This window comes from Musca domestica, unplaced genomic scaffold (genome assembly GCF_030504385.1).
Source record: "Musca domestica strain aabys unplaced genomic scaffold, Musca_domestica.polishedcontigs.V.1.1 26, whole genome shotgun sequence".
NCBI lineage: Eukaryota > Metazoa > Arthropoda > Insecta > Diptera > Muscidae > Musca > Musca domestica.
The window spans coordinates 8,720,629-8,935,870 of NW_026712283.1; the positions used below are offsets into that span (position 1 = coordinate 8,720,629).

Consider the following 215,242-nt stretch of genomic DNA (forward strand, 5'->3'; position numbering starts at 1 on the left):
TCCTATAAAAAAAATTTAAAAGTTATAGCTTTTGACTTTGTTGCAGTTTTTCTTATCTCACCCTGTAGATATATATATTTTAAAATTTTCCTTACTTCAATTTCAAATCTCCTGCATGTCCATGTAATTATCGTCAAATCTTAAATACATTATGGTGTAAATTTCAAATAAAATCTTCTCCCATTTTTCGAAACGAACACCGAACACCGAACAAATTACAAATTAAATATTTTATTACCTTAGCTCGGAGTTTGCCTTTTGGCCATTTTATTTTGCTTTTGCATCGAAATTTAAGCCATTAGCATAAGAGCATAGATATCCAGTTACTCCAAAAACTCAATAAAGCTGTGATGTTCAACTGTTTTATGGCTAATGCAATGTTCGGTATAAAATTTCCGGAGAGAGTGGCCTTAGGTTAATTGGCATTTTTACGACATGTTTATGAGGCTAAAATCTAATTAAATTTCATTATTTTATGTGAAACCTCTACTTCATCCCACCACAAACTGAGTGTAATAATCTAATTGGCCATAATGGGGATGAATTTTGTAAAATTACATTAAATACCCATATTTTGCCAATATTGGAATAAACAATGTTCTGGGTTTAATTTAATTAGCTATTAATTCATTTATCGACGGAGCCAGGAAGATATTTCTACTTCGTGGAATAACTTTGCAGGGAGAGAGAGAGAGGAAGTGTTTTTTTTTCATTTCATTTATGAAACGAAAACAATGGACACGTGTTTTTGGGGCTGCATGGATACCGATATGCCATCAATATTCAATAGCCAGCCAGTCAGCCAGCCCACCATGTACCTTTATTCACAAGAACAACAGCTACAACAAAAAAAAAAAAAAACAGGAATAACAGAAAAAAACATCCCACTACCTCCCTTCCTCCCTCCCTTCCTACCATCTATCCATTGAATATTGTCAAATTAATAATGACCACGCGTGTTCGTTGTTAAGTGACAGTTTTTCGCCTCTACTTGGGTAAATTAAATTGCGTCAGTAATGGTGTCCTCCGTTGAGACATCGTTGACACCCCAGTTGTTATCCTGTTGTTGACGACATCAGGATAACAGCATCACAACAAGAACACTAACAATACAACAGCTTTTTCGTCCCATCCAACCATAAATTGAAAACAAAAATATTAATTAAAATGACAATGCGGACTTTTCCGTATGCTCCGTGTGAACGCGTCCTCTGTACTTAAGCACGTAGCGTAGAGACATTGATGGCAAAGTGGGGAAAAACGTATATCTATAAATGTCATTTAATATGAAAACACTTGTTATCGACTTTTAAAATTAATTGTTGTGGGTATCGCCAAAAAGGAGAAAAAAATGACAATTGTTCAAGTTAAAAAAATATAACATGGATCCTCCAGTAATTTCATTTAAAATCAATTTGCTGGGCAGGTCATTATTAAAGTTTCAATAAATAGTGGGAATATGAATTTTCTGTAGATAAATGTTGTTGTAAAGATGGTTTACAGATACCACACATTTTATAGATCTCCTGCAAGCGCAAAACACTGTAAATTGAAAACCTACAAAATTTTAACATATAAGAAACTTTATAATGATCTACAATACATAAAATAAATTACAGGGCTGCTATATACAGGTTGAGATAAAAAAAACTGCAACAAACTCAAACGCCATAATTTTAACATTTTTTTTTTAATTTTATTGTATTAAAGCAAAAAATGTCGGAAATAGCATCAAATTTTAGAATAAGTTTAGATTGGTTCGAATTGGTCACCTTTGGCAAGAATTATGGCCTTCACACGGCCAATGAAACCGCCACACGCTGCCTGAATGTTACTCTGCGGTATTTTGGCCCTTTTACGGCGACGCGCTTGCTTGAAGTGATCGCTACTTTGGTATTTTTTAGAACCAAACTTGCTTTCCAAAATACTTCAGACAAAAAAAACCAACGGATTGGTATGCGGAAGTTTTGGTGGCCATTATGCGCTGGAATGTTGGAATGTCCAAGGTCTGCGGCCAAAATGTTTGATATTTTCGCCATAATATTCGATAATTATTCTGATATTTATTCGATATTTATTTAATCGATTAATACGAGCGATACGAGCAACCATCGGCTGTTATGGCGGCCCATACCATCACCATGGCCTGCACTTGAGTTCTGCTGGCCACTTTGGCAAGTAAACACGTTTATTTTATGAACAACGAATGTTTTTTTTTCGGATAAGCGAAGCATCTCTTTAGCTCTTTTGAGTTTATTTCCTTTCTTTCAATAGCTTCACCCCGAGCACATTTTTCGGCGACATTTCGGCGAGTTTCGATCAAGTTGCTTCTTTACTTTGCGAAACATTTCTGCTGATGTAGCTGTTTTCTTCCGTCCACTTCCTTCACGTCGGGCTACGATGGTACGAGACATAAACGATTTATTCATAGTGCTCCAACAATAGCCACTTGTGGTTTTTTTTTTTTGGTATTTCAATGACTTTAACCTGGTTTTCCAGCCAAATATAAAGAAATCACACTATCACACTTGAATTCCTGCACGAATAACTTTTTTTCTGGAAAATTCTCACCCAAATGCTTTCGTACGCTTGTAAACAATATAATGACCTGTCACTGGAATAATTTTAACAGCTGTCGGACGAGTGGCTTAGAAACACAGAAGTCTTAATTGGTTGCAGTTTTTTTCGTCTCACCCTGTATATAGCGAAATATATGCAATGTGTATATGCAAAGGTAAGGAATGTTAGCTAAAATGCTTATATCTCAAGAATGCCTGGATCGATTTTGATATATTTTGTCAATTTGGAATGCACTCAGCATTCGATTTTTTCAAATTGACTTATAATATTGAAGTATATATTTTGTAATATTTGTTCACTTTACAACACAGGTTGGGGTTATTATAAACAGATTGCAATTATCGCGCGATCCTCACGAAATTTTTCATAAGGATAGGTTAGGCTCAGAAGGGAGAGTTATAAAGGTCACAAATAGAAATCAAAGGATACGAAATCTCGCATGAAATAAGAGTTTAGGACAGCAAATAGAATGGACTACTACTTTTGTGTGAAAAAAATATACCAATACTTCTATTCTACCGAAACTATGAGAATAACTTACAGGCAAAAACTTCTACCTTTTTTATGCTGATTTCGTTGACGAATATAGCCAAATATCGTGAACAAGCAAATCATATAGATGACTCTAAATCTAGAGATACAGAGGGGCCTCTTGCATTTGGAAATGACCGCAAAAGATTTTGGGGGTTCAAATGAAATAAAAATAAATAAATTTTCCTGATCACACAATTGAATCCAATCGACCCGAAATTTTGCATGAAAAGAGAGTTTAAGGTCAGGAAGAAGTCCAGCATTTTGCATGACCATTGGGTTCTATTTAGTTGTAAAATGGACCACAACAACTAACAGCTCGACGGATTGCTTACATAATGGGCAAATGTCCCTGGTCAAAATGCTAATGATAATATCTGGGCAGTGCTCTATGACATAATTTCGAAAGTTAAATCTTCCAAAATGGATTTGGACATAAGGGGGCTTCTAACATATTGTAGTATTGTAGGGTATCACATTGTCGGCCCCGTACGGCTATAGAATTTGCTTACTTGTTTAAAATGAACTGGTGTAGGGTGTCACGCAGTTAGTCCCATCCGATTGCAAACTCATTTCATTTGCTTGCCCATGACCTCCACACAGTCAAAAATAAAAGATTTTCTCTTTCGATACGATATTATTTATTGAAGTTTTCTTCATCAATATGCAAAAAAGGAAGTAAGCCAAATATATATATTTTTTTTTTGCCAGTAGAAATAAAATATATTGCTAAAAATAGTTATTTCACATTTGGTTTTGTTGCTATTTTATTTTTTTCTAAAGCTAATCTAAACGAATATTTCCAATGCCCAGTTCAACGGTGCGTTTGATTTATATTTCGCTTCGTTTATCTAAATAGCACTCATACGTTATGGTATCCCAAGTTTATTTTTTTTATTTCAACTATTGTTGAATATTTTAAAGGCTTTGTGCCCAAACCACCGCTCAATTGATATTGAAATTCAATGGCGTTGTTGGTGTAGGTGTATAAGCCAACACTCAAAAAGTGACCTCTTTTTGGGTATGTGTGTGGAGTTTGGATTTCTTTCTTTTATTTTTGGGTCCCTCTTTTTTCCTTTATTTTTCTCCATCAACATGTGAACATATTATATGTGTTATGTATTATTTTTTTTTAGACAGCAAATATCCTTATTTATGTTGGAAATAAAATAGAAGAAAAACACAGCATAAAAACAAAATCAAATTTGTATGCCAAAATGGGGACTGGAAAATATGTTTATATTCCAAGAACCATTTTAAATTTAATGACCTCCTATTTGCTCTTGAGCGAATTTAAAAAAGTTCAATGTGATTTATGGAGTAGAAAATGTCAAATAAATGGTTATGTGATTATTTAAGGTATTGTGGGTAGACGAAAATTAGATTATTATTAAATTAACCAATTTAAAGTTAATTTATTTTTCACCCACATTTTTTGGAGGTATTCAAACTGAAAATAAATTTTCAATATTGTTGGATATACAAAAGGGTACAAATATAATACATTTGAGAAAAAAGGAACAATATTTCTAATTTTTAAATTTGTTTTTCTGGAAAACTCTCACCAAAATGCTTTTGTACGCTTATAAACAATAGAATGAGCTGTCTTTGGAATAATTGTAACAGCTGTCGGACGAGTGTCTTAGAGATGACAGCAATCTGAAATTGGTTGCAGTTATCTCACCCTATATATTTATACCCTACGCCATACTGTGATACAGAAAATTATTTTAAAATATAATTTTGTGTTTTAAGAAAATTAAATTTCGTATTTTGTTAATGTAATCTTTTTATATAACATTTCTTACTTTAATATTATTATTCTCTGTTATTTTATATTTATAAAAATCGTCTTCTTTTTCTTACTTTTTAAGATATAACCTTCTTATGCCAACCTTCCTTATATTGACCCCAACTTCCCACCCCCACCCCCTCTAAATTTTCGCTCCCCAAATCAAATGTTGATATTTTTGCGGTCACATAAAATGTCAAAACATGTGGGTACTTGGCTTAAGGTTGTCTAATATTTATAACATGTAGTTACATGTGTTTTCCCTTTTCATGCTTCAGTTGGGATTTCCAAAGCAATCTTGTGAATCTTTTATAACAGCAGGAAATATAAAAAAATATTACAGCAACAAATATGTGAGAAAGGGTGACCGTTAAGAGAAGTGGGAATGATTTTTGACACCCAATGATTGCGTATTTTTTTCTTTTTTTTTTTGGTACTAAAATGTTGGCTTTATGGTGGGATGAAGAATTGCAATAAAATCGTTACAAAATGTTGGTTATGGGTGATAGGGGGGAGTGAAATAGTCAAAAAATGTATTAAGTTTTGGGGGACAAAAATTTGTTATTACAGCCGTAATGAAGACACATTAAAATACTGAAAATATTTCCACGAATTTCCAAAAATACATTATTTTTGTACCACCACCCACAAAGAATGTATATATTAGATAAACGCAGGATCCTGTGTCGATTAAACCATGTTGATCGACCTTTCCTCTTTTGCTTCGGAACGGAATGAAGCAGTTGCAACAATTTTCATCCATATAATTTTTGGTGTAAGAAATGGGCCATATAGGTCCACGTTTTGGTATAGCCCACATATAACTGTGCCGGCAGTGGGTGTTTAAGATACGGTTTTAACCCAAAATTCCTGTAAATTGGAAGTTTGTTGTGCATATATATCCAAGTTGTTGTATAGAGCCCAAATAATTGTTTCTTTAAATATTCTGATAGTTTTGAGTCACACCCTTCAATGGAAAAAGTTCATATTAAGTATTTGAAGTTCGTAATGGGTACTATCTACTATCATCAGAATACTAATGTCTAGAGGTACATGGCATAAAAAGATTCGCGGTTTAATGAAAAATTTGATTTTTATTTATTTCACCCACTAAATATTGCCTGATGACCATCCAAATTGGAAGGCTTCTACCCAGTCCTGAGCTCTGTCCCATGCTAAATTCCGCGTCGATAGATCTATACTTGCGACCTGTAGAACAACAGCAAAATCAGGAAAATTTTCAGTTTTTGGTCCATTTTAACCTTTAGTATTCATCTCCCAAAGCAATAGGCTTCTACTCTGACCATAACAACACTTCCATTTTCAACTTCGTGAGAATCAGGCCAAAATTACACCTGTAGCATGATTATAAATTAACATGGAGAGGTGGACAGACGGACATACACAGCTAGATCGACTCAGCTCGGCGAGATAGGAAGATCCATACATACTTTCCTATGTGGGAAACCAATATTACGAGGTGTTACATAATTTTTGGCCCAATCAAACTTATAATACCCCAAACACATAGTGTTAAAGGGTATAAAAATTGGAATATATTTATATATATATTTTTTTTTTTTGGTAAAATTGATGACAGCGTACAGGGTAAGATAAAAAAACTGCAAACGCCATTATTTTAACATTTCAATTTTATTAAATGAAAGCAAAAATGTTGGAAATATCATCGAATTTTAGAATAAGTTTAGATTTGCTCGAATTGGTTGCCTTTGGCACGAATTATGGCCTTCAAACGGCCAATGAAACCGTCACACGCTGCCCGAATGTTGATCTGGGTATTTTGGCCTATTCCTGGCGAAGTGCTTGCTTGAGGTGATCGATACTTTGGTATTTTTTAGTGCCAACCTTGCTTTCTAAAATACTCCAGACACAATAGTCCAACGGATTGGTATCCGAAGATTTTTGTGGCCATTGCGCGCTGGAAATGAAGCTAGGAACTTCATTTTGTAAGCACTCTTGGGCGGCGCGTGTTGATTGCGATATTGCGAGTCCTGTTGGAATATCCAAGGTCTGCGCCCAAAATGTTTGCGTGCCCAAGGCTTTAACACAACCTCCATAATATTTTCGCGAAAATATTCGGCATTTATTCTGATGAGCGGAGAAGACCATCGGCTGTTATGGCGGCCCACATCATCACCATGGCCAGCGCTTGAGTTCTGGTGGCCAGCCGAAGGTGCACATTTTCAGCTGACCTCTATGGCAAGTAAACACGATCATTTTGTTTCTTTACAAACTGCTGTACAACGAATGTTTTCTCATCGGAAAACCCGAATTCGGCAGTTCACCACTTTCGGCTGAGGGAAGCAACTCTTTAGCTCTTTTGAGTCTATTTTCATTCGGTTGCGGTGTAAGTTCTTGCACTGTTTGGAATTTCAGTGGCTTTACCCCGAGCTCATTTTTCAATATTTGCCAAATGAAATATTGCGATATGTTCAGCTCACAAGCCATTTTTCAGCCACTGCAATGCGGGTTTCGATCATATCGCTTCTTTACTTTTCGAACCATTTCTGCTGATTTTGCTGTTTCTTCCGTCTATTTCCTTGACGTCGTGCTACGCTACCAGTATCACGGTAACGAGCTATAGTACGAGAAACAAAAGATGCATTTGCATTTAAATGCTGGAGTGTTCTAACGATAGCCACTTGTGGTTTTCCAGCCAAATGTAAAGGAATCACACAATCACGCTTGAATATCATCACGAATAACTTTTTCTGGAAAATTCTCACTAAAATGCTTTTGTGCGCTTGTAACCGATATAATGAGCTATCACTGGAATAATTTTAACAGCTGTCGGACGAGTGGCTTAGAAATGACAGCAGTCTGAAATTGGTTGCATTTTTGTCATCTGACCCTGTATTTTGAGAAAAGGACAAAAAAAATACCTTTGTGGTAACTCGCGTAGGATTAAAATTTTCGACCTCAATAATCCCCATAATGTTATTTGTAATATTGCCGAGGACAGTGTATACCTAAAATCTCCCTTTTTTAAGAATTTTAATCCAAAAATTTCGGAGTTGTGTAAAAAGGTTAGTTTGCGATGTAATTTTTTCAAAATGTCGATACACGTGTCATCTATTTTTAGTTCTACTTTCATAATTTGCTGGAGTTTTCCTGTAATTATTAAAAATAAATGATTTTTTGTCGCACAATGTTATTATACTCTATATACACCCACGTACACATTGGTGTTGAATACAAAAATACGACGTCAAATGAGTTTTCATTCCAAAACATATTTATTTATTTGCTAAAAGTTAAATCTTTGTCATTAGTAGTTTACAAAATGTTAGATATTATCATCTCTACTTGTTTATACTTTTAAACTGTTATTATGGCTGTTTATTTGTGTAAATTTATTTGTCCCACATACAGGGATATAAGTTGTTTGTTTATGACTTTCTGTTCAAAGTTCAAATAGGACAACAGTGTATTAGTGTAGGTGAGAGTAGGATGTGAACATGACTTTTGCGATTTCCTAAATTGTCAATTTAAAGAAGACCCAAATGGTTTTGTTGTATATATTTAATTCTAATATACACATATTTGTTTCCAAAAAGTTACATTGGGATGTGTGGCACAGAAAAAAAAAGACAATTGACTTTGTGTATATTTTGGGATAAGTTTAGTATTTACATATTTTATGGTATTTGGTATTACAACATTTACAATGGGCGGAAAATATTTCAGGGTAATAGCTCTAAAAAGCTATGAGCATATATTTCATTTTACACGGTCGATTATTAGGGATAAGCATAAATCTGAAAAAATGTGCTCTGTGTAGCGTTTTAAATTAAACAAAATGATTTGTTTAATTTGGAAAAGCATTTTTCATTTTTATAATTATTAGGATTTACCTTACTAAGATGAAGATCATTTGTTTGTGATTTTACTTGATAGTTCTTCTTTCGAGGCCGGCTTAATGATCTGAAATTTGCAATGGAAAGGAGAGACACTGTCGCCGTTGGTTAAACGGCTAATCGGGCATTTTTGGTGTGGATGATGACATTCAAGCCAATTCAAGGGCTATCATTATACTATCAGTCATATGGCTAGAGAGGGTATACATCATTTGATACGGCCAAAACGTGTCTCATCGAAAGAACGGTTTTAGACCCTAGGTCTGGGCCCTAGGTGACTTTAGGCAAAATCCTTTTTGGGGCATTTGCAGCCGACTTAGCGATGTCTGTCTATCTGTCTGGATGGTGCTCACGGTAACTCTTGTAGGGAATATCCGATTTGGTCCAAACTTGCAGTTCGAAGATGGGCAAAATCGGTACACTCCTTCTGTACCTCCCTCACAAAGGTTGAAATTTTCAAAAAATATATATCTTACAGCAGAGAAAGATAAAGGATAATCCGATTTTGCTTCAACTATGCTTGATATGGCCAAAACGTGCTACATCGAAATAACGGTGTTGGACCCAAGGACTAGTCACTAGGTCTCTTTGGAAAAAATCCTTTTCAGGACATTTGGAGGTCGACATTTGGAGGTGGCCAAAACGTGACACAAACCGAATAACGATGTTGGACCCAAGGTCTAGTCCCTAGGTCTCTTTGGAAAAAATCCTTTTCAGGACAATTGTAGTCGATATAAAGATGTTCATCCGTCTGTCTGGTGCTCACGATAACTCTTGTGGGGAATATCCTATTTCTTCCAAACTTGGAGTTCGGAGATGGCAATATCGGTACACTCCATTTGGCACCACCACCACAAAGATCGACATTTTCAGAAAAAAAAAATTAAAATTAAAAAAGAAACAGAAAGAAAAATATTTTACTGCACAGAAAGAGAAGGGATAATCCGATTCTGCTTCAATTTTGCAAATCCAAATTTTGGCATCAACAATAGGTCAAGTTTTGAAGTAAGGGTCCCGATTGTCTTAAAATTACACCCACTACAATACTTTTATTAACCCAAGGACGGATAGTGGTGAAATATATCGTTCCACTCCTTCTGGTAGCTGCCCAACTAAGGGTCAACCTTTTGAATAAAAATTAAGCTCATAAAACACAAAATTAACATCCAATTCCATTCCGACTTGGCACAAGATCTGTTATAAAGGTAAAGATATTACCATTCCCTCTGATACCTCCTCAACAAATTGTCAAAGTTTTGAATAACCAAATCGATTATTAAATCCGAAATTACCAACGGGTTCTCTTTATATTCAACACATCCCATTATTTCTATTAACACAAAATCTGTTGTGAAGATGAGACGTATCGGTACAGTCCTTCTTGTACCTCCACCACAAAGGATCAAAAATTTTAATATCCATGAAGCTCATAAAACACAAAATTAATATCCGATTCCATTCATACTTGGCAGATTTCAATATTTCTATCAACATAAGATCTGTTATAAAGATGGTAGAGACCGGGACATTTCCTCATGTACCTCCTCCACAAAGGGTCAACATCTTGTATATCCAAAACGACCATCAAATCCGAAATAAGTATCTGGTTCTCTTCATATTTCACACATCCCATTATTTCTACTAACACAAGTTCTATTGTGAAGATGGGAAACATCAGTCTACTCCTTCTGGTACCTCCCCCCACAAAGGGTCAACATTTTGAGTATCCATGAAGCTCATAAAGCGCGAAATTAACATCCGATTTCATTCAGACTTGGCCCATTTCAATATTTCCATCAAAACAAGATCTGTTATAAGGATGGTAGATATCGGACCATTTCCTACTGATACCTCCCCCACAAAGGGTCAAAGTTTTGAATCATCAAATCTGAAATCATCATCAGGTTCTATTCATATTACACACGTCCCATTATTTCTACTAATCCAAGGTCTGCTGTGAAGATGGAATACACATTCTGTTCTTGTTCTCTGCTCTTTTTTTACTGATTGAGATATGAACATTAAAAAAGAACAATGAATGGGAGCAAGGAAATGCTTCTTTCGAATTTATCTCTGTTTTTTGGGATCCAACCCCATTGGGATTTACAGAGACCTATGTTAAGGGGTGGATCTATATTGTAGATCTATCCACTGAGAAACAAAATACAAAATTATATGTCTCTAAGAAAAACCCTCAAAATACCTTAAATTACAAGGATAGTGGTCTTATCTTCGTCCGATAATTAGTGGGTATATATGGGGTCCATACCAAATACTGGAACAATTTTGAAAACATTTAGGGATTATATCTTCTCGGAACTCTAAATATCAAGTTACAAAAGATTTTCTTTAGATAATAAGAGAGTAACGCTATATAGGGGCCATCCGGAAAAGTGGACCGATATGTCCCATTTTTAACACCAAAGCTACAGGGGGAATATAAATGTCTGAGCACAATTTCAAAGCGATAGAATGCTTCCCTAAATTAAACCCCATTTTTGAGGATCTCACCCTATTGTGCGTCGGTTAAACGGCTCATTAGACACATTTGGTGTAGCCACTTCCAGGACTATCAATTTTGTGGATACGACGTTTTTTAATGATTATTATACCCTACAACACTATGTGTTGGGGGTATTATAAGTTTGATTGGGCCAAAAATTATGTAACACCTCGAAATATTGGTTTCCCACATAGGAAAGTATATATGGATCATCCTAGTTCGCCGAGCTGAGTCGATCTAGCTATGTATGTCCGTCCGTCCGTCTGTCCATGTTAATTTGTAATCACTCTACAGGTCGCAATTATGGCCCGATCTTCACGAAATTTGGAATGGAGGTCGGGGTCGGGCCAGAATAGAACCCTATTTCTTTTTGAGATGATCGCCAAATGTTTAGGGGTTGAAATGGACCAAATACTGAAAAAATGTCGGATTTTGCAGTAGCTATACAGGTCGCAATTATAGACCAATCGACGCGGAATTTCGAATGTAGCTAGAGTTTAGGACGGGGAAGAAGCCTACTAATTTAGGTGGTCATCGGATAATATTTAGCGGGTAAAATAGACCATATCTTTTGTGTTGAAAAAATTCAAAATTTTTCAATAAAACGCGAATATTTTAAATCCCGGCGAAATCACAAAGCCATGACAAGGTTACTTCTGATCTTTACATTGATGTTAACATCCAACAAATCGGATATATAGCAAAATATGTGCGATATATATGTCTATCAAAGAAGATATGCTTGAAAGATCTCATATATTTCGAGAACGGCTGAACTGATTTCGACAGTTCTCATTAATTCAGAATGGTCTCTTGGCAGGAAAGAAAATACGTCTAAAAAAATCGCATAAAAATATCTCTCTAAAGATGAAAATATTGATTTTGTAAAATTTTCTCATATTTCTTCAATTTTGTCATATTTTTGGCATATTTTCATTTTGAATTAAACATTTGGTAATATTTCTACAGCTAACAAAACTAAGTATTTAGGATATCATGATATCATTTACAGATCGCATTTATGGCCCGATCCTTACGAAATTTTGCATGGGGATAAGATGAGGGTCAGAATAGAAGCCTACTCTTTTTGGAGATGATCGCCATATATTTAGGGGTTGAAATGGACCAAAAAGCTGCAAAACTGTCGGCAGGTCGTAATTATCGCCCGATCCTCACGCACATTTGAAAGGGGGTTACCGGACACTGCAAAAGCCAAGCAGTTTTGGATGGCCATCCAAATATATTCAATGTGTGAAATAGTTTGCCAACTTTTGTAGACAAAATATGAAAACGTTCATTCCAGAGACTTTTTCGAGAATTCACAAATACAGGAAAGACGCACTTCGTTAACGCTGATTTCGTTGAGGAATATAGTCAAATGCCTGTATCTCATATAGATGCGTTTCAGTCAAAAACCAATAATAAATGTTAATCTTTTGACACTTCTAAGAAATTATAGGTCTTTGGGAAATATTGGTTCCAGACCTAGGAAGACCATTTCCAATAAATTGGAAATGAGCAAATTAGTTTAAGTTGCTATTATTCGAAAATTAGAGAACGAAACCAGATGGTTTTCTTTTATAATTTGTCACAATATCTTGTGGAATTCTTCTGAGTATCTCGCCTATATAAACAGTATCGTTTATTATAGTGTTGTAGGGTATTCAACGGTCGGCCCCGCTCGACTGTAGCCTTTGCTTACTTGTTTTTATTTATATGCTCAGGAATATAGAGCAAAAAACTTCTTCGTTCACGAACCAATATAAGAGAATATTTTATTTTTATATAAGAGAATATTTTAATGTCCCCATATGTAATTTTTTGATATCCTGATTTTAAACTCTGCAAGGACTCTGTCACTTTAAATGAATTCCAGGATCCTTGAGTATAAATTCGAAACATTTATATTTCTTTGAAATGCTGGTTTTCTTTGTATTGATTTAAAGCTATTTAAAGGTACATATCTATATTTTTCAATCATCAAAAATAATGTAATCCTATTTTTAAATTCTCTCTTCCCAATAATATTACAAAAGATTTCCAACATCATATTTTTGGAAATTCTAGCTAAAATCTCTATTGCAAATAGATTTGCGTACAAAAGAAAAAAATACAAAAAAAAAAAGAATCAACTGCTATTTAGAATTATTTCTTTCATTATTTGAGCCGTAGGCAACCAACAAAAACAAAAATATTAAAACCTTATTTAATCCATAAAGAAAACATTGCTTTGAACAACATCAAACACACTGACACTCACACTCAAACACACAGCGGCACAATTGATTTACAAAAAGCAAAAATATGTATATCTTTCCTCTCTCCCCAATTCTTGGTATTTTTTTTTTTTTTTGTGTTTCGGTGCCCTCCGGCTTAACCATTTGCGATCTGTAACAATTTTATGTCTTTAGGTTCCACCCAAACAACGAGAAGTGTCAAAAGCAATTTCCCAACTGTTTCATCCTCTTTTTATTGCTGGCATTGTGTCATTCATTTCAATGTTGGTGTTGGTGGTCATACCGTCACCGTTGTCGGTATTTTCTTCTTTGGAATTTTCCTTTTTTTTTGTCTCTGTTGTCTCCTACTGATAATAATAAATATAAAGAGACAAATGGCCACTTCATTCACAATGAAAAACGATAAATACAAATATTCACCATGTTGAGGTACCGTCGTCAAGGAGAGCGGGTGGAACCGAGGGAGAGTGACAAAATGTCAATGTCTGTTGTAGGAAATTGTCAGGATGGGGGAATGGTTAAGGTTGTCAGTTTTTTAAGATATTTATTTTAATCCGTAAATATAAATAGGATGCAGACATAGGAATTTAGTGTTGGGAAATCCTAATGGAAAAGAAGTTATATTATTCTGCACGATTCTTTTGGTAGGCAACTAAAGATAATGTTATTGGGTACCCTGGTGATAGCCTTTGTACCGAATGGAAGCGTTTGTCCAGAAAATAGATAAAATTTGAAAGGACCTAAAAATTAAAAAAAAAAATTGGTCCACTGGATCCTAAAAAAAATATTGTTAACAAATTATCGATTTTTTTTGGCTAAATATCATTAATTAATAAAAATAAATCTTAGAATATTATTTTTAAAGCAACTCAATGGACTTAGAAAATACTTATAAAAAAATCTTCGATTATACTGTGCGACAAAATTTAATTGTTTCAATAATTACAAAGAAAATCCAGCAGATTATTAAAGTAGAGATAAAAAGAAGACACGTTTTAAAAATTTACATCGCAAAGTAATCAAAATAGAGGGAAAAGCCCTCCTCTTCTACAATTTTTTAAACTTTCGGGAAACTGAAACTTTAAAAAAGTTGTAAAAAATTGTATACAAAAGTGTAGTGAAATAACTGACTAAGTATCCCAGAAGAAACGGCTGAAGCTAGCATCTTGAAATTTTTCACGAGGGTCAGTCTTGGTGCGTAAATATGTGATAAGTCTGTTTTTCTTGAAATGCGTACTATAATGGTATGAGAAGTACTAAAAATTAAATATTTTGTATTGGACAAACGGAATGAGCTAGAATTCTGATATTTGGAAAAGAGTCACTGAGGGAGTGCAGATGTACAAAAAGGGATTTTCGAACTTTAATTTTTGTTAAAAAAAATCTTGTTAATTTATTGACAATTTTAGAACTTTTCCTAATTTTTGCATATTTTCTCATAATTTCAGGGAACAATACCCAGTCTGGGTTATAGCACATTACGTGGACTTGATGGTACTTGTTTGTACTCAAAACTTCAAAGGAGTTGCGAGTTCTTAGGCCAAAGTTTTTAAGTCCCGTATATAGTCTTGTCCATATACTACTATAGTTTGAGATAAATTTCACGACGTTCAAGATAGAGCTTGAAAATCTGACAGAGATCTTTAGAATACATCAATGGTTCAGAAAATGGGTCATATCGGTCTACTTTTGAAATAGTCCCCAAATATCTTCAATTTCAACCATTTTTTACATTTTGGCCATTTAATTTCCCCAAACTTCGGCATTTTGATTTTTATTGACTTTTGTGCATTTGTTTGTAACATAGAAGGAAGCGAGATAGACTCATAGTTAGTTTTGAGGATCCTCATAGGATCACTTTCTGAGTCGTTGTATGTATGTCAGTCCGTCCATGTATTTTTGTGAACAAAATGCAGGCAAAATTTATTATCTGATTAAAATGAAAATTTCCAAACAACACGAACACTTTTTGAAATTGGTGAGAATCGGTGCAAATTTAGATATAGCTCCTATAAATATCTTCAACCGATTTCGGGTTAATTGCGCACCAAATCGTCAGTATCGGTCCAAATGCCCTGCGTTTTGTGACATCCGACCGAATTTCGTCTAGAAGCAAGTACATTAAATTCAGTACATCAAGTCGGTTCAGACATAGCTATAGCTCCCATATATATGTTTCATTCGATTTGTGACTTAAAGTTCCTCATACGCGTAATATGCACTCTACAAGAATGATATTTGGTACCAGATAACTGGTACCAGCAGATTAGAAAATAGCTCCCATATATATCTTTATCCGATATCAGAATAATTGTGCACGAAATGGCTAATATCAGCCCAAATGGACTGAATTTTAGCAATTTAATTCATCCTGGAATCAAATAATTTAAATGTAGTGAAAATCGGTTCAGATATAGCTATAGCGCCCAAATGGACTGAATTTTAGCAATTAAATGATTTGTGGCTTAAAGTTCCTCCAATGCGTAATATTCACTCCAAAACAATAATCCATGGTACCAGATATTAGATACAGCTCGAAACAAGTGTTAACAAGTAAAAACGCAGTAAGTTCGGCCGGGCCGATCTTTGAATACCCTCCACCATTTAGACCGAATTTGAACATTTTCGAAAAAGATACAATTCGCCAAAATTCTGTTAACATTTTAAAAATACCGAATATAGCCATTATATTAGGGCCTGTACGATGTGCACCTACATAGGCATTGTTTGTCACAAGCCGTTACCATATTCAAATTGGAAACTTGAAATAAACGGTAAATAATGTAGCCAAAATCGTCAAAATACTGAATACAAGGAGGTACTGATATATGGGTCCTATACGAAGACCTAGACCTGCATCGGCAATTTTCTGTCAGGGACTGTAGTTCCCATTACGAACTCTAAATACGTAATTTGAAACTACTACGGTGAATAATGACGCTAAAATCATCAAAATACCGAATATTGGGAGGTACCGTTATATGGGGGCTATCCGAAGACGTAGACCTGCATAGACAATTTTCAGCCTTAGGCTGTAGTATCCATTTCGAACTTCAAACACCAAATTTGATTTCAGGTTTTTTGCACACCAAATGAGTAATATTAGCCCAAATGAAATGAATGTTGGCACTTCTGGGGGAATTTATCCTAAAAGCAAGTGCTTCAAATTTTGGTGAAAATCGTTTCACATATAGCTATAGCTCCCATATATATATATATATGTTTCATTCGAATTGGGGTTTCAACTCCCTCACATGGACAATATGCACTCCACAACATTGATGTTTGATTCCGGGCATCAGATTCTGCACGAAAATACCAAACACTTTGCGAAATTTTATTGAGATTTGTTCAGATTTTTTTTAGCATTAATATTCATTTTCATCCGATTTTATGGTTATTGCTAACCAAAATTGAATAGATTTTTTCATATTCAACCGAATTTTACCATTTGGTGAAACTCGGTCCAGTATAAGTGACGATCTCATCACTTGGGTAAAAAATGTTTTTTGTCATAGAAGTTATTTTTAAAATAACTTCAGGGGAGAATATCCCAGACAAAAAACAAGGGAACTGATGAGGATTGGTGGCTCTTTCCGAAACATAGGTATTTCCTGCCTTACCCCCTGGTAAACATTATCATCGTTCTCCACTAATAAACAAACGTTATTAATTAATAAAAACTACAATAAAGGGATAAAGCCTGACCAAATACTACGGTATCCCGAACAAACAAGCCACACTGTTCTATCTATTGCTTCAATAAATATTGTTTAATATAATCCTTATCGAAGTCATACCACGCAATATTAATTGGTTCATAATTTGAATGATCTACTTAACTTAAATTACAGTAGCTTTACTAAATACGCATAGTGGTGAAGGGTATCATATACTCGGCACCGTCCGACTTTTGACCTTTCCTTACTGGTTTTAATTCTAAATTTATTTACTCATGATCAAATATTTATAAAAATTTATTTATTTTTTCCAAAAATAAATTAATAAAAAAATAAAAAACACCTGCATTGGCCCTTAAAAAAATATATTTTTATTATTCCTGAAAAATTAAAAAAAAAATCATTTTAATAAACCCTTGATTAAAAAAAAAATACTTGAAAAATTCTTGATAATTGGGTTACTGTCATTTCTTAATTAAGTGCTAATGAAAATTTTTGGTGTTAACGTTTCAAAGAAATTAACTTAATTTTCTGCCACCCATCAATTGTTACAAACCAAAATTATAGCCCTCTTATACATAAAAAAATATTTATTTGTCCTAAAAAAATTCCTTCATTGGCCCTAAAAAAATTTTAGAAAAATCTATTTTTGTTAGTCCTGGAAAATTAAAAACTTGCATTATAAAAAAACCTTGATTCAAAAATAAAAATATCTTTAATATTCTTAATAATTGTTTTGATGCCATTTTTTAATTATGTGCTAATTAAGAATACTGTTGCTAAAATTTCATAGAAAAGAACTTAATTTTCTGCCCCCAGTAATTGTTATAAACCAAAATTATAGTCCCTGATATTTATATTTATTATAAATTATATATTTGTCATAATAAAATAAAAAAATACTTTCATTGACCCTTAAAAACAATTGAAGACATCCATTTTTATTAGTCCTGAAAAATTTAAAAAAAAATCCATTATAATAAATCCTTGATTAAAAAATTAAAATATCTTAAAAATTCTTAATAATTGTGTTGATGCCATTTTTTAATTAGTGCTAATTAAGAATTCTGTTGCTAAAATATCATAGAAAAGAACTTAATTTTAACAATTTTTTAATTTTTACATATTTCTAATTTAGTGCCAATTAAAAATTTTGGTGTTTAAATTTCTTGGAAAGGTACTTGATATTCTGCCCCGAGCAATTGGTACATTCAAAAATTATAGCCTCCTAATATAAATAAAAAATTATATATTTGCCTCAAAAAAAAATCTTCATTGACCCTTAAAACATTTAAGAAAAAAGTCTTGGCTAAAAAATAAAAGTATGTTAAAAACTTGTAATAATTTGGTTATTTGCATTTTTAATTAAGTGCGAATTAAAAATTCTGGTATTAAAATTTCATATAAAATAACTTTTTTTCTGCCTCAGCAATTTTTTGGTGTTACACACCAAAATTATAGCCTCCTAACAGAGAAAAGGAATTACCTCTCTTCATTTCCTCACACCGGATTTTATAGAAATCGATTTCATAAATCCTGAAGATTTAAGACGACTTTGTATTTTATTCCCTTCGCCAGTTTATGCTGGCATCTAAATTCCAGGAAATAAGTAGAAAAATACTTCCGCAAATGCCGACATTAAATGCTAATGAAAAACGCTATTTATCCCGCGTCAAATGATAGAGCAAAGTTTATGGCGGTGATAACGATGTTGATGGCGATGGCGACCGGGATAAAAAATGAAATTAAAGACAAAGCAAGCAATGTTGTTGTTAAACAAAGGAAGCTGCCAAGAAATATGAAAAGAAGCTGAGAAATTGTTGTCGTTGTGTGTGTCAATAATTTTCATAGCTATTTATTTTCGCTGAAATTATGCTGTTTTTGTTTACAGCTCTGTCATCTAGCTTTTTATGCTTGATGTCTTGGTTTAGCTAATAATTCGCAGAAATTGTTGTTTTCGTAGAGGGGCACTAAGACCGAGGAGGGCTAATTATTTAGTTGTCAACTCGTAAAATAAAATTCGATTTTTTTTTTTGGAATTTTTAAATTTTGAAAATATTTTTTTATAAAATGAAGTTATTTTTCCATATTTTTTCCTTTTACCAGAAACTGACAATAATCTCATAACCCCTGACCAGCAGACGCGTAATTCACTCTATTTCAGTAAATATTTATGAGAACATCCCCCTGCCCAATATATCATATTTTTCCTTGGTTGGTTTTCACTCCAGTTAATCACTGGGGAGTCATTAATCTTTTCTCACTTAAACCCATGCCACTGCTTAGGTCCTTTGAGTTTAAGTTTGTTTTTATTGTTATTGAGACACTTGTCCTCTTCCCATTCCCCCGCTGGCTTTTTTTTTTTTTTTTTTTGCCACACAAACAACATTTTAAAAGCTTTTTAATGATTTTTCAAAGTTCATAAAGACCAACATCTCTAACAAGTTTCCTTGTTTGCTGTTCCCGAAGAACACTATAGGAATTCATTTAATTAAAAATTTTGTTGTTAGAACAACTGATGCTGAGAAGATATATCCAATTTTTTATGGTTGGTCACATTGCTTTTGAGGGCATTTAGGGGTTTGTTGGTCTTTTTTTTTTTTTTTTTTTTTTTTTTTGGTTTCGTTTTCTTTTTGCGGAAAGGGAAAGTTGTATCTTATAATCTCCCCCATGGGGAATGAAGAAGAAAAAACTGAAGTATTATTAATTTTTTTTCTTCCTCTTGGACAATTGCTCATCCCAAGATTAGCAATGAAATAAGAGCATGGCATTTTTTAAGGGAGATTTGAAAATAGATATGTAATAAAGTTCTCTAAAATATGATATGGATGTAATAAATATTTAAAAGAAATTGTTCTTGTAAAATGAAACAATGCTGGGAAATTACGGGGGGGGGGGGGGGGAATTTTGTGAATAAATATTAATTATTTTTAAACATTTCTAAGAAACTCTTAATTGAATATTCTTGGGATAAATGATAACAAAATTCACACTAATAAGCTAGGAAATTACGATAACTGACCAATGGTTAATTAAGAAAAATAAACAAATCCACGATTATTGATAAAAAAAATATCACGACTAATAATGGCCATCTTAAATAGATTTAAAAATTTTTGTAAAGCATTAGAAGAGAGCTCACAAAAAATGGGAAGTGCTTGGAACATACAGGGTGATATAAAAAAACTGCAACAAAGTCGAACGGCATAATTTTGACATTTAAAAAGAAAGATTATTGAATCAAATGAAAAAATGTCGGATATAGCATCAAATTAAAGAATAAATTTAGATTTGTTCGAATTGGTCACCTTTGGCACGAACTATGGCTTTCAAACGGCCAATGAAACCGTCACATGCTGCCTGAACGTTAATCTGCGGTATTTTGGCCCATTCTCGGCGAGGCGCTTGTTGAGGTGTTCTGCACATTGGTAATTTTTAGTGCCCACCTTGCTTTCCAAACTACTCCAGGCATAATAGTCCAACGTATTGGTATCCAGAGATTTTGGTGGCCAATGTGCGATGGAAATGAGGCGAGGAACCTCATTTTGTAACTGTTCTTGGGTGGAGCGTGCTGAGTGCGATGGTGCTGAGTCCTGTTGGAATGACCAAGGTCTGCAGCCAAAATGTTTGCGAGTCCAAGGCTTTAATACACCCTCCAGAATATTTTCGCAATAATATTCAGCATTTATTCTGATGCCACGGTCGATTAATATGAGCGGAGAGTGACCATCGGCTGTTATGGCGGCCCACACCATCACCATGGCCGACGCTGAGTTCTGATGGCCAAAGAAGGTGCACATTTTTAGCTGACCTCTTTGGCAAATAAACCCGATCATTTTGTTTGTTTACAAACTGCTGGACAACGAATGTTTTCTGATCGGAGAAAATCAAATTCGGCAGTTCACCACTTTCGTCCAAGCGAAACAACTCTTGAGCACTCTTGAGTCTATTTTCTTTCTGTTGCGGTGTAAGTTCTTGCTTTTTCGGAATTCAAAGGCATTACCCCGAGCTCATTTTTAAATATTTGCCGAATGGAATGTTGCGATATGTTTAGCTCATGAGCTATTTTTCGGCTATTGCGACGAGGGTTACGATTAAGTCGCTTCTTTAATTTTCGAACCATATCTGCTGATGTTGCTGTTTTCTTCAGTCCACTTCCTTGACGTTGGGCTACGCTACCAGGTAACGAGCGAATGTACGAGATTTATTCAAATGTAAAGAAATCACGCTTGAATTCTATCACGAATAACTTTTGTTCTGGAAAGTTCTCACCAATATGCCTTTGTACGGTTGTAAACAAAATAATGAGCTGTCACTGGAGTAATTTTAACAGCTGTCGGACGAGTGGCTTAGAATTGACAGCAGTCTGAATTTGGCTGCATTTTTTTTTCACACTGTATACCTGGGAATTCAATATATAACTGCTCAGGTGATACGGAATTCCAATTTTGGGACGAAGTGCAAGCGATCGGGTATGGTCCTCTGTTTTAATACGATTTAAGGATAATCGGGAACTCATGGGTGTTGTCGGGATATCTATGTTACAATTTGTGAGTAATCGAGGATTAAGTGGTTCGGTCTGTAGAATGTTGGATGATAATCGGCAACTCTGACGAATCGACATCGGGTGTTTAAAAATTGTGATGTTAACAATTTGAAGATATTCGGGAACTCTGACGAATGGACGTCGGGTGCTCGGTTATTACTATGAGGGTCTTCAGTTTGTTTACGATTGGTAGATAATCGGCATCTCTAACGAAAGGACGTTGGGTGTTAGGGAATTTTAATAATGATGTTCGGGTTGTAGACAATTTACACATAATCGGGAACTCTGATGAATTACGAGAATGGTCTTCATGTTGTAGACGATTGGAAGATAATCGGCAACTCTGATGAATGGACGTCGGGTGTTCTGGAATGGTGATGATGTAGACGATGCCGCTGTTCGTGAACCCAGTTCGGGAGCCATGATGATGACACTCAGTTTGTAGATGTAGACGGTTTTGCTATTCTGCTGGTAGACGATGTCCCTGTTCGGTTTATAACCGGGAACTCTGGCTCACAGTTCTTCGGCCATGTACGGGGAGTAGGTGATCGGTAACTCGTATCGGTGCTCGGATGTAAATTAGTTGGGTTATGCCACGGTCTGCGACCGACACTACGTAACTATCCTCCAGTTGAGACAGCGTGACCGAAACTTCTGTGGTGACAGCTAGCCCGAAGCTCTTGTTGGGACTGCGAGCCCGAAGCTGCTATGTCAAGGCCACTTAAGTTAATGAGAGCCAGCCTGTTAGTCGGAAGACTATATATGTCACCACTATAGTTAGGCCAATGAGAATTATTTATCATGTGTTGTTAGGGTGATAATGGCAGTTGGGAAACGAAAAATTGAGTGAAAAATTATTAATCATTTTTTTATTACATCATTTAAAGTTCTTGAATTTGTCCGATCCACGTTTAATTCCTGACAGTGCTGAAAATGTAATTTCCTAAATACCCTACTTTATGACTGTTCAAAAGGTGTTTAAAAAAAGTATTTGAATATAGTTGCCCTAACATTTTTATAATATTATTTTTTAGCTTATTTCAAATCTTTATTTTTCCCCACTTTATTTCTCTCAAAAAACCCTTCAGGTCCAAATATATACATTATAATAAATACCATTAACTTTCAAATGGGATAAAATCTCTCGGAATTATCCCCTTTAAAACGCAATTATCCTGACCTAAAGAACAACATCAACATATCAAATAGCATAAGAGCAACAACATAAAACTCAACAAAAAAGCTTCTCTTTAATGGTTGACCAAGCCATAAAAAAATACATTTTTCGTTGAAGTCAACCCTTTTTCTGGGTGGTGGCGAAGGCTTCCTAATTTTGTGAAACATTTGTTTACAAAGCAATTGTTTGCTATTTTGAATGGATATTACATTTCAGATGTTGTCGTCTAACCCCAGCCTGCCAGCACCACATGGATTTTGTTTCATTCCACACAAAACGGATAACGGAAAGATATCCTTGAAAATTTACTTGCCACCGCCCCTGGCAATTCCAATTCAACTAAAAGTTTATCAGCCGGCAAAATAAAAGGGCAATGCCACTGCTTTGTGGGTAAACAAAACAATTTGTTGCCTTTAAGCCGAGAAGAGAAGAACGAATGAATGAAAGAAAGAAAATACCCGACAAACGAAGTATCAAATAGACTTGAATTAAATTCAAATCAAATGAGTTTAACCTTTCTGGCGGAGCAAATGAAAGATAAATGTTCAACCTCAATCAAATAATGACCTGGATATATATAAAAATCACGAACAACAAATTGGTTAGGGGAATACAATTGATGTGAAAAAGGAAAAAAACAATGAATAATACTAACCTGGATGATCAAATACCTTAAAGGAATTGAAAATATTTTAAAACTGCCAGACGAAATTGGAAGAAGAACTTTGATTTAGTGTAAGGTAAAATATTTGAGCCTACACATCTTACTGGGGCCGGTTGTGGAGGCAAAGTGATATTACATTTGAGTATTCAATTTGTTGTTTGGCTGGTAACATTTAGGAAATGTCAAATATTTTTTTGGATGTTAAAAAATTAGAGCTCAATTATTCATCAGAGAGTTTTCAAATCATTCATTCTTTTTAGAGGTGCAAAGAATGACATAACCATATTTTTTGTTAATTTAATAGTTAGTATCGAAAATTGGTAGAATTTATCCAGGTCGAAGTATGAATATATGTTCATCGTATTCAATATATTTAATTCTGTTTTTATATTTGATTGGTCCCATTCTCAAGAAATTTTGCATGGGATATAGTTAGGGTCAGAATTAAAACCTATTGTTTTTCAAGATGTATACAGGTTAGAATAAAAACAAGTTAAAAAGCAGTAAGTTCGGCCGGGCCGAACTTTGAATTCCCTCCACCTTTTGGAACGACTTTAAAATTTTTCAAAAAATAAAATTCTAAAAAAATTCTGTTAAAATTTTAAAAACACCTAATATAGGCATTGTTTGTCATAAGCCATTACCATATTCAAACTCGAAACTTGAAATAAACAGTGAATAATTTAGCTAAAATCGTCAAAATATCGCATATAGGGAGGTACCGTTGTATCGGAGCTGTGCGAAGACCTGCACCTGCATAGACAATTATCTGTCACAGGCTGCAGCATCCATTACGAACTTCAAATAGGGTAAGTGTGCCTAAGTTCGGCATGTCCCAGTAGTCGGCACTTTTTATTTTTAAGCCCAAATAAATGAAACTTTTACAACTAAATGTATTTGGTTTACTTCAAATATATGGTCAGCTATCTTTGTGTACAATTCCGCTAAAAAAAGATGATTTATTCTAATAAAAATTAAATTTTTGTCTGCGAAGGTCCTCAACAATCCATATTCTTGAGAAAAGTACAATAAATACGTCGAATCAGTTTAACTAAACAAAAATATTATATTTTAATGAATTAATTTATTATTATTATTAATTATTCTAACAAAAATATGGGTATGCCAACTGTTGGAACATGCCATACCGACAATTGGCAAGTGGTGCCGACTACTGGCAAAAAAAGCATTGTTTTAATAAAACTACAAATTTATGAAATTTAATAAAAAGAAAGAAATTTTATTATTGCAAAAACTATACAAAATTTCAAATCTGAATAAATTAACTTTGTCATAATTGAAAAGTTCCACTCAGAATGGCGAGCGATTAAAAACGCGAAAATCCTAAAAGTGCCGACAACTGGTACCCTTACCCTAACACATCTCAAACAATTTCGATGGGTATTGTACCTAAAATCGTCAAAATACCGAATATACGGAGGAACTGATATATGGGGCCTATACGAAGACCTGGACCTACACAGACAATTTTCTGTCACAGATTGTTGTTCTCATAATGAACTCGAAATACGTAATTTGGAACAACTCTGGTGAATAATGACGCTAAAATCATCAAAATACCGAATATTGGGAGGTACCCTTATATGGGGGCTATAGGAAGACGTGGACCTGCACAAACAATTTTCTGTCATAAGGTGTAGTATTTATTGCGAACTTTAAATACCAAATTTGAAAAAATACTGTTAAATAATGTCGGTAAAGTCATCAAAATACGAAATATAGGGAGGTACCGTTATATGGGGGCTATACGAAGACGTGGACCTGCACAGACGTTTTTCTGTCTTAGAGTGTAGTATCCATTTCGAACTTCAAATACCAAATTTGAAACAATTCCGGTGAATAATGTAGCTAAAATCATCAAAATACCGAACATTGGGACGTACAGTTATATGGGGGCTATACGAAGACGTGGACCTGCACATACAATTTTCTGTCTTAGGGTGTAGTATCCATTTCGAACTTCAAATACCAAATTTGAAGCAATTCCGGTGAATAATGTCGCTAATCGAGAGGTACCGTTATATTTATATATATATATATATATATATATAAATATATATATATATATATATATATATATATATATATATATATATATATATATATATATATATATATATATATATATATATATTTATTTATAGGGAGGTACCGTTATATGGGGGCTATATGAAAACGTGGACCTACATGGCCCATTTACGAGCTTAACCTGCCTACTGGAAAAATAAACATGTGTGCAAAATTTTAGCCATCTATCTCAATTCATTCGAAAGATAGCGTGATTACAACAGACAGACAGACAGACGGACATCGCATCTTAGAATGTTACGCTGATCAAGAATATATATACTTTGTTGGGTCTGACATGAGTATTTCGAGGAGTTACAAACGGAATGACAAATTTAAAATACCCTCCATAGTGTGGTGGAGGGTATAAAAACAATCGACAGGGAATTTTGCATGAGGTTGGGGTTTAGAGCAGCGCAGAAGAGTAGCATTTTGGACGACGCTTGAATAATATGCGGGTGAAATGGACCACAACTTTTGTGTGAAATTGTTTTGGTAAAAACAAAAGGTAACATTGTGCAGTATGACTAGATTACAATATATCATAGTGTTGTAGGGTATCACATGGTCGGCCCCGTTGAAGGGTATCACAGGGTCGTATATTCCCTGATATAACGGCTATATCCGGAATTTTTTAGATTTTACCAGAATTTTATTCTTATTTATTTTTTGTTTTGAAAATTTCCAAATTCGTTCCAAATGGAGGAGGGTATTCAAATTTCGGTCCAGCCGTACTTACTGCTATTTACTTGTTTTTTGTTTCTGTTCTTTTAAAATACCCTGCACTACAAGAGGTCACCTTTCAATTGACTAGCATATCCCTTGATGGAAAATATTCCCTGTAAAAAACCAAAGGTAAAATTGTGGAGGACGACTAGAATGTGTTTGTATTAGGAGAGGTTTTCCAATGTATTATAGTGTTGTAGGGTATCACATGGTCGGCCCCGCTCAGCTATAGCATTTTTAAAAAAATTAAGGAAAAATAAGTGTGGAATTTCTTTAAATATTTAAAAAAAATCTCGAATTTTCTTACAATATATTTTAAAGGACAAATAAAGGTGGATTTGTTTTTAATATTTTTTTTTAGTAAAAGAATTGTTTTTCATTGAATAAAAATCGAGGATATTAAGAGCTAAGGTTAGGATCAAAATAGAAGCCTTATGTTTTTGGCGATAATTGCAACATTTTTGGGGATTAAAAAAACGAAAAACGGGAAAAATATTGATTTTGCAGTTTGGATATAGCTTCCATATATTTTGTTCGACTTGAAGTATACTGTTCGCCAAATGTGTAATATTAGCCCAAATTGGATGAATTTTGGCAGAGACTACCAAAATAGGCATAGAATCAAGTGTGTTGGATTTCACTGCTATAGATATATATAAAAATATTGGCCGAATCTATATTTATGTAACACAAATTCCTTCCTTACTTTTCCTTTTTTTAATTGAAGTGACTTCTGGAAAATAGTACTATAAATTCCTCCCGCGATGTATAAGGTTTCATTTTACTTCAAGTAAGAGCCACCCACATTTTCTTTTATTCTTAATAATACTGTAACCAATATAAAAGCACACATCTACACACACACACACACTCAAATGTACACAGATAATCAGGAAAAACTTGTAACCCAATAAAGATGACAATTTGTAAAGGTTTAGGGAAACTACTTGAACAACCCTTTTTCCCGGGAATATGAAAACTTTAAGTAGTTTTTTTGTTTTGATGGTGTGGTGTTACTTCAGCTTCGGTGGGTGTGTGAACATTACCACCACCACCGACAATACCGGCAACTGAAGCTTTAAGATGAAATAAATGTTGAACAGTTACCAGCAGTGCATACGGAATACTAAGAAGAGCAGTAGCAACAACAATAATAATATACCAAATTCTTACGTGTCGTTCCCCAAAATGAAGAAAAGAGAAAACATTAATGGACAAATTACAAATATACGTGGGATTTAACCTTCTTGAGAAAAAATATATATATGTGTAGTTTCCACGCACGCACAAACATTTAAAATAGACAAGCGAAAAACAAGAAAAATACAAATGTTTTGAAGATGTAGTAATGGACAGATAAAAATGGTTTATCTTCAATACCACGTACATTTTTTTTTGGGAAATCTGTAAATGAAAGTATGCGGGGGAAAATATTTAAGATTAGTCTCGGTATGGAGATTTTTGGAAGAAGGTAAAACAGGTGGGAAGGATAACCTGAGTAAAAGAAATAAATACACCAATATGTTAAAAGTAGAGAAATGTCAGATGTGAATTTTTTAATAAAGTTAAGATCAATGCCTATATAAGGTCTACCAGTAAGCCAATCTATCTACCAAGTTTGCTGTCAGACTACATAATTGCGATTTGAAATTCAGAGAAAACCAATATCAATAGTTTGAAAACTATTAAGCTTATTGACAATTTGTTGTCTTTTTGGAAAACATTTTTCATTCCATATTTTCATAGAATTCAGCTCCTGGACTCTGTGAAACATATATCTTTCAAAAAAGTCAGATTTTGAATAAATACTAAAAATAACAAATAATATATTCTTGTACTTTTTACACCCTCCTCCATACATAATGTCGGTATTTTAAGTTTGCCACTCCGTTTGTATCTCCTCGAAATAATAATTTTAAACATAACAAAGTGATCTGCGTAAAATTCTGAGACGACTTAGCTCTCTCCGCTCATTCGTCTGTCCGCCTATTGTAATCACGCTAGAGTCAAAACATTTAAAGACAGGAAGCTAAAAATTTGCGCAGATCAGTATTTTGTCTGCAGGCAGATCAAGTCCACGATATCGCGTAGACCCCGCATATAACGGCAACTCCCTCATTTTCCTATTTTAAAGATTGTAGCCAATTTGTTCAATGAAATTGTCTAAAAATTTCCATCTGAATACTTTATCCCCTGGAAGAGTATTGTCTATATAGGTCCACGATATCGTATACCCCCATATAATGATACCGCCATATATTCGACATTTTGATTATTTTAGCTACATTATTCACCCAAATTTTGTATTTGAATATTATAATGGCTTATGACAAAAGTTGCCTATACAGGTGAACGTCTTTGTATAAAGCCCATGAAAAAAATATGAAAAAACTGCCACCAACTTCAGACTGCTATCATTTCTAAGCCACTCGTTCGACAGCTGTTAAAATTATTCCAGTGACAGCCCATTATATTGTTTACAAGAGTACGAAAGCATTTTGGTAAGAGTTTCCAAGAAAAAAAGTTATCCGTGATGGAATTCAAGCGTGATAAGGTGATTTCTTCATATTTCGCTGGAAAACCACAAGAGGCTATCATTAGGGCACTCCAGCATTAAAATGTGAAAAAATCTTTGGTGTCTCATACTATCGCTCGTACTACGTGATACTGGTAGCGTAGCCCGACGTCAAAGAAGTGGACGGAGCAAAACAGCAACATCAGCAGAAATGGTTCGAAAATTAAAGAAGTGACTTAATCGATATCCGGGTTGCAGTGGCTGAAAAATGTTTTGTGAGCTGAACATATCGCAATATTCCATTCGGCAAATACTAAAGAATGAGCTCGGGGTAAAGCCACTTAAATTCCAAAATGCCAGGACTTACACCGCAACAGAAAGAAAATATTGCTACGCTTGTCCGAAAGTGGTGAACTGCCGAATTTGGTTTTCTCCGGTGAGAAACCATTTGATGTCCTGCAGTTTGTAAACAAACAAAATGATCGTGTTTACTTGCCAAAGAGGTCAGCTGAAAATGTGCACCTTCGGTTGGCCACCAGAACTCAAGCGCCGGAAATGGTGATGGTGTGGGCCGCCATAAAAGCCGATAGTCGCTCTGCACTCGTATTAATCGACCGTGGCTTCAGAATAAATGCCGAATATTATCGCGAAAATATTCTGGAGGCTGTATTACAGCCATGGGCACGCAAACATGTTAGCCGCAGACTTTGACGACATTCGAACAGAACTCAGCACGCGCCACCCAAGAATGGTTACAAAATGAGGTTCCTCGTTTCATTTCCAGCGCACAGTGGCCAACAAAATCTCCGGATACCAATCCGTTGGACTATTGTGTCTGAAGTATTTTGGAAAGCAAGTTTTGCACTAAAAAATACCAAAGTGTCGATCACCTCAAGCTACATTCATCAAAGCAATATTCGACTAGCGTGAGACGGTTTCATTGGCCGTTTAAAGTCCATAATTGTGCCAAAGGTGACCAAATCGTACAAATCTAAATTTATTCTAAAATTTGATACTACTTCCGACATATTTTGCTTTCATTAAATAAAACTAAAAAAATGTAAAAATTATGGCGTTTGACTTTGTTGCAGTTTTTATCTCATCATGTACAGGTCCAGGTCTTCTTATAGGACCCATATATCAGTACCTCCAAATAATCGGTATTTTGACGATTTTAGGTGCAATATTCCCTTTAATTGTTTGAAATTAAGTATAGGAAGTTCCTAATAGGTACTAAAGCCTGTGACAGAAAATTATAAATGCAGGTCCTGATCTTCGTATATGCCCCATATATAAGTATCTCCCTATATTCGGTATTTTCATGATTTTAGCGGCATTTTCACCGGAATTGTTTCAAATTTGGTATTTGAAGTTCATAATGGATACTACAGCCTATTACATAAAATTATCTGTGCAGGTCCAGTTCTTCTTATAGGCCTCATATATCAGTACCTCCCTACACTCGGTATTTTGACGACTTCAGGTACAATATTCACCGAAATTGTATAGCCCCCATACAACAGCACTTCCCGGTATTCGGCATTTTTATGATTTTAGCGGCATTTTTCACCGGAATTGTTTTATATTTGGCATTTGAAGTTCTTAATAGGTACTACAGCCTGTGACAAAAAATTGTCTATGCAGGTGTACGTCTTCGTAAAGCCCCGATAACTCCCTATATTCCGTATTTTGGTGATTTTAGCTACATTATTCACCAGATTTTTTCAGGTTTCGTATTTGAATATTGCAATGGATTATGACAAAAGTTGCCTATGCAGATCCACGTCTTCGCTTAGACTCGGCTATAGGCTATTTTCGGAATTTTTAAGATTTTTGCAGGATTTTTAAAGGATTTTATTTACTTATTTTCCCTTAATTCCCTTCCAAATGGTTGAGGGTATTCCTTCGGCCTGGCCAAACTTACTGCTTTTTTACTTAATTTTTTATTAGTCCCTTTAAAGTACCCCGCACTGCAAGAGGTCACCTCTCCAGTGACTCACATATCCCCTGACGGCACACTGTTCTTTTCGCTTAACTTCAAATATTTACTTCCCGATACATTTAAGATACAGAAAAAGATGATGATCTTTTTCCTTTCTCTTCTGTTTTTTATTTGGATATGTTGAAAAAAATCGTTGGGATTTAAAGACAGAAAATGATATTTAGGACAATTGTATGTCAGCTTCCTCCCAAATGGATTTGGAGCAAACATTTTTTACGATAGTTTGCAGTCTTGGCATACTTTTTGTCCCACCAATGCGGCTCTTTTGAGTGTGTGACATTTTGAATAGCAACAACAGCTATGGGGATGAGCGAAGAACATACGAAGAAAATACAACAAAGTAAAAAAAAAAAAATATGGGAAAACAGAATTCAGAATAAAATATAAGAGATTTAAATATGTGACATTTTTTGTCGTTTGAAAAAATATTTAAATTGAATTTAATATAAAATATTAAAGATTAAAAAATATTTAAAAAATAAATAATATTCCTTAATCTGAGGGAAATTTTATTTTTTTTTTAATTTTATCTAAAATTTAAAATTTTTTCTCCTCAGATTCTGAGCAGTTTTTTTTTTATTTGCCATTAAAATTCAAGACAGCTAAATTACTTAAAATTCTAAAAATAAAAATATATGTTATACTAATAACCTCCGAAAACCAAAAAATATATATCTGTAATCTAATTTTCCATACCCCCCATAATTTTTGCCGAATTGTATAATTTATATATAATTTTCTCATGTCTATATTTTTGGTTGCACGCATAAATTTAATTTAATGCTTTAATGTGAAATTCCAAGAAAAGAAAATGAAGTGCACATATGAACACACAGATTGACAACAACGGATTTCTTTTTGTTCTCTGTGTTGCTGCCTGTCTTGCTATTTCCCACAAGATGCCATACGGAAATGTAACCAAATTAAACTCATGAGAGTAGAAAAATGTGAAATTTTCCAAGGATGTGTAAGACATAAGATAATTTGTCTTTGAAGTCAAATTGGGAAAAAACAGTTATGAAGAAAATCATGTGGCGCAGCAGACACACACAGGCACGTTTATTTCCTCGGTACTTCTCGTCGTATGAGCAATAAATAATAAATCATATCCGGCATAATTCATACGCAATGTGGTACGTCAAGTAAATTACTTCAAAATGGGCTGGGAAAGACTACCAGCTGAATTAGGAAATATGAGCGAATTCTGGTAAAGAATGAGATATTTATGTAAATAAAAAGCCAAAAAGCTGCGTTATGTTTGCTCTGGCCGACATTTGTATTTCCTCCATAATAGCTTTAAAATACTCAACATTTTTGAATTTGAAAAAAAAACCTCGATAGTTCAGAATATTTGAAAATACCCTGGAAATACTTTAGCGATATGGTCTTCTACACACTAATGAGTTCAACAATAGTTGCAGCTCTTTTAGTTGTGGCTAGGGTCTATAGAACTGTAATTTCTAGGGACTATTCCAAACTAATTTTTAAGCAATGATGTGGTTCAGCTATTAGAAAAAAAGGAATAAAAATATTTTTTAAAAAATAAAAATTGAATCCAAAGGTGAACTAAAACCATACAAAGGAAATAATACATTTAAGTGAAATCACTTCTTCAAAGCTCCAGAAAAAAAAATCGGCCATATATTTTATATAGAGCAAACTTCGAAATATGGACAAACAATGAATATTTTTTTACGAAAATTTTTATTAAAAATAATCTCATATGGTTCGTTCCAGTAACTTTTTTTACAAAAATGTACACGAACCTTCAAAATATCGAAAATGAGAATGCACCGATCTATTGGGCCTAAACCAATATTCAGTTCAAAATTTTCCACAGAATGTTTTTGTTTCCTATAAGAAGCTGAAAGGTAAAATCAGAAATAATTTACTAGGAAAATACATCTCGTAGCTCCATATGACATAACTGAAGCCTGCTCGCAGAGATAGAGTTTTTCTTGCCGAAATTATGCCCCAAATATCCAATTGCAGGCAATTCGATGAAAAGGCAGAAAATTGAAAATATGTCTGTCAAATAACTTATGAGGAATTTTAACTATGTTCCGAACAACAGGACCAATATTTGTTTTCCGAGTAAGAGGACACATAGACATTCTCAAAAAAAAAAAAAAAAGTTTCAGTCGGTATTGCCGACAAATGTATGTATATCGTCAGCCAATGTTCGATGATTTAAATATATTTGGTCTTTTGTTATGATTATTCAAATTGTTGACCCTCTATGGCGTAGGTTCTGAAGGAATGGGCCAATATTGAAATTTCGTAACGGACCGGAATAAATAAATATTGCGACTTACTAGGTTTGGACTATATTGGATACTTCCTTAATTTTATATGAGATATGTTACAATTTTAAGAAAATGTTTAATTGTACGTGAAGTACCAGATATAGTCGACCGAAGTATTTCATTTGCATCTAATACAGATAAAAATATTGGTTTGTGCAAAAATTGAAGGAAATCGAACATTAATATTCAAAATATTGGACTCTATGAGGGGGTAACCAGAAGAAATGGTCCGATACCTCACATCCTTATAGCAGATCTTGTGTTGATAGAAATATTGAGATATGCGATGTCTGAATGGAATCGTATATTCATTTTACGTTCTATGAGCGTCTTTGATCTTCAAAATGTTGACCCTCTGTGGGGGAGATACCAGAATTAATGCTTCCGTATCTACCATATTTATAACAGATCTTAAGTTGATAGAAATATTTGCCAAGTCCGAATGGAATCGGATGTTAATTTTGAGTTCTATAAGCTTCACGATTATTCAAAATTTTGACCATTTGTGGGGGAGGTACCAGAGGGAATCCATCGATATATCCCATCTTCAGAGTAGATCTTGTGGTAGTAGAAATAATGTAATGTGTGGAATATGAAGAAAACCGAGAACTTTTTCGGATTTTATGATCATTTTGATTATTCAAAATGCTGACCCTTTTGAAGGAGGTACCCGAAGGAGTGGACCGATAATATTCCATCTTCACAAATAATTCGCAAAATCGGATAATCCTTTCCCTTTCTGTGCAGTAAAATATTTTTTGTTTTTTTGAAAATGTTGACATTTTGTGGAGGATGTACCAGAAGGAGTGGACAGATATTGCCCATCTCCGAACTCGATCTATGTTGCCAATAATATTACTATGTACAAAGTTTGGACCAAATTGGACACTCTATTCGAGAGTTATCGTGCACACCAGCCAGCCAGACAGACAGAGAGACTGCCGTACGGAGGGACAGACATCGCTAGACCGACTCCAAATATCCTGAAACGGATTTGGTCCAAAGAGAGCTAGGGTCTAAAACTGTTATTTCGATGAGGCACGTTTCGGCCGTATCTCTAGCCATATGGCTGAAGGTATAAAAATAGACTTTCTTATAAAGAAAAGACCAATAGGTCAACTCATAAATAGAAGAGAATGACAGTCTTCTGATTATGGGAACAATTAACTTTCAAGGTTTAAGTTTAAAAATTCCACGACTTTGAGAAAACCTTGAAATGCCAACAATATTTAAAAAAATATTTTAAAATAATTCCTAAGTTAAAAATATTAAAAAACTCAAACTCAACAAATTCAGATTCAAAATTCAAAAAAAACTATTTTATTTGAAATAAATCAACAATTACTTTAAAAATCCACAACCATTAAAACAATTTTAAAAAATCCAAAGATCTACAAAAAATAATAATAATAATAAGTTAAAAAAGATTTAAAGTCTTATACACGTCAATTTAAAAAATATTAAAAAAATGGAAGGTTCTATAAAAAATTTAATTATAAGGTTTTTTTAAAAATATGCGTCTAATTGAAAAAATATTATTAAAAAATCCACGATTGTATAAATCAACAATTACTTTTTATATCCAAAAATATTTTCAAAAAATCCAAGTATCTACAGAAAAATTAAAAAAATCAAAATCCAATCTAGGGCTATTTAAAAAATATTTTTAAGAAATCCAATGTTCTAAAAAAAAATTAAAGATCTTTTGAAAAATCCACTTCAATTAAAAAATCCAATATTATTCAAAAATATTATTGAAAAATTCACGTATATTCAAAAAAACCACATCTATTTAAAAAAATAATAATACAAAATTCACGTCTGTTTAAAATATATTATTTAAAAATACACTAATATATAAAAAATGTCCAATACTGTTTAAAAAGACTTTTAAAAATCTATTTAAGAAAAATTTTTAAAAATCCCCTCCTATTAAACAAAAATTTGAAACAAAAAAGCAAAGGCTATAAGCAGGCGGGCCGACACTATAAAATATTGGAAAGCCGCCTTGGATTTAAATTCATTTGGGTCGACTTCGTCCTGTCAGGCTAATAGTTATTTAAAACAATTTCCCAAAAAAAGAAAAAAAAAAAACAAAAAAAAATATTCTTTATTACTTCAAGAATTTATTTTTTTTTTAAGAATTCTTAAAAAAGAAAATAATATTCCTAAAAAATTCGACATTTTGAGAAATATTTTTAAAACTTCCACAGCTGTTTACCAATTTCCACGACTGTAAAAAATATTGTTCAAATTTCTACACTCTTTAAAAATATGTCTTAAAAATCCGGTACAAATTGAAAAAATATGAAAGTTCATGACTTCTTGAAATTCAAAAGATATCTGAAAGAAATGCTATAATTAAAGTTGTTTAATTTAATTTAAGCAATTTAAAAATGATTAAAATTGAAAAAAAAAAATAATCTAATCATGAGACAAAGTTTATATCCTTCCCTCATTATAAATTCTATTGCGAAAAACCTCCACCTTTGCTTCATAATTTGTAATTGAAGTGTTCAGTGAATTAAAAAAAAATGTTTGCCATATTTAATTTTTAATTAAATTTAAAATTTAAATTATTGAATGCTCTTTAATTATTAAATATGCAATATTGTTTTCAGCTATGAAAATATGCAAAACAGAAAGCTGGACTATGCCAGCATATTTGCATTTATTTACAAAACAATAACTCTTTAATTATTTAAAAATATATTTTTGCCTTATCACTTCAATAACTAAATTAAATCAAAAATTTTGCCATAGAATTTGGTGAAAGCACACAAATGCAACACACCCACATGCACACACACACACACACATGAAACTACTTATTATAAATACAAAGATATATCCTTTTTTTCTGTCTTGTGTGTCAAATTTTCTTCATGACTTGCTGGCAATCATCAATATTTACATTGACTACGAGACAGAGTGATTGAGTCAGGACAGAAGAGAGAAAGAGAGACACACAAACACACACACACATTCATCTCTTGTATTGTTATTTAAATTGTTCAATAGAATGCAATCATGAGTGAACAAATTCCAATTACACAATGTGAATATATTGTAAAATAATAAGAATAAAATGCATATATAATTGGTGTAGAGACAGTCGGGTGTGTGTACATGAGCTTATACATGTATGCACGAAATGTGCAAAGCAAATATTTGCATATATTCTCTTCGAGGAGAGAAAAGCGTGGGAGAAGAGAAGTATATGTTTACATTCGATACCAAGAAAAGTTTTTGAACTTAAGTAGATGCATTGTTCCCTACAAAGTCAAAGTCATCATGAAACCGACTGTTTTTATTAACCGAAAGTTGGCTGTAACCAAATACGCCAATTTTGATGGAGAGAAAAATTCGCCATAATTGATAGTTGGCAATATTGTATATCAAATTTATCCTACTTTAAATGTAAATGTGTATATTTTTCAAGATAAAATGGGTTGTTTATTCAAAAAAAGTAAGATTGAGAAAGTTTTTTTTTTTAAACAAGTAAAAAACATAACGGGCCGAATTTTAATATCCTCCACCTTTGGGTAAAGAAAGCATTTTTGTATAAATGTATCTTCATTGAAACGTGTTCCATTTTAAACTACAAATACCAGTAAGTCCGTTTGGAAAATACTGTTCAACTTTTTAAAAAACCATAAAGTGGGTGAGGCCGTTATTAGAGGACCATACCAAAACGAGAACCTCTATAGACAATTTTATACTTCAAGGATTGTCATCTACCAAAACTTCTTAAATACTAAATTTGAAAAAATTTCGTGGGTATATGTGACTAGGATTGTCGAAATACCAAATACAGGAAGACGTGGAACTAAATATTCAATGTTCAGCCACCGGGCTAGAAACCTTTATAAACTACAAATACCAATTTTTAGACAAATGTGGCAAAAATCATCAAAATATTGCCCGATACCGTTATATGGGAGCTATACCAAAACGTGGACCTATACATACAGTGCTTCGCTACCGAAGCTAGAACCTATTACGACCCACAAATACCACTTTTAGACAAATCGGTGGAAAAATGTCGAAAAAAGTCAAATCATCATCAAAGTACCGAATATCGGCAGGTACCGTTATATGGCGGATATACAAACTCGTGGACCTATACATACAATGTTTCGCCACCGAAGCCAGAACCCACTGTGACTTACAGACACCAATTTTTAGACTACTCCATAAAAAAATGTGGCGAAAATCATCAAAATAGAGAATATCGAGAGGTACCGTTATATGGCGTCTATACCAAAAAATGGACCGATATATCTCATGTCCAATACCAACCGTGCTAGACACAATAAAAATTGTTCTGCCAAATTTTGAAGCTCTACGTCAAATAATGTGGGCTGTCTCGTGATTTCAACAGACAGACAGACATACGGATGGACAGGCAGACAGACAGACGGACATAGTTAAATCGACTTAGAATTCTATGCTGAACATGAATATATATATACTTCATGGGGTCTACAAGGAATACTTAGGGATGTTACAAACGGAATGACAAAGTTAATATACCCTCCTTTTCAAGGTGGAGGGTATAAAAAAATTTACGCCCAATCATGGGTTATTTATGTGAGACAACGAAACTAAGTATTAGTTTTCATACTCTCCACCATACTATGGAGGGAATATTAACTTTGTTATTCCGTTTATAACTCCTCGAAATGTTTGTTAGACCCAGCGTAAAATTCCAGGTCGATTTAGCGATGTTCGTCTGTTTATCTCTTTGTTCGTTTGTCGGACTGTTGAAACCACGAACGAATCGAGATATAAAGATAAAATTTTGCACACACGTGTAGGTAGGCATGTTAAGTTCGCAAATCTGTCATGTCGATTCTCGTTTTCGAATAGGCCTCTATATTCGGTATTTTGATGATTTTAGCGACATAATTAACCGGATCTGTTTGAAATTTTGTATTTGATGTCGGTAATGGGTAAAATTGTTTTAAATGTCGTATTTGAAGTTCTGAATCAGTATTACGGCCTATTACAAACAATTACATATGCAGATCCACGTCTTTGTATAGCATACAACAGTTTCCACATAGGTGGTGGCTTTCGAAAGAATTTATTATTAATTATTATTATTATTATCATCATTATTATTATTATTATAATTATTATCAGTATTATTATTATTATTATTATTATTATTATTATTATTATTATTATTATTATTATTATTATTATTATTATTATTATTATTATTATTATTATTATTATTATTATTATTATTATTATTATTATTATAGTAATAATACTAATTATTATAATTATATATATGTGATTATAAATCGGTTTCTCTGCCCCATACCCGTCTACAATTACAATTTTATTAGAAATGGTATCTAAGATTATTCCTAAATATGAAACCAAAAAATATGGAGTTCGACAAAATGTCTTTTTAAATCCACGTAAATTTTAATAAATTCAATAAAAATAATAAAAATTATTATATATTAGTATTAAATATGATATAAAATAACTTTAATTTGTATTTTTTCTCATTTTCTCATTACAGTTACAAAATTTGTACGCATTGGTATTGCCGATAAAAACGATTCACCGCCTTATTTTGATAAATTTTTATACGAAACTGAAATCGATGAAAATGCCGATTTACAGACAACAGTACTCACAGTCAATGCCAAGGATCACAATGAGTGTAAGTAATAATAGAAAGTACAAAAAATTTATATTTATTTAATTTATATTTGGAATCAGGGCTACAGAGTAGAGTCATTATACCCTACAGCACTATGTGTTGTTATAAGTTTGATTGGGCCAAAAATTATGCAACACCTCGAAATATGGGTCCTACACATATATTCTTTATATCTCGGCGAGCTGAGTCGATCTAGCTATGTATGTCCATGTTAATTTGTAATCACGCTACAGGTCGCAATTATGGACCGATCCTCACCAAATTGACGGGGTTAGATTAATGTCAGAATATAAGCCTTTTGTTTTTAGAGAAGAACACAAAATATTGAGGGGTTGAAATGGACCACAAAAAAAATCCTGATTTTGCGGTTGGTCGGCCCCATACGACTATAGCCTTTGCTTACTTGTTTATTTTATTTTTTTTTTACATCCGTAAAATATGTTCCTCGTCTAAAAGCTCTATTTTCTCAAAACTAGAGGTGCAATAAACACCCAATTATTCACTTGAATTTTACATTAATTTTAAAACGTATTTCCTCTACCAAGAATTCGACAAACTTTCAACTCACAAATGTTCACTTCATGGGAAAAAATTTGTAAACGTTTAGACGACATACCTTTAACTAGTTAAACTTTATCATTAAATTTTCAGAACGTGCAAACGTTTACTCCAAAAACTTTATCTTTTGGTAGGATCTCTTCGTCTTTGTTCCACCCCCAATTTTAACTTTGTCAACAAATTCCGGAGAATCACATAACAGTTGTATTTTAAATACGACGCCTCAAAGTCTTTATACATTTTTTGGGTTTACTTTTTCTTTTGCTGAACATTTTGTTACTGAGACTGAGAAATGGGAGAAATTCCGAAAATGTTCGTATAAATCATGCAATAGTTGTTCACATTGTCGTTTCACCCAAATGAGTAACAAAGGCGAAAAGCAAGTAAAATTCCGAATAAAAATTAAAGGCAATTATAATGAAGTGCTCTGCATTACGTTTGATACTCAGGAAGTGAAAGAAAAAAAAACGTTTTGGAAAAAATAAAAACAAGTTTTTTTTTTTGTATTTATATTTGTGATTTTGTTGAAGTAAGGAGCAACCATTTCAATAAAATATTTATGTCAAAAAATATACAAACCAGTAAGGAAAAGTCAAAAGTCGGACAGGGCCGACTTTATGATACCCTATACCACTATGCTTATTTAGTAGCTCCCGTAAAAAAGTTTATATGTGGAGAAGGTCATATCAACAATGAACCTTATTTGAATGCGTATAATGGTTTTAGAGTAGTCACCTTTTTTTGGGAACTATATTCAATTCTGAATTAATCTTCAACGAATTTGACGAAAGCTATTGTACCTCTAGTACCAAATAATATTGATGTATAGTGCATAATATGATTTCGATTAATATGTATACCGGACCCAGTTTCAACAAATGGAAAAATCTGATAAAATATGATTTTTTTTTTTTAATTTGGCCCGATATTATACATATGGTGAGCAATAACCAAAAAATCGGATGAAGCTGTATATGGCAGGTATATGTATACAAATTTGAACCAATCTCGATAAAATTTGGCAGAGGTATTTTCCAGCTGCATCTGATGTCTGGTATCAAATATTATTGTTGTGGTATGCATAATACGCATATAAGAAACTTTAACACCGAATCGGATGAAGCATATATATGGGAGCTATAGCTTTATTTGAACTTTACACTAAATTTGAAGTACTAGCTTCTAGAAATTCAGTCGGAAATTGGAATACCAAATATCATTTTTATGGAGTATATATTACGCATGTGAGGGACTTAAAACCAATCAGATGAAACATATACAGGTTGAGATGAAAAAACTGCAGCCAACTTCAGACTGCTGTCTTTTCTAAAACACTCATCCGACAGCTGTTAAAATTATTCTAGTGACAGCTCCTGATATTGTTTACAAGCGTACAAAAGCATTTTGGTGAGAATTTCCCAGAAAAAAAATATTCGTTATGGAATGCAAGCGTGATAGTGTAATTTTTTTATATTTGGCTGGAAAACCGCAAGTGGCTATCCTTAGAGCACTCCAGCATTAAAATGTGAATAAATCTTTTGTGTTTCTTACCATTGCTCATTACCGTAATACCGGTAGTGTAGCCCGACGTCAAGGAAGTGGATGGAAGAAAACAGCAACCTCAGCAGAAATGGTTCGAGAAGTAAAGTAGCAACTTGATCGAAACCCGTGTCGCAGATGCCGAAAAATGGCTTTAAGCTGAACGTATCGCAATGAGCTCGGGGTAAAGCCATTGAAATTCCAAAAAGTGCAAGAACTTACACCGCAACAGAAAGAAAATAGATTTAGAAGAGCTAAAGAGTTGCTTCGCTTGGCCGAAAGTGGTGAACTGTCGAATTTAGTTTTCTCCGATGAGAACTCAAGCGCCGGCCATGGTGATGGTGTGGGCCGCCATGACAGCCGACGCTCTCCGCTCGTATTAATCGACCGCGACATCAGAATAAATGCCAAATATTATCGCGAAAATATTCTGGAGGCTGTATTAAAGCCTTGGGCATTCCAACAGGACTCACCACCATCGTACTCAGCACGCGCCACCCAATAGTAGTTACAAAATGAGATTCCTCGCTTCATTTCCAGCGCACAGTGACCACCAAAATCTCCGGATATCAATCCGTTGGACTATTGGGTCTAGAGCATTTTGGGAAGCAAGGTTGGCACTAAAAAAATCAAAGTTTCGATCACCTCAAGCAAGCGCGTCGCCGGTAATGGGTCAAAATACCACAGAGGCACATTCGGGTAGCGAGTGACGGTTTTATTGGCCGTTTGAAGGCCATAATTCGTGCCAAAGGTGACCAATTCGAATAAATCTAAAAAAATCGAAAAAAATTAAAATTTGACGCTATGTCTGATATTTTTTGCTTTCATTCAAAAAAATTGTAAAAAAATGTTAACAATTTGTTGCAGGTTTTTGTCTCACCCTGTATATGTGAGCCATAGTTATATCTGAACCGATTTTCACCAAATTTGATTTTTTTGCTTCTAGACTGAATTCAGTGGAAATTGCTAAAAATCAGGCGAATTTGACAGATATTGGCCATTTGGTGCACAATTAACCCCACATCGGTTAATGATATATGTGGGAGCTAGGAATTCAGTCGGAAATTGGAATACCAAATATAATTCTTATGGAGTATATATTACGCATGTGAGGGACTTAAAACCAATCAGATGAAACATATACAATGGGGTTCGTCAACAAGTATTGTTTGGAAACTTTCATGTCAATCGGATAGCATTTTGTTCACAAATATACATGGACTGACGGACTGATTCTATGAAGAACCTCAAAAGTAACTATGAGTCTACCTCGCTTCCTTCCATGCTACAAACAAATTCACAGACATAATTAGCCTTACCACTATGTGGTGTAGGGTATAAACAAAATAAATCAATGAGCCAATGAAATATTGTTAATAACAACAAATTTTCAGGTCAGGTGTGCTCATTTCTGCAATTAGAATGACAAATTTGTACATATGTAAGAGATTTCTGAATTTTATGTTTTAAAGGTCTCCGAATATTGTAGAAAAAACTGCTGTAATGGAATCGTATCCAATCACTGCTTTGTTATTTTTTTATGTTGTTTTTTTGTTTTTATTTCAAAAACTCTACCCACTTGGATTTTTTGAATGGCTGTCTAACGTGTGCAAACTCTTTATATTTGAATTAAATTCAAATAAAATCAATTTCTAAAAATATCCAAAATGGAAGCCACTCCCACACTCAAATCTCGCAACATTATACAAAAAAAAAAAAAAAACGACATAATCATAACTTCCATTCTTTTATTTTCCTACGACTTTGCAAATAGAATTTAATGTTGAAACCCATAACAATTTCAGGGCACAACATACATTTACATTAACGTGCCATACACATACATAGACGAGTAATAGGAGTAAACAACTTCTTAATGTTTAAATATCCTTAAAAAAGTTGTCATAACAACCCAAAGTAATAAATGTTTTTTCTCTAAAGAGGATTACGTATAAAACATTTTATTTCGTATGAAAGTTTTATCTGTTTTTTTTCTCAACTGCTGTTGTTGTTGTTGCTGTTGCGAAAGTTAAGAAGATTTCCTTTGGGAGACAGGGATAAAGCACACACACACACGCGCACACATACACATACGATATATGTGGGTATTAAGTCGTAGCATATAATCTTACATTCTAAATAGCAAAGTGTAGCGTTATGGGAGTCGGTTGAGGTGGGCACTTGGATGTGTTGAAAAAGTCAAGAAAATTAATTCATTTAAAATTGATTACAACATGTTCACATAAAATGGACATGTATTTTGGAAGTTGTATAGAGGGGACAGTTGTCAAAATATGTCAGTACTGATGATAAATCCCTGGAACGGTCGAGACAAAATCTGAGATTCTTATATATTATTAATTAGTAATTACTTTCAGGAACTGGATTCCTTTGCCTTCAGTTTCAGTTCTATATGAAGCGTTAAAGAAGGAAAATTATCCTAAAATTGAAATTATATGTTAACTACTAGAAATAACTTAATATATTTATTTGTCAATGCTGGAATTTTCGGAATCCGTATTTATTACATACATACATTCGTAGACAATAACCAGAATATAAATAAATATAATTTGATTTTTCTTTATACCCTCCACAATTCTATGGAGGGTATATTAACTTTGTCATTCCATTTGTAACTCCTCGAAATATTCATAACAGACCCTACAAAGTACAACCATTCTGTATGAGCGTAAAATTCTAAGACGACCTAGCGATGTCCGTCTGTCTGTCTATCCGTCTCTCTCTTGTAATCACGCTATCTTGCGACCTAATTGCGCATATATATAGTTTACCAGTAGGCAGGTTAAGTTCGTAAATGGACTATGTCGGTCCACGTTTTCGTATAGCCCACTTATAACGGTACCTCTCAATATTCGATATTTCGATGACTTTAGCGACATTATTCACCGGAATTGTTTTAAATTTGGTATTTGAAGTTGGTAATGGATACTACAGCCTAAGACAGAAAAGTGTTTGTGCAGGTCTACTTCTTCGTATAGTCCTCATATAACGGTACCTCCCGATATTCGGTATTTTCATGATTTTAGCGACAGTATTTACCGGATTTATTTTAAATTTCATATTTAAAGTTCGTAATGGATACTACAGCCTATGACAAAAATTATGTATGCAGGTCTTCGTGTAACCCCTGTATAAGGGTACCTGCCGATGCTCGATATTTTTATGATTTGTGCTACATTAATCTCCGGAATGGTTTCAAATTTGGTATTTGAATTTGGGTGCTACAGCCTATGGCAAAAAATTTCGTAAGCAGGTCCACGTCTTAGTATAGTCTCCATATACCAGTTTTCATTTAACTGGTAGTTTCCGGAAGTTTTTTTGAAAGTTTCCTTACAAAAGTTCTGCCCGGGCGAACTTATCAGTTTTTTACTTGTTTTAATTTTTGTTGTGTAGTTTTCACAATCAAAAACATGGTTATAATCGGATGGGGTCGTCCATGCGATACATTACGATATTTTACGATAAATTTTCTATAGATCTGAACTAATACCTCAGGATACGAAATTTTTAATTGGATTACTGAAATGAAATTATTCCAAATATCAGAATACTTTTTTTCAAATTGTTCTTCTGAATCAACAAGTTAAATAGTATCAATCGGTTTTGCCGCCCCCAACCTTGAGTTATCCAGTTGACCAATATTGTCCAATTCGTATTTGGATGTGTGAAATTTGAAGAGAGTTTTTTTATGCTTATTTCGCGTTTTATGAGCGTACCGTTTTTCAGAACTCTGACCAGAGGGGAGATATCAGAAGGAGTGCGCCGATACATCCCGTTTTCACGGCAGATATTGTGTTAGTAAAAATAAATTTGAAGAGAACCGGATGGTTATTTCGGATTTATGATCGTTTTTATTATTCAAAAATTTGACCCTTTGTGGGGAGGTACCAGAAGAAATGGTCCGATCTCTACCATCTTTATAACTGATCTCGTGTTGATAAAAATATTGAAATTTGCCAAATCTGAATGGATTCGGATGTTAATTTTGTGTTTTATCAGCTTCATGGATATTCAAAATGTTGACAAAATTTTTTGATATATCTCATCTTCACAGCAGATCTTGTGTTAGTGGAGACAATGGGATGTGTGAAATATGAAGAGATCCGGATGATTAATTTGGAATTCTGATCATTTAAGTTAATAAAAATTTTGACTCTTTGTGGGGGAGGTACCAGAGAGAATGGTCCGATACCTATCATCTTTATAACAGATCTTGCGTTGATAGAAATATTGAGATGTTCTAAGTCTGAATGGAATCGAATGTTAATTTCGCGTTTTATGAGCCACATGAATATTTAAATTTTTGACCCTTTGTGGGAGAGGTACTAGAAGGAAAGGATCGATATATTCCACCTTCACGACAGACCGTGGGTTAGTAGAAATATTGTTGTGTGTGTAGTTTGAAGACAAAGTTTCGGATTCTTGAATTACATTTTATAAGAGTTTAAAGTATTCAAATATTTGGACCTTTGTGGGGGAGGTACTTGATTAAGTTGATCGATATTGTCCATTTCCGCACCTGACCGAGAACTGATGCAAATATTAGGATTTGCAAAGTTGGAAAAAAAAGATTATCCTTTCTCTGTCTGTGAAGTGAAATATTTTTTTTTTTTTTTTTTTTTTTTTGTGGAAATTTCGACTTTTTGCGGGTGAGGTACGAGAAGGAATGGACAAATATTGTCCATTTCTGAACTCGACCTAAGTTTGATAATAATATTATCCAATCGGATACTGCCTTGGAGAGTTATCATGCGCACCAGCCAGAGGGACAAATGAACAGACGGACATCGCTAGATCGACTCCAAATGTTCTGAAACAGATTTGGTCCAAAGAGACCTAGATTCTAAAACCGTTATTTCGATGAGATACATTTTGGCCGTATCAAATGATATATACCCTCCCTAGCCATATAGCTGAGGGTATAATTATATGATTGACAGAGTTAAGGCTAATCAGACACCCCGAATGGCAGCATTAAATCGATACCAAAATATGTGAAACCTTTGCATCAATAGGACTGAATATACAAACAAAGTTGGAATCTCATCATAAAAATCTATTACAGCTTCATTATCTTTTAAAGCCCCATATGACTTCATTTTTCTATTTATTTACCCTGCACCATACTACCGAAATACACTTCGAAATATCCGCTATTTGGAAATGTCAGTCCGGCTGTTTGTCTGTCCGTTTCTGGAAATCCCAACCCCATATTACGGTTCTTTAGAGCTTAGGCTGGCCAGAAACCTTCCAATTTTGATGGTCATCGGGTAATATTTAGTGGTTGAAATAGACCATAGCATTTGTGATTCATAAAAGTCAAATTTTCCATTAAACCGCGAAGATTTTTAATGCCTGCGAAATCACAAACAGACGAACTGGTCAATTCTGACCTTTACGTAGATGCCGATAGTAAAAATATCGGATATATATAGCGAAATATATAAAATGTATATATACAAAGGAAGGGGATGTTAGCTAGAATGCTTATATCTCCAGAATGGCTGGAGCGATTTTGACAAATTTTGTCAATTTAGAATGCCCTCTAAGCATTCGATTTCTTCAATTTGACTTATAATATTGAGGAGTACCTTTTGTAATATTTTTTCACCTTACAACACAGGTTGGGGTTATTACATACAGATTGCAATTATCGTTCGATCTTCACGAACATTTTTACAAGGGTAGGGTTAGGCTCAGAAGAGCTATTGTTTTCAAAGATGACCGCAATATATTTAGGGGTTGAAATGGACCAACCACTAAAAATGTTCCTGATTTGGCAACCGTTATAAGGTCGCAAAAAGGAACCAAAGGACACGAAATCTCGCATGTAGTTAGGGTTTAGGACAGCGGGTAGAATGTACCACTACTTTTGTGTGCAAAAAATACCAACATTACTTACAAGCGATATCCGAAGTACACAAAAGGCGAACTTCTAGCTTTTTTATGCTGATTTCGTTAATGAATATAGCCAAATATCGTAGTCAAGCAAATCATATACATGCAGAGCGGCTTATTGCTTTTGGAGATGATCGCAAAATATTAAGGGGCTCAAATGAAACAAAAACAGAAAAAATCCTGATCACACAATGCAGCCAATCGACATGCCTGAGAAGAGAGTTAAGGATAGGGAAGAATTCTAGCTTTTTGGATGACCATTGGGTTATGTTTAGCTGTAAAATGGACCACAACAACTAACAGCACGACGGAGTGCGCAAATGTCCCTGGAAAAAATGCTAAGGGCAATATCTGGGTAGTGCTCCATGACAAAATTTCAAAAGCGAAATCTTCTAAAATGGACTTGGACATAAGGGTGCTTCTAACATATTGTAGTGTTGTAGGGTATCACATAGTCGGCCCCGCACGACTATAGCTTTTGCTTACTTGTTTTAAATAAAAAATTAATAACATTTATATATTTTTATTTTCATTTCAGCCTCGAATATTCGATACGCGATTACAGGCGGTAACGTAGGAAATGCCTTTGGCGTACACAATAATACAGGCGCTATTTACGTAGCATCACCACTAGATTACGAAACAAGACCAAGGGTAAGTCAAATTTAAAATAAACTACATTCATAATTAACAATTTACAGATAATTGCATACACTGGTGGCCAAAACTAAAGCAACTAAAATCGCAAAGACAATAAATGCCCTGTAACTTTTACAAAAATTAATCAATCGTAATTATTTTTCCAGTTTTGCATGAGGTACTGTATTCACTTTTAAAAGACTAAAAACAAAAATACAAAAAAAAATTTGAATGAAAAATAATTAATGGGAAACTAAAATGACCCAATTTTTGCCTGGTCAAAACTAAAGCAACTTTTTGATTTTTTATTTTAAAATAATTAATTTTGACTAGTAGTCGATAGTATAACCATTATTTTTGACAACAGCTGAACACCTACGAGGCATTGAATCTATAATATGCTCAATTTGATCCTTGGGTATGCCTTCCCAGGCACACTGAATTCTTTCGAAAATGTTGTGTGTATTTGTTTCCGAATCTCGCTTGATCTTCTTGTCTACGATACTCCAAAGGTTTCTATGGGGTTTAGGTCAGGTGCCGGCCATGACAAAACACCGATTTTTGACTCCCGCAACCAATCTTCGACAAGTTTTGAGGCATGTTTGGGATAATTGTCATACTGAAACACTCAAATAAACCGAATATTTTCCTCAGCTAAAGGGTACAACGTGATGTCCAACACATCTTTGTAAACAAACCGATCCATAACTTCAATTATTTCATGGATAGGCCCAAGTCCATAGAAAGAAAAATAGCGCCAAACCATTTTTGACACTCCCTCATGCTTCACTTCACCCTTGCAACACTGCGGCATGAGTCTTTCTTTTTTTTTTTGGTTTTTTCACCATATTTTTTTCATGTCTAAGCTTTTTATACTAAACGTAGACTCATCCCAGATCAAAATGTTTTTCCATTGAGCTGGATTCCAATTAATATTATCGTTTCCGAAAGCCATCCTGGCTTTCCGTTTTGTTTCAATATAAATGGCTTTTTTGATAACTTACGGGCACACAGACCAGCTGCCACTACTCGTCTACGCACTGATCTCGAGCTTATATCCAATGAAAGCTCTCTTACCAATTCAGTTGAACTCTTAAATGTTTGTTTTTTTTATTTCTCTCACAATTTGTTGATCAGTACAGACAGAAAATTTTCACAGCCTTCATCCTTTATAGACTGTTACTACTGATCCAGTTTCATAAAATCGACATAGTATACGAGAAATCACAGGAATATCTATGAAATATTTCTCGGAAATCATTTTCTACGATAGCTTGTTTTCAAAGTCAATGACAATTTTCTGTTTTATTCATGTACTGTATTTGCTTCCAGCCATTTTTAAACTTTTTTGGGCAGTACTTAAAAAAAGTGAAACCAAACAGGTGCTGTTGTAAAATCTTCTCAAAAATGAATTATGACAAGTGAAATTGTTGAAGGAAGCAAAAAACGATAAATATAATAGTACAAACAACTGAAATTTCAGCGATCATATAAATGTACAACAGAGTTGCTTTTGTTTTGTCCAAGCCAAAATCGGGTAAATTGACTTTACCATATATTATTTTTTATATAAAAATGAATTTTGGTTTTTTGTTTTAAGTTTTTAAAAAATGAATCAAGTGCCTAATTTAAAACTAAAAAAACTTTCTCATTTTCTTAATTTTTAAAAAAGTTACAGGGCATTCATTCTCTTCGTAATTTCAGTTGCTTTAGTTTTGGCCACCAGTGTATGTGTGTGTTAAGACAGTGGAATTTTCAATTTTTCATAAAGGACAACATAATTTTCAATACAATAAGCAGTTATGCTTGTTTGATTTAAATATTAGAAATTTCAAAATTAGTAAAATTAAAAAATAAATGCTTCTTATGTATCGTCCAACACAGTAAAGAGCTTAAATAAAATGTTTGAGCACCGTAGATGAGCTATGTAAATTCTGTAAGGGCCACTCGTGCACAAAAACTGATTTGTTTTTCAAACTGATAGATTAAAATCCTCTTATTTCACCCTTTTCCCCCAAACATCAAACATTAGAAGATTAATACAAAATTTTGCAAAAATCGCCTTAAAGCCCCCCAAAAAAGTGCAAATTGATTTTTAAGCTATTTTAAATGAACTTGAAAACAAAAACCGCTCACACACACACTCATGACAGAAATCTCAAATATGACCCCAAAAATGTCACCCGAATGTCGAATAAGTCGAAGAACAACAGCCAAAACATTCCCTCCAAAAAAAAAAAAAGAGGTCATCATCTTCTTCCCAGAGTGCAATGCACTCAAGCACTTTCTGTCTACTTTAAAAATACATTATTCATAATTTTTTTGTGTGTCCCATACATTTGCAAAGCTAAGTCTTCCGTAGCCAGTAACAGAAATAATGCAGAAATAAAAAGTTTTTGTAGAGAGAAAAAAACAGACTTTTTAACGTAAAACATTTTTCATTTGTAAGTAATTTTGGAGTTTTTGCTGTTTTTTGGCAACGCCAGTCGTAAAACATGGCAACTATTTGCACACAAATCTATGTGTGGAGAGATGAGTGTGTGTGTGTGTGTTTGGCTTTATGCTTTTGAGTTTTTAGCATGTGAGAGCTAAAGATTTGTCGAACGAAAAAGAAAAATGTGTGGAGATGACAAAGTAAAAAATCCCATTAAGTTTGGTCAAGATGACTGCTATGCATCCTTCGCTATTGAGGAAAAAATGTGAAAAATTGAAGGAAGACTTTAAATCTTTTATACAAAATCAAAAATTTTTAATCAACAAATTAATCTCAAAAAAAAAAAAAAGAACAACAGGACCTCGGTGTTTCCTCTCTTAGAATACATATAAGTCGATTTAGCAGCCTTTTCCATTATATTCGAATAGTACGTAGAAGTGGAAAAAGAATGGTAAATTGTGGTATGGTGTGGGATTTAAATAGCGTGTAGCGAACAGAAAATTTAGAAAGCACAAAAAACACAGCAGCTTCCGCTAATGTGATTTTTATTCCACAAAGAGTTTTCGCGTGTCTTTTGTGAGATTTGTAAATTAGCAGACAAATGCATGAACATTATTATGTTAATATACCCAAAAGTTGTCGAGTATTTCTTAAAATAAAATCCAAAAAAAGAGAAAATATGCATATTTGATTGGGCTGAGGTTTTAATGGGTTTGAATGAGAAGAGAAAACCTACCGAATGGTTTGGCTGTTGATTCAGTTCTAATTTTATTTTTAAAATATGTTTCTTACGTACTACTGAAACTAATCTAACTTAACCTAGTCGCAGTCACATAATTGTTCTTATCTATTCTTATATTGAATGGAGAACATTGCGGGGCTGCTTATCATTTCATTCTAGTGGTCTTGTGCATCTACTGAGCGCATCGACATCTGTGCGTGTGGTTCATAACCTTTATTATCTGACACATTATCGTATACGTCACCGCACAAGATCACCGAATTGTTCACATGTGGTATTTTATGGCGGCTGGGAAATATGTAATTTTTGAATATTGATTGTTTATTTCCAGTTTTTCCCAGCGCCTCAACCGCACTCAAAAGTATGTACAAAGTATTTTGTACAGGGTTCTTAAAGGATTATTAACAAAAAGAACTTGTACTTTTTTAAAAGTCTATCAGAAATATGAATCCGGATTATATACGAAATTTTTTTGAAGGTTATCAATGCAAAAAAGTGGGTTTTTTGAAAAAAAATTATATGATGGACTGTCAAGTACGCTATGGTTATTTTTAAGAATTTTGTTTGAAAAAATTTATTATTGCAAGGGTAATAGATATTTATATTATTTTTGAAGAATTCTCAAATCTATCAATGCGGATGTCAAATCAAAGTATGACACATTATTATTGAAACGACGATTTTTAAGAAAAAATGAGAAGTTGCAGAGCTATGAATAGGACTTGATAGAATATTTTTTTAAGAACTTCAAGGAAGTGAATTTAAAAAATAATTAATAATTTTTATAAAAAATATAAATAATAATAATAATAATAATAATAATAATAATAATAATAATAATAATAATAATAATAATAATAATAATAATAATAATAATAATAATAATAATAATAATAATAATAATAATAATAATAATAATAATAATAATAATAATAATAATAAAATAATAATAATAATAACAATAATAATAATAATAATAATAATAATAATAATAATAATAATAATAATAATAATAATAATAATAATAATAATAATAATAATAATAATAATAATAATAATAATAATAATAATAATAATAATAATAATAATAATAATAATAATAATAATAATAATGATAATAATAATAATAATAATAATAATAATAATAATAATAATAATAATAATAATAATAATAATAATAATAATAATAATAATGATAATAATAATAATAATAATAATAATAATAATAATAATAATAATAATAATAATAATAATAATAATAATAATAATAACGACTTTCAGGGCCAAGCTTATGTTTTTTCTAATAATGAGGAATTTTACACATACACATAAACGTGGATTTTATAAGAATATTTTTAATACTTTCTGTGAATGAAAGTTTAAAGAATACTTTTCTTAGGACTTTCGGAGCTATAAACGTGGAAAAATGTTTAAGGGCTTTCTAGTATCAGAGCTTCATGTGAATGCGAATCTTTAAAGAACTTTTTCAAGAGCTACTTCGTGATTTTTTTAAAAAATAAAAATTATGGTCTTTCTGAGCTACATATATGGATCTTATACCTTATGCCACACTGCGGGTATAATGTTATTGTAAATTTGTTTGTTCTGAGTCAATTTATGCATATCCGTCCGTCCATGTATTTTTGTAAACAAAGTATGGTTTGCATTTATTGTCCGATCGAGATAAAAGTTTCCTGGTGCAACAAGGACACAAGGATGAACCCTATGAAAATTTTTAGAATTTGAATATAGCTCCTAAATATATCTTTATCCGATTTCACGTTTATTGTGCACCAAATGGTGTTGATTTTGGCTCAAATGACCAAATTCAGGCTAGAATCAAGTATGTAAAATTTGTATTTTCTTATTATTATTTTTCAAACCTTATGAATGTGGTTGTCAAATCAAACTATGAAATATCGCGAACGCATTATAATTTTAGCACTTCCAGATCTATGAAATTGGGGATTTGAAGAATATTTATTAAGGACTTAAAGGGCTATGTATTTCTTCAGAAAAAAAATTGAAGGACTTTCAGCGATACAAACGTTGACTTTTAAAGAATAATAAATTTTGCACAGAGCTATAGACTAGGATTTTTTAAGAATAGTTTTTAAGGACTTTTAGAGCTGCAAAGTGGAATTTTTAAGAATATTTGTTAAGGTCTTTCGAAGCTGGAAACGTGAATTTATATAAGAATATTTTTAAGGACTTCCAGAGGTAAGAACGTGAATTTCTATAAGCATATTTTTTAAGAACTTTCAGAGCTAATAACCTGGATTTTTATAAAAATATTATTCTATGGACTTTCAGAGCTATGAATATGGATTTTTATAAAAATATTTTTAATGACATTCAGAGCTAAAAATGTGGATATTTAAGGATCATCATAGCTATAAACTTGAATTTTTATACCCTACAACACTATGTGTTGGGGGTATTATAAGTTTGATTGGGTCAAAAATTATGTAACACCACGAAATTTCCCACATAGGAAAGTATATATGGATCTTCCTATCTCGCCGAGCTGAGTGGATCTAGCTATGTATGTCCGTCCGTCCGTCTGTCCGTCTGTCCATGTTAATTTGTAATCACTCTACAGGTCGCAATTATGGCCCGATCTTCACGAAATTTAGAATGGAGGTGGGGTTAGGGTCAGAATAGAACCCTATTTCTTTTGGAGATGATCGCCAAATGTTTAGGGGTTGAAATGGACCAAATACTGAAAAAATGTCGGATTTTGCAGTAGCTATACAGGTCGCAATTATAGGCCAATCGATGCGGAATTTCGCATGTAGCTAGAGTTTAGGGCGGGGAAGCAGCCTACCAATTTGGGTGGTCATCGGATAATATTTAGCGGGTAAAATAGACCATATCTTTTTTGTTGAAAAATTCAAAATTTTTCATTAAAGCGCGAATATTTTAAACCCCGGCGAAATCTCAAAGCCATGACAAGGTTACTTCTGATCTTTACATTGATGTAAAGATCCAAAAAATCGAATATATAGCAAATATATGCGATATATATGTCTATCAAAGAAGATATGCTAGAAAGATCTCATATATGTCGAAAACGGCTGAACTGATTTCGACAGTTCTCATTAATTCAGAACGGCCTCTTGGCAGGAAAGGAAAAACGTCTAAAAAACGCATACAAATATCTCTCTAAACATAAAAATATTGATTTTGTAACATTTTCTCATATCTAAGTAGTTAGGATATCAGGATATCATATACAGATCGCATTTATGGCCCGATCCTTACGAAATTTTGCATGGGGATAAGATGAGAATCAGAATAGAAGCCTACTCTTTTTGGAGATGATCGCCATATATTTAGGGGTTGAAATGGACCAAAAACTGCAAAATTGTCAGGAGGTCGTTATTATCGCCCGATCCTCACGCACATTTGAAAGGGGGTTACCGGACATTGCAAAAGCCAAGCCGTTTTGGATGGCCATCCAAAAATATTCAATGTGTGAAGGAGTTTGCCAACTTTTGTAGACAAAATACGAAAATGTCCATTCCAGTGACTTTTTGGAGAATTCACAAACACAGGGAAGACGCACTTCTATTTCGTTAACGCTGATTTCGTTGAAGAATATAGTCAAATGTCTGTATCTCATATAGATGTGTTTCAGTCAAAAACCAATAATAAATGTTAATCTTTTGCCACTTCTGAGAGATTATAGGTCTATGGGAAATATTGGTTCCAAATCTAGTGCAACATCTACCAATAAATTGGAAATGAGCAAATTAGTTTAAGTTGCTATTATTTGAACATTAGAGAACGAAACCTGATGGTTTTCTTTTATTATTTGTCACAATATCTTGTGGAATTCCTTCGAGTATCTCGCCTATATAAACAGTATCGTTATTATAGTGTTGTAGGGTATTCAACGGTCGGGCCCGCTCGACTGTAGCCTTTGCTTACTTGTTTAATAATATTTTTAAGGACTTTCAGAATTATGGATTAGAATTTTTAAGGACTTCCAGAACTAAGAACGTGGATTTTTAAGAACAATTGTTTAAGGACTTTGAGATCTATGAATGTGGATTATTAAGAAATATTGTTTAAGGACTTTGAGATCTATGAACGTGGATTTTTAAGAAATATTGTTAAAGACTTTCAGATCTCTGAACGTGGATTTCTAAAAAATATTTTTAAGGGCTTTTGCTGCGTGACAGATTTAAATTCGTGAATATTTAAAATTTAAAACAAGTTAGAAAATATCATTCGGTTTTGCCGACAGATGTATACCCTCAGCCAATGTTCGGTTATTTAAATATATTTTGACTTCTATTATGATTATTCAAATTGTTGACCCTCTATGGAGTAGGTTCCGAAAGAATAGGCTAATATTGTCCATTTCGTATTGGACTCTAGTAAATATGATATAAATATTGCGACGGGTCAGATTTGGACTATATCTGGCTTCTTCCTTCGCTTTATATGAGATATGTGATAATTTATAGAAAATGTAGGAATAATGGGATGCGTGCAATTTCAAGGGAATCGGCTGCTTATTTCTGATTGGAAAACTGTTTTGTTTTGTAAACCAGGTAACAGAAGGAATGGTCCGAGCTCTACCATCTCCATAACAGGTCTTGTGTTGATAAAAATATTGAGATGTGACAAGTCCGAATGTAATCAGATGTTAATTTCGTTTTTATAAGTTTCGAGGATATTCAAAATGTTGACCAATTGTGGGGAAGTACCAGAAGGAGTGGACCAATACATCCCATGTTCACAGCGGATCTTGAGTTAGTAGAAATAATGGAATGTGTGAAATATGAATTGAACCGGATACTTATTTCTGATTTTATGATAGTTTTGGTTATTCAAATTTTAACCCTTTGTGGGGGAGGTACCAAAAGGAGTGGTCGGATCTCTACCATCTTCACGATCTTACGTTGATGGAAATATTGCGATGTGCCAAGTCTGAATGGAATCGGATATTAATTTCGCGTTTTATGAATATTCAAAATTTCGACCCTTTATGGAGAAGGCACTTGACGGAGTATACCAATCTTATCCATTTTTGAACCTGACCTAGTACTGAAGCAAATATTAGGATTTACAAAGTTGGAGCAAAATCGGACTATTGTTTCTCTTTTTGTGCAGAATTTTTTTTTTTTTTTTTTGTGAAAATTTCGACCCTTTGTGAGGGAGCTACCTGAAGGAGTGAGCCGATATCTTACATTTTAAAATCAGACCTTTTGTTAATAAAAACATTGTCACAGTTTGGTACGGTCTATGAGCTCGAAACATAACTGGACCGTAATTTTAAGGCTACTGCGGCTTTAACAAGACGGATTGAGATTTTTTTATTTACTTTTTTTTTGTGGGACCATGACATGGTCTTCTTCAAATATTAAAGTATATTTATAACAGTGCTATAAATTCAAATAAAGATTTCCATTTTCCATTTGTTGTAATTTATATACCAAATTTTAAAAATACATTTTTATCTACTTAAATGTTTAATAACATTTAAATTTTTTTTCTTCCCTTACAGTACGAGCTAAAATTGGAGGCGTCACGTAATCGAAAAACCAATTACACCACCGTTATAATAAATGTACGCGATGTTAATGATAATCCACCGACATTTGATCGTCAAACATATCGTACACAAATTACCGAAGAAGATGATCGTAATCTACCAAAACGTATATTACAGGTAAGTTTTCTGACACAAAATCATAGTTTATACATGTTGTAAGGCACAAGCATTGGAAAGGAGAAGAAAACGTATTGTTTTCTAAAAAAAACTTCAAGTTTTTGAGAATAACTCAAAAAAACTGCAATTACCCTGGTCAAACTTTTAATGCCAACATTAAACAGGAGGTAAAGGAAATTTTTAAAAAAAACGTGGGAAAGTATGGTTGCGTGGTTTAAAGGGGTTTCACTTTAAACTCTGAATGAAATGCTATGAAAAATTTTACTCAAAATATAAAAGCAGTGGTGCCATTTTATAAGGGCTATAAAAAACTGAACCTACATGGATGACTTTTAGCTGGAGGGGTTATGAGTACTAAATTGCAAAATTGAAAAATTGTTTTTGAAATCTAGAATTATATCGGGAGATACCGTTATATGGAGGCTGTAGGAAAACTTGAACCTCTTCGGACAACGACTGTACCAAGTTGACATCTATTATGAAGAGTTAAAAAATTTTAAATTTTTTTTTGAAAAAAAAAAACGAGGACAAAATATATACAGGGTGAGATAAAAAAATGCAACAAAGTCTAACGGCATAATTTTTACATTTTTTTAATTTTATTGAATAAAAGCAAAAAATGCCGGAAATAGCATCAAATTTTAGAAAAGGTTTAGATTTGCTCCATTTCCATTCACGGCGAAGCACTTGCTTGAGTTAATCGACACTGTGGTATTTTTTAGTGCAAAATATTTCAGAGACAATAGTCCAACGGATTGGTATCCGTAGATTTTGGTGGCCATTGTGCGCTGGAAATGAAGCGAGAAACCTCATTTTGTAACTAATTCTTGAATGGCGCCTGCTTAGTGTAATGGTGCTGAGTCCTGTTGGAATGTCCAAGGTCTGCGGCCAAAATGTTTGCGTGCCCAAAGCTATAATACACCCTCCAGAGAATTTTCGCGACAATATTCGGCATTTATTCCGATGCCACGGTCGATTAATACGAGCGGAAAGCGACCATCGGATGTTATGGCTTGAGATCTGGTGGCCAACCGAAGGTACATATTTTCAGCTGACCTGAAAAAAAAAACGGTCAGTTTGTTTGTTTACAGACTGCTGGACAACGAATGTTTTCTCATCGGAGAAAACCAAATTCCACATCACCACATTCCCACCAGTTCACCACAGTCGGCCAAGCGAAGCAAATCTTTAGCTCTTTTTAGTCTATTTTCTTTCTGTTGCGGTGTAAGTTCTTGCACTTTTTGGAATTTCAATCGCTTTACCCGAACTCATTTTTCAATATTTGCCGAATGGGATATTGCGATATATTCAACTCACGAGCCATTTTTCGGCCATCGCGACGAGGGTTTCGATCAAGTCGCTTTTTTACTTTTCGAACCATTTCTGTTTTCCTCCATCCATTTTCTTGACGTCGGGTTACTCTACCAATGTCACTATAACGAGCGATGGTATGAGACATAAAAGATTCATTCACATTTAAATGCTGGAGTGATCCACCGATAGCCACTTGTGGTTTTCCAGCCAAGTATATAGAAATCACACTATCACGCTTGAATTCTTTTTTTTTTTTTTTTTTTTTTTGGAAAATTCTCACCAAAATGCTTTCGAACGTTTTTAGCAATTGGTCTGTTCCAGAACTGCAAGAATTTGAAAGTTTTTACTTCGATAACCGATTTTCCCTTTATTCAAATATAATGAGCTTTCACTGGAATAATTTTAACTGCTGTCGGACGAGTGGCTTTGACATGACAGCAGTCTGAAGTTGGTTGCAGTTTTAACATCTCACCCTGTATGGTCGCCATATACCATCTTTCCCAGACCAACCTTGTCGCAACATTTTTAGTTTCCAGATATTTCTGTCGACTTTTTTACATTTCAAAAATAAATCATTCAAACAATTCTACATCATGACCTCAAATTATAAACCTATAACCTAATTCCAACAGTTTTAAATCCAATTAGAAAAAAAACTAAACTGCGAAATAAAAGAGTTAAAACACACAACATGAATATTCGTTTGTAAATTATATCAATCAATCAACTGTTCATCAATTTGCGAAAATAAAAAATAACTCTGTGGTAAAAAAAGAAAAAAAAACATTGATTTATCCGACAGCTGGCAAAAAAGACAACAGCGAAACGGAATGGAAACAACACATTTTGATTAGTTGCAGAAGCAAATTGCATTAAGATTTGGTAACATAACCAAACATTGCCGATGAATGTTCGATATTCGATCTGACTGACAAATCACATTCAATTTGTATAAATTTATATCATCATATCACGATGATTGATATGAAATTCAATTCCAAATCGGGTAGTTTTTTCTTTATTTTTGTTTATTTCAAATGCAATTCACCGAGAATTTGATAGCGAGTGATGGTTCATTGATGATGGCTGGAACTGAAAGCAATTCCATTATCGCCAATTTTTTTAGTTTAAAATAAAATAAAAAATATAATCCTTTGAATAAATAATATTTGTTTTTTTCATAATGAAATTTTGAAATGTGAAAAAATAAATAATCAAATATCAAATTATAGCCCACTGAGAAGCTGTTGATGTAATTTTCAACCATCGAAATGTTAATATTAGTTTCTTCCTTCCCCGATATTTACCCTGCTCTTTGGTGAGGAATCAAAAGAATTAAGAAATGATTAGAACTTTAAAAGTTGGACCGAATTTCTATAAATATTTTTTAAGCACTGCAGTACTCAAAAGGAGAATTTACTATGAAAATGTTAAAGGATTATAATGAAGAAAGGCTAGGAAATAATTTTACATGCCAATAAGCATTGTTTTTTTTTTTTGATAATTTTTTTAAAGACTATCTGATTGTGAATATTTTATTTTTTAATCGACAAGTATTTATTATATATGTTTTTGAGGACTATAAGAATAATATTACTAAGGCTTCCAGGACAATAACCATGAAATGGTTCTAATTTTTTTTCTTCATAATATTAATATATTATATATATATATAAAAATATTTTTTTCACGGAATTTATTTTTAATTTTTTTTTTAAGAATTTGCTTAAAGAATGTAATCTCGGACCTCTTCTGAATATATCCTCAAGGACTATTACTGTCGATAAGAATAATTTAATACAATTTAAATTTTTTATTTTACATTTTTCAAGAATATTTTTGAAAGGATTTTGAACGTGTATTTTTACAGATAAGGATATTGAGCCGTTGTTTTTATACATATTTTCCAAGAATATACGGTAAAGGATTTCGGCCCTGTATTTTCATTAACATTTTTCAAATGGGATTTTTAATAGCATTCACCACATAAATCGGGAACTACAAACGTGGATTTGTTTTTTAGAGGACGTCAAGGACTATAATCTCGGAAATTGTATTCAAGGCCTTTTAAGACTAAACCGGAGTTTAATTGTAGATATTTCATAAATATTTTTTTCAAAGGATTTTTTTTTTTTTTTTTTTTTTTGAAATGACCATAAATCCGGTTTTATAAATAATTTGACGAAGACTTTTAGGATTTTTTATAAATATTTTTTTTTTTTTTTGGCATTTTTAGGGATGGTGATCTTGGACATTTTGTACATATTTTTTCTAAAACTTTGTGGATTAAAACTGTAGACTTTTAAATAATATTTTAACTTCCTGCAATAAATATCAAACTTCCCGAAAAATATTAATAAACAAAAGTATCAAAATCTTAGAAAGTCTTATAAACAAGTAAGAAAAGGCTACAAAACCCTTATATCTAAATCCATTTTGGAAGATTTCGCTTTTAAAATGATATCATAGAGTACTGCCCAGATATTACACTTATCTTTTTGACCAGTGACATTTGCCCAATATTAACGCACTCTATCAGATTTTTTTTTTTGGTTCATTTGACCCCTAAGCATTTTGCAATCATCCCCAAATGTAAGAGGCCCATTGTATCTCTACATTTTGACCCATCTACACGATTTGCTTGTCTACGATATTTGGCCATATTGGTCAACTAACTCAGCCTTAAAAATCCAGAAGTTCGCCTTTTGTGTATTTTGTTAGTTATTTTCATCGTTTCGGTAGAATGGAAATGTTGGTATTTTTTCACAAGAAAAATAGTGACCCATTCTTCCCTCTGTCCTAAACTCTAACTTCATGTGAGATTTCGTGTCCTTCGGTTTCTATTTGTGACCTTTATAACGGCTGCAATATTAGTAACATTTTCAGTTTTTGGTCCATTTCAACCCCAAATATATTGCGGACGTCTTTAAAATAAATAGGCCTAGCCCTTCTGAGCTTAACCCCACCCTTATGTGCGTGCGAGACCGACTATGTTATACCCTACAACATGCTTCTAACATGCCCCTTATGTCCAAATCCATATTGGAAGATTTCTCTTTTAGAATTAGGAAATTTTTGAAATTAGGATACTTTTGAAACTAGAATTTGGAATGTCCCTAGTCATTTGCCCAATATTTATGTACTCTGTCGTGATGTTAGTTGTTGTATTCGATTTTACGGCTAAATATAATCCAATGGTCATGCAAAATGCCAGAATTCTTTCCTGTCCTTAACTCTCTTCTCAGGCGTGTCGATTGGCTTCCATTGTGTGATCAGGACATTTTTTCTGTTTTTGGTTCATTTGAACCCTTAAATATTTTGCGATCATCTCCAAAAGCAAGAGGCCTCTCTGTATCCCTAAATTAAGACTCATCTATATAATTTGCCACTAGTTCGCCTTTGGTGAATTTCGGATATCGCCTGTAAGTAATGCTGGTATTTTTTCACACAAAATTAAAGGTCAATTGTACCCGCTGTCCTAAACTCTAGCTTTATGCGAGATTTCGTGTCATTTGGTTTCGATTTGTGACCTTTATAACGGCTGAGCCCAATCCTACCCTTGTGAAAATTTTCGTGAGGATCGGACGATATTTTCAATCCTTATATAAAAACCCCAACCTGTGTTGTAAGGTGAAAAAACATTACAAAATATTATAAGTCAAATTCAAAAAATCGCATGCGATAAAAAATATAAAAAAAATGAAAAATGTCACAAAATCTATATTAACATCACTCTTGGCACTTTATGCCAAGAGGGCATTCTGGATTGACAAAATATGTCAAAATCGGTCCAGCCTTTCTTCAGATATAAGTATTCTATCTAACATCCCCTTCCTTTGTAGATACACATTGTATATATTTCGCCATCAGAATTGTCTGTTCGTCGATATGCGATTTCGCCGGGATTAAAAATATTCGCGGTTTAATGGAAATTTTGACTTTTACTTAATAAAAATGTTATGGTCTATTTCACCCACTAAATATTACCCGATGACCGAATTGGAAGGCTTCTGACCAGCCCTATGCTAACTTCCGCTTCGATTGGTCTATAATTTCAACCTGTAGAGCAACTGCAAAATCAGGAAATATTTCAGTTTTTGGTTCATTTCAACCCCTAAATATTATGCGATCATCTCCAAAAGTAATGAACTTCTATTCTGGCTCTAGCCCCACCTCCATTCAAAATTTCTTGAAGATCGATACATAATTGCACATCGCATAATACAAATTGACATTGACAAACGGACGAACGTACATATATAGCTAGATCGACTCAGCTCGGCGAGATAGGAAGATACCTAAATACTTTCCTATGTGGGAAACCAATATTTCGAGGTGTTACATAATTTTTGGCCCAATCAAACTTATATTAACCCCAACACATAGTGTTATAGGGTATAATGAATATGGTTTCGCATTATGATTTCCCATAAAATTAGATATATATGTTCGATTTTCTTGTAATTTTTTTTGAGAGTAACCAATATAACCCAAACCTGGCACGTCGCAATATTTATATCATATTTATTTAGGTTCGATACGAAATACCAAATTTAGTCCGTACCTTCGAAACCTACTCCATAGAGGGTAAAAAATTTGATTTATCGTAACAGAAGTATAAATAAATTTAAATAATCGAAAGTTGGCTGAGGATATACATCTGTCGACACAACCGACTGATACTTCTTAATTATACCCTACACCACAAGGTGTATACCCACAAGGGTATTATGTCTTTGTGCATGTGTTTGTAACAGGCAAAAGGAAACGAGATAGACCCATAGTTCCTTTTGATGATCTGCATAGAATCACTTTCTGAGTTGATTTATGCATATCACTCCGTCTGTCCGTCCGTCTGTCCATGTATTCTTGTGAACAAAACGCAGGTCGCATTTATTATCCGATTGAGATGAAATTTTGCATAATTCATTTGTTTGGCCGAAGGACGAACCCTAGTAAGATTGGAGATAATCGGTAAAAATTTAGACCTATATATCTTCGTCCGATTTGCCTTCTATTGTGCACTAAACTTGTAATATCAGCCCGAATAGTATGGAATTTTGCACATACAACCAAATTAGGCCTGAAAATAAGTATGCCAAATTTTATCGAAATCGGTTCAGATACAGCTATAGCTCCCATATATATATTGTTCATCCGATTTGTTATTTTTGTCCTCCACAGCCGTAATATGCACTCTGTAACAACAATATTTGAGGAAATATATCAAATGCAGCTCAGAAATACCTTTGCTAAATTTTATCGAAATTGGTTCAGATTTGGATTTAGCTCCCATATATAACTTCGTCCGATTTACCTTTTATTGTACACCAAACGTCTAATATTTGTCCACATGGGATGGAATTTGGCACTTACGACCGAATTGAGTCTAGAAGCTAGTATACCAAATTTGGTGAAGATCGGTTCAGATATAGTTATAGCTCCCATATATATTGTTCATCCGATTTGTTATATTTGTTACCCACAGCCGTAAGTACTCCGTAACAACGATATTCAGGGAAATATATCAAATAGCTCAGAAATTTTTTTGCCAAATTTTATCGAAATCGGTTCCGATTTGGATATAGCTCCCATATATATCTTTATCTGATTTCAAATTAATTTTGCACCAAATGGGCAATACAAGTCCGAATTTAAAAGATACAAATGCTTCGGCATATTTAGTCCTTTGAATTTTAAATTATAATTATAATCAATTAATTCAATTAAGCTCAACCAAATTAGCAAAGTGGTGTAGGGTATCATAAAATCGGCCCCGTCCGACTTTAGGACTTTCTTTACTGGTTTGTTTAATAGTCTTTTGCATAAATAATTTGAGGATAATTCGAGAATAATACGATTTCTTCTGATTAGTTTTCAAGGATTTTAAGAATTATTATCCAAAACTTTTTATCAATTCAGACAAAATTTTAAAAAAATCAATAAAAAGACATTTTTCTTGTAGGAGAAATAAGAAGAAGTATTTTTTTTGTTCGTGAAAATAGCTGTAACATAAAATATTTCAATATCTTACTTAAAAAACACACCACAAAAAATGCATTCCTTTATAATGAAATTTTAAAAATTTAAAGAAATCAAAAGTCTGTTATTAAGCTTTGTCTCATTTGGGAAACATGTTATGTACATATGTGATTTTCAACATCTAAGAAATAATTGGATCATTTTTAATAGAACACACCTTCCTTAAAGTGTGTAACAACTTTCACTCCTTTATATCCAACCCAAATAACATCAAATGCATTTACCCCCCACCACAACCCATTTGTGTTTTGAATTCCTTTTTGAATAAATAATACACACACACACAAACTCTATATACTGAATTATTATTATGATGATTATTTAAAGCAATTTTTCACTTTTGCGTAAACCAGGACAGAGAGAATTATTCAAATTTCCTCCTCCAAAAAAAAGGAATTTTTAAAAAGGTAAAACATGGTTTAACGCCTGAATTGTTATGAATTTATAAATGGTTGTTCACAACAATTGCCTATGAACAACAACAACAACTACTACTACACATGCAAATAACGAAAAACTACAAATGCACATAAATATATGAAAAACATAAAAAAGGACAATCAGGACAAAAACTCAAAACCACTTTCGCACACACACACATTCACACAAAATTCGTATACAAAAAAATAAATAAAATAAAGCAAACAAGAATAAACACTGGACCATAGACGACAAAAGGCTATTTTTGTTATGACCACCAACAATAACAACAACAACAACTCTACTACACACAGGACCACTTAAATAATTTTACAATACTCTTGACAAAAAAGTGCATATGTAGTTGCACATATACACATTTTTTGTTGGCATATTATTTTTTTTTTGTGCTGAATGCAAAATAACTCTCTCCCACACACACACAAAGACGAAAATCGCTTTCACTATTTTAAAATGCGGGTTAAGGCAAACAAAAGCAATTTCTTTCATAATAATTTTTGCTGTTATTACGTTTTTTTTTTTTTTTTTTTTTTGCTGAACTTATTTTGCATATTAATAAAGTAGTGTTTTTTTTTTCTTTATTTGCTAAACATTTATAATTTAAATAATAACTATTTGGACCTTCCCTTGCAAAAAACTAATAATAGTAAACAATTGGAATGCAACAAAAGTTTAAGGCCACAACATTGTTATAACTTGTGGTGGCGGACTCTAAAGACAAAAGTCTAGCCAGTATTGTTAGTGGTGAAGATATTTCGAAATAGTTATTTAAATAAAACTGCTGAGTTGCTCATTATAATATTGTCCTGCAAATGTGATTTTGGTTATTTTAATAATGCTCACAATACAATTTAGAAGCATTTGTGTTTAGAGATTTGCTCAAAATCCAGACATTTTGGAAAAGCATGTTAAAGTTGAGAACAATAAAAAAAAACTGAACCAGGAAAAAATTTTATACCCTCCACCATACTATGGAGGGTATATTCATTTTGTCATTCCGTTTGTATCTCCTCGAAATACTCATTTCAAACCAATTGAGTTAGAAGGCTAAAATTTTGCACACATGTTTATAGTTGTAATAGTTGTAGGCGGGTTAAGTTCGTATATGGAACATGTAGGTGCACGTTTTCATATAGGCCCCGTATAATGGTACCTCCCTATATTCGGTATTTTGATGATTTTGGCAACATTAATCACCGGAATCGTTTCAAATTTGGTATTTGAAGTTCGTTATGGATACTACAGCTTATGACAGAAAATTGTCTGTGCAGGTTCACGTCTTCGTATAGCCCCCATATAGTGGTACCTCCCTATATTCGGTATTTTGATGATTTTGGCGACATTATTCACCGGAATCGTTTTGAATTTGGTATTTGAAGTTCGCTATGGATACTGCAGCTTATGACAGAAAATTGTCTGTGCAGGTCCACATCTTCGTATAGCCCCCATATAACGGTACCTCCCAATATTCGGTATTTTGATGATTTTAGTGTCATTATTCACCGAAATTGTTTCAAATTACGTATTTAGAGTTCGAAATGCGAACTACAGTCTGTGATGAAAAAATTGTCTATGTAGGTCCACCTCTTCGAATAGCCCCCATATAACGGTACCTCCCAATATTCGGTATTTTGATGATTTTGGCGACATTATTCACCGGAATTGTTTCAAATTTGGTACTTGAAGTTCATAATGGATACTACAGCCTAAGACAGAAAATTGTCTGTGCAGGCCCACGTCTTCGTATAGCCCCCATATAACGGTACCTTCCTTTTCAGGACATTTGGAGTCGATCTAGCGATGTCCGTCCGTCTGTCTGGATGGATGGATGGTGCGAACGATAACTTTCGAAGGGAGTATCCGATTTGGTCCAAACTTGGTACATCGTAATATTTTTATCAAACCTAGATCGAGTTCGGAGATGAGCAATATCGTTCCACTCCATCTGGTACCTCCCCCACAAAAGATCGAAATTTTTAAAAAATATATTATTTGCACAAGAAGAGAAACTATTAACCGATTTGGCTCCAACTTTGCAAAACCTAATATTTGCGTCAGTTCTAGAGGAGGTGCGAAAATGGACAATATCGGTCCACTCTATCAAGTACCTCCTCCAAAAAATGTAAAAATGTTGAATGGTTACAACTCTAATAAAATGTGTTGTAGTAGTCCGGTTGTCTTCAAATTTCACACATCCCAACAATTTTATTAACCTAAGGTCTGGTGTTAGCATGAAATACATCGGTCCACTCCTTCTGGTAACTCCCCCACAAAAGGTCGAAATTCTGAATATTCATAAAGCTCCTTAAACACAAAATTAACAAGCGACTCCATTCAGACTTGGAAAATCTCAATATTTCTATCAACACTAGATCTATAATAAAGATGGTAGAGATCGGACCATTTCTTCCGATACCTCCCCCACAAAGGGTCAAAGTTTAGAATTACAAAAACAATCATATGATTCGAAATAAACATGGGATTCTCTTAATATTTCACACATTCCATTGTTTCTACCAACGCAAGATCTGCTATGAAGATGGGATATATCGGTCCACGCTCCCACAAAGGGTCACAGTTTGGAATAGTTATAACTCTTGTAAAATGTGATGTAAGAGTCCGTTTGTCTTCAAATTACAGACATCACAATATTATTTTCATTCCAAGATCGGGTGTAAAGATGAAATCTTTCGTCCCACTCCTCCTGGTACCTCCCCATCAATTCGTCAAAATTTTAAATATCCGTGAAGCTCTAAAAAAGCAGAATTAACATCCGATTCCATTCAAGACTTGGTGCATCTCAATATTTCCATCAACACATAATATTTTATAAAGATGGGAGAGATCGGACCATTTCTTGTGTTACCTGTCCCACATAGGGTTCATGATTTGGAAAAACAACGCACCCAAAAGAAAACGAAATAAGCATCCAACTTCCTTCTAATTTCACACATACAAACATTTTTGATAACGCCTTCTGGTACCTCACCCTCAAACGGCCACAATTTTCAACACTTTAATCTGTCATAACTTGCGAAACAAGTCAGCGATCCTTTACAACTCTCTATATCTAAATATTTTTCTCAACCAGAAACCTTGAATGAATATGGAATTTATGATTCGGCATAAAATTGGTTATATATATATGAAAATGCAATACTTCGATCAGCAATATCTTTTATCTCACGCACATTTTAATAATTTCAAGAAATGATCACATATCTCATATAAAGTGTAGAAAGTAACCAATATAATCCAAACCCGGCACGTCGTAATATTTTTATCATATTTATTTTGGTCTAATACGAAATGGACAATATTGGCCCATTTCTTCGGAACTTACTCCATATTTTGTTATTTGTTGTTATTATTATTATTATTATTATTATTATTATTATTATTATTATTATTATTATTATTATTATTATTATTATTATTATTATTATTATTATTATTATTATTATTATTATTATTATTATTATTATTATTATTATTTTTTTTTTTTTTTTTTCTTTTTTTTTTTTTTTTTGAAAATCTTAATCTCCTCCTTGACTAATTTTAAACATTTTTCCCAGCTGTTATTCCCCACAACCAACTTTTTAAATTTTGGATTTTTCCTCCAACATTTACCCTGAAATTCGACCACAAATAGTAATTCACCTTACATCCTTTTCAATTGACATCATTCTTAACATTCTCGAATAGCAATAACTCGTCTTGATATTGGATTTTCAAAGAATTAGCATACCTTATAATGCTCTTCATATTTCTGGCTCCGAGGATACTTGAAAAAAAATCGAATGAAATAATTTAAGAATTAATTCATCTTCATTCATTTTGCCACACCCCTCCCCCCATTTCAAAATATACATCACAAACAGAGAAATATTCAATTTTACAACATCATGATGATGTGTTTTTATTTTCCACCATTTCCATTGAAACAATGTGCATTTATTATCCAACTATCGGTTGGTCGTTCGGTCGGTTGTCGAACGCCCATTCATGCAATTGCGGTAATAAGTGAACGAAATGCAGTAATCATGATACACTTTATAACGCTTAAGTGGACGGGTGTTTGTGTGTGTCTGTGTGAGTGCGTGACTGTGTGTGTAGCTGGCAAGTGCATCCTGTGGCTCCTCTGGTTTTATGGCCATAAAAGTCAGTCATAAATTTCCGAGGAAACAAGAGAAAATATTTTGTTTTACTCTTTTCAACTTCAAAATTAACAAATATTTTACTGGCCTTTTCAATGGAAATAAAATGTTTTTTGTGACACCGCCACCACCGACAACATCCTGTATGTGTGTGTGTGCGGATGCAAAATGTGAATATAAATGTAATTGTGATTGCCAATAAGCATGGATAATCCCAGAGTGGGGTAGGACAGCAAAAGTGGAGGAGAAAAAAAAATGAAATAACGGAATAAATGAAACGTACATGGCCACATGTCGCAGTTGAAAGTCATACAAATATTATGCTGACCACACACATACACACACAGAATTTCTCCCGATAATTTGGAAAAATGCTTCAAATCCACAAAATGAACTTTGAAAAAAATCCAAATATATTTTTATTAAAATCATGCAACTGAATTATTAATATACGTACTTTTTATTTAATATATCCTAAAAAAATATTTATTATAAAGGACTTAGTCCGTTTTTGTTTGTTTGCCGAACATAGATATGAATTCATATCTCCTCGTAGTCGAATGCTTGTGTCGGAGTGATTTATATTCAACGTTTTAATTAAAATGTATTATTGCCAAAAGAACCAGGGTGATATATTTTTAATTTTACTTCTTCCTCTTTCTCTTCTTATTGCAGGTTACTGCCACCGATGGCGATGTAGATAGACCCATAAATATTGTATATTTTCTCACCGGTCAGGGTATTGATCCTGACAACACAGCAAATAGTAAATTTGATATAAATCGAACAACAGGCGATATTTTTGTATTAAAGGTAAGTAAGAGAAAATGAGAGAGAAATTATACATTCTTGATATTAGTTTTAAGTATTGGAGTTAAAACATAACAATTTAATACCTATTTGACTAATTTATTATTTTCGAAAATAATTCTTAAACAATAAACCAGAATTTGTCAGGGATGGCCAAAAATGTAAGAGCCGAAGTTTGATAGAATTCAGATGCTTAATTGTTATACCCTACGACACCATACCATATTTATTTATTGTTGTAGGGCACCAAATGGTCGGCGCCGACCTTGTTATTTATTTTTTTTTTTTTTTTTATTTTTTGTTTTTATACCCTACACCACAAAGTTGTAAGGATATTATGTCTTTGTACATTTATTTGTAACATGAAGAAGGAAGCGAGGTGGACTCATAGTTCCTTTTGAGAATCTTCATAGAATCACTTCCTGAGTCGAATTATGCAAGTCAGTCCATCCGCACGTCTTTCTAACAATATATATTTGGCCCAAAGACGAATCCTGTTGAAATTTATGAGAATCGGTTCAACTTTAGATATAGCTCCCATATCTTCAACCGATTTCGGGTTAATTGTGCACCAAATGCCCAATATCTCCAAATGACCTGAAATTTGGCACGTTTGACCAAATATAACTATAGCTTCCATACACAGGATGAGATAAAAAACTGCAACAAAGTCATGCGCCATAATTTCTACATTTTTTTTTAATTTTATTGAATGAACGCAAAAAATTTCGGAAATAACATCAAATTTTACAATAAGTTTAGATTTGTCACCGAATTGGTCACCTTTAGCACGAATTATGGCCTTAAGCGGCCAATGAAACCATCACACGCTGCCCGAATGTTGCTCTGTGGTATTTTGGTCCATTCCCGACGAAGCGCTTGCTTGAGGTGATCAACACTTTGGTATTTTTTAGTGCCAACATAGCTTTCCAAAATACTCCAGACCCAATAGTTTAACGAATTGGTATCCTGAGATTTTGGCGACCATTGTGAGCTGGAAATGAAGCGAGGAACATCATTTTGTAACCATTCTTGGGTGTCGTGTGTTGAGTGCGATGGTGCTGAGTCCTGTTGTAATGTTCAAGATATGCGGCCAAAATGTTTGCGTGCTCAAGGCTATAATACACCCTCCAAAATATTTTCGTCATAATATTCGGCATTTATTCTGATGCCACGGTCGATTAATACGAGCGGAGAGCGACCATCGGCTGTAATGGCGACCCACGCCATCACCATGGCCGGCGCTTGAGTTCTCGTGGCCAATCGAAGGTGCACATTTTCAACTGACCTCTATGGCAAGTAAGCACGATCATTTTGTTTGTTTACAAACTGCTGGACATTGAATGTTTTGTCATCGGGGAGAACCAAATTCGACAGTTCACCACTTTCGTCCAAGCGAAGCAATTCTTTACCTCTTTTGAGTCTATTTTCCTTCTGTTCCGGTGTAGGTTTTTGAACTTTTTGGAATTTCAATGGCTCTACCCCGAGCCCATTTTTCAATATTTGCCGAATGGAATATTGCGATATGTTCAGCTCACGGGCCACTGTAACGAGGGTTTCGATAAAGTCGCTTATTTACTTTTCGAATCATTTATGCTAATGTTGCTGGTTTCTTCCGTCCACTTCCTTGACGTCGGGCTACGCTACCAGTATCACGGCAAGGAGCGATGGTGCGAGACACAAAGGATTTATTCACATTTTAATGCTAGAGTGCTCTAACGATAGCCGCTTGTGGTTTTCCAGTCAAATATAAAGAAATCACACTATCACGCTTGAACTCCATCAGGGGTAACTATTTTTCTAAAAAAATTTTCACCAAAATGCTTTTGTACGCTTGTAAACAATATAATAAGCTGTCACTGGAATAACTTTAACAGCGGTTGGACGAGTGGCTTATAAATGACAGCAGTCTGAAGTTAGTTGCGGTTTTTTCATCTCACCCTGTATTAATTTCAACCAATTTCGGGTTAATTGTGCTCCAAATGACCAATATCTCTAAATGACACATGCGACCGAATTCAGTCTAGAAGCTAGTACATCAAATTTGGAGAAAATTGATTCCGATATAGCTATAGCTTCCATATATATGTTTTGTCCGATGCATTCCACAACAAAAATATTTGGTATCAGATAACTTATGAAGCTCAAAATACCTCTGTCAAATTTTACTGAGATCAGATTTGATATATACCTTTATGCGATTTCTGTAATGAATTGTTTTTCATTTCCGACCGAATTCAGTGAAGAAGCAAATACATCAAATGTGGTCATAATCGATTCAGATATAGCTATAACTCCCATATATATATTTGATCCGATTTGGGTTTTAAGTCTCCCACTTGTGTAATATGAACTCCACAACAAAGATATAACTTATGAAGCTCCAAAAAAACCTCTTTCAAATTTTACTGAGATCGGATAAGATTTGGATATAGCTCCCACATATATATTTATCCGGTATCATATTTATTGTGCACCAAATGGCTTATATCAGCCCAAATGGACTGAATTTTGGCACTTTCGACGGAATTCAGACTGGAAGCAAATACTTAATTTTTGGTGAAAATTGGTCAAATATAGCTACAGCTCAAAAACACCTTTGTCAAATTATGTCGAGATCGGTTCAGATTTGGATATAGATATAGCTCTCATAATTATCAACCGATTTCTAGTTTGTTATGCACCAAATGGTTAATATCAGCCCAAAGTGAGTTAGTTTTGGCAATTCCGACCGTATTCATCCCAGAAACTAGTACTTCAAATTTGGAGAAAATCGGCTAGAGTTCTCATGTATATATTTCATCCAATATGGGATTTTAGGTCCCTCAGATGCGTAATATGCCCTCTACTACAATGATATTTGATACCGGGCATCAGATACGGCTCGAAAATATCTCTGCCAAATTTTTTGCAGCCCGATTCAGATCTTTATGTAGCTTCGATATACATCTTTATCCGATTTTACGATTATTGCTTACCATATATGTAACATCAGCCCAAATTGAGTAGTTTTTTTTTAATATTCAACCCAATTTTACCATTTTCCGATATATCTATTGCTCGAAGAAATACTTTTTTAAATATAATCCTTGTCGAAGTCATATCATGCACTATACATCAATGTTATTTGGTTCATTGTTCACAAAAATCTCCAATATAAACTTTTTGTTATGGAAGCTCTACTAAATACACATAGTAGTATAGGGTATCATATTGTCGGCCCCGCCCAACTTTTGACTTTTCCTTACTAGTTTTTGTAATTTTATCTACACTCAGATTCAAAATTTGACATTGCTTTTTCTTTTGTTATTTTTCAAAACGCTATTGTAGAATCTTGATGTCATAAAGGTATAATGATAGAATTATTGGGAATATTTTTCAATGGTTTCCCATTTTTTTCTGGTGAATTTGATTATTTTTTCACAATTGATGCTTCTCTTTGTACATTCCTGAAACCGAGTATCTATCCAGGAAATTTTCTCTCACATATTTTCCCAAAAAACCTGGTGAGGTGGTCACTCCTGTTCTTGGTATTCATACCCCCTTCTCCAAAAAAAAAAAAATATCAACACTTTCCATTTCTTTCTTTGTTACTTAGTTTTAATGCATTATTTGTTCTAAGTACAAAATCATGTTCTATTTCGGATAACAAAGCAAAAAACAAAAATAACAAAAGTGTAGAATGTGAAATGAAATGGTTTTCAATGTTAACATGACTCTTGTCCATTGTTTAGTTGTAGCCATTTATAATCTCATCATGGTTACCGTAATGAAAGTGTTGAGGTTATTCCGCTTCTTTTTTATTTTTATACATTTTTTGGTAATTTAATGTTATTGTGTGTTGTTAACATGAGCTTTTACTTTTTTAGATACATGAGAATGTACAACATACGCTTTTTATTAGCTCACAATGGGGTTCTTTGGGGAAATTGTTGACAAGGATTCAATGGTTTCTTTGTTTAAATGACTTGGAGAACAATGACCGAAAATAATGGAGAACAAAATTCAAAGGATTTTTATGTATGTACAAAATATATTTGACACTGGGAAGGAAGTCATATTTGTACAATGGAAATAGGAAGGTCCTTAAAAAAAAGTTAAAAAGAGTTTTCATTTGATTTCGTTACTTCTCTCTCGAAATTAATAAATGATCTAATATTTGCAACTCTTTGGGAATAACACATACCAGTCGTAACTATACTGCCAGCGACTACATTTTCACTGCAAATTTAGTCTCAAACTAATTGTATTTGTCCAGAAGATATATCTAATCAGCAGTGGCTTCAATATTTTTCCTAAAAGCTCTACGACTCTAATCAGAAGCACCTTTAATGAAGATTATTTAAAAACGAGTAAAAAAGCAGTAAGTTCGGACGGGCCAAACTTTGAATACCCTTTACCTTTTGGAACGAATTAGAACATTTTAGAAAATTTAGAAAAAATTTTTCTAATATCGAAAGGTGCCGATGGACCTATATAGACAAATCTATGTCTGGGGGTAAAGTACTCACAAGGAACTCCTTGTGTGGATTTTCAGATCATTATATTGGAAAATGTGGCTAAAATCATCAAAAAACCGAATATCGAGGGTACCGTTATATGGGGGCTATGCGATATCGTGGACCTATATAGACAATTCTCCTTCAGGGGGTAGAGTACTCACAAGGAACACTTTGTGTGGTTTTTCAGATCATTATATTGGAAAATGTGGCTAAAATCATCAAAATATGGGGGCTATACGATATCGTGGACCTAAATAGATCATTCTCTTCCGAGGTATAAAGAACCCACAAGGAACTCCTTGTGTGGATTTTCAGAAAATTCCGTTGGAAAATGTGGGTAAAATAATCAAAAAACCTAATAATAGGGGGTACCGTTATATGGGGGATATACGATATCGTGGACCTATATAGACAATGTATGTACTCACAAGGGACTCCTTGTGTGGAATTTCAGCCAATTCCACTGAAAAATGTGGCTAACATCATCAAAATACCGAATATCGGGGGGCATCGTTATATGGGATCTATACGATGTCGTGGACCGATATAGCCCATCTTCGAACTTGACCTGCCTGCAGACAAAAGAGAGATCTGTGCAAAATTTTAGCTTCCTATCTTAATTCGTTTAGACTGTAGCGTAATTACAACAAACGGACAGATGGACAGGGCTAAATCGTCTTAGAATTTTACGCTGGTCAAGAATATTTGTACTTTCTTTGGTCTAAAATGATTATTTCGATGAGTTACAAACGGAATGACGAACTTAGTATACCCTCCATACTATGAAAGATGGAGGATAAAAAAATTCTAAATAATCGAAATTTAAAATCGGGTACTCGAAAACAGTTACAAAAAAAGAACAGTTTAAAAGTATCAGTCGGTTTTGGCGACAAATGTATCCCTCAGCCATGTCTGAATGGAATCGGATGTCAATTTCGCGTTCCACGAACTTCATGGATATTCCAAATTTTGACCCTTTGTGCGGGACGCTGCAGAAGGTGTGAGCCGATATATCACATGTTCATAGCAGATCTTGGGTTAGTAACACTAATGGGATCTGTGAAATATGAAGATAACCGGATGCTTATTTTTGATAATCGTTTTTGTTCTTTAAAACGTTGACTTTTTGTGGAAGAGGTACCAGAAGGAATGGTTCGGTCCCTGCCATCTTTATATGGGGGAGGTACCAAAAGGAGTAGACGGATATATTCCATCTTCACACCAGACCTTAGGTTAATAAAAATATTGTGCGTAATTTGAAGACAATCGGACTCTTACATTACATTTTATAAGAGTTTTGACTTTTTGGGGAGATAGTTTATGTAGTGGACGGGTATTGTCCATTTTCGCGCCTGATGGAAACGTTAGGATTTGCAAAATTGGAGGAGGAGTAGATCATCCTTTCTCTTTCCGTGCAGTAATTTTTTTTTAAAATTCGATCTATTATTGGTTAGGCGCCAGAAGAAACGGACCGATATTGCCCATATCTGAACTCGATCTTAGTTTGATAATAACAAACAGACAGACAGATGGACGGACGGGCGGATATCTGTAGATCGATTCCGAATGTCCTGAAACGGATTTGAGCCAATGAGACCTAGGGTCTAAAATCGTTATTTAGATAAGGCACGTTTTGACCGCATTAAATAATGTATGATCTCTCTAGCCATATTGCTGAGGGTATAAAAATATTATTTTCTGTCATAAAAAATCCTGACAACGCATAATTAGAAGATCCTAAAAAAGAACAACGAATAATTTTCGATTTCTTTATTAATCTTTTCCATCCCCATCCAGCACCTTGATTGTGATCAACCCAACTGCTGGAGATCTTTGGAAACAAGTTTTAAAAAAATTTACGAATTCCAGCTGCTTGAATTTTTTTTTTAATTTTAGCAATTCTAATCAGGATCTCTTTGAAGGTCCTTCGGGAAATTTTCTCAAAATACAATAATTTCCAATAATGAAATCCTTGAAAATATATTAAAAAAAATCAACAATTTCACGTCAACGAAACATCCCTCCAATTTTGCAAATCTTAGTCAAGAGGTATTTGAAAAAAGGGAAAAGGAATATGGTTCTTAAGAAATTCGCCTATTTTTGTGAGAAGTTGCTTGAAATATTGTCATAAAACCTTCATGAATTCATCCTCAGGACCATCAGGAACTTTTCTCAAAATATCTCAATTTCAAGTCAGGAAGTCCTTGAAAATATATTGCAAACAAACAAGTCACCAAACATACCTCAAAATTCGCGAATTCCAGTCAAAAGGGCCTTAAAAAAATGAGGAATATGGTTCTATACTTTCAAAAGATTTTATTAAATCAAAAGTTAGGAGGTCCTAGAAAAAATTGTTCTTATAAAAAGCAGGAGCTGTTGAATTTGTTCTTAGAAACCTCCACGAATGTTAATCAGGTCTTCCTTGAATAGATGTTTCTTAAGTTCAATTTCTAGCTTAGCGGTTTATTCAAGAAATTCAAAAAAATATCTGCTGAAGAGAACCTTGCAAACATTTCATAAAATGTCCCTATTCCCAGTTAGCAAAAAATCTGAAAACTCTAGTCAGTAGGTACTTAACAAATCCTAATAAATTGAATTTTTTCATTAAATTTTATTCGATTAAAATGCCGGAAGTTCTCAAAAAATGCTAACATTTTTGTGAGGAGCTGCTTAAAAAATTAAGAAATTTTGTTAAAAAAATATCAACAAGGAGGACCTTGAAAATATTTTTTTAAAGAATTCAATATTTCTAGTCAAAAGGTCCATAAAAAAGAAAAAATTAAAAAAAAAAATATTTATATTTTTCCATTAAATTTAATTAAATCAAATAATTAATTTGATCAAACAAATGGAGTCCTTTAAAATATGTTCTTAAAAAATCAAGAATCCTTGTAAGGAGCTAGTGAAGGAAATTCTAAAAAAACACAACCAATTCTAATCAGAAGTTCATTAAAAAAGTTTTTTACAATTTTCAAATGCTAATGGCCTCCTACATTTATGAAAATTTCTAAAAACAAATTTTGTAGCCAAAAAAATATTGAAAAAAATTCTAAATAATCTCGTATTGAAAACTTTCCTTAACAATTAAAATATCTTCTAAAAATGAGGCAAAAAATCCAGTTAAATCTTTCAAATTATATTAAAATAATTCTGATCAGGAAAAAATGATTGAAAAATGTTTTTAAAATTTACAATTGATAGTTAGGAAGTCCTTTAAGACATTTTCTAAAAATAATCAAAATTTCTAATCGAAGTCATTGAAATTTTTCCAAAAAAATCACAATTAATTGTCAAAAAAATGTTAAAAATAAAGAAATATAATTAAAAATAAAATAAAAATAAATCTCTCAAATTACATTAAAATAATTTTAGCCAAAAGTTCCTTTGAAAAATGTTTTTTATTCCTAGTTTAAGAATTTGTCAAAAATTATAAAAAAATCTAGTCAAAAAAAAAAAAATAAATAAAAAAAAATTCTTTTAAAAATCTCAATTTCTTGTCAAAAAATCTTGAAAAAAAAAAAGAAAAAACTTAAAAAATTAGGAAAAAATAAATTCAAATTCTTCAAGTCAGGTGTTCCTTTCAAAAATGTATTTAAAATTTCCAATAGCTAGTAAGGAGGTCATTTAAGATATTTCCTAAAAATAAACAAAGTTTGTATTAAAAAAAACCATTGAAAAAAATCTTAAATATCTAATATTTCTGCCATTGAAAAAGTTTCCTTAAAAAATCCAAATTTCTTGTCAAAATAATTTAATAAATTGAGGAAAAAATAAATTCAAACCCCTCAAAATAAATTAAAGTAATTCTAATAAGCATTTACTTTGAAAAATATATTTAAAATTTGCAATCGATAATTAGGAAGATTTTTAGAAATTGTTTATGAAATGTATCATTTTTTAGTCAACAAATCATTTAAAAAAAAATTAAGTTAAGTAACATCCAATATTTCTGCCACTGAAAATGTTCATAAAAATCCGAGAATTTCTTGTCAAAAAATCCTCGAAAAAAATCTTAAAAAATAGGGCAAAATTTAATTCTCATTCTTCAAATTAAATTAAATTAAATTAAATTAATTTTCTGAATTCTCTTTTCAGCCCCTTGATCGTGATCAACCCAATGGCCGACCCCAATGGCGTTTCACCGTATTCGCCCAGGACGAAGGTGGTGAAGGCCTTGTTGGCTATGCCGACATCCAAGTAAATCTCAAAGATATCAATGACAATACACCACAATTTCCTCAGGGCATTTACTATGGTAATGTCACCGAAAATGGCACAGCCGGTCTGCCGGTTATGACCATGTCAGCCGTCGACTATGATGATCCCAACGAAGGTACCCATGCCAAGCTAATCTATTCGATAGAGAAAAATGTCATCGAAGAGGAGACAGGTGCCCCGATTTTCGAAATTGAACCTGAGACGGGAGTCATCAAGACCGCAGTATGCTGTCTGGATCGGGAACGAACTCCCGATTATTCCATACAAATTGTGGCCATGGATGGTGGTGGCCTTAAGGGTACAGGCACTGCCTCAATACGAGTCAAGGATTTAAATGATATGCCACCCATGTTCACCAAGGATGAATGGTTTACAGAGGTGGATGAAACAAATGGAACATATATACCCGAAACACCCATACTCACGGTCACAGTGCAGGATGAGGATGAAACAAATAGCTTCCAATATAAAGTTGTGCCCAACAGCGGCTTGGGTTCGGATAAATTTGCCATGATACGCAACAATGATGGTACGGGTTCCTTGAAAATCGTACAACCCCTGGACTACGAAGATCCCATGCAGAGTGGAGGTTTTCGTTTTCGCATACAGGTCAACGATAAGGGTGACAATGACAGTGATAAATATCATCTAGCCTATTCGTGGGTGGTGGTGAAACTCCGCGACATAAATGACAATTCACCACACTTTGAACGTGACCGCATAGAGGTGTCAGTGTACGAGGACACCAAAGTCGGTATCGTGCTGGAACAATTCAAGGCCACCGATGCCGATCAGGGTGGCAAGAGTAAGGTTAGCTATAAACTGGTTCGAGCCACAAATCGTAAACGTCAATTTGCCATCAGTGATAAGGGTGCTGTGAGCATACAGAGATCACTGGATCGTGAAACTGCGGATAGGCATCATTTGGAAATTCTCGCGGTGGATGATGGTGCCATACCGCGAACAGCAACTGCCACATTAACGGTAATCGTAAAAGATGTCAACGACAATGCACCGGTGTTTAAGGAGGACTATCGTCCTGTACTGCCGGAAAATGTTAGCCCGCGTAAAATTCTCGAGGTGGCCGCCAAGGATGCGGATGATCGAGCCAGAGGGAATGCGGGACCGTTTACGTTTCGCCTAGATCCCTTGGCGGGGGATGATATACGTTCGAGCTTCAAACTGGAATATGATCGAAGTGAGTATTAGTTGGCATTTTTATGCGAATCTAGAAATTATTAAATATGTTCGTATTTTGTTTAAATCTTTACAAAAGCTATTCTTGCTGGGAAATTTTCGGTAGGGTTTTTGACCGATACTAAGCTCAGCTTTTGACCTCGAGAATACATTAACTTAGAATCACAGTTTTAGGAAGAGTATTGAAATAACTGACTGACTGACGACCGAGCATCAACTCTCAGACGAAACAAGCTAGAATCTTGAAATTTTGCACAAGCTTAGTTTTGCTACGTATGCGGGTTTTTAGAAATTCACACAAAAGGTTGCAAAAATCACGAAAATGTACTAAAAGATTAATACTTTGTATTGAAGAAACGAAGTAAGCTAGAATTCCGAAATTTGGAATAATGAAGTGCACGACAGATTTACCAAAAGATTTTTAGAAATGCCAACTTTAAAGTTGCGAAAAGTCCGAAAATGGTACTAAACTTCTAATGTGGTACCATTTTGGTATACATAATATACAGTGAAATAACTGACTGACTAAACGCCTAGACGATACAGTTAAAGGTGGAATCTTGAAAATTTTCACGAGGGTAAGGATTGATACGTACGCGTGTGATAAGGCTGGGGTTCTTGAAATTCGTACTGAAAGCATACGACAAGTACTAAAAATTGAATTTTGGACAAACAGAGCTAGAATTCAAAATTTTGGAATGATAGTCACTAACGGAGTACAAGATAGACGCACCAAAGGGTTTTTGGAAATTTCAACTTTAAGGTTCCGAAAAGTTCTAAAATGGTACTAAACTTCTAAAATGGTACCATTTGGTGTAATATGAACGAAAAGGGCTAAGAACTTCACATTTGGTATGAGAAGCAATTAATGAGAAGAAATTAAGTTTATGGTTGTGGTTTTAGAAAAGTTTGTTATGTGTGCGAATTGTACTAAATGGTACTAAATTTGGTACGGTTTGGTTTAGGGTGAATGGATGGAGCTGTAATTTAGAAATTCGTGTAAGGGTCCGCGTTCGTGGTGGGTTTGTAATAAAAAGGTGATTTTGCAAATACGTATTACATATTTATCACGAAAAGTACTAAATAGTACTATATTTGTTACAATTTGGTAATGGGTGCTTGAAATCTGAAATTTGGTATTCGAGTGGCTGTTCATGTGTAGCCTGGACATATGAAGGTTGTTTCGGAAATGTGTACTATAATTGTACGATAGGTACTGAATGGTACTATATTTGGCATTTGGTCAAACGATAGGCCTGGAATACTCAAATTCGAAATGAGGTATCTCTTGGTGTCTGGAATTAAAATTTGGCGGTGGTTTGGAAATGTGTCTAAATGCTAAATAAATCTAAATTTCATACTGGCCGAAGAAAAAGGGCTGAAATCATAAATTTTGACATAATTGTCACTTTTAGTGTCTGTGGTTAAGACATGGAGGTGGTTTTGAAAATGGTACTACGTGGTACTTAATTTGGTATTAGTGAAAAGAAAAGATCTGAATTAATGAAATTTGATATGGATGTCACTGTTCATGTCTATGGTTAGGACATGGAGGTGGCTTTGGCAATGTGTCCCATAATAGTACACAAAGTACAAAAAAATACCATTATTTAGAAAAAATACCAAATTTGGTATTGGATGAAGGAATCGAGCTGAAATCCCAAAATTTGATAAAGAGGTCACTAGTTAGTATCTGTTGTTTAGATACTAAAATGGTTTTGTGTACTTTAATTGTACGAAAAGTACTAAGTGATACTAAATTGGGAATTGGGCCAAACAATAATGCTGGAATCCTCTCTGTTGGTATCTGAAATTGAGATATGGAGTTGGTATTGGAAATGAGTCCTATAATAGTACGAAAGGTAGATGGTATTGGTTGAAGATATAGAGTTAAAATCCCAAATTTTTGTATAGATGTCGCTGTTGGTGTCTGTGATTGTGGAAAGGAGCTGTTTTTGGGTATATAAATAATTTTACTAAATGATACTTCATTTGATATTGGGTAAAATTAACAAGTTAAAAAGCAATTAGTTCGGCCGGGCCAAACTTTGAATACCCTCCACCATTTGGAACGAATTTGGAAATTTAAAAAAAAAAATAAAATCCTTAAAAAATTCTGTTAAATTTTGAAAATACCGAATATTCCCGTAATATTGGGGTCCATACGACGTGGACTTACATAGGCATTGTTTGCCATTAGCCATTACCATAATCAAATTCAAAACTTGGAATAAACGGTGAATAATGTAGCTAAAAATCATCAAAATATCGTATGTAGGAAGGTACCATTATATCGGAGCTGTGCGAAGACCTGGACCAGCATAGACAATTTTCTGTAACAGGCACATAGCATCCATTACTAACGTCAAATACGATATCTCAAACAATTTCGGTGGGTATTGTAAGAAAACTTGTCAAAATACCGAATATAGGGAGGTACTGATATATGGGGCCTATATGAAGACCTGGACCTGCATAGACATTTTTCTGTCACAGACTGTAGTTTCCATTACGAACTCTAAATACGTAATTTGAAACAATTCCGGTGAATAATGGCGCTAAAATCATCAAAATACCGAATTTTGGGAGGTACCGTTATATGGGGGCTATACGAAGACGTCGACCTGCATAGCCCATTTACGAACTTAACCTGCCTACTGGAAAAATAAATACGTGTGTAAAATTTTAGACTTCTATCTCAATTCGTTCGATAGATACCGTGATTACAACAGACAGACAGACAGACAGCCGGACATGGCTGTCGACTTAGAATTTTACGCTGATCAAGAATATATATACTTTGTTGGATCTGACATGAGTATTTCAAGGAGTTACAAATGGAATGACAAAGTTAATATACCCTCCACAGTATGGTGGAGGGTATAAAAAGCTGCAATCCTGAAATTTGACATAGGGTCACTGTTGGGATCTGAAGATGAGATTTGGTGATTGTTTTGAAAATGTGTACTGTTATTGTACGAAAAGTACTTAGTAGTACTAAATTGGGTATTGGGTGAAGGAATAGAGCTAAGACCTGAAATTTGGTATGGATGTCACTGTTGATATCTGTGTAAGAGAGAGGGAGCTTATTTTAGGCAACTGAAAAGTTAGTACGATGCATGAAGTTTTGTCCAAGAAATATTGAACAATTTTTTCTATTTGAGTTCTAAAATGAACTGGTGAAACAAATCTTAACATTTTAAGTTAGACCTTTTTTAAGATAGAATTGACGAAATACCGGGCACTTGCTGGGATATTTTAAATTTCTTGTCAGAAAATCGTTTAGAAATATTTCGGCAAAACAACGGGATGTTGGCATAAAATCCTTTGGAAGAATACATGAGTCTTTGGCATGTTATTCCAAAGAAAAATCTTAGCATTTGGTCAACGTTTTATAACCACATGAATTAAACGTGAACAAATCGGAGATCTTGAGATTCTAACGTTTTTAATAATTTGACTTTTGTGGTGGACGAAATGCGTGCTGGATTAAAAATGAACCAAATCGGAATAATTGCTGAATTTTTTTATTTTCGAACTCCATCTAAGCATCATAAACATATTACAATACGCTAGTTTGAATCAACTTAGACTGACGTACATTGCGGGATCGAATGTTCTGAATCAAATATCGTCTAAAGATAGGTATTCCAGTGAGGCAAATTTTGGTCATGTCAGATATATGCCCTTAGGAACCAAAATATTAAAGATATACCATACAGTCCCCAAAAATTCCTATTATTGAGTTCTGTTTTAAAATATGGTAATTAATTTTGAATTTCCAAAAAAAAAAAAATCAATTTAACACCATTATTTTCCATTTTCTTTTTTTAAATCACCAGCCTTGGATTGAAAACAATCAAGTCATTAAATTAATTTCTGAAAAAGAAAAAAATACACAAATGGCAACAGTTTGCAACAGAAAATAATGACGATGACGATGATGATGATTGATTTTGATTGTGTTTAGCCTACATCAATTTTTCTTCTCTTTTGCCTGTTTTTTTCATTGATTTTTGGGTGATTGAACATTTGCAGAAAAATTAATCAAATGATTTTAATCGAATACCCCTGTCGATGAGAACAAAACAAACCAATTACGTTGAACAAATAGCCAATTGAAAATAAGCAATTGTTGGTATGTGTGAAAGTATTTTGGTTGTGTGTGTGTTGGTTTGTTTGGGTGTATGGACACAAAATACCACCCCCCAAAAGTCAGGATCAACAATATTGCTCCACTACCTTCCAGTTTTCCATACATATATCTATACGTGCATGCATTCACCTCACACATCCACCCATCCATCCACATGCCCAGACAATAACTCACCCATTCATGCCTCCTCCTCCATTGAACCATTTATCCTCATTTGTGGCAGAATGCGGCCGGTCGTCCACCAACCATATAATTTATACATTCTCGTATTTGGCTATCAATCAAATTGTGTAACATTTTAATTGAAAACACTTTTGTTTGTCCAATAAAATCGTTACCTCTCCTTGTCCCCCGCCCCGTTCACTATCAGTACACTAAAAATTGGCCACCTGTAATTAAGGCCGGGCCAGGCTATAGTCAGGGACACGACACGGTAATATCTGTCATTTTCATAAACTTGTATGTATTTTCATACAATTAGTTAATGTTTAATTGTTAATTAAAATCAATCATTTTGAGCGACGCCGGAAAAGATACAACAGATTTTTGTGTGGGTGTGTGTGTCTCAGTAAAATATATACAGATATGGGCATATATTTTTCATTGAATATTGAAACAAGGTCATATTTTAATGCAATTAAATGAATGCGAAAAGAGGCAATGGTTTGTGTTAATTGGCAGGATGCGATGTAATGAATCGGCAAAATATTAAAATAAATTGAACAATTTATGGCGGAAAATGTGGAAGTAGTGTAACAAAGAGCAATAAGGCCCATATTTGACTGCAGGCCGGCGGTGGAAAGCAATGTATTGGAGATGTGCGAATAAATTGAACAAAATGTTAGGTTATCTTTAAAGACTTTGTGTAATGTAGTTAACAGCAATCAATGGTACTACCGTTTGTATCGATATTTTCGAATCCGGAAATAAGTGGACCTTAAATGTCATTAAGGACGCTCTTTTATAAGAAGCTGTTTTTTAATGGTCATCAAGGTCGTGGATGCCTTAGAAATGTTTTTCTATGACCATATTAGACGTAGATTTGTATACCCTCCGTCGTAGTATGGGGAGTATATTAAGTTTGTCAATTCGTTTGTAACTCCTTTAGAATCCACAATGTATATAATATTTTTGATCAGCATAAGATTCTATGTCATATCGTTTCATAAAATTTGTGGTCTGTTTCACCCGCTAAATATTATTCGATGACCATATACAAATAGGGAGCCCTGCCCAGTCCTAAATCCTATCACCACGCCAAATTCCGGGTCGATAGATTTATAATTATGACCTCTAGTACAACTGAAAAATCAGTAATCCCAATTTCAGCCGTTTCGTCTGGGCGTTGATCAACCATTTAGTAAACCAGTCATTTTGTTATAACCTCAGTCATATAGCTACAGAAGGTTTATATATCATTTGCCTAGTCGAAAAAACGGTTTTAGACTCTAGGTCTCTTTGGACCTGTTTCAGGACATTTGAAGCCGGTTTGAAGCTATGTCCGTCCGTCTTTCTGTCTGCTGGTTCGCACGATAACTCTCGAATGCAGTATTCGATTTGATCCAAACTTGGCACATCGATATATTTTTATCAAACTTAGATCGAGTTCGGAGATGGGCAATATCGGTAAACTCCTTCACACAAAAAATGCTGTATAGAAAGACAAAGGAAATTCCGATTTTGCTCCAACTTTGCAAATCCAAATATTTGTATGAGTGCTAGGTCAGGTGCGAAAATAGGCAATATGGGGTCACTCCATTAAATAATTATAACTTTTATAAAATGTGATGTCACAATCTTTTTATTAACCCAAGGTCTGGTATAAAGTTGGAACACAGGTTGAGATAAAAAAACGGCAACAAAGTCAAACACCACAATTTTTATTTTTTATACCCTACAACACAAGGTCAAGGTCAGGGTATTATGTCTTTGTGCATTTGTTTGTAACGGGCAAAAGTTCCTTTTGATGATCTGCATATAATCACATTCTGAGTCGATTTATGCATGTCTGTCCGTTCGTATGTCTGTCTGTCCATGTATTTTTGTAAACAAGGTACAGTTCGCATTTATTGCCCTATCCAGATGAAATTTTGCACAAATCATTTGTTTGGCCCGACGAACTCTATTGAAATTGCAGATAATCGGTCAACATTTAGATATAGCTCCCATATATATCTTCGTCCGATTTGCCTTTTATTGTGCACCAAACGTGTAATAACAGTCCGAATAGTATGGAATTTTGACGTACGATCAGATTGGACCTGAAAATAAGTATGCCAAATTTTATCGAAATCGGTTCAGATATAGCTACAGCTCCCATATATATTGTTCATCCGATTTGTTATTTCTGTCTTCCGCAGCCGTAATATGCATTCTGTAACATCAATATTTGGGGAAATAGATCAAATGCAGCTCAGAAATCGAGATGGGTTCAGATTTGGATATAGCTCCCATATATAAGTTCGTCCTATTTAGCTTTTATTGTGCACCAAACGTCTAATATTTGCCCAAATGGAATGAAATTTGGCACTTACGACTGAGTTGAGTCTAGAAGCTAGTATGTCAAATTTGGTGAAGATCGGTTCAGATATAGCTATAGCTCCTATATACTGTTTATCCGATTTGTTACCCACAGCCGTACTATGCACTCTGTAACAAAAATATTTTAGGAAATATATCAAATACAGCTAAGAAATATCTTTGCCAAATTTTATCGAGATCGGTTCCGATTTGGATATAGCTCCCATACATATTTTTATCCGATTTCCGATTTTTAAAAGGTACAAATGCTTCGGTATATTAAGTCCTTTGAACTTTAAATTATAATTTTAATCATAGCGTGTATGATTGAATTCTCCCATAAAAACTTTTAATTGTTATGCGGACCTCTACTAAATTAGCAAAGTGGTGTAGGGTATCATAAAGTCGGCCCCGCCCGACTTTAAGACTTTCCTTACTGGTTTTAATTTTGTTGAATGAAAGCAAAAAAATGTCAGAAATAGCATCAAATGTTAAAATAAGTTTAGATTTATTTGAATTGGCCACCTTTGGCACGAATGATGGCCTTCAAACGGCCAACGAAACCGTCACACGCTGCATGAATGTTGCTCTGCGGTATTTTGGCCATTCCCGGCGAAGCGCTTGTTTGAGGAGATCGACACTTTGGTTTTTTTTAGTGCTAACCTTGCTTTTCAAATTACTCCAGACAAAATAGTCCAATGGATTGGTATCCGGAGATTTTGTTGGCCATTGTGGGGAGGAAATAAATCGAGGAACCCCATTTTGTAACCATTTTTGGTTGGCGGGTGCTGAGTGTGATGGTCCAAGGTCTGCGGCCAAAATGTTTGCATGCCCAATTCTTTGATACACCTTCCAGAATATTTTCGCGATAATATTCGGCATTTATTCTGATGCCACGTTCGATGAACCAAAGCGAAGAGCGAATGTTTTCTCATCGGAGAAAACCAAATTCGACAGTTCACCACTTTCGGCCAAGCGAGGCAACTCTTTAGCTCTTTTGAGTTTATTTTCTTTCTCTTGCGGTGTTAGTTCTTGCACTTTTTGGAATTTCATGGCTTTACCCCGAGCTCATTTTTCAATATTCTAATATTGAATGGAATATTGCGATATGCTCAGCTCACGAGCCATTTTTTGGCCACTGCGACGCGGTTTTCGACCAGTCGCTTCTTTACATATCGAACCATTTCTGCTGATGTTGCTGTTTTCTTCCGTCCACTTTCTTGATGTCGGGCTACGCTACCAGTATCACGGTAACGAGCGATGGTACGAGACACAAACGATTTATTCACATTATTCACATTAAATGCTGGAGTGCTCTAACGATAGCCACTTGTGGTTTTCCAGCCAAATATAACTAATTCACTCTATCACGCTTGAATTCCATCACGAATAACTTTTTGTGGAAAATTCTCACCAAAATGCTTTTGCACGCTTGTAAACAATGTAATGAGCTGTCACTGGAATAATTTTACCAGCTGTCGGACGAGTGGCTTAGATATGACAGCAGTCTGAAGTTGGTTGCAGTTTTTTCGTCTCACCCTGTAAATGTTCGATTTTTTTTGTAATTTTGCCCATACCAATGTTTTTATCTGCATTAGATGAAGTATGAAAATGGAATACTTCGATCGATTATATTTGGTAACTTACCCACACTTTTAACATTTTCTAAAAATTATCATATATCTCATATAAAGTGAAGGATGTATCCAATATAGGTTCAATCAATTTAGTTGTTGCAAAATGGTCAGACTTAATCCCATTATTTTTGTTTTTATTAAAATAACGTTTGTTTATTAGTGCAGAATGATGGTAATGTTTACCAGGGGGTAAGGGAAGGAATACCTAGGTTTCGGGAAGGGCTACCAATCCGTATCAGTTCCCTAGTTTTCTTTTTAAACAAACACGCCAACACTGTTCTATATCATATGTATTTATATTGGCCTATTCCTTTGGAACCTACTCTATAGAGGATCAACAATTTGAATAACCATAACAGAAATCAAAGTATATTTAAATAATCGAACGTTGTCTGGGGGCATACATCTGTGGCAAAACCGACTGACAGTTTTTAACTAGTTTTAAAGGGATTTTTTTGATCTTCGGTATTTAAAGTTGTAATTGGACAGCCAACCCTCAGAGAGAAAATTATTTATACATCTCCACGTTTCATTCCATTTATATAACCCTCCCAATTTTCGGTATTTTGACGATGTTACCAACATTTTTCAATTGGATTGTTTCAAATTAGGTTTTTAAACCTAGCATTAGAGAACAACCACTTTGGCAGAAAATGATCTGTGTGTTTTGGTACAGTCTATGTATCGATGTATCGATACCGCCCTCTTAATTGTATTTTAAATGCCATAACTGAATTTTACTGGTATTTGGAATTTCAGACGTAACTCGTTCGAATTATGATTATCTTTAGTGTTATTTTCAAATGTTTTCTTTGGTCCATGGCGGAGGGTATTAAATGTAGAATTTATGATTTCCAGATTCTTTTCTCCCAATTTTTATTGGTCCACTTTCTCCTACTATTTCCAAACCAAAAGCCAAACCAAGTAAAACCCCAACTCCAAACATAAAATGTCTTCTCCTCCCTTCGTTATTAATAACGACATTGTTATGACCAATTTCCACAGTGCCAACAAAATACATTTTTATCTCCATTTAATTGCATCGCCGTTATTCCGATATTTATTTCATTTATTGACGTGCTGAAAACTTTGCAAACTGTTGCTTTCTATTTTCACCAACAAAAAAATGAAATGTTATAAATTAAATGTAGAAAAAATAAATAAATAAATATTTTGCTACAGTTGAGTGATGCTGTGGTGTGCTCTGTGACTAGCCAGAGAACTTGGTGGTCTGCACAAATTGTGAATTTTGTTTTTTTTTCCCCCTGTTGTTCAATTCTATTTACCACAATGGTGTTGTGATTAAAAAGCAATTTAATTACAATTTGTATTTCAATTAAAATTGAAAAAGTTTCTCATTTTCTTGGGCTCTGCTGACATGGCTGGGAGCGTCATAAATACATAACGAAATGTGTTGAAATAAATATTCCAAGAATATAAATAAGGACATGTTCGTTGGCTTCGCCTAAAGTTTTGCCATCTTCGATGGGTAATTAAAAGCTTTTCATTGATAGATCGGGAATGAGAGAAATGTTTTTTTTTTTTTAGAAACAATAATTAAGGGACAGTGATAAAAAAAGAAGAAATTGTTATATTTTTTAAATCCACAAAGAAATTGAAATTCAGGGTGAGATGAAAAACCTGCGACCAAATTCAGACTGCTGGCATTTGTAAGCCACTCGTCGGACAGCTGTAAAAATTATTCCAGTTACAACTCATTATATTATTTATAAGCGTTGCAAAGCATTTTGGTGAGAATTTTCCACAGCAAAAGTTATTCGTATTGGAATTCAAGCGTGATTTCTTTATATTTGGCTGGAAACCCACAAATGGGCTATCGTTAGAGCACTCCAGCATTTAAATGTGAATAAATCTTTTGTGTCTTGTACCATCGCTCGTTACCGTGATACTGGAAGCATAGCCCAATGTCAAGGAAGTGGACGGAAGAAAGCAGCCACATCAGCAGAAATGGTTCGAAAAGTAAAGAAACGACTTGATCGAAACCCGCGTGGCCGAAAAATGGCTTGTGAGCTGAACCTATCGCAATATTCCATTCGGCATATATTGAAAAATGAGCTCGGGATAGAGCCATTGAAATTCGAAAAAGTGCAAGAACTTACACCGCAACAGAAAGAAAATAGACTCAAAAGAGCTTAAGAGTTGCTTCGCTTGGCCGAAAGTGGGGAATTGCCGAATTTGATTTTCTCCGATGAGAAAACATTCGTTGTCCAGCTGTTTGTAAGCAAGCAAAATGATCGTGTTTACTTGCCAAAGAGGTCAGCTGAAAATGTGCACCTTCGGTGAGCCACCAGAACTCAAGCGCCGGTCATGGTGATTTTATGGGCCGCCATAACAGCCGATGGTCACTATTCGTGCTATCAGAATAAATTACGAATATTGTCGCGAAAATATTCTAGAGGGTGTATTAAAGCCTTAGGCATGCAAAAATTTTGGCCGCAAAACTTGGACATTCTAAAAGACTCAGCACCATCGTCCCCAGCAAGCGCCACCAATGGTTACAAAATGAGGTTCCTCTCTTCATTTCCAGCGCACAATGATCACCAAAATCTACGGATAACAATCCTTTGGACTATTGTGTCTAGAGTATTTTGGAAAGCAAGGTTGACACTAAAAAAATACCGAAGTGTCGATCCCCTCAAGCAAGCGCTTCGCCGGGAATGGGCCAAAATACCGCAGAGCAACATTCGGGCAGTGTGTGATGATATTATTCGTGCCAAAGGTGACTAATTCGAACAAATCTAAACTTATTCTAAAATCTGGCGCTATTTCCGACATTCTTTGATTTCATTCAATAAAATTAAAAAAAAACAAGTTAAAAAGCAGTAAGTTCGGCCGGGCCGAACTTTGAATACCCTCCACCATTTGGAACGAATTTGGAAATTTTCAAAAAATAAAATCTTTAAAAAATTCTGTTAAAATTAAAAAAAAAAAAAAACGAATACAGCCGTTATATTGGGGTCTATACGACGTGGACCTACATGGGCATTGTTTGTCATAAGCCATTACCATATTCGAATTCGAAATATATTCAGTGAATAATGTAGCTAATATCATCAAAATATCGTATATAGGGAGGTACCGTTATATCGAAGCTGTGCAAAGACCTGCACCAGCATAGACAATTTTTTGTCACAGGCTGTAGCATTTTTTACGAACTTCAAATACGAAATATCGAACAATTTCGGTGAGTTTTGTACCTAAACTCGTTAAAATACCGAATATAGGGAGGTACTGATATATGGAGCCTATACGAAGATTTGGATCTGCATAGACAATTTTCTGCTACAGACTGTAGTTCCTATAACGAACTCTAAATACGTAATTTGAAATCATTCCGCTAAATAATGACACTAAAATCATCAAAATACCGAATATTAGGAGATACCGTTATTTTGGGGCTATACGAAGACTTGGACCTGCATAGACAATTTCCTGTCACAGACTGTAGTATCCATTTCGAGATTCAAATACTAAAGTTGAAACCATTCCTGTGAATAATGTCGCTAAAATCATTAAAGTACCGAATATTGGGAGGTACCGTTATATGGGGGCTATACGAAGACGTGGACCTGCCCAGATAATTTTCTGTCTTAGGCTGTAGTATCCATTACGAACTTCAAGTACCAAATTTGAAACAATTCCCGTGAATAATGTCGTTAAAATCATAAAAATACCGAATATCGGGAGGTACCGTTATATGAGGGCTATATGAAAATGTGGACCTACATGGCCCATTTACGAATTAAACCAGTCTACTTCTATCTCAATTCGTTCGAAAGATAGCGTGATTACAACAGATAGACGGACATGGCTAAATCGTCTTAGAATTTTACGCTGATCAAGAATATATATATTTTCGAGGAGCTACAAACGGAATGACAAACTTAATATACCCTCCATAGTGTGGTGGAAGATATAAAAATTATGGCGTTTGACTTTGTTGCCTTTTTTATCTCATCCTGTAAATGATTGGGGCAAAGGAAAATTTTTGCGAATTAAATATCAGCGTTCCCATAGACCTTCACCCATAAAAAAATATCTATCAATGTAAGAATATTCTCAAAATAGCTCGTCAATTATCTCTATTCATCCACCCATCTCCCTTCCTACAAAACCTGAATGCTCGTAAATTACTTTGAAACACTGTCCCCATGATTGGCGTATTGTTTTCCTAGGTTTTATGTCTTATCTTATTATATTTGGAAAATAAGCAGCTGACATTTCATAAAACTTTTACAATGTCATTGTGGCACATTTACAATGTCCACAACAAGGCTGGCTACTGTCTACTTCCGGTTCTTTCGATGACACTTAACTTTTGGCCTTGAAATGTTGTTGAAAATGTTGCTCTTTGACTTTTCAAAGTCGTTGCTAATACGAAATGTTTACAACATTTTATAAGCCTCCTCACAGAATTCCAAGAATACTTACATCTTTGGAAACAAGATATATTTTATGAAGGACAGGCCTGTGTTACCTATTCCAATGTCCCCTTACAACAGCAATTTTATATGGCCTCTTTTATTGTTTTTGCCATAAAACAATCAATTTTCTTGACAAATGAAAAAAAAAAAAAAAAAAAAACAGGAGAAATAACAATTGTTTCTAATAACTTTGTTAAATTTCGTAATAGCAGCAACAAGTCACCATGAAATGTTATCAAACTTTTAAATGCTGACTAAAAGACTTAAGAATGTATTTAAAGTTTACGAGCGACAATATTTTCTTTAATAAACGAGCAAAAATGCAATTTCGTTATTTTTGGAAATAAATTCCAAAGCATATTATTCTAATCTGATATTACAGAATTTAAAAAATATGTGTATTTTTTTTTTCTTCTCCTCCTCCGAAAAAAATAACATTCTGTGCATATTTTTTATTTACATTGCATTTGTATAATTTGATTATACGCAAATATTTTCGTTTTTTGGGAAAACTTTTAAGAGGATTACTTATGACATATTTTCGTTAAAGTAATGTTTTGAATGAAAATATTTTAATTTTATTATCATTTTGTATACATTTGTGTATATATTAAATCGTGAAATTGTTTCAGGCATCCGTAGAGGAATGCTGAAATAGTTCGAAACAAATAAAAACCGTCAAATATGAGATGGAAATATGTGTGTGCTTCAGGAGGACGAAGGCGAAATTTTCCCATTAGTTTTTTAGAAGAAAACCAAGAGGGGACGAGGGGAGAGTTGTGAATATTAAAAATTACTAAATGAAAGATATCAGAAATATACCAAATATATATTAATAAAATGCAGATGGGCGTATAATTAATACAATTTAAATATGGAGAGAACTTTACTTTTGGTTCACAAGCAGCCAAAAAATTCAATATTGAAAGTTATACTGAAAAAAATAATATATATATATCTTCGTTCGATTTTAAGTATATTGTTCGCCAAATGTGTAATATTAGGCCAAATAAAATTATTTTCGACAGAGACTATCGAATTGTGCCTAGAATCAAGTAAGTTAAATTTTGGTATAGCTTCCACACATATGTCTCATCCGATTTTATATCTAAGCCAGCCAAATCCCTATAAATCACTACATAACAAGGATTTCCGGTGCAAAATATTGGGTATATACTAAAGACATAATATTCACTTCATAGCAACGATATTTGAAGATATAGCTTTAACAGATTAGTTTTAACCAAAAATAAAAAAATCTTGGCTTGTATTTCTGTTGTGGTTTATTCACCCTCTCAACATTATCCGAGGATCATTCAAACTGGAAGGCTTCTACGCTGCCTTTAACTCTTTCCCCACGCTAAATTCAGTGCGTAGTGGTCTACAATTGAGACCTACAGAGAAACTGCTTAACCAATCAAACATCTGCAAAAACAACAGGCCCGAACCTAGCCCAACAAAAATTTCGAGTATCGGATCATAATTGCAACCTATACCATGATTGCAAATTAATATGGATAAACGAGCGGGCTTACCAACGCACAGTGGTCGCTGCCATTGGCCAAAATTCAAAAAATGAAAATCAGATATTTATTGTCAAATGTGTACACATGAACTCTTAAGAGGTTAAGCTTTTTAGAAAACATAATAATCTTGGCTTCATTCTAACGGGACACTTCGAAAATAGCATTAAAAAAGAGAAAATGTAGTTAGTTGGTTTTTTTTCAGTGGGATCAGTGAAAAAGTGGAGTAAAAATAGATCTGTATTACAAAATTAAATACATTTTAAAATGACAAATCTTGGTATAATTATTGAAAAGCAAGGTTTTGACTTATTTTTAGTGCAGTAATTTGTGTGTTTAGTAGTTAGGTATAATATAGACGATGTGAGTGTTCTGAGTTGCCTTTAAGATTAATTTTGAAAATAAAATTGGATTTCAGTTAAAGTTTTAATTCTTTTCCCCCCTGAATCCTCCAATGTGACTTTTTTCACGCCATTAGTAATGGTCCTAAGATTCAAGAAGTGCTAATTTAACTTTCAGATTTTGTCAGATTTATATGTTATGCCCAATATACTGAAGTGGCTTGGCTCCAATTTTGTCAGTTCTATGGTGCTAGTGACATAGAATATGTTTTTGTTGTTTGGGATTGATAAGGATATAATTGAGGGGTGTTCAATAATGTTGCCTGTATTGTCTTCTGGGTATAATATTAATGTCCAAAAATTTAAGGCCTTTGCACTGGAAACGGCTAAAGAGTTAACAAATAGATATCCATGGCACTATCTTTCACCCACAGCTAATAAAATTTTAATACAGGGTTGCCCATATTCGACGGACCCATCTGGCAACGCCATAACTTTTGACAGAGATGTCACATCGCTTAATGACATACCGCGTTTGAAGCGTCAGTCCAAGCAGATTTTTACCATGAACCAATACACGCCACGCGAGCGCTCTGTAATAGTTGAAATTTACATTCAACAGAAGAAGTCAATTGTGAAAACTCAACGTGCTTTTAAAACATTAAAAAATGTGAGAAGTGTGCCTTCCAAGAACACCATTAAGCGTTTATACGAAAAATTTTCGACTGGTAAGGCTCTTTCTAATCCGAAGAGGCCATATAAAAGTCGACCAAGGCGATCGGCCGAGAATATCGCTGCCGTACGAGCCAGTGTTGAGAGGTTCCCAAGAACATCCGAAAAACGCCGTTCTCAGCAGTTGGGCATGGCTCGGTCCACATTACAACGGATTATTCGCATTGATTTGCATTTGTTCCCGTACAAAATTCAATTGACGCAAATAATGTTGCCTGTGGACAAGCCTCGTCGATTGGAATGGGCCCAAAGGTCCGTCGAATATGGGCAACCTGGGATTTATATAACAAAATACTTCTATTTTTGGAGGTACCTTTACAGAGGGACTCTACCTGAAGGCGGGCCGTTCCAAATAATTTTCAGTAAGACTATTTTTTAGCTCTTTAGAACGTAAAATGTCAAATAACAGAACAATCTAGTGTAAAATGTGACAAAAATTGGGCAAATAACCCTTATCGGGAGGTACGTTGTAAGGGGACCATGCCAAAACATGCATCGACCATATCCATTTTGTCACATTTTTAATTTTTATCCCATCAAGGTACCATAACCAAAGAATCATATTGATATCTGCACTGAAAGTATTTTTGGCCGCTGTTCCCATACGACCTCGACCACTGTGCAACGTGTGTAGATTTTCTCAAATCGGCGATTGTCTCAATACATAGCATAGTAAATCTATGACCACTATTTCGAGGGCCATAAAGTTTGTGGGCCATCTAGAAATTATAAATTGAATGGACTGACCTGACGATACGATATTTAGCTTTAACAATAATACTGTATAGTTATAGGAAGTTGTTTATATTATCTAATAAGAAGATTCCCAATTTGCAGGTTGATTTGATTTTTAACACCACATCCATTATGGAGACATAGCAGTCTTCTTGAGTGGGCTGTAGTTGATTTAGCGATGTCCGTATGCCGCCTGTCTGTTGTAATCACGCTATCTTTCGAACGAACTGAGACAGAAGGCTACAATTTTGCACACAAGTTTATTTTGACAGTAGGCAGGTTAAGTTCGTAAATAGGCCATGTTGGTCCACGTTTTCAAATAGCCCCCATATAATTAGTAGTTTCAAACTACGTATATAGAGTTCGTAATGGGAACAACAGTCTGTCACAGAAAATTGTCTATGGCGGTCCACGTCTTCGTATAGGCCCTATATATCAGTACCTCCCTATATTTGGTATTTCGACGATTTTAGGTACAATACTCACCGAAATTGTTTGAGATGTCGTATTTGAAGTTCGTAATGAATGCTACAGCCTGTGACAGAGAATTATCGATGCAGGTCCAGGCATTCGTATAGCTCCGATATAACGGTACCTCCCTACATACGGTATTTTGATGATTTTAGCTACAATATTCACCGTTTATTTCACGTTTCAAATTTGAATATGGTAATGGCTTATGATAAACAATGCTTGTGTCGTATAGACCCCAATATAACGTCTATATTCGGTATTTTTTTAAGATTTTTAACAGAACTTTTAACGGATTTTATTTTTTAAAATTTCCAAATTCGTTCCAAATGGTGGAGGGTATTCTAAGTTCGGCCCGGCCGAACTTACTGCTTTTTAACTTGTTAGTACTCAAAATTCACCTTTTGTTCAGATTGACGACATTTTTAATATACACTTCTTACATCGTAATAAATTTTCGGGCTTTGGAGGTTTATTTTTTATAATTTAAATGTTTCGTTTTTTAGAAAGAAATTACGAATTTCTGAAATAATGGAGATGGTTTTCTAAATATTAACAGAAATGTCAATATTAAATTTCGGTATGCCAGTTGTATCCCTCCACCCAAATCTAGTTCCATTTACTACTTTTTGAACAATTATATAACACATTTCTAAAACCACCTCTATATCTCAATTCCAGACACCAAGATAAGCCTCAATATAAAATTTTAGGATTTCAGCTCAATTTTTTTAACCAATGCCCAGTTTAGTAAATTTTAGTACTTTTCGTATAATTATTGTACACATTTCGGGAGCCACCTCTATATGTCCAGCGACCCCAATACCAAATTTCAGATTTCAAGAACTATCCGCTAACTCAATATCAAATTGTAATGTAGTACTTTAAAGTACTATTTGTGCACTTGTCGAAGCCATTTCCAAAACCATCAAAAAAAAAAAAACCCAAAACAAAATTACCAAATTCCAGTTCCATTCATCCTAAGCCAAACTGTTTCTAATTTAGTACCATTCAGTACTGTTCAAACCTTTAGCACACATTTCCAAGACCACCGCCGTATATTAAACTTACTTTCCAACGTTGATTCTCATACCAAATTTCAAGTTGTTGGATAGAGTTGGAGTTAGATAGAGCTATTCACAAAATAAGAGAAACTGGTACCATTTCAGAACTTTTCGTAACTTTAAAGACTTCGAATTTCCAAAAATCCTTTGTTACATCTATCATGCACTCAATTAGTGGCTCTCCCAATACAAAGTATTAAATTTTTAGGACATTTCGCACTCTTTTAGTACGAATTTCCAAAAACCCAGCCGTAAAACATGCATACGGACCAAGATTCTAGCTTCAGCCGTTTTTTCTGGCAGTTGATTATAGCTTAGTCAGTCAGTTGTTGCACTACTCTTTTATATATAGATTCGTTACCTTGTCTCTCAGCATCAATGTAACTGTCAGAAGTAATACCTTCGTATATTTGCGATATCGCCGGTTTTAAAAATATTTGCGATTCTAAGGACATTTTTGTATCATTTTTTTTTGCACAAATTTTATGGATCATTTCAACATTGTTCGAGAATCATCCAAACTGCCCTGTCTTTAACTGTTTCCCCATGCAAAATTTCTGGTCGATTGGTGTATAATTGTGACCTTTAAAGGAATTAATCATCTCCAAAAACATTAGGTTCTATTCTGACCCTATTTTCGATAGTAGCCTGGTTACAAATAAACATGGACTATAATTTGTAACGACACTCCAAGGGTAATCGCTTGTTCAGAAATATTATATTTTCTTCCATAATCTGATAATCACACAATTATTGGGTTGTGCGAAAATAAAATCGGACACTCATATCAATAATTAATATTAATTTACTGTTAAAATGTTTATCCACTACAGGCGAGGTACCTGACGAATACAGTCAATTATCACACCTGTCTCAATTTTTACAATTTTTTTTGTTTTAATTTAAACTCTTGTTAGGGATATAAGAGATAAGTGGCCAAAAATCTCAGAGAAATTATTACGATTCGCTATATTTTAATTAAATTTCACGCGCCCCTTGAAAAGTATTATGGGTAGCAAACAGTCATCAGTGAGGTACATTTTGTCATTTAGATATAGGATGTTTGAAAAAATTACAAATTTCATACAAAAACAAAAATTTGCATATTTCCGAAATTTGCTCCTTAATCCCCATTTTACTTGAAATTTATGATTTTTCAACATTCGCAAAAATTAAACTTTGATAAAAAAAGAACAAAATATTCCCCTTCTCAACTGTGACCCATTTCAATTAAATGCGTAAATATTTATGGACGACAAAAACATCCACTTAATTCATAGCACAATGCATTTCCAGGTATTTTTCTCTCAATGATATCCACAATTTATGGTTTATCTTTTTCCCGGTGTTTACGTTTGAAATAATAATCAGATAAGCCGGAATCGTTTCTTTTTTTTTTTTTGCGTGACATATCCAAATGTGGCCATAAAATGAAGATTAAAATGTGCTGTTTTTTTCTCTTCCCTGGTTTATTTGCAAAGTGCAGTAAAATTTATTGTTTTTCTTTGAATTAGCAGCGATAAATATTTGGTTAGCTTTTGACTTTGGCGGCGTGGCATTACAAATTCCGTTTGATGTGCGAATTTTTTTTTTTATTTGAAAATTTTTCAAAAAAACATTCCTTGAAATAAAACAAAAAAAAAACATTAAATTGTGTTAATGGCTTTGCGCGTTTATATGAGAATGTCAATTTAATTAATTTTAATGGGAATTCTACAAAAGATGGCAACAATGTGAGCCAAACAGTAGAGAGAGAGAAAAAAGTTCACACCTGCCGAAATGAACAAACAAGCGAAACAAAACAACACTGTGCTCCATTTTCATTCGAATGAAAATGTTTTGCAAATTGGCTTTCATTATTAAGCACTTGTGAAATTGTGTGAGCAAAAGTTTAATCAAGAAGGCTTTTATTGAAATTGCAGAAAATTTTTGCTCTTTGTCGAATGAATGAATGAAATTGTTATTAAATGTTGCCTACTTTTAGGAGTATCAATTAAATGTTGCATACTTTTAGTCGCAACTCAATTACGAATTGATTAAAGTTTCTCTTGTTAACAAATTGTTCTTTTTTCTTTGCATGTATCCACCACCAACAACAACAACCCTGACAACAACGTTTGAAACAATATTTCAATAAAAATGTGTATGGCGTCGTCTGTGCGTGGCTGGCTGCCGGTTTGCAATTGATATACACCGTTTGCCATCCAATTACGCCAATCAAACAAATTAACTGATTTTTGTTGAAATAACGACGAAACGAAACGAAACATCACTTTTGGCAACCATCGAACCAACCAACAATCATCCCTCATCAATGGCTTCATATCGTCTTTCGGAAACCCTTCTTGGCTGCTCCAGGAGCCGATGGTGGCAATGGCGCTGCCATCATCTCATCGCTGCGTCCCTTCGACCGCGAAAAACAAAAAGCCTACCTCATACCCATCGAAATCAAAGACAATGGCTCACCCGCAATGACTGGCACCTCCACGCTGACCGTCATCATTGGCGATGTCAACGACAACAAAATGCTGCCCGGCAGCAAAGAGGTGCTCGTCTACAATTACCAGGGCCAATCACACGATACACCCATCGGCCGGGTGTATGTACACGATTTGGACGATTGGGATGTGGTGGACAAGAAATACTATTGGGAACAACAGGAACATCAGCGCTTCAAATTGGACACCGATACGGGCATTGTGACGATGAAGGCTGGCACACGTCGTGGCCGCTACAATTTACGCTTCAAGGTCTATGACCGCGAACAGGGCCAGGTGGATGTGCCGGCGAATATGACGGTGCTAGTGCGAGACATTACCCAGGAGGCAGTACAACAGGCTGGCTCTATGCGTCTGCAGGGCATAAGTGATGAGGAATTTGTGCGCACATGGGATTTCAAGCAACACAAACAGGTGCGCTCCAAGCTGGAACGATTTCGCGATAAATTGGCTGAGCTCTTGTACACCGAACGGGACATGGTGGATGTGTTTAGTGTGCAAACCAAAGAGGAGGGTGTGACGGATGTACACTTTGCCGCCCGGCCAGCCAATCAACAGCCCAGCTTTAAGGCGGTGCGACTCAACGGGGTGGTCCTTATGCAAAGGGATGAGATTGAAAAGGAATTGGGTCTGAACATAACCATGGTGGGCATTGATGAGTGTCTGCTGGAGCAGAAGAAGTGTCCGGGTTCGTGTTCGAATCGGGTGGAAGTTAATAAGCTGCCACACACGGTCAATGTAAATAAAACAGCTTTGGTGGGTGTGCGGCTGGACATCAGGGCGGAGTGTGTGTGTAGGGCTCGCAACTTTAGTCGGGAGAGCTCCTGTCGTACGCTGCACTGTTTCAATGGCGGGCGTTGTGTGGACACCCGCAATGGGCCCAAATGTGTGGCTTGTCCCATTGGCTATAATGGTCCAAGGTGCCAGCAAAATACTCGTAGTTTCAAGGGCAATGGCTGGGCCTGGTATCCCCCGCTACAGCTGTGCGAGGAATCCCATCTAAGTTTGGAATTCATAACCAAAGAGGCAGATGGTTTGATTCTGTATAACGGGCCCATTGTGCCACCCAAGGTGGAGGGTATGGTCCTTAGCGATTTTGTGGCCGTGGAATTGGAGCAGGGCTATCCAAGGCTGCTGATTGATTTCGGTTCAGGTACCCTGGAATTGCGGGTGAAAACCAAGAAAACCCTGGATGATGGAGTGTGGCATCGCCTCGACCTGTTTTGGGATTCCGAGAATGTACGCATGGTGGTTGATTTTTGCCGTTCTGCCGATGTTTTCGAAATGGAAGATGGCTCAGCACCGGAATTCGATGACAATTCCTGCCAGGCCCGGGGAGCCATACCACCCTTCAATGAAGCCTTGAATTTAAATACACCCCTGCAAATTGGTGGCCTGTATCGGCAACATTTCGATCAATCGCTCTTCCGCTGGCAATATGCCTTTACCTCCAAGGGATTTGATGGCTGTATACGCAATGTCATACACAATTCGGAGCATTATGATTTGGCCTTCCCAGCCCTGGCCCATAACAGTTATCCGGGTTGTCCGCAAACAGATGAGGTTTGCCTGAAAACAGATCACACAGCCCGCTGTTGGGAGCAAGGCAACTGTGTGGCCAGTTTGGTGCAGGCAAAGTGCCATTGCCAGCCCGGCTGGACGGGACCCATGTGTAACATACCCACCATACCGACCACATTCAAACCCCAGAGCTATGTAAAATTTGCCTTATCATTTGAACCTGATCGTTTTACCACCCAACTACAATTGCGCTTCCGTACCCGAGAAATGAGCGGTGAGATATTCCGGGTATCCGATCAACATCAACGAGAATATGCCATACTGGAGCTGAGCCAGGGGAGATTACATTTTCGTTACAATCTCAACTCGCTAAAGGCTGAGGAACATCATTTGGCCTTGTCCGCCATTGCGGTCAACGATGGCCAATGGCATGTGGTTAAGGTTAGCCGTTACGGTTCGGCAGCCCTCATGGAATTGGATGGGGGTGAGGGTCGTCGCTATAACGAAACATTTAATTATGTGGGACATCAGTGGCTGTCCATTGATAAGCAGGAGGGTGTTTATGCCGGTGGCAAGGCAGAGTATACCGGCATCAAGACCTTTGAGGTGTTGGGAGATTTTCAGCGTAGCTGTCTTGATGATATCAGGTAAGTTAAGAGGGGCCAAGATTTATGATGACAGTTATTTTTTTGTATCTTTTGCTTTTGGTTATGTGCCAGCCCTTATTTCTATTTTGGTTGTGTGATTCTGTGGGTGTGTGAGTGTGAAGGTGTGAATTGTTTGGCTGTTTAGAAATAAATTAATACGTGTATGAATGTGTGTGTGCGTGGGTGTCAAGACATGATATCTATTTTATCTCCCTAAGACATGTTACGAATGAAATGAACACCAAATAAAGCTTCTGCTGCTTCAGATTCTTTGAGAGACTTTGCAATCTCAACAACAACTTGTGTGAATGCCCAGTGAACCAAATTTTCGGCGTTTGTTACGACTTTGAACCGAAAGACGGATGAAACTTGCGATTTTGGATGCGTATTCGGCCTGATTTCTGACCGCAAGTTATAAGAATTGGTTGACGTGTTTTTGGACCACAGGGTCGCATGTAAGTCTGAAGTTTTAGCCGAATTCGACACCAAGAGGGAGCAAATTAGGCAGGATATCCATGGGAAATTCCAAAGGGAAATTATAATTCTCGCACCAAACTTGGAAATTAAATCGTTTTTTGAGTTTTGCCTTGTTAAGGCGAAGATCATATGTTTTATGATTTATGTGTTTGTTTTCTCTTTCGAGACGAGCTTAATGATCTGAAATTTGCAGTGAAAAGGAAAGCCAGATAGACACTATCACACACTCACCACTATGCGACGCGTTTCGCCGTTGGTTAAGCGGCTCATCAGGCATATTTGGTGTGGATAATGGCTTACAAGGGCCGTTCTCTGGAAAGTAGTATATATTTCGAACATATTGCAAATTAGCATATGCGAATTATACACTAGAAACTCTCCAGGTTCGACTCAAGTTCTATTGGCAGATCTTTTTCACAGCAAAGTTTTTTTGTTTTTGTAGTGATGGATTTTTTGTCCACAACAACTACATTGCTTCCAATGCATACACTTGTTTTAGTGCTGCTTTAGGAAGACGGGTTAATGGCTCTGAACGTAGAGACGGCAACTTCTAGTTGGCTGCACACCGAGGTCCGCGGTTCAAATCCCACAGCCAGGCTCGGCTGAATTTTTGAGTTTTGCCTTGTTAAGGCGAAGATCATATGTTTTATGATTTATGTGTTTGTTTTCTCTTTCGAGACGAGCTTAATGATCTGAAATTTGCAGTGAAAAGGAAAGCCAGATAGACACTATCACACACTCACCACTATGCGACGCGTTTCGCCGTTGGTTAAGCGGCTCATCAGGCATATTTGGTTTGGATAATGGCTTACAAGGGCCGTTCTCTGGAAAGTAGTATATATTTCGAACATATTGCAAATTAGCATATGCGAATTATACACTAGAAACTCTCCAGGTTCGACTCAAGTTCTATTGGCAGATCTTTTTCACAGGGTCCGGGTACGGACCCGGATATCCGCTTATTTGACCAGAATTTCCATGTATAAGACCCGGGTCAGACTCTGAAATACTAAACCGACAATGTTGGTATCATTTGAAACGTTTCCGGAGTCGTATTAAAATTTATGATTTTTTTGGACCCTGATTTTTTAAAAAAAATCCTCAAAAGTCGGAAAAGGCCCAAATTTTGGAGTGCCCAAAATGTATGCCAAATTATAGGTGACATTATAACCTTTCCAAAATGCTACAATATGTGTTATTGCCTTTCTTGGATTCAGAGATATGTGTCTTTGAACCCAGACGAACCGGTTATGTTCAGCACATGCTGTTCAGGTAGGCACAGCTCTTGGACCTGGAATTTTGGGTAAAATATCAGGGTATCCGGGTCCGTCCCCTAAAATTTAAAATAGATCATACCACCTATCAACCTTTGGCTTTAGAGAAGTTATAATTTGATCAAGAGGGAACTAATGTATGTGAGGCTTATCCAATCCTGAAGCGATTTTTACAAAATTTGAAGGATTATGTTAAAACAAGCAAACAAATGCCGTCCTCAATTTGGAAAGAGTTTGTCAATAAAAAAAAATCCGTAAAATTTCTTAAAACCATTGAATGTAGCCGCTATATAAAGGTACATACGACGACCTGGATCTGCATAGGAAACTGTTGTCATAAGCCATTACGATATTCAAAAGCGAAACTTGAAACAAATTAATGAATAATGTGGCTAAAATCATCAAAATACCGAATATAGGGAGGTACCGTGGTTATACCAAAACGTAGACCTGCACAAGCAATTTTCTGGCATAGGCTGTAGTATTCATTACGAACTTCAAATTCCAAATTGGAAACAATTCCGGTGAATAATGTCGCTAAAATCATCAAAATACCGAATATCGGAAGGTAGAGTTATATGGGGGCTATACGAAGAACCGGACCTGCACAGCCAATTTTCTGTCATAGGCTGTAGTATCCATTACGAACTTCAAATACCAAATTTGAAACAATTCCGGTGAAAAGTGTCGCTAAAATCATCAAAATACCGAATATCGGAAGGTAGAGTTATATGGGGGCTATGCGAAGAACCGGACCCGCACAGACAATTTTCTGTCATAGGCTGTAGAATCCATTATGAACTTCAAATACCAAATTTGAAACAATTCAGGTGAATAATGTCGCTCAAATCATCAAAATATCGAATAGCGGGAGGTACCGTTATATGGGGGCTATACGAAGACATGGGCCTTCAGAGACAATTTTCTGTCATAGGCTGAAGCATCCATTACGAACTTTAAATACCAAATTTGAAAGCTTTCCAGTGAATAATGTCGCTAAAATCACCAAAATACCGAATATCGGGAGGTACCGTTATATGGGGGCTATACCAAAACGTTGTCATAATGGCCCATTTTCCATACCAAAAGTCCTGCAGACACAGTATATATTTGAGTGAAATTTTATCAACCTATTTCATGTCATTCAAACTCTAGAGTGATTTTCACAGACTGACAGACGGACGGATATCGCTAAGTCGACATAGAATTTTATGCTGATCTTTGTGGGGTATAAAATGTATATTTTGAGGTATTACAAGTGTAATGGCAAACTTACCCTCCATCACAATATGGATAAAAATATACATTCGAGCCGAGCTCCACCAAATGCATACGTGCGTTCCAAAATTCATTAAAAAAAAACCTGAAATCGGAATAAGGATATATATGGAAGCTATATTCAAATCTGAGCCGAAAAAATTTTTCAAAGGTATTTGACTTTGTTGTCAATATTACGCATTTTACGAATGTGAGGGACTTAACCATCAAATCGGATGAATGATATATATGGAAGCTATAGCTACATCTGAACCGATTTTCACCAAATTTTATGTACTGCCAAAATTCAAGTCATTTGGACTGATATTGGCCATTTGGTGCACAATTAACACAAAATCGGTTGAAGATATATGTGGGAGCTATATCTAAATTTGAACCGATTCTTACCAATTTCAAAAGAGTTCGTCCTCGGGCCTAACAAATATTGTTTGGAAAATTTCATCTCAATCTGATAATAAATGTGACCTGCATTTTGTTCACAAGAATACATGGACGGACAGACGCAGTGATTCTATGAAGATCCTCAAAAGTAACTATGGACCAATCTCGCTTCCTTCTCCATGTTACAAACGAATGTACAACGACATAATACCCTTACCACTTTGTTGTGTAGGATATAAAAATCCCTCAGACAACTTGCTCAGAATTCGGGCCTTCGTCGATGCGACGAGTCGGATAAAACTTCAGACTTTGGGCAAATGTGTCGTACGACATTTGGTTCGCTGGGTGTGTAAATGTGAGCATTTATGTGTATGTGCAAGCTTGTGATTACAAATGTGTTGTTTTTCTTATAAAGCCAGACGTCAACCGCCATTACCAATGTTTCCATGCCATACTGCTGTCTTTGGTAATCTCTTTCAGTCTTATCATTCAACACAGAGTTCACATTTCATTTTGTGGCAAGCAAAAGAAATGGCAAAGAGCTGGAATAGTCCATAATGTTATGAAGCAAGCACAGCTTGAGAAACGAGGATATTTCAGGCGAACAGAGCTAAAAGTAAGACGGGATATTCATATGTATGTGTGTGAGTGTGAGAGAGTGTGGAGCGTTCTAATTTCGGTATTTGTAAGTCATCTATTTAATGTCAAAAGTTCATTAGATGCTTCCTCCACAAAAAGGAAAGAAGTAATCACACAGAGAGAGGGAGAGACAGAGACTGGGAGAGAGTATGCGAACACGTGTGTTTGTTTACCGGATTTGGTGTACATGTGTGTTTCCAAAATGTGGCAGTGTGTGTGTGTGTGTATGTTGCCTTGCTTGATTTGTAATTAAAATTTATGTACTGCAGTTGTGGTAACACGGTGGGGACACATTCACTGACCAACTCTATATGTGTGTATGCATAAACACACACACATACACATACTCGTATATATAGAGTATACAGTATGTTGTCAGGTGTCTTGTACAACCATAGATGAATTGTAACAACAACTGAAAATGACATGTAACCACAATTGACAGCATACGACATTGGCCTAATAACCTGGCCAAAGATACATTCGTACACACACACACACACACTCACACACACAAAATAATAAATGAACCCCCAACAGAATGAGTTGTTTTGACAAACATGTAATAAATATAATATCATTAAATGAATTTCTTCCGACAGCTCACATGATGACGTTGTTTTCGTGTTTTTTTCTCTTTTTGTTTTTTGGTCAAATCTGATATATTGTTATATTACAAATGAACAACTGAGATTGTTTCAAGGACAGGAAGTACTAGAAAAAAAAAATAAGCAAAGAAATCAGTATGAGGTGTAATGTTTTGGAGGCAGGAAATGTAGTTAATTTAGTGACAATAGGCAATAGATTAATGACTACAACTGTCGATAGTGATAAACAACAATGAAAATGAGAGAGGATGAGAATCGCAATTACGTGTTGTTGTTTGTTTTTTTTTTCTAAGCAGAGCAGAAGCTGTGGGTGGAGGAAACATAATTGGATTTGGTTTAATTTCGTTTTCAAGAGAAGACTAGCAAAAGTAAAAGTAAAATTATGTCGATTGATTCACTCCAACGTGAAATAATTCAAAATGTAGCTAAATCAGTTGGCTTCAAAACTCCTATTATTTAAGCGATACGTAAGAACTTATAAAATATTGTGGGGTATTCAAAATATCGAATATCAGCCCATTTATTTGAGAGAGCCCATGTTATAGGCTGAGAGCTATTCAAAAATTTGTACCTTTAATGATATTTTGAAACATCACCACTTTAGCTAAATACGAATCAAAACGAATGGAGATAGGAAGCTGAAATTTTTCCCAGATCAGTCTTTCGCCCTGTAGGTAGGTCAACTTCGAATATGGTCCCCATATAACGATTCCTCCGGATATTTCGGTATTTTGATGATTGTAGCCCAATTTTTCAATGGAATTATCTGAAAATTAACACAAAGAGTTCTTTCTGAGTACTTTCGCTCCTGGAGGAGAATTGTCTATATAGGCCCATGATATCGTATTGCTACCATACAACGGTACCCCCACGCCCTCCCACATATTCGGTATTTTCATTATTTTTGCAACATTTTTTCATCGGAATTGTTTCAAACTTCGTATTTAAAAGTTCGTAATGGGTATTACAGCCCACGACAATTGCGTATGCACATCCACGTCCTCGTATAACCCCCATATACCGATACTTCCCGATGTTCGGTATTTTGAAGGTTTTAGGGAATTGTTTTAAATTTCTTATTTGGAGTTTGGAATCGGTTCTACAGTCTATGACAATGAATTGTGTAGGCAGGATCACGTCTTCGTGTAGCCCCCATATAAGGAAAACATTCGGTATTTATATGATTTATTTAGCAGAATTGTTCCAAATTTCGTATTTGAAGATCTTAATAGGTTCATTTCCAGGACGACGTCATCATAGCCCCCATATAATGATGCATCCCGATATGCTTTTTTTTTGATGATTTTAGCGACATTATTTACCGGAATTGTTTTAAATTTCATACAAGCTATGACAGAAAATTGTTTATGCCGGTTCAGGTCTTCGTATAGCCCACATGTAACGGTACCTCCAGATATTCGGTATTTTGATGATATTAGCGACATTTTTCACCGGAATGTTTTATAATTTAATATTTGAAGTTCGGAATTAGTACTACAGCCTATGACAAAATTACTTATGTAGATCTAAGTCTTCGCATGGGTCCAACAATAGTTTTTTTTTATACTGTATTATTCGAGGTTTTTTTTAATTTTTAAAGTATCTTCGAAATGATAGAGGTTATTAAAAGTTCGGTCCGGCCGAACTTAGCTGTTTTTTTAATTGTTTTTTTTTTTCGCAAAAGGTTTTACATCCTTGATATATGTTTGACTAAAAAATCGTCCGAGGAAAAATGTTGGTCTTCTTTCCTATTAGTTTTCTGATAAGTCCTATGAGTGTTCTACTAGGAAATCATCAGATTTCCTTGGAGAAGTCCTTTTGGTCTATAATGAGAAAACCTCTCATGGTTATTTTGCGGAATGAGAAGACGTTTTTCCTTCTATAAGAAGAACTTTTTGTATTCTACGAGAAGAGGTCTCGATCTTCTGGGGGAAGAATAGCTGGTCTTCTAGAAAAAATTCTCTAAATGTTTCATGAGGATATATTTTGGTATTTCATGAAATACCTTATGTTCTTCTATGAGAAAACCTTTGGTCTTTTATGAGGATATTTTTTGGTATTCTTTGAAAAGCCGATTAGGGCTCCAAAGTCCTAATTTTAAGTACACCGGCTCGACTCTGTAAAAAATTCCTTTTTTTTATACACCAGCTGTGCAATATCAACTGCAATGGCAAGCATTTTGAAACATACGACAGAAATTAGTGTTGGAGCTAGTATATCAAATTTGATGAATATCCACAGATCATCTGATTTTACATTGAAGCCTCTCCAAATCAGGAGTATTCACTTTCGGTACAAGATGTCACATAACTGTGACATTCAGTACAAGATGTCAAATATAGCCTGAAAATACTTTTGCCAAATTTTACAAGCAGGTAAATACAAACCTCTTAAAAATTTTGCCCGAATTCGAGTAAATATCGGCCCCTTCACATTGAATACTATACATCACTTAATAAAGCCAAATCGTACCTCATGGAGGTAACGGTATAAAACCCTACGACACCGTTCAGGATATCTGGGGGTGATATGCCGGTCCACTCCTTCTTATTCCTCCACACAAAAGATTAAATATTCCACATGATATTATTTACCTCTGGAATAAAAAAAGATCAACCGATTTTGTGCAAGCTTTGTAAATCCTAATACAGGGTGAGATAAAAAAACTGCAACAAAGTCAAACGCCAAATTCTTTTAATTTTTATTTTTATTGAATGAAAGCTAAAAATGTGAGAAATAGTATAAAATTTTAAAATAAGTTTAGATTTTTTCGATCTGGTCACATTTGGCACGAATTATGGCCTTCAAACGGCCAATGAAATCCGAATGTTGCTCTGTGGTATTTTGGCCCATTCCCGGCGAAGCGCTTGCTTGAGTTAATCGAAACTTTGATATTTTTCAGTGACAATCTTTTTTTGCAAAATACTCTAGGCACAATAGTCCAACTGATTGGTATCCGGAGGTTTTGGTGGCCATTGTGCGCTGGAAATGAATGAACTTCATTTTGTAACCATTCTTGGGTGGCGCGTGCTTAGTGCGATGGTGCTGAGTCCTGTTGGAATGTCCAAGGTCTGCGGCCAAAATGTTTTACGTGCCCAAGACTTTAATACACCCTCCAGAATATGTTCGCGATAATATTCGGCATTTATTCTGATGCCACGGTCGTTTAATACGAGCGGAAAGCGACCATTGGCTGTTATGGCGGCGCACACCATCACCATGGCGGCGCTTAAGTTCTGGTGGCCAACCCAATATTCACCTGACCTCCTTGCCAAGTAAACCCGATCATTTTGTTTGTTTACAAATTGCTGGACAACGACGGTTTTCTCATCGAAGAAAGCCAAATTATGCAGTTCACCACTTTTGGCCAAGCGACGCAACTCTTTAGCTCTTTTGAGTCAATTTTCTTTCTGTTGCGATGTAAGTTCTTGCACATTTTGGAACTTAAATGGCTTTACACCGAGCTCATTTTTCAATATTTGCCGAATGGGATATTGCGATTTGTTCAGCTCACGAGCCATTTTTCGGCCACTGCGACGTGGGTTTCGATCAAATCGCTTCTTTACTTTTCGAAGCATTTCTGCTGATATTGCTGTTTTCTTCCGTCCACTTCATTGACGTCGGACTTCGCTACCAGTATCTCAGTATCGAGCGATGGTACGAGACACAAAAGATTTATTCACATTTAAATGCTGGAGTGCTCTAACGATAGCCAGTTGTGGTTTTCCAGCTAAATATAAAGAAATCACACTATCACGCTTGAATTCCATCACGAATAACTTTTTTTCTGGAAAATTATCAGCAAAATGCTTTTGTACGCTTGTAAGCAATATAATGAGTTGTCACTGGAATAATTTTAAGAGCTGTCGGACGAGTGACTTAGAAATGACAGCAGTGTAAACTTAGTTGCAGTTTTGGTGAGATGAGATAACCTTGCATGCTCCTTTATGATAGAAATGTCTTCGGTAATATTTCTGATAATAATACGTGTATTATTTTGATCAAACTCTCAGGGTACTATCAAAGGGCTTCTTTGTGTTTTTTTTTTTTTTTTTTTCAAAAATCGTTAGAAATGCAAAGACAAAATATTCTACAAAAATATTTGTCGTGAAATCTACAGCAGGTACCATAATACTTCAATACTTTAAATCTTATCTAAATCCCAGAAATAATTAAATATTAGCGTCAAAGTCGTGGAACATGTGTCTTTTTGTGAAATTTCCTCACATAACATTAATCTAATTTCAGAATAATTTACAAAACGAAAAAAATATATTTTTTCATTATATATCAAGACCAAATATTTTCATATTAACTTAAAAATAAAATTTAAAATATTTCCTACTTTTTGATAGATTATTTTTTTGGCATATTTTTTGATTTGATGCATTAAAGCTACCCGAAATTGCGCTTTAATATGGCCGACACAAAAAGTAATATTTCTCTAAAAGTCAAGGAATAAATCATTTGTCTAGGAATAATATTTTTTAGAAAATAAGATTTAACATTTATATATTACAATTGAAATGTAAATTTAATACGTCTTAAATCTAAGAGATATTTTTTCGTAATATTTAATTTTTGTTTGAAAAACTCAAAGGAATAAATATCTTATATCAAATATCATAAAATAATATTTCCAAATTCTATCGAATTTCATGCTGTTTTCGCATTCAATTCCAAAACTGTGGTTTTTAAGATTTTTTCCGTATCAATAATTTCTACGACCAACATTTTCCAACTCCGTAGATGTGTATTCAATCACACTAGACTACAACCTTGACAATTTTAACCTTTTCTACATTGACGGACGTATAAATATATATCTGTGTATATCATTCTGTTAACCACAAATTGCAGCCATTTTTCACCTGTCCTCCAATTGTGACTTGTATTGTGATCTATATATATTTGTGTACATTTCGTACATTAAAAGGATTTTAATTGCAATATTTTTAATTCACTTTTACCACACCTTCAACGGTTTGCCTCAGCGTCAGTTTGTCAATATGTGTCTGGTGGTTAACAATCAAGCCAATGTTCAACCTATTTTCAGTTCTTGTTTTGTGAGCGAGGGAAAAGTCATTGCAATACGAAATTATTCAACTATAGCTACATAGTGGTATAAATGTAAATTTGTGTATGTGTGTTTGTGTGTGTTCATGTTGTACTTTTAATGTTCTTTTTTCTTCTTCCATTTTTCACCTTCTCTCTTCTTTTTTTGGTATTCTTCCAGACTCGATGGCAAGCATTTGCCGTTACCACCCTCCATGAACGGCACCCAGTGGGGACAGGCAACAATGGCGCGAAATTTAGAACGTAACTGCCCCTCAAATCGTCCTTGTTCGAACATTATCTGTCCGGATCCATTCGATTGTGTTGATTTGTGGAACGAATACGAATGCACGTAAGTATCATTAGGGTCAGTTGGAGATTGGAGTGTGCGAGTTCGAGTTCGATGCGATGTGTATGTATATGTATGTGTGTTTCAACCGGCCAACATGTGTGGCTGAAATATCCATGTGTGGCTTGTGTGGCGAAAAAAAAAACTTTTTAGAAATACAATTACAATAAAGGGAATAAATGAAACAAAGAACAACGAGATGATGTAAATGAAGGGAAAAACAAGGAAGCAGGAGAATAGCACAACAGCCGGAGTAGCAACAGCAACTAGAAATTAGGTTAGCATGTAAATATTGGTATAAGCAACGTTTTCGTTTTCTTGCAGCAATACAAAGCGAACAACGATTACAAGCGAAATTCCACAGCGAATGGTAAGAGAGGAATGCATTTCAAATTAAATGAAAACTTGAATATTGTAATGGAATGACTAAGGCATTTTCGCCATTTTTAAAATCAATATGCCTTCTGTTGCTTTTTTATACCTCCACCATACTATGGAGGGTATATTAACATTCCGTTTGTAACTCCTCGAAATACTCATGTTAGACCAAAAAAAGTATACATATTCTTGATCAGCGTAGAATTCTAAGTCGATTATGCGATGTCAGTCTGTCTGTTTGTCTAAAATCTGGTACACATATATATTTTGCCCGTGCGCAGATTACATTTGTAAATAGGCGTATCGGTCCACGTTTTCGTATAGCCCCCCATATAACGATACCTCCCAATACTCGGTATTATATGATTTTGGAGGAAGTTTTGGCATCTGTTATTATGCAGATCCTCGTCTTCCAATTTTATTTCTAAACGTAACAAGTAAGCAAAGGCTACAGTCGAGCGGGGCCGACCGTTGAATACCCTACAACACTATAATAAACGATACTGTTTATATAGGCGAGATACTCGAAAGAAATCTACAAGACAAGTGACAAATTATAAAAGAAACCCATCAGTCTTCGTTCTCTAATTTTCGAATAATAGCAACTTAAACTAATTTGCTCATTTCCAATTTATTGGTAGATGTTGCACGTAAATGGTCTTCCTAGATCTTGAACGAATATTTCCCAAAGACCTATAATCTGTCAGAAGTGGCAAAAGATTAACATTTATTATTGGTTTTTGACTGAAACGCATCTATATGAGATACAGACATTTAACTATATTCTTCCACGAAATCAGCGTTAACGAAATAGTCAGAAGTGCGTCTTTCCTGTATTTGTGAATTCTCCAAAGAGTCACTGGAATGGACATTTTCGTATTTTGTCTACAAAAGTTGGCAAACTATTTCGCACATTGAATATTTTTGGATGGCCATCCGAAACTGCTTGGCTTTTGGAATGTCCGGTAACCCTCATTCAAATGTGCGTGAGGACCGGGCGATAATTACGACCTGCTAACAATTTTGCAGTTTTTTGGTCCATTTCAACCCCTAAATATATTGCGATGATCTCCAAAAAGAGTAGGCTTCTATTCTGACCCTCATCTTATACCCATGCAAAATGTCGTAAGGATCGGGCCATAAATGCGATCTGTATATGATATCCTGATATCCTAACTACTTAGTTTTGTTAGCTGTAGAAATATTACCAAATGTTTAATTCAAAATGAAAATATGCCAAAAATATGACAAAATTGAAAAAATATGAGAAAATTTTACAAAATCAATATTTTCATCTTTAGAGAGATATTTTTATGCGATTTTTTTAAACGTTTTTTCTTTCCTGTCAAGAGGCCATTCTCAATTAATGAGAACTGTCGAAATCAGTTCAGCCGTTCTCGACATATAAGAGATCTTTCAAGCATATCTTTTTTGATAGACATATATATCGCACCTATTTTGCTATATATCCGATTTGTTGGATTATGAAAAAAATCATGGATTAAAAAAAAATCATAGAACTGATCCATGAACAACGTTTCTAAAAATTTTATCCAAATACATATTTTTGAAAAAACATCCTGTTGTCTATTCCCTCAGCCATATAGAGGATATATATCATTTGATTCGGCCAAAACGTGCCTCATCGAAATAAAAATTTTAGACCCTAGGTCTCTTTGGACCAAATCCGTTTCAGGACATTTGAAGTCAATCTAGAGGTGTTCGTCCGGCCGTCCATCTGTCTGGCTGGTGCGCACAATAACTCTCGAAGTCAGGATCAGATTTTTGTTCAAACTTGGTACATCGTCGTATTATTTTCAAACCTAGATTGTGTTTGTAAATGAGCAACATCGGATCGCTCCTTCCGGTACCAACCCAACAAAAGATCAAAATTTTCAAGAAATATTGTACCTTTTAAAAAAGGAAAGTACCAAGCTTTGCAAATTTGCCAATATTTTTGTTAGTGCTACGTCAGGTGCAAAAATTACAATACCTTCCCACTTCTTCTGGTACCTCCCCAACATAGGGGTCAAAAAAATCTCAACGCTTATAAGATGTGAAATAATAGCCCAGTTGTCTAGAGATTTCGCTTATCCCAATACTTTTAATAAATCTAGGTCTGGTATAAAGATAGGAATGGCGGGACCACTTCTTCTGGTACCTTCCCCACAACGGGTCAAAATTTTGAATATTTTTATTTCTAATAAAACCCGAAATAAGCATCCAATTCTCTTCAAATTTCACACATCCCAATATTTCACTGAAACAAGATATGGTGTGAAGATGGAATATGTAGGACCTCTCCTGCTGGGTCATCCCCCATAATAGGTAAAAATTTTGAATAATTATATCTGTCATAAAATGAAAATCTGGGAAGATGGAATGTATCGGTTTACCCCTTCTGGTCCCTCCCCCACAAAGGGTCAAAATTTTTGAATTTCCATGAAGCTCATAAAAGGCTAATTTAACATCCGATTCCATTCTGACATGGCACTTCACAATATTTCCATAAATACAAAATCTGTTATAAATATGAGATGGATCTGACAGTCGCTTCTGGTACCACCCCCGCAAAGGGTCAACATTTTTAATATTTATATCTCATATAAAACCTTGAATAAAAATTCGATTCTCTTCAAAGTTCACACCTCTGAATATTCTTATTTACACAAGATCTGGGATGAAGGTGTGATGTATCGGTCCACTCCTTCTAGTCCTTCCCCCACAAAGGATCAAAATTAAAACAAAACGATAATAAAATGCGAATTGAGAATTTAATTCTCCTTAAATTTCCCACATCTCAACATTTCTACTAAAATAAGGTCTGGTGGGAAGCCGGAATATGTAGAACCATTCCTGCTGGGTTCTTCCCCTTAAGGGGTCAACATTTTGAATTATTATATCTCTCATAAAATGTGAAATAAGCATGCGATTGTCTCCAAATTTCACACATCGCTATACCTCGAATAGCGCAAAAATCAGGTGTGAAGTTGGAATATATCGGCCCACTTCTTCAAGTACTCACGAAGAGGTAAAAATTTGAAATAAAAAACTCTTATTCCCTTCAAATTTCACACGATCTGGTATGAAAAATGTAGTAGCTCACACCTTCTGTTACCTCCCCCAATTTTCAATATCGATTTTTCTCATAACTTGCGAAACCAGTCGGCAATTCTTTTCAAAATTGGTATATCTAAAATTTTTCTCTCAACCACAGATCTAAGTTTAATGTGGAATTTATCGGCCGGCTCCTTCTAGTACCTTCCCCACAAAAGGTAAATATTCTCATCTGGTACCTCCTGCAGATTTCAACGTTTTTGAAAACAAATATCACATATCTCATATAAAGTGACGGAAGTGGTCGATATTATCCAAATCTGGCACCTTGTAATATTTATGTCAGATATTGTCAGATATGAAATGGACAATATTAGCCGACTTCTTCAAAATCAACCCCGTCAGCATTTTGAATAATCGTAAAGCAATTCAAAATATATTTCAGCAAGTAAAAAAGCAGTTAGCTCAGACGGGCCGAACTTTGAATGCCCTTCACCATTTGAAAGATGGCCCTTCACCATTTGAAACGAATTTGAAATGTAAAAAAATTAATCCGATAAAAATTCTGTTAAAATCTTAAAAATACCAATACAGGAAGTCGCCGTTATATTAGGGTCTATACGAAGACGTGGGCTTATGTAGGAAACTATTTTTATAGGCTATTACAAACATTCAAATACGAAACCTGAAAAAATCCGATGAATAACGTAGCTAAAATCATCAAAATACCGAATATAGGGAGGTACTGCACATACAACTGCATGCAGGAACTTCAAATATGAATTTTGAAACAATTCCGGTGAATATTGTAAAAAAATCGTTAAAATACCATATAGGAAGGTACCGATATATGGGGGCAACACGAAGACCTGGACTTGCATAGATGATTTTCTGTGATAGACTGTAGTTTTTATTGGGAACTTCAAATATGAAATTTCAAATTTCATTGTTATTGTTATGTAGTACACATTAGGAACTCTTAATACAAAATTTGAAAAAAAAATTCCGGTGAATAATGGGCCAAAACTCATCAAAATACCGAATATCGAAGGGTACCGTTGTATGGGCGCTATACGATATCGAGGACATATATAAACAATTTTCTTCCGGGGGATAAAGTATTTAGAAAGAACTTCTTGTGTAGATTTTCAGGATATTCCATTAAAAAAGGGAGCTAAAATCATCAAAATACCGAATATAGGGAGCTACCATTTATTGGGGATGTACGATATCGTGGACCTATAAGAAAATACTCTTCCAGCAGGTAAAGTACTTTGGAATTTTTCTTGCCATTGAAAAATTTGGCTACAATCATCAAAACACTGAATATCGGAGGGTGCCCTTATATAGGGGCCATACGATATCGTGGACGTATATAGCCCATCTTCGAACTTGACATTTGAATTTTATCTTCGTATCTTGACTCTTTTTGACTCTAGTGTGATTACAACAGACGGAAGGACGGACTAGGCTCAAATCGTCTTAGAAATTTACGCTGATCAAGAAAATACAGGGTGAGATAAAAAAATTGCAACAAAGTCAAAAGCCATAATTTTTAATTTTTTTTTTTTAATTTTATTTAATGAAAACAAAAAATTTCGGAAATAGCATCAAATTTTAGAATAGGTTTTGATTTGTTCGACTTGGTCACCTCTGGCACGAATTATGGCCTTCAAACGGCCAATGAAATCGTCACACCCTGCCCGAATCTTGCTCTGTGGTATTTTGGCCCCTTTCCCGCGAAGCGCTTGCTTCAAGTGATCAACACTTTGGTATTTTTTAATGCCAGCCTTGCTTTCCAAAATACTCCAGACACAATAGTCCAACGGATTGGTATCCGGAGATTTTGATGGCCATTGTGCGCTGGAAATGAAGCGAAGAACCTCATTTTGTAACCATTCTCGGGTGGCGAATGCTGAGTCCTCTTGGAATATGCAAGGTCAGCGTCCAAAATGTTTGCGTGTCCAAGGCTTTAATACACCCTCCAGAATATTTTCGCGATAATATTCGGCATTTATTCTGATGTATCGGTCAATTAATACGAGCGAAGAGCGACCATCGGCTGTTATGGTGGCCCACACCATCACCATGGCCGGCGCTTGAGTTCTGGTGGCCAACCGAAGGTGCACATTTTCAGCTGACCTCTTTGGCAAGTAAACACGATTATTTTCATTTAATTTTGTTTACAAACTGCTGAACAAGGAATGTTTTCTCATCGGAGTCGGAGAAAACCAAATTCGGCAGTTCACCACTTTCGACCAAGCGAACCAACTCTTTAGCTCTTTTGAATATATTTTCTTTTTCTTGCGGTGTAAGTTATTGCACTTTTGGAATTTCAAAGTCTTTACCCCGAGCTTATTTTTCAATATTTGCCGAATGGAATATTGGGATTTGTTCAGCTCATGAGCCATTTTTCGGTCACTGCGACGCGGGTTTCGATCCAGTCGCTTCTTTACTTTTTTTTATACTGAGCTGTCACTGGAATAATTTCAAAAACTGTCGGTAGTTTTTTCATCCCACTCTGTATATACTTTTTAAGGTCCAAAATTATTATTTCGAAGAGCTACAAACGGAATGACGAACTTAATATACCCTCCACACTATGTTAGAGAAACGGACATTGGCTGAGTGCATAAATGCCTCGGAAAAACCGACTGATGTTTTTTAACTTGTTTTAAAAATATTCACTTCTTTCTTACTTTGTAAAGAACACAAGTAATGCCTTACCATAAGGCCAACAATCTGATACTTTCTGACTTGTTTCAAGAAAACTTTTCTTGGCTTTTCTTCTTCTTCACTTCCATGGTATAAAAAATATATAAATTAATTTAATAACTTTAACTCTTCGATTGGTTTCATTCAAGAGTGCAATTCAGTAGTTAAAGTTGTTTTAAAACAACATATTTTTTCTTTCTTTCTATCTCTCTTTCTCTATTCTATCTCCCTCTGTTCATTATTCCCATTTTTCGCTGATCCCACACCATTAGTTTTTCTTCGATTCTGCCATTTATTAATGAAGGCATTTATGTGTTGTAATCAGTTGAATTGACCTTTTTTCTACATGATTTCGTTTGTTGCCAACATTACTTCGTTGTTTCTGCCCCCTATACTTTCTCCTCCTTGCATCGCTATGCTATGGTGTCAAGAGGAAATGTTGCGTTTATAATGAATTGTGGTATCTTAAGTTCGTTGCAAAAAAAAAAAAAAAAAAAAAAAAAAAAAAAAAAAAACACAAAAAGTGTGGGTAGAATAGCAGCAGAAAAAAGAGAAATGAATCGAAGATGAAAACGAAGAACGGAAACAATGAAAATTCTGTTGTACAAATTGATTTTTTATCTTTGCCGAACAATGAATTAATGAGGAAACTGTGTTCGCAATCACAAAAGCAGCAGCGAACACAAGGGTGGCAGTGGCTGCCAGGCAAACGGCCAGCATCGTAAAGCAGTTATAAACTTTATGAATAAATTGCTTAATTCAAAATTTAATTAAAATGACGATGTAGAAAAATGAAGGAACATTTCATATTTCATTATTTTGCACCAATCAATGAAGTTGGCAATTTCCGCGAACAAAGAAAAAGAAAGTTAATGGCGGATTTTGTGGGTTTTCATTTTGAGAACTGAGGGCACAATAATATTGAATTAAAAATTTTTTGAATGTACAAAATTAAATTCTAGCTATATTATTGAGGAAATGTCAGAGTTATGCTTTTAAAAATTATATAAATAATTTTCAACGAGTGATCATGTCTTTAATCGCGGTCTTGAAAGTAATGTTTATTACTGTTCCAAATTCAGATGTAATTGGTGATATTTTTCGAGTTGTTTTAAGAACTATATTCAAAGGACTGAAAATAACTAATATTGTGGGATTAAAAACTATTTGACGGACAATTTTTTTATTAAAAATATATATTTGGGGAGTATCTTAGGATTACATAATGCTGGATTTATATACAGGGTGAGATGAATAAACTGCAACCAAATTCAGACTGCTGTCATTATAAGCCACTCATCCGACAGCTGTTAAAATTATTCCAGTGACAGTTCATTATATAGTTTACAAGAGTACAAAAGCATTTTGGTGAGAATTTTCTGGAAAAAAAGTTATTCGTGATGGAGTTCAAGCGTGGTGGTGTGATTTCTTTATATTTGGCTGGAAATCCAGAAATGGCTATCGTTAGAGCACTCCAGCATTTAAATTCATCGCTCGTTAACATGATATTGGTAGCGTTGCCCGACGTCAGGGAAGTGGACGAAAAAAAAACAGCAACATCAGCAGAAATGGTTCGAAAAGTAAAGAAGTGACTTGATCGAAGCCCGCGTCGCAGTGGCCGAAAAATGGCTCATGAGCTAAACAAATGGCTATATATATACTTAGGCAAATATTGAAAAATGAGCTCGGGATAAAGCCAATGAAAATCGAAAAAGTGCAAGAACTTACACCGCAACGGAAAGAAAATAGATTCAAAGAGTTACTTCGCTTGGCCGAAAGTGGTTAACTGCCGATTTTGTTTTTCTCTAATGAGAAAACATTCGTTGTCCAGCAGTTTTTAAACAAAAAACCAGTAAATAAAGTCTTAAAGTCGGGCGGGGCCGACTTTATGATACCCTACACCACTTTGCCAATTTAGTAGAGCTGCGCATAACAATTAAAAGTTTTTATGGGAGAATGCAATCATACACGCTATGATTATAATTATAATTATAATTTAAATTTCAAACGACTAAATATGCCGAAGCATTTGTATCTTTTAAAATCGGATAAAAAAATATATATGTTGGCTATATTCAAATCTGAACCGATCTCGATAAAATTTGGCAAAGATATTTCTGAGCTGTATTTGATATATATCCATGAATATCGTTGTTACGGAGTGCATGTTACGGATGCGAGTAACAAAAATGACAAATCGGATGAACTGTATATATGGGAGCTATAGCTATATCTGAACCGATCTTCACCAAATTTGACATACTTGCTTCCAGACTCAATTCGCAGTCGTAAGTGCCAAATTTCATCCAATTTGGACAAATATTAGACGTTTGGTGCACAATAAAATGTAAATCGGACGAAGTTATATATAGGAGCTATATCCAAATCTGAACCGATCTCGATAAAATTGATCAAATGTATTTCTGAGCTGCATTTGATATATTTCCCCAAATATTGTTGTTACAGAGTGCATATTACGGCTGCGGAGGATAAAAATAACAAATCGGATGAACAATATATATGGGAGCTATAGCTATATCTGAACCGATTTCGATCAAATTTGGCATATTTATTTTCAAGTCAAACCTGATCGTACGTGCAAAATTTCATACTATTCGGACTGATATTACACGTTTGGTGCACAATAAAAGGCAAATCGGACGAAGATATATATGGGAGCTATATCTAAATTTTGACCGACTATCTCCAATTTCCATAGGGTTCGTACTTGGTCCAAACAAATGATTTGTGCAAAATTTCATCTGGATAGGGCAATAAATGCGAACCGTACTTTGTTTACAAAAATACATGGACAGACGGACGGACATGCATAAATCGACTCAGAATGTGATTATATGCAGATCATCAAAAGGAATTATGGATCTATCTCGTTTCCTTTTATCTGTTACAAACAAATTCACAAAGACATAATACCCTAACCACCTTGTGGTGTAGGGTATAAACAATTAACGAGAGGTCAGCTTAAAATGTTCACCTTCGGTTGGCCACCAGAACTCAAGGTTCCTCGCTTCATTTCTAGCGCTCAATGGGGATCAAAATCGTCGAATACCAATCCGTTGGAATATTCTGTCTGGAGTATTTTGACGCAGCGTCTGACGGTTTCATTGGCCGTTTAAAGACCATAATTCGTGCCAATGGCGACCAATTTGAACAAATTTAAACTTATTCTAAAATTTTCTGCAATTTCCGAAATTGTTTGCTTCCTACAATAAAACTTAAAAAAATGTCAAATTTTTTTTATCTCACACTGTATTTAAAAGAAATGGATCTTACTTATTCCGCTTGTAAGTAAAGATCTTATAAATTCGGAATGGTCTCTTGCCAGAAAAGTATAAAACCTAAGAAAATAGCGTAAAAATATGATAATAAAAAGTTAATATTCTTGCTATATTTTTTCAATTTTTATCATATATTTTATCGCATGCGATAATTTCAATTTGACTTACAATGTTGAATTGCAGATTTCATCTACACCTCGCAATATTGTGTTGAGGGTATTATATACAGATCCCAAATATCGTCTGACCCTCACGAAGTTTTATATAGAGGCAGAGTTAGTTTTAAAATTGAAGCCTATTGTTATGGATATGTACATTTATGGGTTCAAATGGACCTAAAATTTTAAAATTTTCTGATTTTGCGGTCGCTCTGCTTGTCACAATTGAAAACCCATCGAGAGAGTTAAAGACAGAGAAAAAGTCGAGTATTTTGGATGACCATGGGATTACATTTAGCTGTAAAATTGACTACAACTTTCGTGTAAAATTGTTTTGAATACCTAACAGTACGACGGAGTGCCTAAATATTCAGGAAATGCCCCCGGTCAAAAAGCTAAGGGTAGGGCTCTATGACATTGTATAAAAAACGAAATCTTTCAAAATGGATATGGGCACGAGGGGTCCTTTCAACATATTGGAGTGTTGTAGGGTATCGCATGGTCGGTCCCGCACGACAATAGCCTTTGCTTACTTGTTTTAGTATTATTTTAATGGGATTCATTTGTGGACGTTTTTAGGAAAAACAAGTTAGCAAAGGCTATAGTCGTACGGGGCCGACCATGTGATACCCTACAACACTACAATATGTTAGAAGCCCCCTCATGACCAAATTTTGGAAGATTTCGCTTTTGAAATTATGTCACGGAGCACTACCCAAATATTACCCTTAGCATTTTGACCAAGGACATTTGCCGAATATTTATGGACTCCATCGGACTGTTAGTTGTTGTAGTAAATTTTACAGCTAAATATAATCCAATGGTCATCCAAAATGCTAGAATTCTTCCCTGTCCTTAACTCTCTTCACAGGCGTGTCGATTGGCTTCAATTGTCTGATCAGAAAAACATTTCTGTTTTTGGTTTGTCCAAAAGCAAGAAGCCCCTCTGTATCTCCAAATTTAGACTCATCTATATGATTTGCTTGTCTACGATATTTGGCTATATTCGTCAACGAAAACAGCATAAAAAGCCAGAAGTTCGCCTTTTTTGTATTTAGGATATCGCCTGTACGTATTGCTGATACTTCAAAATTAGTAGTCCATTGTACCTACTGTTCTAAACTCTAACTTCATGTGAGATTTCGTGTCCTTTGGTTTCTATTTGTGACCTTTATAACGGCTGCAAAATCATTAAAATTTTTAGTTGTTGGTCCATTTCAACCCCTAACATATTGCGGACATCTTTGAAAACAATAGGCCTAGCCCTTCTGAGCCCAACCCTACCCTTGTGAAAATTGTCGTGAGGATCGGACGATATTTGCAATACTTATATAATATCCCCAACCTGTGTTGTAAGGTGAACAAATATTACAAAATGTACACCTCAATATTATAAGTCAAATTGAAAAAATCGCATGCGATAAAAAATATGAAAAATAACAAAATGTCACAAAATACTACAAAATCTATATTAATATCGTTAATGTCATCTTTTTATGGCATTTTTATAGATTTTATACTTTTATGCCAAAAGGGCATTCTAAATTTTCAAAATTTGTCAAACCCGCTCCAGCCATTCTGGAGATATAGATATTCTAGCCAACATCCCCTTCCTTTGTATATATACATTGTATATATTTCGCTATATATATCCGATATATTTACTATCGGCATCTACGTAACGGTCAGAATTGACCTGTTCGTCTATTTGTGATTTCGCAGGGATTAAAAAAAAATTCGCGACTTAATGGAAAATTTGACTTTTATTTATCACAAATGCTATGGTCTATTTCAACCACTAAATATTACCCGATGACCATCAAAATTGGAAGGCTTCTGCCCAGCACACAGCTCTAGCCCCATGTTAATTTCCACTTCCATTGGTCTATAATTGTGACCTGTAGAGCAAGTACAGAATCAGGGAATTTGTCTGTTCTTGGTCCATCTCAACCCCTAAATATTACGATAAGCTTCTATTGGGACCATGACCCCACTTTTTTCAATGTCGTGAGGGTCGACTTATAATTGCGACCTGTAGCGTGATTACAAATTAACATTGACAGACTGATAGACGGACAGACATACATAGCTACACCGACTCAAAACAATATTTCTATGTGTTTCATAATTTTTGGCCCAATCAAACATATAATACACGCAACACATAGTGTTGTAGGGTATAATTAGTAAGAATATTTTGAGGATTTTCGCCTAAAAATAGTCATACATCCTTTTCCGAGTCTTGCATTCTTTGATCACTTTATATGTTCATATTCTAGAAATTGAAAATACATTTTAAGAGCTTAAATATTCTTGATTTTTTATTTATTTGTTTTGACCCAATAGGTTTTTTTTTATTTTTTTGCTCGAGGAACCAGTTGGTTGATTTTTAAATATATTTTAATGATCTCTTCGAAGACTGTTTAAAATACTTTTGTGAAGCCTGTTGATGATAATTATTAGAAGTTTTCGGAAATTTTAAAACGTGTTCTTAAATTGTCGATTCTTTTTTATTTCTGAGAATAATTTTAAGGGCCTATTCGCTTCATGTATAATTCCTTTTTTTAAGTTCATCAAAGGGTGACAACTTTGAGGGCTATTTGAAAATTCAAAAAAAAAAAATGTAAGTCGTCATTGTAGAATTTCCTGAATTTCGTATAAAGGTCCATACTTGCATTTCTTTATATATTTTTGAGGTTTTAACCGCATAATTTTAACCATCCTTTCGAGATGTTATTAAAGGATTTTAAATGATCGCTATAGGGACGAATAAGAATATTTTAAGTTTTCAAGTTTATTGGAATATTTTGAAAGTCTCAATTCGTGGATTTTATATATATTTTCTATGGGTTTGTTTAAGGATTTATAGAAATGTCTCCAGGAAATAGCTGAATGTAAAACCAAAATATAAAATGTAAAATTTCAAAGTAAAACCACTTAACATTATGTTTCACAATTCGTTCTGAGACGATATTAATATCTAGAATATATTTAAATTTCCCTTTGAGTCATATGCATTTCTCTGAAGCTTTGACACAGTGTTTATACACACAATACAAATATTTAATCTCGAATATGTATACAGCTACACATACATATGAGCACTATCAATATTGCTGGTTCTATATGAGAACTATTAATTGTTTATAAGTCATCGAAGCAATTTCATGCGACTGCCTTATAAATGTAAAGACATCTAAATTTAATCACACAGGCACTTTGGGTGGGTGGGTGTATGGATTGCACACACACACACACACAAAGGCATCGACATGCAATGCAGTCGAAACGAAAGAGTCAGCAACTTCCTTGAGTAATGACAGTGTCACTATGTTTACAAAATGTGCACATGTGTGTGTGCATGGCACAGTTGTTAAGGCATATTTGAAAATTTGCCTTTCTCAGTAGAATGCACACGCACTCACAAACACAGAGAGAGCGATATTATCGCCCTGCCCTGTATGTATGTATGCTTAACGACAGGCTTCATATTGCCATTGTCAAATATTGAGCAGATAAACACTAAGTGATGAGATATTAATACACTATCTCACCGTCGTCTATTTCCGTTCCGAAACATTTACACACACACCACAGGCACACACACCGACACACTCACCCACATTTGCATCGCTTTGCATAAATGGGTAGTGAGAAAATGAGTTTCCCTAAGTAAACGTTTATAGTTGGAGTAGGCAAAATGTACCCGGCGCTGATGCTGCTCGATGAGGCTGCTGGAAGGAAAACGGTATCAGTTCTACTTGTATCCTGACATTTCCTTATACAACCGACTTGCTACAACTGTCAAATCGTTGTTATCATCATGTATGCTTTTACTCACACACACTCGGTCACACACACACACTCACACACATCTACAGTCATTCTAACCAACTCAAATATACAATTACATTTAGACATAACACATTAACGGCTTTCTACGAATGTGTGTACTGAAAGCATAATATATACGTGTGTGCAGGAGTGTGTGTACGTGTGAGTTTGTGTGGACCGAATGAAAGTAAACTTGACTACAACATAAGTGAACCATAATGAGAGCACAGTGATTTGAGGAAATGTCCCCTAAATGGCAGCTCCGAGATTGGTAATAACCTTTTATTCGGGTAATCAATTCCGAATTTACACTTGTCATATACATATTAAGAACTTTATGGCTCTTAAGAGGCTGAAATGACAAAAATAGCATGAATTGGGGCTTACTGGAAACAGGTCTTTGTAATTAGGAAAAACAACTCTTTAAAAAACTGGGACAAAAAAAGCAAGCATAAAAACGGAGTAATAAAATCAGTTCCAAGGGGAAATCTATTGGCGGCTCAAACAATGACGTATACAGATATTTTGGAAAGGCTCAAGGTAGAATTTAAATATAGGTATGGTCTCATTGTCTTGGGATTTTAGAAGAAAATTTGGCAGACATTTTTGTTTCACTTTTCTTTTCAAAATATGCAGCAATTATAAGTTATTGGTTACGTAGGTCAAGATATTTTCTTAGTCCTCAACTCTCACCACCATCAAACTAACAGTTGAGACAATTATCTTATGTTAATCACAAAGGTATTTCAAAGGATTTTCGTTCAATATTATAATTTTAGGATGATTAATTGTTAATTTGGGTTTTTAACAATTTTTTTAAACTATGGTTTTTGAGAATAATTGTAGATTCACACCCCAAATCGATTTTTAAAAATATTTTTGGGTCCTTCACAAGTGGATTTTTAAGTATTTTGATGGAGCTTTTAATGCGAATTTTGGAATATTTTCAACTACCCCCAAGGGTCCCCATAACGGACTTCCACAAGTGGGTTTTTAAGAATATCTATGAAGCTTTCACTGAAGTTTCATTGAAAAATTTTTAAGGACATCCAATAGGGGACTTTTCGAAAATATTTTCCATTCTATGGAGGGTATATTTATAATAGAACCTACAAGGTAAATATTGTTGATCAGCGTAAAATTCTAAGACGTCTGTCTCTCCGTCCATCTGTCTGTTGTAATCACGCTATCTTTCGAACGAATTGAGATGGAGGGCTAAAATTGCATAAATGCATAGTTTACCAGTAGGCAGGTTAAATTCGTAAATGGGTTCACGTCTTCGTATAGCCCCCATATAACGGTACCTCGCGATATTTCGTATTGTCATGATTTTTGCGACAGTATTTACCGAAATTATTTAAAATTTCATATTTAAAGTTCGTAATGGGTACTACAGGTTATTAACAAACTTTTTGAATGCAGATCCACGTCTTCATATTGCCTCCATATAACGGTACCTCCCGATATTCCATATTTTCATGATTTCAGCGACATTATTTACCGGATTTATTTAAAATTTCATATTAGAAGTTCGTAATTGGTGCTTTTAACAAAACTTTTTGTATGAAGGTCCACGTCTTCGTATAGCTCCATATGACGGTACCTCCCAATACTCGGCATTTTTATGATTAATGCGACATTGTTTACTGGAATTGTAACAAATTTCGTATTTTAAATTCGTAATGGGTACTACAGCCTATGACAAAAAAAAAAAAATCGTGTGTAGGTTCACGTGTTCGTATATCCCTCATATAAGGGTACATCCCGATTTTCGGTATTTTGATGATTTTAGCGACATTATTCACCGGATTTGTTTTAAATTTTGTATTTGAAGTTCTAAATGGGTACTACATCCTATGACAACATTTCGTAAGCAGGTCCACGTCTTCAAGTTTTTTTTTTTTTTTGGAATTTTTCATGTTCCTTCCAATTGGTGCTTTTTACTTGTTAGAACTTCTAACCCATAATTTTTAGGAATATTTTTAAGGGGTTTTTTATTTTTTTTTTACGGACATTTACATCTTATTATTTAGAATCCTTTTTAGAACTGCCAAAAGAGAATTTTTAAGAACATTTTAAAGACCTTCAAAGGTCCCCAAAATGGATTTTTATAAATATTTAAAAGACCTCCTCAGGTGAATTTTTATGGAGCCCCAAAACATCCAAAGGAGATTGTTTTTCTTTCAAATATTTCTTAGAACTTCCTACCGGGAATTTCTAGGAATATTTTTAAGGACCTCTACGATTCGGTTTTTTAGAATATTTTTGAAGCTAAAATGATGACTTTTAGAATATTTTTTAAGGATCTGCATAGGCGGATTTGGAGAATAATTTTAAGGACCTCAAATGAAAAAAAAAAAGGTTTCTACAAAAATTACCGTCTATGGGTTTTTGAAAAAATATTGTTTAAAAATGCACGTTTATTTTTCTATAAATCCTTGAAAAAAAAAAAACAATTTTCACGGTATGTTTGTTTAAAAAAAATCATTAACAAATATTATTTTAAACTTCACGTTTATTGGTCCTTGAAAATAATGTTCTTCAAAAATCCACGATCATTGATCTATCGGTTTTTTAATATGTTTTAAATTTAGTTTTATTGGTATATTGGACTTTGAGAAATATTCTTTAAAAATCCAAATTTATTGGTCCTTGAAGAAATATTTCTTTGGAAAAATATTTTTCAAAATCCAAATAGCTTTTTTATTGTTCCTTCATAAAATATTCTTTGAAAGTGCACATTCTTTGGTCTCACGGTCCTTGGAAAAATATATTTTTTAAATCCACGTTTATTGGTCTTAAAAATATTCTTTAAAAACAACTTTTATTGGCCTATGTTGTTGTTCTTGGCCATTGAAAAAATAATTTTAAAAAATCCACATTCTGTTGTTCATTGAAACCATATTCTTTAAAAAATCCACATTTGTTGGTGTTTAAGAAAACCTCAATTGTGGGTCCTTGAAAAAATATTCTTTGATCCTGGCAAAATTATATTTTTTTAAAATCCACTTTTTTGGTCCTGGCAAATTTATTTTTTAAAAATCCACGCTCTTTAGTCCTAGCAAAATTATTCTTTAAAAAATTCCATGTTTTTTGGTCCTGGCAAAAATATTCTTTAAAAAATTTACGTTTTTTGGTCCTGGCAAAAATATTCTTTAAAAAATTCACGTTCTTTTGGTTCTTGAAAAAATATTTTTAAAAAAATTTATGTTCTGTTGGTCCTTGAAAAATTATTCTGTAAAAAGTCCACTTTCTGTTAATCCTTGAAAAATTCCCTTTAAAAAATATTCTTTAATAAATCCACGTTCTTTTGGTTCTTGAAAAAATATTTTTAAAAAAATTATGTTCTGTTGGTCCTTAAAAAATGTATTATTAAAAAAATCCCATTTCAGTTGGTCCTTAAAAAATGTATTCTTAAAAAATTTTATGTTCTGTTGGTCCTTGAAACAATATTCTTCAAAAAAATCCACGCATTCTGTTGGTCCTTGAAAAAATATTCTTTACAAAAATCCACGCCTTCTATTAGTCCTTGGAAAAATGTTCTTTAAAAAATCCACGATCTGTTGACCCTTGAAAAACTAGTCTTTAAAAAAATCCACGTTCTGTTGGTCCTTGAAAAAATATTCTTTAAAAAGACCACGTTCTGTTGGTCCTTGAAGAAATATTCTTTAAAAATTCCACTCCTTTTGTTGGTCCTTGAAAAAATATTCTTCAAAAAAATCCACGTTCTGTTGGTCCTTGAAAAAATATTCTTTAAAAAAATCCACGTTCTGTTGGTCCTTGAAAAATATTTCTTAAAAAAATCCACGTTCTGTTGGTCCTTGAAAAAATATTCTTTAAAAATTCCATGCCTTTTGTTGGTCCTTGAAAAAATATTCTTTAAAAATATCCACATTCTGTTGTTCCTTGAAAAAATATTTTTTAAAAAATCCACGTTCTGTTGGTCCTTAAAAATATATTTAAAAAAAATCTATGTTCTGTTGGTCCTTGAAAAATATTCTGTAAAAAATCTACGTGCTGTTGGTACTTGAAAAAATATTATTTAAGAAACCCACGTTCTGTTGGTCTTTGAATAATATTCTTTAAAGAATCCGCGTTCTTTTGGTTCTTGAAAAAATATTTTTAAAAAATTTTATGTTCTGTTGGTCCTTAAAAATGTATTCTTTAAAAAATCCCATTTCATTTGGTCCTTGAAAAAATATTCTTTAAAAAATCCACGCCTTCTGTTGGTCCTTGAAATAATATTCTGTAAAAAATCCACGTGCTGTTGGTACTTGAAAAAACATTATTTAAAAAAATCCACGTGCTCTTGGTACTTGAAAAAATATTATGTAAAAAACCCACGTGCTGTTGGTCCTTTAAAAAGTATTCTTTAAAAATTCTTGTTGGCCTTATGTTAATGCCCAAGACATTGGGTGTCTAAATACGCCTATACGTCAATATTACCCTTGTACAAACACTGTTCCATTTTAATGAATATTAATTTAAATGCCAATAGAGTGTTCGCATTTGGTTTCAATAGCATCCTCTTCTTTGGATAGACAAGTCCTTAAGTATGTCAGACTTAAAGGAAAGGCTATTCAATGGAACATGAATGAGTAGACATTATCAAATTGTCATGCCTGAAGATAAAGTATTGGTGTAGTGTAAAATAAAATATGGGGACGGGGGTGTTGAATATCTTCTCAAACACCCATGTACGCAGGCACACACAGACACCACCATTAGAGGAAAACATTTTCCACATCATTAGTTATGTCAAATGCAACAAATGTTCATGATCATCATCAACGATAGAACGCAACAGGAACCCTGTCAATGTAAAACCAGTGGCAGTGGCAGCAGCAGTAGTTGCTGCAACTGCCATGGACTGGTATTAAACAACTTACAGTCAATTGTAATGCAGAAATAGTGTTGCATGATACCAAGCAACCGAGAAGAGTTTTGAAAAGCGAAACGGAAAATAGATGGGTGCCGTTGCAAACGAAGGGAGTTACACACACACACACAAACAAAAAAAAAAAACAGAGAAATAAACGAAAACAACTGTGAAATATTGGAAATTTTATACTTAAATGGGGCCATGTCAAATGAAAAGAATAATCATCGAACAACGTGCTCTAGATGATATTGCTGCTGCTGCTGATACCACTGCCACCGATGTCGATGCCGATGCGGAAACAAATACAGCCAAACAAACTGCTTATAGATGCAACATTACGCATCCAATTGAACTGTTTCATATTCGAAAATTAATCATTTTTGCTTCATGAATCATGGCAAGGACATCAATGATGATGATGCTGATGATGGTGATCCTGATGCTGAAGCTGGTGTTGCAAATACAAAATTGGTTATATACATGTGTATGTATGTTCGCAAACATGTATGTCCTGGCTGGTATCCTCATGAAATACATAAACAATTTTGATATTTTCGAAATTAATCATTTTTGATTTATGCGCTGGAAACTGGAGAAAATATGAAAGCAAACAACGAAATTGGGTTGTGCCCGAAACAAAAATAACAAACGAAAATGGATTGCATGGCATTGTATTAAACAATTAGTAATTAAATTGCACAAGACCAGAGATTTAAAGCAAATCGTTCTCACATCCATCATCGGGAATTTTAGGATGGTGTTGTTTTGTTGGAAAACTATTTGGAAACACACAAACAAGTCAAAATCATAAACTGTGGGATTTCAAACTTATTTCGATGTTTGTAGATTAGGTTATATTGGCCTGCGCCCTCAAACAGTAGAGGGTATATTAAATTTGTCATTCCAATACAACACCTCAAAATGAAATTTCAGAAGAAATTTCCAAGATTTTAAGAGATTTGAATATGAAAAAATGATACAGGTAGGCGCCACAACACAGCTGCTGGTACAATGGGCTATCAAAACAATTTTTGAATTGAAAATTTTAAACGAAAAATATTGAAATTTGTAAAAATTGTAACAAACTCCGATTGACGTCGAATAAGAAATTCTTTTAAAATCCATCTATTTTTGAAGAGCTTTTTAAAATTTTTTTTTTTTTTTTGTTCGCGGTTATTGATGTATCTACCTATATTCTTCCACCATGGACTTGAGGATAGCCGATGCCTACAACAGATATTGTGAAGGATAATATCACAATTCATTTACAATAACACTATACAAAAAATCTCCTGCCTAACGAAATTTGGCATACAACATGCTTAGGCCGGTTCGTCATTGCTGACATTGTAAAATAAATTTTAAGGATCTGATTTCGAGGGTAGTTCTCCCTATACTAGCGTTAAAGAAGCATACAAAATCAAAAATTCTTCGCCCCATTATCTTTTAAAAAAATTTAGTTATAAATTGAATTAATGTTTATTCAAATCCGTGGCCTACTCGACCTAGAATCCATTATGAGCTAGAACCCATTATGACCAACAAATACCAATTTTTAGACAAAAACCGTGAAAAAATGTGGCGAAAATCATCAAAACCGAATACTGGAAGGCTATACCAAAACGTGGACCGATATAACTCACTTTCAATGCCAACTATCGTAGGCACAATACAAACTGTTCTGCAAAAGTTTGAAGCTCTGCGTCAAATAATTTGGACTTTTTCGTGATTCCAACAGGCAGACGGACATCATTAAATGGACTAAGCTCTTTATGTTGAACATGAATATACAGGGTGAGATGCAAAAAATGCAACCAACTTTAGACTGCTGTCATTTCTAAGCCACTTGTCCGACAGCTGTTAAAATTATTCCAGTGACAGTTAAAAATATTGTTTACAAGCGTACAAAAGCGTTTTGGTGAGAATATTCCAAAAAAGTAATTCGTGATGGAATTCAAGCGTGATAGTGTGATTTCTTTATATTTAGCTGGATATCCACAATGGCTATCGTTAGAGCACTCTTGCACTTAAATGTGAATAAATCTTTAGTGTCTCCCCGTAGCCCGACGTCAGCAACATCAACAGAAATGGTTTGAAAAGTAAAGAAGTGACTTGATCAAAACCCGCGTCGCAGTGACCTCATCAGAACTCATGCACCGGCCATGGTGATGGTGATTTTTTGTCTCGTACCATTGCTCGTTGCCGTGATACTGGTAGCGTAGTCAAGGAAGTGGACGGAAGAAACAGCAACATCAGTAGAAATGTTTCGAAAAGTATAGAAGCGACTTGATCTAAAGCCGCGTCGCAGTGGCCGAACAATGGCACGTGAGCTGAACATATCGCAATATTCCATTAGGCAAATATTGAAAAATGAGCTCGGGATGAAGCCAAATTCCAAAAAGTGCAAGGACTTACACCGAAAAGTATAGAAGCGACTTGATCTAAAGCCGCATCGCAGTGGCCGAACAATGGCACGTGAGCTGAACATATGACATTCCAATCGCAAATATTGAAAAATGAGCTCGGGATGAAGCCAAATTCCAAAAAGTGCAAGGACTTACACCGCAACAGAAAGAAAATAGACTCAAAAGAGCTAAAGAGTTGCTAAGCTTGGCCTAAAGTGGTGAACTGCCGAATTTGGTTTTCTCCGATGAGAAAATATTCGTTATCCAGCAGTTTGTAAAAACTAGAACTCAAGCGCCGGCCATGGTGATGGTATGGACCGTTATAACAGCTGATGGTCGCTCTCCGCTCGTATAAATCGACCGTGGCATCAGCATAAATGCCGAATCTCGGGTACCCAATCATTTTGGCCGCATCCCTTGGACATTCCAACAGGACTTAACACCATCGCACTCACCACGCGCCACACAATAATGGTTACAAAATGAGGCTCCTCACTTCATTTCCAGCGCACAATGGCCACCAAAATCTCCGGATACCAATCCGTTGGACTATTGTGTCTGGAGTATTTTGGAAAACAAGGTTGGCTCTGAGAAATACCAAAGTGTCGATCACCTCCAACAAGTGCTACGCCGGGAGTGGGAATACCGCAGAGCAACATTCGGGCAACGTGTGATTGTTTCATTGGCCGTTCGGGGACCATAATTCGTGACAATGGTTACCAATTCGAACAAATCGAAACTTATTTGATGCTATTTCTCTCTCACAATGTATACTTTATCGGATCTGCGATGAATATTTAGGGATGTTACAAACGAAGTGATAAAGTTTATATACCCTTCTGTTCAAGTTGGAGCGTGTAATTTCTAGAATAAGTAAACACTCTAAAAAATGTTTACTAATCCTTTAAAAATAGTCATGAAAATATCCAAGATTATTGTCTGAATGATCTTTGCATAAAATGTTCTTAAACATTTATGATAATTGTAAAAGAAAAAGTCCTGGAAATATTTAATTTCACAAAAAAATTTCAATTTTTTTCTGTTAAATAATCCCGGAAATTTTAAGAAAATGTTAATAATGTTGAAATAGCCCCTGAAAATATCAAGAGTATTTAAAAAAATCCTATTTATTGCTTTAAATTTCTTGGACAAAAATATTAAAAACAAGTAAAATAGCTGTAAATTCTGGGCCGAACTTTGAATACCCTCCACCATTTGGAAGGAATTTGGCAATTTTCAACAAAATAAAGTCCCTTAAAAACTCTGTTAAAATCTTGAAAATAACAAATGTTACCATTATATTAGTGTCTATACGATGACGTTGACCTGCATAGGCAACTTTTGCAATAAGCCATTAAAATATTCAAATGCAAAACTTGAAAAAATCGGTGAATAATGTAGATAAAATAATCAAAATATAGGAATATAGGGATGTACCGTTATATGGGGATTATACCAAAACGTGGACATACATGACCCATTTTCAGTATCAAAAGTCCTGCAGACATAATATACAATTGAGTAAAATTTTATCAAACTTCATTTCTAGAAGATAGAGTGATTTCCACAGAGGGACAGACAACGCTAGAAAATCGCATAGAATTTTATGCTAATCAAGAATATTTACACTTTATGGGGTCTGAAACTTAATATACCCTATATATTATGGTGGAGGGTATAAAATTCCACGTATATTATTGTGATAATACTTGAAAATATTAGAAATGCCTGGAAGAATATTTTTTAAAAATTCAAATAATTTGTTTATCTTCGAAAGTTATATTCATTGTGGTTAGCTCAATCTGCTTTAAAAATAGAGTCACATATTTACATTAACTCCAGACCATACGAAATAGCTAAATAAATCTCTGAGATATGCACACATTGCCTCGCTTTGAAAAATTACAAAATCGTATTACTTGTGATGAATGATTTGTAAATTGCATTTATTCTTGTTCTTAGAGCAACAAAAAAAAAAAAAAAAAGAAAACTTCATTTATCATCGCCGAAGATTCTTCAAAATGTTTTATTGCAAATATTCAATATAACAAATTATTATTATTGTTGTTCAAGTATCCTCAGTGCAATTTCAATATTTCACTTCACTCTTGGATCTTCACATTCTCGACAATGATAAAATCTGTGTAAAACTATACGCCAAGAGACGCCATGTAACATCCATAGAAATACTGCTCCCCATAATGATGCTGATGATGATGATGCATTCAATATTTTGTAGCAATCAATATTCCTATCGAAGATTCAATAGGGGCTGCTTGTTCTTCTGCTGCTCCTGCTGCTGTCATATCATATGTTTTATTAACAACTTCCGGTGTTTTTTTATTTTCTTCTCCAGCTTCCTTTCGTTACACTTTGAATTCTTTTGGTATTCTATTTCACACTCACACATATATGGTCTAACTATCTTATTTGCCCCTCTTTTCTCTCTTCTCTTCTTTTACAGTTGCAGCGAAGGTCGCGTCATGTCGGCCGATACCAAAGGTTGTGTGGATCGCAATGAATGTCTGGATATGCCCTGCCTGAATGGCGCCACTTGCATAAATCTGGAGCCACGTCTACGCTATCGTTGCATATGTCCGGAAGGTTATTGGGGTGAAAATTGTGAACTGGTACAGGAAGGTCAAAGACTAAAGTTAAGCATGGGTGCATTAGGTGCCATCTTTGTGTGTCTTATTATCATTTTAAGTAAGTATTGCAAACGAAAAATCAACATTACAAATATCTATACAAATTGAATGTGATGAATATATATTTTTTTTGGGGGGGGGGGGGGGGTATTTGTTGCTACAAATCGTCCACAGAATGAGGGCGAAAGGAAGGATGTGAGTGCTTCCAAAAGAAAAAAAGAGGAAAACAAAATGTGCAATGGCAGAGAAATGCCATTAATAAAATTGAATTTATTTTAAGTTCATTTTCAAAGGTGATAGGGATGGCATATTTTACTAAATATTTTACGGAAAAAATAGCTTTGCCGATTAAGGGCTTAGGGGGCGTGGGGTAAAGAAGTAATTTTATAATTTTTTTTGCTCAGTTTTATTTTTCCAATTAATACGAATAAAATATTTTTTCCAGAACTACAAAAAATTACAAATTAAGAAAATTTGCAGTTATTATACCCTACACCAGAAGGTGGTCAGGGCATTATGTCTTTGGGCATTTGTTTGTAACAGGCAAAAGGAAACGAGCTAGACCCATAGTTTCTTTTGATGATCTGCATAGAATCACATACTGAGTCGATTTATGCATGTCCGTCCGTCCGTCTGCCTGTCCGTCTGTCCATATATGTTTGTAAACAAAGTACAGTTCGCATTTATTGCCCTATCTAGATGAAATTTTGCACAAATCATTTGTTTGCACCAAGGACGAACCCTATTGAAATTGGAAATAGTCGGTCAAAATTTAGATATAGCTCCCATATATATCTTCGTCCGATTTGCCTTTTATTGTGTACCAAACGTGTAATACCAGCCCGAATAGTATGGAATTTTGCACATACAACCAAATTAGACCTGAAAATAAGTATGCCAAATTTGATCGAAATCGGTTCAGATATAGCTACAGCTCCCATATATATTGTTCAACCGATTTGTTATTTTTGTCCTCCGCAGCCGTAATATGCACTATGCAACAACAATATTTGAGGAAATATATCAAATACAGCTCAGAAATACCTTTGCTAAATTTTATCGAGATCGGTCCAGATTTGGATGTAGCTCCCATATATAACGTCGTCCGATTTACCTTTTATTGTGCACCTAACGTCTAATATTTGTCCAAATGGGATGGAATTGGCACTTACAACCGAATTGAGTCTAGAAGCTAGTATGTCAAATTTGGTGAAGATCGGTTCAGACTCCGCACTCCGTAACAACGATATTCAGGAAAATATATCAAATACAGCTCAGAAATATCTTTGCTAAATTTTATCAAGATCGGTTCCGATTTGGATATAGCTCCCATATATATCTTTATACGATTTCAAATTAATTGTGCACCAAATAGGAAATACAAGTCCGAATTTAAAAGATACAAATGCTTCGGCATATTTAGTCCTTTGAACTTTAAATTATATTTATATTCATAGCGTGTATGTTTGAATTCTCCCATAAAAACTTTTAATTGTTATACGAAGCTCTACTAAATTAGCAAAGTAGTGTAGGGTATCGTAAAGTCGGCCCCGCCCGACTTTAAGACTTTCTTTACTGGTTTTTATTTATTTATTTATAAATATATATTTTTTGGAATCTCTTTAAATTTTCAGATGCGAATTTTGTAATGCCAATTTTGCAAGAATACGGCAATGTTCCATGATGCTAAATCTTTGAAATAATTCTACCCTTTTTGTTATATCTTTGTAATAAGACCCATATTGTTTTGCATCATTGTCATTACATTATTTGAAATGGATTCTATTGTTCCGGTTATAATCCGAAAAACAAGCTCATTGTGGTAAAAGGTCATTAGCCTCACAGCAAGATTTGATTACAATGTTGCCAAGTATAAAAAAGAAAAGGGATGAGCGTGGTGCAAAAAGGAGAAATGGTTGGGTTATGTTGTTTATAATCAAGTAAAAAAGAGATAAGGAAGAAACGCTTAAAAAATTTGTCTAATAATTATATTTTATCAAAGCATTTGATTCTTTAAGTGTAAAAATTAGGTACAGTTTTCTATTTAAAATGGAATAAAATATAAAAAAACTTGCCAAGAAAATGATTTTACATTCTTCGCAATGCTTAAATTCGGTGAGGATAGAGGCCTCCTTCACAATTTACCATAGATGTCAATAGAAAACATCGACCACGTCAATTAAATATTTTTTTTTTTTTTTTTAAGTTAGCCTGTTTTATGTGTTAGAGATACTTTTTCCAAAGAAACATTACAATGCTTTTTCCTGAACTCTCCAATATTTTCTAGTTCTACGAATACGAGCGATATATGCTAATTGCAATCTTCTATCTCAATTCGCACTTTATTAAATCCTTTAGAATCAATGATTGTCTGAACGAAACAGCTTTCAGGACAATTAGAGAGTAGGAGAAGAAAATCAAATCAGTTTTGGAAATGCGTCCTATATTTGTACGAAAACTACTAAATGGCCCTAAATTTGGTATTGGGTAAAGGAATAAGGCTGGAACCGGGAAATTTGTTATTTATGTATCTTTTGTTGTCAGCGGTTAAAATACAGAGGTTGTTTGGAAATTCCACCAAAATTTGTAAGAAAACTACTTAATAATAATAAATTTGGTATTGGATGAAGGAATAAAGTTGGAATCCCGAAATTTGTTATTTAGGTCTCTGTTGGTGTATGAGGTTAAGATATGAAGGTAATTTTGCAAACACGTCCTATATTTCAACACAAAATAATATATGATACTAAAATAAATAAAGTTAAACAAGTAAAAGCGCGTTCGGCCGTACGAACTTTTAATACCCTCCAACACTAAGTAAAGAAAACCTTTAAAAATTAAAGAAAAGGGGATTGGATATTGGGTTCAATGCCATTTTTGCTCGTGAAATCGATTTGTCAAAAGTCTTAAAAATGCCGTAAAATCGATGGTAATGGTTTCCTTGTATATGGTTGTTTTCAATTACTACTGTAAAACTTCAAATTAGGAACATGTAAAGAAAGATCAAAAGTCGGGCTGGACCGACTATATAATAGTGGTATGAGCATTTAGTAGAGCTCCCTTACAAAAAAAAAAATATAAATTAATGTGAAGTTGATCATACCACAACCGATTTTCAACAAATTTGACGGACGGAGGGACGAGTTCTATCTGGTTTCCTTCTACATGTTACAAACAAATACACAAAGACATATTACCGTTACCACTATGTGGTGTAAGGCATAAAAATCTGTTATAAATGTGACTAAAATCACCAATATACCAAACACATCAATGTTCTGCCACAGATGGTAGAACCAGTTATATATAACCAGTCACTTTTCGATATAAATTTCTAAATACCTGTACAAGTGTCTTTTTAGCATTACTTTCATGATATGCTGGACCTTTTCTGTAATTATTGAACAAATTGAATTTTGCGGCAAAAACGATTAACAACCTATAGTTTTTACCCGTAAAATTATTCGGAATCATTTAAGTCCTTACAGAATTCGAAGCCATTATGTTCATTAGGATATAGCGAACAAAGTATTTTGAATACATACAGGGTGAGATAAAAAACAGCAAGAAAGTCAAACGCCATAATTTTTAATTTTATTGAGTTAAAGCACACAATGTCGGAAATAGCATTAAATTCTAGAATAAGTTTATATTTGTTCGAATTGGTCACTTTTGGCACGAATTTTGGCCTTCAAATGAGCAATGAAACCGTCACACGCTGCCCGAATGTTGCTCTGCCGTATTTTGGTATTTTTTGTGCCAACCTTACTTTCAAAAATATTCCAGACGGATTGGTATCTGGAGATTTTGGCAGCAGAATCTTATTTTGTATCCATTTTTGGGTGGCGCGTGCTGAGTGCGATGCTGCTGAGTCCTGTTGGAATGTCCAAGGTCAGCGGCCAAAATGTTTGCGCGCCCAAGGCTTTAATACACCCTTCGCATAATATTCAGCATTTCTTCTGATGCCACGGTCGATTAATACGAGTGCAGAGCGACTATCGGCTGTTATGGCAGCCCACGCCATCACCATGGCCAGCGCTTGGGTTCTGCTGGCCAACCGAAGGTGCACGTTTTCAGCTGACCTCCTTGGCAAGTAAACACGATCTTTTTTTACAAACTGCTGGAGAATGAATGTTTTCTCATCGGAGAAAACCAAATTCGGTGGTTCACCACTTTCGGCCAAGCGAAGCAACTTTTTAGGTCTTTTGAGTCTATTTTCTTTCTGTTGCGGAGTAAGGTTTTGCACTTTTTGGAATTTCAGTGGCTTTACTCCGAGCTCATTTTTCAATATTTGCGGAATGGAATATTGCGATATGTTCAGCTCACGAGCCATGGTTCAGCCACTGCGACGCAGGTTTCGATCAAGTCGCTGCTTAACATTTCAAACCATTTTTGTGATGTTTCTGTTTTTCCGTCCACTTCCTTGACATCGGGCGATGCTACAAGACACAAAAGATTTATTCACATTTAAATGCTGGAGTGCTCTAACGATAGCCACTTGTGGTTTTCCAGCCAAATATAAAGAAATCACTCTATCACGCTTGAATTCCATCACGAATAACTTTTTTTCTGGAAAATTCTCACCAAAATGCTTTTGTAGGCTTATGAACAATATAATGAGCTGTCAGTGGAATAATTTTAACAACTGTCAGACGAGTGGCTTAGAAATGACAGCAGTCTGAAGTTGGTTGCAGTTTTTCATCTCACCCTCTATATAGACAATTCTCCTCCAGGGTGTGAATACTCACAAAGAACTTCTTGTGTGGATTTTCAGTTAATTCCATTAAAAAATATGGATAAAATCATGAAAATTCGCGAATATCGAGAAGTGCCGTTATATGGGGGATATACGATGTCGTGGACCTATATATAACATTTTCTTTCAGGGGGTTAAAGTACTCACAAGGAACTCCTTGTGCAGAATTTCAAACAATTCAATTGAATTAATTAACAATTTGATTGGCTAAAATTATCAAAATACCAAATATCGGGGGTACGGTTATATGGGGGCTATATGATATTGTGGACCGATATAGCCCACCTTCGAACTTGACCTGCTTGCAGCCAAAAGACTGATCTCTGCTAGATTTTAGCTTCCTATCTTAATTCGTTTTGACTCGAGCGTGATTACAACAGATGGATTGAGGGACTGGTCTAAATCGTCCTATATACTCCATACACACTCTTATATACATACTCTTTTAGGCCTCTAATTATTTTCTCGATGAGTTACAAATGGAATAGCGAAATTAATATATCCTCCATACTATGTATAAAGGCCATTTTTTTCTTAGAAAGAGAGATAAAATCTCATTTAAAATGCTCATTTAAAACGCTGCTTTATGATGAGAAAAATATGCATTAGCTCTAGTTATCTTTAATACGATTACTCTCCTAATAAATTATCATCAAAACAAGCCATGCCAAAAAACACTTTATTTATATAAGTATATTTTCTTAAATTAAATAATTTATTATAATTTTCTAAAATTGCTGCTTCATTAACAAATCACATCTTCTCGTAAAAAAAAACCTTTTGATTAGAAGTATCTTTGTATAATCCCAAAACATTTGTTTCCTTGCTTTCTCATTTAAGGAAATTTTCCCCATGATTTGCCTTATTTCACTTCAAGACAAATTTCTTTGTTGTTTTTTCTCTTTTCCTTAATTTTCTTTCAATTTTCTCCATGGACTAGAATTCTGTTGGCTGAATAAAGAAAAAAATATATGTTTGCTACTGCTTTCCCATCCACTTGTTTACTTTGGGGGCCAAGAAGTTTAAATTTTGCAGCTTTATTAGCACTTCATAAAAAAATCAAAAGACAAGACCAGAACCCTCAGCTTGTTGTTCTATTTTTCATTTGTTTTTTTCTCTCCTTTGGTTCTCCAGAGGCTGTGACAGCAATTGTCTGGAGGTGGCGAGCTGAGCTGCTGGAGAGCGGGGTTGGGTTGGTTGAATGGATATTTATCATTCTGGCTGCTGTTGTTTACAATGGACAATTGTGTTTTGTTCGACCACAAAAGGAAAGAGGATACAAAAGGACGAGACAATGTTATGTGGCTAATGAGGGTTCAGCGATGGAGAGAAAACAAATAATTTTTGGTCATATGCTTTGATGTCGCGAATGGCTATTTGTTATTGCTGTGTCTCTGGGAGTCATGGGGAGTTATACCAATGAGTTTAGGGGGGGGGTCTTGAATGTTGTATATATTTAATATCAGTGGTATTTTTCCATTATACATGTTTACACATTTTAATGACGCCAAAGCAGTTTGTTTTTATTTTTATTTGCCTAGGTAGATATGGAATAAATTTGAAATGATAAAATGGCAACGATTCATTTTATCATTTAATATTTGAGATTTTATTTTTCTTCATGCAAATTATTTAATGTATATTAATTACGAGGAAAAAATCAACCCAATTCCGAAAACCTATCAAAAACGATATGCCCATGGGCCAGTAGGGCGTATGAGTATTATTGATTTTGCCTTAACTAATTAAATAATAATCATACGCCACCCAATGTGGCTGCATTGCAGGCAATTTCAATAATTTCAACCTTAAATCGTGAATCATATGTGCGTACAGGGTGATATGAAAAAACTGCAACCAACTTCAGACTGCTGTCATTTCTCAGCCACTCGTCCGACATGTGTTAAAAAATGAGCTCGGGATGAAGCCATTGAAATTCCAAAAAAATACAAGAACTTACACGGCATCAGAAAGAAAATAGACTCAAAATGGCAAAAGAGTGGCTGTGCGTGGCCGAAAGTGGTGAACTGCCGAATTTGGTTTTCTCCGATGAGAAAACATTCGTTGTCCAGCAGTTTGTAAACAAACAAAATGATCGTGTTTACTTGGCAAAGAATGGCTTGAAAATGTGCACCTTCGGTTGGCCACAAGAACTCAAGCGCTGGCCATGGTGATGGTGTGGGTCGCCATAACAGCCGATGGTCGTTCTCCGCTCGTATTAATCGACTGTGGTATCAGAATAATTGTAAATATTAATGCGAAAATATTCTGGAGGGTGAAGTCGAGGGGTTTTACATGATTATCGCCTTGACGGCTTCAACCATGATGCACCATTGCAGAGGGGTCGCGATACGATGCGTCGGCCAGCGCCCCTTTGGAATTACTTAGCGTTCTCTTAGAGAGTGGTAGCCCTCCACAGAGTTCTAGGTCTATGCCGCAGGTACCAATTCGAAGATCCGCTATATGGGCCTCACTTCCCCCTTTGTAAGGAGTTGAGGAGTATCTTACGCCTCTGCTGCTCCATGGGTCGCAGCAGCCGATTAAGAATGCAACACCACATCGAGCCGAAGCTCTACCCGCGATTTGGGTATAAACCACAACCACCGCGTTGTACCCAAAACAGGGGTCTCTCCATAGTCAAGCTAGATCAACCGATCTAGGGGCTCCTGACACCCGCGGCACCAGATTAGTCTCCGGTCAGACTTCGTAGTCGAAACTACTACCAGTTTTTTCTCCATACAGCACGGGACTGGTCACCCAAAATGAGAGAAAACATTTAAGGCACGATCAGGGAATAGGACGAGTGCAGCATAAGTGCTACACTGTTGGAGCAGTCTAATTATCACGTTTACATGGACGTAGCTTTCTCACCTCTTCCGCTCTGACGCTGTCGAACGGCAACCGGTTTGATTAGAAGGTGCCCCCGACAAGATCTGAAGGATCTATTATGGTGGGGCAGAGATTTGAGATTCCCTGTCAGTCCCCACCACCTGCGGTACCAAAAAAAGGTCAGATCTCGTAACCGAGTTACTTCCAGTTTCAGTCCGATGTGACCAGGGTCTGGTAACCTCTTGTGGCTAATATACACGTCTAGACCGAAAGAACGTTCTAAGACACCCTAACCACACACTCATCTCACATTCATACTCATACACACAGAGCAGAAACATTCATACAACACCATTCACACAAGTGCCCGACGAGGGGCTGAAGCGCAACTAGCAAACTCCCCAAGGCTATCACGCGTAGAGCTAGTGGAGAGAACACGACTAACATCCCATTGGCCCTCAACATTGGAGATACCCATGGAACCTAAATTCCGAAAGTCGTCGTAAAATGGACATGAGCACAATACTTGTAGCCAGACCTCGAGTGGTGCCCCGCACCTACATGCTTCTGTGCCAATTCTGGAGGGTGTATTAAAGCTTTGGTCGCGCAGTCATTTTGGCAGACCTTAAACTTTCCAACAGGACTCAGCACCATCGCACTCAGCACGCGCCACCTAAGAATAGTTACAAAGTGAGGTTTCTCGCTTCATTTCCAGCGTACAATGGCCACCAAAATCTACGGATACCAATCCGTTGGAGTATTTTGGAAAGCAAGGTGGGCACTAAAAAATAGTGTCGATCATCTCAAGCAAGCGCTTCGCCGGGAATGGGCCAAAATACCGCAGAACAACATTCGAGCAGCGTGTGACGATTTCATTGGCCGCTTGAAGGCCATAGTTCGTGCCAGAGTGGCAAATTCGAACAAATCTAAACTTATTCAAAAATGTGATGATATTTCCCACTTTTTTTGTATTCATTCAACAAAATTTAAAATAAAAAATGTGAATATTATGTCGTTTGACTTTGTTGCAGTTTTTTTATCTCACCCTGTATGTATGTGTGTTGCCTATTTAATATTATTAAATTTCTTTCAGTTTTATTAACATTAAGACTTGTTGATGTCACCAACAGTCATTACATTTTAATGGCCTGGCATTATTTCAGGCATTCATGTCAATGTGTTTGGACTTGTGTGAGAGAGTTTGTGTGTGTGCGTCTTTGTGTGCATTGGCTGTGGCATAGTCGTATATATATATTTATTTATACAGTCAGTCATTTGTTCGAACGTTCGTTCGATCGTTCATTCGTTTATGTAGTCAGTTCTTCATCCATGCAGTCATCCATTCATTCGAATATATTTATTCATTCCGCCATTTACTTCACAACATTTACCAACCAATCGACATTTTCTACCACCACTACCGTCACTTCCATAATCAAGACCAGCAATCGCAACAGCATCCCCGCTTCCCTCATTAACACTTGATATTTATCCAAAAAGGACCTACCCACACACCCCCGCTGAATGCAGCCAACCGACAGTAGGGCACAAGCAGCAGCAGCAGTACTGGTGGCAACAAAAGCTGCTGAAAACCTCAGAGCTTTTAGTCTAATTAAAATCGTTTAAAATCCCCTTTGGTCTATAAGAAAAAAAAAAAAACGAAATACATCTGCAATTGAAATTATCAATGAGCGATTGAATGGATGGTGAAGCGAAAAAAAAATGTTACTGCCATTCACAAATACCACATCAAATTTATTTTATATACATTTTTTAACGACACAAACAGGGAGGGGATGGCACACAGGGTACTGGGCGAAAATTTGTGCAAAAGAAAACAAAACGCAAGTTTTAAGTATTAACCATTAAAGCAGAATAAACATGTGTTTTATTGGGAAATACCATGAAAGTTATGTCATAGCATGGGGTGAAAATCACATCGCAGAGATGTGGAAGATTTCAAAAAGTGGCCAGAAAATTCACAGAAGACATAATAATTTTTGACCCAATAATACAGTTGTTCCATTGTGCGCCTATGTTCCAGCGCATAGCCATCAGATCTATATCAAAGCCTCGTTGTTTTTTTTTTTTTTTCAAATTTTTTTTTCCAAGTCGACAGAAAAACTCCCAAACACCAAGGGTAAAAAATTGGACCCATTTTATACCCTCCACCATATATAGTATGGAAAATATTTTAATATTTTAAAATAAATATATATTCTACGTTTATCCTTCTGTTTGCAGCTCAACAAAAAATCATTTAAGAAGCAACAAAGTACAAATATTCTTGATCAAGTTTAAATTCTGAAATAATTTAAACATGTCAATGTGTCCGACTGTAGTAATCACTCTAACTTTTAAAAGAATCGACCTAAATGGCTAAAATTTTCATAATATGGATGGACCTCTTATTATGGTACCTCCTGATACTATGTAATTTTATGATTTATGCCGCATTTTCAAGAAAATTGTCTAAATTTTGGTATTTAAAACTGGAAATGGATAGCAACCCCTATACCTGAAAATTTTCAACATAGGACCATTATTTTCTTTATCCTCCATTTTATATAATTGAATTGGATACATAAAATTCAGAACGGAGAGAAAGATATCTCTCAAACAGAGAAATGTCTATATTCGTCCAAGTATTCCCAAACACCATTTAACCGTAGCTCCCGACAATCGGTAATTTGTTGATTTTGCTTACATTTTTTAGCGGAATTGTTTCAAATTTTGGTATACTATACTATATGGATTTCCGATAGATTTATTTTCATTTTTTGCATTTCTTTAAAAATCCACAATTTTTAGTAAGGACATCCCTAAAATTTTTCTGAAAACATCCTGTATTTTGTTCCACGTACAGCGCGAGATAAAAAACCTGCAACAAAGTCAAACGCCATAACTTTACATTTTTTTTAAATTTTATTGAATAGAAGCAGAAAATGTCGGAAATAGCATCAAATTTTAGAATAAGTTTAGATTTGTTCGAATTGGTCACCTTTAGCACGAATTATCGCCTTCAAACGGCCAGTGAAACCGTCACCGCCCGAATGTTGTTTTGCGGTATTTTGGCCTATTCCCGGCGAAGCGCTTGCTTGAGGAACCTTATTTGGTAACCATTCTTGTGGGCGCGTGCTGTCCAAGGTTTTTGCGTGTCCAAGGCTTAAATACACCCTCCAGAATATTTTCGCGGTAATATTCGGCATTTATTCTAATGCCACGGTCGATTGCTATTTTCTGTAAGTTCTTGCATTTCTTGGAATTTCAATGGCTTTACCTCGAGCTCATTTCTCAATATTTGCAAAATGGAATATTGCGATATGTTCAGCTCACGAGCCATTTTTTGGCCACTGCGACGCTGATTTCTATCAAGTCGTTTTTTTACTTTTTTGAACCATTTCTGCTGATGTTGCTGTTTTCCTCCATTATTCACATTTAAATGCTGGAGTGCTCTAACGATAGCCACTTGTGGTTCTCCAGCTAAATATAAAGAAATCACACTATCACGCTTGAACTCCATCACGAATAACTTTTTTTCTGGAACACTCTCACCAAAATGCTTTTGTACATTTGTGAACAATATAATGAGCTGCCACTGGTATAATTTTAACAGCTGTCGGATGAGTGGCTTAGAAATGGCAGCAAAAATTAAAAAAAAAAACTTCAAGGTTCATTGAAATCAGCGATACATCTCTAATTCTCACGCCAGTTTTTTTATTGACTAATCTATGAAAATGTGCGATATTCGGAGGGAATCGGTGACTCCTCTCTCAAGTAATTAGGCCAAAGATTATTTAATATTTAGAGCATCTATAAGGCGAAATTTCGCAACAAATTTCTTTGTTGATGATCCACAATTAGTGCATCGTAAGAGAGCAGCATCATCATTCGTAAAAGACCACTTATATTATCTTTACAGTTCTTAAATTAACTCCGTATATAGAGACGACAATTGTTATTAGATCCGCGCATATAAAGATCCTCGATAATAGTTGTGATAATCGTTAATTTTATTCATTCATTTAACCTATTTAGACATAGGAGCCTTTTTTCGCTTTCATCCCTCACAGTGCTTAAAACATTTAAGGTTTTAATTTTGATTGCTCTTTATATATTACCGATTAAAGCTCCGATATATTTTTTATTTTATTATTATTATTATTATTATTATTATTATTATTATTATTATTATTATTATTATTGTTATTATTATTATTATTATTATTATTATTATTATTATTATTATTATTATTATTATTATTATTATTATTATTATTATTATTATTATTATTATTATTATTTATTTATTTTTTTTTGGAAATTTCTAAAACAATCCATGGATTTTTTTCATAGTTTTAGTAAAAATTCTCATTAAGATATCCACAGTTTTAGTCCAGATAATCTATAAAAGGATAGTTGTTATTACCCATACTGTATTAAAAAGATCCATGTTAATAGCCCAGATGGACCATCAATTCTCTACGGTTTTATCTCAAATAATACTTTAACGATCCATGGTTATATTGTGAACAGTTCTCAAGAGATCCAGAATCATAGCCTAGATTTCCCTTCACAGATCTCAACAGACCCTTAAGGGTTTTGGTCAAGCCAGTCATTGAAATAACCACGATTATAGACTTTATATTTCTAAAATATCCAATACTGTATAATAAATAAGTCTGACTATATCTAAAAGAGTCATCATTTAGGAAGATCTCTGAAATCGCAATATTAATCTTCTAACCATATTTTTTAAAAACAGCTAATAAAAATCTTGGGCAATACCTCGGAGGTTTCCGCACAATCAGTGGACAATTATTTTGAAAATTTGTGACAAAAACCTCTCCTAAAACCCTGTAGTCTAAATAAGAATTTGAAATATATTTTACACTTACTTTAAAACACGATTTCCAATAAATAATAAAGTGACTTTCAAAATTTAAATCGTAGTTGTACTAAATCCAGCAATGGGTCATCAAATTATATGATTTTTTTAAATTTCGATTGAAAATCATAAATAATAAAAATATTTTCTCACAAAATCAAGTTAATTTTTCGACTCAGACTCCGATTAAACAAAATTGTCTAATTATAAGACATAGAACCCAACTCTGGTTTGAGTCTTAATTTCGAATTTCCCAACCCCAGACCATGTCCCTGAGTTTACTTTACTATGCCATTTAAGATTGCTCCTTCCCAAAAAATACTCTGTCCACTTCCATTGGAGCCAATTGAAAACTAGCCATTAAATGGCCAATATAAATAACAAAACATATTTGCAAATGTATGTTTACTGTTTGTTAAGAGGATTACCATTTTATATTGTCCCAACAAATGGCTGTAATGTTTTATGTTGGCAATTCACAAAACGACGAGAAACGACACAATATATAGAATGAAAGGAATCTATATAAATTAATTACAATATATTAAGAGATTTTTTTATTGAATTACAACATTGCTAATCCGGCAGTGACAAATTTGTTTACATTTAACTCAAAAAAAGAAACAATAGCTAGGGCAACAATGTCTACTTCATGCATTTATGCATGTTTCAACAAGCATAATAAATACTCATAATCTTTGTTAGATTTGCCAAAAGAGGACTACTTAAAAACCTCTTAAAACTTTTGTCATTACAATGGCATAGTTCTTTGTTCGATGCACTAACACAATGACAACAACGAACGGAGACGATGACAACGATGACGACGACGAAAACAACAACAAGAAAGCCATGTATTGTTGTGTTTAGTGTTTTTGCTATTGTTGGTGACAATTAAAAGCACTAAAACTTCTAAAATAACTTTCAAGTTTTAGCTTTTGTTGTTGTTGTTGTTAAAATAATAACTGCCAAAACAAATAATAATACAAAAACCATCACCACAACAAGTTCACACACACACACACATACACACAGTGAAACGTTGCTCACAAAATCTTCTTAAGACAGGAATGAATGAATAAATGTCTGAATAAGTGAATGAATAGAAGAGCCGAGGAAATGCTTGAGGAATTATGAAGCACTTTGTGGTTGCAAAATACACTCACAGAAAAATGTTGGTGATTCTTGGGAATGTAGAAAAAACTGGGTTTTCAGGACGCATAGAGTCACCATATGGGAATAGAATTATACAGGGTTGCCCATATTCGACGGACCTTTGGGCCCTTTGGGCCCATTCCAATCGACAAGGCTTGTCCGCAGGCAACATTCTTTGCGTCAATTGAATTTTGTACGGGAACAAATGCAAATCAATGCGAATAATCCATTCTAACGTGGACCGAGCCATGCCCAACTGCTGAGAACGGCGTTTTTGGGATGTTCTTGGGGACCTCTCAACACTGGCTCGTACGGCAGCGATATTATCGGCCGATCGCCGTGGTTGACTTTTATATGGCCTCTTCGGATTAGAAAGAGCCTGACCAGTCGAAAATTTTTCGTATAAACGCTTAATGGTGTTCTTAGAAGGCGCACTTCTCACATTTTTTTCACAATTGACTTCTTCTGTTGAATGTAAATTTCAACTATTTCAGAGCGCTCGCGTGGCGTGTATTGGTTCATGGTAAAAATCTGCTTGGACTGACGCTCCAAACGCGGTATGTCATTAAGCGATGTGACATCTCTGTCAAAAGTTATGGCGTTGCCAGATGAGTCCGTCGAATACCCTGTACAATAACACCTTATACAAGACACCATGTTGATGTCCTTAAAAATACTTGATGGTGATCTCTTTCCCTTGAGATTTTATTCAGAACAAGTTAAAAAGCATCAGTCGGTTTTGTCCACAGATGTATGCCCTCAGCCTGTGCTCGATTATTAAAATATATTTTCACTTCTGTTATGATTATTCAAATTCCTCACCCTCTGTGGAGTAGGTTTCGAAGGAATGGGCCAATATCGCCCATTTCGTATCGGACATAAATAAATATAATATAAATATTGCGGCGTGCCAGGTTTGGACTATATCGACTTCTTCCTTCAAAATATATGAAATATGTGAAAATTTTTAGAAAATGTTAAAATGTGCGTCAAGTTCTGGTTATACAAAGGTGAGATGAAAAAACTGCAACCAAATTCAGACTGCTGTCGTTTCTAAGCCACTAGTCCGACAGCTGTTAAAATTATTCCACTGAAAGCTCATTATATTGTTTACAAGCGCACAAAATCATTTTGGTGGGCATTTTCCAGAAAAAAAGTTGTTCGTGATGGAATTCAAGCGTGATAGTGCGATTTATTTAAATTTGGCTGGATAGCCACAAGTGGCTATCGTTAGAGCACTTCAGCATTTGAATGTGAATAAATCTTTTATGTCTCGTACCACCGCTCGTTACCGTGATACTAATGGCGTAGCCCGACGTCAAGGAAGTGGGCGGAAGAAAACAGCAACATCAGCAGAAATTGTTCGAAAAATAAAGAAGCGACTTGATCGAAACCCGCGTCGCAGTGGCATGAAAAATGGCTCATGAGCTGAACATATCGCATTATTCCACTCGACAAATATTGAAAAATGAGCTAGGGGTAAAGCCACTGAAATTCCAAAAAGTGCAGGAACACCGCAACAGGAAGAAAATAGACTCAAAAGAGGTAAAGATTTGCTTCGCTTGGCGGAAAGTGCTGGACTGCCGAATTTGGTTTTCTCTGATGAGAAAATATTCGTTGTCCAGCAGTTTGTAAACAAACAAAATGATCGTGTTTAGTTGCCAAAGAGGTCAGCTGAAAATGTGCACCTTCGGTTGGCCACCAGAACTCAAACGCCAGCCATGGTGATGGCGTGGGCCGCAAAAACAGCCGATGGTCGCTCTTCGCTCATATTAATCGACCGTAACATCAAAACAAGTGCCGAATATAATCGCGAACATATTTTGGAGGGTGTATTAAAGCCTTGGGAAGGCAAATATTTTGGCCGCAGACCTTGGACATTCCTGCAGCACTCAGCACGCGCCACCCAAGAATGGTTACAAAATGAGGTTTCTCGCTTCATTTCCAGCACAGAATGGCCACCAAAATCTCCAAATACCCATCCGTTGAATTATTGTGTCTGGAGTATTTTGGAAAGCAAGGTTGGCACTAACAAATACCAAAGTAACGATCACCAAAAGCATGCACTTCGCCGGGAATGGGCCAAAATACCGCAGAGAAATATTCGGGCAGCTTGTGACGGTTTCATTGGCCGTTTGAAGTTCATAATTCGTGCCAAAGGTGACCAATTAGAACAAATCTAAACTTATTTTAAAATTTGATGCTATTTCCGATTTTTTGCTTTCATTCAACAAAATATAAAAAAATGTAAAAATTATGGCTTTTGACTTTGTTGTAGTTTTTTATCTCACCATGCCATTTGTAGAAAAAAGGCTACCTATTGGGAACTTCAAATATGAAATTTGAAACAATTCCGGTGAACAATGTCGTTAAACTCATAAAAAAACGAATATAGTGTGGTACGATATAGGGGGGGCTATACAAAGACTTGAACCTGCATAGAAAATGTTCTGACATAAACCTATTAATAACATCAAATACGGAATTTGAAATAATTCCGGTGAATAATGCCATTAAAAATCATCAAAATGCCAAATATAGCTGGGGGGGCTATATACAGGGTTGCCCATATTCGACGGACCCATGACCCATTCCAATCGACGAGGCTTGTCCGCAGGCAACATTCTTTGAGTCAATTGAATTTTGTACGGGAACAAATGCAAATCAATGCAAATAATCCGTTGTAAAGTGGACCGAGCCATGCCCAACTGCTGAGAACGGCGTTTTGGGATGTTCTTGGGGACCTCTCAACACTGGCTCGTACGGCAGCGATATTCTCGGCCGATCGCCTTCGTCGACTTTTATATGGCTTCTTCGGATTAGAAAGAGCCTTACTAGTCGAAAATTTTTCGTATAAACACCTAATGGTGTTCTTGGAAGGCGCACTTCTCACATTTTTTAATGTTTTAAAAGCACGCTGAGTTTCCACCATTGACTTCTTCTGTTTAATGTAAATTTCAACTATTTCAGAGCGCTCGCGGGGCGTGTATTGGTTCATGGTAAAAATCGGCTTGGAATGACGCTTCAAACGCGGTATGTCATTAAGCGATGTGATATCTCTGTCAAAAGTTATGGCGTTGCCAGATGGGTCCGTCGAATATGGGCAAGCCTGTAGTTCATTTTCAATGAGAAAGTCCTGCATACCAAACACAAATCTGAGTAAAATTTTGTCAACCTACTTCAATTTGTTCAGAAGCTAGAGTAACTTTCACAATCGGACAGACAGAAGGACGGAAGTCGCTAAGTCGACATAGAATTTTATGCTGATCTAGAATATATATACTTTGTGGGGTCTAAGATGTATATTTCGAGATGTTACAAACGGAATGACAAACTTAATATATTCTTCATACTATGGTGGATGGTATACAAATTACAGGAGAGCATTACAGATATCATATCATTTTCTAAATGTCCTCAGTAATATTTTGCAAATATTCCTGTAGATGACTCCATTTTTTTCTTGAGTGTCTTTAGCATATTGACACTTTGAGAATTTCATTTAAGGCCAACAGAACCAAACAATAAAAACACTAAACACTACTCCTCCTCCCCCACCCCCCTGCAAGTTCAAACAATATAATCGTGTTAGCTCGAAGAAGAAAGTTTAAAATGAGTAAAACAAAAGCGTTTTGATAAAAGTTCAACTTTATCCAGGTCTAATATTAATAAACGAACACGCACACGAACTTCAAATGGCTGTAAGATAAGCCATAGACAAAAACAATTTTCAAAACAATTCAAACAAACAAACTGACAAACAAGCAATCAGGTCAACTAGAAAAAAAAAAATAAACTTAATTTACGTCGATTGCAAAAGTATAAAACAAATAAATAGTTGGCTTTTAGTTGTTTGTCAAAGCTGGTGGGTTACCTGTTGGCTTGCAGAATGAGAGAGAGCAAAGATTAATGTGTCATGACAATGTGGAATATTGTTTATTACGGGTGTTTTTTAGAATATTGCACAGTGCAGGGACATTATGGAGGTGGAATTAAATTTAAAAGTTGAAAGTTTATATACACAGGAAATGGTTTGGGTAAAATGTATTATTATAAGCATTCCATTTAAATTGCTAAATTTAGAAGACTCGTTAAAAATCTGAAAAAATACAAATTTTCTAAGGTTCGAGTAAGTTTTTAGGTTGTTAATTTTGTTTTTTTACCCCATATATAAATTTTGAATCAACGAAGTCGCTCTAATTTTAGAGTTTCACTCTAATTCAGTAGGAAAATACTATTGCTTTGACCTACATAATATCCTTAATTGAAAATACTCTATAAGAAGAATTTATTCTCTATCGGAGCCATACGCGATTAAGAACAAAATAGTGAACTTGCAATAATTTTCTAAGGAGATATAAAATAACCTGCCAATAACAAGAAAAGTGAGAGAATTTGGACCATAGTAGAAGCCCACATTTTGGATGGTCATAGGATAATTGTTGGCGTGTGAAATGGACCAAAATTGGAGTGAATAAATAAATATACCCCTAAATAAATAAACCCCTACCCCACAGGGTATTATGTCTTTGTGCATTTGTTTGTAACATGGAGAAGGAAACGAGATAGACCCATAGTTACTCCTGCGGATCTTCATAGAATCATTTTCTGAGTCGATTATGCATGTCGGTCCTTCTGTCCATGTATCTTTAGTAAACAAAATGCAGATCGCATTTATTAAGCAATTGAGATGAAGTTTTCCAGACAATATCTGCTTGACCCAAGGACGAACCCTATTAAAATTGCTGAAAATCGGTTTAAATTTAGATATAGCTCATATATATATCTTCGTCCTATTTCGGGTTAATCGTGATATATTGATATATTTCCCCAAATATCGTTGTCACAGAGTGCATATTACGGCTGCGGAGGACAAAAATAACAAATCGGATGAACAATATATATGGGATATATCTGAACCGATTTCGATCAAATTTGGCATACTTATTTTCAGGTCCCATCTGGTCGTACGTATATTCCATACTATTTGGGCTGATATTACAAGTTTGGTGCACAATATAAGGCAAATTGGATGAATATATATGGGAGCTATAACTAAATTTTGACCGGTTATATCCAATTTCAATAGGGCCTTAAGTCAAACTAATTATTTGAGCAAAATTTATCTTTGATTTAATTTTACATTAAATTGTTATTTTATTTTGTTTACAACAAAATAATCAAATTTGGACTTTATTTGTATCGTGCACCAAATGACTAATATCAGTTCAAATGGCCTTAATTTTGGCACATCCAACTGAATTCATCGTAGAAAAGAGTATCACAAATTTGGTGAAAATCGGTTAAGAAGTAGCTATAGTTACCATGTATATGTTTCAACCGAACTGGAATTTTAATTCCCTAATATTCGTAATATGCATTCCACAAGAATGATATTTTGTACCAGATATAAGACATAGCCCAGAAATACCTCTGGCAAATTTTATCAAGATCGGTTCAGATTTGGATACAGCTCCCATATATACCTTTATCCGATTTCAGCTTTACTGTGCACCAAATGGCTAATGTCAGCCCAAATGAACTGAATGGTGGAAATTCCAACTGAATTCATCCTAGAAACAAGTACTTAAAATTTGTTGACATTCTGTTCGTATATAGCTATAGCTTCCATATATATGTCTCATCCGATTTGGGGGTTTCAGACCCTCCCTAAGTAAATGCCACTGGTCGAAACCCAACGGTAACATGCTTCCAGGAAATTTAAAAAAAAATAAGTAAGCCTAAACGATTTTGGTACCAAAGGGGATTTCCAATATATTGTAGTGTATCACATGGTTCCTAGCTCGCCGAGCTGAGTCGATCTAGCTATGTATGTCCGTCCGTCCGTCTGTCCGTCTGTCCATGTTAATTTGTAATCACTCTACAGGTCGCAATTATGGCCCGATCTTCACGAAATTAAGAATGTAGGTGGGGCTTGGACCAGAATAGAACCCTATTGCTTTTGGATTTTGGATGATCGCCAAATGTTTAGGGGTTGAAATGGACCAAATACTTAAAAAATGTCGGATTTTGCAGTAGCTATACAGGTCGCAATTTCGCATGTAGATAGAGTTTAGGGCGGGGAAGAAGCCTACTAATTTGGGTGGTCATCGGATAATATTTAGCGGGTAAAGTATACCATATCTTTTGTGTTGAAAAAAATCAAAATTTTTCAATAAACCGTGAATATTTTAAATCCCGGCGAAATCACAAAGCCATCGCAAGGTTACTTCTGACCTTTACATTGATGTTATTATCCAACAAATCGGATATATAGCAAAATATGTGTGATATATATGTCTATCAAAGGAGATATGCTTGAAAGATCTCTTATATGTCGAGAATGGCTGAACTGATTTCGACAGTTCTCATTACTTCAGAATGGCCTCTTGGCAGGAAAGAAAAAACGTCTAAAAAATCGCATAAAAATATCTCTCTAAAGATGAAAATATTGATTTTGTAAAATTTTCCCATATTTTTTTCAATTTTGTCATATTTTTGGCATATTTTCATTTTGAATTAAACATTTGGTAATATTTCTACAGCTAACAAAACTAAGTAGTTAGGCTATCAGGATATGGCCCGATCCTTACGAAATTTTGCATTGAGAGGGTCAGAATGGAAACCTACTCTTTTTGGAGGTGATCGCCATATATTTAGGGGTTGAAATGGATCAAAAAACTGCAAAATTGTCGGGAGGTCGTAATTATCGCCCGATCCTCACGCACATTTGAATGGGGGTTACCGCACATTGCAAAAGCCAAGCAGTTTTGGATGGCCTTCCAAAAATATTCAATGTGTGAAGGAGTTTGCCAACTTTTGTAGACAAAATACGAAAATGTCCATTCCAGAGACTTTTTGGAGAATTTGGAAATACAGGAAAGACGCACTTCCGACTATTTCGTTAGCGCTGATTTCGTTGAAGAATATAGTCAAATATCTGTATCTCATATAGATGCGTTTCAGTCAAAAACCAATAATAAATGTTAATCTTTTGCCACTTCTGAGAGGTTATAGGTTTTTGGGAAATATTGGTTCCAGATTTAGGAAGACCATTTACGTGCAACATCTACCAATAAATTGGAAATGAGGAAATTAGTTTAAGTTGCTATTATTCGAAAATTAGAGAACGAAACCTGATGGTTTTCTTTTATTATTTGTCACAATATCTTGTGGAATTCTGTCGAGTATTTCGCCCATATAAACTGTATGGTTTATTATAGTGTTGTAGGGTATTCAACGGTCGGCCCCGCTCGACTGTAGCCTTTGCTTACTTGTTTTTTTGTTTTTGTATGATATTTCTTCAATAGCCTATATAAGCAAAGTTTTTAGAGAAGTTTAAATATTTATACAATAAAAATAAATTAAAAAAAAAATACAAATTTAAGGACATCTTGCCTCAACTTAGCGATTTGCTTTTCATTCCACCAACACAAACCCACCCCACCCCACCATTCGGCTACAGAGGGAATATATCATTTGATGCAGCCAAAATTTGCTCATAGAAATAACGGTTTTAAACCCTTTATCCCTATGGACCAAATCCGTTTCAGGATATTTGGAGTCGATCTAGCGATATCCGTTCGTCCGTCCATCTGGTACGCACGATAACTCTCAATGGGAGTATCCGATTTGGTCCAATCTTTGTACATCGTAATTTCATCATAAAAATCACATAATTTTATCATACCTTCCCCACAAAGTGGTACAATTTTGAATAACCATAACGATCATTAAATATTATTTGAGACTCAAATTCTCTTCAAATTCCACACTTTCCAATATCTGGTGCGAAGAACTTCTTCTTGTAGCTCCCCTACAACGGGATGCAATTTGGAATAACCCAAATTCTCATAAAATGCGAAACACTTATCCAATTCATTCTGAGCTTCACGTATTCCAATATTTTCACTAACACAAGATCTGATTTGAAGTTGGTATATATCGACCAACTGCTTCTGGTACTTCCCCGACAACTGGTCAGCATTTTTAATACTTATATCTCCCATAACATGTGAAAAAGTTTACGATTTTTATCAAACTTTGTGTATCTCTGTACATCCGTTAACCACGATCTAATAACTATTTCGGTCCACTCCGTCTGTTTGCACTTTTGACTTACAATTATTTCAGATTTTCTTTAAATTTTCACATACTTGATATAAAGTACAGCAAGTAGTCGATATAGGCCAAATCTAGAACCTAGTAATATATATATGTCAGGCGTAAATCAGATGCAATATGGACAATATTGGCCAACTTTTTTGGAACATCCGCCAGAAAGTGTCAAAAGCTTCAGTAGTCATAACGCAAGTCAATAAGTATGTAAATAAACATACATTGGCTGAGGGTATACATCTGTCGACGAAACCTACTACTCAAAAATTAAGAATTAATTAAAATATAAAGCACTTCAAATGGGATTTAAAAAAATCGTTTTAATTTTTATAAACATTTCTCCAAAAGAAAGCAGGTTGTCGACGAATTTCTTCTAAAAAAAACGAATAATAAATTTAAAAAGATGTTATTCAAAAATTACATGTTTAGATGCTACTTGATTTTTAACATCATAAAATGACGATTTTTTGCATCTATTGAAAATTTTACTCTTTAAAATAATAAAAAAGAATGGTTTTCATTTAAACGTTTCTTCGCAAAATTCTTATTATCTTATATTAATTTTTGACGCAGCTTGGCATAAGAATTGAATTTAAAATATGAGACAACATTATTCTTCATGCATACATTCATACGCATTATTTCCAGACACCAAAAAAAAATAAAAAATAATAAATAAATAAAAAAACATGAAAAGGACCCTCCAACAATTCAGCGAAATATGCCGCACATAAATGCTAGGCCGCCTATAATTTTCAATTTACCACGAATTTTGGATTAAAAAACATTTTTGTTTAGCTTTTTATAAATTCTAAAACGTTTTTGGGAAGGCCAGACGGAATGATAAGATCAGCGCCGTCTCGTGTTTGGCTGTTTTATTATTGAATTTCTCTTGGGGGCGAACGAACGAACGAACAACTCATTAGGTATTTTAATGAAAAACATTTTGCTATTTGATTTATGGCGAGATTCAGTTCGTTCTCGCTTTTTATGAAACACTTACTCACATTTGAGCCATAAAACAATTAAGAGTTTTGCGAAAACGATAAAGATGTTACCCAGAGTCAGCCAGGCGATGACAATTGTTAGCCGTTAGCAATGGGACACCATATCCATTGCCTCACATCCTCTTGGCACTCACATCCTTTCCTCTTGTCTTTTTTTATAGACACCAAACTTGTAATGAAAAACAGAAAAAAATGAAACGAGGGAACATGTTGACTAACCCTCCTCCACTCTTGTTTCGTTCTGTGTCTCCATTTCAGTTTTAGCACTTATCTTTGTTCTCTACAATCGCAAACGTAAAACAACAAACAAGAAACGTAACGGCCCTGAAAAAGATGTACGTGAAACCGTGATTAGTTACGACGACGAGGGCGGCGGCGAGGATGATATGACGGCGTTTGACATCACACCCCTGCAGATACCAATTGGACAGGGTGGCACAATGCCGCCGGATATAGCTGCCTGCAAGGTGCCAATAATATGTAAGTATATATTTCATATATGGAGACGGTGATAATGGTAATGTTTAGTTGTAGTTGTGTGAGTGAGTGAGTAAGAGTGTGTGTGCATGTCTGCTTATTGTGTGCTCTGTGCGCTGTAAGGATAACAAAGCCGTTGTTTATTTGTATTGTGCTATTGACATTCCAGTTAGAGTATTTGTTTTTCCAGATTGTTGCTGATGTTTACGAAAAGTTAACGTTTATGTCTTAACGGGCACGTAAAATATTAAAAATCAGGATTTTGTTTGTCGTCGTCGCTTGTTATTGTCACAATTCAATTTCTGTTTACCTGATGTCACTGATGGAACAGTGGTTGAAAAGGGATAGAAGTACATGAGTGCAGCCATATAGAATTATATATATGTCTCAATTCAAACAAGTTATGTAAAAATTTTAAAATGTAAATTTCAATAAACCTCTGATAAAAAAGATGGATATTTTGGTAAAAAAAATTTGAAAGCAGCCTCCTTACAAAAGAAAGGAATAAAAACGTAGGTCAGAATATTTTTTAAATCCACTTTAAAAAAAAAAAAAACATTTTGGATTTTATTGGAAATATTTTTTTAAATCCAAATTTGGAAAAAATGGATTATCCTGGATGGTAATGAAAGAAATATTTTTGAAAAAATTGGACGGACTTGGATTGGATGGACCTGGAAAAACTATTTTTTTAAAAAATCCGCGTTTGGATGGTCCTGGAAAACAATTTTTAAAAAAATTCACGCTTAGATGGTCCTGGAAAAATATTTTTTTTTCAAAAATCCGCGTTTGGATGGTCCTATTTTTTTTAATCCACGTTTGGAAGGTCCTAAAAAAATTCATTTAAAAAATCCATGTTTCTTGAAAAAGATATTTTTTAAAAAATATATGTTTCTTGAAAAAAAGATATTTTAAAAAAAAAATTCATGTTTCCTGAAAAAAATATTTTTTAAAGAATCCATATTTCCTGAAAAAATATTTTTTTTAAATCCATGTTTCCCGAAAAAAAAAAAATTAAAAAAGATCTACGTTTGGATGGTCCTGAAAAAATATATTTTCAAAAAAGATCTATGTTTGGATGATCCTGGAAAAAATATATTTTCAAAAAATCCACGTTTGGATTACCCTGAAAAAATATTTTTTTAAAAAATCCACCTTTGAATGGTCCTGGAAAAAATAGTTTTCTTAGCAAATCCTCGTTTGGATGGTCCTGCAAAAAATATTTTTTTGCATATCCACATTTGGATGGTCCTGCAAAAAATATTTGATATCAAATCCAGGTGTGTATGGTCCTGCAAAGAATATTTTTTATCAAATCCAGGTTTGGATGGTCCTGAAAAAAGAATTTTTTCCAGAACCATCTGAGCCACATACGGAAACATTTTTAAAGCATTTTTTTCCAAAACCCTCCAAACGTTAATATTTTAAAATATCTTTTTCCAGGACCTTCCAAACGAGGATTTTCCAAAAACTAATTTTTGCAGGTTTTTAGAAAATCCTCGTTTGGAACGTCCTGGAAAAAGATATTTTAAAATATTAACGTTTGGATGGTTCTGGGAAAAATTCTTTTAAAAAATCCTGGTTTGGATAACCCAGAAAAAAATTAGTCCTGGAAAAAAATCTTTAAAAAGTCCTAAAAAAAAATTATTCTTGAAAATCAAAGATTTGCGGCTCAGATAGTCCTTGAGAAAATCGTTTTAAAAATCTACTTTTATGGATCAGGTGGAAAAATCCGAATTTGGCGTACAAATGGTCCTTGAAAAAAAAATCTCTTAAAAAATCCACGTTTGTGGCAGATTGTACTCGAATATAATTCTTTAAAAAATCCACGTTTGTGGGCAGATTGTCCTCGAATATAATTCTTAAAAAAATCCACATTTTTGGGCCAGATTGTCCTCGAATATAATTCTTAAAAAAATCCAGGTTTGTGGATCAGATTGTCCTCTAATATAATTCTGAAAAAAATCCCCGTTTGTGGGTCAGATTGACTTCGAAAATTATTATTCAAAAAATCCACTTTTGTGGGACAGATGGTCTTTGGAAAAAATTCTTTAAAAAATCCACGTTTATGGGTCAGATTGTCCTCGAATATAATTCTTAAAAAAAATCCCCGTTTGTGGGTCAGATTGACTTCGAAAATTATTATTCAAAAAATTCACGTTTGTGGGTCAGATGGAAAAAAATCTTTACTCTTGGAAAAAAATCTTTAAAATCCACATTTGTGGGTCAGAGATCTTCGAAAAAAATTAAGAATCCACGTTTGTGGGTCAAAATGTCTTCGAAAATATTCTAAAAAATCCACGTTCTGGGTACAAATTATTTTAAAAAAATCCACAAATGGTCTTAGAAAAAAAAATTCTTTAAAAAAATCCTGATTTGGATATTCTAGGAAAAGAAATACTGAAGCATTATCTAAAATTAATATACCTTTTGAAAGTCTGGATGTGGAATGTATGTGAAATGATTTAATATTTTGTTTAAAACCTAAATGTTTTTTTAAAACCCCCTTAATTTTCCCCATTTATTTAAATAAAAGTTTAACATTTATTTAATTTTACTTACTTTTGTTTTACATTCAAACCAGCAAAAAATCCACAGTTTGCTATTCAATTGTGTATGAACAACAAGTTGTTTGTGACTTTTCTTTTGTTTACAACGTATATTTTTCTTCTTCTTCCCCTCACCCGCTCTCTCTCTCTCTCTCCACCACAATCATAATCAACAATCCATATTTTCCCTTTTTGTTTGCGAGTTGATGTTTTTCTGTTGTTGTTGTTGTATATTTACCTTAACTTTTATTCATTTCGCCCTACTTTTAGATCCAGTTGTGACATTGATGCCCGGCCAGGAATTGAATGTGGGGTTTTTAATGGAGGAACGCAAAAAACGTTGTGATAAGGACATCAATGCGCCACCGTTCGATGATTTGCGTAATTTTACGTACGAGGGGAGCGGGAGCATAGCGGAGTCCTTAAGTTCGTTAGCATCAGGTAAGTGCAAGTTTTTTCGCTCCCTCTTGGGCGTTATTTTTTTCTCGAGAAACTTTTAAGATGTAGAACTGCAATTTTATGACATTTCATGGCAAAATAATAGAGGGTTCCATGAAATGCGTTGCGTTTTTTTTTTTTTTATTTTAATGGGAAGTATATGTATTTATATATCCTGCTGATTTCACAGGAAATACGTTGTTTATTAGCGGGGTAAATGAGAAGTTTACGGAAAAAGTTACTTAAAAAACTCTGGCTATGACATTTCAGTGAAAAAAAGTTTTGTGTTGGGAGGTTGAGGAAAAACTTGTTTGATTTATCTTTCACCAAATAAATTATAAATATATATACTTATAATTTTCCGAAAATTCAAAACCACAATACCAATCTGGGTTGTAAAATATTGTGTCTGGATTATAAAAGAAATTCTTGGATCCATTTTCAATAGACAAAGTAAGCCTAAATTCAAAAGTAACCATTTTTTGGAGTGGGCATATTTTGCAACCTTTTTAACGTTTAGAAGTTAGAATATTGAGATTTTGTATGTAGAGTACTTAAGTACTAAAAGCTATTTTACATCTGTTTTTGGGATTTTCCATACATGCCTCAATTAGTACGTCTTTAACACTAATGTAAATTTTTAAAATTATCAATTTTTATACCCTCAGCCAGGGGTATATATCATTTGATACGGTAAAAACGTGCCTAGTCGAAATAACGGTTTTTTGAGCCTAGGTCTCTTTGGGCCAAATCCGTTTCAGGACATTTGGAGTCAATCTAGCAATATCCGGCCGTCCGTCTATCTTGCGGACTGATGCGCACGATAACTCTCGAAGAGAATATCCGAATTGGTCCAAACTTGGTACATCGTAATATATTTGTCAAACTTAGTTCGAGTTCGGAGATGGGCAATATCGGTCCACTCCTACTGGTACATCCACAGAAAGAGAAACGATAATCCGATTTTGCTCTAACTTTGCAAATCCTAATATTTGCGTCGGATTAAAAAAGGACAATATCGGTCTACTCCATCAAGTACCTCCCATCCCTCTTATAAAATGTGATGTAAGAGTCAGATTGTCTAATAATTGTACACATCCTAATATTTGTATAAACAAAGGATCTGGTGTAAATATGGAATACATCGGTCCACTCCTTCTGGTACCTCTCTCACAAAGGGTAGAAATATTCAAAAAACAAAATCTGCACAGAAAGAGAACCAGTAATCCGATTTTGCTCCAACTTTCCAAGTCCCAATATTTGCGTCGGTTTTAGGTCAGGTGCAAAAACGGACAATATCGGTCTACCCCATCAAGTACCGTGGGGGAGGGTCAAAATTTTGAATAATTACAACTCTTATAAAATGTGATGTAAGAATCTGATTTTCTAAAAATTTCGCATATTCTTATATTTTTTATTAAACCGAGATCTGGTGATATGATGGAATATATCGATCCACTCCTTCTGGTACCTCTCCCACAAAAGGTCGAGATTAACATCCGATTACATTTAGACTTGACACATCTGAATATTTCTATTAACATAGAATCTGTCGCAAAGTTGGTAGAGATCGGACCCTTTCTTCTGGTACCTCCCCAGAAAGGGTCAAAGTTTTGAATAACCTAAACGATCATAAAATCCGAAATAATCATCCGGTTCTCTTCCTATTTCACACATGCCATTATTTTTACCAACACAAGGTCTGTTGTCAAAATGGGATATATCGGCACACTCCTTCTGGTACTTCCTACACAAAGTCTTCAAAATGTTGGAAAACAAAACGTTCATAAAACGCGGAATAAGCATCCAACCCTCTTCAAATTTCACACATCCAAACATTTTTGCTAACACTAAATTTGTTGTGAAGATGATAGATATACCTTCTGGTACCACACTACAAAGGGTCACAATTTTCAATACTTATACCTGTCATAACTTGAGAAAGAAAACGGCGATTCTAATCGATTTGCTATACCAAAATATTCTACTTAACAAGAAATCTGATATGAATGTAATTTATCGAAATTTATGATTTTCGTATAAAATTGGATTTAATGTTCGATTTCCTTTAAAGTTTGCACGTACCAATATTTTTATCTGTATTAGATGAAGTCCGACGTTTCGGTCCGCTATATCGGGTAACTCACTCATATTTCCACATTTTCCAAAAACTTGCACATGTCTCCTATAAAGTATAGGAAGTAAACGATATAGTCCAAAGGTTGTATGTTGTAATATTTATATTTGACTTAGGGCAGATACGAGTTGGACGATATTGGCCAAGTGCTTCGGAACATCCCTCACCGTTAGAATAATCATAACTCAAGTTCGTATTTAGTCTTGACAATAGGTACTATATTTACTGATAGATAATTATCTACTAAGGCCCAAATTTTCGTATAGCCCCAGATAATTATTTCAAATTTTGTATTTGGAATCCGCAATATGCAATCTATGGCAGACCATTGGTATTGGGCTTTAGTTTAGTCCCCACATAACTCTACCTTTCGATATTCTGTATTTTAATCATTTTAGAGGCAATTTTAATTTTCTAATTTCTATGTTCCTTCATAATGGTGGAGGGTATTAAAAATTAGGACCGACCGAATTTAGCTGCAATTGTACTGGATCTTTCATTTATCTACTCGTAAGGTGGGGAAAATTTACTTTTATATCTAAGCAAATTAAATTACGAACTATCATTGGTGTCTTCGAGGATTGTCTATCGAAATAACAAAAAATGTGATTTGAGTGAAAATCGACTTAGGGCATTTCCGCTTAAGAATAACAACTTTCTAATTTCATAAAAATGTCAAAGTAATTATTGTCTCCTTCCGGCAAACTTCCGCCAGTATCTTTTTTGCTAAAACTACGGAAGCTCATTTTAAATACAAAATAAATCCCCATTAACCCATAAACACTTTCTTTGAAAATTCTTATTCCAACTTTCTCCCTTGTAAACTGATTATCACCGCCAAATCACTTTCAATTTTCCTCTTAAAATTCATTGGCATAATTTTATGGACACCTAACCGGCAACTTTTCTAAAAAAAAAATCCATTTATTAACTTTTGATAACATTACAATTAACATTTTTCTCTATCTCTTCTCGCTCTCGTTTTAGGCACCGACGATGAGAATCAAGACTTTAATTACTTAGAGACGTGGGGTCCACGTTTCAATGCCTTGGCGGCATTGTATCTGCAAGACAAAACGAAATTGAAACAGCCAACCAATGAGGAATTAACACAGGAGAGTGGTGTATTATAAAATTAAATTAAGTTCATAGATTAAATAATCCAAACTGGCAGTAGCAGCAGTGACGGTAAAGGCGAAGACGACGACGATGATGATGAAGGATCACAGGCAGCAGAGTACCCTTAAATCTCAACAACCTTGTAAATTACAATCCCCTTCCAACTGGAAACAGAGAATGAAAAAAAATCCAACCACAAAACGAAAAAAATAAATCCTAACAAAAAAATCCGGCATAAATGAAATGAACAAAAAAAAAAAAAAAACAAAACAAAAAGAAATAGTCTATTCGGAAAAACCAGGGCTACAGCTAAATGAGCCACTAAAAACAGCAGCAGCAAAAACCATAACATAAATATAAGAGAAAGTGTAAAATATCAGAAAAAAACGAAAAAATAAAAAAGTGACTTTTTTACATTAGTCCATAAGTTGTAGCATACCGAGAACAAAAAGTCAGTCAAAGTTACTGGGGAAAAATGGAAGTTATAGAGCATAAATAACGGTTGGAGCGCGGCATGGGGAATGGAGGCAATGAAGAGGAGAAGAAACAGCAAAAAATACCTACCAAATGGTACATCATAACAAATGCAACTACAACAGCAAAAAAAAAACAAAGAAAAAACCCTAACCCACATAATGCTTAGCCAGTAGCTAGCCAGGCAGCCAGCCAGCCGGTTTTGTAATTAGGGACGCGTAAAAGAGGTTGAAGGAACGAATGATTAAAATGAAAGAAAATCTCGGTAAATCGCCAGCAGGAAGCAAAAACGAAAATGAAAATCTCGGGGCGAAAAAAATTATATGATAGCTCGTTCTAGAGGATATATGAAGTAAATTGAAGTGCCGTTGTTGTTGTTCGGCTTTTTTTCCTTCTTTTTCTTCTTCTTCATTTTTGAAATGTAAGAAGAGCATATTAACAACATTTCCTTTAATTAGCTAGCTGGTCGGTCAGTTTGCCATCATGCTAAGCCAAAGGTGAGCTAATGGTCAACGTAGCGTATGATTATTAAAAGTGCATAATTAATTAAATTCATTATACGTTAGATATGGAATTAATACAATTTTGTTCGTCTTCAGTAGAGCATACCCAAATTAATGGGATTAATTATAATTAAAGGATTAAAACGTATTCAAGAGGAACGAAATCAGATTAAGGGTTCGAAAAGATGATTTTAAACACCTGCATATTTTGATACCTTTCAGTTTTTTTAAGGAAGTAAGACCCCGAAAATAATTCAATTAAAATAACTTCGAAAAGACTTTCTTTCAGAGGTGGATTTTCATATATATTTGATTTTTTTTTTTCAAAATCAAAGCGTAGTTGTTTTGAAAATAGTTTTCCAAGGGTCAAGCCACGGATTTTTAAAAATATGTTTTCAAGGATCAAAATAATTTTTTTTTTTTTTTTAAATCATTTTTATATGATTTTTAAGAATTAAAAAAGTATATTGGTTAAGAATAATTTGTTTTTAGTTTTCCAAAGATTTGTAATATAAGGATCAAACCGTGAGCTTCAGGGATCATAATTTGGATTTTTATAAATATTCTTCGAAGATAACAAAAATCTTTAAAGTTGATTTTTTCAAAACATGTCCGTGAGCTTTTAAAAACATTTGATAAGGATCAACAAGCCGACAAAATGTGAATTTCAGCAAGGCTAAAGAAATGGATTTTAATCAATATTTTCAAAAATGGAATTTACAGAGTATTTTCTCTTCGATAAATATAACTACAAAACGTGGGTTCTTTTTGAATCTTTGAACCAAGCTTTGTAGGATAAACAATGCTACATGATATCGAATGAATATTTTTAATGAATCGAAACATAGATTTTTAAAAATATTTTTGTTGATATTTTGTTTTTTATTTTGTTGAAAATGCTAAACATAGTTGATTTTTCGAGAAGATTTTTAAGGGATGAAACGAGGATTTTTTAATAACATTCTAAGGACCAAGAGGATACAATTTTTAAAGAATGTTTCCAGTGATTAAACCAGACTTATTGTAATATTTTTCAAGGATATATAATTTAAGTAATTTTATTTATCGTTGAAAAATGTTCCATTAGCTAAAATCAATCATTTCCTTCCTGATAGTTCTTCAAAATTATCTTAATTCAATTCATACCTGCCGATGGGTACTTCTTCAAATCTTGTTAAAATTTTAAGCGGTATTCCATACAAAATATTCTTCAGAAATACATTCCTGGTTTGAAAAAATCATATTGGACAGTAGTTGGATTAATATTCTTGAAATAGCCCATGATCCTTTGGAATGTCCTTGAAAAAATACCCTTAATACAATAACGGATAAGCGTTCAAAGAGCCTTTTTTTAAGAAAAATGTGACGTGTAGCACTATAAATTCCTTAACAATTATTAATTGAACGATAAATCTAATCCTAAAAAATATTTTCGCATATTGTTTCCAATGGCTATGCAAAGTCTCTTCAATAACATTTTCTAAGAAAAATAATTAAAATAAAAAAAATAAAAAATCTCATAACTCTTGGAAGGAAAGGGCTTCAAATCAACATTAAAAAAACTAATGATCATGTAGTCCTACATTTTTTTTAATTGATCGCCTATTGGTTGAAATATGTTATAAAAATATCCTTTGAAAATTCGTGAAAAAAATTCATTAAAAAATTCCCCATCTTTAGAGCCTTTTGGAAAAAATTCACTTACGATTTTCTGGAATATTATTTAAAAATTAAATATTATTCTTTGTATAACCCTTGAATAAATTTCAAAAAAAAATATAACATATAAAAAAAGAATAATTTTCTTCCCTGAAAAATGCTTAAAAATGTGGTGTCTGTATATTGAATAATCATTTACATATTAAGGAGATAGTTCTAAAAACTATCGCAATTAAGTTTGTACCTGTTTCGTGGATGGTTCTAAAATAAATTAAAATAATTATGAGTAAGTTCTTGGAAAAAAATATTTAAAAAATGGAATGCATTTTGTCTAAGGAGTCCTTAAATTATATTAGAAGAATTTAGGGAGTCCTTAAAAAATATTATACAAATTTTACATTTGTTGGAGGATAATATTTAAAATAAATTTCTTAAAAAAATCTTATCAATAACTCCACATATATTGACTGAAAAGTATCTGAAAAAATATTCCTAAAAAAATATACAAATAATTTAAAAATTTGACAGTTGCGGGTGTAAAGTTCATGATGGAACACCCTTGAAAATATCATCTTAGAAAAAAGATGACATAAATATACAAAATAAATATTTTTAAAAGAATTTATTTTTTTTGGATTGTCTTTCAGTAAATATTATAGAAAAACAAACAATTGTACCTGGAATGCTCCTGGTAAAAAATATATTATCTTTGAAATGCACGATTCTTTGTTGGATAGTCCTTAAAAATAATATTTTTGGAAAATTAATTTATATTTCTTGAAAATAATAATATGAAAATCTACTCTGATTCATTGGACAGAAAAAGTATTCTTACAAAAAATAATTTTGAGTCCTTTGAATAAAAATCAACGCTTATACGTTGAATAGCTCCAGAAAAAATATTTTCACTATTCCTTGGAAATTAAAGAGATTTTCCATAGGTTTGGAATCTAAAATACTGAAGATCCTCCACAAATATTCAGTAGATAGAATACTCTAAAGGGTTTCCCTTTAAATAGGTGTATTTTTATAGCAGAGCTTATGCAGCGCAATTTTAGAGATCCATATTTTTAACAAGTCGAAACTGAAATGAAGACCTTTCGGTAGTCAATCGTGGGCCTTTGACAAAACCTACTTAGCTACTTCTCACTTTAGGTAAACTTTTCACATCAACTTTATGTGGGAAATGATGTACCAGGAATACTTTTTTTCTGTTGCGAACAAAGCAATTGGTGTTGCCACACAAAAAACCACAATAACAAAAAAAAAAAACAACAACAACGAAACCCCATAGTAATTACGATTGTAAAACATAACAACAAGAAGTTAATGAAAGAAAAGGTTCTTCTTATTTACAAAAACACAAGTAAAAAACACATACACACCTACAAAACCGAGAAAAATAACTCCTCTGAGCCTCCTTAGCGCCACCGCAGCAAAACCCTAAATTGATGTAAATATTATGAATGAGTGTGAGTAAATGTGTAAATACATATTATGAAAATATAAAATATTTAAAAATTTATATAATTGTATGTATATTGATTTCAAAAATCATTAATAATAGAAGAGAAAAACCCTACGACTACCACTACTACTACTAGTGTTAGATATCATTACGGCAACAAAACACAAAAACAACATTTGAAATGGAATAATCAAAAAGTTTACAACAAAAAAAAAAAACAAATAATACCCGTATTTGTTAAGTCGACAACAATGAATAATACACATACATGCATACATTTAAAATTCATGACTCACAAAATACTAAAATGAAAATATAACAACAACAACAAGAAAAACATAAAACAATACAATAGCATTAAACCAAGAAATCAAACTGCATTTATTAGACTTTCTCACAGTGTAATGTTTAAAAAAAATAAAAAAATAAAGAAAAATAATTTAAAAATAAAGAAAATGAATTTAAAAATAAATATAGAAATTTCATAAACTATTACAAACATATTTATATACATATAGGTACAATTATTGTCTGTAGATTATTATATTTAAGCATAAATTTAAACTAAAAAAAATATATATATAAATACTAATTAACTAATTGAACAATATACATAGAATATAAAAAATATAGTTTAAATTTCAAAGTGAATAAAAGAAAACAATGGAAACCAGCAACTAGTTGAAATAATTTTCGTTAATGTTAACATTTAAGTATTATTGATATAAATTATGAAGATGAGGAAAAAAACACAAAACGATGGAATTTTTTTTAAAAAATAACTATGTTCAAAACTCTAAAAAAATACAAATATAAAAAACGTAAAAATATGCTAAACTCAACAGAAACAAAAAAAAAAATATTATAAATAAATATAATTTTAAATTATAAAAAAATGTTATTTTATTTTCTGGTAATATTGAATTGCTTTTAGGTGAGTATCAACGTGACTCCGAGAGCTAGGTTGGTTGTACGTATTCCATAAAATTATGAAAAAAAAAAAAAACAGTAAGGAGAGGTCAAAAGTCAGGCGGGGCCAACTATATGATACCCTACACCACTATGCAAAATTAGTAGAGCTCCCGTAACAAAAAATATTGTTGGGAATTTATGTGAAGGAGAACATACCAACTATGAACCTTATTACAAAGCGTATCATGACTTTAGAGTAATCACAATTTGCGAACTATATCTAACTTTCAATCGATTTTTAATAAATTTGACGGAGCGGAGCGAATTTCACCAAATGGAAAAATTCGGTTAGATATGAAAAAATATATCCGATTTGGGCTGATATTACAAATATGGTTGACAATAACCGTAAAATCGAATGTAGAGCTCCCGTAAGAAAAAAAATCGATAGCGATTAATTAATTTAAAGCTACATCTGATGTCTGGTATCAAATACTATAGTTATGGAGTGCATATTATTTTAAACACAAAATCGGATGAATAATATATCTGAACCGATTTTCACTAAATTGAAAGCACTTGCCTTTAGGCAGAATTCGGTCGGAGATGCCAAGTTCACTCCATTTGGGCAGATATTAGCCATTTGGTGGGCAAAAACCTGATATCGGAGATATATATATTGGATCCAAATCTGATCCGATCTTTTAGGCACTTAATTCCAAGCTAATCTGATATTTGGTACCAAAGATCAGTTTTATGGAGTGCATATTTCACAGGTGATGGACTTAAACTCCCAAATCGGATGGGGGTGATATTAGGATTTAGTGCACGATAAACCGGAAATCGGATAAAGATATACATGGGGGCTATATCCAAATCTGATCCGATCTCCATACAATTTGACAGAGAATCAGAATTTCTGGGCTATATCTGATATCTGGTACCAAAGACTATTATTGTGCAGTGCATATTACGCATGTGAGAGACATAAAACCCCAAATCCGATGAAACATATATATGAGAGCTAAAGCTATACCGATTTTCGATTTCAAATTTGATGTACACTGAATTCGGTCAGATATACCAAAATTCAGGTTATTTGGACTGATATTAGCCATTTCCTGCTCCAATTATCTGAAATCGGATGAAGATATATATGGGAGCTATACCTAAAGTTAAACCGATTTTCACCATTCGTCCTTAGGCCAAGCAAATGATTTGTGGAAAATTTCATCTCAATCGGAAAATAAATGCGGCCTGTCTTTTATTCACGATAAATACATGGACAGACGGACAGAGGGATTAACATGCATAAATCAACTCAAACACATAATACCCTGGCCACAGTGTGGTGATTTAAGGGGGAACTTATGTTTTTTCCGGGTTATCATTTTTCATCAGATATGATTTTACAATTTGTCCCGCAACATTATGTGCTAGAGGCATTATATGTTTCATTTAGCCAAAAAAAGTTTAACACCTGGAAATATTGGTCCTAGGTCACGTGTTGATTGCCTACGGGATCTAGCCTTTAGCAAACACCATTTTGTTGTGAAAACTAGGATTTTTTGGAAAAAATACGAAAGATTGGTACACATATTTAATAAAAATCTTACGAAACTTTATCCCGCTCAAATCGAAATCAGTAATGGAAAAATTAATTTTTTTTTTTATGTAAATATTAATTTTCAAGGCAGACTACAATTGCGACCATGCTATGGAATACATATAGTTCAACTACCGGATAAAGTATTTCATAAAGAACGTCACGTATAGAACATACTATTTTGCTGAACTAAGTCGATTTGGCTATGTGTCCATCCGTCGAAATTTTGCATGAAGTTAGGTTTGAAAAAAATGGACCAGAAATGAATTTTTTGATGATATTGCGCATGCGCTCCGTGGGCCACAATTAATCACCGATCAATGCGTATTTTAAATAGACCATTATTTTTGTGTCACAAATTCGAAAAATGTCTTTCAACCACCAATATTTTTATTACTAAAGGTCGCTTTCCATCAAAATCATTAATCCATAAAAAATGCGCATCCGAACTGATTAGTTGTAACCTCCAAAAAAACAAACCTATTTAGAATCTCATTTTATATAATGCGATTATGTATTCCAATTTCTAGAGGGATTCGTTCATTCCCGTCCAAAGGGTTTCAGATCTACAGAAACTTCACAGTAGGTCTTAGTGTTGTAGGGTAACCAATTTTGGGCAGTAGCCTTTGCTATAAAATAATATATTTGTTTTTGGCAATATAAAAGCTTATACAATATTAATTCGATACATTTCAGCGCCATAGTTTGTATATATTGCTATATTTCCTAGTGGTAGAGTCCGGTCGTAATATACGTCATTTTTATACCCTCTATCATTCTATGGAGGGTATACTAGCTTTGTCATTCCGTTTGTAACTCCTCGAAATATTCATGATAGACCCTACAAAGTGTATATATTCTGGATCAGCGTAAAATTCTGAGATGATTTGGCGATGTCTGTCTGTCCGTCTGTCTGTCGTAATCACGCTATCATCCGAACAAATTGAGATAGAAGGCTAAAATTTTACATACATGCAGAGTTTACCAGTAGGCAGGTTAGGTTCGTAAATGGGCCATGTCGGTCCCCGTTTTCGCACAGCCCCCATCCCGATAATCGGTATTTTTATGATTTTTGCGACACCGGAATCGTTTCAAATTTTGTATTGGAAAATCTTAATTGATATTACAACCTATGGCATAAAATTTCGTATGCAGGTCCACGTCTTCGTATAGCTCCCATGTAACGGTACATTCCGATATTCGGAATTTTGATGATCCCAACAAGATTATTCACCGCAATCGTTTCAAATTTCGTATGTAAAGTTCGTAATGGGTACTACAGCCTATGACAAAAAATTTCGTATGCGGGTTCACGTTTTCGTATATCCCCCATATATAACAGTACTTCCCGATATTCGATATTTTAATGATTTTAGCGACATTATTCACTAGAACTGTTTTAAATTTCGTATTTGAAGTTCGTAATGGGTACTACACCCTTTGACAGGTCCACGTCTTCTTATAGTCCCCACATAACGTTTTCATTTAGGTGGTAGTTTTCAGAATTTACTTGAAAATTTTCCTTCCAACTGGTGGAGGTTATTAAAAGTTCGGTCCGGCCTAACTTAGCTTAACTGTTAAAATGTGTTGCTGAGGTGTAATCTTCATAGTGGAAAAATGTGAACAAAAATATTAGATGTAATTAAATTTGTTTGAGTGACATTAAAAGAAGTTGGCCGATATTTTGTGGTTTTTTATCAGACCTAACTGAGTCTGCTACATATCACAGGATGTGCGAATTTGCAACCATACGCTTCTATAAGAGGCTTGATATATTTTGAAGAGGACATAAAAAACAATTTTTTTTTCAGGACATTACCAAAACGAAGCACATATTGAGAATTTTTTTTCAGTCGTAACTGCTCATTCTGAAATTAAAGTCGAAATTTGAAGAAAATGCGCGTTAAAAAATGGTTTTAAACTAAAACATCGAATTAACCGGCATTCAAGACTGCATTAACCAGTACAAAACGTTCAAAAGTCGCGAATTTATGTGAAGCTCATACCATATATGAACCCACAGCATTATGGCTGTCAATTTGGATTCTTCTTTTCAAAGCGTAAATATGAGCTGTAAGTCGCAATGTCACCCTTTTATAAAATTGTTAGTGTAAATAAAAACAAAAATAGTTATGCGTTTTACCTTTTCCATTTAATTAAATGTAAAACTTCCTTTGGTGTTCAAATTTTCTAATATTTATTTGCTTTTAAAATACATTTTTTAAGTAATTTAAGTAATCAGAATATATACTGCAACTTGGACTTCGACTTCGCATTCCAGATTTTCACCTTAAGTTTACATGTAAATTTTGATATTGTTGACCAATATTTGTAACATTATTGAATGCGTAATGAATATCGAAGCATATTCTTAAAAAAATAAAACTTTAAGAAAACATTTATTCCATATTAAAGAAAATACGTTACATTTCTTGCGAGAGAAAAAAAAACGATGTCCAAGAATTCTTTGCAATTTTAATGCCACCCGCCACCTTGTTTCGTTCGGCAAGCGATTATATCTTAACAGAACGCAATATATTCCTGGAAAAGTTTACAGCATAGATTAAAGTCAGCTATATATAAGAATATATTATTAACACTTGTATTTTTCCTCCCGCTCTCGCCTTCCTCTCTTCCTTGCCATGCAATGCAAACGTTTAAGCTCCATTAAATCGTAGATTTTTTTGTATTTGCTTTTTATATTCTGCTGCGTGTTAAGCTATTTTCATTTTGCTTCTATACTTTGATCTACTTTCTCGTTTTCGCTTCGTCTTCGGGCAGTTATCACTTGTTTCTTAATGCAAGTTTATACCCTACGTTAGGTTGTGAAGTTTCCACATATCGAAAATTATCAATCGGTTTGTCAAAAAAATATATATGAATTCTGATTATTAGCTTTTATTACGTAAACTATGGTAAGTATCTGACTAAAATAAACATTTTTTGCTCGAAATTCCTTGGATAATGTTTTTGACAAGAAAATTATTTCCAGCGAAAAACCTCATTACCAAATTATGGTTTCTTAAGCACATTTTTTTTTTTGATAATTTTTGGTTTTAAAGTCCTGAAAAAATGTCTTTAATGTATGAGTAAAGTCCTTACCAACTTAAAAAAGTATCTTAGAATTTCATGATTTTTTGTTAGGAGGTCCTTTCAGAATACTTCTTAAAATATTTTTGTCACTCTTTAAAAAATCGTCGGGTTTCTTCAAGATAAGTCAGGAAGTTTTTTTAAAACTTGTGTTCAAAATTACATGAATCTTAGCCAGAAAACTCTATTAGAGTATCAACAAGAAATCCACGAAGTGACTAAAATGTTTTTTTTTAGTCAGGAGACCTTTAAAATGTCTCTTTAAATCTACTTTTTCGCCTGAACGAATTGTCCATGTACTTTCACAACTCACAATTTTTGATCAGGAAATCCATGAAATATATATTTTTTAATAAATCTACAAACTTTGGTCAGGAGGTCCTTGAAAAACTGTCCTCAAGTCCATGATTTTTGGTCGGGCGGTCTCTGAAAAGGATTTCTTAAGGAGGTGCTAAAAAATGGTCTCGAAATTTTACGCTGTTTAAACAGCTGATATTAGAAAAATTAAAATGCACTAACCTTGTAAAGAATGCTCTTCTAAAATCGTCTTCATATAGAAGACATGATGGTCTTCATATAGAAGACATGATGGTCTGCTATATCGTAAGGTATTATATAGAAGACCATAAAGTATTCATATAGAAGACCGGAAGGTATTCGTATAGAAGACCGGAAGGACTTCATGTAAAAGACCAGAAGGTCTTCTTATAGAAGATCATAAGGTTTTCTTATACAAAATCAGATGGTCTTCTGATAGAAGACCGTAAGTCTAGAAGCCCAAAATGTCATTTCCTTGAAGACCAGAAAGTCTTCTTCCTCGAAATATATTTATTTTACAAATCTACAAATTTTGGTCAAGAGGTTCTTTAAAAATGCATTATTCTTATTAATAATGCTCTTGTAAAAAAGGAAGTCCCTACAAATGTATTTTAGAAATCCGCGCTGTTGAAGGAGCGATAGCTGAAAAAAATCTCTTAAAAATCATATGATATTTTTTAAGTAATCCTTTAAAAATTGACGATTTTTTGCTGGGAGGTCCTTGAAGGGGTATTTTTTTTAATTTAAAAATGTTTGGCCAGAAGCCGCAATCAAAAAAACAAGTTTTTGGGTAGGAGGCAGTAGAAATATTTTTTTTTTAATTCACGAATTTTGGCAGTTGATCCTTGATAAGGTTCTTATAAATATCTTTGGCTATTTTCAGACAGTTCTTACAAAAGACTTCTTAACAATTCCATGCTTCTTCAAAAACTAGAAAACTAAGGAGGTTCTTGAAAATGTTTACATAATCGTTCAGTGATTCTTGGCCAGAAAACTCTTCAAAAAATTCACGACTGGGAAATAATCTATAATTTTAGGTTAGAAGTCCTTAAAAATCCATAATTTTCCTTTTTTTTAGAAGTCCTTAAAATCCATAATTTTCCTCAGGACGTTTCAGATATCAGTAGTTTTTGAAAAATATTCTTAAAAACACATAGTTTAAACATGTGACCTTTCCTTTAAAATTCCTCCTAATAACCGAACATTTTTGATTAAATGGTCCTAAAAAATCTGATTAAAATTCCCAACTGTTAAATAATTTTTTAAAATCCCCGTTTTTTTTGTCAGGAGCCCAAAAAACCCTATACAATCAAACTTCTACAAAACCATGACGCTTCTACAAGACCATGACCATTTACGGGAGGGAAAATCTGACTTAAATTTGAAATTTATTAGAATTACTATTATTTACAATCTTTAACGTTTGAATGGAGGTACGATAAGAGTTGTATCGTAGTGTCTTTTTGCATATCGAAGTCTGATAAAAATATCTCGCGTACTCCCTATATTAAATATGAGATTTTTTCTCTTTGGAAACTGTATTAAATTTCTTTGAAAAAGAATAGAATGTCCCATTTTTCACATCTCCGAACTCGATCTGAATTTGATAATAATGATACGATGTGCCAAGTTTTAACAAAATCAGATTCTCTCTTTGGAAGTTCTTATTCGCATTAGCCAGCCAAGAACGTCTTAAATGTTTAATGATTACATCAAATGTAAATGTTTAAAAGAAGTTTTTTCTGATATTTTTTGAAACAAATGGCTCTGAAAGGTTTTTGAAGAAATATTCTTAAAAAAAAAAACATATAAAAAAGCTGTAAGTTCGACCGGGCTAAACTTTGAATACCCTCCACCGTTTGGAACGATTTTTGCAATCTCAAAAACAATAAAATCCGTTAAAAATTCTGTTAAAATCTTAAAAATACCGAATGTAGCTGTTATATTAAGGTCTATACGACGACAGGGACCTGCTTAGGCAACTTTTGTCACAAGCCATTACAATATTCAAATGCGAAACTTAAAAAAAATCGTTGAATAATGTAGCTTAATTCATCAAAATACCGTATATCGGGAGGTACCGTAATACGGGGCCTATACGAAGACCTGGACCTGCACAGACAATTTCTTTTCATAGGCTGTAGCATTCATTTCGAACTTCAAATACCAAATTTGAAAAAATTCTGGTGAATAATGTCGCTAAAATCATCAAACTACCGAATATCGGGAGGTTCCGTTATATGGGGGTTGAAGGATCCATTACAAACAGCAAATACTAAATTTAAAACAATTCCGGTGAATAATGTCTCTAAAACCAACAAAGTACCGAATATCGTGAGGTACCCTTATATGGGGGCTATAGGAAGACGTGGACCTGAACAAACAATTTTCTGTCTTAGGCTGTAGTATCCATTTCGAACTTCAAGTACCAAATTTGAAACAATTCCGGTGAATAATGTAGCTTAAATCATCAAAATACCGAATATCGTGAGTTGCCGTTGTATGGGGGCTATACGAAGATGTGTACCTACATAGTCCATTTTCAATACCAAAAGTTCTGCAGACATAATATACATTTTAGTAAAATTTTATCAATCCACTTCATTTCGTTCGGAAGCTAGAGTAATTTCCACAGAGGGGCAAGCGGACGGACATTGTTAAATCGACATAGAATGTTATGCTGATCAAGAATATATGTAGGGTCTAAATTGTATATTTCGAGGTGTTACAAACGGAATGACAAACTTAATATACCCTCCATACTATGGCGGAGGGTATACAAATTGAAAAAGTTGCAACAATCAGTCAGGAGAGTCCACTTTTTTCCCCAGAAAAATTTTTGAGGTAACGAGGTCCTAAAAAACTAATACTTGTCAAAAAAATTCTTAAAAATCCGCTTGTTTTTGGTCAGGATATCCCTGAAAACATTCCCTTAAATCTTCCCTTAAATTCGCTTAAAAAATCCCTTAGCTTAGACAGACAATTGTTAAAAAAATCACAATTTTTGGTCAGAGGATACTTAAAAATATAACATTTTTCAGCAGAATAATTATCAAAAAACAAAAACATGGGTTTATGTATATCAGGAGGACGGTGACATATTTCTCTTAAAAATTCCCGATTCTTATCACCTTAAAAATAATTTACAATTTGTGCTTAGAAAGTCGTTTAAAAATGGTTCTTGGAAATCTATGCGTATTAAAAGGGAGATCTCGGAAAACGATTTGTAAAAGCACCATGATTTTTGTTCAGATAGTCCTGAAAAATTCTCTTAAAAGTCCATGGTTTTCGTAAGGAGGGCCTTAAACACACTTGTCCAGAAGTCTTGGAAAAATTCAGTATAAATTTATTTGGCCAAGATGTCTTTGTCAAGAGCTGGAAAAAATCCCACTCCCCCAAATGGATTTTTCCAGTTTTTCAAAACGACCTTTTGGCCAAATAAATTTTTACTGATTATAATAGACCTTAGGACGGTTTTAAACTTGTAAAGTAAAGTAAACTTTCTAAATAAATCTGATATTAGATTTGTAAAACTAATACTTTTCTCTTGAAATCCTAAAAAATATCTTCGTTTTTTTACATCATGAACAACAAGTAAAAATTCTAAATCCCTCATACCAGGGATTTAGATGATTTCTCTATTTCAAATTTTCAATATCCTTTTCCTTCCTGTGAACGGCCTACGAAATTCACCATTGCCCACACATTGTATCTGTTTTGTCCTTCTTCATTCTTTACTGTTTAATTTTCCATTAAAATTAAGTCCATCTGTTGTCATTTGTAAACATTTTACTTGTTGGTGGGTTCTTAAGAAGATACACTTGACACTCCACTTTAGGCTCTTTAAGGCGAGGTCCATTTACCTTCGAACGAGAGACACCTAAAACGGTAGCCAACGAATTTTTGGTATAACGACTGTATAGCGAGTGTGTGTATGGGTGTGTGTGTGTGGATTTCTTTACCTTTCCTTTTCATTTTCATTCATTCAGCCAGTCATTCATTCACTCATTCGCTCACTTCCACTCCATTTCATTCTGCCTGATTTCCTCTCCATGGCTGTTGATATGCCAGCCTTGTCAGCTGAGATTGCTTAGTCATTGCAGGGCTGTTACAACACCGACTGATTCTCGGTTTACTGTGATTGTTGCGTTTCACCGTTCTCATTGTTGCTGCCGTTGTATTATGAAATTTTCCCGTCGTTTGAGTCCTTAATGAGCCTTGTTAGCAAATAAACACTTGTCTTTTGTCTTCAGCATCTATTCGGCATTGGGTTGTTGTATTTTTATAAGTTAGTGGCTGTTGTAAGCTTTATTTGTACTGTGGCTACGAAATGGAATGGAGAACAACAATAATAGGATTATAGACAATACAATAGAGTGATGTTTACAACACTGACACATACACCCACACACATACATGGACACATCGATGTAAGTATTTATTGTGGAAATAAAACTATAGTTTATGAAAACAATGACAAATCCATAATCTTTTTCAAATCATCTTTTGTCTTGTAACGAATTGTTGTGGATTCTTCTTTATTTTCAAGTTGGCCCGGGGATGTTGGAAATTAATTTTTAATAGCTTTATCTATTGTGTTGCACTGTGCAAAAACTGACACCGAGAGGTTTTTTTTCGCTAACCTTTGTTTTGTTGGTTTTTCTAGTCGCGCCTAACGTGTAGATGCCTATTCAGGCTATTGAAGTTAGTTGTGGTATTTGATTTATTTTTGACGATATAGCGCACAGTGGGGGACTGAGGCACACAAGAAGGCCTTCTATAAGAAGAACGTCTGGTCTTATATAGGGACCCTTCCGGTTTTCTATAGGGAGACCTTCCGGTCTTCTATAGGGAGACCTTCCGGTCTTCTATAGGGAGACTTTCCGGTCTTCTATAGGGAGATCTTCTGGCCTTCTATAGGGAGACCAATGGTCTTCTGTAAGAAGACCTTCTGGTATTCTACAAGAAGACCTTCTGGTCTTCTATAAGAAGACCTTCTGTTCTCCTATAAAAAGGTCTTCTACGAGAAGGCTTTGTGGTCTTCTACGAGAATGCCTTGTGGTCTTCTACGAGAAAGCCTTGTGGTCTTCTAGGAGAAGACTTTGTGGTATTCTACGAGAAGACTATCTGATCATATATAAGAAGACCTTCTGGTCTACTATAAGAAGACCTTCTGGTCTACTATAAGAAGATCTTCTGGGGTACTATAAGAAGACCTCGTGGTCTTCTATTAGAAGATCTCGTGGTCTTCTATAGGAAGACTTTGTGGTCTTCTATAGGAAGACCTTGGGGTCTTATATAGGATGACGTTGGTCTTCTGGTCTTCTATAGGAAGACCTTCTGGTCTTCTAAATGAAGACCTTCTGGTCTTCTATAGGAAGACCTTCTGGTCTTCTATAGGAAGACCTTCTGGTCTTCTATAGGAAGACCTTCTGGTCCTCTATAGGAAGACCTTCTGGTCTTCTATAGGAAGACCTTCTGGTCTTCTATAGGAAGACCTTCTGGCCATCTATAAGAAGACCTTCTATGAGAAGACCTCGAGGTCTTCCATGAAGAAAACCTTCTGGTCTTCTATTAAGAAGAAGACCTTCTGGTCTTCTATGAAGAAGACCACCAGGTCTTCTATGAAGAAGACCACCAGGTCATCTATGACGAAGACCACCAGGTCATCTATGACGAAGACCACCAGGTCATCTATGACGAAGACCACCAGGTCTTCTATGACGAAGACCACCAGGTCTTCTATGACGAAGACCACCAGGTCTTCTATGAAGAAGACCACTAGGTCTTCTATGAAGAAGACCACTAGGTCTTCTATGAAGAAGACCACTAGGTCTTCTATGAAGAAGACCACTAGGTCTTCTATGAAGAAGACCACTAGGTCTTCTATGAAGATGACCACTAGGTCTTCTATGAAGAAGACCACTAGGTCTTCTATGAAGAAGACCACTAGGTCTTCTATGAAGAAGACCACCAGGTCTTCTATGAAGAAGACCACCAGGACTTCTATGAAGAAGACCTCCAGGTCTTCTATGAAGAAGACCTCCAGGTCTTCTATAAAGAAGACCTCCAGGTCTTCTATAAATAAGACCTCCAGGTCTTCTATAAAGAAGACCTCTATGTCTTCTATGAAGAAAACCTCCAGGTTTTCTATAAAGAAGACCTCCAGGTCTTCTATGAAGAAGACCTCCAGGTCTTCTATGAAAAAGACCTCCAGGTCTTCTATGAAAAAGACCTTCAGGTCTTCTATAAAAAAGACCTCCAAGTCTTCTATGAGAAAGGCCTCCAGGTCTTCTATGAAGAAGACCTTCTGGTCTTCTATGAAGAAGACCTTCTGGTCTTCTATGAAGAAGACCTTCTGGTCTTCTAGGAAGAAGACCTTCTGGTCTTCTATGAAGAAGACCTTCTGGTCTTCTATGAAGAAGACCTTCTGGTCTTCTGTGAAGAAGACCTTCTGGTCTTCTATGCAAGAAGACCTCCTGGTCTTCTATGCTAGAAGACCTCCTGGTCTTCTATGCTAGAAGACCTCCTGGTCTTCTATGCTAGAAGACCTCCTGGTCTTCTATGCTAGAAGACCTCCTGGTCTTCTACGCTAGAAGACCTCCTGGTCTTCTATGCTAGAAGATCTCCTGGTCTTCTATGCTAGAAGACCTACTGGTCTTCTATGAAGAAGACCTTCTGGTCTTCTATGAAGAAGACCTTCTGGTCTTCTATGAAGAAGACCTTCTGGTCTTCTATGAAGAAGACCTTCTGGTCTTCTATGAAGAAGAACTTCTGGTCTTCTGTGAAGAAGACCTTCTCCCATTGTTTGAGAAGACCTTCTGGCCTTCAACAAGGAAGATCTTCTGGTCTTCTCTGAGAAGACCTTCTATTAGAAAATCTTGTGACCTTCAATAAGAATAAGACGTTCTGGGCTTCAAAAAGAAGGCCTTCTCTGGCTTCGATAAGTAGGCCTTCTACTATAAAATATTGTGGATACCTGTGGGGAAGATCTTTTGGACATCTGTGGAAAAGACCTTCTTTGTGAAGAAAACCAGCTCCTGTTTTTTCAGGAGGAACTCTTGTCTCTTATGAGAAAATCTCAAGTCTTCTGTGACTAGGCCTACTGGTCTGTTAATTAAATGCCTTCCCGAAAATTCTTCGAACAATTTCTCTCTTTTTAAAATTTCTGCCATTGTGCCCAGCGGAATTCGTTTGATTACTTGTCATTCCTGACATCAAATTGGTGTGTTTCCTGTAAATGGCGAGGGTCGTTATCATTACGACTCCGCTGAGCAAGCTGTCAGCTTTTTTTCTTTGCACATTTTCTTAAGAAGTGAAAGAATAATCGCTGTTGTCTTCTAAGCTTTTCTCCTTATATTTTGTTTATTTTCTTTCCATCGCAGACAATAGGTCTTGGGCTAAGTGTTTGTTTGTGAAGTTGAAAGATAGACCCTTAGCCGCTAAGAAAAACATAATCTATGCACATTGCCGTTATTTACTTGTTCAAAATATTTTCCATAAAAAAATGTTGTAATTTTTTCCAAAGTGGAAAGGCGAAACAAAAAGTATGGCTGCTGCCTGTGGCAGTGTGTTTTTAATGACAAATTTTCCATTTCACACATCATAAATCATTGGCGTTCAACAGGAAAATAAGGTGAGTGTGGACAGGATGTAAAGGCTGTAAACGCGAAACAGGGAAATTTAAAAAAAAAAACAAACTCAAGCTATTTAAGCAACAGGCTTAACGACAGCAGAGAGTGGAATCCAAGTAAATTTGTGTTTTATGTCGAAAACCATTTTGGAAAATAAAGCTTAGCGCAGTTCATTTAAGGTAAATAGGCAATTTAAACAAATCTACTCGAAAGCATAAAATGGTTTATTCTTTAATAACATTTGAGCCGTAACGAAGCGGCCAAAAAATTACGGGGCTAAAATTTGGTTTATTTATAGCGTTTGAAACAGAAGCATGTGGTTTACTGGAAGAGCACCTGTTTTGTTTAATAGACAAGGTCTTTTTTATGACGAGTTTGTTAAGTAGCCTTCAGTGTCAATTTATCGTTTGAGGTTTTCAAATAAATTGAGAAAAATTAAAATGTATTTAAAGAATGTTTTTAAGGAGCACATACCTGACCTGGGGAAAAATACGTACTGGGCTTCTAAAAAAGACCTTCTGGTCTATATATAATGTCCACAATTAAGCTTGGGATTGTCGACAGTTTTTTAAGGAATGGATATTTTTAGATATTTTCTCCGATTATGAAAATGCAAGCATTTATATTTTTTTAATATTTTTAAAAACTCACGTCTCGTGGTTAGTGATAGGCCTTGAAAAACTTTTTTTAGTTTTTTTTTTAACTTTTTTTTTAAAGATTCATGAATTGATGGTAATAAAAAATATATTATTGAGGGTTAACTTTTGTTGGCATTTTGATCCTCGAAGAAAGCATTCAATGTTGTCCTCAATTTTTAAAGGAAAATATTCACATTTGTAAAGAATATTTTTTTCAAGGACTTTAATTTCGTAAAAAAATATTCTCACAAAACTCAACGTCTGTTGGTTCTTGAAATAATCTAAACATTCTTAAATCTAAAGTTTTGTGATACTTGAAGAAATATTCCAAAAAATCCAATTTTCATGATCGCTGGAGACCCTTGAAATTTTATTGTTAAAAATCAATGTTTCATGATTTTCGGAGGTCCATGGTGAGATAAAAAAAAAACTTCAACTAAGTCAAACGACATAATTTTTAAATTTGTTATTTTAAATTTTATTAAATGAAAGCAAATAATGTCGGAAAAAGCATCAACTTTTGGAGTAAGTTTTTTTTTCTGTTGGCTTTACCCCGAGATCATTTTTCAATGTTTGCCGAATGGAATAATGCGATATGTTAAACTCACGAGCCATTCTTCGGCCACTGCGACGCGGGTTTCGATCAAGTCGCTTCTTTAATTTTCGAACCATTTCTGCTGATATTGCTGTTTTCTTCCATCTACTTATACCAGAAGTTCCAACTATACTTCCCCCACTTCTGCAACCCTGCAACAACGTTTGTTTAAAGAAATGAAAAAATGATCTTATAATTTTTCGAATCAGGTAACATAGACCTTGAAAATTGTTCTTTAAAATCCAAGTTTAAAGGTAATTGGTTGTCCTTGATAAAAAATTAAAATTCCACGTTTCATTGTCCTTGATGGTTTTTAAAAAAATATTCCTTAAAATGCTAGATAATCCCTGAATAACTTTTTGACCCAGTTATCCTAATTTTTTGAGAAAAATGTTTTTATTTGTTAAGAATATGTTTTCAGGGGCCATATTTTGATCGCGCCGAATATAATCTCAAAAAATACACAAAAAATCATAAAGGTCCAAGTCTCGTCATCCTTGAAGAAATATACTTAATTAACCACTATTAATGGTCCTTGAAGTACCTTGAGAAAATTGTCTTAAAAGTTCTTCAGAAAATACGTTTCATCATCCTTCTTAATTCTTAAAAGTCTATATTTCATGAACCGTTTAATATCCTTAGAAACAAATTCTTAAAAATCCACGTTTCATGATCTTCGGAGGTCGTTAAGAAAATATTTTTAGGAGTTCACTTTTCAGAATACTTGGAAGTACTTGATAAAATATTCTTTAAAATCCAAATTTCATGGTCCTTGAATGTCCTGAAAAAATATCTTTAGTCCACATTTCATTATCTTTGCAGGTCCTTGAGAAAAAGCTTAAAAACTCAACGTCTCTTGATGAGATAATTGAGAAAAAATCTCAAAAATCCACGTTTCATGATCCTTGGAGGTCCTTGAGAAAATATTCTTGGAAGTCCCCGTTTTATGATCTATGGATGTACTTGAGAATATATTTTTAAAAAATCTACATTACATGACCTTTGGTGGTATTTGAGAAAATATTCTTAAAAGTCCACTATTTATGATCCTTGGTGGTTCTTGAAAAATTTTCTTTGGAGTTCCCTGAGGAAATATTCTTAAAAATCCACGTTTCTTTGAGGTCCTTGAAGAAATATTCTTAGATGTCCACGTTTTATGATCCTTAGACGTCCTTGATAAAAATTTGTTAAAAATTCACATTTCATGATCTTTGAAGGTCCTTAATAAATATTTTTAAAAATTCATATTTTATGATCCTTGCAAGTCTTTAAGAAAACATTCCTTAAAATACACGTTTCATGACCTTTGGAGGTCCTTGAGAAAATATTCTAAAAAAACCACCGTATTCTGTTCTCTGAGAAAATATCCTTAAAAATAAAAATTTCATTATCCTTGCAGGTTAAAAAACTTCACGTTTCATGATCCTTGAGAAAATATATTCTTAAAAATCCACGTTTCATGATCCTTTGAAATCTTTGGGAAAATGTTCGTAAAAACTCACGTTTTATGATCCTTAAAAAAAATATTTTTAAAAATCCACCTTCATGATCCTTTGGAGTCCCTGAGAAAATATTCCTAAAAATTTACGTTTCATGATCGTCAGATATCCTTTAGAAAATATTCATAAAGATTCACATTCCATGATCATGGCAGGTCCTTAAGAAAATATTCTAAAAACATCACGTGTCATGAATTCAGGAGTTCCTTGAGAAAATATTCTAAAAAGTCCACTTTCTCTGATCCATGGATGTCCTTGAGAAAATATTTTTCAAACTCCATAAATATTTTCCGCTGACCATCTGACTTGTTCTATACTCTTTCTCCGTCAAAGATTCAGCGATGATTGGTCTATAATTGTGACCTGTAGAGCAACTGCTAAATTACGAACATTTTTCAGTTGTTGGTACATTTCAACCCCTAAATATTTTGCGATCATTAAAGCAATAGGCTTCTAATCTGACCATAACCCGCCCTCCATTTTCAATTTCGTGAGAATCGGGTCATAATTGCGACCTGTAGCGTGATGACAAATTAACAAGGATCAACGGACGGTCGGACATACATAGCTAGATCGACTCAGCTCGGCGAGATAGGAAGATCCATATATACTTTCCTATGTGGGAAACCAATATTTCGTGGTGTTACATAATTTTTGGTCCAATCAAACTTATAATTGCCCCAATACATGGTGTTGTAGGGTATAAAAATCGACGATATATGGCCTTGACCTAATGCTGCTTTCGTTCAGGAAAACGAACGAATAATAAGCGGAGAAATATGAAAAAGTTTATAAATGCGGTTTTAATATTAAGCAAAGCTACCAAAATAATTTTAGTTTTATTTAATTCTTAAGTTTCTCTTCTTAAAAAATCCACGCTTGTTTGTCCTTTAAATTTGTTACCTAACAAAAAAAAGCATTTTATGACCTCTAGAGGTCCTTGAGAAAATGTTCTTGAAAAATACACGTTTGTTTATCTGTAGGTATATATAATAATAATTTTCTTGAAAAATCCACATTTTTTGGTCCTTAAAAATATTCTTTAAATTTGCTGATCTATTTGTCTCTAAAAATATTTTTAAAAATTCAAGATATTTGTTCTTTGAAAAAATATTCTTAAAAAAAAACACAGATTTTCCTAAAAACCTCCACTGTAGCAGTTTTATTATTCTTTCGTTGAAAATCTGTTATCGCTTCAGCTAAATTACTAAAATACATTCAGCAAAGTTAATATATTTTAGCTTTGTGCCATAAATCGCTCAAAAAATATAAGATTTCGTAATTATAGCTCATAAAAAAGCATAATTGTATTTCCATCATGCCCTGGCAAAATATACTCAAACGTCCATGATTTATTTGTGCATTATAGCTTTGCTTTTCCTTAAAAAATGTTTCTTAAAAGTGTAATTAAGAGAATATTCTTTAAAAATATAAGGTTATCATCCGTCCTTAAAAAATCATAACATTTCCTTTAAATTAAAGCATCTCAAAATGTCTGCCAATTCTTAAAAGGCTTTTCAACAATAAAAAAATTTAATATAAAGCCGACGAGTTCTAGGTCATGAAAAAATATTCCTAAAATATAGAGTTAATACAATGGACGGGTTGCATCTGCATATTTTTTTATTAAAACGAATGCAGCTACTCTCTATATATGGTGGAGCCATATGTCATACAAAAACCTCCTCTACACATCTGAGCTTTAATTACAACAACGAACCACATCTGTACCAAACATTATATTTTCCACACCCTAAACCTAGGGAAAAAGCCTTGAGTTGTGAACATAAAAATTTGATTTTTATTTTCTGTGCCACTTCATTAATTTATTATTACGATTTTTACATTGTCGCGAAAAATGTACTAAACAATTTACATGCTGGTCCCCTCCTGTAAGTTTCCATGCTCTATGCCAAATGTCAACACCTTTTTTTGCCAGCAAATTCAATGTTAGAGGAGACACCACCCCCCCCCCCCCCCCAAAAAAAAAAAAAAAAAACATTGTATAAATTGTCATGCACCCAACTGGCGACACACACCCGCAAAGTGAGGCAAGTACTAAAATGCAAGTCTATATACATATATATTTTTTAGCAAAATTTATTAAAGTCAAATCGAATGGAATGACTCAAATGTACGTGCATGTGTTCAAATGTACATATATCTCTCACACACAAACACATGCATAAATATTTAACAGCAAATGTGTCAATGAAAAATATGTAGGGATGTGATAATATTATTCGGTCACTGTGTTGTGCTCAGTTAAAAATAATAATATTTGCACCATGATGGTTACAATACTGTATTCGTTTTTTATTTTCGTGAGAAAGATTTAAGACAAAAATGTGAAAAAATCCAATGACATTTTATCTAAATAGCCTAGATGTTTTAAAACTAACTCTTCAAAGTCATCCCAAATAAAAAAATGTGGCTTTAAAAAATGAATTCTAATGAACCAAAATTTTAGATAAGACAAAAATTTGAAGGATTTTATGCCGTAAAATCATATTTGATAATCGAAAATTATTTCAAGGACCTCTTAAAAATTCTTATTTCTGCTGACCAAAAATCATAGACTTTTTACGTATACAATTACAAGGATCTTTAACCCTTGGATTATTTAAATGAAAACTTGCGAAGAAACCTTTATAAAAATTTGTGGGCTCAATAACATCAGATCAAGTATCAGTAGCTTTTTTGGGCAATTTTTTCAAGAAACTGTCAAAAAAATCCCAAAAATTTTAAGAATATTTTATTAAAGGATTTCTTTTCAAAATGCATGTTCCTTTATGAAGTCGAGGATTGTTTTATTAAAAAATCCAACATCTTCAATTACCTTTGCATACAAAAAAATGATCTAATGACTAAACGTCGTAGGTCGTAAAAATACTATCAATTGTGGATGTATGAAAAACCTCTATATTAGTAAATTTAACTAATAAGTAAAACAAGTAAGCAAAGGCTATAGCCGTGAGGGGCCGACCACAACACTACAATATGTTAGAAGCCCCTTCATGTCTAAATCCATTTTGGAAGATTTCGCTTTTGAAATTATGTCACGGAGCAGTGCCAAGATATAACTTTTAGCATTTTTAACCAGGGATATTTCCCCAATATTTACGCACTCTGTCGTGCTGTTAGGTGTTGTGGTCCATTTTACAGCTAAATATAATTAAATGGTCATCTAAAATGCTAGAATATTTACATATCCTTAACTTTCTTCTCAGGTTTGTCGATCGGATTTTTTTTCTGTTTTTGGGTCATATTTTGCGATCATCTCCAAAGGCAAGAGGCCCCTCTGTATCTCCAAATTTAGACTCATCTATATGATTTGCTTGTCTACGATATTTGGCTACATTCGTCAACGAAATCAGCATAAAAAGCCAGAAGTTCGCATTTTGTGTATTTTGGATTTCACCTCTAAGTTATTTTCAGCGTTTCGATATAATGGAAATGTTGGTATTTTTCTACACAAAAGTAGTGGTCCGTACTACCCGCTGTTCTAAACACTATTTTCATGCGATATTTCGTGTCTTTTGGTTTGTGACCTTTATAATGGAACATTTTTAAGTTGAAAGTCCATTTTAACCAGTAAAATACATTGCGGTCATCTTTGAAAACAATAGGCCTAGGCCATCAGAGCCTAAATTTACCCTTGTGAAAATTTACGTGAGGATCGGACGATAATTACAATCTGTATATAATAACCTGTGTTGTAAGGTGAAAAAATTACAAAATATACACTTCAATATTATAAGTCAAATTGAAGAAATCGCATGCGACAAAAAAGTGAAAATAAAAAATGTCACAAAATACTACAAAATCTATATTCACTTCATTATTGGCATCTTTTTATGCGATTATTTTAGATTTTGTACTTTAATGCCAAGAGGGCAGTCTGAATTGACAAAATTTGTCAAAATCGGTCCAGCCATTCTTGAGATATAAGCATTCTAGCTAACATCCCTTTCGCTTGTATATACACATTATATATTTTTCGCTATATATATCCGATATATTTACTATCGGCATCTACGTAACGGTCATAATTGACCTTTTCGTCAATTTTTGATTTCGCCGGGATTAAAATATTCGCGGTTTAATGGAAAATCTTACTTTGATTTAACACAAATGTAATGGTCAATTTCACCCACTTAATATTCCCGATGACCATCAAGATTGGAAGGTTTCTGCACAGCCCTAAGCTCTAGTCCCATGCTAACTTCCGCTTCGATTAGTCTATAATTGGTAGCTGTAGAGCAACTGCAAAATCAGGAAATTTTTCAGTTTTGGTCCATTTCAAACCCCTAAATAATATGCGATCATCTCCAAAATCTCCCCGCCTCCATTCTAATTTTTGTGAAGATCGGGCATAATTGCGACCAGTAGAGTGACTACAAATTAACATTGACTGATGGACATACATAGCTAGATCAACTCAGCTCGGCGAGATAGGAAGATCCATATATAGTGTCCTATGTGAGAAACCAATATTTCGAGGTTTAACATACTTTTTGGCCCAATCAAACTTATAATACCCCCAACACATAGTTTTGTAGGTTATACAAATCCTACGTCCAATTGATCAAAAATCATAGATTTTGTAGGAAAATTATTTCAAAGCCCTTCCAAAAAATCCAAATAACTCCTGAAAAAACCATTGAAGCTCGAGGAATATTTTAAAAGAAATTGTTCAAAGAAATTTCCATAAAAAACGTGGATTTAAACAAATCAAAAATGTGGTAGATTTTTTTAGGGATTCATTCAGGGGTGTATCAATAAGATATTTTGGATGTTCAATAAAAAAAATTCCCATTGACCAAAAATTCTTGTATGAAGTTGTTTAACTAAAAAATCCAACAAAAATCCAATAATAGGCAATAATTACTCATCATAACATATTCCATTTATGGGTTTAAGAAATGTACCCTTGTCACCGAGGGGGGGGGGGGTATTTTGGATGGATTTTTTTTTTTAATTACTGACATATTATGACTTATGCTATCTGCAAATTTGTTTGAAATATTAACATTTTATGCATAAATATTTTTTGGCAAGAGCGTGTTTTACTGTTCGAAAAATCGTACAGAGGTACGAGATGGATTAATATATATCCCATGATTTTTTTTTTTTTTTTTTTTTTTTTTTTGGAAAAATTGATTTTTAGAGAATTTACTTTAACGACTTTAAGTTTGGACTTAATACTTGTGAAAGTACTTCCAGGAAAATATTTCGAAGTCTCTTTGACGGTGTTCTTCCGTCTCAAACAAGGGCAGACCAGTAATATAATACAGCAAGGAAAAAATTCAAAAGATTCCATTCCGTAAAGTGAGGTATATTCTCAAAGAGATTGCTTAGAATGTTGCCCATGATAAGGTGGATAAAAAAATTGTCTAAAAATATGGATGAGTTAAAAAAGAAAAGGTTCTACCTCGGAAAAACAAAGACAGAAGAGGTCAAAACTGAAAAACACTCGTAAAGGATAACTTGGCCGAAAAAGGAGTTTTCACCCATTAAGACGGCTGAATAGTACAGAGTGAAATTCAATTTGTCTGAAATTGTTATGAAATAGAAGATTCAATATAAGTGTTTCCGGCAATCCTATTGTGGCATCAGCTAATTGAATATATATGGATAAGTTCTAAAATTGGTTTCTTGAAATAAAAATGGTTAAGGCCACTGCCTCCTGAAAAGGCTTAGCATTCCGTACGAATGGGTAATCGCTAATTGTCATGAAAACTACGCTAAGGTTGGTTGTTAGAGTAGCCAAAACAAACGTATACAGGGTGAGATGAAAAAACTGCAACCATCATCAGACTGCTGTCATTTCCAAGCCACTCGTCCGACAGCTATTAAAATTATTCCAGTGACTGCTCATTGTATTGTTTACAAGCGTAAAAAAGCATTTTGGTGAGAATTTTCCAAAAAAAAAAGTTATTCGTGATGGAATTCAAGCGTGATGGTGTGGCTATCGTTAGTGCAATCCAGCATTTAAATGTGAATAAATCTTTTGTGTCTCGTACCATCGCTCGCACTGCAGCGTGAGGAAGTGGACGTCAAGGAAGTGGACGGAAGAAAACATTAACATCGGCAGAAATAGTTCGAAAAGTAAAGAAGCGACTTGATCGAAACCCGCGTCGCAGTGACCGAAAAATGGCTCGTGAGTTGAACATATCGCAATGTTCCATTCGGCAAATATTGAAAAATGAGCTCGGGGTAAAGCCATTGAAATTGCAAAAAGTGCAAGAACTTACACCGCACCAGAAAGAAAATAGATTCAAAAGAGCTAAAGAGTTGCTTCGCTTGGCTGAAATTGGTGAACTACCGAATTTGGTTTACTCCGATAAGACAACATTCGTTGTCCAGCAGTTTGTAAACAAAAAAATGATGGTGTTTACTTTCCAAAGAGGTCAGCTGAAAATGTGCATCTTCGGTTGGCCACCAGAACTCAAGCGCCGGCCATGGTTATGATGTGGACCGGCATAAAAGCCGATGGAGCGTGTGACGGTTTGGTTGGCCGTGTGAAGGCTATTATTCGTACCAAAGATGACGAATTCGAACAAATCAAAACTTATTCTAAAATTTGATGATATTTCCGACAATTTTTGCTTTCATTCAATAAAATTTAAAAAAAATGTAAAAATTAAGGTGTTTGACTTTGTTGCAGTTGACTGTTTACAAGATCTCTTTAGATAAAAGACCAATTAATGGTCAAAATTCATTTAACACCGGCTGTTGCCAGAAAAATATACACATGCGGCATACCAGGATGTTGTGTCGAAATGTGTAAATGATGTTTGGTTACATGGAAACATTCAGTATTTTACAAGTTTTTTTTTCGTCGTCGTTGTCATTGTTGTTATTATACCCTACAACACTATGTGTTGGGGGTATTATAAGTTTGATTGGGCCAAAAATTATGTAACACCACGAAATATTGATTTCCCACATAGGAAAGTATATATGGATCTTCCTATCTCGCCGAGCTGAGTCGATCTAGCTATGTATGTCCGTCCGTCCGTCTGTCCATGTTAATTTGTAATCACTCTACAGGTCGCAATTATGGTCCGATCTTCACGAAATTTAAAATGGAGGTGGGGCTAAGGTCAGAATAGAACCCTATTTCTTTTGGTGATGATCGCATAATAATTAGGGGTTGAAATGGACCAAAAAACTGAAAAAATTCCTGATTTTGCACTTGCTCTACAGGTCGCAATTATAGACCAATCGACGCGGAATTTCGCATGTAGCTAGAGTTTAGGGCTGGCAAGAAGCCTACCAATTTGGGTGGTCATCGGATAATATTTAGCGGGTAAAATAGACCATATCTTTTTTCTTGAAAAAATTCAAAAATTTTCATTAAACCGCGAATATTTTAAATCCCGGCGAAATCACAAAGCCATGACAAGGTTACTTCTGATCTTTACATTGATGTTAACATCCAACAAAACGGATATATAGCAAAATATGTGCGATATATATGTTTATCAAAAAAGATATGCTTGAAAGATTTCTTATATGTCGAAAACGGCTGATCTGATTTCGACAGTTCTCATTAATTCAGAATGGCCTTCTGGTAGGAAAGATAAAACGTCTAAAAAATCGCATAATAATATCTCTCTAACGATGAAAATATTGATTTTTTAAAATTTTCTCATATTTTTTCAATTTTGTCATATTTTTGGCATATTTTCATTTTGAATTAAACATTTGGTAATATTTCTACAGCTAACAAAACTAAGTAGTTAGGATATCAGGATATCATATACAGATCGCATTTATGGCCCGATCCTTACGAAATTTTGCATTGAGATAAGATGAGGGTCAGAATAAAAGCCTATTCTTTTTGGAGATGATCGCCATATATCTAGGGGTTGAAATGGACCAAAAAAACTGCAAAATTGTCAGCAGGTCGTAATTATCGTCCGATCCTCAAGCACATTTGAATGGGGGTAACCGGACACTGAAAAAGCCAAGCAGTTTTGGATGGCCATCCAAAAATATTCAATGTGTGAAATAGTTTGCCAACTTTTGTAGACAAATTACGAAAATGTCCATTATAGTGACTTTTTGGAGAATTCACAAATACAGGAAAGACGCACTTCTGACTATTTCGTTGAAGAACATAGTCAAATGCCTGTATCTCATATAGTCAAAAACCAATAATAAATGCTAAATGCTCTTTTGCTACTTCTGAGAGATTATAGGTCTTTGGGAAATATTGGTTCCAGATCTAGGACGACCATTTACGTGCAACATCTACCAATAAATTGGAAATGAGCAAATTAGTTTAAGTTGCTATTATTCGAAAATTAGGGAACGAAACCTGATGGTTTTCTTTTATTATTTGTCACAATATCTTGTGGAATTCTTTCGAGTATCTCGCCTATATAAACAGTATCTTTTATTATAGTGTTGTAGGGTATTCAACGGTCGGCCCCGCTCGACTGTAGCTTTTGCTTACTTGTTTTTGTTATAATGTTTTGCATATTCTGTATTTCTGTCGCTTTCCAAAATATCCGATTTGAGTAGTTGGGCAGGATGCTAGGCAAATGTTCAACTGTGATTGTATGAGTGTGTGTGTGTGCGTGAAGGTGTCAGTGTATAACTGAGAGCGCTTGCCTGGCTGTGGTTACAAACGAATGGTTTCATTATTTAAATGCCTATTTTTGCTTTGGTGGTATCTGTGTTGGTGGTTTTGAAGGTTGGTCTTAGTTGTGGTTGTCAAAATTGGAAAAATATTCGTTCGTTCGTTTGTTCTGTTCTGTTGGTCGGGCTGTCGGTAGTCGCATACCAACTAACCAGATCTTCACAGACAGAAGCAAACTACAAAGGAGACTACAACAACAAAAAACAATGACACTCCTATGCACAAAATTGAGTAATTTCAGTCAAATCTAGTTTCAGCATTTGTTTTATGACACTCCGGTTCTGGAATACAAAAACAGTAACAACAACAGCAACAGCAGCAGCGACGAGAAAGACGTAGACACAGAGATGCAGTACAACAAATTTGGCTCGCCCCCCAAAAGTGCTCTGCATGAGACTTTGTCATCGCAATAAAAGAACATGGTGGAGAACTTATACCCTTTCAAGTTTTTTTCTTTCTCTCTCGATTTTTTTCCTTTTGTTCCATTTTGTTTTTTTTTTTTTTTGAACTGTTGTTCTCCTTTTTTCCAGGGCTTAGATTTTTAAATTGCAGATGACATGCCAGTGTAAGTGAAATTAATCTACTTTTCGGAGTTTTTGGATCTGAAAACTAGTGTCACATGAATGTTTCGTGCACTGCCGTTTGGTGACAAAGAAGTTAAAATGGTTAGCAATAAAAAACAGCAATGCTAAATAATGAATGTTCATACATTTACATCACACATCCCATGCCATGGTACGGCCATTTGGGGATTTGAAGAGCTGCAAGAAATATTGAACAGATAAACTATGAATGTCTTTGAGGCCAGTATTTTTGAATAATGGAATTATTGCTCGATGAAGAGAACAAAATTTTCAATACTTCAATTCCAGTGAGGAAATCATGTGGAAATATGTTAAATATTCATTCAAAGTCGAAGGATTCAATTATATAATTTTGACATTAATGAAACTGCATAAATTTTAAAGAAAAGAAAAAAATATATATATTTTATTGAAAAACAAGTAAACAAAAGCTATAATCCGACTATATGATACCCTATAACACTATAATGCATCAGAAGGTCCCATTTTGTCGCTTTCGTTTTTGCCGTAATTGCGAACTGTAGCGTGATAAGAAATCAACATGAACGATTGATGGACGGGCACACAAAGCTAGATCGACTCTGATTGTGATTTTTTATAAACATTTTTCATTTTGTTAAGAACATTTTTCGAGAACTTCAAGCATTTTTAATAAAATTATCATGCCAAAAAGCATGGTTTTGTAGTCTGAGTCTTTTTCTTTCTTGTATATCGAAGGTATATACAAATCTAAACCGACCTCGAAAAAACTTTAGCAAAATTATTATCCAGCTATATTTGTGCGTATTTAGTAAAGAAAATCCCCGTAACAAAAAAAGTTTATCTTGGGAATTTGTGTGAAGTAGTGAACCAACCTTGTTTCAATGCGTATCATGGCTTTAGACTAGACACAATTTGGCAACTATATCCAACTCTTCATCGATTTTCAACAAATTTGACCGAGGCTTTTGTACCTCTAGTACCAAATAGCATTGCTTCGATAAGAATTATATTAAAACAAGTAAGCAAAGGCTACAGTCGAGCGGGGCCGACAGTTGAATACCCTACAACACTATAATAAACGATACAGTTTATATAGGCGAGATACTCGAAAGAATTCCACAAGATATTGTGACAAATTATAAAAGAAAACCATCAGGTTTCGTTCTCTAATTTTCGAATAATAGCAACTTAAACTAATTTGCTCATTTCCAATTTATTGGTAGATGTTGCACGTAAATGGTCTTCCTAGATCTGGAACCAATATTTCCCAAAGAACTATAATCTCTCAGAAGTGGCAAAAGATTAACATTTATTATTGGTTTTTGACTGAAACGCATCTATATGAGATGCAGACATTTGACTAGATTCTTCCACGAAATCAGCGTTAACGAAATAGTCAGATGTGCGTCTTTCCTGTATTTGTGAATTCTCCAAAGAGTTTTCATATTTATCTTATTTCATATTTATCATATTATCTACAAAAGTTGATAACTATTTCACACACTGAATATTTTTGGATGGCCATCCAAAACTGCTTGGCTTTTGTCCGGTAACCCCCTTTCAAATGTGCGTGAGGATCGGGCGATAATTACGACCTGCCGACAATTTTGCAGTTTTTTTGGTCCATTTCAACCCCTAAATATATGGCGATCATCTCCAAAAAGAGTACGCTTCTGACTTCTGACACTCATCTTATCCCCATGCAAAATTTCGTAAGGATCGGGCCATAAATGCGATCTGTATATGATATCCTGATATCCTAACTACTTAGTTTTGTTAGCTGTAGAAATATTACCAAATGTTTAATTCAAAATGAAAATATGCCAAAAATATGACAAAACTGAAAAAATATGAGAAAATTTTACAAAATCAATATGTTCATCATTAGTGATATATTTTTGTGCGATTTTTTAGACGTTTTTTCTTTCCTGCCAAGAGGCCATTCTGAATTAATGAGAACTGTCGAAATCAGTTCAGCCGTTCTCGACATATAAGAGATCTTTCAAGCATATCTTCTTTGATAGACATATATATCGCACATATTTTGCTATATATCCGATTTGTTGGATGTTAACATCAATGTAAAGGTCAGAAGTAACCTTGTCATGGCTTTGTGATTTCGCCGGGATTTAAAATATTCGCGGTTTAATGAAAAATTTTGCATTTTTTCAACACAAAATGTATGGTCCATTTTACCCGCTAAATATTATCCGATGACCACCCAAATTGGTAGGCTTCTTCCCGCCCTAAACTCTAGCTACATGCGAAATTCCGCGTCGATTGGCCTATAATTGCGAACTGTATAGCTACTACAAAACCCGAAATTTTTTCAGTATTTGGTCCATTTCAACCCCTAAACATTTGGCGATCATCTCAAAAAGAAATAGGGTTCTATTCTGGCCCGACCCCGACCTCCATTCCAAATTTCGTGAAGATCGGGCCATAATTGCGACCTGTAGAGTTATTACAAATTAACATGGACAGATGGACGGACGGACATACATAGCTAGATCGACTCAGCTCGGCGAGCTAGGAAGATCCATATATACTTTCCTATGTGGGAAACCAATATTTCGTGGTGTTACATAATTTTTGGGCCAATCAAACTTATAATACCCCCAACACATAGTGTTGTAGGGTATAAATATTTATTGGAACGAGACCGAGTTTCGCCAAATGGAAAAATTCGGTTAAATTTAAAAAAAAATCTATTATATATTGGCTATATTACGTATATGGTTGACAATAACTGTAAAATCGTATTTATGAGCTCTATTACGCGTGTGAGGCTCTTAAAATGCCAGGTCGGATGAAATATATATGTGGGTGCTAAAGATATATTTGAACCGATTTTCACTTAATTTGGCGTATTGGCTTCTAGACTGAATTCGGTCGGATTTTCCAAAATTCAGATTATTTAGACTGCTATTGGCCATTTGGTGCACAATAAACCTGAAATCGGTTGAAGATATATGTAAGAACTATATCTATATTTTAACCGATTCTCACCAATTTCTATAGGGGTTTTCCTTGGGCCAAACAATGGACAATTTAATCTTAATAGGATAATAAATCCAATCTGAATTTTGTTCACAAAAACACATGGACAGACAGTCTGACATGCATATATCGACTCAGAAAGTGATGATCATCAAAAGTAACTACGGGTCTCGCTTCCTTCTCCATGTCACGTACAAATGCACAAAGACATAATACCCATACCACTATGTGCTGTAGGCTATTATTATCACTATGTGTAGTTGTAGTTGTTCTACAGGTATTTTTTTTTTTTGTTTTTTTTTTATACCCCACACCACATAGTGGTAAGGGTATTATGTCTTTGTGCATTTGTTTGTAACATGAAGAAGGAAGCGAGATAGACCCATAGTTACTTTTGAGGATCTCCATAGAATCACTTTCTGAGTTGATTTATGCATGTCAGTCCGTCTGTCCGTCCGTCCGTCCGTCTGTCCATGTATTCTTGTGAACAAAATGCAGGTCGCATTTATTATCCGATTGAGATGAAATTTTGCACATATCATTTGTTTGGCCCAAGGACGAACCCTATTGAAATTCGAGATAATCGGTCAAAATTTAGATTATTAGTCAAAAATTAGATATCTTCGTCCGATTTGCCTTTTATTGTGCACCAAACGTGTAATATCAGTCCGAATAGTATAGAATTTTGCACATACAACCAGATTAGGCCTAAAAATAAGTATGCTAAATTTGATCGAAATCGGCTCAGATATAGCTATATCTCCCATATATATTGTTCATCCGATTAGTTATTTTTGTCCTCCGCAGCCGTAATATGCACTCTGTAACAACAATATTTGAGGGAATATATCAAATACAGCTCAGAAATACATTTGCTAAATTTTATCGAGATCGGTTCAGATTTGGATAAAGCTCCCATATATAACTTCGTCCGATTTACCTTTTATTGTGCACCAAACGTCTAATATTTGCCCAAATGGGATGAAATTTGGTACTTACGACCGAATTGAGTCTTGAAGCTAGTATGTCAAATTTGGTGAAGATTGGTTCAGATATAGCTATAGCTCATATATATATTGTTCATCCGATTTGTAGTATTTGTTACCCACAGCCGAAATATGCACTCCGTAACAACGATATTCAGGGAAATATATCAAATTAGGCCTGAAAAAAAGTATGCCACATATGATCGAAATCGGTTCAGATATAGCTCCCATATATATGGTTATATATATCTCTACATATCTTTCTCCGATTTTAAATTAATTTAGCACCAAATGGGCAATACAAGTCCGAATTTCGGCATATTTAGTCCTTTGAACATTAAATTATAATTATAATCATAGCGTATATGATTGAATTCTCCCATAAAAACTTTTAATTGTTATGTGGAGCTCTACTAAATTAGCAAAGTGGTGTAGGGTATCAAAAAGTCGGCCTCGCCCGACTTTAGGACTTTCTTTACTGGTTTTTTGTTGGACCATTTCAATCCCTTTACGTTTTGATCATCTGCCCTCCATAAAATTTAGAGAGTGGAATGGAATATAGCTTTTTGCATGCAAATATATAAACATTTTCATCATACCGCAAGCAATTTTAATTCAAGCAATATCACATATGCACTAAAAATCACTTCTGTCCGTTAACTCAATGGTGTTGTCCAAGCAATAAAGCATCTAAAGCAATATATATGTCAAAGAACCATATAACGATACCTCTCTATACTCGGTATTTTGACGATTTTAGCGGTATTATTCACCAGAATTATTTCAAATTTCGTAATTGAAGTTTAGAATCGGTACTACAGCCTATAACAAAAAATTATGTATGAAAGACAACGTCTTCGCATTTTCTACGGATTTTTTTTGAAATGTTTCGGACCGGCCAAACTTGGCTGTTTTTTAAATTCTGTTTTGAATACGCACTAACACAACATAGGATGTATATATAAGACAAATGTTTTGACGACTAACATGACCTCGTGGTTTCGGTCAAAAGCCAAAAAAAAAACTCTAGCAGGGCTATGTGACCATAATTTAAGATTGAAACGAACATTAAATGTTCAATATGCATGGATATATATCTTCGAACGATTTGCTTTTTACTGTGCACCAAACGTGTAATATCAGGCCAAATAGTAAGGAATTTTGCACAAACGATCTAATTAGGGCTGAAAATAAGTATGTCAAATTTAATCGAAATCGGTTCTGATACAGCTATAGCTCCCATATATATTGTTTATCCGATTTGTTAATTTTTGTCTTTCGCAGCCGTAATATGCACTCTGTAAGAACGACATTTTGGCGAAATATATCAAATAGAATTCAGAAATATCCTTTACCCTTTTATCGATATCGGTTAATATTTGGATAAGGCTCCCGTCCGATTTGCCTTTCATTGTGCACCAAACGGGTAATATTAGCCCAAATGGGATGGAACTTACAACTAAATTGAAAATAGAAACAACTATATAAAATTTGGTGAAAATCGATTTAGATATAGCTAAAGCTCTCATATATAATGTTCACTCGACTTCTTAAATGTGTTCTCCACAGCCGTAATATGCACTCTGTAACAACGACATTCGGGAAAATATATCTAATACAGCTCAGAAATATATTTACAAAATTTTATAGAGATCGGTTCAGATGTGGATATAGCTCCTATATATATCATTATTCGATATCAGGTTAATTGTGCACCAAACGCGTAATAAAAGCCCGAATTGAAAAGGCACAAATGCCTCGGCAATTTACGTAAACATCGATTCAGAAGAGCATATTCCTCTCATATATTAATTTCTTCGGACTTTAAATTAAAACTATAATTCTCACAAACTCCCCATAAAAACTTTACTGATTTTAAATGTGAGAGTTATGTTTTTCCCGAAAAAGGTTAGATATTTAGTAGAAACATCTGCTTCGTCCAATAGCGATACTTTTTATGTTTTGATAAATATTTGTTCCAAGTCTATGATGATTATTCTGGTATTACAAAAAGTTTAAATAACAAGACTTTCTTGTTGCTGCAAAACCAAATCTCGTGTTAAAATATAAAATTATTGATATTTTTCTGCCAAATCTGCAATTATTATATTGAACAATGCTTCTAATATTACATCACAATGGAATTCCTCTCAAATAAATCTGAAATTAAAAAATCCAATTTTTATAAAAATATCAAATGTTCTCATATCTTTATCATATCATCACATTTCTTTGTAAGACTGAAATACATTTGGTAATGAAAAGAGTGATAACAAAACTGATAAAATTATTGTCATAATGGTGTTTTTTGGTCTTTTCCATAGGATTTATTTTGCAGCTGGTGAAAAATGAACTTTAAATTATTACTTCAAATGTATATACTATACATACAAATATACATGTGAATAAATGTGTCCCATGCATTGCAATGAATATTTGTATATCTATATGTCCGCATGTATATCGGACTGTTATCATGAATTTATATACATAGCTAGATAGTTTTGCTCACACACACAAAAAGGCAATGAATATTTGCACAAAGTCATAAAATAACGACGACACAATAACTCTCACTCGCACACACACACACACTACTCACTTTGTATTGGTCACAAATTGGTGAACCAAAACGGCAGGCGGACCAAATGGATGGACGGACAGACACATTAGAATAATACTTTGAATAAAATATTGAAAATTCATACTTTTCAACAATGATATATACCGGAAGTTTGTTTTATATATCCTGCTGTGTGTTTTATGACATTCGGCCGGCACACAATTTCAATATTATAATAATGTGGTATGAACGAATGAACAGTAGTGGTGACTAATATGTGCGGAGTTATGCGGGAAATGTTAAATTCATTTTTGTGGAAATTAATTCAATTGACGATATTTGTCACATAATAGCAACGGTTGTTTTACAGCAGCACTAAATAAATATCGAAATAAACTAAACCTGCATCTATATGCAAAGGATAAAGACTAGATAAATTTCAAAATTATTACCATTAGTGTATTGAAGAGTAGCTTTCATACATGAGATAAGTGCATGCGTGTGTGTGCTTTTGCCTTTGTCCCATCGCATGACAATAATAGAGCAATTTTTATAATAGCTAGGTAGAATTACAAAAGAATTGGCCGACAGCATTGCCTATATCAATGCTCAAGCAGAGCCATAACAAACAAATGGGAGAGCGAGAGATGAAGAAAAAAAAAAACATTTCTATAGATTTAGTTTCTTTGCATTGGTCTTCGGCAGACTTCCGGTAATATTTGTGCATTCAACTGTTACGTTTGCATTGTCCATTCTTCAGGTTATGCTTGGACGATAACTATGATATTTCCTTTGGCTTTATTATTTGAATCATACTTGCAAACTAGATGAAGAGTGTTTTAAATTTCTTCTGCCGTTTGTAACTGCATTGGAGAAAATTCGAATGGAAAATAATGAAGGGATTTAAATATAAATTTAAAAAATGAAGCCTTTTTTTAAAGTACAAGCATTGGAATGTAAATGATTAGTAAAGTGTCTCGCAATATTCTTGTAAAGACTTAAAATGTTGGAAGGAACGAATGTTGTTATATTAATACTGCAGTGGTACTTGGAAACATTTTTTATGAATCCATGATTTTCCCAGGGGAATCCTTTAAAGGCATTATTCAAAACATCGATGTTATTCGGCTTTGAGGTCCATGAAATGAATTCTTTGTAAATTTATTTTTTTTTCAGAAGATGTTCATAGAAATATTATAAATTTCCAAATGAAGGCAGGGAGTTTTTTAAAGGAAAAAATTCTTTGAAAGACCCACAGAAAAAATACAGGGTGAGATGAAAAAACTACATCCAACTTCAGAATGGTGTCATTTCCAAGGACGACACAAGCGTGAGAATTTTCCAGAAAAAAAGTTGTTCAAGCGTGATGGTGTGATTTCTTTATATTTGGCTGGAAAATCACATGTGGCTATCGTTAGAGCACCCAGCATTTAAATGTGAATAAATCTTTTGTGTCTCTTACCATCGCTCGTTACCGTGATACTGGTAGCGTAGCCTGACGTCGAGAAACGAAAAAACAGCAACATCAGCAGAAATGGTTCGAAAAGTAAAGAAGAGATTTTAATCGAAACCCGCATCGCAGTGACCGAAAAATGGCTCGTGAGCTGAGCATATCACAATATTCCATTCGGCATATATTAGACAATAAGCTCGGGTTGAAGCCATTGAAATTCCAAAAAGTGCAAGAACTTACACCGCAACAGAAAGAAAATAGACTCAAAAGAGCTAAAGAGTTGCTTCGCTTGGCCGAAAGTGATGAACTGCCGAATTTGGTTTTCTCCGATGAGAAAACAGTCGCTGTCCAGGAGTTTGTAAACAAAAAAAATTATCGTGTTTACTTGCCAAAGAAGTCAGTTGACACTGTGCACCTTCCGTTGGCCACCAGAACTCAAGCGCCGGCCCTGTGGATGGTGTGGGCTGCCATAACAGCCGCTCGTATTAATGGATTATTAATTTTTTTTCAACGACTATCTGAGCCATAAACGTGGATTATTAAAAAAAAATTCAAGGACTATCTGAGCCAGAAACGTGGATTATTTAAAAAAAATCAAGGACTATCTGAGCCAGAAACGTGGATTATTTAAAAAATCAAGGACTATCTGAGCCAGAAACGTGGATTATTTAAAAAAAAAATCAAGGTCTATCTGAGCCAGAAACGTGGATTATTTAAAAAAATTCAAGGACTATCTGAGCCAGAAACGTGGATTATTTAAAAAAATTCAAGGACTATCTGAGCCAGAAACGTGGATTATTTCAAAAAAATTCAAGGACTATCTGAGCCAGAAACGTGGATTATTTAAAAAAAATTCAAGGACTATCTGAGCCAGAAACGTGGATTATTTAAAAAAAATTCAAGGACTATCTGAGCCAGAAACGTGGATTATTTAAAAAAAATTCTAGGACTATCTGAGCCAGAAACGTGGACTATTTAAAAAAAAAATTTCATGGACTATTTGAGCCATAAACGTGGATTATTTAAAAAAATTCAAGGTCAATCTGAACCAGAAACGTAGATTATTTAAAAAAAAAATCAAGGACTATCTGAGCCAGAAACGTAGATTATTTAAAAAAAAAATCAAGGACTATCTGAGCCAGAAACGTGGATTTAAAAAACAAATCAAGGACTATCTGAGCCAGAAACGTGGATTTAAAAAAAAATCAAGGACTATCTGAGCCAGAAACGTGGATTATTTAAAAAAAATTCAAGGACTATCTGAGCCAGAAACGTGGATTATTTAAAATTTTTTTTTTCAAAGACTATCTAAGCCATAAACGTGGATTATTAAAAAATTTTTTCAAGGACTATCTGAGCCAGAAACGTGGATTATTTAAAAATGGTTTTTTTCAAAGACTATCTGAGCCATAAACGTGGATTATTAAAAATGTTTTTCAAGGACTATCTGAGCCAGAAACGTGGATTATTTAATTTTTTTTTTTTCAAAGACTATCTAAGCCATAAACGTGGATTATTAAAAAATGTTTTCAAGGACTATCTGAGCCAGAAACGTGGATTATTTAAAAAAAATTCAAGGACTATCTGAGCCAGAAACGTGGATTATTTAAAAAAATTTCAAGGACTATCTGAGCCAGAAACGTGGATTATTTAAAAAAAATTCAAGGACTATCTGAGCCAGAAACGTGGTTTATTTAAAAAAAATTCAAGGACTATCTGAGCCAGAAACGTGGTTTATTTAAAAAAAATTCAAGGACTATCTAAGCCGTTAACGTGGATTTTTTAATACATTTTTTCAAGACCTATCGGAGTCATAAACGTGGATTTTTTAATACATTTTTTCAAGGGCCTATCTGAGCCAATGTTTCAAGACCTATCTGAGTCATAAACGTGGATTTTTTTAATGCATTGTTTCAAGGACTATTTTTTTAAAAGAATCCTTTCAAGACCTCTCTGAGCCATAAACGTAGATTGTTTAAATTAATTTTTTAAGACCTATCTAAGACATAAACGTGGATTGTTTAAATTAATTTTTTAAGACCTCTCTGAGGCATAAACGTTGAGATGTGTGTGCTTTGTCTGAGACACATGAAGTGGGTTAGGGTATTATACGCTCGGCCAAGTCCAAGCATAACTCTTCTTCAACTTATATTATTTTTGTTTTTTTTTTTTTTTTTTTTTATAAAGTCTATCTTCTTTTCTTCATGCATGACTATTATTACTATTTAGATTCAATATATGTTTCATTGCATACCAATAAAGATTGTTTTCTTTGCATTCTGGACAACCTGAAGGAAGTTACACACCGACATGAAACAATCTCAAATACACATACATATTTTTATGTAAATCCACCTTGAAGAGGAATAAAGAAACATAAGAAACTTATTTCAAATAAAGCATATATCCATGGCATGCTGTGTATGTGTGTCTTTAAACTGAGAAGAATAACAACAGAATATCCAGACAAGGAAGTCTCATGCCATGAAAGTGTGTGTATATGTATGTGTGGGGCAATATCCAATATTAAATATTTCTTTATTTTCGTTTTTTGTTCCTCCCCTTTGGATTTTAGAGTATTTAAAATATTTACAATAAAACAGTTTAAAACACAGATATATTTACATATTTCCATCATAACCGACATTTGTTGTCATAGGCATTGAACCCCAAAAGGAAGATGAAGTTGTTGTTGCCTCTGATGTCCTTGTACTTGTCTTATTCTTTGTCATATCATAATCATCCTTGGATTCGTTGCTTTGGTCGTTAGATACGTTTCCGTTTTTTCTTTTTTGTATTTTGAAAATTGTTGTCTTTGTTGTTATTGTGTTTGGGTTCAGTGCACAATGACCCCTCCCCTTTCCCATCACCCTAATCGCATAAAATATTGATATGAATGTAGAAATGTTTATATTTCTATGTTGTCGTCTTTTTATACCCCACACCATAGTATGGAGGGTATATTAAGTTTGTCATTCCGTATGTAACACCTCGAAATGTACATATTAGACCCCACAAAGTAAATATATTCTTGATTAGCATAAAATTCTATGTCGATTTAGCTATGTCCGTCCGTCTGTGGAAATCACTCTAGCTTCCGAACGAAATGAAGTAGGTTGATAAAATTTTACTCAATGTGTATCATGTCTGCAGGATTTTTGGTATTGCAAATGGGTCGTGTGAGTCCACGTTTTGATACAGGTACTTTGATACGGTATTTTGATGATTTTAGCGACATTATTCACCGGAATTGCTTCACATTTGGTATTTGAAGTTCGAAATGGATACTACAGCCTGTGACAGAAAATTGTCTATGCCTTCGTTTAGTCCCCATATAACGGTACCTCCCGATATGCGGTATTTCAATGATTTTAGCAACATTATTTACCGGAATTGTTTCAAATTTGGTATTTTAAGTTCGTTATGGATACTAGAGCCTGTGCCAGAAAATTGTCTGTGCAGGTCTACGTCTTCGTATAGCCCTCATATAATGGTAATTCCCGATATTCGGTATTTTGATGATTTTAGCGGCATTGTGCACCGGTATTGTTTCAAATTTGGTATTTGAAGTTCGTAATGGAGTTTACAGCCTGCGACAGAAAATTGTCTGTGCAGGTCCACGTCTTCGTATAGCCCTCATATAACGGCACCTCCCTATATTCGGTATTTTGATGATTTTAGCGGCATTATTCACCGGAATTGTTTCAAATTTGCTATTTGAAGTTCGCAATGGATACTACAGCCTGTGACAGAAAATTATCACGTCTTCGTATAGCCCCCATAATACCTCCCAGAATTCGATTCTTTCATGATTAAAGCGACATTTTTCACCGGAATTGTTTCAAATTTGGTATTTAAAGTTCGTAATGGATTCTACAGCCTACGACTGAAAATTGTCTGTGCAGGTCCAGGGTTTGGTATAGCCCCCATATAAGGGCACCTCCATTTTTTCGGTATTTTGGTGATTTTTAGCTACATTTTTTAAGTTTCTTATTTGGATATTGTAATGACTTATGACAAAAGTTGCCTATGCATGTCTAAGTCGTCATATAGGCCTTAATATAACGGCTACGATCGGTATTTTTAAGATTTTAACAGAATTCTTAAAGGATTTTATTGTTTTGAAAATTTCCAAATTCCTTTCAAATGAGGGTATTCAAAGTTCGGTCCGGCCGAACTTAGAACTTTTTTACATGTTTCTTATTTGTTTCTCTCCTATGGAACATATTATAAGTATTACGTTTATTGATTCGTAATCAATATGTTAATGGTTGTGGTTGTTGGGAATTACCAACACAACAAGCTGCTACTGGGTGGGTGAAAATCCCAATATTGTAACAGCTTCATTTTTTCAATGAATTATTTAAAATAGCCGATAGATACTTTTTGTGAATTTTGTCATTCAAAGCCTACAACAGATTATTACAGTTTGCTTTCTTGTTTTCTTTGGTGATTTCTTTAGAATTCTATTTTCTAGGAAATTTTCCCATTCACATTGTTTCTTCAATATGGAATTATATGCCGTTTGAGAAAAAAAAAAAAAAAAAACAAATATTGATTTTGTGCAATTTGAATAAACACCAAGTCGGACTGCAAATGTTTTCAATGTGATTTGTTTAATATGTTGGTAATTTGTATTTATTTTTCTCTCAGATATCCAAACAAAAAATAAATTAATTCTAGACATTCAGTTTAGTTCAGTTCATTGCCTCTGAAATTTTTCTCTAAAATATTTAAATATTTCTTGTAGTGATTCGAGTAGAAATTTGTTATTAAGAATACGAAAAGGGAAACCTAAGTCGATTGCAATTTGGGAAAAAATCAAATTTGAAGCAAGCGGAAGCCGATTTATTGCAGGTGTAGCAGAAAACAATATTATATTCTATTGACGTGTCCTGAGCCATCTAAAGAGTTCAACAGTCTTGTCATAGGTGAAAATTTTCAAAATTAAAAAATAACAAGTATAAAAGCAGTAAGTTCGGCCGGGCCGAACTTTGAATACCCTCCACCATTTGGAACGAAAGTTAAAATATACTTTTCATTCGATTTTCTTATGTTTTATCCTTTTCTGGCATGAAGACATTTCGAATTTGTGAGAACTGTAGAATCCGTCCAGCCGTTTATAAGCGGTCTACTTAAGATCCCCTTCATTATATACGAGATTGTAGATATTTTGATATATATGTGATATCTGGATATGAGCATCAATGTAACGGTCAGAAGTGGAATTTTTTCGGCATTTGTGATTTCGGCAGGATTAAAAATATTCACGGTTTAGTGCCAATTTTCTTATTTTTTACAAAGAAGATATGGTATATTTTAAGCGCTAAATATTGTCCGATGACCATCAAAATTGCAAGGCTTCTGGTCAGCCCCAAGCACTAGACTCATTCTAACTTCGATTGATCTATAATTGCGACCTGTAGAGCAACTGCAAAATCAGGATTTTTTCAGTTTTTTGGTCCATTTAAACGCCTAAATATTCTGCGATCATCTCGAAAATAAATAAGCTTCTCTTCTGCCCCTTTGGTTGAAAATTGTAGCAGAAATCTTCAAAATTCTAAGAATCGACTGTTCTGTCACATTTCAAAACTTTAGATAAAATAAGGTGGATTGATAACAAATAATAGCTAAAAACCCCGAAATGTCAATATTTAAGGAGTTATGGCCATTTTAAAGTATGCTATTTTTCCTCTTTCCAAAAGTGATCACAAATAATAGCTAAAAACCCCGAAATGTCAATATTTAAGGAGTTATGGCCATTTTAAAGAATGCTATTTTTCCTCTTTCCAAAAGTGATCACAAATAATAGCTAAAACCCCCGAAATGTCAATATTTAAGGAGTTATGGCCATTTTAAAGTATGCTATTTTTCCTCTTTAAAAAGGTGATCACAAATAATAGCTAAAAACCCGGAAATGTCAATATTTAAGGAGTTATGGCCATTTTAAAGTATGATATTTTTCCTCTTTAAAAAGAAGATCACAAATAATAGCTAAAAACCCCGAAATGTCAATATTTAAGAAGTTATGGCCATTTTAAAGTATGCTATTTTTCCTCTTTCGAAAAGTGATCACAAATAATAGCTAAAAACCCCGAAATGTCAATATTTAAGGAGTTATGGCCATTTTAAAGTATGCTACTTTTTCTCTTTCGATAAGTGATCACAAATAATAGCTAAAAACCCCGAAATGTCAATATTTAAGGAGTTATGGCCATTTTAAAGTATGATATTTTTCCTCTTTAAAAATGTGATCACAAATAATAGCTAAAAACCCCGAAATGTCAATATTTAAGGAGTTATGGCCATTTTAAAGTATGCTATTTTCCTCTTTAAAAATGTGATCACAAATAATAGCTAAAAACCCCGAAATGTCAATATTTAAGGAGTTATGGCCATTTTAAAGTATGCTATCTTTCCTCTTTAAAAAGGTGATCACAAATAATAGCTAAAAACCCCGAAATGTATATATTTAAAGAGTCATGGTCATTTTAAAGTATAATATTTTTCCTCTTTAAAAAGGTGATCACAAATAATAACTAAAAATCCCGAAATGCCAATATTTAAGGAGTTATGGCCATTTTAAAGTATGCTATCTTTCCTCTTTGCAGAAGTGATCACAAATAATAGCTAAAACCCCCAAAATATCAATATTTAAGGAGTTATGGCCATTTTAAAATATGCTACTTTTTCTCTTTCGAAAAGTGATCACAAATAATAGCTAAAAACCCCGAAATGTCAATATTTAAGGAGTTATGGCCATTTTAAAATATGCTATTTTTCCTCTTTAAAAAGGTGATCACAAATAATAGCTAAAAACCCCGAAATGTCAATATTTAAGGAGCTATGGCCATTTTAAAGTATGCTATTTTTCCTCTTTAAAAAGGTGATAACAAATAATAGCTAAAAACCGCGAAATGTCAATGTTTAAGGAGTTATGGCCATTTTAAAGTATGCTATTTTTCCTCTTTAAAAATGTGATCACAAATAAGAGCTAAAAACCCCGAAATGTCAATATTTACGGTGTTATGGCCATTTTAAAGTATGCTATTTTTCCTCTTTAAAAAGGTGATCACAAACAATAGCTAAAACCCCCGAAATGTCAATATTTAAGGAGTTATGGCCATTTTAAAGTATGCTACTTTTTCTCTTTCGATAAGTGATCACAAATAATAGCTAAAAACCCCGAAATGTCAATATTTAAGGAGTTATGGCCATTTTAAAGTATGATATTTTTCCTCTTTAAAAAGAAGATCACAAATAACAGTTAAAAACCCCGAAACGTCAATGTTTAAGGAGTTATGGCCATTTTAAAGTATGCTATTTTTCCTCTTTAAAAAGGTGATCACAAATAATAGCTAAAAACCCCGAAATGTCAATATTTAAGGAGTTATGGCCATTCTAAAGTATGCTATTTTTCGTCTTTAAAAAATTGATCACAAATAATAGCTAAAAACCCCGAAATGTTAATATTTAAGGAGTTATGGCCATTTTAAAGTATGCTATTTTTCCTCTTTAAAAATGTGATCACAAATAATAGCTAAAAACCCCGAAATGTCAATATTTAAGGAGTTATGGCCATTTTAAAGTATGCTATCTTTCCTCTTTGCAGAAGTGATCACAAATAAAAGCTAAAAACCCCGAAATGTCAATATTTAAGAAGTTATGGCCATTTTGAAGTATGATATTTTTCCTCTTTAAAAAGGTGATCACAAATAATAGCTAGAAACCCCGAAATGTCAATATTTAAGGAGTTATGGCCATTTTGAAGTATGATATTTTTCCTCTTTAAAAAGGTGATCACAAATAATAGCTAAAAACCCCGAAATGTATATATTTAAAGAGTCATGGTCATTTTAAAGTATAATATTTTTCCTCTTTAAAAAGGTGATCACAAATAATAACTAAACATCCCGAAATGCCAATATTTAAGGAGTTATGGCCATTTTAAAGTATGCTATCTTTCCTCTTTGCAGAAGTGATCACAAATAATAGCTAAAACCCCCAAAATGTCAATATTTAAGGAGTTATGGCCATTTTAAAATATGCTACTTTTTCTCTTTCGAAAAGTGATCACAAATAATAGCTAAAAACCCCGAAATGTCAATATTTAAGGAGTTATGGCCATTTTAAAATATGCTATTTTTCCTCTTTAAAAAGGTGATCACAAATAATAGCTAAAAACCCCGAAATGTCAATATCTAAGGAGCTATGGCCATTTTAAAGTATGCTATTTTTCCTCTTTAAACAGGTGATCACAAATAATAGCTAAAAACCGCGAAATGTCAATGTTTAAGGAGTTATGGCCATTTTAAAGTATGCTATTTTTCCTCTTTAAAAATGTGATCACAAATAATAGCTAAAAACCCCGAAATGTCAATATTTACGGTGTTATGGCCATTTTAAAGTATGCTATTTTTCCTCTTTAAAAAGGTGATCACAAACAATAGCTAAAACCCCCGAAATGTCAATATTTAAGGAGTTATGGCCATTCTAAAGTATGCTATTTATCCTCTTTAAAAAATTGACCACAAATAATAGCTAAAAACCCCGAAATGTCAATATTTAAGGAGTTATGGCCATTTTAAAGTATGCTATTTTTCCTCTTTAAAAAGGTGATCACAAATAATAGCTAAAAACCGCGAAATGTCAATATTTAAGGAGTTATGGCCACTCTAAAGTATGCTATTTTTCGTCTTTAAAAAATTGATCACAAATAATAGCTAAAAACCCCGAAATGTTAATATTTAAGGAGTTATGGCCATTTTAAAGTATGCTATTTTTCCTCTTTAAAAATGTGATCACAAATAATAGCTAAAAACCCCGAAATGTCAATATTTAAGGAGTTATGGCCATTTTAAAGTATGCTATCTTTCCTCTTTGCAGAAGTGATCACAAATAAAAGCTAAAAACCCCGAAATGTCAATATTTAAGAAGTTATGGCCATTTTGAAGTATGATATTTTTCCTCTTTAAAAAGGTGATCACAAATAATAGCTAGAAACCCCGAAATGTCAATATTTAAGGAGTTATGGCCATTTTGAAGTATGATATTTTTCCTCTTTAAAAAGGTGATCACAAATAATAGCTAAAAACCCCGAAATGTATATATTTAAAGAGTCATGGTCATTTTAAAGTATAATATTTTTCCTCTTTAAAAAGGTGATCACAAATAATAACTAAAAATCCCGAAATGTCAATATTTAAGGAGTTATGGCCATTTTAATGTATGCTATCTTTCCTCTTTGCAGAAGTGATCACAAATAATAGCTAAAACCCCAAAATGTCAATATTTAAGGAGTTATGGCCATTTTAAAGAATGCTATTTTTCTCTTTCGAAAAGTGATCACAAATAATAGCTAAAAACCCCGAAATGTCGATATTTAAGGAGTTATGGCCATTTTAAAATATGCTATTTTTCCTCTTTAAAAAGGTGATCACAAATAATAGCTAAAAACCCCGAAATGTCAATATTTAAGGAGCTATGGCCATTTTAAAGTATGCTATTTTTCCTCTTTAAAAAGGTGATCACAAATAATAGCTAAAAACCGCGAAATGTCAATATTTAAGGAGTTATGGCCATTCTAAAGTATGCTATTTATCCTCTTTAAAAAATTGACCACAAATAATAGCTAAAAACCCCGAAATGTCAATATTTACGGTGTTATGGCCATTTTAAAGTATGCTATTTTTCCTCTTTAAAAAGGTGATCACAAATAATAGCTAAAAACCGCGAAATGTCAATATTTAAGGAGTTATGGCCATTCTAAAGTATGCTATTTTTCGTCTTTAAAAAATTGATCACAAATAATAGCTAAAAACCCCGAAATGTTAATATTTAAGGAGTTATGGCCATTTTAAAGTATGCTATTTTTCCTCTTTAAAAATGAGATCACAAATAATAACTAAAAACCCCGAAATGTCAATATTTAAGGAGTTATGGCCATTTCAAAGTATGCTATCTTTCCTCTTTGCAGAAGTGATCACAAATAAAAGCTAAAAACCCCGAAATGTCAATATTTAAGGAGTTATGGCCATTTTGAAGTATGATATTTTTCCTCTTTAAAAAGGTGATCACAAATAATAGCTAAAAAACCCGAAATGTCAATATTTAAAGAGTTATGGTCATTTTAAAGTATGATATTTTTCCTCTTTAAAAAGGTGATCACAAATAATAGCTAAAAATCCCGAAATGTCAATATTTAAGGAGTTACGGCCATTTTAAAGTATGCTATCTTTCCTATTTGCAGAAGTGATCACAAATAATAGCTAAAACCCCCAAAATGTCAATATTTAAGGAGTTATGGCCATTTTAAAGTATGCTATTTTTCCTCTTTAAAAAGGTGATCACAAATAATAGCTAAAACCCCCGAAATGTCAATATTTAAGGAGTCATGGCCATTCTAAAGCATGCTATTTATCCTCTTTAAAAAATTGACCACAAATAATAGCTAAAAACCCCGAAATGTCAATATTTAAGGAGTTATGGCCATTTTAAAGTATGCTACTTTTTCTCTTTCGAAAAGTGATCACAAATAATAGCTAAAAACCCCGAAATGTCAATATTTAAGGAGCTATGGCCATTTTAAAGTATCCTATTTTTCCTCTTTAAAAAGGTGATCACAAATACTAGCTAAAAACCCCGAATGTCAATATTTAAGGAGTTATGGCCATTTTAAAGTATGCTATTTTTCCTCTTTAAAAAGGTGATCACAAATAATAGCTAAAACCCCCGAAATGTCAATATTTAAGGAGTTATGGCCATTCCAAAGCATGCTATTTATCCTCTTTACAAAATTGACCACAAATAATAGCTAAAAACCCCGAAATGTCAATATTTAAGGAGTTATGGCCATTTTAAAGAATGCTACTTTTTTCTCTTTCGAAAAGTGATCACAAATAATAGCTAAAAACCCGGAAATGTCAATATTTAAGGAGTTATGGCCATTTTAAAATATGCTATTTTCCTCTTTAAAAAGGTGATCACAAATAATAGCTAAAAACCCCGAAATGTCAATATTTAAGGAGCTATGGCCATTTTAAAGTATGCTATTTTTCCTCTTTAAAAAGGTGATCACAAATAATAGCTAAAAACCGCGAAATGTCAATATTTAAGGAGTTGTGGCCATTCTAAAGTATGCTATTTTTCGTCTTTAAAAAATTGATAACAAACAGTAGCTAAAAACCCCGAAATGTTAATATTTAAGGAGTTATGGCCATTTTAAAGTATGCTATTGTTCCTCTTTAAAAAGGTGATCACAAATAATAGCTAAAAACCGCGAAATGTCAATATTTAAGGAGTTGTGGCCATTCTAAAGTATGCTATTTTTCGTCTTTAAAAAATTGATAACAAACAGTAGCTAAAAACCCCGAAATGTTAATATTTAAGGAGTTATGGCCATTTTAAAGTATGCTATTGTTCCTCTTTAAAAAGGTGATCACAAATAATAGCTAAAAACCCCGAAATGTCAATATTTAAGGAGTTATGGCCATTTTAAAGTATGCTATTTTTCCTCTTTAAAAAGGTGATCACAAATAATAGCTAAAACCCCCGAAATGTCAATATTTAAGGAGTTATGGCCATTTTAAAGTATGCTATTTTCCTCTTTAAAAAGGTGATCACAAATAATAGCTAAAAACCGCGAAATGTCAATATTTAAGGAGTTATGGCCATTCTAAAGTATGCTATTTTTCGTCTTTAAAAAATTGATAACAAATAATAGCTAAAAACCCCGAAATGTCAATATTTATGAAGTTATGGCCATTTTGAAGTATGATATTTTTCCTCTTTAAAAAGGTGATCACAAATAATAACTAAAAACTCCGAAATGTCAATATTTAAGGAGTTATAGCCATTTTAAAGTATGCTTTTTTACCTCTGTCGAAAAGTGATCACAAATAATAGCTAAAAACCCCGAAATGTCAATATTTAAGGAGTTATGGCCATTTTAAAGTATGTTTTTTTTTTCTCTTTAAAAAATTGATCACAAATAATAGCTAGAACCCCCGAAATGTCAATATTTAAGGAGTTATGGCCATTTTAAAGTATGCTATTTTTCCTCTTTAAAAAGGTGATCACAAATAATAGCTAAAAACCCCGAAATGTATATATTTAAAGAGTCATGGCCATTTAAAAAATGTTTTTTTTCCTCTTTAAAAAGGTTGTCACAATTAATAGCTACAAACCCAGTCAATATTTAAGGAGTTATGGCCATTTTAAAGTATGCTATCTTTCCTCTTTGCAGAAGTGATCACAAATAAAAGCTAAAAACCCCGAAATGTCAATATTTAAGGAGTTATGGCCATTTTGAAGTATGATATTTTTCCTCTTTAAAAAGGTGATCACAAATAATAACTAAAAACTCCGAAATGTCAATATTTAAGGAGTTATAGCCATTTTAAAGTATGCTATTTTACCTCTGTCGAAAAGTGATCACAAATAATAGCTAAAACCCCGAAATGTCATATTTAAGGAGTTATGGCCATTTTAAAGTATGTTTCTTTTTTTTCTCTTTAAAAATTGATCACAAATAATAGCTAGAACCCCGAAATGTCAAATTTAAGGAGTTATGGCCATTTTAAAGTATGCTATTTTTCCTCTTTAAAAAGGTGATCACAAATAATAGCCTAAAAACCCCGAAATGTCAATATTTAAGGAGTTATAGCCATTTTAAAGTATGCTATTTTACCTCTTTCGAAAAGTGATCACAAATAATAGCTAAAAACCCCGAAATGTCAATATTTACGGATTTATGGCCATTTTAAAGTTGTTTTTTTTTTTCTCTTTAAAAAATTGATCACAAATAATAGCCTAAAAACCCGAATTGTCGATATTTAAGGAGTTATGGCCATTTTAAAGTATGCTATTTTTCCTCCTTCAAAAGTGATCACAAATAATAGCTAAAAACCCCGAAATGTCAATATTTAAGGAGTTATGGCCATTTTAAAGTATGCTATTTTTCCTCTTCCCAAAGGTGATCACAAATAATAGCTAAAAACCAGAAATGTCAATATTTAAGGAGTTATGGCCATCTTAAAGTATGCTATTTTTTCTCTTTAAAAATGTGATCACAAATAATAGCTAAAAACCCCGAAATATCGACATTAAGGGTTATGGCCATTTTAAAGTATGCTATTTTTCCTCTTTCCAAAAGTGCTCACAAATAATAGCTAAAAAACCCGAATTGTCGATATTCAAGGAGTTATGGCCATTTTAAAGTTTGCTATTTTCCTCTTTAAAAAGGTGATCACAAAAATAGCTAAAAACCCGAAATGTCAATATTTAAGGAGTTATGGCCATTTTAAGTATGCTATTTT

General features: G+C 34.2%; 1 protein-coding gene across 1 annotated transcript; it reads left to right on the forward strand.

Annotated features, from left to right (window-relative positions):
- Positions 1 to 38,763: 38,763 nt before the first annotated feature.
- Positions 38,764 to 165,430, forward strand: LOC101889288 (putative neural-cadherin 2; the record flags this gene model as incomplete). The annotated part of the gene is made up of 11 exons (XM_020034746.2): positions 38,764 to 38,911; positions 47,469 to 47,584; positions 56,264 to 56,428; positions 69,058 to 69,195; positions 77,790 to 79,110; positions 99,092 to 101,399; positions 111,293 to 111,463; positions 134,653 to 134,894; positions 157,848 to 158,069; positions 160,886 to 161,056; positions 164,178 to 165,430. Coding segments are annotated over 11 exons (5,148 nt in total), but the record flags the coding sequence as incomplete, so codon positions are not given.
- Between the last annotated feature and the right edge of the window lie 49,812 nt (positions 165,431 to 215,242).